This window comes from Vigna unguiculata, chromosome 6 (genome assembly GCF_004118075.2).
Source record: "Vigna unguiculata cultivar IT97K-499-35 chromosome 6, ASM411807v1, whole genome shotgun sequence".
NCBI classification, from domain to species: domain Eukaryota; kingdom Viridiplantae; phylum Streptophyta; class Magnoliopsida; order Fabales; family Fabaceae; genus Vigna; species Vigna unguiculata.
In genome coordinates, this window is record NC_040284.1 from 22,731,686 (window position 1) to 22,998,225 (window position 266,540).

General features: G+C 31.5%; 34 protein-coding genes, 3 long non-coding RNA genes, 9 other non-coding genes and 1 pseudogene across 75 annotated transcripts in view; 32 read left to right on the forward strand and 15 right to left on the reverse strand.

Moving 5' to 3' along the window:
- The window catches only part of LOC114186662, a 2,712-nt gene extending 58 nt beyond the window's left edge, over nucleotides 1–2,654 (reverse strand). Inside the window, exons 1-2 of one of the 3 annotated variants that reach the window (XM_028074635.1) lie at nucleotides 2,527–2,654; nucleotides 1–1,637 (exon numbers count right to left, since the gene is read on the reverse strand). The exon at nucleotides 1–1,637 is cut by the window's left edge and continues 58 nt beyond it. In XM_028074635.1, coding sequence (XP_027930436.1) covers nucleotides 250–1,359 — 1,110 coding nt within the window. In that variant the 5' untranslated portion in view covers nucleotides 1,360–1,637; nucleotides 2,527–2,654 and the 3' untranslated portion in view covers nucleotides 1–249. Of the gene's footprint in view, nucleotides 1,638–2,061; nucleotides 2,478–2,526 lie in introns of those variants that run through there. The other 2 variants (XM_028074636.1, XM_028074634.1) reach the window with 2 other exon arrangements.
- Nucleotides 2,655–10,684: 8,030 nt separating this feature from the next.
- Nucleotides 10,685–15,983, reverse strand: LOC114187242 (FACT complex subunit SPT16-like). The gene is made up of 2 exons (XM_028075434.1): nucleotides 15,676–15,983; nucleotides 10,685–14,081 (listed from the first exon to the last, which is right to left on the reverse strand). The coding sequence occupies exon 2, from the start codon at nucleotides 14,065–14,067 to the stop codon at nucleotides 10,861–10,863; it is 3,207 nt and encodes a 1,068-aa protein (XP_027931235.1). The 5' UTR covers nucleotides 14,068–14,081; nucleotides 15,676–15,983; the 3' UTR covers nucleotides 10,685–10,860.
- Nucleotides 15,984–22,697: 6,714 nt separating this feature from the next.
- LOC114187046 (FACT complex subunit SPT16-like) lies at nucleotides 22,698–27,556 on the reverse strand. Of its 3 annotated transcripts, none has more exons than XM_028075161.1 (3): nucleotides 27,279–27,556; nucleotides 26,938–27,064; nucleotides 22,698–26,113 (listed from the first exon to the last, which is right to left on the reverse strand). In XM_028075161.1, exon 3 carries the CDS (start codon nucleotides 26,097–26,099, stop codon nucleotides 22,896–22,898), a length of 3,204 nt encoding a protein of 1,067 aa, XP_027930962.1. In that variant the 5' UTR covers nucleotides 26,100–26,113; nucleotides 26,938–27,064; nucleotides 27,279–27,556; the 3' UTR covers nucleotides 22,698–22,895. The 3 variants fall into 3 exon arrangements, with proteins under 3 accessions (XP_027930962.1, XP_027930961.1, XP_027930963.1); XM_028075160.1 differs by having other exon boundaries at nucleotides 27,267–27,554; XM_028075162.1 differs by lacking the exon at nucleotides 26,938–27,064 and having other exon boundaries at nucleotides 27,279–27,555.
- Nucleotides 27,557–30,791: 3,235 nt separating this feature from the next.
- Nucleotides 30,792–35,329, forward strand: LOC114188980 (ankyrin repeat domain-containing protein EMB506, chloroplastic-like). 2 transcript variants are annotated; one of them, XM_028077670.1, is made up of 8 exons: nucleotides 30,792–31,020; nucleotides 32,043–32,434; nucleotides 33,611–33,690; nucleotides 33,771–33,869; nucleotides 33,945–34,043; nucleotides 34,125–34,223; nucleotides 34,306–34,404; nucleotides 34,703–35,329. In XM_028077670.1, the coding sequence occupies exons 2-8, from the start codon at nucleotides 32,053–32,055 to the stop codon at nucleotides 34,805–34,807; spliced, it is 963 nt and encodes a 320-aa protein (XP_027933471.1). In that variant the 5' UTR covers nucleotides 30,792–31,020; nucleotides 32,043–32,052; the 3' UTR covers nucleotides 34,808–35,329. The 2 variants fall into 2 exon arrangements, with proteins under 2 accessions (XP_027933471.1, XP_027933470.1); XM_028077669.1 differs by having other exon boundaries at nucleotides 30,792–30,993.
- Nucleotides 35,330–38,967: 3,638 nt separating this feature from the next.
- On the forward strand, nucleotides 38,968–42,352 carry LOC114188686 (protein REVEILLE 2-like). The gene is made up of 6 exons (XM_028077282.1): nucleotides 38,968–39,742; nucleotides 40,301–40,435; nucleotides 40,545–40,656; nucleotides 40,773–40,834; nucleotides 41,023–41,418; nucleotides 41,503–42,352. Exons 1-6 carry the CDS (start codon nucleotides 39,731–39,733, stop codon nucleotides 41,866–41,868), a joined length of 1,083 nt encoding a protein of 360 aa, XP_027933083.1. The 5' UTR covers nucleotides 38,968–39,730; the 3' UTR covers nucleotides 41,869–42,352.
- A 319-nt stretch (nucleotides 42,353–42,671) lies between these two features.
- LOC114188687 (expansin-A13-like) lies at nucleotides 42,672–44,399 on the forward strand. Its single transcript, XM_028077283.1, has 2 exons — nucleotides 42,672–43,705; nucleotides 43,965–44,399. The coding sequence occupies exons 1-2, from the start codon at nucleotides 43,110–43,112 to the stop codon at nucleotides 44,278–44,280; spliced, it is 912 nt and encodes a 303-aa protein (XP_027933084.1). The 5' UTR covers nucleotides 42,672–43,109; the 3' UTR covers nucleotides 44,281–44,399.
- Nucleotides 44,400–54,690: 10,291 nt separating this feature from the next.
- Nucleotides 54,691–65,216, forward strand: LOC114188045 (PH, RCC1 and FYVE domains-containing protein 1). Of its 8 annotated transcripts, none has more exons than XM_028076533.1 (11): nucleotides 54,691–55,051; nucleotides 55,409–55,639; nucleotides 57,972–58,193; nucleotides 58,847–58,933; nucleotides 59,411–59,500; nucleotides 59,623–59,709; nucleotides 59,810–60,004; nucleotides 60,830–62,911; nucleotides 63,554–63,700; nucleotides 64,105–64,451; nucleotides 64,863–65,216. In XM_028076533.1, the coding sequence occupies exons 3-11, from the start codon at nucleotides 58,137–58,139 to the stop codon at nucleotides 64,981–64,983; spliced, it is 3,213 nt and encodes a 1,070-aa protein (XP_027932334.1). In that variant the 5' UTR covers nucleotides 54,691–55,051; nucleotides 55,409–55,639; nucleotides 57,972–58,136; the 3' UTR covers nucleotides 64,984–65,216. The 8 variants fall into 8 exon arrangements, with proteins under 8 accessions (XP_027932334.1, XP_027932335.1, XP_027932333.1 ...); XM_028076534.1 differs by having other exon boundaries at nucleotides 55,433–55,639; XM_028076532.1 differs by having other exon boundaries at nucleotides 54,691–55,047.
- On the reverse strand, nucleotides 55,502–56,478 carry LOC114188046. Of its 2 annotated transcripts, XR_003605371.1 has the most exons (3): nucleotides 56,391–56,478; nucleotides 56,162–56,308; nucleotides 55,502–55,744 (listed from the first exon to the last, which is right to left on the reverse strand). It is a non-coding gene; the product is annotated as an uncharacterized LOC114188046 (long non-coding RNA). The 2 variants fall into 2 exon arrangements; XR_003605370.1 differs by having other exon boundaries at nucleotides 56,162–56,422.
- Nucleotides 65,217–71,118: 5,902 nt separating the features above from the next.
- Nucleotides 71,119–74,904, forward strand: LOC114187476 (NAC domain-containing protein 45-like). The gene is made up of 7 exons (XM_028075738.1): nucleotides 71,119–71,364; nucleotides 71,459–71,744; nucleotides 72,303–72,580; nucleotides 72,746–73,102; nucleotides 73,211–73,657; nucleotides 73,926–74,010; nucleotides 74,123–74,904. The coding sequence occupies exons 2-7, from the start codon at nucleotides 71,582–71,584 to the stop codon at nucleotides 74,782–74,784; spliced, it is 1,992 nt and encodes a 663-aa protein (XP_027931539.1). The 5' UTR covers nucleotides 71,119–71,364; nucleotides 71,459–71,581; the 3' UTR covers nucleotides 74,785–74,904.
- A 4,051-nt stretch (nucleotides 74,905–78,955) lies between these two features.
- Nucleotides 78,956–83,525, forward strand: LOC114187184. Its single transcript, XM_028075348.1, has 11 exons — nucleotides 78,956–79,420; nucleotides 80,173–80,275; nucleotides 80,571–80,584; nucleotides 80,698–80,916; nucleotides 81,118–81,189; nucleotides 81,689–81,775; nucleotides 82,061–82,099; nucleotides 82,345–82,443; nucleotides 82,667–82,832; nucleotides 83,031–83,140; nucleotides 83,227–83,525. The coding sequence occupies exons 1-11, from the start codon at nucleotides 79,208–79,210 to the stop codon at nucleotides 83,311–83,313; spliced, it is 1,209 nt and encodes a 402-aa protein (XP_027931149.1). The 5' UTR covers nucleotides 78,956–79,207; the 3' UTR covers nucleotides 83,314–83,525.
- Nucleotides 83,526–85,959: 2,434 nt separating this feature from the next.
- LOC114186592 (sucrose synthase 6-like) lies at nucleotides 85,960–90,277 on the reverse strand. 3 transcript variants are annotated; one of them, XM_028074547.1, is made up of 15 exons: nucleotides 89,823–90,277; nucleotides 89,582–89,736; nucleotides 89,275–89,467; nucleotides 89,041–89,159; nucleotides 88,746–88,962; nucleotides 88,552–88,647; nucleotides 88,293–88,466; nucleotides 88,088–88,204; nucleotides 87,828–87,994; nucleotides 87,415–87,639; nucleotides 86,742–87,308; nucleotides 86,530–86,668; nucleotides 86,348–86,430; nucleotides 86,215–86,245; nucleotides 85,960–86,133 (listed from the first exon to the last, which is right to left on the reverse strand). In XM_028074547.1, the coding sequence occupies exons 1-14, from the start codon at nucleotides 90,057–90,059 to the stop codon at nucleotides 86,236–86,238; spliced, it is 2,499 nt and encodes an 832-aa protein (XP_027930348.1). In that variant the 5' UTR covers nucleotides 90,060–90,277; the 3' UTR covers nucleotides 85,960–86,133; nucleotides 86,215–86,235. The 3 variants fall into 3 exon arrangements, with proteins under 3 accessions (XP_027930348.1, XP_027930345.1, XP_027930347.1); XM_028074544.1 differs by having other exon boundaries at nucleotides 89,275–89,736; nucleotides 89,823–90,274; XM_028074546.1 differs by having other exon boundaries at nucleotides 85,960–86,245; nucleotides 89,275–89,736; nucleotides 89,823–90,274.
- Nucleotides 90,278–91,940: 1,663 nt separating this feature from the next.
- Nucleotides 91,941–92,931, forward strand: LOC114186594. Its single transcript, XR_003605115.1, has 3 exons — nucleotides 91,941–92,069; nucleotides 92,676–92,746; nucleotides 92,864–92,931. It is a non-coding gene; the product is annotated as an uncharacterized LOC114186594 (long non-coding RNA).
- Nucleotides 92,651–92,743, forward strand: LOC114189315. The gene has a single exon (XR_003605619.1). It is a non-coding gene; the product is annotated as a small nucleolar RNA Z103 (small nucleolar RNA).
- A 78-nt stretch (nucleotides 92,932–93,009) lies between the features above and the next one.
- LOC114189311 lies at nucleotides 93,010–93,102 on the forward strand. The gene has a single exon (XR_003605615.1). It is a non-coding gene; the product is annotated as a small nucleolar RNA Z103 (small nucleolar RNA).
- Nucleotides 93,103–93,357: 255 nt separating this feature from the next.
- LOC114189309 lies at nucleotides 93,358–93,450 on the forward strand. The gene has a single exon (XR_003605613.1). It is a non-coding gene; the product is annotated as a small nucleolar RNA Z103 (small nucleolar RNA).
- Nucleotides 93,451–93,670: 220 nt separating this feature from the next.
- Nucleotides 93,671–93,763, forward strand: LOC114189314. The gene has a single exon (XR_003605618.1). It is a non-coding gene; the product is annotated as a small nucleolar RNA Z103 (small nucleolar RNA).
- Nucleotides 93,764–93,969: 206 nt separating this feature from the next.
- LOC114189313 lies at nucleotides 93,970–94,062 on the forward strand. Its single transcript, XR_003605617.1, has one exon. It is a non-coding gene; the product is annotated as a small nucleolar RNA Z103 (small nucleolar RNA).
- A 223-nt stretch (nucleotides 94,063–94,285) lies between these two features.
- LOC114189312 lies at nucleotides 94,286–94,378 on the forward strand. The gene has a single exon (XR_003605616.1). It is a non-coding gene; the product is annotated as a small nucleolar RNA Z103 (small nucleolar RNA).
- A 568-nt stretch (nucleotides 94,379–94,946) lies between these two features.
- LOC114186593 (glutathione S-transferase F11-like) lies at nucleotides 94,947–96,488 on the reverse strand. Its single transcript, XM_028074548.1, has 3 exons — nucleotides 96,272–96,488; nucleotides 95,742–95,790; nucleotides 94,947–95,557 (listed from the first exon to the last, which is right to left on the reverse strand). Exons 1-3 carry the CDS (start codon nucleotides 96,416–96,418, stop codon nucleotides 95,112–95,114), a joined length of 642 nt encoding a protein of 213 aa, XP_027930349.1. The 5' UTR covers nucleotides 96,419–96,488; the 3' UTR covers nucleotides 94,947–95,111.
- Nucleotides 96,489–106,390: 9,902 nt separating this feature from the next.
- On the forward strand, nucleotides 106,391–112,893 carry LOC114188225 (glutamate decarboxylase 1-like). The gene is made up of 8 exons (XM_028076792.1): nucleotides 106,391–106,568; nucleotides 106,714–106,918; nucleotides 110,360–110,560; nucleotides 110,672–110,886; nucleotides 111,085–111,338; nucleotides 111,455–111,507; nucleotides 111,831–112,081; nucleotides 112,340–112,893. The coding sequence occupies exons 1-8, from the start codon at nucleotides 106,483–106,485 to the stop codon at nucleotides 112,578–112,580; spliced, it is 1,506 nt and encodes a 501-aa protein (XP_027932593.1). The 5' UTR covers nucleotides 106,391–106,482; the 3' UTR covers nucleotides 112,581–112,893.
- Nucleotides 112,894–113,234: 341 nt separating this feature from the next.
- On the reverse strand, nucleotides 113,235–116,793 carry LOC114187082 (L-type lectin-domain containing receptor kinase VIII.1-like). Its single transcript, XM_028075209.1, has one exon. The coding sequence runs from the start codon at nucleotides 116,248–116,250 to the stop codon at nucleotides 114,214–114,216; it is 2,037 nt and encodes a 678-aa protein (XP_027931010.1). The 5' UTR covers nucleotides 116,251–116,793; the 3' UTR covers nucleotides 113,235–114,213.
- A 6,156-nt stretch (nucleotides 116,794–122,949) lies between these two features.
- LOC114188537 (mitogen-activated protein kinase kinase kinase 17-like) lies at nucleotides 122,950–124,735 on the reverse strand. The gene is made up of 2 exons (XM_028077110.1): nucleotides 123,955–124,735; nucleotides 122,950–123,020 (listed from the first exon to the last, which is right to left on the reverse strand). Exons 1-2 carry the CDS (start codon nucleotides 124,733–124,735, stop codon nucleotides 122,950–122,952), a joined length of 852 nt encoding a protein of 283 aa, XP_027932911.1.
- A 2,805-nt stretch (nucleotides 124,736–127,540) lies between these two features.
- LOC114188872 (F-box protein VBF-like) lies at nucleotides 127,541–128,905 on the forward strand. Its single transcript, XM_028077530.1, has 3 exons — nucleotides 127,541–127,913; nucleotides 128,147–128,265; nucleotides 128,376–128,905. Exons 1-3 carry the CDS (start codon nucleotides 127,641–127,643, stop codon nucleotides 128,845–128,847), a joined length of 864 nt encoding a protein of 287 aa, XP_027933331.1. The 5' UTR covers nucleotides 127,541–127,640; the 3' UTR covers nucleotides 128,848–128,905.
- A 1,680-nt stretch (nucleotides 128,906–130,585) lies between these two features.
- On the forward strand, nucleotides 130,586–132,903 carry LOC114187526 (F-box protein PP2-B15-like). The gene is made up of 3 exons (XM_028075794.1): nucleotides 130,586–130,890; nucleotides 131,666–131,784; nucleotides 132,018–132,903. Exons 1-3 carry the CDS (start codon nucleotides 130,636–130,638, stop codon nucleotides 132,448–132,450), a joined length of 807 nt encoding a protein of 268 aa, XP_027931595.1. The 5' UTR covers nucleotides 130,586–130,635; the 3' UTR covers nucleotides 132,451–132,903.
- LOC114189320 lies at nucleotides 132,734–132,830 on the forward strand. The gene has a single exon (XR_003605624.1). It is a non-coding gene; the product is annotated as a small nucleolar RNA snoR69Y (small nucleolar RNA).
- Nucleotides 132,904–135,016: 2,113 nt separating the features above from the next.
- Nucleotides 135,017–140,763, forward strand: LOC114186840 (F-box/LRR-repeat protein 3). The gene is made up of 7 exons (XM_028074885.1): nucleotides 135,017–136,074; nucleotides 137,266–137,391; nucleotides 137,505–137,609; nucleotides 137,702–138,101; nucleotides 138,199–138,328; nucleotides 138,428–138,722; nucleotides 140,290–140,763. Exons 1-7 carry the CDS (start codon nucleotides 135,451–135,453, stop codon nucleotides 140,533–140,535), a joined length of 1,926 nt encoding a protein of 641 aa, XP_027930686.1. The 5' UTR covers nucleotides 135,017–135,450; the 3' UTR covers nucleotides 140,536–140,763.
- A 1,095-nt stretch (nucleotides 140,764–141,858) lies between these two features.
- On the forward strand, nucleotides 141,859–144,172 carry LOC114186841 (putative pectinesterase/pectinesterase inhibitor 22). Its single transcript, XM_028074886.1, has 2 exons — nucleotides 141,859–143,115; nucleotides 143,286–144,172. Exons 1-2 carry the CDS (start codon nucleotides 142,167–142,169, stop codon nucleotides 143,954–143,956), a joined length of 1,620 nt encoding a protein of 539 aa, XP_027930687.1. The 5' UTR covers nucleotides 141,859–142,166; the 3' UTR covers nucleotides 143,957–144,172.
- A 3,801-nt stretch (nucleotides 144,173–147,973) lies between these two features.
- Nucleotides 147,974–150,430, forward strand: LOC114188941 (pectinesterase-like). The gene is made up of 2 exons (XM_028077617.1): nucleotides 147,974–148,918; nucleotides 149,567–150,430. The coding sequence occupies exons 1-2, from the start codon at nucleotides 147,988–147,990 to the stop codon at nucleotides 150,262–150,264; spliced, it is 1,629 nt and encodes a 542-aa protein (XP_027933418.1). The 5' UTR covers nucleotides 147,974–147,987; the 3' UTR covers nucleotides 150,265–150,430.
- A 1,253-nt stretch (nucleotides 150,431–151,683) lies between these two features.
- LOC114188538 (probable pectinesterase/pectinesterase inhibitor 21) lies at nucleotides 151,684–153,760 on the forward strand (the record flags this gene model as incomplete). The annotated part of the gene is made up of 2 exons (XM_028077111.1): nucleotides 151,684–152,740; nucleotides 152,834–153,760. Coding segments are annotated over 2 exons (1,770 nt in total), but the record flags the coding sequence as incomplete, so codon positions are not given.
- Nucleotides 153,761–156,812: 3,052 nt separating this feature from the next.
- On the forward strand, nucleotides 156,813–159,185 carry LOC114189096 (splicing regulatory glutamine/lysine-rich protein 1). The gene is made up of 6 exons (XM_028077806.1): nucleotides 156,813–157,122; nucleotides 157,758–157,836; nucleotides 157,914–157,976; nucleotides 158,458–158,502; nucleotides 158,588–158,644; nucleotides 158,730–159,185. Exons 1-6 carry the CDS (start codon nucleotides 156,896–156,898, stop codon nucleotides 158,820–158,822), a joined length of 564 nt encoding a protein of 187 aa, XP_027933607.1. The 5' UTR covers nucleotides 156,813–156,895; the 3' UTR covers nucleotides 158,823–159,185.
- An 8,139-nt stretch (nucleotides 159,186–167,324) lies between these two features.
- Nucleotides 167,325–169,316, forward strand: LOC114187926 (epoxide hydrolase A-like). Its single transcript, XM_028076346.1, has 3 exons — nucleotides 167,325–167,911; nucleotides 168,573–168,811; nucleotides 168,965–169,316. Exons 1-3 carry the CDS (start codon nucleotides 167,447–167,449, stop codon nucleotides 169,209–169,211), a joined length of 951 nt encoding a protein of 316 aa, XP_027932147.1. The 5' UTR covers nucleotides 167,325–167,446; the 3' UTR covers nucleotides 169,212–169,316.
- A 4,776-nt stretch (nucleotides 169,317–174,092) lies between these two features.
- Nucleotides 174,093–176,161, forward strand: LOC114187925 (epoxide hydrolase A-like). The gene is made up of 3 exons (XM_028076345.1): nucleotides 174,093–174,655; nucleotides 175,272–175,516; nucleotides 175,659–176,161. Exons 1-3 carry the CDS (start codon nucleotides 174,191–174,193, stop codon nucleotides 175,903–175,905), a joined length of 957 nt encoding a protein of 318 aa, XP_027932146.1. The 5' UTR covers nucleotides 174,093–174,190; the 3' UTR covers nucleotides 175,906–176,161.
- Nucleotides 176,162–182,430: 6,269 nt separating this feature from the next.
- Nucleotides 182,431–184,002, forward strand: LOC114186796 (epoxide hydrolase A-like). The gene is made up of 3 exons (XM_028074814.1): nucleotides 182,431–183,061; nucleotides 183,174–183,418; nucleotides 183,505–184,002. Exons 1-3 carry the CDS (start codon nucleotides 182,597–182,599, stop codon nucleotides 183,767–183,769), a joined length of 975 nt encoding a protein of 324 aa, XP_027930615.1. The 5' UTR covers nucleotides 182,431–182,596; the 3' UTR covers nucleotides 183,770–184,002.
- Nucleotides 184,003–186,174: 2,172 nt separating this feature from the next.
- Nucleotides 186,175–187,562, forward strand: LOC114186795 (epoxide hydrolase A-like). The gene is made up of 3 exons (XM_028074813.1): nucleotides 186,175–186,724; nucleotides 186,823–187,067; nucleotides 187,146–187,562. Exons 1-3 carry the CDS (start codon nucleotides 186,212–186,214, stop codon nucleotides 187,390–187,392), a joined length of 1,005 nt encoding a protein of 334 aa, XP_027930614.1. The 5' UTR covers nucleotides 186,175–186,211; the 3' UTR covers nucleotides 187,393–187,562.
- Nucleotides 187,563–191,671: 4,109 nt separating this feature from the next.
- Nucleotides 191,672–193,169, forward strand: LOC114186704 (annotated as a pseudogene).
- A 2,247-nt stretch (nucleotides 193,170–195,416) lies between these two features.
- Nucleotides 195,417–197,021, forward strand: LOC114186705 (epoxide hydrolase A-like). Its single transcript, XM_028074679.1, has 3 exons — nucleotides 195,417–196,049; nucleotides 196,181–196,425; nucleotides 196,551–197,021. The coding sequence occupies exons 1-3, from the start codon at nucleotides 195,585–195,587 to the stop codon at nucleotides 196,795–196,797; spliced, it is 957 nt and encodes a 318-aa protein (XP_027930480.1). The 5' UTR covers nucleotides 195,417–195,584; the 3' UTR covers nucleotides 196,798–197,021.
- A 1,131-nt stretch (nucleotides 197,022–198,152) lies between these two features.
- LOC114188668 lies at nucleotides 198,153–203,899 on the reverse strand. 11 transcript variants are annotated; one of them, XR_003605409.1, is made up of 8 exons: nucleotides 203,383–203,899; nucleotides 202,515–202,656; nucleotides 202,158–202,396; nucleotides 201,173–202,064; nucleotides 200,315–200,528; nucleotides 200,099–200,232; nucleotides 199,943–200,009; nucleotides 198,153–198,963 (listed from the first exon to the last, which is right to left on the reverse strand). It is a non-coding gene; the product is annotated as an uncharacterized LOC114188668 (long non-coding RNA). The 11 variants fall into 11 exon arrangements; XR_003605415.1 differs by having other exon boundaries at nucleotides 201,173–201,817; nucleotides 202,030–202,064; nucleotides 202,158–202,656; XR_003605414.1 differs by having other exon boundaries at nucleotides 198,153–198,361; nucleotides 198,439–198,535; nucleotides 202,158–202,656.
- Nucleotides 203,900–207,401: 3,502 nt separating this feature from the next.
- LOC114188213 (epoxide hydrolase A-like) lies at nucleotides 207,402–208,937 on the forward strand. Its single transcript, XM_028076775.1, has 3 exons — nucleotides 207,402–208,031; nucleotides 208,164–208,408; nucleotides 208,553–208,937. The coding sequence occupies exons 1-3, from the start codon at nucleotides 207,567–207,569 to the stop codon at nucleotides 208,797–208,799; spliced, it is 957 nt and encodes a 318-aa protein (XP_027932576.1). The 5' UTR covers nucleotides 207,402–207,566; the 3' UTR covers nucleotides 208,800–208,937.
- A 9,813-nt stretch (nucleotides 208,938–218,750) lies between these two features.
- On the forward strand, nucleotides 218,751–220,338 carry LOC114188212 (epoxide hydrolase A-like). The gene is made up of 3 exons (XM_028076774.1): nucleotides 218,751–219,315; nucleotides 219,458–219,702; nucleotides 219,781–220,338. Exons 1-3 carry the CDS (start codon nucleotides 218,851–218,853, stop codon nucleotides 220,025–220,027), a joined length of 957 nt encoding a protein of 318 aa, XP_027932575.1. The 5' UTR covers nucleotides 218,751–218,850; the 3' UTR covers nucleotides 220,028–220,338.
- A 2,204-nt stretch (nucleotides 220,339–222,542) lies between these two features.
- On the forward strand, nucleotides 222,543–229,089 carry LOC114187692. Of its 2 annotated transcripts, XR_003605322.1 has the most exons (3): nucleotides 227,357–227,445; nucleotides 227,554–227,624; nucleotides 228,841–229,089. XR_003605322.1 is itself a non-coding variant. In XM_028076003.1 (2 exons), the coding sequence occupies exons 1-2, from the start codon at nucleotides 222,650–222,652 to the stop codon at nucleotides 228,931–228,933; spliced, it is 1,314 nt and encodes a 437-aa protein (XP_027931804.1). In that variant the 5' UTR covers nucleotides 222,543–222,649; the 3' UTR covers nucleotides 228,934–229,089. The 2 variants fall into 2 exon arrangements, 1 of the variants encoding a protein (XP_027931804.1); XM_028076003.1 differs by lacking the exons at nucleotides 227,357–227,445; nucleotides 227,554–227,624 and adding an exon at nucleotides 222,543–223,870.
- Nucleotides 229,090–229,452: 363 nt separating this feature from the next.
- Nucleotides 229,453–231,575, reverse strand: LOC114186932 (60S ribosomal protein L18). The gene is made up of 5 exons (XM_028075010.1): nucleotides 231,408–231,575; nucleotides 231,206–231,295; nucleotides 230,437–230,565; nucleotides 230,130–230,312; nucleotides 229,453–229,796 (listed from the first exon to the last, which is right to left on the reverse strand). Exons 1-5 carry the CDS (start codon nucleotides 231,408–231,410, stop codon nucleotides 229,638–229,640), a joined length of 564 nt encoding a protein of 187 aa, XP_027930811.1. The 5' UTR covers nucleotides 231,411–231,575; the 3' UTR covers nucleotides 229,453–229,637.
- LOC114189327 lies at nucleotides 230,747–230,824 on the reverse strand. The gene has a single exon (XR_003605631.1). It is a non-coding gene; the product is annotated as a small nucleolar RNA snoR53Y (small nucleolar RNA).
- Nucleotides 231,027–231,128, reverse strand: LOC114189322. Its single transcript, XR_003605626.1, has one exon. It is a non-coding gene; the product is annotated as a small nucleolar RNA snoR69Y (small nucleolar RNA).
- Nucleotides 231,576–232,992: 1,417 nt separating the features above from the next.
- On the forward strand, nucleotides 232,993–235,640 carry LOC114188122 (serine/threonine-protein phosphatase PP1). Of its 2 annotated transcripts, none has more exons than XM_028076657.1 (4): nucleotides 232,993–233,618; nucleotides 234,227–234,786; nucleotides 235,029–235,223; nucleotides 235,311–235,640. In XM_028076657.1, the coding sequence occupies exons 1-4, from the start codon at nucleotides 233,423–233,425 to the stop codon at nucleotides 235,335–235,337; spliced, it is 978 nt and encodes a 325-aa protein (XP_027932458.1). In that variant the 5' UTR covers nucleotides 232,993–233,422; the 3' UTR covers nucleotides 235,338–235,640. The 2 variants fall into 2 exon arrangements, with proteins under 2 accessions (XP_027932458.1, XP_027932459.1); XM_028076658.1 differs by having other exon boundaries at nucleotides 235,314–235,640.
- Nucleotides 235,641–237,787: 2,147 nt separating this feature from the next.
- LOC114188123 (dormancy-associated protein homolog 3-like) lies at nucleotides 237,788–239,356 on the reverse strand. 3 transcript variants are annotated; one of them, XM_028076661.1, is made up of 4 exons: nucleotides 239,134–239,356; nucleotides 238,602–238,763; nucleotides 238,106–238,200; nucleotides 237,788–238,014 (listed from the first exon to the last, which is right to left on the reverse strand). In XM_028076661.1, exons 1-4 carry the CDS (start codon nucleotides 239,339–239,341, stop codon nucleotides 238,009–238,011), a joined length of 471 nt encoding a protein of 156 aa, XP_027932462.1. In that variant the 5' UTR covers nucleotides 239,342–239,356; the 3' UTR covers nucleotides 237,788–238,008. The 3 variants fall into 3 exon arrangements, with proteins under 3 accessions (XP_027932462.1, XP_027932461.1, XP_027932460.1); XM_028076660.1 differs by having other exon boundaries at nucleotides 238,597–238,763; XM_028076659.1 differs by having other exon boundaries at nucleotides 237,788–238,200; nucleotides 238,597–238,763.
- Nucleotides 239,357–252,713: 13,357 nt separating this feature from the next.
- Nucleotides 252,714–254,101, reverse strand: LOC114186976 (60S ribosomal protein L22-2). The gene is made up of 3 exons (XM_028075064.1): nucleotides 253,981–254,101; nucleotides 253,500–253,758; nucleotides 252,714–253,046 (listed from the first exon to the last, which is right to left on the reverse strand). The coding sequence occupies exons 2-3, from the start codon at nucleotides 253,727–253,729 to the stop codon at nucleotides 252,902–252,904; spliced, it is 375 nt and encodes a 124-aa protein (XP_027930865.1). The 5' UTR covers nucleotides 253,730–253,758; nucleotides 253,981–254,101; the 3' UTR covers nucleotides 252,714–252,901.
- A 1,741-nt stretch (nucleotides 254,102–255,842) lies between these two features.
- LOC114187867 (E3 ubiquitin-protein ligase RFI2) lies at nucleotides 255,843–261,089 on the reverse strand. Its single transcript, XM_028076249.1, has 6 exons — nucleotides 260,650–261,089; nucleotides 259,441–259,610; nucleotides 258,683–258,741; nucleotides 257,338–257,363; nucleotides 256,864–257,242; nucleotides 255,843–256,667 (listed from the first exon to the last, which is right to left on the reverse strand). Exons 1-6 carry the CDS (start codon nucleotides 260,789–260,791, stop codon nucleotides 256,199–256,201), a joined length of 1,245 nt encoding a protein of 414 aa, XP_027932050.1. The 5' UTR covers nucleotides 260,792–261,089; the 3' UTR covers nucleotides 255,843–256,198.
- Nucleotides 261,090–266,540: the final 5,451 nt, after the last annotated feature.

The window sequence follows — 266,540 nt, forward strand, 5'->3', positions numbered from 1 at the left end:
GAAAACATCTAACCAAGAAATTTATTTAAACATTCTCGTAATCTATTAGTAAGATGAGAATGTGCTTATGGGTCACATACATATATACAGATAACTATGTACCTGAATAAGCACTAAAGTGTTCTTCTTCTAGACACACATACATACTTTCATATAACTGTTTACAAAGCAAAACGTCAAAACTAGTACTAGAATTATGGAGTTCAATGACACCTGAACCCCATAATCATCACTGAACCAAAACGTAATTTAGAGGGCTAACTTTTCTACTTCTTCAATGGGTAGATTCAGCTCTGTTTCTCCATTGCTGTCACTCAGAACATTGTGACAAGTTGAAGAAAAGAAGGAGCAGCAATTGAAGTTCATGTCTGAACAAGAGTAGGTGCAGATTGATTTCAGAGTTCCTGTGCCAAGATTGTAAGAAACAACAGATCCTGGAAGCTGCAAATATATGATTTTTGATTGTTCACTAAAGCCAACGGGTGCAATCTTGAAAGGGTCCCAATCATAGAAGAAGATGCCACAAAAGTTTTCAAGCTTAGACATGAACACTTCAGGCTCAACACTATGTACTAAACTCCAAGGAAACGTTTTGTAATCCCAATAATACAGGAACCCTTCATGCTCATGCTCATTGAGAAGTTTCCAAATGTGGAAGCCATCAAAATCAGTGTAGCAGTAGTAAATTCTGCCTCCTGACTCACACAAACGACGACGAAAAGTTAATGTTGGTTGCCAAGACCCATCCTTGGAATAGTTTGGTAGTTCATATAGCTCACAATGGCTTCCTTGGACTTCATACACCAACAAGTGTCCACCAATTTCCCAATGAATTGACCCGTTTGAGTAAAGAGGGGCTGTGCCAAGTTCTTGAAACTCAGACTCTGGCAAAGAAGGAACAGTTATGTTAATGGGGTGGTGGCTCCTCCATTTTCCAGTGGCAGAAGAGAAAACATGAACTTTTAGTTGATTGGATTGTGAAGAAGCTGCTTCAACCAGCACAACCTCAAATTGGCATCCATCAAAGGCTAATCCAACTCTGGTAACATTCTCTTGGATTCTGGTTTGAGGGATTGTGAGATTGAGCTTGGTGAGGGGGTTGAACACATGATAACAGAACTGGTCCTCACTGAAACCGGACAAGAGAATTAAGCCATTGCTCAAAGCAAGGGTCTGCACAAAGTTTTCAGTGGAGAAGCAGAGCCAGTGGTTAAGGGAAGCTCTTTTTCCACTTTCAACATCCATGAACACAAACTGAGATGACCCATTTTCAAATTGATAGTGGCAAACAAGACCAACACTAGTATCTAGTGAGGTTGAGCCAACAGTTTGGTACTTTCCATTTCTCATAATACTCATTGATGCAAACTGGTGCTTCCCAACACAAGAAACAATCCCCACCACTTTTTCTCAACACCTCTGAACAAAAGATGAATCAGATCTCTGTGGGAACTTGGTTTTGGACAGTGGAATTTGTTTTTCAGAGGAAAAATTCTAGGAAGGAGGAATCATTCATCATCACTATCCAAATCGGGTTGACTTCATGACTTCGTACAATTCAGAAGCTTGAAAGAAACTTCTTGTGGCCTTCTGGGAAACAGCTACCGTAAGAGTTACGTGGAAAGAAGCAAAAAAGTCTCCATAGAAATGAACCCCAGCAAAGAAAAAAAAGGCAAAATTAGACGAAGTTTTCTATGCCAACCTTTTCACACTTACGTTCATTACCAGGAAATAAAGAATAGATAGACACAAAAGAGACAATAGCTTGTTTATTCAACTCAAACTATGTTAACGTATATTCATGAGATCAGAAAAACAAGGACAAGGGCAACTAACCCAAAAACCAAAAACGAATCATTATAGTTATGTCTAGTCTCCTAGACCAAAGTAACACCAATAATAATAATAATAATATTAATAAAATGAATTAAACAGAAAACAATGAATAAACATATGAAATGGGAAAACAGGATTCAATACACAAAGGATGATAAAATCATAGCAGAAAATGAAAATCCCAGTTGAACAAAGTAATCTAATGAACTAAAGGAAGAAAAATACCTTATCAATGAAACATACCACAGAAGACCACATCATCTATTTCGTTAAGCAGAGATAACAAAACAAGACACGACAAAAACAAAAAACAAGACAAGAGAATCTATGAACAGAAACCCTATTACTGTTTGAACTTTTCTCCTCCTTGCCCCTCAAGTCATGTCTGATTTTTTTTCATTGTTGACTTCATTGTCAACCCCGTTAATTGGTTCACTCTCTGAAACTTACACTGTCATAGAATTAATTACAAGTATCTTACTTTTTCCCTTAATATATTTCTTTTGGTGAGAAAGTAAAAGCATCTTCTTGGGGAAGGAGATGACTAAGTTAGGTCGAAAATGATTAACTAATTAAAAGAAAAAATGAGAACTTTGGGATGGTGTTGAATTTAAAAACTGAACCCTTATTTTATTTTAACCCTTGTTCTGATTCGGATGTAAGAAGCACGAAAGAAAAACAATCACATACCTCAGAAGTTCAAGTTTTTGTGTTAATCTTAGTACATGACATTGATCTTCCAAAGTTTCGTAAACGAGATTGTGAGGTTCATGAGAAGTTATAACCTCACTTGTGCCTCTGATTTGAATGTTCACAGCATATTTGAGACTTGTTGAACCAGTCTTTATATTAGAATATAAAACTTGTGCAACAATTTTGATAAAGTAATGAAGAGTCTCTATATTAAAACTTGTGCAACAATTTTAATAAAGTAATTTCAAAGATATGTCTTTTAATGAGTGCGAAACATTTAGGTAGGTTTTGATCAACTAAACTTAATGTTATATGGGTATTGATGTAATATGGTAACTCGTGTGAAATCTAACACTAACATATAAAGTACATGAATGATAAAATAAATTGGACAAAATAATAAAAATTTAAATAATTATAATTTTTTAAAAATAATTGTAAAATAAAAGTGTGATAAATAAATTAAAACAAAAAAAAATGATAATTTAAATAATTAGAATTTTATTATTTATTATTTTTATAATTGTAAAAAAAAAGAGTAATACATAAAATAAAATAAAATAATGAAAATTTAAATAACTATAATCTATTAAAATAAAGAAAACCAAATGTTTTAAATAATTTAGAACGAAGATGCATCAATATATAATGATTTTAAAAAAATTAAATGAAATCACAAGAGTGATAAAAATAATAAGTTTTAAAATGTTCAACTAAATTAAAACAATGACCATAAATAAATGAGATGCTTAGAAAATTTTGAATGAACGCCTAAAAATAACAAAATATGAAATAAGTATAAATATGAAAAAGATTGAATGCAGGCAGAACTAATGTTGAAAATATTAAAAAAAGTTAATGTAATATTAAAAAAAAAACAAATTGATTATATGTCAATTTTAAAATGATCACAATGTATCAAAGATGACGGTGAATGACGGGAGTATATAAAATGGCTGAAGAAACAACTAAAAGTTCCAGAACATGGATGAAAACACTTTGATAACATGATTTTAGAATATCAAATAGAAAATGCAAAATACAGTAATAAAAGAACAAAGAGATAAGTTGCATAAGCTCCTTCTTAGTTGACTCTTATTTGACTCAATCTAAAAGATAACTCAAAATTATATCTAAAAAAATAGAAAAAAAAGTACAATTTTTTGTTCTCATCCATTTATAGGGACCGACCAAGAGCATTGTTATAAGAATATATATATTAGAATTAATTACAATAAAATAAAAGTGATAACTTTTTCCTAAGAATGATCCACTTAAGACATTGCAATTAATTGTTGAGATTTTTATGGTCTATAATTTAGTTAAATTAGCTTCCAGTAACTTAAGACATTGACATCGCAAATTGACTCATTAAATTGTTAGTCATCCATATCTCCGATACTAATTCTTAAAAGAAAAAAATATAATATGCAAAAACATTAAGGAACAATGCATGCATTGATGAATGCATGCTTTGATGCTACAGTCATGCAAAATGCAACAAATATAGTAAAATTGGATTAGGTTATATTTTATTAAAACATTCTAAATGCATTATTTATAAAAATAATAATTAGTTTAGAAAATAATCTTAAATCAATAAATAAATAAATAAAGAGTATGATGACCAACATAATAGTAATTAAAAAAAATATTTGTATCAATTTAACGTTATTATTTTATCTTTACTTTTAAATTAGATTTTATTTTTAAAAGACTATTCATAAGCAACCAAAATTTTGGATCACACTATAAATTATAAATTATTTATCATAGTCTAACATAAAATTTTATTTTGGTGAAAATTACTTCATGTTTAATGCATCTATTTTCATGTCTAATAAATTTTATTTTTTTATTAATACATTCAATTTTACAATTGAAAGGTTGGAAATTGTATTCTAAAAATAAGAATTTAGTTAATTTAACTTAAGAATAGTGTGACTTAAATAACATAAAATATGCATATTTTATTATTTGTGTAAAAAGTTTATAAATACTATGTCAATATTATTCTTAAAATGTTGTAAATATATATTTTATTTATATTTCTTTTTAATGATTGAAATAGTTGTTCATTTTTTTCATAAATTTGAATTCCTTTAAAGATTATGTTGAAAAATAAAACATTTAATATTGGATTAGAAATTATTTTTAAGTAAGTTTTTTTTATCATTTTCTTGAGTTGACTTTATGAGAAGGATGACATGTTTACATAAGGGTTTGCATGAGGTGTTTAGAATAAAGATAAAATCTTTATTAGTAGAAGAATATAACATTAGATTCTTGATCAAAATCTTTTATGTAGAAGTTTGACATAATCCTATGGGTAGAATATTTTACTATTTAATTATCACAACAATTATATTTTATGCAGGGATAGTAAATTTGATGTGCATGAATGGTTTTTATATGTTTTGAAAATATAAAGATATGAGTATGATATAAATTTTTTATTTTTGATATTGGAAAGGTTGCTAAGAATAATTAATTTATATTGTCAAATTGTTGGTGGATTGAAGAGTTGCTCAAGCTATAGATAAAAAAAAGTTGGTTTGAATATAAGGCTAGTTTTAATATTTATTTTTATTTATTTAAAATAGATCTTAGATTATAAAAATATGTTGGAATCATTAGATCAAAATTTATTTTTTTAAACCTGTTTAACATGATGTTGAAAACCAAAGTGTTAGAAGTTTATTTATTTGAAAAACTGAAGTCACAATGAATTTTTCACTCAATCAAGTCATTTGTAGCTAAAGAGAAAATTGGAGTAAGTTAACCTTGTTTCTAACTTCATTTTTCACTCAAACCGGTTATCTTCGATGAAGAAGAATTTGATTATAAAAAATAAACTATAGTTCAAATTAAATATTTTTTTTAAATGAAAGTTATTTCTAAATTAAAAAAAAAAAAATTTCAGGAATGAGACAAAATAGTATATATTTTGGAATTAAATGGGGCAAAAGAATTAAGTTTTTAAGTATGATAGGTTGTGATATTCCAAAAGTTGTGTTTAAATATTTAAGGGGAACTAGAATTTTACAATGAAAAAATAATAATTTTTAAGATATTTATTAATAAAAAATAATAGATAATGTAATAATTTTGAGAATATCTTTTATCTTTAATAAGTAAAAGATTTTTTTAGATTGTAACTATATATGTTAAACCACAATAACTCAATTTAAAAATATTAAGACATAAACCAAATGATTTCTTTTTACAACCCGTATAATTCGTTGTATAAGTGCTTCGACGGATTCCAACAGTAAGTTTATAAATTCATTTTATAAAATAACTAATAAAAAGACATGCACATTTAATTTTTAAAATAACAAAAAAAAAATATTATTATTTTAATTATAAAAATAAATTTAAATAATTATTATAATTTTACGGCAATGCATATTCTTTTACATAATATTTTTATTATAAATAATTAAATCGGTTAAGTAAAAATATAATTAAATTTTTGAAAAATATAACTTAAAAAATTAAATTAATAAAATAATTATTTTAATTAAAAAATAATTTAAAAATAAAATTAAAAATAATATACATATAGAATTTCTTTATATAATAATATAGATATCATAGAGAAAATATAATAACAAATATATTAACAAAAATATCTTATCATGTCATATATCTATATTATAATCTATATTTTGAATTATTATATCTAAAATAAAATGAGTTTCATTAAAATTACTTAAATTAAAATTCTATATTCCACTTTTAATTTTTTAAATGGGTCAAAATATAATGTCGCCCTCTTGATCACAGATAAAGTCAGGTATGATCTAAACTTTTAAACTTATTTAAAATAAAAATCGGACAGTAAATCAGAAAGCGTGCTAAGAAAATTCTCTCAGAATTTTTTATGAATAATACAGTGAATCCAATAATTTTCCTCACCATTTTTTTTTTAATTATCCATGTCATATTTAGTCTCAGGACAACAAAAGTTAACAGAATAACTTATTTATTAAATATATTGATAAGAAATTAGTAAAATTAAATATAAAAGTTATTGTAAAAAATTGTATAACAAATAGTTATAAAAAATGATTTACTTTGTATTGATTATTATAATTATATAACAAATATTTTGAAACTCTCGTTGCAATGGTCTCTTATACGTATTTTCCTGTTAATTAAAAAAATTAATGTAAAACCCACTTTTGTCTAGGAGTGGCAAAATGGGTTGGGCCTAACGGGCCAGCCCGTCAGCCCGTGTTAAAAGGAACTGGATTGAAGATTTCAACCCGTCAGTCCGTTCTGGCCCGTCCCGTCCAGCCCGTCAACTTGACGGGCCAAAGTACGGGCCAGCCCGTCCTGGTCCGTTGGCCCGTTTTAAAAAAATAAAATAAAATAAAAATAATTAAAAAGATTAATTTTTTAGATTATATATTTTAAATATATAAATATATAATAGTATTGTAATTTAAATCATTAACACCTACAAATTAAGTTTGAATTATTAGTTATAATTGAATAATTTAATATGTAAATTTAATAATTATTTTAACTTATCTAATTAAAAATATTAACTAATCAATTAAAAGTTAAAATAATATTTTATTTGATTAAATATGACTTTAATAATAATTTATATGTATATATAAACAAATTTAAAAAATAAAAAAAAAATTGAAAACTAATTAAAAAAAAAAAACTAGACGGGCCAGCCCGGCCCGGCCTGTTAGCCCGTCCTATACGGGACGGGTTGTGACTATTGGCCCGTTTCTGTTTGACGGGCCAGCCCTTCCCGGCCTGTTTTTTGACGGGCCACATACGGGCCGGGCCAAAACGGGCCGGGCTGACCCGTTTGCCACCCCTACTTTTGTCTGTCCAGTTAAATTAAAAAGGGTCAGCCCACTTGTTTATTTTTTTCAGAAATCTTTTTGATTCTCCTCTCTTCTTTTTTCTTAGATTATGTTTTTTAGAGGAAAAATATTAGAAAGAGAAGGAGAGGAAGAGATCAGAATGATTAGAGAGTGAAGTTGATGTTGTTATTTTTAAGGGATTAAAAAATGATTGTAGGGTGGATTAGAAAGTGAAAGTTTGTTAATGAATTAATTGATGTGACATATTAAAAAAAACTTTTAATAGATAAAAAAATTAAATTACCAAAATATTCCTAATGTTAAAAGTAATATAAAATGTTATATAAATCATTTAGAATAATTTATTTAATTTTTGTTGATCAATAAAATAAAAAATATATTTATAAAAAAATGAATAATAAAATTTATTTGGTATGAAATTGAATCTGACATTTATCAATTTAACGTTTACATGGAAAATAATTTATTTATGTTTTATTTACTTTTTAAGTCTTTGATGTATAAAGTTTTTTGTTTATTTGATATGAACATATTTTTTTAATTTGATTATGTTTGTTAATAATATAGGTAACAATTTCTAATAAATTTGTTTTCTTTTCTTCCAATTTTATAGAATTATATATTGTTTATATATTTTTAACTTTTATATTTTTAGATGTTTATTAATAATAAATTTTTTATTTAATTTTATTAATAAATTAAAACTAAAATTACATATATTTATTTGTTAAAAAATTAAAATTGATAAAAAATTACGAGGGTAGAAGAGGTAAAAAATAAATATAATGAGGATAAAGTGATAATTTCTTATTTATTATCTTCTAATCTCTTAGCAATACCTATATTCCACTTTTGGCCTTCCCTTGGGTCACCTCAAAAGGAACAGGGTGTTCACCATCTATGTCTTGCTCTCCATTCCTCTTGAACAGTAGATCCACTCAAAAGAACAAGGCCTTAATATTTCCCACCCTTCACAGCTATTGTTCTTTGTTTGTTCTCTCTAACTCAGTTACAACCTTTATATGAAACAGAGGTGGGAACTGGGACCTTTGCTTCTACTTCGCTAATCAAATCGAACACTTCATTCCTCCATCTTTTTAGTCTTTGGGTCGTGGTGTTCCTTTCCACTAAGGGCTCTCTACTCATCAAGAGTAGTAGCAATTTCGAGGTAAGGGAAGATAGGGTTTTCAAATGCTTTTGAAATGTATGACTATTTTTGTTCTAAATTGTATTTTAAATTGTTGAATGATGCGTGTAATTGTATGGAAATGAACTGGATGTTGTTTGGTTTTGTTTTTTGGTTTTACATGTAGGAGCATGTGAGAATCTATTATTCTCGCCCAGGCGAGAAACCTCTAGCCCAAGCCAGAATAGCAGAAAACTCCCATTTGCTTCTGCGCGAGTTGTTGCTTGAGCTAGAGGTTTCTCGCCTGGGCGAAAATAGCAGAAAACTTCCATTTGCTTCTGCGCGAGTTGTTGCTCAAGCAAAAATTCTTGCCCAAGCAAGAGCAGTATTGCTTAAGCGATAACTCGTAGTTGTGCACCATACCTTCTATCTGAGTTCTCACTCAAGCGAGAAGACCCAAATGCTTGAGAGCGAGACCTCCTAGCTAAAGCGAGAATGTGGCAGATTGGTTTTAATCCTCTGATTTCATATGTGGTTGGTTGAATTACTTTTAAAAGGATGAAATATGTGACTATGCATGTATGTTGTTGTGCATGTATGATGTGATGCTTTGGGACTGTGGACTATGTGTGGAAATTTCATAGAAAAATTCCTTTTGATGATAAAGTAGTGTGTAGTGACTTAAGGATGTAAGGTTGCATCCTGACACTCTAATGAACCAGTCAGACTCACGCAGAGTAGACAAGTTCATGTGGTGAGTAGCAGGAAGTCCTAGTCTCTGACAAGATAATGAAATTAGATGATCATGAACTAACCTTGTGTGTGGTAGGGTGAAATCCATTTGAATGATTCTACAGAACATTAGAGACTATCACAAGTGCAAACAACCAGTGAATCCGATTCCATTACATGTATCTAAATAATAGAGTTAAAAGGTCTTTTACGGTTTGTTATCACATGGTTATGTGTCCAATGGTACTTCTATTAAATTATATTTTGGAATAACTATAATAGTTAAATTATGATATACTTTATATCATTTATTAGATTATAATATGTGATGTTTTTATTTATTAGAGTTTTTCTATTAAATCCAATGTCACAAGTAAAATGTTAAATAACAAATTATTAAAATAAAAAAAAAACAGTAGAAAAATGTGTAAACAAATAAACAGTTAAAAATTACTTTTTAATACTAATTGTTATGGATAATAATAATTATTATTATATTTTTAAGTTTCTATGTTTATCACTATAATAAAAAAAGTCGTTAAGTGGTTGTATTTTAAAAGCAAGCTTTTAATACTCTTTTTAATTTGATAATGATATAAAAAAATAGAATAATCTTATGGAAAATTATAAGATTTTTAGGTCTTAACACCAATATTTACAATAATAAAATGATAGTATTTACCCGCGAGTTACCGGTTAAAATGTTTAGATTATCTTAACTAACTATTTTGTCATCTACACAATAATTGTCACATTTCATAGTTATATCTTATTTAACCTTTTTTAATAATCACTCATTCATTTTCAACACTCTCATTTTTTATTACCCTAATTTTTTTCTCATGCCTTTAATGTCCCACATTCACATTTATAAATATAACTAATTTGATAATCAATCATACCATAAAACTTTCCTTTCTTTTTGACAAACAGTTTGTAGTCTTAAACAAGCCTCGATGCATTTCATTTCATTAATTTCTCCACCAAAATTTAACATTCATCCAATGTACTCAAACTAAAACAACTCGCTATTTTAGAGAAAAGTATTCTAATCAAACATAAAACTCTGTAAAATTATATAACCTCCACTGCTTTTTTAATACTCACATAATTCCTTCAATGAATTCACACCGTAATGTTTTAAAAATATATAAAATATTGGTGATGTAAAAGTATAACTGCAATAAGATCAGTATAGAAGTAAAAAAAGTAAAAGGTGTTTGAGTAATTTCACAAAGCCTAGTTGGTGGTTAATGTGATTGACTCAATTACTTTATCCATAACCTAATATAAAAGCTGACCATATAAAGCAAGGCAAAAAACTGGGAATTGTTTGGAGGCTCGGTTGAGCCTGGTTCTCTATCTACATTCATGGTGGTTCTATAGCCTCTTGGCTAGTGAAAGAGAGAAATAATAATTAGAAAAAAATAAATAAAAACAATCATTGAATGAAGAAAAAACACGTAAACATACATTGCTATCAAGTGGCTGAACTATAACACGGGAGAAAAAGATTTAGTTACAACTCCAAAGTCCAAACACAAGTTGCTATGCTAACGCAGTGACAGCACAAAACAAACTGAACTAAACCTTAAACCGGCTAAAAGGAATACCAAAAATCTATCTTAACTTAGCCCGCTTTGGCATGCTACTGCTTAGATTACTTCCTCTAGACTTACCGAAGCTTTTTGCCTTTCTTCTTTTTCTATCTTCTTCGCTGTCAGACTCGTTTCCTTTTTCCCTGTCTGCATTGCTCGCTTCCCTCTCCAGTTCCTCCCAAGTCTTTCCCTTCTCTTCCTCTGAATCCTCGTCAGAATCCTCATCGTCGTCATCATCCTCAGACTCAACAAGTGATTCACTGTCAGAGGCTTCATCCTCGGAATCAGATTCAGGTTCCACGTCAGAAGGTTCGTAACCTTTGTCTGACTCCTCTGAGTTCTCAGATTCTGAATCAGTAGCCTCCAAATTCAGAAACTCCCATCCACCTCCTTCAATAAAGCTCTGAGGGTCATCCGTGATTGTCTTCAGGATCTGACGCCAGTTCAGATTCAGCCTGCTCTCGTAATACTTAATGTCAGTAGTGTCAAGCCATTCCTTGATTCCATCCAGCGATGTAGAAGGGATAGAATCAATCCTCAGTACATCACGCTTAAAGTCCTTAAACACTATTGTCATATCAAAGTTCTTCTGCCCAAGCCCAACTCTCTCAAGATTCACAATCTCAATCTCACTAAGCGAGACAACAAGGAAAGGGGTCTCTATCAGTTCAACAAGGCAGCTTGAAGTAGGAACAATGAACACTGAAGATTTATGAGGAACCCCAGGGAAGCCCAGCTCTCTAAGAGGTTGATCAAACTCCAACTCAAGTCCATTGAATTGGGCCTGACCCCAGAGATCATTCACCCGATTCACAAAGGTTTGGAATTCTACATTTATTTTGTTCTTCCTATCTCGCTCCCTTTGTTCTTCTTCAAGCTCATCAGGGTCATAGGCTGATCTCTTACCACCTCCAACATTCTGGACCATGTCCATAACCTCAACATAAAACTGAACATCCTTGGTCTTCTTATTTCCTACCATGATATGATTGTGCAGATGGAAGTGCAGAAGAGTGATCATTTCATTCTCTGCTGGCTGGAAAAATGCATGCTTAATGTTGCCAAACATTATGTCTACACGCTCATCTTGCCTGGTGGTAGAATAACGAAATCCATTCACGTGAGCCTCAAGTGTACCGGGTATCTTCCTTCCACGCCCACCAAAAGCAGGACGGATCCAAAGATCAGACAACCGTATTGGCTTGAATCTATTATTAGCAAGTTGTAGTTTCTCCTGAGTAACAAGTGTTGCCCTCTCGGCTCTCTCAGACTCCCTTGCCACAACTTGTCGCCTGAGGGTTTTAATTGACTGCACAACCTCACTAATGTGCCTGGAATCCTTGGAGCGAAATGAAGCCTCCTTTAGATATATAGATCCAGGGAACTTCATTGAGTTTGCATCATGAGGACTGAAAGGGGTCCCAGGAACATTAAAAATAATTCTGACATAGCAATTCCGGTTGGTGTCTTGCTGGCTCGAAACAGTTCGAATGAAAGCAACATGAAAAGGTACCATGCTTCCATTTATAGGCAAGAGAACAGCTTCATTCTTCTGATCAATCTGAATCATCATTTCTCTGGGAGGGGGAAGGTCATTTATGTTCTTGTAAGCCACAAGTTCTGTTGAAGCCCTCGAAGACGAGCGGCTATCTCCTGCCTCACTTCCACCACCAGCAAGCCTCCTTGCAGTTTCTTCATTTTTCTGACGTGCAAGTTCTGCCTGATGCTGCCTTCGAAGTTCCTCCTTAGAAATTTCATGATTGTCTGACCTTAGAGTTGTCTTAGTAAAGGGCTCGGCTCCCTTCGCATCCACTTTTGTGCTTGGCCTTTCCTCTTCCTCCTCATCCTCATTGAAAGAGTATGCTACATCCTTGAGTGCTTTTGAGCTCATAGAAGTTACAACTTCTGTCTTATCTTTGTTGATGATGACAGTATCAGCAAGCAACAGAGAGAAATGCCTGTTCTTAGACTTACTTTTCTCACTTTGTAAATTTTGAAAACCAATTGACACATTAAAGACCATGCCTTCTCTAATTATCTGTTCATTTTTTGCATTAAGATTCAATCCTGATTCACGAAACTCAATACCAATGCCTGTTCCAGCAGATTTTGTCAAATATGAAACCAAGTCAGGAGCATCCCTTTCCACGACAGAGACTGCAGCTTGGTATGCAGCACTTAACTTGTTTCCTGGCTTCATAAAGCCCATGACAGCTTCATGGGCTTTTAAAAGAACCCCATATGCCCTACTTTGAAGAGGGTCTGCATCAATCAAGAAGGTCCTAGCTATGTTGGAGCAATAACTCTTGTATCGGGCTCCAACAGCACATATAATCACACTGGCTGAATCGTAATGCAGTAACTCATCATTGCTGACAGCACTAGGTCTGAGATCAAAATCTCCACCGCTTTGAAAAATTGGTGGGTAGCAAATATCAACATTATCTGCCTTTAGCTTACAATTCACTTTTGAAGGTTCCAGAATAACTTTCTCAGTCTCCTCCATCAATGCTGAATGAGAGACTTTCTTCTCCTCATCGATTACATTCTCAAGTTTTGTAACCACAAAGTTTTTCATCACACTTGTTGTCAGGTAAGCTGCTCTCTTAATTGATGTGAGCTCCTCATTAGTCTTTACTGCAAATATAGAAGACAATCCATTGGCAACATCAACGAGATTAAATTTAGTATTTTTTAATTTTTCAGTCCATGTTTCAAGTAGTTTCCCTTCAGGAGCCTCTCTTGATATGTATCCAATAGTGGAAGAATCGTGATCCTCAGACTTTGGCTGAGCACGGATGGCACGGAATATAGCATCCATTAGAGCAGTTCCATCATCGTTTTTAGGTTTGACATGCAGAACAAGATCAGCCCCAACAGCCTCTCGAGCAGATTTCTTTACCGATTCAAGAATAGAAGCCTTCTTTTGGCTGCATAAGATATGTATCTGTTTCTTCATGAAAACCATAATTGTCTCTGGGAACTCAAATCCAAGAAGCCATAAGTTCAGAGCGGTAGATTTCAGGTACCGCAGGTCTTCCGAAGGTGGAGGACATGCAATTGCTATTGCCTCAGAAGAGCCCCACAGATCTGTGTTGTGCTCGTCCCAATGCGAATAAAATGTTTTCAATCGGGACTGAAATGCATTCAGATCAATAGAATATCCACTTCCTGCTGCACTCAGCTTTCCATTGGATGGTTGTGTACTTCCATTTCGATGGTCTGCCATAGTTTGCTTTCAGTCTGGAAAAAAGAAAATTAGGACACAATAATATCAGTGAGAAGTTGGCGTATAAGTACTGATGCAAAATAGTTCTTAGTTTTCTTTCAGCCACTGGAAAAGTATGTGGTCATAGGAAGTAGGAGGCTTAGTTATCTGGATTCCTTACATTGATGCTATATCTGAAGACTCAAACAACTAAAATTTCAAAACCCAGCCAGACATAAATAAATAAACCATAAAGATGAAATAATCAATTCTAATTATACATTGAACTTTCAAGAATGTAATCTAACAATGACAAGTGTCATCTGCTTTTACTGGATTAATATCAACAAAGCAAAGAAACAAACAGCATGCAATCACTATAGATGATGAAGCAGCATAAATAAAACTAGCCACTGGAAAATATCATATGGAATGGAAGCCAATGAAAACAAAAAGGTATAATCATTTCCCCAACATGCATACTTTTGGAAATAGCAACAAGCTGGATGGTGTAGATCTAAGCACCATTTGCAACATTGGAATGTGATAGCCAAAGAATATGATAGTTATAAAAGAAGTTAGAAGAAGTCTATCTAAATCAGAATCATATAGCAAGCAACTGAACTCCAGTTATATCATGCTCACAAATAACGTATGAACAAACATGGGAAAGATAACTCAGTTGCTTTTACAACTTGTCAGTCAGTAAAGCAACAGATGCAACTAGAAAGAAAAATAATCGACCAAGATAACATCCATATAGTGAGACTCAAGCAGTGTTCATTGATCACAATAAAAATCACCAAGCCTTCGTATGACAGAAAAATAGAACAGAAAAACAATCTTAATCTAAATATCCGCAAACATGCACAAACCCGCTCAAAAGACAGTCGAAATTAATAAGTAACTAAGTATAACCCATAAATCCAGAAAGTTCGGGAACAATGAAAGGAGCACGCATAAAATTGTCTCAGATATAGCTCGAGCAATAGCCTGTCAACGTGTACTGAAAACAAATGAAAACACATAACTTCATTGGATCCACAATTTTGTAGGCTCAAACTCGGTATAATATCTACGGGCATGTCATGTTTGTTTTCATGCTACATATATGAAGCAAATCAGCAAAACAAGCGGGCGGAACTAATCCCCAATATTAGGTTCAATAATCAGCAACAAGATATGCCACAATATTGTACTTGTCAGATGAAAGACCAACAACTTGAACATTCACACAAACACGTGGATTGCAAGCACTTCAAGAAAAAATAAACCACAAAACTTTTCATCAAGAATATGAGCAAACAAGGCTCGAGAATAACAAGTATAGTTCTGCTACAGTAACAAGCACAATTCGAAGGATAGTTCTCAGAACAGAGATCGATAAAAAGTGCTACAACGAATTGTCGAGTCTTTCATACAACTGAAAGATGAAGAAATCACAAATTTCACTTATTAATCCAATAAGACCAAGTAATCAAAATTTTCAGTAGAGAAAAAGTAAAGCGAATCGTGCAAAAAAAAAAAGGCTAGCAATTTCTACGAAGAAATTAGAACTTCGTGGTTCTAAAATTACAGTGGCAGAATGAAAAGAAAAAACATATCCAAAAAAACCGGAAAGATCGTTACCTTTCCCGACACTCGGCCTCTTGTCTGCGGTGAGCAAAAACTTAGTGTTTTTTGTTTTTCTTCAATTTGGGAATTCAAGAACCCGAATTGGGGGCAACGAAACTATGTAGTGTCTGAATAGCATTCCAATGCGCGCGCGCACAAACATATATATACTCCGTGCTGTGCGTTGCAAGGAAAATGAAGCATCACCGAAGAATACAAAGGAGAAGAGAGAAAATGAAAAGGAGGGAAATTAGGGTTCATGTGGGAAGAATAACTATACTGTCATAGAAAGTTGGGTTCTGGCAAGGAGAGAAACAAATGTGTCACTGAGAAAAAATTTAAAAGATAATATAACACTATTAACAATTTTTCTCGTGTAATAAATATATATATATATATATAATTATATACAAAGAAAATTTCCACTTTTGTATCTATATTTCATAATTCTAATTTTATTCTTTATAATTTAATTATTTATGAAATTTTTAAAAATTAACAGTTATTTTTACAAGTTTTTATAAAACTATTTATTTATCTCCTTCTTCTTTTTTCTCCTACTATTCATTAACAATTATTTTTCTCATATTTTCTCTATACATTTCACTTTAATTTTTATAAATATACTTTTATTTTCTCCATACATTTCACTTTAATTTTTATATAAAGATATATATAAAGGGAATTCCCTCTTTTATGTTCACATTTCATAATTTCAACTTTATCCTTTACAATTTAATTATTTATTAAATTTTTATATATAACAGTTACTTTTATAAAAATTAGCAGTTATTTACTTATCAACAGTTATTTTTCTCATATTTTCTCTATACATTTTACTTTATTTTTTATAAATATAGTTTTATTTTGTTTATTAACTTTATAACATTACAATATCATCAATTATTAATATAATTCAAAAAATGTGTACACACAAACGCAATAACGCCTGTGTTTATGCTAATATATATATATATATATATATATATATATATATATATATATATATATATATAAAACTTTTATCCTAACTTGATTTATATTCGAAATAGGTTGGGTTAATAAAAGGTATAATTTTTTAAATATAGATCTACTACACTCTACTTGTTTAATTAGTAAATTAAATAGACTTGAGTTGAATCGAAAATGGATTAACATTAGAATATATTAATAGTAATTATTTATTGTTTTAATTTTTTAAAATTAAAACGTTTTTCAATAATAATATTATTGCGTTAATTTTTATTTACTTAATATTTAGTAATTATTTATAAGTCGAATTTCAACATTTTATCATTAAAATACAAAATTAATAAACAAAAAAATCGGTTAAAAATAAAAAGTTTATAAATAAACAAAATGTTTAGTTGAATTTCATTTTATACTATTATCATCCTTTTAAAATTATTTTATTTATTTTTTATATATTTTCTTTACTTTTACCATTTGTTTATCTTTTTAAAAGTCGATAACGTAAGTCTTGGTTTATAATAATATTATCCAATAGTAAATATATATTTTATCTTTTATTTTAGTCATATTTAGAAGATTTATATGTGCATAATATAGAACGAAAATGATTTCTTATAAATATTTTTTTGTGAAGTTATTAATAAGAATGATTTTTTTTATGGAAGTTACAAAAATAAAATAATAAAGTTTTAGGGATTTTTTTTTATCAGAAATGATTGTTTTTGAAAGTTTATCAAGTAAAACTTGGTCAAAGTATAATTTTTCTATTATAGAATGATCAAATATTGTTCTAAAGGTTGAAGTTAAATATATGTTTAAAACTAATCTTAAATTAAGAGTGACTTGATTAATTAATCATATAAAAAGATGTATTTGTGATATGATGTAATAAAATAAAAACATATCAATTTTGATTGAATATTGAGTTTTCTCTATTAAAATTTTTTTGAAATTCTAAGTTACAAGAGTCAAAATTTAATTTTAAAAGAGAAATTTATAGCAATAAATCTCATGACTTATCACTTACTTTCTTGAATGTGGTGTTAATATCTTTTTTTCAAACTAAATATCAGAATGGTTTCCTCTACTTTCCCATCATATGTAGAGCTTTAATAACAATAAGATGTTTACTCTAGGTAAGAGAAACTAGTTTATTTATTTTTTACTATTACCATAAGTTGAATTACTTGACTTGCACAATGTTGTAGTTACTACACTTATATCTATTTGTTTGATGAATTTTAAGACATGTTGGTGGTAATTACTACCCTTGTAGTTATCTATTTGATGAATCTTAAGACATATTGGTGTTGAATATTGATGTTGATTGAGATAATTGATTTTATTAAGCTTTTTCTTATATGATGCATTGATAGTGTGAGATTTGAACAATTGAGATATACGAATTGAGTCAATTTGATTTGATTTAAAAATATTTTGAAAAAAATAGATCTTTTTGGAATGAGAAGGAAGTAAGGATGACAAAAAAATTTGTTCCTGTAAAGAAATTCTTATATTAAGTGGGTACGAGTAATACCTGATTTTTTCAATTGGGTGTAAGGATGAGGATGAGTATGTCTCACCCTCATACCCATCCTCGTTCATATACTCGTTCTAATATTTATCATTACCTATATCTTTGTCCTCGTTTAAATTATTAAAATACTAATAGTTTATTAGATCATATATATTATTTTTAGTCTTTAGTTTCATAACATTTCTTTTTCTTTTAGCTAGACACTTTCTTCTCTCTTTTCTAAATTTTAAGCTTACTGTCAAATGAATTTGTATCTCCAAGATATTTTTCCTCATATCATAATCATTGTACAATTATGCTCAAATGATTTATATAAACTAAATATTTTTGTGTCTCATGTTTGAAATTTCTACTATTTTTTTATAATTTTATTTGTTATTTTTTTTTCACAAGAGGAGGTTTAACTCACAATATAGGTGTTCAATAGCATAAACTTTTCATTTCTTAGGTAATATGAAATATTTATCTTCTTTATTCTCTTGTTCTTAATTTTTTATTATTTTTAATTTCTTTAATATTTTTATTTTCTAACTCATTATCATAAGTGTAATTATATCACTATAATTGTATAAAAAAACATTTACTATATTAATTTATTGTCATTATTGTGAATCTTGTTATTACTATTGAGCATATATTGAAGTCCAAAAGATGAAACATATATGCTAATTTTAATTATTATTAATTTAACATTTGTTCATTGTGTGATTTGAAGTGTTGTTTTATAATTTTATTAGTGTATAGAAAAAAAAGATTTCATTAGAATTTAAAGAATGAGAGTAATAAGACATTTTTACGTTTTATCAACTTTTTTTTATTAATGTTTGCAAATTTAATAAATATTTTGGTTCTTATGAAATTTTATTTGATATTCTATTTTGAAATGTATATAATTATATATTTTTTTCAAATATTTGATATTATCTAAATGAGAAAATGTCTTATCGAATATTTTATAATATTATGTTTCTTTGCAAGAATGTTTTATTATTTTATAAAAATTAATTAACTAATATCAAAACACTAAGAAATTAAGTACAGATATGGATACAGGTACATGTGTATACTCATTACTCGATGGAGACAGGGATGAGACAAAAAAAAATTATCTGTTGGATTTGGGTATAGGGATGATGATGACTTTTTTCTTTGGGGATGAGTATGGGATAACGAAACTCGTCTCCCACATCATTGTCATCCCTAAAAAGAAGTAGAATTTGATCAATATGACCAACTAATTAGTCTAATAGATCAATTGAGATTTCTGAAATTATGGAAACTCGTTGGACGAGTCACCATTCACTAAGAGAAATTCAATTTATAAAAATTCAAAAAGCGTAAGTTGCTTTACTCACTAGGCAAGATTGAACTTGCTAGAAGAGCCTTTGAGGAAAGCTCTTGGGTGTTATGCTCATTAGGTGAGTAAATCGCTTACTAAGCAAAATTCATTTTATACAACTCTAAAGAGCTAAGCTGATTGGATCATTGGGCATGTTGTTTTCTCTCATTGGCAAAATCATTAGTTGAGAGACTCTACTATTTGTTTTCTAGTGGGGCCAATTCCTTGATGAGCGAAATTCAAGATTTTAAAATCTAGAAAGCTCAAAGGGGGTTGTTTGCTTAGCAAGCTAAGTGTTCGTTGGACGATTATACCTTCACAAGTGTCTTGTTGAGTGAGTGAGGATGCTTGTTGGGGTAGCCTTAGTTTAAAATCTCTCACCTTTTTTTTTGGATGAGTTTGTGTGTTCGATATGTGTAAGATTCTTCAAAATTATAATAATTGAGAAAATAAATAAATGAGGTTAAATAGATATTTTAAGTAAAAGATAAAAAGGATTTGGTAATTATTTAATTAAAAAGATATTCTTAGTTAGTGTTATATATTATGAGATATTTTTATATATTGCTAGGTATTCTTAAGTGATAATTATTAATTTAAAAAGATTTACTTGAAATATTTCCCAAGAGATAAAATAGTTATAAAAGATGTACAAACTCAATTAGGTTTCATAAATATAATAATATATCGAAATTGTTTCTTTAGTTAATATTTTCTTAGGAGATAATTGATTTCTTGAGCTAAGAGTTTTACTATAAATAAGTAAGTTGGAACTCAAATCTATAAATTTTCAGTGATTTAGAAAGTGAAACATGAGGAATCGAAAATATTTTTTAAGAGAAATGTGTGGGAAGAGACATAGAGTTTAGAATGAAGGTTAAAGGATTAGTCTAAACGTTTGAATATCCAAGTAGGGAAACTAACTTTCTTGCTTATATGTTTGTTATGTTAAATAGTGATTGCAGAAGAAGCTAGATCATGATTCTTTGAGTTTTGTGTATTGATGTTATTTGATGATCAAAATGTGTTCTTGATGGTGAATGTGTTGAAAGTTTTGATTTTAAAATAATTATTTTAAAGTTGGAAATTTTATTGTTAAATGCTGGTTATTAGAAGGGTAACATTCTTGTGTTTTTGCTTTCTTATTTTCTTTCTTTCTCTTTTGTTTGTGTTTGTGTTTGTGTTTGTGCTTGTGTAGATATGACAAATTGTGTTGAGTTTTGTTAGGTATTTGTTGAGTTGTGTTAGTTTGTAAATTTGATTGAATTAATTTAATTAGCTTCATGTGAGCGTTGTGTGAGCTTTGGATACAGTTAAGTTGTTTGTTAGGGCTAGGCTCTTTTAAGTGTTGAGACTCTGTTCAAAGCATGCTCCTCGAGAGGATACCTTGAGAGGATCTCTCTTGCTGGGTAGCTTGATGGAGTGTAAGGTTCTTAGAGTGTCAAAGGTAGATGTTAGATGTCTCTCGTAGGAAAACTTTATGAACTATGTTTGATACTTCTTTAATGTTGAAGTCAGAAGACGAATGTCTCTAAGTTGAGAATTCTATAAAGTAAAGCTTGCTTGTGAGGGCTTTGGAGTGTCAAAACCAAAGGACGAATGTCTCTAAATAAATAACCTTATTAACTTGTGTTCGATACTTGATTCTAGAGTGTCCGAGGTTAAAAAATGGATATCTCTAGACTGAAAAATATGAGTCAAAATTTTGTTACATTTTGAAAATTATTAATAAATTGCTTTCAATTATCTAAATTGTTAAATGATTATTAAGACGTGTGAAAACAATATTAGAAAAATTTTGACTAGAAAAGTTAAGATTTTAAATTTATCTATTTGTGACTCACGTCTCTTTACTAAGAAAGAGACTAACTTAGTAAACTTAGCCAAAGACAAACGTGTCACAATCTTAAAAAATAATCATGGATACGGTGGGATGGAGAATTGTCACACCAAAAAGTTAAAAACACTAAGTAACTACATTCTTATCTTATCAATATCGAGATTGGCTCCTTTAAAGATCACATTTAAAGCCACAAATTTATCACCCTTTCATTTTATTGCAACTTTTGCAACTTTTATGGGTACTCCAACTATCTCCCCTAATGTTTCAATAACCTGCAATAATCAAGAATAAATTTAAGAGTCATATAAAATCCAAGTGTCGATGTATAGGTCTTTTAATAATCAAGAGTTTCCACACCAATAGCACTAGTTACTCGTCCATAGTATCTTAGAAGCTTTATTGATCTCTTTTTAAGTTGATACCAACTTATTCATTTAAATTATGATTAAATATGTTTTTAGTCTCTTAACTATAAGTGAATTTTGGAATTAGTTCATTTCGAAACTTTAAACCAATTTAGTCTTTCATCTTTCAAAATACGTAAATTTAGTCCTTTTAATTAAATTTTGTTAAGTTTATTTGACATTTCAAACACATTTTATAATAGTATTTGACTTAACATTAAAGTAAAAATGTGTCAAACAGTATAAACAACTCAAATACAATATTGAAATGCGTACGAAACATCAAATAAACCTAACAAAATTTGATTAAAAGTACTAAATTCACGTATTTCGAAAGATGAATGATTAAATTAATCTAAAGTTTCGAAATAGAGTAATTTCAAAATTCACTAAAAGTTAAGGGACCAAAAACATAGATAAGAAACCAGTTTTGCTAACCAAATCTTTATAACTCAATAAACACATTAAAACATTTCAATAGTAGGGGTAACATTTAAACTTATTTAATTAAGACATCGTATATTTAAATTTTAGATCGAAAATATCTATATTTTATTCACTCAAAATTTCTTTAAGTGAAATATTTTTAGTAGGTGGTAAGTTTCAGAAGACAATTTTCTAATTTTAAGAAAATTAAAATATATTAAACTTTACAATTAATTATATATTTCAAATTATTTATAAAAATGAAATACTTTGTAAAAATTCCTAAAAAATACAACAAAGATATACAATTATTATAAATTATAAAGTTTGTTCTCTATGATTATTTACTACTAAATTCAGAGACATGACATTCAAACTCAATATCACGATAATTTTTTATCAATTGATTCTCATGCAAATTTAGTAACTATTGTTTTCTTCATCATTTGTTTTAAAATAAAATACTTTAATATAAAAACAGGTAGAACAATTATATTCAAGAGGCAATCACCAAAATAAGGAAAGAAAGGAAATTAAGGACTCCAATTGAATTCAAGGATTGCAATCGAGTAGCTGAACTATAACATGGGTGAAAAATATTTAGTTACAATGATAGGGCAGCTCCAGTCCAAACACAAGCTGCTATGCTAACGCAGCAACAGCACAAAACAAACTGAACTAAACCTTAAACCGGCTAAAAGGAATACCAAAAATCTATCTTAACTTAGCCCGCTTTGGCATGCTACTGCTTAGATTACTTCCTCTAGACTTACCGAAGCTTTTTGCCTTTCTTCTTTTTCTATCTTCTTCGCTGTCAGACTCGTTTCCTTTTTCCCTGTCTGCATTGCTCGCTTCCCTCTCCAGTTCCTCCCAAGTCTTTCCCTTCTCTTCCTCTGAATCCTCGTCAGAATCCTCATCGTCGTCATCATCCTCAGACTCAACAAGTGATTCACTGTCAGAGGCTTCATCCTCGGAATCAGATTCAGGTTCCACGTCAGAAGGTTCGTAACCTTTGTCTGACTCCTCTGAGTTCTCAGATTCTGAATCAGTAGCCTCCAAATTCAGAAACTCCCATCCACCTCCTTCAATAAAGCTCTGAGGGTCATCCGTGATTGTCTTCAGGATCTGACGCCAGTTCAGATTCAGCCTGCTCTCGTAATACTTAATGTCAGTAGTGTCAAGCCATTCCTTGATTCCATCCAGCGATGTAGAAGGGATAGAATCAATCCTCAGTACATCACGCTTAAAGTCCTTAAACACTATTGTCATATCAAAGTTCTTCTGCCCAAGCCCAACTCTCTCAAGATTCACAATCTCAATCTCACTAAGCGAGACAACAAGGAAAGGGGTCTCTATCAGTTCAACAAGGCAGCTTGAAGTAGGAACAATGAACACTGAAGATTTATGAGGAACCCCAGGGAAGCCCAGCTCTCTAAGAGGTTGATCAAACTCCAACTCAAGTCCATTGAATTGGGCCTGACCCCAGAGATCATTCACCCGATTCACAAAGGTTTGGAATTCTACATTTATTTTGTTCTTCCTATCTCGCTCCCTTTGTTCTTCTTCAAGCTCATCAGGGTCATAGGCTGATCTCTTACCACCTCCAACATTCTGGACCATGTCCATAACCTCAACATAAAACTGAACATCCTTGGTCTTCTTATTTCCTACCATGATATGATTGTGCAGATGGAAGTGCAGAAGAGTGATCATTTCATTCTCTGCTGGCTGGAAAAATGCATGCTTAATGTTGCCAAACATTATGTCTACACGCTCATCTTGCCTGGTGGTAGAATAACGAAATCCATTCACGTGAGCCTCAAGTGTACCGGGTATCTTCCTTCCACGCCCACCAAAAGCAGGACGGATCCAAAGATCAGACAACCGTATTGGCTTGAATCTATTATTAGCAAGTTGTAGTTTCTCCTGAGTAACAAGTGTTGCCCTCTCGGCTCTCTCAGACTCCCTTGCCACAACTTGTCGCCTGAGGGTTTTAATTGACTGCACAACCTCACTAATGTGCCTGGAATCCTTGGAGCGAAATGAAGCCTCCTTTAGATATATAGATCCAGGGAACTTCATTGAGTTTGCATCATGAGGACTGAAAGGGGTCCCAGGAACATTAAAAATAATTCTGACATAGCAATTCCGGTTGGTGTCTTGCTGGCTCGAAACAGTTCGAATGAAAGCAACATGAAAAGGTACCATGCTTCCATTTATAGGCAAGAGAACTGCTTCATTCTTCTGATCAATCTGAATCATCATTTCTCTGGGAGGGGGAAGGTCATTTATGTTCTTGTAGGCCACAAGTTCTGTTGAAGCCCTCGAAGACGAACGGCTATCTCCTGCCTCACTTCCACCACCAGCAAGCCTCCTTGCAGTTTCTTCATTTTTCTGACGAGCAAGTTCTGCCTGATGCTGCCTTCGAAGCTCCTCCTTTGAAATTTCATGATTGTCTGACCTTAGAGTTGTCTTAGTAAAGGGCTCGGCTCCCTTCGTATCCACTTTTGTGCTTGGCTTTTCCTCTTCCTCATCCTCATTGAAAGAGTATGCTACATCCTTGAGTGCTTTTGAGCTCATAGAAGTTACAACTTCTGTCTTATCTTTGTTGATGATGACAGTATCAGCAAGCAACAGAGAGAAATGCCTGTTCTTAGACTTACTTTTCTCACTTTGTAAATTCTGAAAACCAATTGACACATTAAAGACCATGCCTTCTCTAATTATCTGTTCATTTTTTGCATTAAGATTCAATCCTGATTCACGAAACTCAATACCGATGCCTGTCCCAGCAGATTTTGTCAAATATGAAACCAAGTCTGGAGCATCCCTTTCCACAACAGAGACTGCAGCTTGGTATGCAGCACTTAACTTGTTTCCTGGCTTCATAGAGCCTATGACAGCTTCATGGGCTTTTAGAAGAACCCCATATGCTCTACTTTGAAGAGGGTCTGCATCAATCAAGAAGGTCCTAGCTATGTTGGAGCAATAACTCTTATATCGAGCTCCAACTGCACATATAATCACACTGGCTGAATCATAATGCAATAACTCATCGTTGCTGACAGCACTAGGTCGGAGATCAAACTCTCCACCGCTTTGAAAAATTGGTGGGTAACAAATATCAACATTATCTGCCTTTAGCTTACAATTCACTTTTGAAGGTTCCAGAATAACTTTCTCAGTCTCCTCCATCAATGTGGAATGAGAGACTTTCTTCTCCTCATCGATTACATTCTCAAGTTTTGTAACCACAAAGTTTTTCATCACACTTGTTGTCAGGTAAGCTGCCCTCTTAATTGATGTGAGCTCCTCATTACTCTTTGCTGCAAATAAAGAAGACAACCCATTGGCAACATCAATGAGATTAAATTTAGTATTTTTTAATTTTTCAGTCCATGTTTCAAGCAGTTTGCCTTCAGGAGCCTCTCTTGATATGTATCCAACAGTGGAAGAATCGTGGTCATCAGACTTTGGCAGAGCACGGATGGCCCGGAATATAGCATCCATTAGAGCAGTTCCATCATCGTTTTTAGGTTTGACATGTAGAACAAGATCTGCCCCCACGGCCTCTCTTGCAGATTTTTTTACAGATTCAAGAATAGAAGCTTTCTTTTGGCTGCATAAGATATGTATCTGCTTCTTCATGAAAACCATAATTGTCTCTGGAAACTCAAATCCAAGCAGCCATAAGTTTAGAGCAGTAGATTTCAGGTACCGCAAGTCTTCCGAAGGTGGAGGACATGCAATTGCTATTGCATCAGAAGAGCCCCACAGATCTGTTTTGTGTTCATCCCAATGTGAATAAAATGTTTTCAATCGGGATTGAAATGCATTCAGATCAATAGAATATCCACTTCCGGCTGCACTGGCCTTTCCATTTGATGGTTGGGTACTTCCATTGCGATGGTCTGCCATAGTTTGCTTTCACTCTAGAAAGAACGACACAGTAACTCCAGTAAGTCAGTAAAAGCCTTAAATTCTGACATTGGGTGATCTCCGATGATTTCATGTTCACAAAATAATGCATGTACAACCATCGAAAAGATAGCAACTAATTTTACAACCTTTCACTGCTGCAACAGAAGCAACTAGAAATAAAAAGCAATCAAATAAACAATCGTATATAGCCTCATAATGACACTAAAGCAATGTTCAATGGTCACATTAGCAACACTACCACGAGCCTTCTTCTAACAGAAAAATCATGCAAAAAAAATCCTGACGCACACATCCACAAACGTGCACAAACCAAAAACTAAGAGAGTTAAAAATAATTACAAATAACTCAGTATAACCTTAAATTCAGAAAGTTGGTGAAAAACGGAAGTAGCATGCATCAAAATTGCTTCAGATGCAATACAACATTACCAGTAGAATGTCAGCAAGTAACTAAGAATGTAAACACTTATCAAAGGAAAGGACATAACTTCATTGGTAATGCAATTTAGAGACTCAAACTCAGTATATCATCAATGGGCATGTAATGTTGACCTTCGTGTTTTATATAAGACGTTTTGGCACATGAGTACCAAGTAAACAGAGATAAATAAATCCTCCATATTAGGTTTAAGAATGCTGAGATTACATCTCGATGTAACAACTCATGAGATATGCCATAAGTCCGTACTTCTCACATAACGGTCCATTAACGTATTAACACAAACACATAGAATACAAAATCTATAATAAAATACAAACCACAAAATTTTTCCAAAAGAATATGAACAAACAGGGTTGGAGAATAACAAGTTACCTCTGCTACAGTAACAACCACAGTTTGAAGGATAGTTCGGCAGCCGTTGCTAAAACGATAGTCAATAGAGAACTCGAAGAGATATTAAGAAAAAGTGCTACAACGAATCGTCGAGTCTTTCACATTACTGCGCGATGAAGAAATCGCACAACTCACTCATTAATCCAATAATTCATAATAATCAATTTTTCAAAAGAAAAAAAAAAAACCTAAAACGAAAAATGGCTCGTACTATCTACGAAGAAATTAGGTCTTCTTGATTCTAAAATCACAGTGCAAGCATGAAAAACAAAATTAAATCCGAAAAAAAAAAAAGGAAAGATCGAAACCTTTTCACTCACTTTACGTCTGTCTGGGCTGAGCGAAGGCTCCTCGTGTTTTCTGTTTTTCTTCAATTTGCGATTTTACGGACCCAAGTTCGGGGCAATGAAACTGTGCAGGGTTCAAATATCAAAGTTTCAATGCCCACATATATATACTATGTGTGGTGCGTTGCTGGGAAAAAGAAGCATCGACGGAAACATAGAAGGAGAGGAAAACCAATTCAAGGTAGGAATATTAGGGTTCATCTGGCAAATTAGGGTTCATTATAGAAAGTTGAGGACACGGTAAAAACAAATTTGAGAAAGTGAGAATTTAAAAAGATAATTCTCGTTGGACAGTAATGAACACACACAAAAAAAGATAATTATTGTATTTATCACTTTCTAATCGTAAAAAATATATGTTTTTATACCAACAGTACTCATCCAATTAAACATAATAAATGTACCACTTTACAAAATTATTTAAAACTTTTATGTATCCTAATTTATTATTCGATAATATTATTTTGACCCATAAAACTTTTACACTCACTTAATATATATTTATTTTCAAGTTTCTATAAATACGAAAGTTTGTCATTTAATATTTTACCTCTAAAAATTGATTGTGAAAGATTCCTCGGTTCAAAAAGTCATTTTTCTCTATTGTTCCATTTTACAACATAAAATAATATTATTATTCAATCATTCAATTCTTTCTTTAACAGACCTTTTGACCTTTGTATTCATTCATCATCTTTTAGAAAAAATAACAATATATATATATATATATATATATATATATTTAATTTCATCTTTTATAATATAGTTATAACTAATTTTTTAAAATATAATCATTAACTAATTATTTAAAAGTATTTAAAATATTTTGTATAAAATTGTCATGTGTGTCTTTTTTTTAGTGTTCAGTTATTTTTTATTACTCTCATCAAATTTTATATATAAGTAGTGTGATAGTAAATATATAGAGAAAGAAGAAAATTAGTGAGAATTTGAATGATCATCATATGGAATGGAGATAATAGATTGAAAAAACTAATAATTACCTTATTTAATTCTAAGTCAACTTCTTCTTACAATACAGATTATATCATATCAATATAATAAAAAAAATTACTGGTACAAATAAAATATTAATATTAATTAATACATTAGAATGATTTGTTTTTTTTACCAATGAGCACGTTAAACATTTTTTAACACAACTCTCGCCTTTTATTCAAAATTTTAAAATTAAAAAAATTAATTTGAATAGAGTTAAATTTATAAAATTTTAAGATTTTCAATAAACTCTATTTATTTGTATTAGATTAACTAAGCCAATTATTTTATCTTAACTTGAGACATTTTAATGGTTTGTTATATATGTGTATTTTCTACATTTTTTCATACTATAAAGTTACCTTTTTAATTTATTTATAATATTTTTTATAATGTAGCAATCTACGATTTTCTTTAAGTATTTGAGTTAAGTTGAATTTTTTAACTCAATAACAAAACCCTTCATGTTTTACTATATTTTATAACTTGTTCAATCCTACTTCTTACAAGTAGAATCAATTATATAGTAAGTTGTGTGTGTTTTTTTTTCTTTTTAAGTGTATGTTAATGGAAAGTGGTGTTGAGATATCATTGTTTTGTTTAAAAGGTTACTTAGATTAACGGAAAGAGAATGGTTAGACAAAACAAATTCAATGTAAATAAGAAGAGAAACTAATATTTTTTTATACAATATCATAATATAATAACCATCTCACAAAAATATGGATGAATGTGGTTGTATATATTGTTGTTAGCTTAATGCTAACTTTATAAATGAACTTAAAATTAATAGAAATCTCAAATATTTATGAAAATGTGGGATAAATGTAATGTTTGCTTAAACCTTATTATACGTTGTTCGATATTAATTGGATGGAGGAAAGATGTAAGAGGTGCACAATTATGACATTTATTACTTTATGTTCAATGGCAAAACTATGGGTGATAGGGGAATTTTTTATATTTTTTTGTTTATATTTATTTATATATTTTTTTAAAAATTATATTTATATGTAATTTTATTAAGTTTATATTATAAAAAATTATAATAAAAGATAAAATAAAAAAATTTAATAGTGACATTGATTTATAAAAGAGATTAGAATTTTTTTTTTCTGGCTATGATCTTTCCATTTCTACCATGTAAATTATCAAGGAAGTGTATGAAGAGAAATAAATACAAATAGATAGATATGAAGAGAAATAAATACAAATAGATAGATTGGAAAATAGAGGTTAGGAAACACATAGATAGAGATTGAAATATACATTCTTACATTATCTCTCACAAATCAAGATTAGTATCTTATTATGATTTATATATGTTAGATTTATCAAAATTAAGTTTATTCCAAAATAGTATAAACCCTAATTATAATTTTAGGTTTTTTTGTATGAAATTTGTATGAACCCTAATTATAAAATTTCCCAAATTATTATAACCCTTCATGAAATTTAAGAATTTTGTGTTTTTCGCTGCCTATGGTAATTTTTTTTTTTTAAGTTTTGAATTTTTACGGTGTTACTTATTTAATTAAAGTGCTATGAGTCTTGTTATGTTTTACATTGTGATAATTGTGATTTGTGAATATATATATATATATATATATATATATTTTTTTTTTTTTTTGTTTTTTTCTAAATAGGCGAGAGGTGATAAATTTATATTAGAAAGATTATGATAAAGAGTCAAAAAATTTAACTTTTTAAAGAGAAAGGTTTGTGATAAAGATAAAAGAAAAAATGCATCAACATTAATTAAACATGAGAAATTTCATGAGAACCAAAAATTCAAGAAAATGAAAAACAAATATCTAAAATTATTAGAATTACATATAATAAATTTTAAAATTCATTAGAACGCGATCCGGGAGAAACATGCTCAAATTTGACAATACTACCAAATCAAATTGATGAGGTACGAAAGACTTATCTAAAATGGTATTTATAGTTTGATATCATGATATAATAGTGAATGATAGTCATATTTTTTGAATTTTGCTATTATATGTACTTGTTTTAAGTAGAGAAAATGAATAGAAAAAATGAAGAATTTTTTTTCTAACTAAAAAAAATTATGTATAACAAATATAATTTAACACTCAATTTTTTTTTTCAAGTTCTGTGACTGTTTACGCCATTTAAATAATATTGTGGTGTGTGATTTAAGTGATAACTTCACAAACGAGTGAAAAAGATGTTGAAATTATATTTACTCATTTAAAAACACATGATTTGAGAGTTGGACATTATGTTCAAGTAATATGGACATTATGAATTTTTACAAGATTGGAAAAACAAGCTTTTAAGTTGTCTAAAAAAATTTATAAACTTTTGTAAGATTGGGGATTAGAGAAGTTGGTAGGAAGCAATTATCCTCTTCCAGCCACTCCAAATGGTAAAATTGGTAATACAAATCTGATGGAGGGTGCAGGGAGCAATTTGGAAGGTGCAGGAAGCAATAGCCTGTAAATAAATATCAAAAGCCGTTATCCCATGAGAAAGCCTGGATTTCTCTCAACCAAATCCATTGCGATATGAAAAGCAGAAACACTCCACAATCTCCTTGAATTCACCAAGTTCTTGAAACCTTGATATCGAGTTTGTCGGATTAGTGGTGTGATTCTGTTCCTCCGTAATCTGAAAGTTGGTGTTTATGCTACGAAACATTTATAGTCTACTTCACAAGGTTCGAATGAAACCTGTTCTTATTCTGGTAATATTTAAATTGATGAGCTGTCGATTGAACTGGGTGCACAAGTTTGGTGCTTGATTTTGACCAAGTGATTAGTTTGTATGATTTGACTTTTAGTATTTCAATTGAGTTGGTTCTTGATTTTGTTGTCCTCGTTTAAATATCGAGTTGGGGAACGAGTTCAGGACCCCGATTGGTTTGTACTGAGAAGTAGAAGAGAATTTTACGAATTTAGGGTTTGGCTCTCCGCTTTTTTTTCTAGCCAGTCGTCTATTGTCAGTTAGAGGCTGTGCAAGGAGGGAATGCTAGAACTTCAACCATTTACTGAATGCTCCAAATTCTCAGTGAACTACCCACGCTACTCGTCTTACCTATGATGTTGGTGTTCAATTATGACATTTACTTGATGTATTTTGCATTCTGTTGTTTCGGGTTTTGGATTCACTAATTTCTAAGTAGAGATGAGTAGACTAATTTAAAAATGTTTTGAAACTTATGTTTGTAAACCTTGTTGAACTGATTTTTAAGTGATAAATAAATAAATAAATCTAGTTTCACTCCTTTGGCGTGGGTGATAAATATTATGATATATTAATTTATTAGGTCTTGTTGAATTTTAAAAACTCATCTAAGATGAACTGGAATTCATATGGATTTAAAGTGTAGAAGGAAAAAAATAATATTTGTTTGACGTATTAGTGCTAGGTTTGGATGTGGAACTAGAATCCTGTAATAAGGTGTTTGCACATTGTTGATTGTGGACAGATGTGTGGACATATGATAGTGAGATTGTATGTTTTTAACATTATATGTAATTGGACTCCCAAATCATCTCTGGTTGCATATATGCAAAAACTAAATAAACTTTGTTGGTAAATTTCTTCTTTGCTAATGCTTTTCTTTTGCAATTGCCCATCATGGTGTCCTTCCAGGGTATGGTTGTTTGTGTTATATGTGTGCTCATTGTGATGATGTTTTCAGGAACCACTATTTGTAAATTCTTTGCTTTGTTTTTATTGCTGCTTCTTTTATCTCCATTTCAGGGAAGCGGAAATGGGTTCTTGGGCTAGAGTATCTGTTTTGACCTTTCCATGGTCTACAATCAATGCTGAATCTGCTATGGACTCCAAATTAAGCGGTGTTTTTTATAAAATGTACAGAAATACAAATAATAGAAAACTGTGTCTCTCTTTTTCTTGGGATAATTATAAACTTAGGAGTATTGGTGTGATTAAATCAAGCCAAGATGTATCTTATTTTCAAACCGAACAAGAAGTAGGGACTTGGGAAGAACCAGATACTGGCAGTGACAGTGAGTCTGACGATGAGGAAGTTGAAGACCACTTTCTATTTGAAAGTGACGGAATGAGGGCTTCAGTTGTTGCTGATGTTAATGTAACTTCAAGGGACAACTATGAAGAACTTATTAAGAAAGGTTCATTTTTTTCTTATTGCTTTATTTATTTTGGAACCATAACATGTTTTTGAAAACTAGACCAGTATAGTTCTAGACTGGCCATCAGTTCGATTGTCAACTGTCCTAGCATCTGTACTGTATTGACCATAAGCATCAACTAGAGATTCATTGGACTATTAGAGCATGCTTAGTCCAAAATTATGGTCTATTTGTTAACTAAATCTCAAAGCTTCATTAAGTCCTTACTTAAATTGAAATGTCCACATTTTAGGCATGCCTGGTCCTAACTCTTGTTTTCTTCCCCTTAAAAGGCTGCTTTGTATTTATTTTTTGTTACATTGCTGCACACTATTCTTGTTTATGATAATAGTAAAAACATCGAAAGAGAAAGCAACCGTAGCTTTTCAATAATCACTTTGATTCACATCTTCATCATTGGTTTAATGTGTTTTGGTCCCTAAACTCTTTTGAAAAAATCATTTTTAGTTCCTAAACATTTTTTATCCTTATATCTTTTCTTCGTTAACACTTTTAGTCCCTGCTGTCAAGTAACAATGCTGATGGCACTACGGCCATGTTAGGTGTTGTATCAACGTGTCTAACATGACAACCATGTTTTTTGTGCTAAACTGTGTTTTTAATCTCATATTTTTAGAGTACTTTGATAACTTCAGAATAGTTGATAGGAGAATGAATAACAGGTACCATAAAAATTTACACAGGATTGTCACGTCAGATACATTGATGTCAGCTCCATCATCAGTTAGTCCTGTTACTTAACAACAAAACTAAAATTGCCAGCAAAGGAAAAATGTAGGGATAAAAGATCCAAAAGTAATTATTTAGGAATTAAAAGTGATTTATGTAAAATCTTCAGGGACTAAAAACTTAATGAACCCTTGATTTTTCATATATCTTTTTCTATATGATCCTGTTAACTGCCAAACGTCATTTAAACTAGTTGAACCACTCTTGCTGTGAACTACTAACCTTAACGGTATAATAAACAATTCAGTTTTTAAATTATTGCTTTACATTTTCTCCCTCTTTAGTGCTTGTTGTTACCTTTAATATGATTTTAAGGTTGAACAACTTCCTGACATGTGCTAAAGTAGTTTTACAAGTAGATTGTAGAATATCTTTTGATCCTGGACAATAATCGGATACTATAAGAAGCTATTGACATGATTGCAGAAGTTGAACAACTTTTGGAACCAGAAGAAAGAGCAATATTGCAACAGAATGTTACTCCTAACTTGGAAAAAATATCAACTGTAAGTCTGTGACTCTGCATCTGTCTCTCCCAGTGTTCACTTTCTTATTTATACTCAAGATCTTGTATTCATGTTTTCAGGAAAAATGGAGCCCACTACACACTCTTGTGCTATCAATGCAGATGAGTTGCGTGGATAAGCTTCTTGATAATGGCATGGACATTGATTTCCCTGATAAGGTGTTTGTTGTTTATATTTTTCCAATTTATGCATAGTATTTGCCTGGACTTAAATAACATCATTTGATCAAACAGGAAGGTCTTACTGCACTTCATAAGGCAATTATAGGTAAAAAAGATACTTTGATTAGCCATCTTTTACGGAGACGAGCAAGTCCGCATGTTAAGGATAAGGTGAGGAAGCATTCTCTGCACAACTGTCATAAACTGTTAACAGCAGTCTGAAGTGTGTTTGTCCATCTATTCCTATGGTAGGATGGAGCCACTCCACTTCATTATGCAGTTCAAGTTGGTGCCAAGATGACTGTGAAATTATTGATCAAATACAAGGCTGATGTCAATGTTGAAGATAACGTGAGCATTTCTTTAACACAAGCTTGTTTTTATTAGTTTTTGATGTTTTTCAATTATATTTACGACTTTAAAAATCTGTCAGGATGGTTGGACCCCCTTGCACGTTGCCATTCAGAGCAGAAATAGAGATATAGCAAAAATTTTGTTAGTCAATGGTGCTGATAAGACAAGAAAAAATAAGGTAATTTTGTCAAACATTCCACAACAGACTAAGGCAGTTATAATGAATTAAATGGATTAGGTTGAACATGTTTTATTATCATTCCCTTTATTCTTTCTTTGTTATATTTCTAATCCTTTTGGATTACACTGCTATAGTTCTGTGAAGCTACTGTTGTCAAGTGTCTACTGCTCCTTTTGATTTCAAGTTCGTATTGTTAGAGATAGAAATTGAGGAAGCTGGAAACTTCCTTTCTAACAAGTCATCAAGGGTTTATTCGTTTCCCTTTTTTAGTACTTGATTGTTGGTTATATTTCAGGACGGAAAAACAGCTCTGGATCTAAGCTTATGTTATGGGAAAGATTTCAAGTCTTATGAACTTGCCAAATTACTGAAGACGGTTCCAGCAGATAGCTGTCTATGACGTGAAAGATGCAATTGGCCAGAATCAGAGTTAAATTTCAGCTGAATTAGCTGCTGCTGATTAGCGAGTAAATCATCCCTTTGTCATTCAGCATCTGAAGATCTGCAGCAGCTGATATTTTTTTTCAAAATGAGGAAACTTTTGATGGAACAATTCATTATCTTCCACGTCATTGATTACTTGGAATTTTGTTGCGGCAAAGTTCGAATTGACAACATTGTCCTGTCAAAACCACACTCATTCTCAGCCTATAAGTTGAGAATACTATTAGTGATCCTCAGACACAAAGTGCTTGGCGAATTGCTGAGTTATTTTTTATGAACTGCTCGAACCACTGTGATCCTTCTACGTGTAGTTGTTTCAACTGGGTGCTCAAATTTTGTAATTGATTGTAAGAAGTAGACTTAGTTCATAAATTTCTGTTGTATGTATGCACGTGTTACATTTTCAGTTTGTTTGAATGATAGACACTGGCATTAGAATTTTGGTTTATTTATTTATGATTAAATCTCAGTTTTGCAAATGATGAAATTTTATCCATGGAAACATACATGACGGTGTTTTGTTCATTCCTTTTCTTCTATGCCAAGCAGTGCTTCTCTCTAACTTTGTTATTGTATGATAAACATAGTTATCATACTTCCTTCAGTAATGGTAAACGAGTCCAAACAATTATTGAGAATATCTTAGAATCGAATTGGAAAGCTCACCGAATTTGAATTGAATGATTGAAAGTGCAAAATGGGTAATTTTCACTAACTGATGTGAATATACAAGTCTTTTTTTCTCAGTATAGCAACTTCTTCTCACTGTTGAATTTGAATTGTTTCTACTAAATTGTCATGGAGTTATCCTAACTCCAACTAGCATGGGCACTAAAGTGTTTAAAGAAATTGAGTTCTTCCAGAATTTAGGCATATACCCGAATTTGGTTTCTTTAGTATCAACCATTTTTTATTTGCATCTTATCTTTTACCAATTATTCTAAAAAGCATTATCACAGAATCAGAACTTCGCCAAATTCAATTTATTGTAATTTGACAGACCAATCTATCTTAAACATGTGTAGAAAGTATAAACTGAACTAAAAATTCAGTCATCATTATTAACTTTAAACCAAATACGGTATAGTTTCACCACCCTATTTTTTTAGTTTCCTCTTCAATAATACTTATCTTTCGAACTTTTCTGAAGTAGTTCAAAATCCTAAAACCCAAAGAGTAGAAATTATATTAATTGAGTGAGACAACAAAAAAATGATGAGGAGGATATACAAAATTTGAATATAACAATGTTGTACAGCTGCAAATCGCAAGAGTTTGACACCATTACAAAAGAGTGAAAGTTCATGAAAAAACAGGATTTTCAACTTGTTACACATTTGACTCCACCTTTTACAAACGATTAGTTTTTAGCATGAAATTTTCAACTTGCATAAGCCTTGTGTTCGGCTTTGATTTATATGTTTTGTTTTATTTGACTTTAGTAAGGTGTGTAGTAAAAAAAACTTAAAATGCAATGAAGGATATAACGTGTATGTATTTTAAACAAGTTTTATTAAGTTTCAATGTTTAAAATGTTTGTGTCAATATTAAATTGAAAGTTTTAGTTTGGTCGAAAAAGTTTGATATGCCCAAATTTATTGTTATATTTTATTTTTCTTTCCTATTATGATTGAATCTATATATAGGAGGACCTCATTAAATTAGTCAGACATATTAGTAATTGCCAATGTCATTAGGTAGAACATATTAATGATTGATTATCGCTGATTGAGACGTTTGATTAACATTTAACAAGAATTTAGGTCCAATGTTTGGTCGATTAACTTGTGACACATGACTTGGAATGTTTTCACCATGAGTTTTAATTATGATAAAAGCTATATTTTCAGAAAAATTATTTGGCATAAGTTTTTAAGAATTTTAAATAAATATTTATACCACGCTAAAAATGTCATGTCCGTAACATATTTACTTATGTTCATTTAGAGGTTAAATTATTATACAAAAAAACGAATCAAACGGGCATCAATTAACAGAAGCACTTAAAATGAAAATAAAATAAAATCTCAATTGAAAATTGGAGTAGATCACAATTATTAGAAAATATTCTCTTACTATATAGAAGACAAATTTGTGTGACTAGCACAATTTAAGATCTGAAGTTTTTCGTTACAATAATCGAGTTGATACGAATTATTTTAGTTAGGTTTGATCTTATCTCAATCTTCAGTAAACTAAAATATAGAAAAAAAATAAACCATGGTTGAAATATATGATTGGATGAACTAAAAGATTATAGAGAAGTTTAGTTGATAAAGCACCAAACATTTAGGTTGGAACAGAATGTTGGGCCTCTTATTCATATTGATTGCAACCTTCACTTCAAAAAAGTCCAATTAAAAAAAATAAAAACCAAAAAACAAATATGTGGTCAGAAATATTTCGATTAAAAAAAAGGAAGAAGAAGTTGTGGTTGTGAAGAAGGTTGTGGAATGCTATCCTTTTCATGTTCGTACACGTGGCAGCATCTGGTGCGTGAGTCGGCGAGTGGCATGACGTGGCAAAAAGCGCAAAGCAAAAAGTCGCATTCACACTTTCGTTTTGTTGGAGCCTCTAATAAATAGATAGATATTTTAACGTCAGAAATATCCATTTTTTAAAAATAATAATAATAAATGCCGCCATTTTAATTTTAATCATTCATTGTAAATTGTTTATCCCTGTCACAATCAATAAAAATGAAATTATTATATCAGAGCATCCACGTCATTCTTTAAATATGGTAAAAAAAAAGACTTACTTTTGTTGACTTCACAATTAATCTCTATTACTAGTAAAATATGGAAAAATAAAGCGTTTATTTTATATTGGTACATTCCAAGGTTCTTTTTTAGTATTTTAGTGTCATAAACAAATTGTCCGAACTAGACAGTTTTCTAAAATTATAATAAGTTAATAAAGCATAAATGAAAAGGGAAACTTCTATTTTGTGCTTTTGGTCCAGGAACTCAATTATATCTCAGTATAAATAAAGCATTTTTTGCCTAAAAAAGTAACCATACTTAATGAGCCAATTTTGGGAGAAAAAACAACAAAGAAAAAGAACAACTTTCTACAAAAAATATAATTTTTTAAGATATAAAAATAATTTCTATAATTCAATTTTTTTCTCTTGATTTTATCCTGATTTTCACGTACCTTTTACAAATTGTTTACATTTATAAATAAAGAAATGTGTTAAAATTCTACATATCAATATAAAAAATATTAAGGGTTAAGTATGTTTTTAGTCCCTGAACTTTGACCCAAAATTGGAATTCGTCTCTGGTCGAAACTTTGATAAATTTTGGTCCCTAAACTTTAAAAATGAATAAATATAGTCATTTTAATCAAATTTTGTAAACTTTTTTTTAGGTTTCGAATACATTTTTCAGTAAATATTGAGCCGAGAATGTGTCAAACGGCATAAACAACCCTAATATTTACTGAGAAATGCGTTCGAAACCTAAAAAAAAGTTAACAAAATTGGGTTAAAAGGACTATATTCATTCATTTTTAAAGTTTAGGGACTGAAATTTATCAAAGTTTCGACCAGGGACGAATTCCAATTTTGAAGCAAAATTCAGGTACTAAAATCATACTTAACCCAAATATTAATTACACTTCTTAATTCACATATTATTTTTAAGTAAATAAATTAGAAACAGATAAAAACAGAGACGTTTAGATCCATTAAAATAAAAAGCAGACAGGGAGCATATTAGAACAGAAACTAATAAATAATGGCATTTATCGGTTTCGATCTCTGGAAAAAAACATGGGCCACGCTTTAATTGTACCCTGAGTGAGTGGACGCGTGGCACTCCCTAACCCGCGAGTAGCGTGGTGCTTCACTTTCACCCGCGAGTGTGACGTGTCCGAAATTATCCACAGCACTTTTTCTTCGCCCACCGAATTTTAAAACACCAATTTTTTTTTCCAAGAGAGAGCGAAAACGGGGTCCATGACCGTACGCCACGTGTCCGCGACAACTTTCGACGAGAGCCACAAGATTCCTTCGAATTCTCGAGATTTCGATGTCGGAGGAATAAGGGAAAAATAAAGTTTCAAAATTTTCCTACGAGAAAATAGAAGTTCAAAGCTTACGTGTCACTCCCTTGTTGCTCCTTTTCTTTTTGTCCATCACAACAACAATCACAAGAAGCACTTTCGGAGTCTGAGCTTTCACTTCTTTCCAACTTCTCCATATATCTATCTATCTATCTGCAACCTCTTATCTTTCTTTCTCTGTTAATTCACACCCATCAATAACTCTTTTCTCACACAATTAACCATTTTCCTTTCTGGGTTTTGTGTAATTTTGTTGATTTTCCATTCCTTCTATTTTTTTGCTTCAACTGAGTTGGTGGTGTGGCTTATGAGTTATAAGCCCCTTTCTATTATGAAAAGATTGAAAATTTCTTAAGGGAAAGGTTTGCGGTGGGTAGATTTCTATCCATGCAGCTGTTGATTGAGGAAGGGTTAATTTGTTTTTTGCGATCATCCTTGGGTGGTGTTTGAACACAGGATTTGTAGATGATGGAGAGGGTTCTATTGTGTTGTGTGATTCTGAGATGTGAATTAGTGGTTGGTGAAGTGAAGAATCAAGGCAGTGTTTGTATGATAGATTGACTTTTGGATCAAGGTGGGTCCATTGTTGTACACAATTTGTTTGGTTCTGTTTCTAGCTTTCGGAGGGAGAGTTGTTTGAGTTGTACTTTTCTTATTTGGGATTTGTATCCAGAAAGAGAAGTTTTAGTACACCTAGGTTGTGATCTGATTGTGAGTTAGGGAAGCAATATCCAACGGCGAAGTCGTGGAAGTTTGCAACTGCGAAGAGGAGCAGAAGATCTAGATCAGTGATTTGGTTTCTGAAGCTATGGCGATTCGAGTATGTAACACATAAGTTTCAGTCAGCTATGTTTTCCTTTGATATGAATTTTTTGATACTATACTCATATTTGTAAGGGGTGGCTGAGATTGTTGTTCAATTTCAATGTTGATTGTAATCTTTTTGGGTGGGAATATGTTAGTACTATTTGTTAAAAAAGGTGGAAAAGAGAGAACCTTAATTGCGTTTTGGTTTGGCCACATTTCAAATGCCAAACATGCATAGATTTCTCATGAACGGTTGAATTTACACACCTAAAAAAGATTTGAATGCTTCCCTTGGGGAAACAGTTATTAGAAGGAGACCTGCTTAACCGATTGTGAATGACACTTGTTCATGTCTTTATCGAAAGAGTTGTTTCATTGTTTTCTTTTTCCTTCAAATATTTCTTAGGTGTTGTCGCTACTTGTCTTCTTGTGGCGTGAAAGATTCGCTTGAAACATTTCTGATTCCTTAGTTGATAAATAATTTTGGCCTGGTTGGACACTATATGTGAAAAATTTGGGGTTCCCTTGATTATAATTCCTTATATTTCTTTTCTCTTTGAATTGAATGTAGGATCAGAATGGATTTAACAGATCACAAGATGGTCCTTCAGCAGCAAGTGGTGTATCTTTGAGTTCTGGAGTGCATTCTGTTTCACATATTCAACTTAATGACCAGTTTTCTTGTGGGAGTGATTATGCTCTGAAGGTTCTCCCTGAATTCTTGAGAATTATTAGCACTTGCAAGTTATAATTCTTCTCTTTTCCTTCTGTTAATGTCTTCTTTGTTTTAATCAGTTTTCTTTCTTCTTGAACAGGTAAGGAAACCGTATACTATAACAAAACAGAGAGAGAGGTGGACAGATGAAGAACATAAGAAATTCCTTGAAGCTTTAAAGCTTCATGGACGGGCTTGGCGGCGTATTGAAGGTATAATTAATTAAGAGTGTCTCCATATCTTAGGCAAGAATTTGTGTGATGAATGAGTAATGAAGAAGTGTGATTGTGTTTGGTCTAAGTTTTGAGACACTTTATTTTGACAACAGAACATGTTGGCACAAAGACTGCTGTTCAGATTCGAAGTCATGCTCAGAAGTTTTTTTCCAAGGTTTACTGTTCTATTCTAATAATCATTCTGAGTCATGTTTTCTACTTACCATAAACCGTTCATCAGGCAAGTTAAGATTTTGATGACCCTAGGATATTCAAAGTGCTACCTTCTATGGGATATTTAAGGGTTCACTGTTGTCCTTGAATTCACTCTAATTACTTTACTCTGTCTTAACTTCATGACAGGTTCTTCGCGACCCTACTGGGAGTGTTACTAATACAGCGGAATCAATTGAAATTCCTCCTCCAAGACCAAAACGAAAGCCAATGCATCCTTACCCTCGTAAGCTAGTTGAGACTCCTACTAAAGAAACTTCAATCCCAGAACAACTTATGAAGTCTGGTTCTCTGAAGTCATCAGATTTTGATCAAGAAAACCAATCTCCGAAATCAGTATTATCAGGAGCTGGTTCAGACAGCCTTAGCTCCTCAGATTCAGACACACCAAACGAAAGTTTGTCCCCCATGTCATCATCCATCAGTGACATCCATACAAGTGGTTTTACATGCGCCGAACCCAACACAACATCCGAAGAACCTGGAATAAACGCTGATTCTTCTCATGATGAGAAATCTCTTATGGTACTTCCTAATTTTTATTGATTACAGTATGATGTATGACAAAATGATGTATGAACTTATATTATTGTTGATCTCAATGTCTAGAAATTCAAGCTTCCTACAAACGAAAGTGTTTTCATCAAAGAAGAATCTTCCGGCCAGACTTTGAAACTCTTTGGGATTACACTTTTTGTAACGGATACATGCAAACCCTCTTCTCCAACAACTGAAGCATGCAAACCAATACCTCTAAACATATGCAAGGGGGATGGAAGATTGGAACTTCTTGGCCACATCACACCAAGTGAAACATCAGCCATATCCCTACTAAAGGTGAGAGAGGGTCCTGAAACATGTGGGAAAGGGTTTGTGCCATATAGAAGGTGCATGGCAGAGAGAGAAAACCAGTTTTCATCTGTGACAATGACAAATGAGAATAAAGAAGAGCAATGCATCCACCTTTCCTTGTAGCTTTACCCCAAATGGTTTTTCCTTCAAAAGGTGTTCCCTTTGAGATGATGAGCTAAGGGTTGTTTAAGCTGTTGAATGTGAGTTGGCATCACACAGGTGGATAGGGGGGTAGCTGAAAATTTTGACATTTCTGTTGCATCGCACATTCACCGGCACTTCAAATCCATAAACCTGTCTTTTTGTATTTTTTTGACTTTCAAGTTTCAACTGTGAATTATATCTAGTGTTTTTATTTTCCAACTTTTTATGCTCCGTATGAGCACGCAGAGTGTAAGTTACATACTTGTGCAGTGCTTATGAACCTACTTGTTCATATATTCTAAAAGCTTAGAAAGATGGAAAATTTTCATAGTCATATTTTGTGAATTTCAGAGCAATATTGTCGGGACTAGGATATGTTGGGTGACCAAACGAATTGTAGGGAGCATGCAAAATATGTTTAACATATGTATATAATATCGGGGTCCTACTCTGTTCAGCTAAATCTATATTAACTTTGTCTAAGTAATTCAATGCAAAAATCATATTCTAAGATTTTATTTTATTTGAATTTTATCACCCCGTTATTTTTATAATATTTGTACAACTTTTGGCAAGAGTTTTATAAAATTCACATATTTCTATGATGATACCTAGATTTATGAACGCTCCAATTTGGATTGTTCCTTGTGTCCAAGAAGAAGAAGTTCTTGATTCATGAGGAAGGAGATTTAATTGAGCTAGATTCTTCCATCTCAAACTCTCTTTATATACACGCCCCAAAAAAGGAACGAGACCCATGTTTAGAAGGTATATAATATAGGTTAAAATAGATAAACCTGGAAATTTAGATTTCTTCACGTATAAAGAATTAAGAAAGGAACCAAAACAAATTTTCTTCTGAGATTCCACGTTCATGTTGGGAACAGGACCCCTCTTGACCCCACTGACACATTTATGGTAACACTACTTTATTGAAGAAAAGAAAGCATCTTCTGTAGATTGCAATCAATAGCATGTGTATTCAAAATTCTATTCAATACAAATACAAATATTATTTGAGAGGAGTCCTCTAAGATCATTTGGTTGACAATGAATAATTAATGTGCTAATGTGCAGAAGTTACGAAGCTTTCATTATGCAGATTGAGTGAGTAATAGCCAGCACGTGGAACAGTTATTCAGAAATGAATGCAGTAAAAGGCACGAAAAAGACAAACAAGTAAAGAGATAGAAAGGTTATGAAAAAGCGAAAAAGAAGATATGATTTGCATCACTTTGCTATCGCTTGTAGCAGCAGCAGCAGCAACAACAACAACATCAACAACGAAAAGTAAATCAATGTCAAAACTAACCGCTCTCTTGTTTCTTCTATTTGCATTCTTCAATTCTTCAACAGTCACGGGTTTATACTCTCCTTCACCTCCCGCCGCGCCATTTTCCCAATCTACCCCTGACCCCGACTCCTCTCCACCGACCGAGTGGCTCTTCGCCCATGCCACGCACTACGCCGCCACCGACGCGCTTGGCGGCGCGTGCGGCTACGGTGACCTTCCCAACGGCATGGCCACCGCTGCACTCAGCGAAGCCCTCTTCAACCGCGGCCAGATCTGCGGCGCCTGCTTCGAGCTCCGCTGCCGCGAGGAGGACGCCGACTTCGACCGCCGCTGGTGCATCTCCGGCGCGTCGGTTGCCGTCACCGCCACCAATTTCTGCGCACCGAACTACGGATCCGACGCCGACAGCCTCAGCGGACACTGTAACCCTCCGAAGCAGCATTTCGTTCTCCCCATCGAAGTTTTCGAGAAAATCGCAATCTGGAAAACTGGCACCGGCAACATGCCAGTGCAGTATCGCAGGTACTCCTTCACCCACTCCATCATTTTCTCCCTTTGGACAGAATTTATATAACTAATTATTACTACTAATACTACTATTATGATAAATTTATTAATAATAATAGTTAAAAATTCGTTACTACCTTCAAAGGAATAATTTTGAATATGTAACTTTAACCACCAGAAAGAAAGTGTTTGACAAAAGTTACTACATTTGAAATGTGAGTATCGAAAACACCATGGAATTGAAAAGTGAGATTTGGATTTGTGTTTGGAGCAGGATAGAGTGCAGAAGAGAAGGGGGAATGCGGTTCACAATAAGTGGTTCTGGAATCTTCATTTCGGCACTGATTAGTAATGTGGGTGGGATGGGAGACATTGTGGGTGTGAAGGTTAAGGGTTCAAAAACTGGTTGGCTTTCAATGGGTAGGAACTGGGGTCAGAACTGGCATGTTAATGCTTTACTGCAGAATCAACCTCTTTCTTTTGAGGTCACTGGTAGTGATGGAATCACTGTTACATCTTACAATGTTGCTCCCAAGGATTGGACTTTTGGACAATCTTTTGAAGGAAAACAATTTGTCCTTCACAGATAATAAATCACCATGTTTGGAAGGACCATTCTCCTTCCTCTTCTTCTCCCTCACCATTCCAATTCTCATTCCCTGTGTAATATTTTTCAAATAGATTAAAGTAATAATAGATACTTGTCCTACTAATTGTTCTCAGAGGAAAATTTATTTAATGAAAGTAGTGATTTTGTCCTTTAAATCATGTACTGTTGGTGATTTCAAATTTGTTAGCATTATATATATATATATATATATATATATATATATATATATATATATATATATATATATATATATATATATATATGATATTGGCTACTAAGGTTAACAAATTTAAAAGGAAACATATAGTTAGATTAGAAAAAGCTCGCGTTATACGTTTGTGGTTGCCAACATTTTATTTGAGATCCAGACTCAAGATTATTTCAACTTTTTCAATATCCCTTTAAAGGCGCAAAAAGAAATCAGGGGGGGTGCGGAAAGCAATTTCCGAAAGAATAACTATCACCATTTGTAGTGGGTTAGCTTTGGGCTTAAACAATCAATGTCTTTCTTTATGTACCCCACTATTATTAACTGCACGTTCACAATATGAGAAAAAGATTAGAAGAACCCCTCATTGCGCCACTGTCATCATTGCTACTACATCATCATCGTTGCAAAGTTCGTTGTAAGGGATATTTTATATGTTTCAAAAAACTTGTAGAAATTTTATTATGGAAATCCTGCTCCATGAATCATGTTCCGGAATATTTTCAAAACAACTAATCTAGAAATCACTTTTAAGAACGGTAAAATGTTTATTGAAGATTAGGGGGTGCATTTAGAAATTAAGAGGGTGCAACAAGAAAAAACGGTAAATTTGGGTTTGCGGTTCAACACAAAGCGTGTTAGATTTCTCTGAGTTTGAAACAAATATCTTGAAACCAAATCAGACAACTCCACAGAAAATGGTGAGTACGTGACCAAAAAGAGGAAGAGGAAAGGAAACAGATCGAGAAAGATTTGGATATTACAAGAAAAACAAAGCAGAAACCAACATTGTACCTTCCAGGTTCAATAATAGTTTACTTTCTCGATCTTACATAGAAATTTGTTTATGTAGTTGAAGAGTCTGATATTTATTTGAATCATTGCAAACTTAGACAATCTTAACGAAATTATAGTTTTATGCTAAACATGTTCTCACAAATTTGGTTAGTATGATTTGTACCAGTATTTTACTTTTATTTTTTTTTGTATTTTTGTATTAACTAATATGTTGACAAAAAAATATAAAACCTATGATGCATTATCAAAAACTGATATTTTCATTATGTAATTAAAATTGTTTATTACTCAACTTGCATATCTCCAAAAAGTAAGTAAAAACTCTGCAACTTGTATTTTAACACAATGCCTTTTGGATGAAATAGTAAGTAAGGAAGGAATTTAGATTTGTTGAAGGAATAATACCTTAAAATTGAAGTCTTCTAAAAAAACAAAGGCATGAATCTTAAGAAGGCTCAATCCAATTGAGTTGGATTTGTCGATTTCCGTTTCATCTTTGTTGAACTTTCTATTCACAGTGAACAAAGTCTGAATCACCCCAAGTAGTAGGTTTTGAAATTGATATGTTAAATTGATTTCGACAATAAAGTTGATCAAAGAAGGGTTTCAAAGATAAACCAGTTTAGTTCCCAAACAAATAAATGGATTGATTGATTTGATCCCACATTATTATTACTATTATTATGTACATTATCTTGATCGTAAACCCTTGATTTCTTAATCTTTGTATCATTTTCTTCTTAAAGATAATTAAATATAACTTTAATACTCTCACATAGTTTAAGAACAGTGATAAATAATGATAAATTCGGCTTTTTGTAATTGAGGTATATTGTAACTCGAATTTGTTAAAAAGTCTCTCGAATTTTTTTTTGCAAAACAGGGTCAAGTCGTTATGGAGGAGGACATTAAAGGTGAAGTCGTCCTCCACTTAGCTAGTTTCATTTTTTTTTAAAAAAGTGATGTCATCAGGGACGAGTCTGGTTTCTAGTCATGTCCATAGTGAAGTTGTCTTCATGGTTGATGACTTCACTTTTTGTTTTTTTTTTTTGAACAATGAGGGGTAAAAAATAATAATAAATTGGAATAAAAATAAAAACAAAGATTAATATACTTTAACATGATTAAAATAAATGCGTGAGTGATTTAGGGAAGGCGAAGTCGCTAGGCCACCTCATGGTTTCAATTAATTGAAACCAATTGATGTCGTTAGGCCACCTGACGGTTTCATTTAATTGGCAACCAAAGCCGTCATGACATGCACCGGTTTCAGTTAATTGAAGTCGTTTACATTAAATACGGCTTCATTGAAAATTGTATGTTAAAAAAATAAAATAAAACTGCTATGTTAAAAAAAAAAATGAAACCGATCTCTACCTTGACGACTTCAATCTCAAATGTGTAGAAATCGACCTCCACCTTGACAACATCGTTTTTTCGAAAAAAAAAAAAATCGGCTGAGAGGAGGACGACTTTACCTTTAATATCGTCCTCCCCCATGATAATTTGATGGTCATTACAAATCGACGGTCAAAAGAATCCAGAAATACAAAAAAAAGCCAAAAAATTCATATGTTTATCTTGATTATTCTTTTAAAAATAAAACAATGGTGAAATTTAATGTATTTGAGATTAGAATAATAAACATGTAAGATGTTCATTTTCATTTTCACGTTGGTTTGTTTTATTTTTGAAATATATTTCAATTAATTAAAAGAGGAAAATATTTTTAAACTATCCAAACCATCATAATATTTTTGTTTTTATATTGTATACTTCACCTTTTTAAGATCGGGCATGGAAATAAGTTTAGATTATCTACCGTTTCTTTTTGTGTTGTATTTTGCTCAATATTAAAAATATATTATGTTAATATTTTAAATATTTTTTTAATATATTTTAAAATGTCAACATTATAGTAGAGGAATAGCAAAACAAATTCAGCAAAGAACCTAATTTCCATGAAAACTCAAGCAGACAATTCGGCTGAAACTTATTTTTCCATTCTACAAATTGAAGTGAAATTAATATAAGTAGAAATATTAGGTATATATATGCTAACGTAGGTAAAAAAAAAATTAAATATACATTTAAAATGTCATCTGCCTAAAGCAAACACAGAACTCTGAGCTATATAATGCTTAATTTTGGACCACACTGCAAAGTTTAAATTAGAGTGGTCCAAACAAACCATTCATGCAGATTGCAGATGAAAAGGTATCATGTATATTTGGTAATTTTCAAATAACATAAACCTAAATTTTAACAATGTTTTGTGTAGGTATACAACTTTCAGATGCACGTGCGTTGAGGTATATCAGAAAGTTTAAATGATTAAATTTCTTTCTACCCAACCCTATCAAATAAGCAATAATATAATATGTTATTACATATTAGTTCTGTGTGAGTGCAAACTTTAAGAACACATCATCTAGGTTCCTACCAAAGTTATGAACAGTAAAAACGTTTGGCTTGGGTCTTCATGAACAAATTAAAACTTGTTTTCGGTGCCACTGATATATGATAAATTTAGTCACTTTTTTAGTAATAAATACTGTCAAAAAATTATATCAGCAAAAGTGATGTTAGATTACTCTGGAGTTGAATTTGATTGTTCTGTAAACTGGTTGGGTTTATTTAGCATTGTTTTTCAATTAGATTATCAAAAGTAAAACATGAATTCCAGTAGAAAATCAATACCAGAAACACTTAATGAATTGTATTCAAGTCATGTCCAGACACTTATTCAAAATCTAAATTTGGTTCATATTCAGTGTCAAGAACAGTTTGACCAACATAATATAAGGTTTATATCATTATTTTCTAGTTATCTCATGGAATTGCGGTTAAGAAGTAGATTTTAAGTCTAAATCAGTCTAACTCAACTTTACTAAATCAGTATATAAAATAAAGTTTGCATCCACTTATATGCTATAAATTGGTTTTATCGATACGAGACTTTTAACATATGCTGCCAATAGATGAAGCTTTAAACTTGGAAACAAATAAAGCAAACGGTTAAGGAAACAGGAAGTGATGAGGAATTTGAATGGAGTTTAGTCTTTTTGTGTTTGAAAAGAAGGAAAGAAGCTAGGTGGGAGGAAAAGGTAAGAAAAGCAAAGAAATGGTCCAAAGGGTGAAATCATATCATGTCTGGTTGCAGCAGACAAGTTCACTGATATGGATCCCACCAAAGTACAGGGGTCTTATAAGCAAGCTTTGTAGCATGTCCCTCACTATCTAATAGTTGTGACAAGCTATAATGTCTTGTAACATCTTCCAAAATCATGTGCTTGTCTACACTATACATTATCATTGCATGTGTTCAGGGTATGACATGCCCTCTGAGGGCATTCAATTCAAAACACATCCACATGCCCAATTTCAACATGTCACTCTCAGCAAATGTTCTTTACAATGAGGCCATTCACATGCTCCAGATTAACATGAACATGAACTCTACTGAACTAATTGGAGTTAAATTTCTCATGATAACTGCTATGGACTTGGCTCCAATGCATCACTTTCAAAGTGCTTTTGTAGAAACCACCTCATAGGATTGGAAAAGGTTGTCCAAAAGCAACCACAATGGCAGCAAGTAAGCAATAAGCATTCGTGTGATTGCCCTTGACGCTTCTTCTGTTTGTGTTAGGCAGTGTTGGCAGATTTTTCTTGGAGCTTCATCTCTGACAAGTGACAACAATAAAAGATTTCAACTTTTGTTTTGGCCAGTCAATGCTACTTCAGCACAGGGTGAAGTTACATGTCATATGTGGTAATGGACACAGGCATGAGGTTCAGAAAGATAAACTAATTAGTGAGGTTCTTGTCAAGTTTGATTTGTTAAGCATTCATTAATTGAGTCTTGAAAGGATAAACACAGAAGTTAATCCACTACAGTTAAGACTAATCCATGAACAAGTTTAGACTGTGTTTTCGAAATGTCAGAAACAAAAATTCACTGATAGTATCATATCAAGTGCTTATATCCATTAAATATAGTGGGTGTGCTGGCCTCAGAGGAAACACTTGTGATTAACAAGTCAAATCACACCCTTGTAGAATTAATGATTAGCATAATTATATCGAAATTCAATTGCATAGCTGCATTGTTCCAATTATTTCACAAGGTAGTTGCCATTCGCTATCAGATTTTGAATAATTTTCCCCTGCCAAACTTATCTCCACTGAAGGGTCCTATTCATCTACCTAATTGATTTTGAAAACGTAGTCGTTTTCTTCTCCATCTGAATCAGTGAGCAACTTATGGATGTTGAACCTTTCATCTTGTTTTGTAGCATATATCAATAATTGGGATAATAAAGTCTTCAAATGCAGCAGGGGCTATTGAAACTGAAATCTCCCGAGCCCCTTATTTTTTTTTTTCTCTGCAGCATGCGCTTGTGACAGCTGGTCCAAAACCTAAGATAGAGATTGGTTAAAACCAAGAACAAGAAGATACATATGTGTAGCAATTTGGGGACCCCTTTAGTTTCACACGCAGATTAGGGTTGTTTGTGACCGACAAAATCGGATTTGAGGATTTAGAATTTATGACAGAGCAAATGGGTGTGTCAATTCGTGAAAGAAATATCCCTGTAAGTTGGATCTATGGTGGAGGTGGTGATCCAAGTAATCGCTGCAATGTCTTTAATTGCTTGTTATGTTTAGCAACACAAACACTTAAAACAGTCCACACCAAGAGGACACTTGACAAGAAGACAACATGGGCACGGACATGTCTATCCCTTACATGCCCATTTTTGGTCACGTTAACAAAATTTGAAGACCATTCCATGATGTTCCCCTCAGACACAGTGACCCATCTCCTTTTTCTGCATTTCTTTCACACACCTTCGTCTCTCTCTATTACTCCATTCATTCTCTCGTGCATCTCAGTTGCATGGGGTTGAATCGATGTTGGATCCACCTCCATACTATTAACAATTTGTAATTCTCTTTAAGATTAATCACTCTTTAGATCTTTTCAGAGAGAATTACCAGAAATATATAACACTAATAAAACATGAACTCAAATCACAAGAAATTCACGTTACTTTTAACCTAACTTTAAGATAATAAATTTACGGATCTTCGTCCTAAAATTTTCAACTTTTTTATTTTTACTCGAGGTAAAACTTAAACTTATACTTGAATTTCCAACCATTATATAGATTTTTTACTTTTACATTTTGGATTTATTTTTTCACCTGTCATTAGACCGTTACTAAACAATGCATTGATATATATTCTCACACACAAAATTATGTATCTCGAATATGTTAAATGTCTTTAATATATAAATGAATATAAATTTTATCTTATGGCGAGTCTTAAAATTCACTTTATTATAATACAATATAAAATATCATATATTTAAATTATTTTTATAAAATTTATTGTTTGTTAAATATATATTTAAAAAAATTAACAGGTGATGATGTTAATACTAATTTAACAAAATAACTATATTAACCCATTAGAAAAAGAGTCAATTAAATCTAAATATTATTGATTAAACTTTAATGTTAAGTGATTTCCTTTTGACCTTATCTAAAATGGGTAATTGTTTTAATGTTACATTTTAGGTAATTTATTAAAAGAAAGTGATTTTATATCTAAATGATGTGATTTGAGTAACGACTAACACACCTAATAAAGAGAACCAGAAAAAATGGTTACACATCTAACAAAGTTGGTAGTGCAGTGCAGTGTTTTGAAATGTCAGGTAGATTGCAGTGTTGATGCAGAATGAAGAGCTAGATAGCCATTGGAGCGTTGGTAATGGTTAAAATAGGGTTTAACCACCTATGCCCTAAATAGCTTCACAAGGAAGACCTGTCAAATCGTTTAAAAGAACAATGTCCAATTCATAACTCATTCTTTCACTGACTTCACAATATTCCTGTCCACTCTCGCAAAAACTTCAACAACAAAATATCAAAATGTACAAATAAATTTATTAACATTAAAATAATTATCTTCAATATAATTCATGAATTATTGTATATTGAAAATTAATAGTGTTTTTAGAAAGATTTTAAAAAATTATTTCAACACCTTGAAATTAAATTTTCCCTGTCACAGACAATACCTAAAACACGACATGCAAATTGATTATCTTCCACACTATCATAACCATTTGACCTTAAACCAAACAACACTTAACCAATCACCTACTCCACTGTTCAAATGGTCCAAGTTTTTATTCAGAGCACTTGCGTGCAAGAAAAAATATGTTTTCTGATGCCCAAAAGAAAAACCTAATTGTGGAACAGTTAATGAATTGTAGAACTACTCGCCCTATCTATAATTTTTGGAAGGAAGGGTTTAATTTATTTTTAGAAAACTTATAAAATCTCAATGTTAAAAAATAACTGATAAAATGAAAAAAAAACTATGGTGATTCAATATACAAAAGAAAATTAATTTCTTTCAAAGAACGTATATCATGTTATAAAAATTTAAGAAAGTCTAAGTTCCACATTGGTTAGAAATGAAAAAAATGTGAGTCTAAGTCTCATATTGGTTAGAAATGAGAAAATAGAGCTCTATATCACGATAAATACTCATAAATTCATTATCCTAAAGTTTTTGATTAAAAATGTTGTTAATACCTTATGTGATTGAACTTTTGTGTTTGTTCTTCCCAAAATCAAAATAATCTTCAATACTTGAAAATTTATATAAATTTTCCTATATATTAAGGATTATGAACAGTAATTCTTTAGTTAACTATGATTTCTATCCAAACGTTTTTTTACTTGTTTTTTATAGTAATAGTTCTAAATATTTTTTACGTAAGAGTTTCTTAAATTTAGTACATACTTTTAAAAAGTAATCAAAATGCATTACAACCTAAAGTGTCTATAAATATGAAATATATATGAGTTTAAGTTTTAACTAAATCACTCAAAAGAAAGGATAACATAGAGTTGTTTTTTTTTTCCAAGAATTTAACTTTATATAAAGATTTGTTATAGAAAAATAGTTTATTATTTTTCATGTTTGAAAGCGTTTTTATATGATTTTTGAAAAGCTAATCTCAAGTGGTATAGTTGAGATGATATTTCGCTCAATAAATTTCATTAAAAGTTATATAATTTTTAAACATATTTTGGTGAATAGTACAAATAAACAGTTATAGAAACTCTGATTTAACAGAAGAAAATAGTTAATAAATAGTTGAATGATTTACTGAAACAATATTTAAATAATGTAGTAAAACAAAAATTGAAATAATTTGATGACTTTCATTAATACACGGGCCCCACTTTTTTTACTTTTGACGCGAATATAGCCCCACTTTGAAATATTGGTACCTGATGATGGTATGCTACATAAAGCTATACCAACAACGATGCTCATATTTGTCGAATCCACATGTTTATTGTGTATAAAATACGCCGTTGGCATTAAAACATAAAACAAAATTAAGTGATATGTACTAACATTGTTTTTCAATTATAAACTGTCTTTTGTATTCTTAATTTTTATAATATTTTTTTTATTAATTTAAGTTATTTCTATAATAAATTGAGTTAATTTAATATTACAATTATTTATATATATATTTAACATACAGCATGTGTTTCAGTTCAATTTACACTATTTTTTTATTGCGAGTAACATGTCAATTAGTAATTATATAATTTCTAATTAAAAGTTAAATATATAAATAAATACATAAATAAATACAAATATCACAATACAATTAGTTTTAAAAGTTAAATTAGACTTATTTTTACTTGTTATCTTAATTATATTTGATTTTTTATTTTGTTTTGTTACGTTAAGAAGCATATTTTAAATCTAATACAACTTTACAAAATTAATTTATAATGTGAGATTTTCATGTGAAATTAAATATTAATGGACGATCCGATAATGAGTGACACGATAAGTCCAACAAATAACAAATCTTACGATAGTGGATGACATAATAGACCGAATAAACAACAAATATTGTTAAGATAAGTTTTAGCTCATAACTGATTCTAATTCCATGTTAGGAATTGAACTTTAAGTCTAACTCAATTATACCAAAACTGATTTGTAAATTGAGGTTTGCATCCATTTATATATCATGAAGTTGTCTTTGTTAGGTTTAAAGAGAGAGAGTTTCACTTGAGAGACACAACACCAATGAAACATAAGTCCAACCACATAAGACATTGACACCACCATTAATATCTAGTACCATATTTAAAAATAAAATATATATGTCTCGATATGGAAGAACATAATGAAAATCCCACAAAATATAATTTCTTAAAAAGATTAGACAAGAAGTATAAAACTTCATAATCAGAACTAGTGTTATTATTAATGATAAGATACAAAATTACATATAAAATAGCATTTATTGTTAATAATTTATTGGCTTGAAGTATTTAACCCACAAGATAAAGAAGGTAGAAGTCACCATAAAAAACTTGTCTATGTGAAAAACACAAGGCATAGGAACATTTAATGCATCACATAAGTTAAGCTTTATGCATCAAACACTATGTTGTATAATTCTATTACATCTTGCTGTTGTGTTGGTTGCATTTGGACAAACTTGTCTTTATGTCCTACATGGACCACTCCTCCTCAAAAGAGAAAGTTACCTTTTAAGATTTTTTTTTCTTCATTAATTAATTACTGTAATCAATAATTCTTTGGTATTTTTTTTTTGAGCCAAGGGATTAACACAGTGATGCCTTGGGATTAAGTAATTCACTGTTCATTAAACTTTCTTAACTAAAACCCAAGACACTGGCATCCACCCGTTTTCTCCTTGCTTCGTGATGCCATGTGAAGACAAATCATTTCGAATGAACAAAAAGATAAAAAAGGTGAACACAGTTTCAAAAGAACCTGCAAAAGAACATCATAAATGACTAAATGGCATTGTACCGTTTCAATTTATTAGTGCTTTCATTTTTTTTTCTTTATCTGTAAAACTAAATAATGTTATCACATGTAAGAATCAAATAAATTTTACTTCAAAAGTAGGGTTGTTTTATTTTATTTTTCTTTTAAAATTGAAATTTTATTTTTATTTCTTAAAAGCACGTTTCAATGTTATACTTTTAGGTAAGTTTTGTTTGGGTTAGTTGGGTTTCACAATGAATATAACATAACTTTCATCTCACTGAATGAACTTGTTTGTTGAATGACTTAGAGTGTGGTTTGGTACACGCTTTGTGATGGAAGAAAAGGCTACAAATAATATATTGAATTCATGTGGCCATGATTGTAGAGTTTCTACTAATTTATTGATGGTATTAGTTGGCAAGGTGCATGATGAACAAGATTTAAGAAAATAAGAAAGCATGGAATAATAATGTTGTTATATATGCGTTGAAAAGAAAGATAGAAAGACCATTTTGTCTCTATTTTAGACTTTTTGCGTCAGCAAGATTCTTCTTAAAAGAGCCACCCTTTTAAAAAGACAAGCAAATTAAAGTTGCTTTTGGATAATAACTCACTGTTTAGATACTAATCTCTTTTCAGATGAACTTCAAGCTCTGGTTTTTGTATTTTGGGAAGCGTTTTGGAAACACAATCATGGTAACTTTACCTGTTTGAAGCAAGAATTTTGAACCCTAAACACTGAGTTTAGAGACATTACTCCAAAACCTTCATCATAAAGAAGAATCCTCGTGGGGTTAGAATTATTACAATTGTCAACAGTCAAAAGAAACTGGGTTCAATCATTGAGAGATAAGGAATCCGTTGAATGTGAAATTGCACGTTGGTGAATTCACAACTCTTTCATTTTACCTTTTTTTTCCCTCTTCACACTGCTTGTCTTTACTCTGCAGTTTGGAATCTGTATGCAAAAATTGATTGGTAAAAAAATGTTAGAAATTTAATCATTCCTTAATATATAGTACCAGATCCTTTCATAACAACATTATTGTAGTAAATCTAACAATTTTGTATGTAAAACTGATATCTGATGTTAAAATGTCTGGAATTTTACAGACCCAACTTTTTTTTAACAGAAAAGGTAAAAACTTTACTTGTATTATTCCAATGAACAACACTTAGGAAGTTAATTTTTTTTTTTCACCCAAAATTTGTTTGTATGAGATTGTCCATATCCTCATAGGCTTCTATTATATATTGGGACAAGAGCAATGATTCGAAGCGAGGGGAATTTTCTGCGAAGAGTGTTCAGAGTGATGCACAGTGAAAACAAACAGAAAGTTTTAAGGTGAGAAGATAGTCAGAGAAAAAAAGGAAGACAAGAGAGTGTGATCGTTCAGTTCAGTTAAGGTTCTTAACATAACAAACCATCACATTGTCTACCTCTGAAGCCACTTTCCATTCCCTTCATCAGGTAATTTCTTACTTTCTTCCTCTCAATTTTTTAGCTGCTTTCATTCTTCTTTGCTATGTATATCTCTGGTGCAGATTTTTCTCCTCCTTTGATTCTGCGTTGTTTCTATTTTTCAAGGTCAACAAAAGTTATGGTCATATAGTAATTAGGAAAAAGAGTAAACACAGGTCGAGAAAATACACTGAATTTTCTTTCTCTGATGGTCCCTTCTTCACACACACAGAGAGCAAGATTAAAACCTTATGGTGTAGGAAAATTGAGATTGGTTAACGTGAATTTGGAATTTAATCCACACAATTTGCATGATTGGAAAATTGGAAAGCCGTTTAGAAGGAATGAATCGTGATTAGATTGTTAAAGTTGTATTAATTCATATTCAAAGCCCAAAAAACTGCGTCTGAAAAGTAAATTCAAAATTGTATAAGTTGTTTTTCTTAGAATTGGTAAAACGTGGATTTCTTATTCTTTTCTGATTAGGATCTTAGTTTACAGAGAGAAAGAAACGGCACCGTTTTCACTTACCCTCAACCTTCTCTCCTCGCCATGAAAGCATCTCGATTAAGATTGGATTCTGATTCTGATTTGGTTTCCCCACTTTACCGAACAGTCTTCCTTTCTTTCCTTCTGATATTTCCCTTTTTATCTCCTTTCTCTCTCTCTACCTCAAAACTAGTTTCTCAAAAAATAAATTCAGAAAGTAAGATGATAGAAAGGGTATTTTGGTCAATTCAGTTCGTAAGGTTCCGCTCACTTGAACACTACCAACCACATTGCCTTTATCTCCACCGGTGGAGGTGTTCTTCATGGTCCTTGCCGACTTTGCTCTCGTCGACGTCGTTTTCTGCGGCGGCGGTGGGTGAAAATCTAAGGCATATCGAGTGAACGAATTTGAAAACGCATCCAATCGGTTTCGCTCTCTTTGTTTCTCGTCCTAGTTCTATACGTGGCTGGGGTCGCCGTAGCGGCGGCACTGCTCCTCCGTACACCGCTGGATATAGGAGCTGGGAAGAGGGTGTGTAGGTAGGGCTTCTTTTGTCTTACAAGTTATTTTTATTTTTTTTATTTATTTTTATTTGCTGAGGTGCAAGGGAGAACTGGGCCAGCCCGGCTTTTACTTTATTTTTGTTATGGATCTTGTTGTATGCAGGGTCCATTTCGTTTGAAAATATAGTTCTCAAGGATAGTATTTTGTGCAATAAAAATATTGGTTTCTCACGTTTTTAATTGTTTCTTTCAAATAGGGTAAAATTAATTTATGTTCAATTTTTTTTTCAGTTTAAAATAGGGTAATTAATTTTAGAATATTAAAAATTAATTATATATAATTAGAAAATTTTAAAAGTGACCTTATAAGTGAAAAAAGGTTGAAAAAGACTGTGCGAAAATGCAGGTTGGCATATTATTACACTACTGAAAAATGGTCATATATTTTATTCTGAACTATGCACAAATAATCAATTCATTGTTTAGGAATGAGATATTCTTTCCCATAGTCGCCTACAATCTAAAGAATTAGATTGACAAAATTTCCTTTGTCACATAGCATATATACACTCCCAATTAAGTTAAAAGTGTGGCTAAAATTTGTAGGGTTACATGCATGGAGAATACGAGAAGGGTAGGTTGATGTGCACTGCACTTTTGCTTTAGTTGCTTCAGTCACTGCATGTTGCTTCTTTAGTATATTGCATGCAGCAATTAGAATTTATTATTATTTTTTACTGGAGACAAACTTACGATTAGAGATATATAAACACTAACTAGTTAATTTTTCTCCTTGAATAGATCATTCGCGTATAAACTAACAATTCAGTCTTGTTGAATTGTTATGCTCAGTGCTGAACGAAATAAAGCGCCAAATCTTGTGTGAGTGAGTGTCATAATTCAATTACTCAATTAGATGTATTTAGTTGTCATTTTTTTTTTTAATTTACCTGAGGAATAAATTTTAGAGTAGTGACCCATATACATTGAATTTGTATACCGATGACAAAAGGTACTTGTATTTTTTTAATTGATGTGCAATTAGCTAGCATGATTTAACATTCGAGAAAATGATGTATTGAAATATGGTTTAAAGTTACGGGTGAAAACTTTGCCTAATGAGAATTGTTAGTTAGTAGTTTTAAATTATAATTTGTATTAAAAAATATTATTAATGAATCTTACTATTATTATTATTATTATTATTATTATTATTATTTTAACCAAATAAGTGGTTGTTATATGTGTACAATATTAACCAAATATTATGTGTGTGGATTGATAACATTAATATTTTCACTGTTGTTTCTTATTTTGTTTCTTACCTTATGTTCTTGTGTTCATCCAGACACTTCACAGAGAAAAAGAAAGAAAAAGAGAGAATATCTTCCGCATTCTTACCTCTCTTCAATTATTTTGCTGCCAATGATAAAGTTCCACGTATTGTGAAAACTAAGGAAGGACTCCTTTCTGTGTCCCCTGTCTGCCATTCTCTCTTCCATGAAACTACAGCATGACGATGGAAGATGAGTCCTTGGCAACAGTCCCATTTGACAGGGCTATTGAACAGGTTATGCTTTTCATTTCTATTTCTTGTTAGCAATATTTCAAAGTCATGCTCTCTTTAGTGTTGTTTACCTGTTCTCAGTTTTTTCTCTAATTTCCAATCTTTCAATTTGTTTTAGTTTTGAAATGATTCCTGGGTTTCATTGCTAATGAAACATTCTCTTTAGTAGTATACATATTTTTTGATGAAATCACCGAATCACATTCATCTACATTCATTTTTATTGGTAAAAATTCCGGGTCCCTTCAATATAATTGTTTTAAAAGCATACAAAACGAGACGGTGGTTATCAATACTTGTCAGTTTGGATTCTTTATTATTTAGGCTGGAATTCAGCATCTTTTGCTTTAGAGTAATTTTCTTAGGGCAAAGGCTTCTCAGAATACATTAACGTGTTTATGATCTTAATTGTTGTTTCACTCTTTATTTTCTTTTGAGTATGCACAAATTCCTATACGATATTCATACATTAATGTGTGTTATGCTGTGGATCAGTATAAGGCTAGACTTTTAGTCTTTGTCTTGAAATAGTTAATGTAATTTAATATTTTGATTTAGTTTTTATGTGTCCAATAGTGTTTGCTCACCTTATCTCTTTTAGAGAATTGATTTTTTATTTTTCTAATACTCAAAATTTGGTTTGTCTTTCTGTTCAGGCAATTGTGTCTATCAAGAAAGGTGCATATTTACTTAAGTGTGGTCGTAGGGGAAAGCCGAAGCTCTGTCCTTTCAGACTTTCCCAGGTAAGCTATAATGAGATGACAAATCATTTTGGGAGGTTAATACTACCACTCCTTTAATACGAAATTTGCCTACAGATCACATTCTTAGTGCATTTTCTTCTGCAAATTTCTTATGAGTATTGTATTTATAAGCACCGTACACGTGGACGTTCCAAACTGTTATTTCCTTGGTTTTTCTCAAGATATTGGCTTTGAATTTCTGATGTTATTTTGTATCTATACTATCTTAAAAAAAGAAGCAAGTTACTCTTCGATGGAGTGCTACTGTTTTTTTTTTTGCACTTTTTCAGTGAACATTTGTATAGATGTAGGAAAAATTAAGTTTGCCTTATATTGAATACCAGTTAAGAAAAAATAGATCTCTTGGTTTTTGTTGGGTGAAATGTATTGGGTTTGAAATTTCATTAGTTGTCCTTATTTTCTTCATTGCATTATGATAAAGTTGCTGAAATTATCTTCCTTTTTTTTTTGTTCTAGGATGAGAGAAATTTGATTTGGTATTCAGGACAGCAGGAAAAGCATTTGCGATTGAGTGTAGTTACAAAAATTGTTCAAGGGCAAGAAAATGTATGTAACGAACATCAGTGTATTCTGACTTGATGCATTGCCCCCTTGAATATGACGGTTTTTAATCGAAATGAACAGAGTAAAAATCATGTTTGGTCTAATAAATGGCTCACTAATTTCAGATAAGGTCCCAGAGGCAAAATGAACCCGAAAAGGAGTGCCATTCGTTTTCTCTAATCTATGCTAATGGTGAACGTTCTCTTGATCTGGTAATATTTGTGAATTGTTATTAATACATGACATGATATAACTGCATTTGTTTTCCCATAGGTGTAGATTGATTTGACATTTATTTCTTTTGAACTATAGATATGCAAGGACAAGGCACAAGCTGCTTCTTGGTTTGTTGGCTTGAAAGCTGTCATCTCTAGGTGTCAGCATCCTAGAGCTTTTAGTAGTTTAAGAAGTTGCAAAGGTGTGCAGAGTTGTGTTAGTAGTCCTGCTGGAATCTTACGAAGAAAGAAAAATCTTGGCCTTTTGGATGATACCTCTCAGTTTACTCAGGTTTAACACATTTTCTTTGTGTGGTTATCTCTGTATAATTAATAAAAAATCTTTAGTAGCTAGCCCACATGTATAATAATCTAACAGAAGGGGTTTATAAGAAAGCATAATCTAATTTTTTAGTTGTTAATAAAAAATCATGGATTTTTTTATTTTATTTTGTAGCTATAAATTAAAAAGTTTTGAATTTATTAAACAACGAAAATATTTCTTCACCTGCGCTTTATAATTACATTGAGCTTCCTTTGTTATTATCAAATAACTGTTCTGAAGGGAGGTAAAGGCTAAATAAGATAATCTCATTTCTGAATATTTAGGTTCAAAAGAGACGTGTTTTATTTTATTTAAAATTTTCTGGGCATTGATTACAGTGCACTAGCTTAATTTTCATTGAGTTTTATGTCCATGCAGGCTAGGAATAAGAGAAGCAATAATAAAAAGGATGTATGTCGTTATGGATGTGCTTTAATTTCTGCAAACATGTATTTTTTTAGCACGATTGGCATATCCTTTGACTACTCTGTCTTTTTATTCTCGTCTAAATTCTTAACATTAAAACCAAATTCATTTGATGACAGAGAAAACAGCATTATCTTTAATCTTCAAATAAATTTATTTTTTGGCATAAATGGTTATAGACTTTAAAAAACTTACTACTGAAGCTAAACATAGAATGCTGAAGGTTTGATGATAATATCATGCTAGAAGCAGTCTACATGTGCCTATTTGTCTTTGCCTTGTTAATATAAATAACTTAGCACTTTCTCTCCGAAAAAAAAAATTGTGGCTGACATAGAATGTAACTTTGTCGTTATTATTTTGAAGGTACATAGCGTATGTGCAAGTCCTACTTTATCACTTTCCGAAAGGTGCTTTTCTGATGGCTTGTCATGCACTTCTGATAACTTATATTCATCCACATCTTTCCTCTCCAGCACTCAAGGTGTAACAGATAATTCAGTGCCAAGTTCTCCATACATTGATCCAGATGTTCATAGTAACATTGAATCAACTCGCATTGATAAGGAGCACAAGAAGAATTTGTCCTATAGGCATTTGACGCATTCTACCTCCGTACATTTAGGAAAAAGTAATGTATTGAAGGATGTAATGATATGGGGTGGAGGGATTGGGTGTCTTGTAGGGATTGTGAATGAAAGGTTTATTCAAGGTGGGGTCTATTCTTTAGTGCCGAAGTTACTAGAATCCACTGCAATGTTAGATGTACAGAACATAGCTTTGGGAGGAAAACATGCTGCCTTAGTTACAAAACAAGGGGAAGTTTTTTGTTGGGGTCAAGGAAAGTGGGGAAGACTCGGGCAGAAAATTGATATGGACATTAGCTCCCCAAAAATAGTGGATTCTCTTAATGGTCTTCATGTAAAGCACGTTGCTTGTGGTGAGTATCATACGTGTGCTCTGACAGATTCTGGTGAAGTATATACTTGGGGAAATGATGTCTGCTGTGCAGATTTATTTAATGAAGGGAGAACTAGAAGTCAGTGGATACCACAAAAACTTGGCGGATCCTTAGATGGTATTAGTATCTCTAGTATTGCTTGTGGAGAATGGCATACTGCGATTGTTTCTAGTTGTGGGAGGTTATTTACTTACGGAGATGGTACATTTGGGGTTCTTGGCCATGGTGATCTTCGGAGCTATTCAAGTCCAAAAGAAGTTGAGTCTCTTAGTGGACTAAGGGTGAGGTCTGTTGCATGTGGATCATGGCATACATCTGCTATTGTTGAAGTTATGTTTGATCGTTTTAGGTACAATAGTGCTAGTGGTAAGTTGTTTACATGGGGTGATGGAGACGAGGGGAGGCTTGGTCATTCGGATAACGGAAGCAAGCTTGTACCAACATGTGTTACACAACTTGTGGACTATGATTTTGTTCAAGTGTCATGTGGAAGAATGTTGACTGTAGCACTCACTAACATGGGCAAGGTTTTTGCTATGGGAAGTGCCAAATATGGACAGTTAGGAAATCCACATGCCAAGGATAAAGCAGTCATGGTTGAAGGACAACTCAAACAAGAGTTTGTTAAAGTTATATCAACCGGTTCATATCATGTTGCTGTTTTGACTTCTGCAGGGAGTGTTTATACATGGGGCAGGGGTGAAAATGGACAACTGGGGCTAGGTGATACTGAAGATAGATATACACCTTGTTTTGTTGAGGCTCTAAGAGATAGACAGGTAAATACTATCACTTGTGGTCCAAGCTTCACAGCTGCAATCTGTTTACACAAACCTATTTCTATTAGTGACCAATCAACTTGTAGTGGTTGTAGGTTGCCATTTGGATTCACAAGGAAGAAGCATAACTGCTATAACTGTGGTCTTTTGTTCTGCCGTGCTTGTAGTAGTAAGAAGATTATAAATGCACCTCTAGCCCCCAGTAAGAGCAAGGCTTTTCGGGTTTGTGATCAGTGTTTTGATAAACGACAGGGAGGTACACATTCAATAATGGCTTCTAAGTCCAGAAATTACAACAGTCAACAGTTGTTGAAGCATCAACAAAAAATTGCTGATGTGACTGAAGACCGGGGAGAGACAACCGTGACACAAGGCCCTCTGCTATCTTTTGGTCAATCATGTTACAGGAAAAGTATGCCAAGTGGACGTAAGGATTGGAAAAACCACCCAGAAAGCCAACAGGATGTAGAAGATAGTTCTTCTATGCTAGGTGGAATGCCGCAGTGGGGGCAAGTTCCATGTCCTGCCATATTTAAAATTAATGGTACAGAAAATCCAGTTGTTCATGTTTCTTCATCCAAAAATAAATTAGCCACAGTTTCTCCATGTAGTATGGAATCTACAACATATAACTTCTCTAATGTAGAGACAGGTACAACTAAATCTGAGAAGGTTCTGCTTGAAGAAGTTCATAGGCTGAGAACCGAGGTATTAACTCTAGAGAATATCACCCTTTAAACTGCTTTAGTTTTTAACATGCTTTTGTTACAATGTGGTACATACATGTCAAAAACTGTAAAATTATATTATTTTTTATGCTACGTTTCTTCCATTTTAATGATTTTTTTACAATTCAATATATAATCATTGTTACTTTTTAGACCACAATTATCAATTTATATATCTATTTGTATATATACAGCACAACAATAAGGTGAAATTCATGATAACGTAATAGTTGAAGCCATTTTTCTTAATATAAAAAAGTTCACGTATTGCTTCACATCTTAAGTATTGAATCGTGTCTTTAATAATGCCTTTTTGGCACTCTACATGTTTATTTTTCTTGAAATCCTGTTAAAAAGTTTTTTTTTTTTTAAAATCAACTACTATATTTTTATTTTTTTCCATTTTAAGCAGTTCTATTATGTTTTTTTGAACTTCATTTGTTATAGTTGTTGTCAATTTTAGTCTTGAGGGTGCAACATTCCTCTTCTGAACTTTCCATATATACCCTTCAATAGTACAATAAACTTGAACTACGCAATTACTAGTAACATAACATTCATTTTCTATTCTGTATTGATTGTGCTCACTTTTCCTATGCTGATATTTCATGTCATTGGATAGGCTAAGAGACTTGAAGAGCAATGTGAGCTTAAAAATCATAAAATACAAGAGTGTCAGCAAAAAATTGAGGAGAGTTGGTTTGTGGCAAGGGAGGAAGCTGCTAAGTGCAAGGCAGCAAAAGAGGTCATAAAAGCTTTAGCACTAAGGGTAAGTTCTTTATTATCAGTGTAATTATTTTAATTTAGGTTTATGTTGGAATCTAGAATTTTCGACTTCATTTAATTTAATTTAATTTGTATAATACGCGTAAGGTAGCGAGATGTAATAAACATATGTTAAATGAAGTTATTATATGACTACATCAACTAATTGTATCATGTACGAGATTCAAGCTTTAGAACTTGATTTTAGAATTTCCAGAACAAGGATTCATGGTAAAAATAACTTTCCTGAAATGTACATATCTAATCATGAAATCATTATCAGAGCTTTTAGCATTATTTGGTTAAAGTCTTCCAAAAAAGAATTCAACATTATTTTTCTATTTTGTAGGTCTATATTTAAGTTATATTCCTCGAACAAAGTAATTGATGTATTTATCACCATTGCAGCTTCATACCATATCAGGAAAAGATAATGCTGGGCAAGAAGCAAAAGTTGGACAACATGAATTTGTGCCTAATCTGGCAACCATAGTTACAGATATGAAGAGTCCAAGAGATGGCAATGGGGACAGTCTATCCAATTCTCCCATAGTATTCTCTGACATAATAAAATCCAAATTTGGGAGAAGCATGTTTCCCAAAAATGAAAATTCTAACTTTAGTAGAGGTGAGTCTCAACAGGACAATATCAATGGATTGAAGGCAGACTGGGTAGAACAATATGAGCCAGGTGTTTACATCACATTTACAACCTTACCATGTGGGAAAAAAGGCCTTAAGCGAGTCAGATTTAGGTAATGTCTATTCACCTAGTCCACTGATTAATCATATTTTTTCACACACTTTATCATCATACAGTTTAATGTTAGTGTGTGCTCATCGTGTGCCCACTTAGTTTTTTTTTTTTTTCTGTTTCTGTCGAGGTGAATCCTCTAACTAATTTCTGGGCAAAAGTTTTAAGATAAGTTTTTACCTAAATCATGTATTGAAAGATTTTCAAAATGCAAATCATGAACATACTTTCTTTTGAACACTTGGTAATATCTCATTATGGTTCAACCATCAGCTGGAAGATGGATACTCCCTTTTATCATGATATTATATGTCATCATTTTTAGTTTATTTATGGATGGTAGCAGAAGACAATATAGAATTGACCTACATAATGTATTGTCTGAATGAGTGTGATGACGTGTGGTTTGCAGTCGCAAGCGATTCTCAGAGAAGGAAGCCGAGAAATGGTGGGAAGAGAATCAGAGCAAGGTGTATCACAAATATGGGATTGAAGGATATATAAACACCAGCCAAAGTCAGGTGAAAGGCTAATTTTTACTGCCATTCATCTCTACCAGTTTTCACCAATAGTTCTTAGTGGGAAAGAGGTGATGTTGGCTTTAGGCCTCAAAGAAAGATCAAGTGTATAGTCACAAATAATAGCGTATCTTTGTTCAGCGTCTTGGGGCATTCATTCGGTGTACAGTCACAAATAACAACGTGTCTCTTAATTTTGTCTATTTCTATTTTAGCTTTATAAAGTTGTTCAAATTCCATTTCTAATATTTCAATTTTCCAAGGATGAAATGAAAAAAATATATCAACAGGACAAGAAAAAGTAGAGATCAAAACAAAACATCTATATTTTAGGAATGATAAGGTTATTTAAGCCAAATAAAACTAAGTATATATTATGGAACTCGTGCAAAGTTCAGATTTCCCAATATAATATAGGCGAGAAATGAAACCTTGTGTGGACCTTGAATTAAACCACAACAGCAAAATATTAGTTGTTCAGCTTTTGGATTCTGAAATCCTGGTTCTCAAAGAAGGAAACGAGAATGACCCCACAAAGTTTCTCTGGTAAAAGAAACAAAGAGGAGAAGAAAGAAATCTAACTTTGATTTAAAATTGATTAAATACCGTCTATTTTAATGTAAGTTTGACTCATATCAAGTCACTCTATATAATCTCTCAAAAAAAATATATATATATCAATTTTCAAATTTAAAAGATCATTATAAAAATTGTTTTTTTAAATAGACACTCATAAAAGATGAATATTTTTTTAAATAGACACTTGTAAAAACTGCAAAGTTCATTATAGTGTATTATACTAACTTCCTAAATATAATGTCATTAGTAATTGACTTAATCGATTAAAAATAAATAAATAAATAAGTTTTTCTAACTGACTCCTCTAATATTTGCTTCTCTTTAAGCTTTATTATGTTAATGGCCTGACTTTAATGAGACATTTTACAGTTCTAATTATGAAGGAGAAGTGTTGTAATCATAGAGTTGACTGAATTATAGCATCAATTTAAAAGGGGAAAAAGTTGCAGTGTAAATAAAAAGAATTTATTCATCGTATAAAAACTTAATACCATATGCAAAACAGTAGAATTTTATTTTTAACTATAGTTGACCTAGGTAACACTGCACTTAATATTTTTATCCTTTTGTGTACTGATTTTCACACAAAGAGAGGTGGTTGTTAGAGAGCGACAAAATCCCAGTTGAGGATTTTTATGAAGGGTAAATAGGTGTGTGTGAATTGATGAAAGATTCGTGGTGGAACTCATCATCCAAGTAATCACTGCAATGTCTTTATTGCACGTTCTGTCGAACTTCACAGACACATAAAACAGTCCACACCAATAGGACACTTGACAAGAAGACAACATGGGCACGTGCATGCATGTACCTTATACCTTCCCATGTTTTTTTATCACCTTAACCATTTCCTAATGTCCCTCTCGCCTACAATGACCCATCTTCTTTCACCCTTTTTTCGTTCATTCTTTTTTTACTTCAACTCATATTTAAGAGATTGAAACTACTTTTAACCTAAAATTATCATATCATAAATTTATAAATTTTCATCTTTATATATTCGATATAAGACTTAAATTCATACTTAGATTCCAAATTTCAAATCTTCTAAAAATCTGTATTGCATGAGATTCTATGTTGGCAGTCATTGTAGTTGTATTAAGGGTATGTTCTCATGCATAGATTTACTGTAGTGGATGAAATGAGGGTGATGATTTAATAAAGATTCGGTCGTTCATTTTTTGGTGAAAGCAAGTGATTGAGAGGTGATGAATTGCGAGATTATAGCATGTGATCTATCTCATTGTTTTGAAGAGATTAGCAAGATTAATGTGCCAAATTACCACTCAATCCTTGTTACTTATTATTATATTGGAAAAACTACTACTTATCTGATTACAAAATTTATGTATCCAGTTCCATGCTTCAGTATCCAGATCCATATTAGTTGTATCCGATTCCACTTCTTTTTGATTTTTTGATTGTGTTATGTGGCATGAAGTTGGAATAGTTCTTAAGGAGTTCAAAGCACTTTTTTGTTTTTGTATTTAAAAAATTTAATATTTTATTTTTCAGTTTAGATAAATTAAAATATTTTTTTCAATTAAAATTTATGTTTAATATTTAAATTTATGTAGAAAAAATTTCAAAACTAATTACCACTTATCTAAACATCATTTTATATTATATTTAACACCAAAGGTAATTTGGTAATCTAACTTTTTCATACACATTAAATTTTATTTTTTATTAGTCACATCACTCAAATCCTACACAAAAACCAATCAAATTATCTCGCGACTTTGTTCGTATTGTATAGTCCTTTTAAATGTCATGTTAATTGACCGAGTCTTTTCAAATGTGACTTAGATTGCAGTGTGCAGATGATAAGATTGAAGAGAATTGAAGAGGTAGCCATTGGAAGGTTAGTAATGGTAGGTGGAAGAGGAAGACATGTCTAATCCTTTAAAAACATAAGAACATATTTTAGGGATAGGTCAATAAAAGATAAGTTATTAGTGGACTAAGCTCACTCATCATGCTCCATATATCAACACCAATAAACTCAAAAATTAAACTCTCTTTTATAGATTTGGTTAATAGTCATTGGGTTCAAAAAGTTCTTCTCAAGATTGATATAAAGTGAGTTAGAGTCAGGGTGAAATTAAATTTAGTTTATATATTAAAGTTAAATTATTTTTCTTATATGTAGGTATTTCTTTTTTATGATTTCGAGATTTGTAATTTAATTATGTTAAACTCCAATAATAATATAGAGTGATGTATGTCAATTTATATTTTATTGTAAAAATTTGTAGATAGACTTCATGGAGATTTATTAATTAAGATGGAAAAATGAACTTGATTCGACGGACGTGCTGACAATTCGTCAAAAGGTTCTTCTCAAGAATGTTTTGATTTATTTAAAAAAAAAGTTCCTACTAATAAAAAAATTATATGCTTTTTATATAGAAATACATATAAATATTCTATATTATTAAATACTATACGAAATGTAAATATATTTTTATCTCTTAATTTTTAGTAAATTTTGGAATTAGTCCATTTTGAAACTTTGAACTAATTTAGTCCTTGATCTTTTGAAATACATGGATTTAATCATTTTAATCAAATTTTGGTAGATTTATTAGATGTTTCCTACATATTTAGAATTGTATTTAAGTTTTTTATACTATTTGACGCATTTTTACTTTAATGTTAAGTCAAATACTATTATGAAACGTGTTTGAAATGTCAAATAAATTTAACAAAATTTGATTAAAAGGACACGCATTTCAAACGATAAAGGACTAAATTAGTCCAAAATTTCGAAATGGACTAATTTCAAAATTCACTAAAAATTAGGGATAAAAACATATTTAACCTTTAAATAATTATACATAAAAATACAATATATTACAATCTTAAATGTTATGTTATGTAAGTCGTCTTAATCTAATTTTGATGATTAAACTTGAGACAAAGTAAAACATGATGGGTAAATCTATATTATTATTCTTATATTGAATTATAATATCAATATTAATAATATATTAAAATTATGTGTTAGAGTTATCTTTAAAAAGTTATTATTTATTGAATTTATTGTTTCATCCACTCAAAATATTATGAAATCATATATTAATGTTTATGCATATACTTAATAATAAAGAGAATTTATAATATATGAAATGAGTCTAAATTTTATCTTTTAAATTAATTTTATGAGATAAGGTTAATCTTACAATTTAAAATTAGACACGACTTTTTTAACCATAATAGAAAAAATTAGATAATTCAAACAACTTTGAAGCAATCGAGTTGTAAAAATTGTTTGGACCCTGAAGTGGGCCCATCTTCTTTTTGTACACATTAAGAAGTTGGGCTGAAAAACATACATTATGGGGTTTCTGAACTTTTATTCCCTATATTTGTTCATTCATTCAATGAATTAAAGTCTCAGAAATTTCAATTATTGTTGAAAATGTTTTTTTCAAAATAAAAATGTTCGGGTAACACCGTCTCAAATGTTTTTTTCAAAATAAAAATATATTTTAAATTGTAATTTAGAATATATTTTCAAATTATGCCATTCATAATATTCTCTTAGATTTTAAATTCATAATTCAAAATAAATTTCTAAACTTTATGATCCAAATTATATTTTTATATTATCATTTTTGTTATATAATCTGAAATATATTTTATATTATATAATTCAAAATTTAAAAATATATCATAAATTGAAATTTAGAAATATATTAATAATTCAAAATTTAAAACTCTATTATTAATTTTGCAAATAAAAATTCATTTTCGTATTAATCTTATTATAAGCTAAAATTATTTATCACCTCCAATCATAAAAATTGATTTTATATTTATTTTTAACTAATATTTATTAACTTAAAAAAAGTGTATAGTATAATAAAATCATTAAATAATAACTAATTTTAAAGACACAAATTTATGGATATGATCATGTTCACTGATTTAAATATTATTTTATAAATTTAAAGTTATTAATATTTAAAATAATCTTTATTACGAATAAAAAAATATAATTAATTGTAAATTAAAGTGAAATATATATATATATATATATATATATATATATATATATATATATATATTCTTGTTTTCATTTAATGTAATTTATGTAAATATGTTTATCTGTATATTAATAAATATAAAGAAAGAAGAGTAAAGTAAGTAGTATTATTTGATGATCTAAAGATATAATTAAGCTGATTAGGTATGGGGAAGAAGAAGAAAGAAGCAATGGCGGCATAATCTGGTAAAGGAGAAAAGCACCCAACATGGATTCATGAAAAGGAAAGCACAGAACAAGAACATGAGATAACTTATGACTCATCCCACCATGCCACGTGGATGCTTTTTTATTTTCACGTGGCAAAGCCTGGTCCCACGTGGGTCCCACCTTCCATTTCCATTTCCAATATCTCACAGATAACTATCTGTCTGCATCAAATGCAGAGATCAACCTCTTTCTCTGGAAGTTCTATAGATATTGCACCTTCTATATATATATATATATATATATATATATATATATATATATATATATATATATATATATATATATATTATTTTGCTGATAAAAATAAATATGAACTAATAACATGATTTTAAATAATCATACATTGTCCAACCATATTATTTCATCTTACGAGAAAGATATAGAGTAGCTTGTTTAATTAGGTGTAATTATAAAAAATCAAACTATATTATCATTATTGGTTAAAAAGCTTTGTACACTAATTTTGGTAATAGCCAATATAAAAGAATCACCTATGCTAATTTGAATAAAGTGTAGAGTATATATAATATCGATTTTAGAACCATCTAACATGAAATGTCAACTTTCTATATGGCTTATCAGAAATAGAAATTTGTTTACTTTATAAATCGATTGCTTTTATATCGATATTATCATCTATGTAGAATATTTAAAATAATTTAATATGTTAAAATCAATTGCTGATAAAAAAAAAAATCTGTTCAAAATCAATTCGATAAATTCGTTTAAACGAGAAAGTCTTAAGTATAACCCCCTTTATGGTACTACGTAAACATAATAAATTAATAATGCAGTGTCCATTTTATTTTATTTTATTTTTGCATTCAGACCTGAAGATGTTGGGAAGATTAAATATAGTACTTTAAAGCCTTCTTATTATATCCATAATAGTATAAACACAAATCATTGCGAACTCAACCGATCGATCGAGATTCGAATTCCAAACCTTAAAATCAAAGTTTTGATTATTCAAACATGGCATTTACAAAGCTGAAGTAGAAGGGGGAAAAAGGAAGTACCCTTATGAAGCTCAAAAGAACGAATTGAAGCAAAAAGAAGTGTGAAAGGGTCGTTAGTTCAGTTGAGAACAGCCGCCAAAGTTCGTTGGCGATAGTTTCCTCACGTTAATGTATAGATTCTTAATCTAACGAATAAAGGTATGAATTAGATCCATTATTCATATGTATGGTCATGCATGGAAGCCCAGAATCTAAGAAAGAACAATCACGAAGCATAGGATCATTGGAGAACACAAGCCAGTTATTTATAATTAAGGTTGCAGAAATAAATGTAAGAACCATCAACTCAAACTTCAACACAAAGATAAGAGGAATCATTCGTTTGATCAAAAAACAAACGAAAAGTACTTCAAAGAAAATAAAAAAGAAAGAAAGAGACAACAAGTCCTAATTTGCTTTTTGTTTTTCCAATCTTCTCTTTTTCAATCCTCTTTATCAAAACCCCAAGCAACCCCAACATTCCACCCTCCTCTTCCAAAACTTTCTCTCGATCTCTTCCTCCTCTGTGTCTGGGTGGTCTTCTTCCTCCCAATTAAGGTCACTCATAAATTATGTTTTCTTACATATATATACATATGCATGTTTGTTTCAGTTGCTAATTAGTTTTTCTTCTGTTATTGTTTTATGGCAGGGTTTTGATTAGGGTTACAAGTATATATAGCTGTAGATTTTTCTCTATATATACTCTTTGTTATCAATTTATTCCAATAAGGAGATCCTACACAGTTTATTTCTTTTCGGTTCAGATTTATATATGAATATGGCTCCTGTTTCACTGCCTCCTGGGTTTAGGTTCCACCCCACAGATGAAGAACTTGTTTCTTATTACCTCAAAAGAAAGATAAATGGTCGTAAGATCGAGCTAGAGATCATCCCTGAAGTTGATCTTTACAAGTGTGAACCATGGGACTTGCCGGGTAAGTATATGATTTCTCATTCTTCCAACGAAATTTCATAAAGCATTCCCATGTTTGAAAAACACCTGGAACATTTTTCTGATAGATAAATAATTATTAGTTGGTTAATCATTAGCATAAGAGTGTAAAAAAAGTTGTCGCACAGTTCTTCAGACACGATTTCGGTTAGGTTTTTAACCAAAATCATGCATGGAACACATACTTGCTGTATTGGTCAAGTATATTCTTCTGCTTTCGTGTATAAAATAACGTAGAGTTAATTTATGAGGAGGATATAGGCCATATCAATTCAAATACGCTTCCTATATAATCCTATTGTGAAGTTCAAGACAAAGTAACGAGGGGAATAGTGGGATTCCCAAGTCAAAACCAGTCAACACAACAAAAAGAATTACGTTCTGCACATGACATACACACACATAACATAACTCCCCCATGCAATCAGTGCATATATACTCGGAGTTTCTAATAATTTTCATTACTTTTGCTTTTTCATGGTAACCAACGCAAGTCTGAAATCAATGTTTATAGAATAATATTATGTATACACATATACAGGGAAGTCATTGTTACCGGGGAAAGATTTGGAGTGGTATTTCTTCAGTCCTCGAGATAGAAAATATCCAAATGGATCAAGAACAAATCGTGCAACAAAATCTGGATATTGGAAAGCCACGGGAAAAGACCGTAAGGTGAATTCTCAGAGTTGCGCAATAGGAATGAAGAAAACCCTAGTTTACTATCGAGGTAGGGCACCACATGGTTGTCGCACAGGTTGGGTTATGCACGAGTACCGTCTTGATGAGACACAGTGTGAAACCAACACAGGCTTGCAGGTTCATCTTCTCTCCCTATCAAGATTCCTTTCCTCTGCATTATTTTAAGCAACTTTATGTATATTTTGTTGCAGAAGGTATATATATCAGTACATATATATACAATTTTTTTTATAAAAATGATATTTAACATGGTTTTATTTTTGTTGTCTTTAAACTTTTTAGGATGCATATGCTCTTTGTCGTGTGTTCAAGAAAACTGCAGTGATTCCTCCAAAAGTTGGAGATCAACACTATGTTAATGTGACAAATCAGATCATTGCTAGTGATCAATCATCAAGCATTAACGAGCTATACTCTGAAGGAAGAGGTGAAGTTTTAGAGAGCTCGAATTATTTCATGTCATTGGATACATGCCCTTCCTCGAACATAAATGTGAACACCTTCAACAATATCAATGGTGGAAGAAGGGACAACGAGACAACATGGTCGCATTTCTTATCAGAAGACTTGCTCAATCTTCCAACAACATCCACTTCTTCATTTCCCAATTATGGATCCATGAGCTATCCTCCATCAAAGGTAATTAATTTACCAACCTCTTCTTAGGGTTCGTCAATCTTTACATAAAGTTTAATGCTTGACCTAAAGTGTATATTGTGTGTGTGTAAATGATTTTTTTTTTTGCAGGTGGATGTAGCATTAGAGTGTGCAAGGATGCAGCATAGGTTTAGCATGCCTCCATTGCAGATGCAGGACTTGGAGTTTCCTCAAGTTGGAATCTCCAAGCTGAAGATGGCACAAGCCTCGAGTTCCATGAGTGGAACCAGAAATGAAACAGATATCTTGCAGGAAATTCTTTCGGTTGCTCATGCTTCTCAGGAGTTAATAAATCAATCCAACTACTCATCACAACCATTCATGAATGCCAATGAAAACTTTGCTCCTCACGAAAGTGACTTCACTTTTATGGTTGGCACCAATTACAACCATGTCAACGATATGAACACCATGGGATTTGTTGACAAAGCTTGGGAAGACCAAAACACAAGATCAATAGAGATCGGAGATCTTGATGATGGATTCAAGACAGAGAATTTAAGATGGATGGGAATGTCCAGCAAAAATGTCGGAAAGGTATGTCGTAGTGCTAACTATACTAATTTAAAATCATAAATTGATTCTGGAAACACGCTTTCTAGGTTAATTACATCAACAATGGAAATGCGTACATTTTTTAAATTTTATCATAATTATATATTAAAAACCATTCTAAAATAGGGTCTAATTAATTCATAGTAATTAGCAATTAAACTTTTTAAAATTCTTTTCTTATTTGTTATTAAGTCTGTTTGTACAAAATAATGCTTGTTGTATATAAACTTTTCTCTACTTAATTTGGCAGAGCTTTATTGAAGAGCAGCAAAATATTGTTCCAATTGATGATATCTCAAACTTCCAAACTAATACGGAAGGAAACGAGATGAAAGGTATTTTCCATACATATAATTTTTTTTATAATGAAATCTTGGTCACGAAAAAATTATTAATGTATCTCTTTTGTTTTAGTATACAACAAAATTAATATGATGTTTTATTTAGGATTTGAGAAACACAGTTGCAACAAAGAAATAACCGATACTGAGATTGATGATTTTTCAATGGGATTCATGAATGATGAAGACCCGAATGAGAATCTCCTGAATGAGGAAAACATTGACTATTCAAATTCTACAAACTTCGATGTTGTCGAGGAAACAAAAACGAATCATGGAATGTTTGTCTCCACGCATCAAGTAGCTGATACATTCTTTCATCAAGTAGCTCCTTCACAAACCCTAAAAGTTCAACTCAATCCAGTAATGGCTGGGAATCAGTCTATAGAGAATGCAACAGTTAGCCATGGAGCCTCTTTCTTTAGAAAGTTTAAGGCCTATGCGACAGGGAAGCTAAGAAAGCCATCAAACACAATAGCAAGTGCTGTTGAATTCATCTTTGCATTGTTGTTGATGCATTGTGTTTTGCTAAAGGAATTTGTGGAAGATTGGAAATCAGATCTTAAACATGGTGGCAGTGTTTACACGATGAAGAGAATGAGAGAAGCATCAGAGACTGTGACAAGGAATGAAGAAGAAAAAGTTTGGTTGGTTGGTATGAAATATGGGAAGGGATTTAGCATGATCCTAAAGAAGATAAGCATTTTCCTCACTATATCATTGGCTCTGTTTACCATGTGGGCTAATCATATCATAGTTGACTCTTAGAAATCATATAAAACCCTAATTTTTATTTTGTTTTTAGTTTCTAACTTCATTAGAAGGGATCACATATCTCATTGATGCTTTCAAATATTTTTATTAATTTTATTTGGTGACATTCCTTTACTGATAATTAATTATATTCAATTGAATAATTATATGTTAACTTTGATATCACTTTTTTTGTGACCAAATTAGTAAAGGGACATATCTACGTTTCGATCTAAAATTTAAACTTACAATTAAATTCATATCGTCATATAAAAAAATTCGCTAATAATTTCAATTCATCTTTGTCTAAATAATCAACTGTGGAAAGAATTTTCACATTGATTAATTTTATCAACGTATATTTATAATTAAAGGTTGAAGAGACTCACATTAAAGAAAGAGACGATGGGTTTAACATGAAAAACAGTATTTTTGTGCATCCTAGGTCCTGCATTCAACAATAACATGAACTAATTAAAGTACAAACATGATTTATAACTAATTATTGATTAAAGTTCTAATATTTAAAAAATATAATGATATTAAAAACGTATAGAATATAAAATTTTAAATTAGATTAAAATTTCTGCTGTTAATTTTTAATCAAATATATTCTTGTGATACTTTTTTATCTCTTAAAACTGCACATCTCTGTGTTCAAGAAACAGAATCCTTGTTAGTTTAATTCAGGCGTCGTTTTCGGTTGGATCTTGTCACCAAACACCATATAAACAATTCCCACATGATCCGCAAAACTAACTATTGTACTACGTTCATTTTTTTTTTCTCTGTTACAATGAAACTTCATTCTATATGGGCAGTCCAAAAATTGATTTGGAACATTTTCAATAAGTATTTATGAAAAAGGAAAATACTTTCTACCGATCAAAATTAACTCATGTAAAAGTTAATTGGTGGAATTGTTTTTATTCAACTTCTATGAATTTTTATTTAAACTTGTGTATTGATTAGTTTTATTTTATATAAAAAGTTTTTTTTTCTTATTTTTCTATTTATTAAGAAATTTGTTTCAATATAATATTTGTTATCGTAATTATTATTCTACAAAACAATTAATGTGCAGAAAAATAAACTTTGATTAACTCAAATAAAATATTTTTACTTTTCTAAATTGAGTAATCAAAATGGGTCAAAATTAATGAATTGGTCTCATGGTATAGATTTAAGTTGAACTAATGTAAGTAAATTATAGTAAAGTAAAACATAACTCAGTTATGACTAGATTCATCTTATTTTTAAACTTGTAAGGAGTCAAATTCACATAAATAAACTACTAAATTTAATAAAAAATAATCAAAAAATAAGAATAAATAAATACATCTAGTGTAACAATAAGTGTCTTACTTACCCAATAAAACTAAACTATAATTCTTCCTTTTTCTTTCTAGTTTTTTTTAACTCTTTCTTTACTTTAATTACTTATCAGAAAATATGTCAGAAAACAATTAATTTCCATCTCCATTTTTAGGACGAGTTCCATTAATTGTAGTCGCCATACAAAACTAAACACATATAGCAACTTGATTTATAAGTATGAACAAATAGTTTAATTTGCTTTTTCTAATTTGTATTTAACCCAAAATTTACTAATTACGGATAAATTAAGTTTGATGTACAAACAAACAAATCTCTTTAAATGTGAAAAATAAAACACAAGCGTCTAAATTAATTTATATATTTATAATTTTGTAATTTTTTTTCAAATTTAAATTTTTGAAAAATAAAATTATTATTAAATTAAGTAATTCAGTCCATTTAATCTATCAATATGTACTAGAAGTATCTCTAAGCCAGATCGATCAGTTTAAATTATTTTTTCTAGTAAACGAGGTAAGAGGTAAGGTGGACTTAAGAAATACTAACGCGTTTTTATTTAGGTGACTTGGGTTCGTATTCATAAATCAATTATGTTATTTTATAGAAAAAAAAAAAATTCCACTTCATGTAAAGACTAAAATATAATAGGTTTAAATATGTATTTAGTCTTTATTTTTCTTGTTTTTATTCAATTTGATCATCATTTTTGTTTTGTGTTCAATTAGATTTTTATTTTTGTCAAATTTTGGTCAATTGAGTCATTTTGACTAACGGTGTTTAAATAATTGACATGACACATGTTAACTTTTAGTTTTTTTATTTTAAAAAAAAATTAATATATTTTTTAAAAAAATTTAAATTTTTTAATTTTAAAAAAAAAATTGTCCTCGTGTCAAATTATAATTGTGCCACGTGTCAATGCTAGTGTCATGTGTAAATTTGTGGTTATATTATTTCTTTTTATTCAATCTCTATATTCGTTATTTTTATTTAATTTAGTCCTAATTTTTGATAAAATAGAACAATTTAATTTTTAAAATTGACATTATTATTAGTTATTTTTGAAATTTAATTATAAGTTATTATATTTTATTATAAATTAAATGTGATTCTTAGATTCAATTGTTAAATAAAATATAATTATTTAAAATATTATTAAAATGTAATTATTAAAATTTTAAAAATATTTATTAACATTTGTAAAATTGACATTTAAATCTAAAATATTTAATATTTTTATTGCATTTTATATATTAAAATCTAAAATATTTTATATTTAAATGTTAATTTTACAAATATTACTTTATTTTTTTAAAATATTTTGAATATTTAAAATATATTTAAATATCGATTTTAAAAGTATTTTAGAATATAAATATTAGAAAAAAATATTTAATAATTATATTCTTATAATATTTTAAATAATTATATTCTATTTAGCAATTAAATATAAAAATTGTATTTAATTTATAATTAAATTTAATAATTTATAATTGAATTTAAAAATTAATTACTAAAAATGTAATTTTAGAAAAAAATATTAATATAATTTGGATAAATGATATTAAATTTGGTGTCAATTTGAAAGGGATAAAATTGATTTATTTTAATAAAAATTGGGACTAAAATAAACAAAAATAATGAATATAGAGACTAAATTGAACAAAAAAAACGTACACAATTACAAACTGACACATGACATAATTGTTACTTAACATGTGGAAATTTTTTTTAAAATTAAAAAAATTAAAATATTTTAAATTTAAAAAAAAACAAGAGGTATGTATTGTTCAAAAACATTAAATATTTAAACACCGTTAGTAAAAAAGACCAAATTGACCAAAATTTGATGAAAATAAGGACCTAATTGAACACAAAATGAACATGAACATGAGGACCAAATTGAATAAAAATAACCAAAATAGAGACCAAATGTATATTTAAACCAATAAAATACTTCTAATAAAAAAAACTTAAAAATATACTTTTTAAATTATTATAAAAATATGCGTTTCATAAATTAAATCGTAAAACATTTATTCCTTATATTATAACATCCCATAAGTAATGTAAGAAACATAATATAAAAATATTTATTTCAAAATTTAAAATTTAAAATTTAAATATATTATAATATAATTTAAAAATGAAACATAATTCTTTTTAATATTTTTAAGATAAAAAATATTTAATTTTTTTCAAATACAATAATTAATTATAAGCCACCAGAATGACGTGTTTAGAGATCTCACTATCTAATGTTTGTTTGAATCCCTTTATAATGTTTACCACAATTCTATTCTAAAATATGTATTGACAATGGCAAAAGAGAACTTTTTGTTCACTGAGATTTATACTATTTCACAACCATTTTCAAATTATATTTTATTGCTGTTAAAGATGTCAAAAGATACTACTACTCTTTAATAATTTTTCCTGAACAACTCGTATGACAACCTTTGCACATGCTGTGTTTTTTTAGGTTAAGAACTTCAAAATGTAACTAACATCATTAGTTTCACATAAAAATTGTGTTTCACTTGATCAGAGATATTGAAATCAACTTTGTCCCAAATGAATTTGAAGCTGATGGGTAGTGGTTGCACAAAGGTGAGTGCACAGCACATGGATAATTGATTAAGGGTGTATCATTCACATTCATCAGAGTATCAAAGAAAGTGACAAAAGAAAAAGATGTAACTAGTTAGAACCAACACCAAAGTGTGATGAGAAAAAGATGACAAAAATAACTCAAAGATGGGTTCACGGGTCACTTACTGTTTCCTCTTCAATATTAAAGAAAGTGCACCCCACTAGCTACATGCCAAATATTCATACATTCACTTTTTTTTTTCCTTCAAGCTTGAAATATAACACTATTCCACCATTTATCTCGAAAAAGCTGCAAATTGCACCGTTCCTCTCTCCTAGTAGGAATTTGTGCAGTTTAGCTGCAAATTATTGCCCAAAAAGTTAAATAGCTTTTTCCTTCCTAAAAGGGTCTCATAATAGAGATAATGAGCTAACATGTTGCATATAATTATTAGCTTCAAAGATCACATTGTTTTTCTATAGCAAGAAGTGGCTTGTTCATCAGTTCATGGAATCGGCTCCTTCTTGTTCTTGGCTGCAAGCCTTCTTCTTAGCATTGGTTTGGTTCTTTAACTGTGGGTATGTCCATGGAGCCACCCCAGCACCAAAAGTTGGTAGCTTTTCAAAGGTGGAAGATGCTGGAAACTTTCATATTTACTATGGCCAGACCTTCAAAGTCATTAAGAATGCCGCTGATGGCCAGAGCTACCTTCTTCTGCAGGTACTTCCTTTTGGGGATTTCATTTTTTACAATATCTGAATTCTTAAGGTATAGCGAGTGTTTGTGATTTTCTGTGGGTTACTTTTTTTTGTTTATATAATAAGCAAATATTAAAATGGGAAATGATAGGGATTTGTTTTAGCCTAAATAAACTGTTGTGGATAAGAAAATTAAGGGTGTATATGATAGTTTTTCTGTAGTTATATTTTATTCTTAGTTTTTTGTCAATTGAGTAAAAGTTGGGAGAATGGGAAGCCACCTCAGTACTGCTAGATAGAGTGCCAATAGCACCTCAGGATTTCCACCAAATAGGTTTTTAGTGGCTTCACTGGAAGTTGAACTTACAGGAAAATATATTTTAAGACAGAAGGAAAAATGTATTAACCAATTGATCATTGGAATCTTCTACAGATTACTGAATGCAGTTGTATGATGCACTTATCTAGCAGCCCAGTTTGTAATTTTAAAAGGATTGATTAGGGACAACGGTTACCTTTGTTAGCTGAGTGTCAAAGTCCTTTCAATCTAAGATAGGGGAATTTTTAAATAGATCATTAGTTTTACAGCTGATGATAATAACCTCTGACCATGTTCTATTACTTCAATGACTCTGTAGTTATTGTTTTGGAAATAATCTATGCTAGAAGAAATCCAATATAAAAATTACAGTCTAATCATTTACATGTTTGCTAAATTTCTCCTGGTAAGTTGTGTTTCTTGCCTACTGAATTTTCTTCTGTCAAATCTGGCAGAATAATTCAAGGATTGCTTCAAGAACTAAATATTGCACATCAAGAATTAAGTCATTTGTCGTACCATTGTCAAACTATTCTGTTGATACTACTTATCTTCCAGGTATGTCATACATATTTCTATCTCGCTACTCAGTCTCAGTCTTGGTCATTCTGTTTTTCTAAGGAATCAAGATTCTATAGCATATAACACCATCAATCATAGTATATCAGCAAATCAATAAGAAATCAGCTCAATGTGTCAATGCTAAAACAAATGTTTTGGCTAACGTTTCATATTTTTTTCATCACAAACTTAATGATGTCTTATTATTGACCAACACATTTTTACTGTAATTGTATCTTAGACCCATGTTGTGACTAACTTTTTCTTTTGCCTCCGGGGATTGGAACTCAAGTTTCCTTCTTAGAGGTGAGAATCTCTTACTACCACAAGTTTAAGTTTCAAGGTTTCGGTGGGGTTGCCAAGATCAAGACAGAATGGATTTCATCTTTCTTAAACTTTCATGTTCTTGTTTTGAATAGCTTTTAGGTTTAGTGGAGAGCTTGAAAGGCATAACCACAGACAATGTTGCATCTCCATGTGTGTTGAAACTATATCAAGGAGGACAGATAGAAATGTTCAACAATAGTGATTACCAAAAGCTTGCAGAGTTTACTTCATACTTCCTCAGTGACGATGATCAGCAGTCAGCTTGCAATTTTGCAACTTTTGCTCCCTTTATGGAGAATACCCCTTTGCAGGTAAGCAACTAGAAGTAGCTCTCTTAAATTTTTAAAAGCTAAAAGGATCAGAACATATGTTTAAGGTAGTCTCATGGACATAGATTACCAGGATGCTTCTGAAACCAACATTTGCTTAAAGTACAGTTCAATAACCAGTAAGCATTTTCCTCTAAACATTTATGAGGATTGCTTAACAGTTTACTGTATTCATTTTGATAGAGAGCAGAATGGATCAAATTCATGGGAGCTTTCGCGAATGTTGAAGCCAGAGCTAATCAAGTCTATGCCTCAGTAAGCATACTATTCTTTAAACTTATTAACGTTTTAACCAATAGTATAGTGTATATTACTAACAATCCCATTGCTCGATCTACCTAACATGAAAATTTCCAACTCTTTAGTCTTCTAAACATCATATCAAGGATTTCTAAACATGAAAAAGTGAGACCACTTCCTATGGGATAAAACAGAGTTGAAACTGCCATTAGATTAATCCTTAGAAATTTAAATTTGGAGTGCATCAACAAATGAAAATAGTGTTCAATTAGCACTGAACCGAATGTTTCCTTTCATCTATATCTTTTAAGAATAACTCATTAGTTTGTGTTGCAGCAAGCCTCTACTTGTGCCTTAAGTTTACTTTAAACTTCATGAGTTTAGTTTATATGCGCGTAATCTTAAAGTTGCATTAGCAGAGTACTTTACCATCTTTTTCATAGTTCTTTGTGCTAATAACTGATTATATTTTGTGATACATTTTAGTCTGATCAAGTGATTTACTATTTTATAGGTTAAGGAGAACTATCTGTGCTTGGCTAAAATTGCCCCAACTAGGACAACGTTCAAGCCAACAGTAGCTTGGATGAAGTATAAAAGTGTAAGTACCTTCAAAGGCACACATTCCATTACCTAATTCTTTCCCACTTCTTAAATACAACCCTGTAGTTTTGTTCAAATTGGTACATTATATTGTCAAATTGATTTAATGTTTTAGTGTTGTTTTAACTTTTAATAAATAGCAATAGACCTTCTAGTCCCAATTATCCCTTTCAAGTTTATTGTTCTTCTCTTGAAATCATCTGGAGCCAACTTCTGATACATGACTTTTAGCCTTTTATTGACACATAAAAATTTGTTAACATTTGAAGTGTTATCTTTGCAGGGTGTATGGTCTTTTACACAGGAAAAGTATCAATTGAAGGTATGAAGCACATGCTTTTAGAGAATTTAAACATTGCATGTTTCTCAACTATAACTATTTTGTTCAGAATTATTACCAACCTGACCCCGTTGTTTAAATCCTTGAGTTATAAATATGCACTATTGTATTGGTCATACTTCAGTTTTTCCTATTACAATCTGTATTTTAGTTAATCTGGTGCTTATACTTTTTATCCTTCTGGTCATCAATGTGTAAAATTTTTGTTATGAAAACTTTGCAAACAGTACGTGCAAGATGCAGGTGGAGAGATTTTGGATGCCAACAAGAACACTTATAATATCTCTGATCCTGATGACTTGGAGGAATTTCACGCAATCCTATGCGTAAGTTGAATTATATTTCATTATAAGAGAAAATTAAATGCTATATAGGAACTTTGAGTAACTAATATTATCCTTAATAGACAATCTGTGTAAATCAAGTACTTCATAGAATTGAAAGAAAACAGTAGAATATGACCTGAAAAGAAGAGTTTTGTTTTTTCATCTCTTTAAACTTCTTGTTATTTATTAGTTTTTGTTGATTAAACATTATTTATTATTGCAGACCGTGGAAGTAGTTATTGATGAAACACTTACCTCAGATCCAACCAACTACACTTTGTCAACATTTATCCAAAATCTCAACGTTGAAGATCGTTCTTGTTTTTCCTTTATTTCAAACACAAGTCTGTGGAGATATGACAAAAGGGTACACAACTCTGTAGCTGTAGGTAAGCACGTGGATCCAAAATGCATACATCATATGCATATTGTTAGCTGTTGCAAACTTAAATGCTTTAAGGTTTTTGTTTGTTTGGTATTAAGTTTACTTATATCATTGACTAGTTTACATAACTTACTTTTCTCATGATGTGATTGTGTGATAACTTTCAATATCATGTTTTTTCATTTATCATATGTTTGTGAAGACTGGTATAATGGAGCAGTGTCACAACCTCAATTGGCACTGGCAGATCTTGTTGAGGTTTTATTTCCAACTGGGAATTACACAACGACATACTTTAGGAACATTGCAAAGGTATGTTGTCACTGTCATTTAAGGTTAAAGATACTGCAACATGTTTTTTTGGTATTTTAAAAGTTTGGTGTTATTTCATGGTGCAGGGAGAACTACCTATAAATATTGGTCCCGAAATGTGTGACAGGGACACTTCTGTAGCAATGGATCCTACCATAGTAGCATGTGGATGATTATGTTTCAGGTTCAAAAATAGGTATAGTGTTATAAACAAAATAAACAGTCAACAACACTATTTTGTTCTATTTTTTGAAATCCCATTTTTTTTAATTTAGGATCTATACTTTGTATTTTATTTTAGTTATTATTATTTGCAATCAACTATTTGATACACATATAAGAATTTCACATTGTTGCTTCTTTGTAGTGACACTTTACATATATCTAATTTTGTTTCTTGCCTGAACAAACATGTCATCTCCTTTGATGACAGAAAGGATCTTCATTCCTTAATAAATAATACAACTCTTCTTAATCTTTTGAAACTCAATTTAATGATAAAAGTGCAATTAAGTTATAAAATGGATAATTTAATATATATTAAATTTTCTTACAGTGAAATTGTAAACACTTTTATAAAATGGGATAACAATATTTAAAAAGTTTGATTCAATATATTAGAATAAATTATACGTATGATAGCATTTGTATAATCATAATCATGAGTAAGGTTGTTCGAGAGTAGTTTTATAAAATAATAAATTTTATTTGAAAAAAAAATCAAGTTTTAGATTAAAAAAAAGAAAAAAAAAACTGGAACAATAAATACCTCTAAAAACTTATAGATGGTTCTTTACCCATTAGGGTGAAAAAGAAAAAAAAAAAAAAAACTATCATTGCAAGCAATTAGGTATATTTTGAAAATTGATGTTTCTTTGGATACCCAAATGTTTTCTTCTTGCACTCCCATAAAATTTAAAATTCCCATTTTACTCTTAAAGAAAATAAAACCATAAAGTACATAGATGCACCTTCCTTCCTCATCCTCTCTTTTCTCTCTTCAAACTTCTTCCTTTCATCACTTGTATAAATAGAGACTAGGTGAAGACTTTAGCACTGAAAGAGAACTACAATCCTATGTCCATGGTTTCTCTGGTCCGTTTCTCTGCACCTCCTCCCATTAGGAGCGATCATAATGGAAGATCCAATCCACATTCATTATGGATTTAAATAATTAAATTAGATTTTTATCCAAATATATTTTATAAAAATGTAGATTGAATTTTTTTAAAATTTATATCCAAATATTTAAATTAAGTTTAAAATCCAAAACTTATTTTTTTTAAAATAAATTTAAATTGATTTTTCCCAAATTCATCTTGGTAGGACCGACATCACAGAATTTAATAATTTTTTATCAAAACCAACAAGACCAAATTTAAGCATAGAAGAGACTTAACTGACTTTCGATTGAAACTGATTAAATTTTAGTGAAACTTAATTGAATTCGATCGAATTTTGACCAGATCGACCAAAATTTTTGTAATAACAGGAATGTAAAAATGGAAGTGCATGCATTCCAGATTATTCTGAGAAAATTTACGTTTTATATATTTTGAAATGAATATTCAGGAAGTCATTTCTGGAGCTGAAAATGGCTTTTAGAACACTCGTTCTTTTTTTTTCTTGAATTTCATAATGACGGTTCCAGAAGATATTTTCATATTTAAAAATATATTTTGAAATAAAAAAGAATAATTCAAAACAAGTGTTTCATAAGTCATTTTTGAATCTGGAAAAATATTTATTTTTGGAAAGTTCTTTTTTATAGTCTGAATGTATTTAGAATCTGGAAATTCTTTTCGAAACTCAATTCAAAATGTATTTTCTCATATCTTTCGGATTGAATGTTCTGGATAACTTTATTCGAATTCGGAAATATTATCCAGATCACCAACTTTTATAGGAGTGTAGGAAGAAGAAAGGAGTGGTGGAAGAAAGACCTTTGGAAATTTATTCAAAACCCTAAAACCATGCGCGTGGGAAATGCAATTTTTGAATAGGATTTATGATATATACATTACTTCAATTTTCTAACTTTTTAATCATTTACAATTAAATTTGTAAATTAAGTATAATTTCTTCCCTTTTCTTGTTATAGTTAGTTATTTTAGTTTTAAAAAATGGTTAAATTTTTTTTAAAAAATCGTTGAATAAAAATAATAATTAAATTTAAGAAAAATATCTTGTAAATAATAAAATTAGTAAAGTAATTATTTTAATTTAAAAGAAAACATTATTTAAAGGATAAAATGGAAAAAGAAATATGTAAAAAAAAAAGGAATCACTTGGTACAGATATATAAATAAGATATCAAATAGTGTTGGATCAATATAAGTTTTGTATAAATAATCTGTGTAATTAGAATTTTTTTTCTAACTATAAGTTTGAAAAAAGAAGAAGTATGATCTAATTCGAGGCATTGATGGTATATAATGAATAAATGTTACAATTGTATTCCTCTCTGATGAATCAAACTATATCAGTCTAATTTATATAGTAACTATTACAAAATTGAGTAACTTATTCTCAATTCTTCTTCATTTAATTCAAAACTCATTTTGTTTAGATCATGTTTAAAAAACTTAGGTTAACTCAAAATCATTTAATAATTTATTTTTAAATATTAAATTGTCGTAATATAAATATATTGAAAAATAAATAAATATGAATTTGATTCCTATTTTATTGTTTAATATTTTAAAATTTTCACATAAACAATAATAATTGGAGTAAAATTTTGCTTTTGAATGACTTTATTGGATTAAATCGAAATGGCGAAATGGCAGGGATGAGAACTGTTCATGTTGTCTGTTTCATACAGAAATTTCCTCATAATTTTTATCAGTCACAGGAAAATAGTTGTCAACTCGTAGCTGTACAGAATATGATTATTTTCAAGTAAATTAAGTAAATTGTAGAGAGATCACTGATAAGTAGTGTCTCAAACATTGACTTTGTGATTGAGACTTTAGATTAGAGCTCCAAATGAACTGAAAAGAAGCAAGAGTTTTATGAGCTTATAAAGAAGTGAAAATCACGAGCTAACCCCAGAAAACTTGTTATAATCTTACCTTTGCAACATTTTATTAGCTTCAACGCTTGCTGTGGCAAGGAAACAAGGAGAGAAAATGTCAGAGGAAGTTCAACGTTTTATTAACTTCAATTTTGTTTCTAAAAAGATTCTTTCTTGATGGTTCAAATTACCTTGTGCTTTGTTTTCTGACACTTTTCTTCTTAGACACTGGTTGCTGCTGAGGTTCATAACTTGGAACAGGTATAGTCTTCACCTGAAACATTGACATGTCAAAAGAATTAATCATTTTGCATTGCATGATGATGACTGTTCTGTATATGCTTCTTTCCAACTACCAAATAAGCTGACTTACCAAATTCCTGAACATGAGATTGTAGAACATCTTAATGTAACTTTGCTTTGCCACTTTTTGTTTATTATTCACCAGCCTCCAGAAGGTATACATGTTCCCCATATTCAACATCTTGTTTGCATAGATCTTCCATGTGTAGCTGCGAAACAAAGGCATAAGAAGGGAATAATGCTAAAATGGGTCGATGAAATTGAAGTTGCATGTTTATTTACCATTCATTTATGCGCTGCAATCCTGCTGCTGAAATTCCATTCCAGTGTGTTGAATCTTGTAAGCATTTTTCAAAGAAATCAGCGATTTTGTTGCTTGATTCTTCTCCATTGTGGGGATCAATGTGGAAGCCAGAGATTCCGTCAACAATGATTTCTGCTGGACCTCCTTGGTTGGTGGCAAAAGTAGGTAAACCACAGTTCATTGCTTCAATGACAGTGAGACCAAATGCTTCATACAAAGCAGGCTGCACAAAAGCTCCCTTTGTATCGGCAATGAAGCGGTAGAGTTCTCCATTGCGATATCTATCAGTTTGTGCAGAAATCCATCTGAATTGACCCTTGAGTCGGTACTTTTCTACCAGATCATGCATCTTTCTTATCTCTGCCATTTCCTCTCTGTCTTTGGATTTCAAAGGGTCAAAGAACCCTCCAACTATGACAAGGTTCACCATTTTTCTCAATCTTTGGTTCTTTCCATACCACTCAACTAACCCAGTTAAGTTCTTCACAACATCAAACCTTGCCATTGAAAAGATGATGGGTTTTCTCCTGTTTTCTAGATATCCACTGTTTCAATGATATATTCAGCAGATAAGGTTAACCATTTGGAAGAATATAGCAATTCTTATCTGAACAGTAACCATTTGGAAGAATATTCAACTAAGTCGCTTACATATGTTCATCGGTATCCACTTTACTGTACAACAGGTCTTCGATGACAGGATAAAATTGAGTGAATCTTCTGTCTTTTTCTGTGTAAGGAAAGTAGACAGATTGATCAGCTCCAGGTGCAGCAATGTTGAACTTTGGATCAAATACATTTATCCCTGAAACCACCCTACACAGCCCTGGGAGTGTAAATGCAGCATGGCTTTCATATTGTCCTGGTCTATCCTTGCTGCAAACAACAACTTTCACAACTTAATAGTTGATTTATATTAACTTCCTAGTTTCTCTCAATTTTTGTATTGGTACTATCTTATAATTTACTTATGTGAATTTCTTGAGCGTGACAATATTTCAATTTCCAAGCAATAGAGAAAGGATGTCAAAAGTAATTTCTTTGTTTTTAATATGACATCTAACCTCCCAGCAATTTCCTGATAGGTGCTGGTTATGATGAAATCTGATGCATTCATTGCTATTGTATCTGCCATGAATTGACATGAGAAGTGATACTTAGGATCCAGTTCTTTCCACTTGACATCTGAATCTTCATACTTAGTTTTCTCCAAAGCATGTGCAATAATTCCCTGGTTTTCAATGCAACCTAAGGAGAATCAATTTATAATCTTTACAGCCACAAAATTTGCTGAATATGAAAATTTCAGTAAGAGGGTATGAACCTGAGTTATCTTAAGTCTGTTAGCCATGAGAGATGCTACCAAATTCCCATCAGTGTAATTTCCAATAATAAGATCTGGTTTTCCTTCCATGAGGCTGAAAATCTTGGCTGTGGCATCCTTTTAACATGAGTCATAGACTTGATCAGATGGAAAACTTATATATAAAAGCTACCAAGTAAAGGTTCTATATATCATATTTACATACTTGAGTAAACCTCTCAAGATAAGGATAGATGTCAAAACGAGAAACCCATTGACGCAGGATTCCTTTATCTGTGTGAAAAGGTACACGTAGAATATTGGAGTACTTAGTTCCATCTATTAGTTCCAACTCCTGATTGCACTTTGTTCCTTGAGCATCAGGGATGAGTCTTGTGACCTGTCATGCTCAATTATATACTTGCATAATTCTGTCAAAGCAAGTAGGACATAGAAAAGGGAAACTCTTTTGCATCATAACTTACCACTAGAATCTGAGGCTTTATGTTTAAGCCTTGTTGCTTAATTCTGAGCAACAACTCTGCTTCAAGAGCTCTAACTTGATCCAATATGTACACTACCTGCTCCAAAGTGCACAATGTTAAAAGTTTGACATGGTTTGAAACTTGTAAAATCATTTCCATGATATTCACATAATAACTAAGTTCAGAAGTGTTACCTGTCCACCAGTGTCTGGCAAGCCAAGAACATCTGCTTGTCCAAAATAACCATGGATAGAGAATATCACAACATTGAAAATTGTAGGAAGTCTGCTAAAAAAATTCTCCAGGGTCAGTGCATCAGGAGCTTGGAGTACTTCTGATAGAGTTCTCATTGTCTCCTTCACTCTTCCTGCAGTATCTCCCCATCCTCTCTCAAACCCCCACTCTTTGAGCCTGTTAGTGAAAATGATGTTGATTACTAAATTACTGAATACCAACTTAGTCCATTTTAAGAAACATGAAGGGGTTTACTTTGTCTCAAAATCTTGATAAGGGGCATCCTTTGGAAGTGCTGAGAGATGTCCATCAGCCACCATCAGTGCCAGCTGAAGCTTTGCAGCAGAGCTGAGGTTGTCGCTTATCATCAGATTCTACCATTGTAGATGACAAGAGGGTGGATTAAGATTAATGTTCTAAAGTATCTGTAATGAAAAAACAGAAGTTGTTGGAAATGTTTTATGAACTTGATGTCGTTTTTCCACTTACTTCACCTCCATGATTTAGTGATAACAAGTAGTCAACAATAGGTTGTGTTTTGATCAGTTTCCCGCTAAACCTTGAAGTTAAGAACTTTGAAACAAAATGGAGTCCATTTCCAATAGAAGAAGGCAGGGTCAAGTTCGGAATAGGGAAATCAAATGCTCCAAAATCTGCTTCAAATGCGTCTTCATCGTTTGCCCTGCAACATAGACCCAAGTTAACGTTGAAAACAAAGTTGCCAAGTACTAATAATATTGTTACCAAAAGTTGATATATCAATACAAAACTTGCAAAATGAAGACAAATGACATACCAGTCTTCATCATATACGCTTTCCTTGAATTTGAGATAATCTGTGGAAGTGATTGGTTCAACTGAAAGATCCTCAGAGCTCACTCTTACAAATTCCCAAACTCCAGGATTTGGCCTTACTGCAAAGGCCACATAAGGTGGATCAACAGCAGCTTCCTGCAAGTTTCAGGTGCCCAACATTATGATCCAAATGCTAAACAATATCACATTGTAACATACACAAGGAAAAGCAAAGAGAAAACCTGTGTACAACTCAATAAGAATCCAAGGTTCCCCTCTAATACTTGATTTCTCTGAATGTTGTCGTCTATAACTTGCTCCATTTCTTCCATCAAGTCATGAAGTTTTATAATCCTTCTCCCCTTCTCAATGTACTTAGCAAAACACCTCTTCACATGCTGCCTACTTTGCCTCGATGCATCATCAGGCATGTCATCAGTTACCAATTCTTTATCTCTCAAGATTGGTGAAGAAGCCATTTCAAGAATGAGACAATGATGATGAAGGAATTAAGGTTTGGAAATTCCTATTGTTGTGGCTCTAAGGAGTTGTGCCTCATTTTCAATTTATATGCTTGGCTATTTACGTGTACATTGTTGTTATGATTGGTAAGAGAGGTTTTTGGGATGAAGTTGGCCCCACGACAGAGGTGCAGAAGTTGAGGAAGAACATTTGCAATGGACAATGTGAATGGTATCTGTAAGTCAGAATCATTCTTTTCTTGTATGTGTGTAGTTGTTATTGTGCTATATGTTTGTATGTGAGCATGAGAAAAAGAATATGCAAAAGCTGTCATCTTCTTCAAGGCATTTGCATACTGTATGATACCTAGCTTCTGTGTTACGTCCAAAATTGGTCATGGTCTCTGCTAAAGAAAATTATATACGTACATGCAAACACTTGTATAAATGATAACTTCTGTATAACTTTTGCACTGTAATATGATTTTATATATCAGTCTCTTTCTATAATCTTATCAGATATGATATATTATGTTTAATGGTTTATGACATGATAATATATATATATATATATATATATATATATATATATATATTAATTTTGATTAAAATAATTTATGTTTAATTTCATATTTTTATAATTTTATATATCATGAATTTATTTTAAATATTAATTTAAGTTTTTATATTTATGTTTTTGTTATCAAATTTTTAATATTAACCTTGTATTATTATTATTATTATTAATATATTAATATTGGTATTATTAATATTGATAGCAGTATTATTATTAATATAATCTAATATTATTTTTAGTATTTATATAATTAGTTTTATTTATTGTAATATATCATTTAAATGTGACAAAATAATTATTAAAATAATAATATTTTTTTTTGTACTGTGAATTCTTTTAGATATTATATTTATAGTTATACATAATATAATTGTAATATGTAAATATAATTATATAAACAAATTATTTATTTAAATATAATAAATGGTTTAAGAATAATTTTTGGGAATTGAGGATTGAATGTAATGTGTGATCCGTCATGGTGTGTATTTTTTCTAAATGTTAACTTACCCTATTCTTTAATAGGAAAATGATTTTTTATTACTAAATTTTGACAACTTTCTCTTATAACTTTAGGTGATATTTTTTATATGGTTCTTCATTTCTTATTTTTTCATTTTCAATATTTCAAAACCAGTTAAAAGATGATAATTAGAATGTAGTGATTATATATATATATATATATATATATATATATATATATATATATATATATTTCCTACGTACATATTATATAATATAAATAGATATTTGTTTATTTATGATAATTTAGTTAGAAATGTGAAATTGATAAATTGAGATGTTACCAGTAATACTATAGATTCAAATATTAAAGATTTATCTGTTACAAATATATTATTGATTCCACAATAAATAGTTTATAGTACTGCCGTTATAAAATACAATATAAATACGCTATTATGTGTTTTTTTTTTTCAAGTAAAAAAATAACAGATTTTTAAAAAATTATTTATGTTATAAAATATAACGTCTTCATTAAAATATTCTTTTAAATCATATCTACGTGTTATTATAAGTATATAGATTGTGTATATTTCATATAATCTTTGGAAGTATACTTTAAATTGCCTTTTACCATGTATTATACTTTAGAAAATATTTGATATTTTAAAAAACATAAGGCATATCGAAATATTACCTATTTTTCTTTTTATTATCATAAAATATGTAATTCAAAAAACTTTGAAATGACTTTAAAATAAGTTTTGGGTATGTGTACTGGACATAGAAGAAAATCATTTTTATTTGAACCAATGTCATATGTGGGCTTAGCCTGTAATAGACAGAAAAAGGCCCACTAGGTCATCACAGATAACTCCTTTCAAAATCAAAGAAACCCTAATCTTGGGTTCAACTGCGCATACTTGTTTCAGCCTTTATAAACACCTTTCATCCAGAGTTTACTCATTCGCTACTCTTCCCTTTCAAAGGTCTTATCTTTCATACTCTCACTGATTAAGAATTATTTTCTGTGTTATGCCTGATGTGTGTATGTGTAGGCGTCATTTACTGATTACCTGTGCTCTGATCTTCGTGGGTACTGTGTATGAGCTGACGCTATAGCAATTCCTCTCTGCAATATTTTTTTGTACTGTTTTCTTCATATTGTCTCAGTTTCCATTGCAGAGCAGGAAAATTCATTCCTTGATTCAGAGTCTTCTAAATTTTACTCTTTTCGATTCTATTTTTCTATCGCTGTTTGGTGTTGTGGTGGGAAGAAATAGGGTTATGATGCATGCTATCTTTTCGTGTTTAAGACTTTTGGTATAGAAGTAAATAGGGGTAGAATTGGATAAGATGTGATGAGTCTTTCCCCCACATGATTGAAGTTGATTCTAATTGTGCTATTCTCATATATTAAGTATTGAATTTCCAAGTCAGAGCTTTGCCGATTCATTTTTATGCGATAATGTAATTGTAAAACTTTTAATTAATGTGAGCTTGGTGTTGTTAATTGTTAGTTGGAATTTAGTGTTTGTTAATGCATTATATTGACTTGTTGCGTTGTTTGATGGATGTGATGATTATTTCCCCAGGTGATCGACGCTGAACATACTGTGCGATCTTTCTCTTTAGAGAAACCAAGCCAATAAATCTGATCCTTTATGTATGTTTTTAGTATGCTCATCTTAGAATTGATATTTGTTTCAGGAATGTATGACTTTTTCATGTGCAGCTATTTCTGAGCCGTGTGTTGTTGAAATTTGATTCGTTTTTGTTTTAGATGAGGTAGCATTTGTCTTCGAACAATTATTAGAAACTCCATGGATTATATACTTTCTGATTAATGTTTGCATGGTTTTGTTTATTGTTAGTCGGAATTTGGTGTTTGTTGATCTATCATTGTGTATTGATTTGTTGCATTGTTTGATGGATGTGATGATTATTTCCCCAGGTGATCGACGCTGAACATACTGTGCGATCTTTCTCTTTAGAGAAACCAAGCCAATAAATCTGATCCATTATTGTATGTTTTAGTACGTCATCCAAGAATTGATATCTGTTTCAGAAGTGCATTTGTCTTTTTTATGCGTTGTTATTCATTAGCCTAGTGTTGTTGAATTTTTTATTCCTATTTGTTTTAGAAGTGGCTAACAATTTTTGGAAACTCCATGGATTATATAATGTCTGATTAATGTGAGCATGGTCTTGTTTATAGTTAGTTGGAATTTGGTGTTTGTTAATCTATCATTGTGTATTGATTTGTTGCATTGCAAAATGGATGTGATGATTATTTCCCCAGATGATCGACGCTGAACATACTGTGCGATCTTTCTCTTTAGAGAAACCAAGCCAATAAATCTGATCCATTATTGTATGTTTGAGTATGCTCCTCTTTGAATTTATATTTGTTTTAGAAGTGCTTTTGTCTTTCCGATGCTCTGTTATTCATTAGCCTCGTGTTCGTGATATTTGGCTCCTGTTTGTTTAGAAATTGTAGCATTTGTTTTCGAACAATTATTGGAAACTTCATTATTATATAATTTCTGATTAAATTGGATAAATTAACTAACTAAAATTGCATTGCAATACGGAAGTGATGATTATTTCCCCAGATGATCGAAGCTGAATATACTGTGCGATCTTTCTCTTTAGAGAAACCAAGCCAATAAATCTGATCCATTATTGTATGTTTGAGTATGCTCATCTTAGAATTCATATATGCTTTAGAAGTGCATTTGTCTTTTTTTTATGTGCATTATTCATGAGCTGTGTGTTCTTGATATTTGACTCCTGTTTTTTTAGAAGTTGTAGCATTTGTCTTTGGACAATTATTGGAAACTTCATGATTAAATTGGGTAAGTTAACTAACTAAGATTGCAATGCAAGATGGAAGTGATGATTATTTCCCCAGATGATCGAAGCTGAATATACTGTGCGATCTTTCTCGTTATAGAAACCAAGCCAATAAATCTGATCCATCAACGTATTAGTATACTCATCTTAGAAATCATATATGCTTTAGAAGTGCATTTGTCTTTTTTTTTTTATTTGCATTATTCATGAGCTGAGTGTTGAATTTTTTTCCTATTTGTTTTAGAAGGGTAGAAGTTTTCTTCAAACACTTATGCTCAATGAATTATACAATTTCTGTTTAAATTTATGATTAACTACTGAGTTTTTAATACTAAAGTTGCATTGCAAGATGGACGTGATGATTATTTCCCCAGATGATAGAAGCTGAACATACTGTGCGATTTTTCTCTTTTGAGAATCCAAGCCAATAAATCTGATCCATCTTTGCATATTTTCAATTTGATCTTCTGCCCTATATGTTTATTAGGGATTTGTGAGTACCTTTTTAATTGTAAATTCTTGCGAAAGGAAGTTGGAGAATTTCTGAAGGGGATGTTACGTATTTGGATATTCCCATCTGTTCTAAAGGTTTTTCTCCAGATAACAATTAACAGGAGTTTAATACTTGTGCTGCATTCTATGTGGTTTGCAAGTTTGGCTCTTCTGTTACATACGTATATACCATTTTGAAATTTTTGTGCATTTGTTTTGTAGTTTGCCTGTTGCATGTCTATTGGTACGTTTGGTATGTTTTTTATCGAAGGATGTCGAGTTTGGTTTCCGATTTGATGAAATGATATTTCCCTTTGATGAACATGCACAGACAGCAGAAGCAACTCCTATTAAACTGAGTCAAGAACAAATCTATGTTGGCCATTGACAAAGTAGAATCAGTTTGATAGAATCAACCAATTAACATTAACACTTTCACAATAAAAGTAAATTCTTTCAAAACTAAAAGATTTTAACAATAAGGTGAAGTAGAGCTAAAAATCTTATTCATGACAATATAAGTTACATAAGAATTTGTTAACGATAGATGTTTCAATCATTCAAAACAAGACATACTTGGTACGTGACTTGAACTTATTCTCCCAGACAAATTTTACAACAGACATTATATATAGAGCAAGGGATATAATAAAGTATGAAGTAAAAATTATTTGCTGTTTCAATCAGTGAGTGAGATCCTTTAACTTGTTCCAAGCTGGCCTACTTGAAATTTTCTGCCACCATGTATTGACATTCTTCCGCTGAGTGACCAAATGGCCAAGTTTGGCTTCTTCGATAAGATGTGCAAGGCCTGGGAGATGACTGAGATCGGCCAAAGAGAAAAAATGACCTGCAAGGTATGTGCTTTGAGAGAGCCTAGTTTCATACACATCAAGGACCTTTTCTAAATCTTTTTCACTTTTTTCTGCCAAGGCCAAGTCCCCAACCTTACCCATCTTTGGTAGGATCACAAGTTGAAACATTATAGTGAAGCACAAATTATTGAAGTTGTGTGCTTCTACTTCAAGCCATTGCTCCACCAAAGCCCTTTCCTCTAAGGTTTTGCCCAATAGGTCGCTACCACGCTCTGCATATTTTGTTGCATAGTACCTTATAATAGCCCTTGATTCTGCATAACACAACAAAAATCACACTGTATGTGAAGGTAACAAAATATTTTTACATCTTCTCAGTAACTCACCATAGAAGGCATTACTGTTTTACAAATTGAACTGAATAATATTTTTCTGGTAGATCATTAATAAAGGAATGACATGAATGGTTGAACCCAAAGTATTTGATAGAATTCTTACCAAAGAGCCTGAAATCACCGTCTTCCACAACTGGAACTTGTCCAAATGGCTGCCACAAATATCCATACATATAATTAACAGAAAATAATCCCCAAACTTATTTCAAATATAATAAGCTTTAATTGGATTAACTTAGTATTTATAAAATTCAGTATATTAAATTTTGGATTATTCAATTCAGGGTGGCAAAGTGATTTATTTAGTTTATTTATTTTAGCAAAACATGAATTTATTTAGTTTATTTATTACCTATATATTTTATCCAAGTTCATCCATACATGAATTTATTTATTACCAAAACAAATAAATAAAATATATTGGTCAAAGTCATCTGTTTAATTTTATAGACGGTTATGATTGGAGTTTTGATTAAAATTTCAAAGAATTGAAATAAATGAATACATTTGCTTTGTCTTATTAATTATAATTTGGAACAAAATTCATGTGATACATTCAATTTGAGACATCTATATGAGGACAAATAAAAAAAATCATAAAATTAAAAGTGTGTGAAAAAATTATGAGTGGACCTGTAGGAGAAGGAATTGAGGTGTCTTATGTTGTCCCTGTTGAAGATGAACAGGCACAAGTTCAAAGTCTATTCCTTTCTCCAACAGACACAGCATCACTCTTTGAGGGCATGCTGCCCTTGCTTCACCGTACACCTTCACCACCATGATTCAACTTTCTATACTCAATCTTAATTATTTGGTGCTGCCACTGCAAAATATATACATATATATATTGGGAAAGTAGAAGTATAGTTATAGCTACAAATGTTACTTCATTTATTGCTTTCTTTCTGCACTTAACTGTCCACCAACCGCATGGAACAACCAGCAGCATGGGGGTTGCCACGTGACCCTTCTTCCTCCCCCCTTTCTCATGCAACCTTACCCATCTCAATAATTATCAGGGTTTCTATTTCTTCCAATTCACTGTCTAATTGTTTCATTATCTTAATGTTCAGCAATAAAAGTTCTTAACTGTTAAAATTTAAATTCTTAATAAAATAAATAAGTATTTATTAAATATTAAGGAACGTTTTTCGTTGTATTAATATTAAATTAAGTATTTGTATAAAATAGACAATAAGTCAAGAAGATAAAAATAATAATAACATGATTATACTTTAAACTGTAATGAATCGAAATCATAAACACAAGTTGGGCTGCATTTTTTTGGACCCAAAAAGCACGGCTGTTTTTGTAATGTCTGGGCTTACCCGTATTTTCTTGAGTCAAGGAAAGGAACTATGTGATGATATTCACAATGTTTTTGAATTTTTGAATTTGGTTGTAAAATTAAAATTCGTTTTCTCTTAAATTTTGATATATTTTGGTCATTAGAATTTAAAAGTAAATGGATATACTTCTTTTAATCTACCTGTGTTAAATTTTTTTAATGTGTCAAACGCTTTTTAAAATGACGTTTGAGTTGTTTATATCATTTTAACATGTTTTATGTAAAATGTCAACCTGAAAAAACATTTAACAAGTCCAAAAAATTCATGTCACTGGACTAGAAAAATTATATCCATTCATTTTTTAAAATTTGATAACTAAAATGTATCAAACTTTGAGATAAAAACTAATTCCCATTTTAGGTCCAAATTTAGAGATTAAAAATATATTTAACCTATTTTATTTTAATTTTCTTAAGCCAGTACTCTTTATGAGAATTACTCCAATTAGTTTTTATCGTGCTATAGTAATAGAGGACGAGTTTTCTTTGTGTATAAGCAATAAAAACTAATTTTTTTATAGTATATTTTTGTAAAATAAAATGATATTAGACAGATTTTAATATAATCTTAAAAAATAAATTTTAAATTTAATTCAATCTCATAAAAGAATTTATAAAATAAAATTTGTATTCATTTATTTATTATAATTTGTTTGTATTTATAACGAACGTCGTATTGAATATGAAGGAAGAGGTAATCAAAGTGCAAAATTGAAAAGGTTCTGGAAGATCAAGAAATCAACACTTTTAAAAGAGAAAGCACGAAAATGTTTGAAGATGAGAACGTAGATAGAGCCGAGGGAATCTAGAGAGTAGAAGAAGGATGATGGTGTTTGTGTGAAGTGAGAAGTAAAAAACAAATTGTATTCACACAGAAATTGTTATTAGAATCAAACTTTTGTCGCACTTAACTCATTTTTCAACCAAATTGATTAAAAAAAAGTCTTAAAACATTAACATTCCCTGCTTTTGTTAGTGCAGTAGGTCATATTCGGAAAAGAACAAACATGTTAAAAGCAATCATGTAAAATATACAATTTTCACCATAAAGATGCCACCCACATGCTTGTTATAATGTCAAAAGTTAAAAGTTGTCAAACATAATGCTTTTTGGAACTAAACTGAGAACAGATCTGGAAAAAACATTATCCTGAAGAACAGTATTGGTCTGAACGAATGAAAGAATATTAGTTTTGGATTCTATATTCTTAGGCCAAGTCCAAGTTAAAGTCATTTAATGATGCTATAAGCTTCCACCATTTCCACTATCAAAGGCTTAAGTTTTGTAGAAGAAGAAGTCACCATGAAAAGGGAATAATTGGTTGGTTCCATTGCCTATTTGCATGAACATTAATATACAGTTGAGAGATGTGACTTGTGTCGTATCATAAACTCTGAAAGCTACTATTCTTTCATTCTATATCTCATATTTCTCAAGATCTCAAAACTTTTCTGACTATTCCTGCAAGTGGGGAAATTGTGTATTCTCTCTTCAATGAAGGTCAAGAAAATCTACTCACACTTGGAAACATCTCTAATTCATACCTACTTATCATTTGTTTTAAATTTTTCATCAATTGTGATGATAATTTACAAAATTATTTAGATTTAATTAAATTTTTAAGTTTCCCAATAATTTCATCAACAATAGAGTATGATGGAATATTTTTTTTACTGCAAAGTAATTGTGTGAGAATAATAAAAGAACATGATAATTTTATAATTGATATTATTATGGCCAATAATCTCGTATTCTTTAAAAGTTAAAATTTAAAACGGTTTAAATATATTTTTTTTTTTAAATATCTTTTAAAGATAAAATCGTGTAAAAGTTTTAAACTCCTATAGATGATATTTTAAATATTTAGTGAATGATATTTATCAGACTTGAAATGAGGATTATCTAACGTATTTTTATTAAAAAATAAAAAATATTTATTACTTTTATATTGATAACATTACATCAAATTTCTTTATCAGGTTATCCGATGGAACTAATAATACGACAGGATAAGATAATACTATATTATTCAATCAACAGAAAATTTAAATAAGTATCCTTAATTAAAAATATAAAAAACAAAATTAATAGACAGATAAGTGAAAGTACTTAAGTATACAATAATTTCACATTTGGTTAAGTCAATTATTAAAAGATGAAACTGTGCTTGCAACTAAAACAGTAACACGATAAATACTTTTATACAATATTTAATTTAGGTTGCATGAAAGTGGGTCTCTTTCTTTTATTTTAGCTGCGATGATTGCTCCATAACTGCTCACTTCTCTATAACTTTATTCACACATTTTTTAAGTCTGTTTTGAGCAGAGTTCAAAGTTAGGTTTTGGTATAAAAACTTTAGATCATATTTCCAAAAACACTACTAAATTGGGATAATACGTTTCATAATAACACTAGGTAAACTGAAAAGTTAAATAAAAGTCTAAATTTAGATGTGTTCGGTGTGATTAAAAATGTATAAAAAGACTTAAATATGTTCACTTCATAAATTTATATGTGAAACTGAAATTTATTTTTGTTTTTATAAATTTATATACGAAATTAAAATTTGATTTTTTCTAAACATTGATTCATTTTAAATTTTATATTTTAAAATAATAAATATAATATTTTTAAATTAATGTTGTTGACTTTTTTATGTGTTGAATAATATTCTAGACTGACAATTTAGTATTTTACATCATGTAACACATTTCGGTTCAAATATTAACTTAAAATATCGTTTAACATATAAAAAAAAATTAACGTCATTTGATTAAAATGATTACGGTTAACTATATTCTTAATCCTTCAATTTTTAGTGAAAATTAGAATTAGTCCCTCTTGGAAGCCTTAACCAATTTAGTCTCTCAACTTTGTAAATGCATAAATTTAGTCCTTTTAATCAACTTTTATTATGTTTATTTAACATTTCAAATACATTGTATTTTAGTTTATTTACATCGTTTAACACATGTTCACTTGTTAGCTGGCTGAGAAACGAGTTTGAAACGATTGATTCAAGGTTTCTAAGAGGGATTAATTTTAATTTTTACTAAAACTTAAAGGACCAAAAACATATTTAACCCAAATGATTATATTCATTTATTTTTAAAATTTAAAAACTAAAATATATTAAAATTTAAGACAAAACAAATTTTAATTTTACGTTCAATATAAAATTAAAAAGATATTAAAGTTATAAAAAATTCATAAATCCTATTATGGACGTTTGTAGTGTGTGCATACACACATGTATTTTTTATTTAAAGATTAAATTATTTAATAAAACATTTAGTATCCTTATCCCAAATTTAAGAAGTATATAATTAATATGCATAAAGTATATTCCTTAGATACAAATTACGTATCAATTTGATATGGTCCCGTAATTGTCGTTGTCTTAAAAGTAATTGATTAATGTCGTTCTCTTCATTTGTTGGAGCGTGAGAAAGTATATAACTAATTTTGAAAATACTGAATTTAATACCAACATTATAATAGTTTTCTTTACTATGATATTTGGAATCAGTCCTAATCACGAACACAACTTGAGCCAATTAATATTGCCGCCAAGAGTGGTAGTTTAATTTTTACAGTTTAATTTAGTGAATTTTTAATTCAGTAGTATAGTTGATAAACTGAATTTGGTAAATGTGTTCGACTAATTAATTGTGAGTTAAATTAATAATGTGTTATGTTAATAAATATGTATAGTTGTTACATAGTTTTATTTCTTAAACATGTAATTAAGATAAAGAAAAATATCTATTAAAAGCATTTAACTCTGTAAACGAACCTCGTTTATTCTTACGGGTGAATCATTGACTCTCAGATTCCTTGGTTAAAAAAACTGAATTAGTATAACTTTTAATGTCCAAAATATATATATATATATATATTAAATGTGCATCCATGTATTATTTAAGGATATTAATTAATTCATTATTTTGCTTTATTTACAAAAGCTAATTTTGTTTGTTTTAGTACTGGAAGTAAAAAAAAGCTATGTTATTGTATTATTTCATCTTTTTTGGTTATTTTTAAAAATATAATTAAATTTGCTAAACAATGTAATAGACATATCAAAGTGACTTAATCTGGTTCACACGAGTTGGCTCATCACGAGTTGGGTTGAAAATGAATAAATCCAACCCGATTCACTGTATGGTCATAAGTTTTGCAACTCGGCTCAACCCACCATGGGTTGGTGGATTAAGGGAGTTGACTCATCAACCCACATAAAAAAATATTTATTTATTTATAAGTATTCAAATATTTAAATAATTTTATAAGCAACCCATGAGATGACAATCACAGTAAAATCAAGAACCAATATCTTCATCATGCTCACCACTAATATATGATGAATTGTTTCTAAGAAAGTATCATATAGTCCAAAAAAACATGGCTAATATTACACATTTTATGTCATATTCAACAAAATATAAATAAAAAAACAACACATTTTTGTGATGCTAATTTAGAAAAATTTGTTTATAAAACGGTTGTTTGAGTAATTTACTATGAAGATTATAGTTAAAAATTAAAGTATCAACATATATAACTTAGCAATCAAATTAATTAAACATTTAAAGTATTCAAATATCATTGAATAACATTCTAGCATTTAAAAATAAAATTATGAGTAGTAAATAATTATTAAAAAAAATATTGTAAAACAATGTTGGTGGGTTAAGTGAGTTAACTCATCTTCAACTTAGCTCGAACCGTTTAACATGTGAGTTAAGTGAGTTGAGTTGAGTTCAACCTATTTCTGAAACAATTGAATTTTTCTCAATCCAACCCAACTCAAATCCATAAAAATTCGAGTTGACTCATGAATTGAAACTCATTTTGACGTCTCTAGAACAAATGATACAAATTCACTTATTAATATAATGACTTTTTCACCTATGACAGTAATCCTCGTGAAATCTTCACCAATTATTTTATTTATAATTTTAGTTATCAATAATCATTAAATATATCACCTTAAAACATCTCATTACTCATTATCTTATCTCGTTGATTTAATACAAAAATGTGAATGATTTCATATAACCTTCACACAATTTTTCAATTCATAATCTTATCAAATAATACCTTAAAAAAAGTAAACATATATCAATAATCTACCATTTAAATTAGATTTTCATTTAAATTATATGTCAACAAAATCAAATTCCAAAGCATTAAATTCCAACAAATGTCAAAGCTTATATAAGATCATAATTTGAATACTAGCTCATTAAGTTTAAAAAAGGATATACTTTATATAAACAATCCAACAAAACTACAAATTTAAGTCTCACAGATTCACATATAAACATAAATCTATACACTCAAATTATCACTAATAGCTAAAATAAAAGTATTACAATAGAGTTAGTTTTTCTTACCTCGATTTTCCAGTGTTATAAGAAAAAATAGTAATTAACTTGACATAATCTCCTTAATCACATAAAAAATTTAAATCCCAACCATCAAACATTCCACCATTAAGTTCAAATATGTAAGAAACTATTTACTAAAGGAAAAATATCTTACCAAAGCTACTCTCCAAATAACAAATTCGTCGAGGGAAGGAGATAGAAATATAAAAAAGAGACTGGTTTTGGGTTACAAGAGAAGGAGGAGAAATATTTAAGGAAAATGAAGAACACAAGTAAAGAAAAAGAACTAGATTGGTGCAATTAGAAAGAAATTTTTTAATTATAGAAAAACAAATATATTTTGGAGAAATATATAATAATTACCTTTAAGATTAGATGAAATAAACGACACACCAGAATCGCCATCAAAAGATTTGTTTTGTAATAAACTATTGGAAAAAGTATCACATCGAGTCTTACTTATCTCTTTGGATGAAGTGCTTGTGGGGTTCATCACCGACAAATATATTCGATTTTTCATATATTATAATGCATTCTTGAGAGAGGGAGAAAAAAATATAACAATTGATACTAGTTTCTAACTTTATATTTTAATAAAAAAAGCACGTGTTTAGGCAATATTATTACTTTTATTTTAATTTGACTGCTCAATGTTATTTTATATATACTTTATTTTTTGATTTTACATATCTTACTATTATATTGTTCATTTTGTAGCTATTTTAATAATGTGTTTCATATTGAAATTTTATGGAAAAAACCAAAAACATTGTTTCATACATAATAAACTTTCGTAAAACTATTTTGTTGCGATGCTATCAACAAAATTATTTTCTGGTAAAGTATCCGTTGGTAAATTAGATTTTTTATTATCCATAAAAAATTAATTATTGATATGAATTTGTTGGTAACATTAGTTGATAATATCTAGAAATTTATCAATAATTTATAATATTTATTATCAAAGGAAAATTTTATTTATAAATTTTGTCGTTAAATTAGATGTTAAAGTTCTCATTTTAGGCTTTGAATAAATCGTACAAAATTCGACAATAAATCAGTCATGAGTTTCTTTTTAAAATTCGTCACAAATTTGATGTTAATTGAATTTTTTGAAAATCTGTTGATAATTAAATATTTTAAAATTGATTGATAGTTCAATTTTTAAAAATTTGTTAGTAGTTGGTAAAATGGACATCAATTTTACTGTCAAATTTGACGACAAATTTGTTATAAATAAATTGGAGATGAGTGATAAGAAGAAGATAATGAGAAAAGGGAGAAAGAGAATGAGGAGTTGAAGGTGGTTAATACGACGGCGAACAAATATTAAATCACCATATTTACGAACAAATATTTATAGTTTATCAAAATTGATCGATAATTATCGAAGAATTTTGGTCATCCATTATTATTAACATGTAATTAATGGCAAATTTTAGGTTGTCAATAAAATTTAGTCTAAATACACTTTTAAAAAGTTTTAAATATTTAACTTTAACCACCTATTACATTATTTATACATTTCCAACTAACAAATTTTGAACATACCAAACCAATTGTTCAATAAGAAGCAAATCCAATCGTAGAATAAAATACCTTCCTCAACCTAGCTAAACCATCAATCTTCAAATATTGTATAATCCTTGCACTTACTAACTTAAAATGACCAATTTCAACTACCTACAACATTGTTTTCAAGTTTATATCAATGTAGCCAAAGTTAACCACACTAAACCTAGTTATACAATCCTAACCATATCAACACAATCAAACTTCTTCTACTTGAAGATTCAATTACTCCAACAAATTATAGTTGTCCTAGTTTCACACTAAAAGCTCAAAGCTATTCATAGAAAACTTTTATCACTAGAATAAAGATATTGTTACAATCCTAAACTAACATAATTCATCTTTATTCATCAAAACAGATATGAGACCTCACATACATGCAAGTCATCCACAATGAACCTAAGGCAAAAAGGATAAAAAGAAACTTATATTAAACAAAAATTCAATCAATAACTTTTGTTTTTCTTTGTACGAATTTCATTAAGACCAACTTGGATAGTAAAAATAATGAAAACCTTAAAATTTCAGAGAAGAAAAAGAATTGTTGTAAAAAAAAGAAAATGTTTATAAAATAAGATTTAATAATCAAGTTTTTCTATTTATAATTTTTTTTTTAACTTAAGCAATAAAATGTTTATACTTCATCTCGTTTTATTCACTTCTATATTCTTTGACAAATTAACTTGGTTATTAGAAATATAGTTATAATTATATAAATAAAGATATCAAATTGTAAAAAAAATATCAATTTTTATTTATTAATTGTATTTGTAATAATTGTATTTTTTCAAGATAATTAAAGTACTTATATTCTCTCAAAAGCACATTATTTCAGCTTAATATTTTTCTTTTACCTTTAAAATTATAATTACATATATTTTTAGACTTTAACACATTTTTTATGAACATTGTAATATATAACAATAATATTTTCTTTTAGAAATAATTATCAAAAGAATCCAAAAGTGATTTTTAAAATTAAAAAAATAAAATCATAAAATATGTACTTTTAATTAAATTTCTTGCTATATAAACTTATTAAAATTTGATGATAAACATTAATTTGTTTATTTATTGTTGTGCGATCTATCTTTCAAAAAATCTCAAGTTATTCTTTTGAAAAAAGTTTATATTTTCGTTTTTCCCAAATTATATTTTCAAGTGACAAATGAATCTTGAAACGATTTATTAAAGTTGATCAAATGAGTCTTTATAAGTTAGTTATTTACTCCAGTAATATTTTTGTTGCGTGTATTTGTCTAAAATTTGTGTTCACACAAAAGTAAAAAGATCGATCAGAAAGTCACAAGATTTTTCCAAGTAAAAGTTTTACGTTGATTTGAACGTGAAAGCGATGTAAACGCGTGGTAGTAACGAGAAATGGTCTAGTCAAATAACGTCTACGCTTCTAGATCAATCACAATTAAGGAATGTGAGAGAAATTAAGTATTATTTTATTTCCCCAACAAGAAAAACTAATTTTTTGAGGTTCGATTTTAGTTTTACCTTTTTAAATATGTGCAAGATGTTTATTATAACACCAGTAAACACATATAGGAGAAAATGAATAAAATTAATTACGGTTTAGTAAAATTTTGGTTTTGAAAATTTTCAAAATTAATTAATTATGTTATGCATAAACGATAATATATTATTATCGATTCAACTAATATTTTTCGAATTATGTATAAAGTTTCTTTATGAGGTGAACTAAGGTACATTATGTTCAATATACTACTAACTTTTGTTTTCACATTTATAGATAAACTAAGAAAATAACTAAGATAATGTAATGTTCTCATAGTATATGGTTGTCCAAAATTGGTTTTATTACTTTATTCCTTCTACCTACCATGGTTTCATCCTTTAACAAAGTAAAGTTTCGTCTTACCGTTTTCTCTACGCAATGGTGTTATACAATAGTATATATACTCATTCCATAAAAAATATAAAAGCCAATTACAACTCGTTCCTTTTTAATGTTCTGTTCTGATGTTTTATTATGTAATAAGAATCCTTTTTTTTTTCTCTTTAATATAAGATATCTTCAAATAATTATATATCAATAAAAAATCAATGAGTTGTTTTATTTTAAACACTTAGTATTAATATTAGTTTTATTTTTTATAATAATTACTTTTAATATTCTCTTTTCAATTATCCACACACACACATAGTAAGTATCAAAAAGAAAAAAAACTTTATCTATAGAAATTATAAATTATTTAACACTAACTTTTACTAAAATTTAATAATTAGTATAAAGTAAAAATGTGTTTGAAGATAATGCTCTAACTAAAATGTATTGATTGCATTGCAACGCCTACTTTGAATTAGTACTCATTTTACTACATCTAGATACAATAATTATATCTGATTTGTCGTGCGTTGATTGGGTGAAGAATTACATACACCTACTTGTATTATATAAATATCTCCAAAGTCCACACTTCCCTATGTGTTCAATTCTGCATTCTCCATTCTCAAACTTAAGCTTTCAATCTCTGAAACTCTTCTCCTCTCCGATATGGTTCTCTCCAAAACCGCATCCGAATCCGACGTTTCCGTCCACTCCACCTTCGCTTCTCGCTATGTCAGAACTTCACTTCCCAGGCATGTCATATTGCGTATTTTCTTTCCGCACATTAAACTGAATTTTCACACCTTTTATGTGTATGATAAAATTCCTATGATAGTTTGTTAGTTTGTTTGTTTGGTGTGGATCTGAAACTAATGTTAATTTGGAGAGACGAAACAGGTTCAGGATGCCGGAGGAGTCGATTCCAAAGGAAGCAGCGTACCAGATCATAAACGATGAGTTGATGTTGGATGGGAACCCGAGGTTGAACTTGGCTTCATTTGTGACGACATGGATGGAACCTGAGTGTGATAAACTCATCATGGCTTCCATCAATAAGAACTATGTTGACATGGATGAGTACCCTGTCACCACTGAGCTTCAGGTAACTCTCTACCTTCCTTCACTCTTTACCTCGCAGTATTAAAAATTGAAATTGACAAATTGTTGGGTAGTGGGGGTGGTTACGTTTTGTTTGACTTTTTGAATAAAATAACTGCCTAAATTTGCTTTAAATGTGACTTTTGAAATTTATTTCTTTTTGTTCTAATAACAAAAATAAAAAACACAAGTACTTGTGAAGCAAAGCAGATCTATGTTTCAAAGAAAAATAATGAATAATTTGAGGGATTGGTAGAAAATAAATGTTGATGTGAGATTCACGTTTTTTATTTTTTTATTATGTGTTTCATCTAGAGAGTGTTTAAAAATGTTATGTTTTCAATGTAGAATAAGTTAGATGTTTGAAAAATCAATTTACGTTTAGTAAATTTTTCTTTTAAATAAGTTACTGTAGCACATGATCTTTGTTTATAATTTTATATTTTCAGTTTTGGACACACTATTTTTTTTATATGAAAATTTTCAATTAAACGGATCGTTATTTGCGACAGGTGAGATAAAATAAATTAATAGCTCGTCGTGAGTAACATTTTAACTTATTTATGCATTACTATAAATGTATACATAAAATTAATTCATTAACTATGAAAAAGCACTCACTTTATTGCTAACAACAACGTGTCATGATTTGACTTACATAATAATCAATGTATTTTAGGTTTAGTTGTTTTTTCTTATTTTTTTAATTTGACTATACTATTAATAAAAAGTTGTATGATCTTAGTCGTTTAATTTTTAAAATATTGAAAATTTTTATTTCTACATAATTAAAATCTAAAATAAATTGTATTAAAACTATTTTTGCTTAACTTGAAAACAAAATTTGCATGTATGTGGACATTTTGAAATGTATTTCAGATCACTCCTTTTCTCCCGTTTTGATTGGTCTTCCAAATGCCGTATCCGTTAGTTAATTAGAATTTCCTCCTCCATCACGCGCAACAATCACGCCGACCTTATTAATTAATTTTAAAATGTTGTACAATTAATTAATTTTACTCTTTTTAATGAATGATTAATTATCTTCTTTGTTTAAAAAAAATAATTTATAGAGGGATTTCTTTTCTTTAAAGAATATCAGCTTTACGAAAATTGAATCTTTTGCTGAGAAATGTTTGAGGTTAGAGAAAGAGACTTGTTGTTTTTGTTTGCTATTATTAGAATATTCATTTCTGTTTGGTTTTTGTCGGTTATGTAATTAGTCTCTTCTGGTTCGTGACTTTATGTACTTACAGATCATCAAAACCCTTTTGTTTAGCTTTTTCCTCCCCGACAATTTGTCGATCACACTTTTTCTACAATTTTATTTCTTTATATTTGGTTGACAAGAGCTTTATATATATATATATATATATATATATATATATATATATATTATTTAAACGGTTGCACTATACTTTTTAACAAGAGGAATAGAAAGAAGCATTTTAGAAAATGTAATTTTGTACATACGTATGTAATTGGAACTTGAAGGACCACAAGAAAATGTGAATGACGTAGAAAAAAAAAATACAAAACTAATGGTTTGATAATGTTGGGTGGCACGTGTTTGAAAGAGACCCTCGGGATATTTTTCTGTGTCTGCACAGCAAAAAGAAAAAAAAAAGAACTTTTGGTAAGATTTTAATTCTGGTAGGAAAATAAGTCTTCAGAAAACCCACGGGGATGTTTCTCTTCAAAAGCTCTGAATATTCTTTTTTCTCTTTCCAATTTTCGTATAAAAACCTATATTAGGTATTGATCAACAACTTATGAACTCAATTATATAGTTAATTTTAACCTCTTCAAATGATCAATAAAAAGAATTTATGAATTATAAAAGAAACTAATAAATGATTTGGTAAGATGATACTTTCTTATTTTAAAATTTTCATTATTTAAAAATATCACTTTAAAGTACTTCAAATAGTCTTCTTTAGATATTGACTTGAACTTTTTTTACAGAAAGTATTGAAACAAAATGGTACTATTTTACTAGTGATATTTTGCTCTGAATCATTTACAGACACGCATGGGCTTTCAGTATTCTCTTGAAATGAGCCATTCTTATGATGATAAAGTTTGATGAAAATTAATGGCATGATTGAAAGGAGAAGATAAACCTTTTAAACAATTATGCTTATTTATTTAATCGAAAGGAAGTGAAACAAAATAAAAAGTTGAGGTCTACTCACGATCGTTGCTTCCCCATTTCATGAAATTAATTGTATGTTTGAAAGTTTCACATGCAGTGTTATGATGGGGACAGGCATGCTACCTTTTCAACCATGTTTAGTATAAGAAAATATTTTTTCCCCGTTTTAGAGAATAATAAATTATAGAAAATATGATTTTTAGTAATAACTGAAGTGTGTTTATAAATAATTTAAAAAAATGAACTTTTGAAATAAAAAAGGATATTATATCAGAAATTTTAATTATTTATCACATTAAATTAAATAATTTAATGAGAATATTATGATAATCTTATCATAGTACCAAAAATATGATTTTAGAAAAGACAAAAGTTACAATTTCCTCTGATCAATTATATATAATTTAAATTAATGATACTCCACCTTTGAAAAAAAACAGTGTAATGCATATTTGAAGATTAATACAGGCGGTGCGCTATGTAGCATTTTATTGTGCCTATTTAACTAATTCACTATAGATATCACTTTTTTGTATTTTAAATATAAAAAATAATTTAATATTTAATAATAAGAATTTGTTAAAACTCACTAATATATAATGTTTTAAAAGTCGAAAACCAATTTTAAACTTTAAAGGTAATTATTTTTCATTTATGTTAAAAGTAGGCTTTATTTTTCATTTCAAATAGTACGTAGACAAAAACTAATGTTTTAAAAGTCAAAAAGAAAGTTTAAAACAATTTCAGAAAACATAAACACATTTGATCTGAAGTAGAAGGTTGCACTTTTAATGAACTAGATCGTGTTGAATAAGAGTGTCTGTAAGTTACAATTCAGATTAATTTCACCAATATTTTTTAAATCCATCAGTGTTTCATTCTAGGAAAAGTCCGTATGACAGAAAGTGAAACACATTGAAAGTAAAGTTTATTTAAAAAATTATAGTTTTAATGATTTATCTATTCCATAAAATAAAATAGACTTTATTATTTACTTTTCATATTTAGAAACATCTATTTCAGTTCTTATATATATGAATTTAGTCTATAAGAATAGCAAAGAATTAAATGTAAATGATAAATGTAGATTACAAAAGTGATTTTGAAGTATTTGAATTAAAAACTAAAGTTTGTAACATTCCCAATTCTGAAGAAGATTAAACATATTTTATATTTATGATTTCCACAGCTGCTGCAACTGTAAGACTATAATTTGCATTAGAAAAATAGCAGGATTACATGAGACTTGAGAAAAGTATGGAGTTTCATTTCTTTCTTGTATGAATGCAGAATCGATGTGTGAACATGATAGCTCATCTTTTTAATGCACCACTACAAGAATCTGAAGCTGCTGTTGGTGTTGGCACGGTCGGTTCATCAGAAGCCATAATGTTGGCTGGATTGGCATTCAAAAGGAAGTGGCAAAACAGAAGGAAAGCAGAGGGAAAGCCTTATGACAAACCCAACATTGTCACCGGAGCCAACGTTCAGGTAGACTTCAAAAGTTTTCATTTTCAGGAACATCACTGACATGCAATAAGTTCTAGCTTTGCTTTGTTGAATGTGGAATTGGTATGACTTTTTGGTTCTGTTCATGTGAAGGTTTGCTGGGAGAAATTTGCAAGGTACTTCGAGGTGGAGTTGAAGGAAGTGAAGCTGCGTGATGGATACTATGTAATGGACCCTGACCAGGCTGTGGAATTGGTGGATGAGAACACTATTTGTGTTGCTGCTATCCTTGGTTCCACACTAAATGGAGAGTTTGAGGATGTCAAACGCCTCAATGATCTTCTTATCGAAAAGAATAAGCAAACTGGGTACCACTATTTCTCTTTTACTATCCCTATTTTTAAATGTTCCTTGCTTTAAACACCATGTTTAGATTGAATATGCTGCAGCTTCCTTTAGTATCTTCTTATAAACCTCTCAGTAAATCTGATTGATTGAGGGTATGAAATTTTCTGTTCCGATAATGCATGCAGATTTTTGAACTGACATGTGAAATTGTTTGGTAGGTGGGACACTCCTATTCATGTTGATGCAGCCAGTGGTGGATTCATTGCCCCATTTATTTACCCAGAGCTTGAGTGGGATTTCCGATTACCACTAGTGAAGAGCATCAATGTTAGTGGACACAAGTATGGTTTGGTGTATGCTGGAATCGGTTGGGTTATCTGGAGGACCAAGGAGGACCTGCCTGAAGAACTCATCTTCCATATCAACTATCTCGGAGCTGATCAACCCACCTTCACACTTAACTTCTCCAAAGGTAACACATAATTGAATTACTCTGTTTTAGTCTATCTAAGTATTACCTACCAACAAGAAGTTTTATATTACTTACAATTTCTTACCTCCACCATTCATTGGTTTTACGCAATGCAGGTTCCAGCCAAGTCATTGCTCAATACTACCAACTAATTCGCCTCGGTTATGAGGTAATACGTTTAACCAAGAGACCCAGTTATAATGGCAGTAGTGTTACTCTAATCCCTCTAATTCACACTACAAAAATGAATAAAAGAGGATTACTTTACTTGTAACACATTCTGTTAGAACTCTCTTTTACAGTTGAAATTTATTGAAAATCCAAAATTTGGTTGGTCTTATTTCTTATATAATGAGTTTCACTTATGGTTTTTAATTTTGATTATGTACATTTCAACTAATAATGGATAGTGTGTTCAAAAGAGTGTTCCTAGCATTTCTCATAGAAATAACATATTTCTGTAAAGACTTGATGTTGTGAATGTGTGTGCAGGGCTACAGAAACGTGATGGAAAATTGCAGAGACAACATGTTGGTGCTGAAAGAGGGACTCGAGAAGACAGGTCGGTTTTCCATTGTGTCCAAAGACAATGGTGTGCCTTTGGTTGCTTTCACCCTGAAAGACCACACCCACTTTGACGAGTTCCAAATCTCTGACCTGCTGAGACGTTTTGGATGGATTGTGCCAGCATACACCATGCCCCCAGATGCTCAACACGTTACGGTGCTTCGTGTTGTCATCAGGTGATAAAAATATCATACATCTTCTGGTTTCAATTATACTCTAAAGATATCATATATTTTATTCTCTTTTATTATTATCAGATATTCTGTTTTATGATGATACATATTAGATTTTATTTTTCCTTATATCATGAAATATTATACTCTATATATTGAACAAGTTTCTAATAAATCGATATGCAAATTCTCATTCTCATATTTTCAATAAAGTATTTCTCTTCTAACTTTTTCTCATCTGTATTTTATCAAACACAACAGAGAAGACTTCTCAAGAACCCTTGCAGAGCGTCTCGTGGCAGATGTGGAAAAGGTGTTGCATGAGCTTGATGGCCTTCCAGCAAGGGTTATAAGTAGCACCACTGTGGCAGTCAACACAGAAGAAAATGGCAAAGTGGTTAAGAAGAGTGCTCTGGAGACACAGAGGGAAATCACTGCGGTTTGGAAGAAGTTTGTGTTGGAGAGGAAGAAGCTCAATGACAAGATGAATGGTGTTTGCTAGAGTTAGCTTGAAGAGTGTGCTGTGCCTATCCCTGCCTTGTAGTTTTTTTAATATATAATTTGGGCAGTGTGTACGTTTGATTGAGTCAAGCCAGTTATCTATCAGATTCGGTTGTTAATTTGATCCGAGGCAAAATTCTAGACCCCATTATCTATGTAAGTCTGGGTCACTTTGTTTTGTGAATCATGGACTATATTTATCTTCTCTACAATTTGTTCAAAACCATGTTTTCTTGTCCTAATCCTTTTGTTGTAAGTTCAAATTATGCGATGTCTCCCAAAAATTTATGAGAGAATGAAACCTATTTACCATAGTTGTCAAAAGCTACAACTCTTCCTCACAGTATGCCTTAAAAGACTAACTGTATTCTGTATAATAGGGGAGGTATTACTTGAATACTAAACAAAAGTGTGCAAACTCAGATTCAAGTCATGCTGAACATAACAATGTTAAGAGTTAGAATAAAATGGGGAGTCTCATTTAGGATGATTTCCCTATCTTGATAAATTTGAAAAACAAAAACACGTGACAAGACAAAAAATAACTATTTGTTAGAAAAATGGCATTGTTTGTTGTTTTTCACTATTTACCATAGAATCCTTTACAAGGGTGCTAGATCTATGTCTACACTTACACCATGATCACACAACTTGAACGTTCTAGTCACAAAGCAAATAAAAAAATTAAAAAAGAAAGACTGAAGTAGTAAATGATTCTCACTCTTATGTGCCAACAAAGCAGGTCCAATGTCACAATCCAAAAATTGGAAAAAAAGTCAATATGACAGACTTGCAGCCATGGTGAGTGAGTTGTAATAGTATCACACAGAGAAGCATGGATAGCAACCTAAACAAGGAGAAAAACACCTTGAAATGTGAGGCTAAGAACAGTGCTGATTCAAGAAAGTATCACAAGGAGTACACTAGAAATTAATTACAAAGTTGAAATTGAAAATTAGGTGATGGTTCCTTACTCTAGATTGTTGTATATGGCAGCAGGAGTTCATATGTAACATATTATTAGCTATATGCAGAAGCTCCCAGTCAGGTTCCAGGATAAAAAAACTGTTATTGAATAGATATGTATCCTTACATAAAATTCTTCAAATGAATTTAACAAATTTGAAAAAGACTTGGTGCCTCAGCATGATACTAAAATATAGATTACATCAAAACAGAAAAGGGAATCAAATTGCCAATTTTTATAGTACAAATCCTGGATTTCTAGAAAAAGGAAGGCTACAGAGATATTGCTGTTTAGCATCAGTCAGTTGATTCCAACTTGCTCTGATCTACTGCACACGAATTAGAAGTGGAACAAGTGAACAACAATATATGCAAACCAACGACCTTCCCTAGATTGCATGTAACACTCTAATTCAACACCAGCATCTTGCATTTCTCTGCATCAAGATCCATTTAATTTAATACAAAAAAATGTACAACAGAATCACTCTACTACAAACTGTGAATGCTACAGGCAAAATTGCTCAATCCCCAAAATTCTTTCCTTTCTCAAGGCCTTTAATTGTAATGTTATTGACGTTTACATACATCAACCAAAGAATAAATATCGGTCTATCTACATTTTGGGTAAATAATTAAAAAATGGCAAGATGCACTCTAGAGTTGTATCAGAGTATATGTCTGCCACTGAGGCTGTTCTCTGAGGAGGAGGTAGAGATGGTGATCATAGCATTATTACAGTCAGATTCACTATCTTGCAGGCTCAACAAGAGGTGAGAAGTACTGTAACTAGTAGAAGGTTTGGCTCTAGGGACAATAGGCACTTCAGCCTCACCGAGCAGCATCTGAACCGCACCCCTCATAGTTGGTCTTGCCATTGAATCTGGGTGTGAACAAGCTAACCCAACTAAGAGCACTCTCCTCATTTCCCCTTCTTCAAACTCACCTTGAAGCCTTGTATCAGCTGCGGTTAGCAACTTACCTTCTTGATGCAAACTCCAAACCCATTCCACCAAATTGCTGCTAACCCCAACTTTACCATTTGCAGCTGCATCTTTCTCAATAGGCCTCCTCCCACAGGCCACCTCAAGAACCACCGCACCATAGCTAAACACATCAGTTTTCTCAGTTGCTCTACCAGTTAGCACATACTCTGGGGCAAGGTACCCCATTGTTCCGGCAGCCACAGTGGCATCAGGAGACTTATCATGTTGTGTTTGTCTTGCTAAACCAAAATCGCCTAACCGAGCATTGAACCCTTCATCTAACATAATGTTACTAGTCTTAATGTCCCTATGAATTACCTGGTTTTCACATTCGTGATGCAAGTAGGCCAACACAGATGACACACCTAGCAAAATTTTTAGCCTGTGAGGCCATGACAAAGGCATCCTAGCCTCATACAAAGCCTTATCTAAACTCCCATTGGGCATCAAGTCATACACCAACAAAATCTCACCTTTCTCATGGCACCAACCTTGAAGGTGAACCAGATTCCGATGCCTCAGACTCCCAATTATTGACAACTCAGACAGAAACTCACTCTTACCTTGACCACTATGGTTACACCTCTTCACCGCAACAGTGTCACCACTCTCAGGCAGCACACCCTTGTACACAGTCCCAAAAGCGCCATGTCCAATGACCCTGTTAGCACTGAACCCCTTAGTGGCAAATTTCAGCTCCTTGTAGCTGAACTCCTTAGGCATTCTGATAATCTCCGACTCAATAGAGTGATCAAATTTCTTCATTCGCTTCACCTTCTTAGAATACACCCAAATAAATGCACCAGCAAAGAGAGCAAGAACAAAAGCCCCAGCAGTCACCACCCCAGCAACAGCCCCCACAGTACCCTTCCTAGAAGACTTACTCTCCTTCTGCTCAGGTGCTGAAGTGCCGGAGGGTGCTGACGTGGTGGCAGGAGCGGCCGCGGAATCGAAGGAGGAATTGAAACTCCACCACTGGACGCTGTGCACCTCCGTGCTACCTTGGGTAGACCCAGAAAACCCCACATACATGAAATCATTAACATACATACCGACATCGAGATCCACCTTCAAAATCGGATCTTTCGGCCTCACAGTCGAGTACGAGACCCACACGCGCAACCCTTTGCTGTTTCCATCGTACTCGATCCACGCGTTCACCGAGTCACCGCTTTTAAGATCCACTCCAACGCCTCCCAAATCGCTAACTTGAGCCGAAACAACGCTGTTTAAGTCCAACCCCACATGGTTTCCATTAATGTCGCTGAATTCCACGTCCATCAGGGTGTCGAATTCAACAGCGACGAACCCGCCGCCCCCGCCTGTGGCGGCGGCGGGGTTTTGCAGACCGAGGAAGCCACCGGAATCGCCGACAGCGGTGGAGTCCGGCGAGATTACGAACGCGAGGCCACCGCCGACGGAGGATGGATTGAGGTTGGTGACGGAGAACGAGAAGAAGGTGGCAAAGCTCGCCGGAGAAGGGGACCCCGGTTGCCGGAATCTGACGGGGTCGGAGTAAAGCGCTCTACCAGCAGCGGAGTTCGGGACGGCGGGGTCGCCGGTGAGACTGACGGTGTTGTTGTTCAAATGGGCATCACCGAGAAGCTTCAATGTGCTCATGGTTAAGGTTCCAAAGTCAAATTGGGTGGCGGAGACAGAAGAACAGGCATTGAAAAAACATAGAAACACGATGAAGAAGGGCGTTTGACGTGGCGGCATTGGGTAACGAAGATGGGGTGGTCCGATTCGGTGATGCCGAGGAAACAGTGAGAGTAATGTTGTTAGAATGATGAAGGTTGTTGTCTTTGTTTTTGACGAGTTATACCTTGAAGGGGTGGGAGTAATGATGTTGAGTGTGTTTTTGTTACGTTGTGTGTAATTGATTGGGTTCCAAACGCAGAAAAGAAGTATGGGGCAAAGTGTGAAACGGAAGAAGGAAACAAAGGAATAATAATGGCAGAAAATTCAAAGAAGAGTGTGTAGCAGACAGTGTGTGCGAGGTGGGTCTGCACTTTCTCGCACTCATAACGGTTATGTGTTTAACCCTCACAACAAAGAATTAAAAAATGTGTAGAACAGTGGTTTCTATTTTTGTTGTAAAAGTTGAAAGAAGGAACAAATACATAGTTTACGTGTGGTTGTAAAAGAGTTTGATAGTTAGGTGAGTAATATCATAATATAGTTTGAGTTTAGGCGTAAATTTATCATCATGACTCAGGAAATGGTGATCACTCTACTCGATTAGGTGGTTGTTAGATTCTGGATCAGTCTTCTTTGGTGGTAAGTAATCAAAAACTTTCTGACATTTCTACTCAGAAGCAAAAGATTAAATCTGAAGGTAATATTATATATATATATATATATATATATATATATATATATATGTGTGTGTGTGTGTGTATATACCTGCAAATGCACTCAACTCATCATTCAAAATGCTGCAGAATTCTTCCTAACATGTTTGGTTTAGGGCTGTAAATGTTAAATGTGTTACCTCGTTATGCATAACTATTTATATGACTATTTAAAAAATATATATTTCAGATATAATAATTTTTTTTGTTAAACTTAATTGTTTTAAATGTTTACTGTAATAACGAAGTATTAAGATAAGTGCAGTGTGATCCTAGTTAGGACAAAATTTGAGTAACGATCATATTAGTAACTGACATTAAATAATTAAGCAATTGGATAAAGATAACAACTCCGTATGAAAACAAGTGACACAGTCATAGCCTATGAAAAAACGAGAATGACATGAGCGTGATTCGCTACTATCGCACTTGTGTTCTTTTTAATTTTAATGAAAAATCTTGTTTCAATAGTGCAGGATACAAGTTGAATTAGATTAAAAATAATGACTTATGAGACAAATTAATGGTTTAGATAACCCACGTCAAATATATTCCAAGACTTATGAGTCGATAATTTATAAAAAAAAATTAAACTAAGAAACTAGAAATTAATATTATTTTACTAAAGTATGTGATATAGTTTATACATCGAATAGGTATATTTAAAAATTAAATAAAAATATATATAAATAACGTGTTTGTCATTTAGAACTAAACAGTCAAAAGAGAAAAATTAAAGGATAACTATGATGTCAGTCAAGTTTGAATTTGGTAATTTGATGAGGACATGGTATGAATATCACATATTATTCTCATTCTTTTAGTCAATTTAAATAATAAAATATTATTCATTATTATCAAAATAAGAGGTTTTAATTAATGTATTTCCATTAACATTAAGTCTGTATGAACATAATGTTTTTTGTCATCAAAAGTGAACATTAAGGTGAGGCACATCACATCCCTTCTTGATGTGCCTTTTCTTTTGATTGAATGTAAGAATAAAAGGAATCAAGGAATTAGACAAAACTAGTTCCATGAACACTGAAACTCCTCTTCTGTGGGCGCAAAAATGAAGATTTTTATTTCAATACTAACTAAATATAATTGGAGTTTTGGATGTTGTAGGATTTTAAATGATGGTTTATTTTAGTTCTAAAAATTAGTTTATGTAATGGAGATAGCCTATTATGTATACTTGTAATTTTCAGTAATATCCGTGACAAAAACAAAAAACAAAAGTAAAAAATCAATAAAATTGAAAAATAATTACACTTTTATGAACATAATTAAGCTCAATCTAGAATATTTTCAATAAGAAATTTGAAGATGTAAAAGAGAATAATTTATAAAAAATTATCAATTGAATTACTTGAAAGCTATGATACACAGATACGACACTATATCGGATATGACACGTATCCGATACGTCAATACATTTATTTTAAAATAATAGGATATGATACATAATAGATACGTGATATATGAATATTGAGAAATATATAATAATTCTTAAAAACATAATAAATATATGATTGTTATTATGTGAATCCAAATTAAAATCTTAGTAGTTAATGTTAATCACCAATTTATAAAGCAATTTATAATAGAAACTATCTTAGTTACCAATTTAGGGACCAATTATAATTTTTTGAACTATTTTAGTTGTCAATATGTTTAATTTATAAATTGGTACCTAAATTGGTCATTATCATGACTAATTATTTTTTGTCACTAAAATTAATCATTATTAAAAGATTTTCTTGTATACGACTTTATAAATTAGATATTCATTAATAAAGTATCCTAAAATATCGAACACGTATACGTGACTCAAGTTGAAGTATCAGGGCATCATAGTTTAAAAGAATAGACGTTAGATTAATATATTTATATACAAAACATATATATTACATATAACATTAAAATATAGGATGTAATTTCTTATTTAGTTTCCATGGTTATAATTTTTCTTTTCTACTTGTAATATTTAAACAAAAGTAAATACAAAAAAATCAAATACATATGCAAAGAGAAAAAAAAAATAAACGATGGTACGTTTAGGATTAAAAAAAAGGTTTTCAAGTATGAAAATTAGAAAAATAACCATAAAGCAAAAATAAGTAATATGAATATAATAATAGTATAATATATGAAATCATATTAACAAAAAATATAAAACATCCATATAAATTTATAAAATTAAAATTTAAGCTTCGCATCAAAATATCATAAATTATAACATATAATAAATATTACCATTTTTTAATTTTAACATCATATATTTTTCTCACATTTTATCGATTTATAAATATGTAATGACATGTTGATATATTAACAGAACAATAAAAAACATATTATTTTATATGAATATATTAATAAAAATATTATTTTTCAATCTTAGTATATTTTATATAATTATTATTTAAAAAAAAAATTATATATGCGCAAAGAAGATTTGACATTTTAACATATCTTTTAAAAATTGACCGGTAAAATATGACATAAACAAATAGTTGTATAAGGATCATAAAGTTTGAATGGAGTGATAATCCTGTAACAAGAAGCTTCACTATTTCCATTGAGACAAAACAATACACGTTGATTAGTCAATTCCCCGTAGGCTTCAACTTCAATATTAATGTATATAATGTCACCATCTCCAATTACCTTCAATTTTCTACAAAAATCATCACAAGTGCAGTATACCTTTGTCTCATGTGAACCAAATTAATCGTTAAAACCTAATTAAGGTCAAATATTTTGAATATTTACATTGTGCATGGGTGGTGTTCTAACAAAGAGATGATGACATATTTTATTATTATATTTTTACTGTCTTAAAATCTTAAATTTCTATTTTTAAATTCATATTAATTATTCTTAAGTAAGAATGCTCCAAAGCTAGAAGATAAAGTCCATGGTGTAAAGTGGTGCGTGGAAACCTGAACAGAAACAAATGATACTTTTAGTTCTTATGGTTTGGTAAGTAGGATGGTGTGGTTTGATGTTCTCAAGTGAGGTGAGGTCTACACTCAAGGAATGATTACCAGAAGAGATCACATAGGATGTCTTAGCCAAAACTTTGGAGACAAGTATGAAGACACAAAATAATTTGCCGGCATAACTCTATTAATTTCAAAGTGAATTTACAATGGAGGTGACACCTCAATTAATAGACTAAGGTGTCTCCAAATTTGGAGATGCAAAACCCTAAAAACTCTTACTTGGCTAGCTTGGAATCCAAGACATGAATCATCTCCAATAGGAGGAGTATGTGTGTCACTCAAGAAGGTGGAAAAATATTCTTCATTCCTAGAGCGTCATGTGGTCACTCAAGAAGTTGAAAAATACTTTTCATTCTTAGAATGTCATAGGGTCACTAGAAAACATCTCCAATGAGAGCATGACACATGACCCTTCAAGAAGGTGGAAAATACTCAATTTCTAGAGTGTCATGTGGCCACTCAAAAAGGTGAAAAATACTCTTCATTCCCATAGTGTCATATGACCATTAGGAGGGAACCTCTCCATTGAGAGCATGACACATGGTCACTCTCTCCCAAAGGAGATAAGTCTCTCTTACCATCCAAGTTGCCCTTCTAGGCACACATTGACTTGAAAAGTCAATGAAAAATGCTTCTACACTAATGGGTTCTCTAAGGCCCAACCATGTGCAACTTGGTCCATCATACAAAGCCCAAAATAAAGTCTACATGGTCCATCATACAAAGCCCAAAATAAAATCTACAGTAGCCTGTAATACAAAGTCCACAAAATAAACATATAATACTAAGAGTGCTCAAAGGTGGCTTAAGAAAATAAGAGTTTGGTCACATTTTAACAATTTAAACCTACTATTCTTCTATGTACTAGCCATGGTTGAAACATTACCATCATAATATATCAAGACATATTAGATCAATCATGAAACAATCAATCTAATACATTTAACTGAAAAGGAAAAGAAAAAAGCATTTTCGAAAGTGATTTTTGCGTAATCCTAACTTGATGCCCTTAAGCATTAACACAACAGACCAACATTGGTTACCAACGCAAAACCACCAATGGTAGGGAGATCAGCACCCACAACAAACATATCAGCACCGATAACAAGCGGAACAATACAAGCGACGACTATAGCAACACCGTTGGCGAACAACCAAAAGTAGCGGTGATTAAAGTAGTAACGACGGTTTTTGAAAATGATCGATATATTTTTTTCTTAAATTTCAAATAACAATATTTGTATTTGATTTATAAATTCAATTATTATTTAATATTTACATTAATGTATATGTTTGCAAAATTGCGGATGAATCTAAGTAATTTTTTGCCAAACGAGTTGAGATAATTTTATATTTTTAGTTGTAGTTTGTGATAGATTGACTAAGATGAATTTTTGCATGAATGAAGGTGAGATACAAATTGATGAGTAGATCAATATTTTATTTCTATTTCATTTTCATGTTACGGAATTGCAATTGAATTGTATTTTCGTCTATTGTTAACTTCTGTAAGCAATATTATGTCTTACCCATTCCTAGTCTCTTTCAGTACCACTGTAACACTGTTATGCTTGCTCTTTCGCCAATACAAACGAAACAATAACATAATACACATTTTTTTTCTTTCTCTTTTTCAACACGACGCATCCATGGTTTTTTTTATTGTTGTTTGTTCTTCTATCCTCACCCGGGAAAACTGCATACGTTTGGTAATAAAAAAAAAAACATCAATAAAATAAAATTATTACAAACTCATCAATGATTAAAAATTTATTGATAAAATTTATCATTAATTATTATTGATGGAATAAAATATTAATGAATAATTATCGACACCAAAATCCGGTCATAATTATCAATGAAAATTTCTCGTTAATAAAATTTTTCAATAAATATTACAATTTCATATTTTTTTCTCTTCTTCCTCTTATTCTTTTTTTTTCTTCCTTTTCTTCCTTTTATTTTTCTCTCTCCTTTATTGTCATTGTAACCATTACTCTCACTCTCATTCTCATGTCAAAGTTTCTTTATGCAGTAGGGGCTTTCCTCCCCAAATTCTTTTATATAAAATTAATACATAAATAAAAGATTTTTCTTTTAAATTTTATGCGTTTGATTCCCTCAAATTTGTATATATTTATAAAAAAAATTAGCATTCACAAAATATTTGTAGAACATTTGGCATTAGTGTTGTTGTCCGTTGGTGCATTTGGTACTTTTTTTGCTCTTTTTTGTTCCTCTTTCATAATTGTTGCCTTCGCTGTTTCTTTTTCTTATCATTCTTTTTCTCATCTATCTCCATTTAATTTAAAAAAATTATTTCATTAAATTTAGTGCAAAAATTGACGCTCATTATATTAATTAATTTTAAGAAATCAACTATTGACAAATCTACTGATGAATTTAAAAAATTTCATTACTAAAGTATTTACCAACAAATTTTATGATATAATTAAAGCATAAAACAAACTTTGCATTCATTTTACACTCAAAGTTTACCAAAAAAAATACCCATCAATAATAAAAATATTATATTATCCACAATTTTTACCGATAAATTTCTTTCGTTAAAATTCATTAATAAATACTATTTTGCTGATAAAATTTTTCGTTTATAAAATTCTATTGATAAAATGATTTTTTTTTCTTCAATATTTCATTCTTTAAATAATGAATTTGTCACCATCCAATTCACTTAAATAAATTTTGTTTATTTTGACCTGATCCGATCATGTATTTTAAACAGAACTATGGTTTTTAGATTCGGTTCTACATTGAGATAATAAGGCACACATTATTTCTATTTTTTTAAAATAATTGTTATTTTATAAAATAAACAAACTTATAAATTTATCAACCGAGTGAATTCACAAGCATTACTCAGTGAGTTTACATAAAAAGATGTACTATGTAAGAATTTCCGATCTACTCAAAATTTTCAATACTAATAGAATCATCGAAGAATTCAACTAAATGATTATATCTAATCCTAAGTATTACACGTAGGTGATGACATTTGATATTCCTTTTGAATAAAAGGATGATCCAGAAGCATTTTAGCTGTCCATCTTGTTAGGTTTTACAGAGAGGGTTTCACTGGGGAGAACAACACCAATGAGATCTGAGCCTAATCAGATAAGGCACTGACACCACTCTCAACCCAAAACCTTAAGGCGATGGGTTTATGGGCCTTGATCCTTATATGATGCTCTACTTTCTCATTTCTGGTCAATGTGGAACTTAGACTCACACTTGGATTCCTAACAATCTCCCCCTCAAGGGTGAGTCCCTTCAGCCCAACCATGAGTACTCCTTTTCTGCCCTTTTCTGTACCGCCGTTCTTCTTAACGGGACACGCTTACCTGACCCACACTGTCAGGAAGACTTTCGATACTAAGACTATAATGCACTCATCTGAGCCGATTTTAACCATCGACTCTGATACCACTTGTCAGGTTTTACAGAGGGGGTTTCATTGGGGAGAACAACACCAATGAGATCTGAGCCTAACCATATAAGACACTGACACCACTTTCAACCCAAAACCTTAAGGCAATGGGTTTATGAGTCTTGATTCTTATATAGTGCTCTACTTTCTCAATTCTGGTCAATGTGGGACTCAGACTCACACTTGGATTCTTAACAATTTCCCCCTCAAGGGTGAGTCCCTTCAACCACAGTACACTCTCCCTCTAGCGGAGGCTGCCCAACCACGAGTACTCCTTTTCTGCCCTTTTCTGTACCGCCGTTCTTCTTAACGGGATACGCTTACCTGGAACCCTTACCTAGGACTCTTGCCAGGAAGACTTTCGATACTAGGACCATACTGGTACTGCACTCGTCTGAGCCGGTATTAACCATCGGCTCTGATACCACTTGTTAGGATTACAGAGGGGGTTTCACTAGGGAGATAACAAACACCAATGAGACCTGAGCCCAACCATATAAGGCACTGACACCACTCTCAACCCAAAACCTTAAGGCGATGGGTTTATGGGCCTTGATCCTTATATGATGCTCTACTTTCTCATTTCTGGTCAATGTGGAACTTAGACTCACACTTGGATTCCTAACACATCTTTGTTCAGGATTTTTCATCAAACACTTTTCCAAAAAATCTTTGCAATCGCAACTAAGTTTATCTGGTATTTTCGGTGCTTCTTCGAAAAATGCAAGCTTCCACAATAATTGGTCTTTGGTTTGGAAGTTCCACCATTCTCTAAGTCCAGTGCTCATCTCAATAACAATGCACCCGAGGGACCATATATCTAAAGGTGTTTCCTTAAAACCTCTAACTAATTCTGGCGACATATAGTAGGGTGTCCCTCTGAACTTGATCTCTCCTAAATCAGTATTTGTCTCTTCTCTAGTCTTAGACAATCCAAAATCAGCAATCTTTAGTTTATACTTTGCACGACCATCCGATGAAGGAAAAAGGAGAATGTTATCTGGTTTAAGATCACAATGAACAATTCCCTTTTCGTGCATGCAAGAAAGTCCCTTGAGAATCATGTGAGTGTAGACTATCACTTCCTTGTCGGATAATAACTCTGTCTTTGTTAAATCACCTAGAGAACCATGAGGGGCGTACTCCATGAAAAGGTTGTAAGTTAAACAACCTCTCTCAACAATGTATTTGTAAAAATAACATTGAACAATTTCTTCACAACCCAATAATAACTCCAAAACTTTTTTCTCCCTTAGCATTGAATAAGAAGAGCTTGTCTTCAAAGCTAAAAGTAAGAACTTTGAATTGTGTTCTTCTAGAAGACGCACACTAACAAGATAAACCGTGCCATATGAACCTTCTCCAAGAACGCTCAACTTCTCCCACTCGGCCATATTTTCAGATTTCGCTACACTTGTAGAGTGTATTAAAATCCAAGAGTCATATTATATATATATATATATATATATATATATATATATATATAAATCTTGATGAGTTCGAAATAATCATCCTTAATATGAGAAAGATAGCTAAAGATATGTTTACTAAAGATTAATTATCATTCTTAAACAAGATAAGATAATTGATAAGAAAATAATTATCAATGGTCATATCCCACATATTGAAGATATATAAAATATAGTGTATTCCAATTAAAAAAAGAGAGAAAATACATTTTAATCATATAATTATGTGTGATTGAAAATAGCTAACACTACTATAATTTCTTATATTTCAAGAGATTTTTTTACAAATTTGTTATAAAATTTTATACGAAATTTTTTTTTTGTTAATTTTCCTAAGATTTTTAATTGGTATGTAATTTCTTCATTAGATAATTATTTTTTATAAAATTATAAAATTCGTAAGTATTTTTTACAATTTCTTTTAATTTTTTTATAAAATATTTTCTAAAAAGAAGTTTTCAAAAGAAAATTTACAGAAAATATATATATCTTGTTAGTATTGTAAATATTTAAATTAAAACATAGAAAATTAATATATTATTATGATATATATTATCTTATCGTCAAATTTCTTAAAACAAATAAGGAAACTAATTAAAATTTATTTTAACTGTAATTTAATTAATAATTCAAATAACTGCAAAGCATACGTTAAATGCTTTCAAGATCCCTATCGATATATGACATATATTTGTTTGTATAATTTTAGTTTTTTGATGGTAATTGAAGTAAGAATTCGTATGGTAGTTGTAGTAGGAATATGCTAGGCAGCAATTAATGTTAATAACAACGCTTTAATATGTTCAATCCTATAATTTGAAAAGTTAAGGTCATATTAATGGTGATTAAATTGTTAGGAGATAAATAATAAATAGATAATATAAAGATTGATTATCATTATCACTCTGAAACAAATTAAAGATCAGATAAGAGAATATTATTAATAGTTATACTCAATTATTAGATACGTAAAATATAGTAATACCATACAAAAAATATAATTTAACTATTACTTTGTGTTATTTAATTAGATTATAACATAGAAAAGTTCAATATTATATATTTTAATAGAAAAAGCTAAACTATAGTAAAATATACTAGGCATAAAATATTCTACCTACCAAAAGCAACTAATAGCAAATATTGTAATTTATTTTGAAAGAAATTGAATCCAAAAAATACTTTTAAACTAACTAATAAATATAAAGAGTCTAAAAAACTACACATGATAAACAAAATATAGATTTATTTTAATATAATTAATTAAGTTATAAGAGTCTTCAACGGATTAAGATTTAAAATGTATTATTATATTGAGTATTTGAAATGTAAAAACAAATATTATCTTATTTTTATAGATTAGAATTCTATTTCTTTAGATAATGACATCTATTAAACAAATATATCATAAGATTATCAAATAATTCAAAACTGAGATAATATTTTTATTTTTATATCTTTTCTTTTAAATTAATCTCATATATCTTTTCTTTTAAATTAATCTCCTATATCTTTTTATAATAGTAGGTAGCTTATTTATTTGATTTATGTACAAAATATATTAAATCTAATTTTTTAATCTTTTTATTTCATAATATTATGTATTTTTTTTTCATAACTAGTGCATTTATAATTTACTCAGTCATTTATCTATATTTAACATAAGATAAAAAAAGAGACGGATTTGTATATACTATTATAAATTATTAGCGTAAACACAAGTAATATTGTATTTTTGTGTATGCATTTTTTAAATATAAATTATATTATATTAATAGGTGATAATAGTGTAATATTATTAAGTTAATATATAAAATAAATGTATATTTATTAAAAATAAAATAAAATGATTAGAGAGAATAATTATTGAAGAATAAAAAAAGGAAAAAAAATAAACAGTTTTATAGAAAATAGATAAAAATAACAGTTAATTTTAAAAAAATTAATAAATAATTATATTATAAAGAGTATAATTGATATTATGAAATTAGGATACAAAATAGAAAATCTCTTTATATCTTTTTATAGATATAAAAGCCATAATAAATTAAAGAATAAATAATTCAATTTAATTTGCAGACTATTTTCATAATTTATTCATATCACTTGCCTCATTCACTCTCAAAAAGGTGTGTGAACAAACGCATATAGCAGCCACCATCTCCTCATTTACAACTTTCATATAAATCTCAATCAACAAAAGCTGAGGATAATTTTATGTTAGTCAGACAAAATTACACAAAAGAAAATTGAACTAACTCTACCTTAAATATATAAAAAATTATGTTTTTATAAAATTTTATTAACAAATTTTTGATAAAATACCTATGACAATATTTTAATGGATGAAATAAAAATTTAATATGAATTGAAAAGAGAAAAAAAATGTTTAGTGTATGTTAAAAAGTAAACTTTATCAAATTTTATTAATTAAAAATTTGTCGAAGATCATAATCCTAAATATATTCTATGGAAATCATGATGAAAAATAAAGTATTTTTCATTATTTATTTTAATTTGTGCTCGAAAGTAAAGCACCATGGAGTTAATGTTTTATCGTCATACCAATTATACCCTACTTTACCTTACCTTAATACCTTATCTATTCTCATTCTCCCCTGAACATGCTCTGACTACCCACAATTCTTGACTACACATATTGCAAATCGTGTGCACGTGCTCAACGCATCATGTTTTCATTACTGCCAACTGCAAAAAGGTGTGCCACGCTTATTGTATAAAGAAAACAGAAAACCCCTTCTTTTCAAACTTTTCTACCTATCCAATAAACTATCTCTTCTCCTGATTTTAGGACCGAACATCATCAAACATGGGATCTTGCTCCAAAATAGAATCTTTGCCACTAGATTGCATTTCTGAAATCTTGTCACGTGCATCACCATTAGAGGCATGCTTATGTTCACTGCTCTCCTCCACCCTTCGCTCATGTGCCGACTCCGACATGGTTTGGAGAAGTTTCTTGCCCTCTGATCACGAGGTCATTGTCTCCAGCGCCGTCAATCCTTTCTCGCTCAACTTCTCTTCATACAAACTTCTCTTTTATTCTCTTTGCCAGCCTCTTCTCATTCACCACGGCAACAAGGTATGCAAAATCGACCACTCATCGCTATAACTCTTTTTATTTAAAAAGTGTACTGATTCATATGTCACGATTTGATTGTAACAAAGTGAAAGATACTCAATTTTAAAGAAAAATTTATTAAAAGTTAGAACGAAGAAGACTCATAAAATTTTGAATGATGTAAATTTTGTATATGAATGGACTCAGATTTTATTAGTATTAAATCTCTTATATCTTGTGTATGATTCATGCAGATATTCAGATTGGAAAAATGTTCAGGTAAAAAATCTTTTATCATATCAGCAAGGGAACTGGCAATAGCATGGAGCAGCCACCCTATGATGTGGTGCTGGAAACAACTTCCTGAATCAAGGTAATTTAATGATTTAGTTTCACGTGTATGAATAGTTATTAAGAAAAAAGAAAAAAAGAAAAAGAAAGAAAGAGAGAGAGAATTATATATATAATTGCGAGGATTTGCAGATTTGCGGAGGTGGTGGAGCTGAGAACAGTAAGTTGGTTAGAAATAGAAGGGAAGATGAGGACGCAGAATCTAACGCCAAACACGACATATGCGGCGTATCTGATAATGAAGGTCTGTGATGGCGCATTCGGGGTTGAGTTTGTTCCGTCGAAGGTATCGGTTACTATCGGAAAGAAAGTGCAGAGAGGGAGAGCGTATTTGGGTTGCAAAGATGAGAAGAAGTGTAAGATGGAGAGTCTGTTTTATGGGAACCGGAGAGAGGTGATGGGAAAGGCGGCGTTTGGAGAGGAAGATGAAGTGATTTCGATTCCCTGGAAAAGAGAAGATGGGTGGATGGAGATTGAGCTGGGAGAGTTTTTCATTGACGAAGCTGATGAAGAAATAACGATGAATCTCAGGGAAGTTAGTTATCAATTGAAAGGAGGAATTATCATTGAAGGCATCGAAATTAGACCCAAACATGCTCCTTGATTTTTATCATGTTTTGTTGTTTTCGAATGGTTCAACCGTTATTCCCTTCTTCAGTTTACGGTTTGACCGCTTCTGTGTGGTGACACAGTTAGAAGCAGCACCACATCCATGAATCAGATTATTATAACTAAAACAAAAATCAAACAGCTTTTTCGATGAGAAATATCTCTACCTAATTAAAAGACGTGTATAATATCACTTGTATTTATTTGGGATTTTAAAAGATTTGTGATTATTAATAAGACAAACTATTTTTGTTTAAAGAATTTGTCAAAATCTAATAATATACAAATGAGAATTTTATTAAAACTTTCAAAAATTTCTTTATTTAATAATAACATGTACATTAAAAAATTATAAATTTCAATAATATATGTATATACGAAAAATTATCAGAATCATAAAACTTCAAAAAAAAATTGTAGTTCTGTGGATAAAACCACAAAAATTACCATTTATTATTTTTTTATCAATATTATAAAAATCGAATAATAATAATAATAATTATAATAAACTAAAATAATTATTCATATTTTTATTAGTATGAAAAATATTTATTATATATTAATAAACTAAAATAATTAAATAATTTTATATTAATGTAAAATTTTTTAAATACTTAAAAATTCTCATATTATATAAGACTTTCTTTACAAATTTGTTATAAAAATTTGCAAGAAAATATTTTTTTCTGTAAGTTTTTTTAAAATTTTTAATTAACAGGTAATTTTTTTGTGGGTAATCATTTTCAACAAAATTATAAAATTTGTAAATATTTTCTACAAAATTTATTACGAAAAGTATTTTATATAAAATATTTTGCAAGAAAATGAATAGTAATTTCTTGCAAATTTTTTTCCTCAACAAAATTTGTAAATATTTAAAAAAAAAATTTCAAAACAAAATTAAAAAAAAATGTGACTTTTTTTGACGGAGAAGAACGAAGTTCTCCACTTCAACTAATTGTACGGGGTCATTTGTAAGGACTATGTAGGGTGATGTATAAAAAGGATTTGTCTAAAAGGAAAATAATATTTTAACAAAATTTTGATTTGATAAATTTTGACAAATAATTATTTTTATTAAAAAAGTCCTAAAATTTGTTTATTTTATTTTTATAAAAAATAAAAGATTATTTTATTTAATAATTTTGTCAATTTTATTAAAAATTTGTTTGTAAAAAAATATTATTGTTGTAAAAGAGTACGTCAACAAATTACTTATAAATGTGAAACAAAAGTTGATTAAGAAATTAAAAAGTAAAACGAAAATACCTGATCATAAATTATGCGAAAGAGGTATATTAAACTTGATGAAAAAAAAACTCTAGTAACATTCCAATTATCTTTAAATTATCATATTACATCAATAAAAAATAAAAATAAATAATTGAGAGAGCGATTAAAATAATAAGTTAAAAGTAATTTAAGAAAAATGAATTAAAATATTATTATTGGAATGAAAAATAACATAATGTGATGTTTGATTAAAATTAAAAATTTGCCAAATCTGTGTGATTCAAGTTGCCTTCCAAGTTCCAAATTTAGGAATAGTCGTACTGTGTTGGATGTGGTCATGTTCTGTCTCCATGTTGACATAGTTGTTGGGAGTGAAAAAAATGTCGTCATACTATCGATATATTTCATTCATTGGACCATGTTCGTCCACAGAGTGTTGTTATATTATATATATATATACAAAAACCACAACTCGCTCATTGTGAAAAGTAGGTGTGCGTTGAAAATTTTGATTTTGGTACTCTTCTTTCAATAAACTTTGAGTTTTCAGATGATGGAACTTTTGCCCTACGATTGCTTTGCACACATTTTATCCTTCACTTCCCCTCAGGACTTGTGCAGGTCCTCTCTGGTCTCCTCCATTGTGCAGTCAATGGCAGATTCAGATGCTGTGTGGGAGAAGTTTTTGCCACCCAATTATCATCAAATTGTTTCTAGGTTTGTGTCTTCCTCACTATCGTGTTCTTCAAAGAAACAACTGTTTTTCATGTTATGTAATCCACGACCAATTGACGACGGTAACAAGGTAATTTTCTTCAGTGTTTGTCCCTTTGTTTTGTTTCACTGCATGACTGCAGATTCTAAAGGCTCATAGCAAAACCACAATTTGATCGAATGTAAACTCTAATCGAAGAGTTTGCATTTTTTACCAAAACCTTCTACATTTGTTAGAGTCTTTACAAGTTGCAACTCATGCAAAACGTTGTTAGAAAATAAATGATTAATATATTGGAAATCGAAGATGGTTTAATTGTTATTTACGTATGATAATGATGGATAAAATGAACACACCCTACCCCACCTCTGAGACACACAACACATGGCCCTTTTATGCTTACAGTGTCAATTGTGTTTGAGTCTGCAAGTTCATAATAATGTTTTTCTTACAAGTGGTTCACTTTAAAACATTATTCATATTTCGATTAAAATGCAGTTGTTAATCTATTCAAATACTTAAACTATAAACAATTAAGAAGAGAATAATACTTTTTGAATTAATTTTATAAAATGAAAAAATAAGATAGAGTTAAAACATAATACAAGAGAGAGTAAGGTCTAGTCTTAACAAATCAATGCAGCACCAAAATATAACATAAAAGTGTAGAAATTGCAACTAAATACACTTGTCGCAAGCTCAAGGTTGATGGGGTATCCTCAGGCGGTGGAGCAAATATGAATTATCTAATTCATATTTGCGACATTGTCTGTGGTTGCACAAATCACCTTTAACATTTTTAATAAAATTTATCATATGGTTTTATAAAAGATGAATCATTAAAAATGAAAATATTTACAAACAGATATTCTCCATTGAGAAGAGAAGTGGCAAAATTTGTTACCTGTTGAGCGCAAGACAACTTTATATTGCATGGGGAAACAGCCCTCTGTATTGGTCCTGGAAACCCATCCGAGGTTCAAGGTTTGTTTGTCTATTTGTTTCTGCATCATCATCATCATCTTTCCGATTATCAAACACTTTCTCTTTTCTCTTTTAACTATAACTTTCCACTTCAATTTCTTCATAGGTGTCATGCCATGTCCTAACGCTACCGATACTTTGTGATTTTAATAATCACAACCTAAGTTTACCTAATTCAATGAATGGCACATAATTATTACCAATTGCAAACTCATTTTGAAATTTGTGCGTAGATTCGAAGAAGCAGCTGAACTGAGAACCATAAGCTGGCTGGAAATAAAGGGAAGCATAAACAGTGGAATGTTATCTCCCAATACCTTGTACGGAGCGTACTTGAAAGTGAAAATCGCGGATCGTGCTTATGGCTTAGACTTGTTACCATCGGAGGTGTCGGTAGAAGTTGGCAAACATAAATCACAAGGAACCGTTTGCATACGTTCATGTCGAAAAACAGACACCAAATGTTGTTTTCGTTTTCCTTCTAAGCTTGAAGACGAGGAATGGTCGGAGATTGAATTGGGGAGTTTCTGCACCCATTCAGACGAAGAGGTCAGAATGTGCCTCAAGGAAGTCGAAGGTGTGCACCTGAAAGGTGGTCTCATAGTTGATGGAATTGAAATAAGGCCCAAACACTTGGAAACGGCCTCCGCTAATGGGCCTAACTAGTTTACATTTTTGTTTTTTTTTGTGCGTTGTGGGCCGAACGTGGCACTTGTTTTCTTTTGTTTTCCCGTGTAGCCCTAGCATGCGCTCTCTTTAAAATGCTCTTCTGCGGCTTCGCAATTGCAATTCTCATAACGAAAAGTAACAAGGCAGCGCCGTGGTGGTGGGTACTTGCATTGCTTAACGTTCATTGTGGTTGTGTTCTTCTTCACTTTTAGTTTTTTTTTTTAGGTTGATTTTATTTGATTTTGTGTTTGGTGCTATTCTTCGATTGGGTTCGATTTGGTTCGTTCGCAGTGATGATAAATGTGAATCCCAGCTCATTATGAGACCTTTTTTAAGGTCTGGGAATGTAATTTTTTCCACATCTATCTGAGCTCTATAACTATAATCTTGGCTTCATGTGATTATTCATGATTTTCGATATCTGAAACATTTACAAAAATTTTACATCTACATTTTTATATTTCTCTATCTCTCTTCAAGTATCATACTCAAAAATATATTTGATTTGTTTTACAACTAGGTTTTGATTTGTTTTACAACATCACTAGGTTTTTCTTGGGATTGGTTAATTCTTTTAAATTAAAGAAATTTTTTTTCGACTGGGTAATTATCTCTATTCGAAGATAATAAAAAAACTAAATCTTAAAGAAATATAAAATGGATAATTCACAGCTTAATTAATTAAATATGCAAATTAATATTTATTTTATATTTATAATAAACATTCAAACTCATTAAATAAATAAGTAATAAATAAATAAATAAATAAATCTAATCAAACCTATTTTTACTGGAGAAACAAATCCTCAGATTGAATAATCAGCTTCAGCAAAATAATAAGTTTCCAAGGTATTTTTAAGAGCGTTTTAATAATAAATCAATCTTGAATTTAGTCTAATTAACCATATATTTTAACATCCATAATCTAATCATTGAATCAATTTTTGTGTGGATTTCAAAACATTTTAAAAGAATAACCTATTAAGCAAAACTCAAATAATATTTAACTTCAAATATTAAAATAAAACATCATCCTTACATAAAACTCAAGGAAAAACTTACTCATAATAATGCAGATGAAAGTATCCAAACATAATACAAATTTTGGAAAAAAAAATTATAAATTAGTAAAGTTCATTAAATTAGTGAATAATTCCATCATTATTCCTATTCAAATTTTTTTAAAATATAACATTTTATCTTTAATTACAAATAAAAAGAATATACATAATAATAAATTTTATAGTTTGGTGATCAATAATAAATAAATAACTCTTATTTATTATGTTCTTAATATTCAATTTTTTTTATAGGTGCATCTTATAAACACATTAACAATATAACCAATTTCCCTTTCTAAGTATTTTTAAGATGAGTCAAGCATCGTAATTATATGAACTTATCTAAATTACAAAGTAGTTATAATTTGTAACTCATTTACATTAAATATTTTTATAAAATAGTATCGAACAAAGTCTATTCAAGTATGTACAATTGTACAAACAAATAAATTGACATCTAAATCTTTCAAATATTATTGAACAATATTTTAATTCTTAAAAATATCAATTTGTTAAATGACATGACATAATAAATATTTATAATAAAAAAATTATGAAAAAATTGTAAAACAATAATAAAAATTTTGGTTGATAGGTCACGAATCAATTTACCTCAAACCTATTTAACTCATATTTATCTTGGGAGACCATCTCATAACAAAAAGGATGTATTTAAGGTTTGATGCCTCGAAAAAACTAAGGAGATTCTTAAGAAGAATGATAGATGTATGAAGATAAAAAACATAACCAAAATAGTAAATTGGAGGAAAGACTTATTTTTATGTTGTGAGAAAATAAAGAGACTTTCCTTTGATAAACTATTTTATGTACCAAACATTGATCACGACTCTTTCATAAATTATAATTATGTGCTTGACCTCTAGTTCTGTATCCTAACACCAACAAAGATTTTTTGAGTAGAAATGAAACATAGTTAAGTAAAAACTCAAACTATTAGCAATAAATCTCATCAAATATATACAATAATTAATGTGGTTGGTTAACATTGTCATTGTTAAAAAATCTTTTCGACAAGTGGATGATGTGTAAATACTTCACCAACCTCAACAAAACCTAACCTACTCAAAAAATTTGTATCCTTTTTCATAAATCAATTGTCCGACATTAAATTTAGATATAACTTCTAAGTTTAAGAAATATTTATTTAAGATACAATCAAATAAGATACACTATCAAGATGAAAAAAAAAATAAAATTCATGACTCGTACAACAAGTCAAATGTCTTTTGAACTAAAAATAATTAAAATAATAAATTAAAAGTGAATAAAAAAATGATAAATTAAAATATCGTTATTCAAATAAAAGTGCAATTAAATATATAATTTAATCATATCACCTGTCTTAAATTGTTAATAGATGGCAAAATGAGAAGAGAAAGTTATCTAGTCATGAGTGGGTCACTATTTCTTTTTACATTAAAAACACACTTTACTATACAAATATGTTTGAATATGAAAAAGAGGAATGATTCATCCATGTGATTGTGAATTAAATTAAACAGCTCTTAAATTAATTTTCATAAATTTTGTGGCATGTTCTTCAAGTTTTGTACGCAGCAGAAGGGGCTTAGCAAAGAAACACAGTACTAGGACATGGCCTTAGCAGAAGCCGAGGAAACCCACGGACTCACCCACATCTGATCTTTTTCTGTTACCATTCTCTTCATTCTCTTTCTGTGTCTCTTGTTGATTTTGCACTCAAACTCTGACAAAATCACTTCAAAACAATGAACCCTGAGGAATCCCGTTGCAGGTTACGACTTCGCACGCTCTCCAAACGCACCCACCACCCTCTTCTCCATCTTCGTCTCCTCTTCCTCTTTGTTCCTACCTAAATCTCTCCCCTTTAATTCCACGTCAAAACAAAAACCACCCAAAATAAATTTTATCAATTACCAAATTTTCGGAAATCGTAATGTTGTCGGAATCTGTTCTCTGCCTCTTGACCGAGGACCTTCTCATCCGGATCTTGGAGAAGCTCGGGCCGGATCGGAAACCGTGGAGGCTGGTGTGCAAGGACTTTCTTCGGGTCGAGTCGGTGAGCCGGAAGAGTATTCGGATCCTCCGAATCGAGTTCCTGCTTGGGCTGCTGGAGAAGTTCTGCAACATTGAGACGCTGGACCTGTCGCTGTGTCCGCGGATCGAGGACGGAGTTGTGTCGGTTTTGCTGAGTCAGGGATCGGCGAGTTGGACTCGGGGACTCAGGAGGCTCGTGCTGAGTCGCGCCACCGGGTTGGGCCACGCGGGTTTGGAGATCCTCATTCGGGCGTGTCCAATGTTGGAGGCTGTCGATGTGTCCCACTGTTGGGGCTATGGGGACAGAGAGGCCGCGGCGCTATCGTGCGCCGCGAGGTTGAGGGAACTGAACATGGATAAGTGCTTGGGAGTTACTGATATTGGGTTGGCAAAGATTGCTGTTGGTTGTGAGAAATTGGAGAGGCTGAGTTTGAAGTGGTGCTTGGAGATTTCTGATCTGGGGATTGATCTTCTCTGCAAGAAGTGCCTGGACTTGAAATTTCTGGATGTGTCATATCTCAAGGTTTGTTGCCTTCTCTTTCAAATCGATTGTATATTATTGATAAGAGTGTTGATTAGTGTTTACCCGTATTTTGGAGTGGATGCAGGAGAGGGATAGGGAGAAAAGAAAGAAGTTAGAGAGGAAAAGGAATATACATGATAAGGGGTTAAATGAAAATAAATGAAGAGACAGAAAAAAATGAGATGAAAATGATATGGAAAAGAAAGTGGGTGGATGAGTATAATTTTTCCTTTGACAATGATGCATAAATGGAGGGAGAGAGAATGGTGCATGCTAGAGTCTTATTTTTAGGTGAAAATATGGACTATCTTTGGCTTTAGTCAAATACTAAGTTTTCGAGATATTGAGATTCCATTTAAGAAACCTTTTTCGTAAGATGTTATTCTACACTCACTAACGTGAAAATTGAATTCTGATCATATGTTCCGAGGGAATGATTATCTGTCAGTTGTACCACATTTCGGTATAAAGATTTGAGTCTTGTGCGAAACTTTATGCACTGTTATTGAAAGTTGGTTGAGGTCAGAAAGTTGACGAGACAGGATAGCGACTTCAGCAAACCACTTCATTCACTATCTTAGTTATTGGTGGTAGAAAAACACGTTTTTAAATCCAATTTCTGATTCCTGAAGGGTTTTGAAGGAAGCAGCCACTAAATTCTTTATATGATTTGAATAAGTAACCCTTGTTAGTTCTTGCTTAGGGTGATTGCATGAGAGGTAGACATTATATTTTTGGTTTACAAAAGTTTAGAGCAATCCGGAATCAATAGTGTTGTAAAAACAAGTTCCTTGACGAGTCATGTTAAATGTACACCCAGATCGAGAGGTGGAAAGGAGAGAGAGAAAGGAAAAGAAAAGGTAACGAGAAGAAGTTACAGTTGTGATAAGTAATGGGATGAAAAGAAAGAGACAGATAGGAAGAAACTGGAGTGGAAAGGGAACGAAAGGAAAAAATGAGTGTATGTTTATAATCATTGTTTGTGTGATAAACACCATTGACTGTGGATAAACACCAATGTCCTTGTGTTTGTGATGTTGTTCTTAACACCATTTCCAAGACAACATGTCAATGACATTATAATTTTCTGTTTTGCATCATTACCTTAGCTAACAATCAGCCTGAATTGATTTGTGAGTTTACTTCTTCAAATTATATCTTTTATGTAATTTAAAAATCTTGAATCATTAGGTAACAAGCGAATCTTTGAGATCTATAGCTTCTCTGTCAAAGCTTGAGGTTATCGATATGGTGGGCTGCTCTTTAGTGGGTGATGACGGATTGCGTTTTCTTGAAAAAGGATGTCCACTACTTAAGGTAATTTATTTCTTATAATTCATAAGCTATGGCAATAATGGTTGAAAAAAGTCATAAAGTTGACCATGACGATTCTCTGGATCATAAACATAGAATATATCCATGCATTGCAGGCTATTGATGTATCTAGGTGTGATTGTGTTAGCTCATCCGGTATAATCTCTGTGATTAACGGGCATGGAGATCTGGAGCAGTTGGATGCAGGATATTGCCTCTCTGTAAGTCTATATCTAAAATTTATGGTGTTTTGTGCACCTTAATTTATAGTAATAAGTTTTATATACACTAACACATCAGGCATTTTCCGTAGGAGCTTTCAGCACCTCTTGTTAAATGCTTGGAGAATCTAAAACAGCTGAAAATAATTAGAATTGATGGTGTTCGAGTTTCTGACTACATCCTCCAGACAATGGGCACCAATTGCAAGTCTTTAGTGGAACTTGGTTTAAGCAAATGTGTTGGGGTGACCAACAAAGGAATTATACAGCTATTATCTGGCTGTGGCAATTTGAAGGTGCTTGATTTGACTTGTTGTCGCTTCATCTCAGATGCAGCCATCTCTACTATAGCAGACTATTGTCCAGACCTTGTCTGTCTGAAGCTAGAGTCTTGTGATATGGTGACTGAGAAGTGTCTTTATCGACTTGGATTAAATTGCTCGCTGCTTGAAGAGCTTGATCTTACTGATTGCTCTGGTGTTGATGACATAGGTAAACTATGCAATTCTACCTGTACATAATATATCAGTTTTACTCAAACCTTCAAATGGTTCTGATTAATTCATTTCCAAATTTCTGTTTCATGCAGCACTAAGATATCTATCAAGATGTTCAAAACTTGTAAGACTGAAGTTAGGATTATGCACAAACATATCAGACATAGGGTTGGCACACATTGCTTGTAACTGCCCAAACATGACTGAACTTGATCTCTATCGGTAATTAAATTTAAAGTCTGCATGATTAATTGCCTTTTATTCAGTGAAATTTTGAACAGTGTCGTGATGGTGTTCGTTCATTTTGTTCTATGATCACAGCTGTGTACGTATTGGAGATGATGGGCTGGCAGCGCTGACGAGTGGATGCAAGAGGTTGACAAAGCTCAACTTGTCATATTGTACTAGAATTACTGACAGAGGAATGGAGTATATCAGCCATCTTGGTGAACTATCTGATCTGGAGTTGCGTGGGCTTTCAAATATCACAAGCATTGGTATAAAATCAGTTGCAATAAGTTGCCAGAGATTGGCAGATTTAGATTTGAAGCACTGTGAAAATATTGATGATTCCGGTTTCTGGGCCCTTGCTTTTTATTCACAAAACCTGCGGCAGGTCAGTTTTACTTACTTTTACTCAATCAAGTTATAGGTCAGTTTTACTTACTTTTACTCAATCAAGTTATCAATATTCTGGGTCTTTCTGAGATCTGACTAACCCAATAAGCTAGCCTCTAAAAAATTACAACATTGTATGAAATTTTTAAGTATTACCTCAAGGAGCATAATTGATACTCATCTGAATTTGTTACTTCATTATAAACTGTAACATGCTTTGATCTATTTGAGAAATTCTAAACTGTAATTCTCCGAAGATCAAAGAACTATGGCTTGGATGGTTGTCTGGGCTAACTGCAATCCTTCTTCAATTGTGTTGTTTGTTGTCTCTTTCCAGGCTTTTGTAACTATACACATTGAAATTTGATTCCATGTTCTTGTACTCTTCCAGCCACTGTTAGAGTCTGTATTTTTAGTTGTTGGTTAAGTAGTTATAATCAAATTCGTTCTTTAGATTGAAGTTTCTTCCATGTCTTTCTACAAATATTACTGTTATTCAGCCCCATTTTGGATGAACATAAAGCTGGATGTTAATGATAATAACTGCTGTATAGAAAATTCTAATTAAGGCAAATAAGTGTTAGGATTATGGGTTCCAATCAGTGTTGTTTAATATCGGCCATGGCGCCGATATGGCGGAAACCGGTAGCGGTTTTCCGGCCAGCCGCCATAACAAGGCGGGGGCGAATCGGAATTTTTGTGGCGGCTCATGGCGGCCGCTTTGTGCGTGGCGGGTGGCGGTGGCGGAGCGCTTGTGGCGAAAATCTCGGACAAAGGAGAAGAGAAGAAAGAAGGAGAAGAGAGTTGTGCGGCTGTGCGGCGGTGCGGCTGTGCAGCTTTCGTTGGAGGAAGAAGGAGAAGATATAAAAACCTAAACCTAATTGATCTAAACATTTAAAATTGGGCCTGGCCCACTATTCTAACAACAAAATTTCTTCGTTTCACCTCATTTCAGCGCTGCCAATTATTATTCAACCACTCAACATTCTAATGCATTTAAAATTGGGCCTGGCCCACTTCCCAAACATCCAGATTTCTTCATTGGGCCTGGTCCACTATTCTAACAACAAAATTTCTTCGTTTCACCTCATTTCAGCGCTGCCAATTATTATTCAACCACTCAACATTCTGATGCATTTAAAATTGGGCCTGGCCCACTTCCCAAACATCCAGATTTCTTCATTCACTTAATATCCAACCTCTTAAACATAGAAACGCAAAAATTTCTTCTATTTCTCTTATTATTTTATTTTTTTACCCTAATTTCCCTAATTTCATTTTCTCTTCTCCTATTATTTTATTTTTCTACTCTATTTTCAGTTACCATTTTTATTTTTTAGAACTTAAGTCTGACCCATTAAACATATATTTAACCTAGTCTATATGCAAAACTTTCTTCATTCTCTATTATTTTCTTTTATCGCAATACTTCCTCCATAACCCGTTATGATTTCCGTTATAACTTTATAAAGGTTTTTGGAGTCGCCGATATTTTCCGTTATCCGATATCAATAACACTGGTTCCAATTCTAGTTTCTAATTCAACATGGTGGTGATGATGGCAGATAAACATGAGCTTCTGTATTGTGTCAGATGTGGTGTTGTGCTTCCTTATGGGTAACCTGAAACGCCTCCAAGATTCCAAACTGGTGTCTCTCCCTAAAGTCACTGTAAATGGATTGGAAGTTGCCCTTAGAGCTTGCTGTGGTCGGATTAAAAAGGTTAAACTGCAGAGATCCCTCAGGTTCTTGCTTTCCTCAGAAATGCTCGAGACAATGCATGCAAGAGGGTGCAAGATCAGATGGGATTAGCCACGCTTCTTCATTAAGATCTTTTGATCCTAAACTTTAAATTTCTCTTGCATTCTCTTTTCATTAGTCTCTAGTACCTAAGTAAGAGGTATACAAGTTCAATTAGGTGACATTGATATGTTTCTAGACAAGGTATTTTTTCACCTTCCAAAGTTACATTCTCCAATGATGAATGAGGTTACTTCTCTTGGAATTAAACTTGATCTCAAATCTTATCTGTTACACTTACAAGACTTATTCTGTTACCAATCCACGTATGGAATCAAAAGTAGGAGATAACTTTCATGAAAAAATGCCATTTTTGACCTGCAGTATCCTTTCATGAAAAACAGAGAAATTGAACTTAGTCTTTTTAGCAAAAAGGAAGTCTAAATGTGGACGTAGAAAATCAAGTAAATAATATTTTTCATTTTCCAGCACACGATTATGGAATTTAGATTAATATTACCAAATCGTAAAATTTAGGACTTTTTTAACTACTTTTTAGTGAATATTAACACTGACGGAACGGTTCTGGTATAAACTATTTTCTAACAGTAACTTTTTATCTCTCTTTTTTCCATTATTGTATCTTCCTTCATGTTGAAGGAAGCTGCATCACAATTATTATTTTTTAAATATTTTGATATCTACACGTAATATAATTTGAATGACTATTAAAATATCAAAAAAAGAAGTTTGTTTTTTTGACAGATAATATTGAGTTTTCTTTTTCTTTTGTACCCAGGTTAAGCCTTGGGCCCATTCCTTTTTTGGTCTTTATAAATTGGCCTTTGGGCTTTGTTTTAGTGTAAAGTGAAATACAAAGTTTTTTTTTTATCGGTTTTCACGTTTTACGCTCTTTGTTTCCTCTGGGTGTTCTTCTTTCCTCTGTCTTGCTTTCGTTTTGTTTCTTCATTTGAATCATGATGATTAAATCCGATTAGATAATAGGAAAAGAAGTTAAGTAACATATACTCTAAAGCATTTTTCTAAGTACCATTTATTATAAGTTTAAATTTGTTGAAAATCATAAAAAAGTTATGAATCTCACTTCTTAGTTAAATGAGTCTAATTTATTTATGATTTTATATCTTTTAATAACTTTCAATCAATAATAAAACACGTTATAAAAATGAATGCAAGGCGATGTGAAAGCAACTTGGAACCTGATTCAACTCGAGTTTTCGATTACTAAGAAGCAAAGAATACTACTTTTGTTTGAGTGGTTTAGGCATTCATAGGCTATAGCTATCCCCATTTGTTTATTATGTATTAATCAAGTCACAGTATAGATATACAGATGAACACAGTTTTTTTAAGACACTTAAGAGATTCATTCTTAATAGTATAATCAAATCATCAAATGTGTGAGAAGCAATTTTTTTTCACCTCACTGCAGAGAAAGAGGGAATCATCGTCAAGCTCGAAGCATAGAATATCATGCCATGCCTCCAACAAAAGAAAGCATTAGAATAACTTGGGACTTTGTTCATAGAAAAAGCATAAAGCAACGTGAGTGTTAAAACTCAAACAAAGATTCTAACTGCTACATTTTCTGCGTATAAATAAAAGGTGTTTGGAAAGAGCAGAAGAGCATGGTTGCTATGTCATTCTAGTTAGATCTCTGTCACATTAACCTCCAAAACATCATGGCCATGCTTGGTTTCCTTTTCATTGTCGTGCTTTTACCCTCCTTTAAGGCTCTCTCATATGAACCCATTCACTCAGAAATCCAAACCCAAGACATGCAAGCATTGATTGCACAAGCATGCATGGACATTGAAAACCAAAACTCCTGCCTCACAAACATCCACAACGAGCTCACTAAAATAGGCCCTCCAAGCCCCACTTCAGTGATGAGTGCAGCACTGAAGGCCACACTCAACGAAGCACTAGTGGCCATCGACAACATGACAAAGATCACCACCTTCTCCGTCAGCTACCGCGAGCAACAAGCCATAGAAGACTGCAAGGAGCTCTTGGATTTCTCAGTTTCTGAGCTCGCATGGTCCCTGGGAGAGATGAGGAGAATTCGCGGAGGAGACACCAACGTGCAACACGAGGGCAACCTCGAAGCGTGGCTCAGTGCTGCACTCAGCAACCAAGACACGTGCCTTGAAGGGTTCGAAGGAACAGACAGACGCCTCGAGAGTTACATCAGTGGAAGCTTGACACAAGTCACACAACTCATCAGCAATGTTCTGTCCCTGTACACGCAGTTGCATACCTTACCCTTTAAGCCTCCAAGAAACAAAACTATTGCAGAATCTGATGGAACCTCAGAGTTTCCTGAATGGATGAGTGAGGGTGATCAAGAGTTACTCAGAGCCAAGCCACATGGTGTGCGTGCGGACGCAGTTGTTGCTTTGGATGGGAGTGGTCACTATCGCTCCATCGCCGAAGCTGTTAATGCAGCTCCGAGTCACAGTGCAAGAAGGTATATTATTTACGTGAAAAAGGGACTTTACAAGGAGAATGTTGACATGAAGAAGAAGATGACCAACATCATGCTCGTCGGAGATGGTATAGGCCAAACCATTATCACCAGCAACCGGAATTTCATGCAGGGATGGACCACTTTTCGAACTGCCACGCTTGGTAACTAACTAACTAACTAACTGACTGACTGACTGATAACATTAACATAACTGTAAGATGTTTTCATGTTGATGGAAAATAACAGACACAAATGTATGATCTTTTTTCCTAGTATATATATGTATATGTATATGAATTTGTGGGCTGAAAAGTTGCAATTGAATGTGTAGCTGTGTCTGGGAAGGGTTTCATTGCAAGGGACATGTCGTTCCGGAACACAGCAGGGCCGGTGAACCATCAAGCGGTGGCGCTGCGTGTGGATTCAGACCAATCAGCCTTCTACAGGTGCAGTGTGGAAGGGCACCAAGACACGCTCTACGCTCACTCTCTGCGACAGTTCTACCGTGAGTGCGAAATCTATGGCACCATAGACTTCATTTTCGGAAACGGTGCTGCAGTGCTGCAAAACTGCAAAATATACACCAGAGTCCCACTTCCCTTGCAGAAGGTTACAATCACGGCCCAGGGCAGAAAAAGCCCACACCAGTCCACGGGCTTCACCATCCAGGACAGCTATATTCTGGCCACCCAGCCCACCTACCTGGGCCGGCCCTGGAAACAATACTCTAGGACGGTTTACATTAACACTTACATGAGTGGGCTTGTCCAGCCCCGAGGCTGGCTTGAGTGGTTCGGAAACTTTGCCCTCAACACTTTGTGGTACGGTGAGTACAGAAATTATGGGCCTGGTGCATCCCTCTCGGGCCGGGTCAGATGGCCCGGTTATCATGTAATTAAAGATGCTTCCACCGCTAGTTTTTTCACTGTTCAGAGGTTCATTAATGGTGACACGTGGCTGCCTAGGACAGGTGTCAAGTTCACAGCAGGTCTCACCAATTGAGATCATTTCAATACTTTTATTTGTAGATTTGTAGATGAAAAACGAATAAGTTTATCATATCCTCCATTTTTCAGATAAATAACTGCACAATTTACTCTGATTGATGGAAGAGGAATAATTTTTTTAGTAGGTGGATGTTTAGGAATTAAATTTGTGTTACTTTTAGTGTACAATTTCCTCTCATAATCTTTTTATGCTATGGTTAATTTGCTGTGACATTGATTACAAATTAATGAAAAATAAATAATAATATTATTATGCCCAATTACGTGTTCACAATATCCTTTCGTAGCAATTAATTAGGGTTCATGTGGGAAACAAAGACATAATTTATAAAAGGTGGCAATGCATTGGCATGCAGGTTCAACTTGCTCACTTTATGGTGAGGCAAAGTGTCGTTTATTTGTCATAATCTATATATACTAGAACGCAGAATCCAACTTTGTGACCGTGTAGTACAAGTATTAATAATGCATGTTGAAATTGTTTTTACTTGGGTTTTTGTTTTTAAAAAGTATTTGTAAAACAATTTTTAAAAACCATTTCCAAACAGATTTAATTGTACCGATAAATTTCTTCTAAAAATATGTTTTAAAAGTTCGGAAACAAAAGCTAAATTACTTAACTTCTCTAACATTTTTCTTTGTAGCATATTACATATAAAAACTATTTTATCTTTTTTCTACATCTTTACATCAATTATATATATAATTAATATAAAATATTCAAATAATTGATATAAAAGTGGTTTTTTTTTTGAAAACATAACATAAAATCAATTTAGAATATATATATATATATATATATATATATATATATATATATATATATATATATATATATATATATATAAACCTTCATTTTAAAAATCAGTTTTATAAAGTAAAACTATGTTTAAAGTTCACTTTTTAACTATTCCAATTTTTTTAAGGGATTTTTTTTTTTGAATTTGTTATAAACTTTATTTATTTATATGTTTCTAATTCAATTCATTTATTTAGAGATAAATCGATAATTTTAAGTTTAACGAATTAATTATTGAATTCAATATCAAATTAATGTATTGATATCAAGCTAAATTTAAACTCAAATGTAAACTAAATTGAACGAATTAATTACAAGTTTCAATGATCTATAGGTAAAGTTTTAGTTATAATATTTACAATATTTTATTTCGTTAAATTAAATTTATAATATATTCAACATAACGTATATTTTTAAAATTATTAAAATACAAATAATTTATCATTTTTATCATCGTGCAATCTAAATATGACCAAAATTATAATTTAATATTAAATTAATAAAATTTACTTTTATATAAAATTATTTATACCATTAAAAGCATATCATATTATATTATCCGATGAAAAAAGTTTACTTTAATAATATATTTTAGAATTAAATATGTTTTTAATTTTTTATTTTTTAGTGAAAATTAGAATAAAAAACTTTAGTCCAATTTAGTTCCTAACTTTTAAATGTTATGAATTTAGTCATTTTAATCAAATTTTGTTAATTTTATTTGAAGGTTTAAATACATTTTAGGATAGTATTTGACTTAACAGAAGTGAAAATGTATCAAATGGTGTAAACAACACAAATATTACTGTGAAATGTGTTTGAAATGTCAAAAATATTTAACAAAATTTGGTTAAAAAATTTAAATTTATACATTTCTAAAATTGAAAGACTAAATTGATTTAAAATTTTTAAGATTAACTAATTCTAATTTTGACTTTAAGGACAGAAAGATATTTAATCTTATATTTTAAAATAACTCATTTTAATCATTTGTGACTTTCGCTGATTAATTGAATGAATAAGCAAAACGCAGGATCCTTAATTGAGACGCATCCTCTCCGTCTGGACTTTATTTGACTCTAAAATTCATTCTCATTAGAATACCTTGCTTGCCTTTTCATCCTCAATCCATGCATTCTTTTTGTTTCTTGTTAAACCAGTTTCACTAAATTCTACGTAAGATTCCCATAAATATATTGCCAACTATTATAACTTAAAATATACTATACATCAATTAAATATAAAATAAACCACTGAAATTTATGGAGAGAGGAATCTTCGGGTGTCAATGCATAATGATAAAAACAAACATATAACATAAATAAATTAATGATATGGAATTTCAATCATAAGAAAATGGATAACAAATTTGTAAATAAAATAGTTTTTTTTTTCGGATTTGTGTGAGAATTGTCAATAAAAATTGAAAAAAAAAAAACACTGACTAGATAATGAATCATTGTTAAAAATTCTTAAAGTGAAAAATAACGATGATTTGACGAAAAATTATTCTTAGAAGTCAAAAATAAATAAGAAAATAACAACAATTGGACAAAAAATTGTTGTCACATTGTCATTGTTTGTGCTATTATATGTTTTAAATTTCATTTTCTCTTTTGTTCTCTTTTGTCGTTCATCTCCTTTCATAGAAACGTTCACTCCCCTCAATATCTTCTCTGATTTTGTCACCTATGATTACATTGTCAATTTTCCACGTCAACGAAGAAACAATGAAGGTTTCAATGACTCCACAAACTCATGTCTCCTTTTGTTCAGCGGCGAAGGTTATAACGGGACAGGCGGGAGCCATGACCCCCTCTCCCAAGTTTTTTGAATTTTTTTCACATTATTTATATTAAATTTTTTTTAAATTATATAAATTTTTAATTTTTTTAAAATTACATGTATCTTTTTAAATTAAGTAATATTTTATTAGAAATTAATAAAAATTATATTAAATATTTTTTTTATAATGTACAATAATAAATAATAAAACATAAAATCAAATATATAAAGAAACAAAATTATTAAGATAATTTTATTTTCTCACCCATTGTCTTTTGAGTTTATTATATATTATATTCATCTCTCATGTTTATTTATTTTCTTTTGTAACTAAAACAAAGTTAGACAATAACTTTCTCTTGTCTACTTGATAGTAAAATATTTGTTTAACATTTAACACTACTTTTTATATCATGAATTTTTTGTATATTCATTTTTTATTAATATAGAAGAAGAAGCAATGTTCTATGTGATTTTTCATAATCGATTTTTAATTATAACTTGATTATCATAGTTTTTTTTCGTAATTATGTCTCTCAACTTTTGATTAGATTATCATAAATTATTTTTTTAGTCTTAAACTTCTTTTTCACATAGGTATTTTTATGAAAAACAAAAAGAATAAATTTATTTTGAAAAATTGATAGACAAACTGTCGATAAAGATGAAAATAGGATAATATGATTGTTTATCACATAATAATGAAATGAAAGCTTGTGAAGACTTTTTGAATCAAATGCACATTAACAAAATGAATATTTTACAGGTAATATGGTTATTTACATGGGAAAAAAATTAACTTAAAAATTTAATTATGATCCAATTATCATAAGTTCAAAAATATAAAAAAACGATACACATTTATTTTATATATGTGTAATTTCTTTGATAATTATAGATATACTAGATTATGTATTCCTAGCCTCATAAATATTAAAAAAAATATTGTTAAATTGATAAAAAAATTATAATTTTATTTTTGACAATCTTTTGTTATAGTTTATTAATTGAATTTCAAAATATAGTTATAAAACCGAAAATATAAAAATAATAAAATGAGTTATATATTGATAATAAATTATGCAGATTGAAAACAGGTATAATGAATAACATTTTTTTAATAATTATAGATAAACATATTTCTGAAAAATAATCATAAAGTAAATAATTTTTATAAAGTTATGATAATCAGTTAATTAAACTTAAAATAAAATTTACAAAACCTAAAACATAAACTAACAAAATCGATTATATTTACAAAAATATAATTAGTTGGAAAACACCTACAAAGAAACATTATGTTTAAAGTTATACATATTATAAAGTAACTTGTACCAACAATAAATGAAAACATCTTTAATATATATATATATATATATATATATATATATATATATATATATATATATATTTTGTGTTTTTGTTCATTCTCATAAAATCTTATGGCTATTTCCAAGCTATCCTTGCGCTTATTCTTGGTCTCTTTCCTAAGCATTTTCTGCAACTCTGCATTTTCTGTATCCTCCTCGGTCTCCTCCGATACCATTTGCAACCTCACACCATATCCATCATTCTGCGAATCCAACTCACCTAATGGCCATGGTGATATACACGAATATGGTCGTTTTTTCGTAGAGAAATCCTTGTCATCCTCAAAGATGTTTTTCTCATTACTCTCTCAATACCTTAAATCTTCATCCAAGTTCTCAAACTCCACAATCCTTGCCCTGCAAGATTGTCACCTTCTACTTGACCTAAACAAGCGTTTCTTGTCCAAGACCCTTAAAACCATCAATTCCACGGATACCCTCGGTGGCTCAGAAGATGAAAACTTCCACACTTTGCTCAGTGCTACACTGACCAACCAAGACACTTGCTTAAACAGCCTTCAAGAAACAACCTCAAACCCCGACAAAGACCTACTGACACACCTTTCCAACGGAACCAAGCTTTATAGCATATCTCTTGCAATCTTCAAGAGGGGATGGAAGGCCAAGAACAACACAGAGAAAAAACTTGGGAGAAATATGTGGGAACAGAGGCTGTACGAGCTAATCAGAAGAAGAGGAAGAAAACTGCTTCAGTTGGGTGTAGACAACAACGTTGTAGTTAACCAAAGCGTGGTGGTGAACCCAGACGGTTCTGGAAACTACACAACAATCAATGATGCAGTGGCTGCTGCTCCAAATAACTCACAGGGAAGTAACGGGTTTTTCGTGATTCATGTGGTGGGTGGAGTGTATGAAGAGTACGTTTCTATTCCCAGAGAGAAGCAGTACCTGATGATGATAGGTGATGGAATAAACCAGACCATAATCACGGGCAATCACAGCGTGGTTGATGGTTGGACTACTTTCAATTCTGCTACATTCGGTAATTAAGCTTCTTTCATTTTCTTATTTTGGGATGCTTAAATATTGTATTTTTAAAAACTTTCCAGTAATATTCATGTCTGATTGAGTACGAGGTTGTTTCAATTCGTGGTAAGGGACTTCTAAAATGAAAAATTACTAAAAGTTGTAAAATTCGAAGAAAGAAATACATCAAACCAATACCAGCCGGAGGTATGAAGACCCCTTAGCTAAAACCATACGAAATCTGTTTTCTGGTTAATACAAAAAGACAATACAACACCATGTGGAATCTGTTTTCGGGAAGCATCATGTTCAATGTATTTATACGATAGCACAAAAGATAAATTATATTTGCTTTGTTTCCTTTCGCTGATAGTATACACTTTCTTTTTAGAAGGAAAGTTATCGTTTAGCACGAAATGATTTGACTCCAAAAAAGTCTGAGTAATTGCACGTTGATCACACGCAACCAAGTCTATACATATAGATGGTTGATAATGCAAGCATGAACATATATATACATGTGTGGATTAGAAATTGTCACATGCTTGTTTATATTTCATATTTCATATGCCCGTTTCATATTTCGAGCATTTCACTTTTTTCTCACCACTTTGATTAAAAGAGTGATTCATAATTACAAGTAACCACAAGTTTCATTCTGTAGCCGTGATTGCTAAAGGTTTTGTGGCAATCAACATAACATTCCGCAACACAGCAGGAGCAATCAAGCACCAAGCAGTAGCCCTCAGAAGCGGAGCAGACCTGTCTGCGTTTTACAATTGTAGCTTTGAAGGGTACCAAGACACCTTATACACCCATTCTCTTCGGCAATTCTACAGAAACTGTGATATTTATGGTACAGTGGACTTCATATTTGGTAATGCAGCAGTGGTCTTGCAAAACTGTAACATGTACCCTAGACTCCCAATGCAGAACCAATTCAATGCCATTACAGCACAGGGTAGAACTGACGTGAACCAGAATACTGGAACCTCCATACACAATTGTACCATAACAGCGGCAAGTGATTTGGCCGGAAGTAATGGCACCACAAAAACGTACCTCGGAAGACCCTGGAAGCAATATTCACAAACAGTTTATATGCAGTCTTTCATGGACAGTTTGATAGATCCACTGGGTTGGGTAGCTTGGTCAGGGGACTTTGCTTTGGACACCCTTTATTATGCGGAATTTGATAATCTCGGTCCTGGATCTGATACTAGTAATAGGGTTACTTGGCCTGGGTACCATGTCATCAATGCCACAGAAGCAGTTAATTTTACTGTTTCTAATTTTATACTAGGTGGTATCTGGCTTCCTGCAACAGGAGTACCTTACTACCCTGATTTACTTACACCTTAGCAAATACAAAAAACTTAAATTGGTTCTGTTTTTGTGCCCATTTTTTTCTTTCTTATTCTTCTCCTTTCATGTTGTAATCTTATCACTTTTATTTTCTTGTAGTTGCTTCTCGAAACACCTCGTTTAACTTACTTATATGAAATTGATTGATTTTTTATTTTCAAAATACAACTACTTAATAATTCCTTTCATTAATGCAGTAGTTTTTTATAATTATTTAAAACTACAAAAAATAATGTGGTTCTTAAAAGATAATGAATATTTATATTAAGTTGTATTGTTGAAAGAAGCGAGTATTTTTGTAGTCTTATATGTATGGAGCTATTTTAACATACGGGTTATATTTATTTTTAATTTTAAAATATGGTTAGAGATAAAATAAAAATAAGAAATGTGTACATTAAATGAGTAATATCTTCGTCATATATTGTATATATAAATGATAAACTTTTATATTTATTATTATTATTATTATACAAATAAAGGGAGTTCTAAAATAATTGTCTTTTTAAAGGAAGTATGTCAACACATAAATATTCTTTATTGTTTTCTCCATTTAGAATGAAAGTAACACTCTTGCGAAAGGAAACTAATACTTTAAGTCTCAAAAGAACTATTTAACAGCTATATCATACCAATTAATATAAATTGAAGATTAATGAATTAAATGAAATTTTACATTAAATGAATTTGTCAAAGTATACTATATTGGACTATATTCCCTCCTTTTTTTTTCTTTATAATTATAATTTTTTAATTAACACATTAAATTTATTATGGATGGTCAAGTAATTATTTTAAAATAAATAGATACAAACAAAAAACTATTTTCCTACTTCTAGGCAACGACTCTGTAAATAGATACAAATAAAAAACTATTTCCCTAGATCTATTCAATGCAGGTGTATAGGTGTCACATTCTTGTTGCATCTTAGGATAATGATGATACTTGATTTTTATTTTATATTTACTCAACACTAATAAAATTATACTTTTATTTTTAAATAAAAAATAATATAAGAAGAATTAAATAAAAAATATGAAAAAAAACAATAGTTGTTGGATAAATATAAGAAAATTGAGAGGTAAATATTGAAATGAAAGTAAAGTCAAAGGGAATGGAGGGAGAAAGTATAACAATAGAGGTGAATTAGTTACCGTTTGATAAGGCCCTTCATCCGCTCCCACTTTCTAATTTAGCAGAAAAAAAGGTAGCTTTTTACTCCCAGCCTCACGTTTTTGAAGCTGTCATAACGAACTCAGAGTTTGTTGCTCCATCAGAAACATATAAATAAGGACACATTTCCAATCCATAATCGCAACACAACGCACTCTCAATAATCCCTTTTCCATTGAGCGGCTCCTTTTCCTGCCTCGTTGGTGTGAAACAGGAGCTGCTTCATAAAAAGAAAAAAATAAAAAAAAAGAATAACCATGGGAGCTGATGGACAGAAGCAGAGACTCATCATCATTGGCGTTTCCACCTTCTTGCTGGTGGCTATGGTGGTAGCCGTGACGGTTAGCGTGACCCTGAACAACAAGGGAGCAAGCGACGATGAAAATGAAGAAAGAAAATCACACGTGGCTTCCTCTCTGAAAGCGGTGAAAACCCTTTGCGCACCCACGGACTACCAGAAAGAATGCGAGGACAGTCTCAATGCAAACGCCGGCAACGTCACCGATCCCAGGGAACTCATCAAAATGGCCTTCAACATCACCATCACCAGAATCAGCCACGGGCTCGGGGAAACCAAGCTCATGCACGACGTCGAGAGCGACCCCAGAACCAAGGAGGCCCTCGACACCTGCAAGCAACTCATGAACCTCTCCATCGAGGAGTTCAACCGCTCCCTCCAGAGATTCAGCAAGTTCGACCTCAACAACCTCGACCGCATCCTCACCAGTCTCAAGGTCTGGCTCAGCGGCGCCGTCACCTACCAGGAGACATGCCTTGACGCCTTCGAGAACACCACCACCGACGCCGGAAAGAAGATGCAGGAGCTCTTGCAAACCGCCATGCACATGACCAGCAACGGTCTCGCTATCATCTCCGAGCTGGCCAAGACTCTCTCCGAGATGCAGCTATCCAGGTCCGGCCGCCGCCTCATGACGGCCGACGACGATTTGCCCATTCTTGGCCACGACGACGACTTTGACCTTCCCGACTGGGTTGAGAACCGCTTCGGCGTTCGCAGACTCATGAAAATGACTGGACGCAAACGCATGGCCCATGTGGTGGTTGCCAAGGATGGCAGCGGAAATTTCACCACCATCAACGACGCCTTGAAGAGCGTGCCCATGAAGAACCTGAGGCCCTATATCATCTACATCAAGGAGGGCGTTTACGACGAGTACGTTGAAGTTTTCAGAAACATGACCCATGTCGTCTTTATTGGTGATGGTGGAAGGAAGTCAAGGATCACAGGAAGCAAAAACTTCGTCGATGGTGTTGGAACCTACAAAACCGCCAGTGCTGGTACGTCCCTTCCATTTCATTCAGTTAATTATAATGAAAATCTCTTATATAGTAGCAGAAAACTGATGAAAATATATTTATAAATGATTGCAGCCATTATCGGAGATTTCTTCGTCGCCATTGGTATGGGATTCGAGAACACCGCCGGCGCTGAAAAACATCAAGCCGTGGCATTGAGGGTTCAATCCGACAGGTCCATCTTCTACAAGTGCCGGATGGATGGGTATCAAGACACACTTTACGCCCACGCAATGCGTCAATTCTACCGCGACTGCACCATTTCTGGCACCATCGACTTTGTGTTCGGCGATGCAGTGGCTGTGCTCCAGAACTGCACATTCGTTGTGAGAAAGCCGTTGGCAAACCAGCAATGCATTGTGACGGCACAGGGCAGGAAGGAGAAGAACCAGCCATCGGGTATTGTGATCCACGGAGGGTCCATTGTTTCAGACCCACTGTACTACCCAGTTAGGTTCGACAACAAGGCTTACTTGGCTCGCCCATGGAAGAACTTCTCAAGGACCATCTTCATGGACTCTTTCATCGATGACTTGATCACCCCCGATGGCTACATGCCATGGCAGACACTGGAAGGTTTAAGCGGCATGGACACTTGTTTCTACGCTGAGATCAACAACCGTGGCCCCGGTGCAGACAAATCGAAGCGCGTGAAATGGGAAGGAATCAAGGCCCTTACCAATGACGTAGCAACAACATTCATGCCATCACCGTTCTTCCACGGAGATGACTGGATTAGGGTCACAAGGGTTCCCTACGACTCTGGCCTGCCCTCCCCCACTCACTGATCACTTTTATTCTTCTTCTTCTTCTTTTTGGGAGAGAGCCAGAGTGCGTGTTGCCAAATTTAATCGCTCATTCATCGCTCTTTCCCTTCCATTCGTTAATTGCTCTCAAATGCAAGTTTGTATGAACTGGGATTTTCCTATTACAGTTCTCTGTGCTTGTAGGGTGCGTAATTAATTAATTAATTAATTAGATTCATATTACTTTTGCCTCTTCTATTCTTTATGTTTCTTTCTATCTCTTTCATCTTAACCTTCAACCTCATCCAACGTTTAAACTCTACTTAATCAAACAATATTATTCAACTTTATAAAACAACCAGTATAAAAAAGTCTATTTAAGAAAACTAAAATATACATTATTCTACCTCCTATGGAAAAAAAAAACATAAAAGTATTTAATTTGGTTATTTACACAGATAATACATAACAAAAATGTCAGTGAAAATTTTCTATTATAAATCGGGTACAATGATATTTTTACACCAAAAAGCTTTTAATATTATCCTTCACTATTTTCACTCTCTTTTTTTTTTATAAATATGAAAATTCATATTTATTATCACTATTTTACTCTTATAATATAAGTTGGTTATTTTTTGTATCTATATAATTATTTTTCAACTGTGTTTTTGATTAAAAAAAAAAAAACATCGTGGTACCAGCTTAGAATTCTTAACTCCATTTTTATCTTCTTTCTTTTGTTAGACACACTTTAGCATAAACTTTCAACTTCAATAGCAGCATTAATTTATCTATCAAATAAACTTTAACATGGATGAATACAGTTCAACTTCCGTGAGAAATTTTTAATAATAGATATGTGGAATAAAAGAGACGATAAATACGAAGAAGCTCATGTTTCTATTGGATCAAACAAAAAAATAAATAATTTTTTTAGACGTTGTTTCATATAATAAAAATGTTACGTACCCTTAGAAAACCTCAACTCCTAATGAGGTATAATTAATTAAGGTTAGAGTGATTTTAATTCATTAAAATTAAATTTCTTCCCCTCCTAGTAAATGCAACTGCTTAACAATTTATAACGAATTCAACTCCCCAATGATTCGAAACTTTTTTTTCTTTTCGTATAATGATCCAAAACTCTCATTTCCTTTCTTCTTTTCATTCGCGTATTTAGGTATTCTATTATTTTGACTAGTAATAATTATTTATTTTCGTTGTCTCTCAAATGTTTTTGTATACTTAATCGTGGTAGCTTGTTTTTCTGAATTAAAGTTGTTTAGTAGACCCATGTTACACAATTGAACACGAATTTAATTATTGTAAGTCGATTATTTAAGTTGACAACACTTTTTATTGGCAAATATCACGAAACCTTGTTGAGGACAAATAATCAACCATGTGTCTTGTCCAAAAGTATAGTCAAGAGAATTTTGATTTTATGCACGTCTACTCCTCAATTTATAACAAATTAAAATAACAAAAGATTTGTATTTATTGTTGTAAAGAAGGTCATAAAAGTGAAAATTATCCATTAAGACAATAACATTCACTTTATTGTAATGTTTAATTTATTAGTTTTTTCTTTTATGCATTTAAACTTTGCTTATATAAATGCATAAAACTAAATAGTTTAATTTTTGTGGTAACCTTAACTTTGTATATACAAAAATGATCAAATATTACAAAATAAGCTCCTAAAATTTTATAAATATTATCACACCATTTAATTCAACACCAGCATGCTATATGTACAAAAAAAACTTATTTATACACTTATAATTTTTATAGCAACGTGATTTTAAAGAAAATATTACTTATTTCCTTAATTTAAGTATATTTTATCATAAACTCATACATTATATTTGTTTTTCATTTAAACACAAAAATTAAAAAAAAAAAAAAAATTTAACATATTTTAGCAATAAAAGAGGAAATCATCTACATTGAAATCATGCAATAGAACTTCCATATTACAACAAATTCATTAGAATCATGTTAACCATGCACGACTTCTACTTAAAACATCGTTGAATTGAAGTCATGTCACCCTAACCCGACTTTACTACAAATAAAACAAAAACATATTATTAGTTGTATGTGGACCTCATGAATTTTCTAGTTACATCGAAATCGTATTGATCTAGCTTGATTTAATCTCATAAAGTAGGGTTACATAAAGACGACTTTTTATAATAAAATTAATGAAATTGTGTTACATATAACTTGTCCACGTTCATTTTTTTTAATGTTATATGTTTTGTTAAATTTTAAAACAAATTGCATTAATTAATAAAAAAAAACTCTAAATATAAAAGATTAACGCAAGAAAGATACCATACCACCAAACTAGAATTTCAATCATGAAAAGCAAGTAAATTGTTAAAAAGAATTACAAGGAAAATAAAATGAGATGTCTAAACTTAAGAAAAATGAGATACATCTTTAAGAGGAAAAACCAAAACACATGTTTATTTTTATTTTTAAGGGATCTTGAAGTTACAGATGAAGGAATACAAATTGGAAAATAAAATAGAATTATACAACTGAAAGAAAAAAAAAAAAAACTTCAATGGAATTTATATACGGATGATACTAAAATGGAATAGAAGGAATTTATATATGGATGATACTAAAATTGATAAATATCAACACAACCCATACTAAAATTCATGTCATGAATTTCAAAAAGTTGAATTCACAGTATATCGATTTTATAAAGACGAATCTAAAAGTTCTTATATTAATTGTTTTTACAACTAATCTACAAAATCGTTCATACAAAAAAAAAATACAAGAACATGTTTTACACTCTAGGCCAAATAATAGGTAATTTTATATCATTTGCAAACAAAATTAAGTTACTTTTGTTTTTTGTAATTCTATTGTAATTTTTTAGGTGATAATACAAAAAATACACATTTGAATTGTGTAATTATTTAGGACATTTTCGGTTTTCCACAAATATAAGGGTTGGATTTCAGGGAACCAAAAAGATAAAATATTTTAAAGTTTTATAATATTTTAAAATAAGAAAAAATAAAATAATAAATTAACATATATTGTTAATATTGTAAAATTTATTTATATATATAAACATATATTTATTTCACATACTTTTTATTCTCGAGAATTATTCTCATATTGTTTAGAAGCTTATGAAAATATAATTTTAAAATTTTTTTTATAATATATCTTTTATTAAAAAATACCGATACGATTTTTACCTAAGTTGCAAAATTGTAAACAAAATTCTAAATCAGTACAAAATAAACATTAACTCATTGTATAATTAACATCACGAAGGTCACAGAGGAATAAGAGGATCAGGATCGAAATAAACTTGGAGTCGACTCAATCCAAAGCAAACCCTCGCAAGTTTTTGATGGCCGCCTCTTCTTCTTCACTCTCTTCGTCCGACGTATCTTCTCCTCACCGTCGCCGGCGTCATCACCGCCACCGCCGAGACCGTGACAAGGACTCCTTCAAGATCCGAAAGAAGACCAAGTCTCAGTCCCGCGGTAAACGGCGTCGTAGGCATCACCACCACTTTTCCAATTCCGATTCCGATTCTGATTCTCATTCATCATCTTTTCTCTCCGATTACTCTAGGTTCCCCATCTAACCCTCGCATAACCTACGCCTTTTGATTATGTTATCTCATATTGTTATTTTTATGTACATGCTTTGTTTCAATGGTTGTTCCGATTCAAATACAATTTACAATCTCTCAATTCTGATAGCGCTTAAGTTCTCAATCCTTTTTAAGATATATGTTCTAAAGATTGGTTAAAATAGCCTAATTTCAGAAACATCAATTATAATCAGAGAAAATGTTATTAACTATTTCCAACCATGGGAAGGGAAATAAGTTGTTTATTCAAACATTCTCTCTGTCCCAGGATGATTATTAAGCATAATTGAATTTTTCAAATTGGAGATTGAGATAAATGTTCCTGTTCCAACATTAAGATCTCTCATTATGTTATTTTATGGATAATGGGGTTACCATTATGACTATCAGAAACAGATTTTGATGACACTTGCTATTGATTGTGAATTTCGAAACATGATTTGTGCATAATGTTTGTGGTTGATAAGTTGTGACAAGATTGCATATTGCATAAGGAGTTACTTCAGCGTGCCTATACGAGTTATGGATTTCAAATACATGTAGCAACAGAAGAGTAATGAACAGATTAATCTGGCTTTGGCATAACTCTTTTTTGTTATCGTTATTACTTCAGAAGTGAGAGTTCTTCTGATAGTGAGCGTGAAGCATCTCACCGTTCAAAGAGGCACAAAAGGAGTGATAGACCAAAGAAGGTAAATTGTTGGTATTACAGTTATTTATTATTCGATTTTAATCTTGACCATTTACCTTACGTCTTCCCTTCATTTAGAATAAGGAAAAGGATCGAAGTAAAAGCCACCATCATAAGCGGCAGAAGCATAAAGTAAAAGAGGTAGGTCACTATTTCATACCTGTTTATTTTTTCATGTGCATAATTTTCTTCATATTTAAAGTTTCTAACTCAAGTAAGTGGCCCTGAAATGTTGACTATGTTCATAAACTTGAATCTACACGCTTAATACTCATTACTGAAGTTTTTCTCCTTGGATTCTTATAAATATCTAAGATTCATCTACTTAAGACATCCATATAAATTTCTGTGTTTCTATCATCTTCTACAGCTTGAAAACACTGATTGGATGTCATTAATCTTTGTATACAATAAAATAATAAGTTATTAATTTGTTGCAAATCTTTTTCCAAACACATAAAGTTATGTACATTTTAGTCCAAGATGCTCATGATACTTTCTGCCTATTTTATGTATTGGCTCTTTGAAATTGGAGCTGGGATCTGTGGCATGTTTGGGCGCTTGATCGACTTGATTGATGTTTATTGGTGGGGTTTGTCCTGGCAATGGGAGCTTTATATAGAAGCAGCATGATGAGAGGAGCAGCAGCCCTGTGCAGCTTTCCAAGGTTTATATTGTAATCTGTATCAGACTTTAAATGCATTCAATTGCTTATATGTTTCCTAATTTCGTTGTTTTTTGTAATGGATCAGTTTTTAGGGCGTGACAAAGATGATGGTGTCCGTCGGAGTGCTGTATCTGGCAAGAAGGTAGGGATGTGTTATTTGAAGATGCCTTTGATTGGATCCTGTTATTGGTAGTAGCAATCTAGATTATTACTTCTTTTTTTTGTAGATTCTTTTGAAACTTGAAAAAACGAAGGAAGATAAAGTGGCCGAAAGCAAGAGAAATGAACTGCTGAACTTTTTAAACGCTAGTTTTGATTAGCATTGAGAAGGTATGGATTTGATAGGGGGTACAACCAAATCTGCAAAGAACCAAATTTGCTTACATGGGTGCATAAATTATTTTTACATTATAAGAACCAGCAGCCTTCCATTTCCTTGGGCAAGGGGAGGGGGTATATCTTTATATTGTGCTTACCATTTAGATACTTGTATGGTATGGTTCACGCTCAGATGAGGGGTTTTCGACCCAGCAAATTCCATACATGGTATTTTGAGATTGGTGAAATCATTGTGCTATTTGGCAACATAATTTTTTCTTGTATTGTTTATTTGTTTTGGGCACATGTGACTGATTTATTGAAATTTGTTCCCCTCTTGGTTTTTCCCCAATGAGTGTTCTTAAAATAGGTTTGGATCGAAATGAATCAACCTATATATCCTAGGTTCAATTGTTTTTCATTGCCTTTTATTGATATATCATTTCTAAGTAGCATTATAATTCCTTGTGGCATCTCTTGTTTTCTTTGAATGAATCAATCTCTTGCATTTTTAATATCAACAGTCTTTTCTTTCTCTTTTATCGCTTACCCGGCAACAGATAAATTATCTTCAGAAAGGTAGTTATATCAATGCTAGTTTGTTTCAAAGGGAGGGTACTGGAGTGGTTTCTTTTAGGTGTTGGAAAATTTTAGAAGGGATAGCGGCAAAACTTGTTTCTATGAATTAGTGACTTAAAGCAAGTCTATAGAAACTTGTTTCTCAAAGTCATTTTTGATGATCGAATGAGGTTTTTAAATAGTACAATTTATGTAATTTCAAATTCAAATAATTTTGTGTATTGTAAAAGTTTTTTCTGTAAAAGTTTTTTCTTTATATTCTAATACTCTTCAATTTTTGAAAGTTGTTTTTATTTTTAGAATTGTCCAATCTAAAAATTATTTTATTTCATAATTACACAATCCAAGAAGAACAAAACGAAATTCTTTTTTTGTATGGGATGCTCTACACAATCACACAGAAATGCACCCACCTCCTCCATTACCCAAATTTCTTCCACAACTACTATATAGTCACCATGGTTCTCACTCTTAACATGAGAGTTGTGATGTAATTAATAAGTCTTGAGCTATCAGTCACTTCATAATTGTTATATTTTTTAGTTTTTTTTTTTTTAATTTTATTTTATGGGTAGTGAGATTTTTTGAGTGAACAAGAAAGAATTGGTACCTAACCTGAGAAGTGTGGATTCAATAAGTTTCGAATCATAAGTGAACCCATATATAAAAACCTTTTACTTAAAATTTATGAAATTTTCTCTTTATATATTATTCACTTTACTCATGTATACTTTATTTGAGATTCTTAACTCTGTTAAAGCAGGATTAATGTTATATTCTATCTTATTAAATCCTCATTTTAACACGATAAAAAATGTTTTAATAAAAAAGGTAAAACATTCCGTGTTTGGGACATATTATAAGAAGATTATGAATTTAATGGGCATAAGGATGTTCTAGTAAGACTAATGTTTTTTTTTTCAATTATATAAGTTTCTGTGTTACTCAATCTTGTGGTTTACATTTCAATCATATCTAATAATTTAAAATAGTTTTTTTATAAAGTTGAGTTTCATCTAAATTAATAAAAATATAATGAAGGGTTAGTTGAGGTAATTAGACTCGTTGGGCCTTCTCCCCATTGAAACACATATAAGGTGAGATTCACATTTCACAAAAATACAAAAGTGGAAGACACAGAACAGTAAATGTAAACGGCATCAACATGCACATATAAGGGAGAAAGGCGAGGGTCCCGTTGTCTTGTTCCTCTACGGCTTCCCCAATCAGAACCAGATCGTGGCTCTCAGTACCAGATCTACGAAGTCACCAGTGACAAATTTATATAGTTGAGTATGGACAAACGTCCCTTGATTTTATTAAAATTATTATCAAATATTTAAAAATAAATTATTTTTCTTTTTAATTTTATATATTTATTTTCCTTAATTTTGTTTTTTTAATTCTTTCCGTTTATTTTAAAAGATTGTTTCATTGAAACCCAAATAATTTATAATTATTTTCACTTATTTAGAATCTTATATACTTGCTTTCACATAGTTGGTGAGACCATAGCACTCACTTGGTGTGGATCTAGTCTTCCCCAAGATTGCGGAGCCATCATAGATTGGTACCTATGTTTGGTCCCGACAGAATGAAAGCCTGTGTTACCCTCGGTGTCCCTTACATGCCTACAAATCCAAAAATGAAGCCACCTGATTCCATGCAAACCTTGTTTGGAGATGACTCTTATATTTGTAGATTCGAGGTTAACGTGTAATATATTACAACTGAAAATTAAATGGATAAAAAGTCAATGTTATTTTGCTGAGGAACCACCCAAAGTTTATATATATACATGAAACTTGAAAAAAAAAACTGAAAATAAGTTATCAATAATTAAAGATAAAAAATAAAATGTTAAAGTTAAAGAAACAATACTACTTAAAAGAGAAGGAAACAAAATATTAAATGTAACCAAGAATATTAAATAAACATAATGCTAAATGTACTCTCGAACGAGGATAAGTATTTAACCTAGGCACCTGTTGGAGGCTTTTTTGTAATTAGGGGTCTATTACAATTTGAATTTGTAAAAAATGGTTTCTCAATTTTTTTTTTTTGTAAAACAGGGTCAAGTCGTTATGCGGACATTGAAGGTGAAGTCGTCCTTCTTCCAGCCGATTTCATTTTTTATTTTTTAAAAAGCGATGTCGTCATGAACAAGTCCGGTTTCTGATCATCTGCATAGTGAAGTCGTCTTCATGATCGACGACTTCACTTTTAGGTTTTTTTTAAAACAATTAATGGTAAAAGAAAAAATTGGAACTTGAACATATGTCACGACGTCAACTGGTTCGTGTAACTCTTTTGATTTGCAAACAAGAAAAGCAATCATTACGATTTATACTATTAATTACCATTTAAGAATAACTGGTTAAAGTGCAAGAGCCTAAAAAACAGTGAAGTTGAACCTAGATTGCTATTGTTGAACCCAGATTGCTATTGCTCCAGCAAGGATCTCTTTGCAAGCACTCATCCTTCACATGAAAGCACTCTCTCACAACCCGCCAACGCTATACGCGGCAAGACCCCTTTTTCCACTCTTGGCAGCTTCCTGGACCCAATAACCTATCACGCTCCCACACCGTCTCCACCGTCATCTGCGTGGCCCTGCGCGCCAGCTTCGCCACCGCGTTGAAGAACAGCGTGCCCCCATGCAACGACATAGCTCATGGTGCATGGCAGTCACAGGTACATGTGTGATGAATAGTTTCAAAACTCAAAACATAACGATAAAAAAAAAAACTAAAAGTGAAACCGGCCTCCAAACTAACGACTTCAATTTTAGACGTGCTGAAACCGGTTTTGATCTTCACGACATCGCTTTTTCAAAAAAGAAAAAATGAAACCGGTTTGGGGGAGGACGACTTCTTAATGTCGTCCTTCCCCATAACGACTTACCAATTTTTGAAAAAAAAAATTCAACTGACCCTATTTTACAAATTCACGGTCAAAACAACCCACAAATACAAAAAAGCCCCTGTTGGAAGGAGAGATGACTTCGGCCATCCACACCGAGAACAATACCTAAGCAAAAATAGTAATAATTGACTAATAGAGAATTAAAGTAATTAACCATAAAAGGGTAAATCTTAAAATGAGTATTATAAATAGGTATTATTTATGAGGTATGAAATCAATAATCATAACATTTGTGGTATGTATTACTGACTTGAGCATTAATGGCTTTGCAGACTCTTTATTAAGGATGTTCAAGACAAAGATTGGTCGGCATGAAACAAATGCCGACTCAGATTGAATGTCATGACGGATTTGTAAGTAATGAAAGAAGTAATTAGCTAAAAGGGGAGGATTGAATTGACTTTTTTGAAAACTTTGGTTGCTTTTAAACTTGTAAAAATACCTTTCATTGAATCAGATCAACCAGAAGTCAGTCTGCAATTTATACTGAACCATGCACTTTCAATTAATTGAAAATAGAGTTAAAATATAGAAACAATTGATTGAAATACTAAATAATTCTACAGAAATACAAATTTGATGATTAACTCAAAAATAGTATTTGTAACTTATCAAGATTGATTCCAGGCAGTAGCACAAACAGAGGTAGAGTCTCAAACTAAGTCAAATCACTCAAAAAATATACAAAGATTATTAAAACCAATTTTATTTTATCTTTATATCAAAAATCAAGCAAGAAGAGACAAATTTGTATATTGGTTCGCTCAAAACTAAACTACATCTAGTTTGTCAAGGCAACCCGAGCCTAACTTGCACTATTTCAAAAGATTTACACAACCCACAAGATTATACTTTCACAATATACAAAAACAAACACCAAGACTATTGAATCTCACAAGAGTCTCAACAAGCACAACAAGATCCCACTTATAGACGTGGAAAACCACTAAGCAACACCCAAAAACTTGAGAAAGATCAAACCTGGATGATGGCTCTCCCTAGCACACCAAACCTCTTTCTCCAAGTCTCTAAACCAAGCAAAAATGCTCCAAGAAGATCAAAGATTCTTCACGAACAGATGCACTTTTGTGTGATCGAGAGAGAGAATTTTCCAAAAGTTTAGAATGATTTCACACTAAAAGATCTCGAGTGCCAACTCTCTTTGAAAAACCAGAACTTATAGCCTATATGTTAGCATATTCAACAAGTTGATTTTCCATTCAATTGTTGATTTCACTTAATTGAAGTGAAATCAGCTGATTGAAAGTTAATTCAACTAATTGCATATGTAATTTATAGAACTATAACATCAAGTCATTTAACCTATTAAAATCCCATTTAATATGTTAAAAGACACCAACCATAGCACTCACTTGGTGTGGATCTAGTCTTCCCCACGATTGGGGAGCCATCATAGAATGGTACCTATGTTTGGTCCCGACAGAATGAAAGCCTATGTTACCCTCGGTGTCCCTTACATGCCTACAAATCCAAAAATGAAGCCACCTCATTCCATGCAAACCTTGTTTGGAGATGACTCTTATATTTGTAGATTCGAGCTTAACGTATAATATATTACAACTGAAAATTAAATGGATAAAAAGCCAATGTTATTTTGCTGAGGAACCACCCAAAGTTTATATATATACATGAAACTTGAAAAAAAAAACTGAAAATAAGTTATCAATAATTAAAGATAAAAAAATGTTAAAGTTAAAGAAACAATACTACTTAAAAGAGAAGGAAACAAAATATTAAATGTAACCAAGAATATTAAATAAACATAATGCTAAATGTACTCTCGAACGAGGATGAGTAGTAGAACTCAACCTAGGCACCGGTTGGAAGGAGAGATGACTTCAACCATCACACGGAGAACAATACCTTAACAAAAATAGTAATAATTGACTAATAGAGAATTAAAGTAATTAACCATAAAGGGAAAATCTTAAAATGAGTATTATAAATAGGTATTATTTATGAGATATGAAATCAATAATCATAACATTTATTGTATGTATTACAGACTTGAGCATCACAGTGGTTTTGTAGACTCTCTGATTAAGGATGTTCAAGACCAAGATGGTCGCCATGAGACAAATGTCGACTCAGATTGAATGTCGTTACAGATTTGTAAGTAATGAAAGAAATAATTAGCCTAAAGGAGGGAGGGGGTGAGGATTGAATTGACCTTTTTGAAAACTTTGGTTCCTTCTAAGATTGTAAAAATACCTTTTATTGAATCAGATCAACAAGAAGTTAGTATGCAATTTATATTGAACCATGCACTTTCAATCAATTGAAAATAGAGTTAAAATATAGAAATAATTGATTGAAATACTGAATAATTCTGCAGAAATACTGAATAATTCTGCAGAAATACAAATTTGACGATTAACTCAAAAATAGTATTTGTAACTTATCAAGATTGATTCCAAACAGTAGTACAAATAGAGATAGAGTCTCAAACTGAGTCAAATCACTCAAAAAATATACAAAGATTATTAAAACCAATTTTCTTTTATCTTTATATCAAAAATCAAGCTAGGAGAGACAATTTTTTATACTGGTTCCTCAAAACTAAGCTACATCTAATTTGTCAAGGCAACCCAAGTCTGACTTGCACTATTTCAAAGGATTTACACAATGCACAAGATTACACTTTCACAATATACAAAAACAAACACCAAAGCTATTGAATCTCACAAGAGTCTTAACAAGCACAACAAGATCCCACTTGTAGACGTGGAAAACCACCAAGTAACACCCAGAAACTTCAGAAAGATCAAACCTGGATGATGGCTCTCCCTAGCACACCAAACCTCTTTCTCCAAGTCTCTAAACCAAGAAAAAATGCTCCAAGAAGACCAAAGATTCTTCACGAACAAATGCACTTATGTGTGATCCAGAGAGAGAATTTTCCAAAAGTTTAGAATGATTTCACGCTAAAAAATCTCGAGTGCCAACTCTCTCTGAAAAACTAGAACTGAAGTGATTTTTTCATTCAATTGTTGATTTCACTTAACTGAAGTGAAATCAGCTGATTGAAAGTTAATCCAACTAATTGCATATGTAATTTATAGAACTATAACATCAAGTCATTTATCCTATTAAAACCCCATTTAATATGTTAAAAGACACCAACCAGACCCTTGACATCTATACAATGCCAAATTATCTACACTAAGAGCTTCAATCTTCAAGCTTTGTGATCTACATATGACAACCAAATTTAACACACACTTCAAGCTTGATCAACATCTGTAAGTTTTCACATCTTCATCAATTTAGTGTAGCTTTATCACATCACTTATGCAATGTCTTCACATCTCTTCATTAAATCTTCAAGCCTTAAATCATTTGTGCTAATAGGGTTGTCACGGGTCATAGGTCTTGACGGACTATCTTGGATAGAAGGTTGAGACGGACCGTCCCGAACTGAAGGTTAAGACGGATCATTCAGAAGATTGAGACAAGTCATTCGATTCAAGGGTCGTGACAGGTCGTGTCAGGTCAAAAATCGAGATGAGTTGACATGTGCTGAAGGTAGAGATCGGTCGTCCTAGTTTAAAGGTTTGTACCGTGCGAAAAGTTAAGACAAGCCTTCTTAAATCGAAGATCGAAACAGGTCGTCTCAAGTTGAAGGTCAAGATAGATCGTATTAGACCGAAAGGTTGTAACAGACAAAAGTCGGTTCGAGCTCAAATTTTAATTTTCATACTGATTGTGACTTATTTATCTAATAATATATTTTAAAAAATTATAATTTTTCCATGCTTAAAAAAAAGTCCATTGATTTTTCTAGTGGGAATTTTTTTTATTTTTGTATTTTTTTTACTCTAGTTCATGTAGCTCATGATCAAAAGTCTATGGATGAGACAAACTAACGTATCTACAACTACATGAAGGATCTACAACTACACCAATAACCTTTAGTGCACGTGAGAGAATATTGAATCGCTGTCAACTAGCTTATTTCAATTTCTTCTTTTAGATTGACATTAAAGCATTATATACATCTGATCTAATTACTGTAAAAAACAAATTTTGGAGGAGGGCAAAGCTAACACAACTCTTAAAAACTGGTCATTTTTACCGTGGGGGGAAAATGTATCGATAAAGTGAATATACCTTTTATGTTTTAGTGTAACTCTTGTTTTATGTCATTGTTATCTCTTATTCTTGTGTGACAATGACTTTCTCTTCTAAAAATTACAAGTTTAAGTAATATATTTACAGTTACTGTTTTTGTTCATGCGTAAAGAAGATGGATATCTATTTTAAAACTAGAGAATGTATTGTTATATTATTATTATTATTTATATAATCATCAAAATATCATTATATTAAAGAGATATACTTTCAATGATTATTTTTAATATATTTTTTTCTTTTAGATAATTTTATCCTTTAATGTATAGAAACAATTTTTGTCTTCAAAAATATATAATTGTCCAGTCTTTATTTAAAAATACATACTTATTTAATTTTAAAATAATTATTATATATTTTTTAAGATTATATTCTCATAAAGTTCTTTATTTTATTGAAATTATATTATTTAATGTAATAAAAATTATATATACAAAAAAAAAATCCAAACATGCATCTTTTAGTTTTTATGAAAAAAATCTGTAAGATATTTTTTAATGAATTCCATGTGGTTAAAAAGAAAAATTAAAAACATTTCTAAATAGAGAGACCCTGTCTGTTATCTTTAATTTCTTCAATTTTTCAAAAATTCAAATAAAAAAATTTATTTGAAACATAACTAAATAAAAATAAAAATAAAAATTACTATAATTTTTTCAATTTTTTTTTTGTATCATATAATCTAGTGGACACCAAACAAAATAATGTGTGAACTAAAAACATGGTTTAAAATTTTAGTGTTTGGTGTTTTTTTTATTATTTTTGTCACGTGTCAGACATGCAATTTTTTTTTGTTACTCTTTTGTTTCATAAAATAGTTCCCAGCTTTTATAGTACATTTACTTGGGACAACAGTTTCTGCATTTCCTAGGAGTGAAATGAAGTGAGTCATTTTGGTCAAATATATCTCATCAGAAGTCCATGTTATAGAGTTAGCATCAACCTCACCATCACAGCAAGAAGAAAAGAGATGGAAGAGATAGCACACAGAAGAGTGGAAGTGAATGGAATAAAAATGCATATCGCAGAGAAAGGAGAAGGTCCAGTGGTGTTGTTCCTCCATGGCTTCCCTGAGCTCTGGTACTCATGGCGCCACCAGATTCTGGCTCTCAGTTCCCAAGGATACCACGCTGTTGCACCAGATCTACGTGGCTACGGTGACACAGAGGCACCGGCTTCGATCAGCAGCTACACATGCTTTCACATAGTGGGTGATTTGGTTGCGCTTATAGACCTTCTGGGTGTGGACCAGGTCTTCCTTGTGGCTCATGACTGGGGAGCCATCATAGGTTGGTACCTCTGCATGTTTCGCCCTGAAAAAGTTAAGGCCTATGTCTGCCTCAGTGTGCCGTTCTGGCCCAGAAACCCAAAAATAAAGCCCGTTGATGCCATGCGGGCCACATACGGAGATGACTACTATATCTGCAGATTTCAGGTTCTTCTTCTCCTTCTATTCTATGAACTACAACACCAAATTAAGTTAACCACATTTATTGCCTATTTTTAACGCTGTTAATTTGAGCGACCAAACCAGAGCCGAGGTTTTAATTGCAATTGTAGTCTCCTGCGGTGGTTTTGGCTGTGTTCATATAGGTTGTCAATGCCAGCTGCCGCCATAAAGTTTTGCACGAACTCTGATATGTTGCAGTCAAGTGATAGGTTCTGCATTTATTATCTTCACAATTTCATCTAACTGTTTATGTTTATGGGCATTTGCGTGCCCTCTTCAACTTTTTGCAACCTCAATAAAAGGTTATTCTGCATTTATTACCTTCACATTTTCTTCCCACTGTTTATGTTTATGGGCATTTGCTTTTTTAACTACATGCATGCCCTCTTCCACTTTTTGCAAGATTTTTGTTTATGGATAAACGTTAGTCCATAGTTTTTTTTTTTTTTTTTAATGTAAGAAGAGTTTTTTTAAACGTTCTTAACAAAATGTTTTATTAAGGACAAACACAAAAGTGATGATATATTATAGGCACAACATATTTAACATAAGGAAAGTTGATTCTACCTTATAAACAGAGTTTTGGAAAGTTGATTATGGTTATCATAGATTGCTGATATTACCTGGTTAATTAATAATATAACAGGAAGCAGGAAAGGTAGAAGGTGAGTTAGCCAAAATCAGCACTGAAGAGTTCTTGAAAAACCTTCTGATAAATCGCACACCAGGGCCACCAATCTTGCCAAAGGAAGGAATGAGTTCAAATCTTAACACTTCAATACCCCTTCCTTCATGGCTCTCACAGGAAGACCTGATGTACTATGCTTCCAAATTTGAAAAAACAGGCTTCACTGGAGGTCTCAACTATTATAGAAATATGAACTCGTAAGTTTCAAAATCATTTAAAAAATATCATCTTAAATCTTAAGAGAAAGTTGTTAAAATATAATTGTGCTTCGTATATTTAACATCCAGACACCATGTGCGTAGTGATTTTATTGTTTGTTGCATGGCTGATTTGAATGGTGTGATTTATAGAAACTGGGAGCTTACAGCAGCTTGGAGTGGAGCACAGGTGAAAGTTCCAGTGAAGTTCATAACTGGTAATTTGGATGCAGTATACACTTCACTAGGGACGAAGAACTACATTGAGAGTGGTGCTTTCAAGAAAGATGTGCCAAATTTGGAGGAAGTGATTGTGCAGGAAGGAGTGGCTCATTTCAACAACCAAGAAGCTGCAGACGATGTCAGCAATCACATTTATGATTTTATCAGCAAGTTCTGATCCTATCAACTTTGTTATAATTGTGTGCTTATTCTATGTTTTGTCAAATAATCGTGTTTTGTACTTACGTTTGTTTATGTTATATATTTCGGGTTTTTTAATAAAGGGGACAGTTACTACGATTAATTACAGAAATGGGCAGAAGTCAAAGAAATTACTAGTTTTAGGTAAGTGGGGATGAAGATTTTATACGAAGAAGTCGTGTTTGGGTAAAAGGAAAAGAAAAAGATTTATTCTTTCTCCATGCATAATTGACGAAGATTCAGTATTTGATATTAACGAGACTTCGTTTTTCTCCGCGCATATGTCAACTTTCGATATGATAAAGAAGTAGACAACAATGTTGAATAATTAGTTTTGACGAATTAATCCAAATATTTTAAATTTTCGTTTTTTTCTTTGGATAAATAAATTTAATTTTTATTTGATGGTAAACTCAAATATATTTATAAGTATAATTTAGTTTGATTTTTAATTCAATATTATTAATGTTGATTTTTAGTTCAAGTCGATTTTTAGTCTGGTTCGACCTGATCCAACTTTATTTTTGGCATGAGCTAGTCTAACTCGACTTGATCTCTGGTTCGACCTAAGCCAACCTAACCTAGTTTGACATTTGGTTTAGATCAACTCGACTCAACATTTAGGCTAATTTGGTTCAATCTAACTCAACTTTCGATCCAGTTCGATTTAGCTTGACCTTTGGTCTAGGCCATGCCTAACTTGACCTTATGCCCGGTCCAGCTTGGATTGAATTCAATATGATTTAACTCGATCTTTGGCCGTAACTTAGTTTGACTTGGCTAAACCTTTGGCTTGACCTGACGCAATATTCGGCCTAGTCCAACCTGGTTCGACTTTTGATTTAAACTTTTTTTTAGGAAACACTTACAAATTTTGTTATGAATAATGATTTGCAAGAATTTACTATCAATTTTTTTGTAAAATATTTTGTACTAAATGTTTTTTTGTATAAAATTTTGTAAGAAATATTTACAATTTTTATAATTTTGTAAAAAATAATTACCTACAAAAAGTTATCTATCAATTAAAATTATAAAAGGAAAAAAAAAATGCTTTTCTTGTAAAATTTATAGCAAATTTGAAAAAAAAAATCGCACGAAATATTAAATGTTTTAGTAGTGCACATTGATAAGACATTAGTTGTTCTATTTAAAATAAAAATCAAACTTAAACTCGTGTAAATGCAAAATAAATAAAAAAAACTATTGTAGATCACTTTCAAAATAAATATATAAATCATATAACCTCGGGGATATATATAATATATATATATAAAGACTATATATTGGAATTTGATCATTATTTTTATCTGATCCATTCGATTAATCCTATGAGATTGGAGATTATTTATTGTTTAAAATGGTGGGAGAAATAATGGCAAAAAGTCAGAAATCATCGTTTAGTGAACCACATTAAAATGCGAACCTTTCTTCGACAAAGAGAATCTGACTTTAAAAATGTTAGGTAAAGAACAAGAAACGAAGCAAGAATAACGTGGTTGTTCATTTATGTTTCTGGAGATATGTAAACCATTAATATCTATTTTGGAGGCATTAGGCTGAGTTGACTTTAAAATTTATTGACCATACTAAAACCACTGCCCACACCCTACCTATATATTTATATTATCAAAGGTTAGTCTGATTTGTCAGAAGAAAACGTATAAAATTGAACAAAACAGAAAAGGCTTATTTCACATTCAATTATAAAAAATATAAACAAATCGAATATATAAAAAAAATTCTTTTACTTAATAAATTATGAGATAATTTTTCTTTATATATAAAGTATCTAAAAGATAAAAGTATTCTTTCTTAGTATCACTACCATTTTCTTAAAGTTTTTGTGGACTAAAGGTAAGTCACTTATCATGTGTCGCATCTAATATATTAAAATAGGATAAGCATATTTTTTTAGACAATGAAAGATAATTTTAAATAATAAAAATCTATGACAATGTTGTGACCAAAAAGAAAGTAACGCGATATTTTTTAATTTCAAAAATTAAGTTATAAAATGATTTTGAGTGTGAATATATTACTACTAGTAATGGTTCAAAATAAATTATTATAAATTTTAAAATAAATTTAATAATATATATTATTAAGATACTAACTTAAAAATACTTTATATTGGACTCAAATCTACGGAGTTTGGAAGGAAACTGACGTACAGTCTGGATCTAATAACTGAATTTTACACACTCAAAGTCAAAATTTTATATATATATATATATATATTTTGAATGAATCATTAAATTTTACACACTTAAATTAAATCATTTTAAAAAATATCTATACCATTCTGCTAAATTATTATTATTATTTAACAACTTTAATATTTATTTAACAAAATAAATTACATTAACTTCTTTCAACAAATATTAATATCACATTAAATAGAAAAAAAAAACTTTAAACAATGATTGACCAAAATAATTATTAAACCGAAAACATTTTAAATTTAAACTTCAGATAAAAACTTATTAATTACTTTATTTATTTTTCTTAATTTGGGTTTGGATTGAAGAGTGAAATTGAAAGAAGTGAATTTGAATAAATTTGAGAAGAAAGATATGTTGTTTAGATTAAAAGAAAAACGATGAAAAAAAAAGTTTATTAGTGATATAATTGATAATTGATTTAATAGATTAAAAGATATTTGAATTTATAAAATTGTAATATTATAATTTTATTTATGATTTAAAATGTAATTTAAAATAAAATATTATTAGTATAAATTATGTTATAATATAATATGAGTTATTGTAAAACAAAGCAGAATTATTATTATTATTATTACAAAATAAATAAATTTTGTTTTATTTATTATTTTTATCGTTTATTTTATATAATAATAAAATATGTTTATAAATGTTTAATTATTACATCTTAAATTTTAATTTAAAAATGTATATAATAAAATCAATTTAAAATTTAGTAATTAGTTTCTTTTAAAAAAAAATCAAGAATGCAGAAAAAATTCAAAAGATGAACAAATTATGATTTTCAATATTTTTATTTTATTTTATTTATTAAAATTCAGAGTTTCATCTCGTTTCTTTACTTACAAGCAGTAGTACATACTTTAAAACAAGCACACAATTAAAATCTTTATTTTATTATTCACTGTATTTAAGAGGAGCTTATCCGTCAAAGAACTTAACTAACATAATTAATTAACTAACATAATTAATATATGACAGAGCAACATAAATAAACTTGAACTTACAGGACACACTGAATTCATAAATTGATGGGATGAATCTACCTTTGACCTTTTCTAATAAAATACCATCAATATTACTTATGTATATAGATAGGATGGGATGTGATTATATAAAAAATAAACTTATATATGGTTAAAAAAAGTTATAGATTAAAAATCAATTTTAAAAATTAAAAATAAGCAAAATAAAAAATTATTAATTACTAAATAAAAAATATAATAATTATTAATTAATTAATTACTAATTTAAAAATTAAGTGATTTTTGTTATCAACATCTTAATAGTTAATTTGTAGTGACCAATTTTTTTAATAGTAAAAATTATGATAACTAATTTTTAAAATTAAATCAATGAACAATTATAATTTTTTAGTTATAATATTAATTATTTTAATAATTAATAATTTTTTAATTTTATAAATTAGTATATAAATTGATCGCTATAACAAGTAATAATAATTAATAACTCATAATTTTTTTGTTTGTATTTATAGAAATCTTATTCACGCCAATGGATATATATTAAATTGAAAAAAAAAACACGAAAAACAATAGATCGACCTAATATATATTTATTATACTTTTTCTTATAATAAATTAAAACTCTAAATATTAATAAAATATTTCAATTATAATCAAGTTTTAAAAAATAAAAATATAATAGACTATGATATATTAATACATACCATTACAGAGATAAGCTATAAATATTTATAAATTTTTAGTAATTATATTATTAATATTTCATTAATTTTTATTAATGTGTACTTATCTTGTAATAAAAAAATATATTAAATAAAATAAAATAATTTAATTTAATATTTTACTAATATATGTCATATATTATTAATATTTGTAAATTAATTATTTTAAATATATTTTTATCTTGATAGATAAATTTTTCAACAATTTGTCTTCTATTTTTCTTATTTCTAATTTATATTTCTAAAAGTTATTTTTATGCTGAATATTTTTGATAATTTTATTTTAGAATTTATTTTGAATATATTAATATAAAAAATTATTCTATCTCATTATACAAACTTCTTTCCTATTTACTCTCTTTTCTTAAATCAATAGAACTTCTCTCTTCATTTATTCTCTTCCTTTTCCACTTCCTTAACATTTGTTTGTATATGCTTATGCGTGCAATGTTTTTTCGGATGGAATAACATGTAACACCTACGTTTGCATTTGTATAAAGTAAACAAGGGATAAATACAATGATTGATTTTCGAGCGAATCAAAATATTAATCTTCGATTAGAAGAGAGAAATAACTCAAAATAAATCTGTTCTTTTGATTTCAATTATTTCTTATGTGAACACGATAGTTGGTGTGTGAAATACAATTTATGTACTTTTGTTACATTTTTATGATCAAAATAAATGGGTAATTAATCAAAATTTTCAATTATAATTTTTTTATATATCAAATTTATTTCTCATAATTTTCATAAATTATCAATTTTTTTTATTTTTCATAATTTTTTTCTGAATCCAAACAGTATAATTCCTACCTTCAAGTCCTCTGGAAAAAGACAAACTCTATGTCAAAATCTAATTAATATATATATCAAATGAATCGTTACACAAATGCAGCTACAGTGAAAAAAGTGAAGGCTTTGGATTAAAATTCGTCAACCCTATCTATTTAATAAGGCCAGAATAGACTGAGAAATTCGCATCAAACTCTTACAGTACCACAGGAAGAAGAGAAGAGAAGAGATGGAAGGCATAGAACACAGAACGGTGGAAGTGAATGGCATAAAAATGCATGTAGCAGAGAAAGGAGAGGGTCCAGTGGTGTTGTTCATCCATGGCTTCCCCGAGCTCTGGTACTGCTGGCGCCACCAGATTCTGGCTCTCAGCTCCCGGGGGTACCGCGCCGTCGCCCCTGATCTACGTGGCTACGGAGACACCGATGTCCCATCTTCAGTGAGCAGCTACACCATCATGCACCTCGTCGGTGACATCGTGGCACTCATAGACTCACTTGGTGTGGATCAAGTCTTCCTCGTCGCACATGATTGGGGCGCCATCGTAGGATGGTACCTATGTTTGTTTCGACCGGAGAGAATCAAGGCCTATGTTTGTCTCAGCGTCCCTTTCATGCCCAGAAACCCAAAAGTCAGGCCCGTTGATGCCATGCGGGCCCTCTACGGGGATGACTACTACATCTGCAGATTCCAGGTGCTTCCTCCTCCTTCTTCATTTTTCCCATAATAATGCCTCTTTTCTTATGTTTCTTTCTTATTCCTATTTATGGTTTCTTCTCTTTTAAATCCACTGTTCTACTGCGCTCATCTTTTCTGGTTCCTGCTTTAATTCAACCTCTCATTCTTTAGGATACTCCAAAGTACAAAAGTTAGGTGGGGTTTCTTAATTGCTGTTGGGGCTCCTCGAGTTTCAAATTGTACGAATTTTCTTGAAATTCCAATTGTTATAAAAAAAATCTAAGTGAGTGATAATTGATTATCTCTTGATGATTTTCCTTAAACAATTTGCTTCTTGCAGAATTTTAGTTTTAGCTTCAACATCCGATTTGTTGTTGGTCTGTATCTGTTTTCCAGGGTTCCAAACTATGTTGCTTCAACATCCCATTTAATTCAGACAATAGAAACCAAGAAGAAAACAGACACAGAGGAAAAAGCAAAATGTTTTTTAAAGTTGCTAGAGTTTAAAAATAGCATGTTACCATATGAAGCAGTTGTTGTGTAGACTATGACATTGAAAGAAAGAACAGTGAGTGATTGTGATACTATGGTGGTTGTTGTGATACGTTTGTTGTACCTAATTGGTGTGGCAGGAGCCAGGCAAAGCAGAAGCTCTGTATGGCAGTAATAACATTGGAGAAGCAATAAAGAACATGCTTACGAGTCGTAGACCTGGACCACCAATCCTCCCCAAAGAAGGGGTTACCCTTCCTTCAGGGTCTCTTCCCTCAAAGCCCCTTCCATCTTGGCTCTCACAGGAAGATGTCAATTATTATGCTTCTAAGTTTGCAAAAACAGGCCTAACTGGAGGCCTCAACTACTACAGAAATCTCAACCTGTAAGTTCCTAAGGTTGTTTTTTCTAACATATGTGGAGGAATGTTCCAAAGTGGAAGAAGCTACATTGTCCATGGATAACTATGAAATTTGTGGCTTTTATTGGTTCAAACGTTATTGTATTCATGTGTGTTATGTTTGCAGCAATTGGGAGCTCACAGCAGCATGGACTGGAGCACAAGTGAAAGTTCCGGTGAAGTTCATTACTGGTGATTTGGATGTTGTATACACCTCACTAGGGACGAAAGACTACATAGACAGTGGTGCTTTCAAGAGAGATGTGCCATATTTGGAGGAAGTGGTTGTGCAGGAAGGGGTTGCTCACTTCAACAACCAAGAAGCTGCAGAAGATGTCAGCAATCACATTTATGAATTTATCAAGAAGTTCTGATGTTTTCAGCTTTCTTAATTCACTTTGAGTTAGTTCAGTTAAATAATTTCGTCACCGTTGATCTATGTTACTACTGGCTGGTTTATTCGTATAATCATGATTGTGCCATTACAAAAGGGTGTTTTTCGTTAGAATAAAATTTGCAGTTTGCTGCTACATCAAGTGTAATCAATCCTTCTACTCTGAACTTAATGGAAGGTTGGATTTGCTTGCTTGCATGAAGTATTGGTGTAGTAACTGCTCCTGGTTTTGGTTATCTTGTTACTAAATTTGATTCTGATTACCGCGATGAATCCAATGACAATTTAAAATGTTGGGGGGAAAACAAGGGTGATGTATCATTAATTTTAAAAAATTAATGTTTGTTCATAAGCAAAGTCTTGTTGTGATTACTATAGAAAGATAAGCAAAATAAGGATACCTAAATAAAAAATAGCTTAAAGAATAAAGTATCAATCTCAAGTCCCACAAACAAATATAAACAACCGAAAAAACTTTTAACGACTCATGAAAAGCACAACAAAGGGTCAAATAGATGATTTATTTATGTAAGAGTATGCTTGAATATACAATTATAAAGTATTTGAGATTTTAAGAGTTTTACTATTCAAATTTTCCTCATTTTGAAAAGAACAATTCTCAAAATATTAGGCTACCCCACTTATCTGAATAAGATATTCAATTTGCTTGGTTGTGATAACATGGACATGCCAATCTAAATCAAAACAAGGTTTTTATGCCTTCCACCAAACATTTCGAGGAAACCAGCAAATTGGCCTCTCTAAGTCCGAAGAAGCCACTTTGGGTATGGTGTGAACAAAAGTAAAATTATGGTGCATAGTTCAAAACCAACTTATCTTCACTCATATTTTTTACAGAGGAAAGTTCAGCCAAGCTACCTAAATTTTTAAAATTAGTGTTTGACGTATCCCACAAACCTATTAAAAAAAAAATACCCTGAGCTTGTATTTGGAAGAAGGATTTCAACGATTCCAAAAAATTAAAATATCTAGTAATTGAATTACTCGCAATTAAATTCTCTTCATTTTTTTAAATAATTATGTTGGATGAAGTAATTGAAATATTTGAAATTTAAATTTTCTTATTTTGATAAAAACAATTTAATTTCTATTTTGTGGCAAACTCAACTTCAACTTTGAGTGTAATTTAACTTAGTTCAACCTTCAATTCAATACGAGTTATCTTGATTTTGGTTTAACTCGATTTTCAGTCCGATTCGACCTTCTACCCGGGTCAAGTTGGCTCAACCTTCAGCTTGGACCAACCTAGCTTGACCTTCGACCCGAGTCGACCGACTTGACCCTCGTCTACTAATCACTCATAAATGGATGATCAAATTTAGTTCAGCTATGTGAAATTATAAATCGAAGTCTATAATTATAAATACTAATATTTGAATTACGAAAATTAAAAACACCATATTATGATAACAGTGACATTTAAAAGTGCGACAAAATGACTACATTTTACATTGTGGTGACTAGATTTTGATGTTTTTCAAAACAACCATTGGTATAAGTTGTGACAGTTCCAACCGTCGAAATATATGAAAATCTAACCAAAACAAAACTCTTAGTCAAGAAACAGAAAAAGAATCCCGTAAAACTAGGGATATTATTTTACTGCAGAACTATTAAATTATTCACTAAAAAACCTAACAATTCCTCCCTTAAACTAAATGTTTTTAGCACTTAGCATTTAATTTATGGTATTCTCAGCACAAACTCCTAGTAGGGCTCGAAACTTCAGAAAATCATCCAACTTCAGAGGCTTTGTCATTACATTTGCAAGTTGTTGGGTGGTGTTGCAATGAACCAGTTCCACTACACCAGTTTGAGTGAGTTCTCGGAGGAAGTGAAAACGCACATCAATGTGCTTGCTACGACCATGCATCATTGGATTTTTTGATAACTTGATAGAAAACTACTATCACAGTGAATGACCATAGCTTCATCTTTTTTTCCATCCATCTTTTGTAAGAGTCTTTTCAACCATATCGCTTGACATGCACATGAAGCAACAACAATAAATTTAGCTTCAATGGTTGACAAACTTACCACATGTTGTTTTTTAGATGATCAAGATACAACTCCAGAACACAACAAGAAAACATACCTGGATGTGCTTCTACGATCTTCCAAATCTCCAGCGTAATCGCTATCTGTGTAGGCAACAATTTCATCATCTCCTCCCTTCTTATAAAAGATCCTAAGCTGAAAAGTTCCCTTCAGATACTTGAGAACTCTTTTTGCCAATTGCAAATGCAACTCAGTTGGGTTTTCCATGTACCTGCTGAGAAGACTTACTGAAAATACCATATCTGGTCTGGTTGACATAATATACATCAAACATCCCATGACTTGTTTGAAATAAGTCTTGTCAACTTTAGCTCCTTCTTCGTCTTTTGTCGGCTTGAAACCAGGAACAATAGGATTCTGAACTGAATTGCTTTGATCCATTTTGAATCTCTTCAAAATTTCCATGGCATACTTCTTTTGGCCAACCAAAATCCCATATGATCTTTGTATGACTTCAAGTCCTAAAAAGTATCTCATTTTACCAAGACCAGTCATGTTGAACTCTCTTTCCATGGATTTTTTGAATTCTCTAAACATCAATTCATCATTTCCAGTAAAAAGAAGATCATCAACATACAAAATTATAATTATTATGTTGCCAGAGTTGTTAGCTTTGATGAAGAGAGTGTGTTCATAATCACATTTTTTGAACCCTTCCTTTTTGAAGTAGGCTTCTATACGGCTGTACCAGGCACGGGGGGCTTGTTTAAGCCCGTAAAATGCTTTGCTTAGCTTGTACACCATATGTTCTTTTCCTTTCTGTATATAGCCACAAGGTTGCTCTACAAACACATCTTCATTCAACACAACATGTAAGAATGCAAATTTTATATCAAGTTGATAAACATTCCAACCTTTTTGTGTTGCGAAAGTAACAAGGGTTAAGTTTCCATGCGTGCCACAAGAGCAAAGACCTCAGTATAGTCTATGCCATATTGTTGCGCATAGCCCTTGACCACAAGACGCACCTTATGCTTATCCACTTCTCCTTTTTCGTTCAATTTGGTCTTGTACACCTATTTTACGCCAACCATTTTAGCTCCATTAGGCAATTCCATCAACTCCCAAGTCCCATTCTTTTCTATAGCTTCCATTTCGACATCCATTACTATTCTCCAATTTGCACTTTTTACTGCATCTTCATAAAAAATAGGATTAGTAGCAACAAACCAAACAAAATGCATTTCATCTTCATCAAACAATCATTCTCCTGTCTCATAATCTCTCATCCATGTTGGTGGCCTTCTGATGATGTGGTTTCCGTGTCCAACTCTAATGTTTCATGAACTTCCTCCTTTTCATCATCACCCCATTCCAGATCACAAGCAATATCCTTTTGATATTTTTTATCCCAAACCCATCTTTCATTTTCCTCAAAAACTACATCTTTGCTAATTATAATCCTTTTAGAAATTGGATAATAAAGTCTGTAAGCTTTCGCTTCTTCACTAACTCCAAGTAAGACACAATTTAGACTTTTATCATCAAGCTTGGTTCTTGTTTTGTTAGGCACATGAACATGAGAGACACAACCAAAAATTCTAAAGTGATCAACATAAGTCTTAACTCCACTCCATGCCTCTTCAGGTGTTGCATTCTTCACTACCAAAGTTGGACTGCGATTCAAAACATGCACTGCCCAATTTACAGCCTCTGGCAAAAAAGATTTTGGAGTATTCCTTTTAGATAGCATGCTGCGAACTAGGTTCATTATTGTTCGATTTTTGCGTTCAACAACTCCGTTCTGCTATGGTGTATAGGCAGTTGTTAGTTGTTCTTTGTATCTCTTGCTCATCACAAAATTTTTTGAATGCATGTGATGTAAATTCTCCACCATGATTTGTGCACAAACCTTTAATTGACAAAGATGTTTCCTTTTCTACACGGGTCTTAAAACACATGAAAACACAAGAGCTTTGAATTTTTCAATTAAAAAAAAAAACCCATGTCTTTCTACTAAAATCATCAATAAAAGTAAGCATATACCTCTTTTTGCTGTTGGAGATGAGATTGATTGGCCCACATATATCAGAATGAATTAGTTGAAGAATTTGTGAGGCTGTCCAACTACTTTGCTTTGGAAAAGGTTCCCTATGATGCTTTCCCACAAGACAGTCCTTGCATAGCTTCAAAGGAGATTTGATCTTGGGTAGCCCATTCACCATTCTCTTATGTTCTAAAATTTGTAAACCCTTGAAGCTCAAGTGCCCATATCTACAATGCCAAAGTTGCACCAAGTCCTCGTAATTGTGGTAAAGCAAGTTGATTTTATTGGCTGACATATAGCATCAAACATGTACATCTGATTTGAAGACATTTTTATCTGCTTAATCAAAACCCTTTCAGGATGATAGACTTTGCACTGCTCATGCTTAAATACAAATGACAACCCATTCTCTTGTAGTTGTCCAATCACAGCCAAACTAGAACCATTGTCTAACTTTACATTATTCTTGTAATTGTCATCAAAATCTATGAAGTAATCCTTCTTTCCACACATATGATTACTACACCCAAAATCAAGAAACCAAGTGTCCCTTTTGGTGGTTGAAACTCCTTCCGAATACACCATGAGCAACATATCGTCTTGTGTTTCGACATAGTTTGACTCTTTTCTTTGACACTCCCATTGAAAATATCCCAATTTATGACAATTGAAACATTCTATTATAGATTTGTCAATGTACGACATGCTTCGTCCCCTGCTGTGTCCTCTAAAGTTTCCTCTACCACGTCTGTGTCCACCAGATTGATATCCAGAGGATACTTTCTAGGCTTGTGCTTCTTCAACCATAGAATCCTTGTTGATATGCAATTCATGCACACACAGGCTGCTCGTGTCTTCAGACTCTTCTATTGTGCAGACCACATAGTTAAACTTACGAGTCATGGATCACAATATCTTAGAGACTACTTCGGCATCTACCTTGACCCCACCATTTGCTTTAATTTTGTTTGCAATGGCAAGAGTTCGCCCAAAATACTCAGATTCACCTTCTTTCATCTCAAGTTGCTCAAATTTCCTTCGAAGAGCCTGCAATCGTGGATTCTTAACCCTTGTTGTACCTTGGAATTTTTGCTTCATCGAATCCCAAATACTTTTAGCTGTGTCTTTGTTGAGAATTGTTTCAAGAATTGGAGGATCTAAAGCCTGGAACAAATAGTTCTTTGCCTTCAAATCCTTCAGCTTCTGTTCTTCCAAGAGTTTTCTTTGTCATTTTGTTAGCACAGTGCCTTCTGCTGCTACAGAAATCTCATTCTCCACTAATCCCCGATACTCTTTTGATCGGAGGAAATTTTCCATCAACATTTCCTAATGATCATAGTGTCCATCAAATTTAGGAATTGATGGTTGGACAAATGAATTTTCTAATGACATTTTTGACTCACTCCTTGCATAGAAAGTTGCTGCTTTCTTCCCCTTTTTTGAAAATCAGGCCTCGTGATGAGGCTCTGGTGTCAAATGTAAAGTAGCATAGCAGAGAGAAAATACTAGAAAAAAGTACTTTATGTTTTATTGAACTATTCATGACTATTAAATAGTTATACATGACAAAAACTGAAAAGCGAAAAATAAGCCTGCTGCTTCTAACCACTAACAAAAGACTTAGTCAAGAAACAGAAAAAGAATCTCGTAAAACTAGGGATATTATTTTACTGCTGAACTATTAAATTATTCACTAATAAAAAATCTAACAATTTATAATTTACACAATTTTTTGTAATGATATTAAGAAAATAAATATTTTATAAATAATTAAACTTAATTGATCCATATTTTTTCTTAAACATTTCATAGTATCAATTTCTCTAGTCGATCTCTTTCGACCTCACCTTTTATTTACTTTGTAAATTTATTGGATATCATGTTAACAAATGTAAAGTCTTAAGTTTCATACTCGATAAAAATAGGATATTCATATAAAAGACTCGTAAATCTATTATTTAATTTTTTTTTAAAGATAGTGTCACATTCTTAACTTTTGGTTAAACACTGGATATATGCCAAAATCACCCTATACGTGAATAACGTGTTACACTTAAAACAAAATTCGAGAATGAAATAATTGCAGTTTCAAACCACTGATATTAAAATCCAACAAGATGGAATCGGTCTCAATGATTTTGAATTACGCCAAATTCAACAAAAAAACGCAAAGTCAAGGCATAGAAAGAAAAGATAAAACGAATAATGTGGCAGGTGAAAGCTCAATCAAACAAAGAAAATGCAACAGTATTCACAGCAGCCAGCATTATTACTCTAATTAAAGAGGTTGAAGAGGCTCGCGTCAACTAATTCAATGGTTTGTTCGTGATCAAATATATTATTATAAACTAATCAAATATATAGAAACCAAACCATTGTAATTCAAACTTAAATTGATAACTTCTTTCTAATAAAATAAAGAAGCAAACAATAACCAGTATTAGCATATATACATATTTAGCATTGCAGTAACAATCAAGATACTTAGATACATAGCCATTTCCTTCGTTTGGATCATAAATCAAGTACCCAGAACTTTGGTAGAAGACGAAAAACATTTTGAGATTAGAATAAGGGAAGAACGAACCCAAGGAGTGATAGTGAGATGGAAGAGATAGTACACAGAAGAGTGGAAGTGAATGGCATAAAAATGCATGTAGCAGAGAAAGGAGAGGGCCCTGTGGTGTTGTTCGTTCATGGCTTCCCTGAGCTCTGGTACTCATGGCGCCACCAGATTCTGGCTCTCAGCGCCCAAGGATACCACGCTGTCGCACCAGACCTACGTGGCTACGGTGACACAGAGGCACCAGCTTCGATCAGCAGCTACACATGCTTTCACATAGTTGGTGATTTGGTTGCGCTTATAGACCTTCTGGGCGTGGACCAGGTGTTCCTTGTGGCTCATGACTGGGGAGCCATCATAGGTTGGTACCTCTGCATGTTTCGCCCCGACAGAGTCAAAGCCTATGTCTGTCTCAGTGTCCCTTTACTCCACAGAGACCCCAACGTGAGAACCGTCGATGCCATGCGTGCTATGTACGGAGACGACTACTACATCTGCAGATTTCAGGTTATTTTCCTTACAATTTGTCAGATTTTCATGAAATATATTTGTTTATGTAAAATTAAGGAATGATTTTGAGTTGTGTGATGGTAATATTTGTGCTTAAAACTTGTGACAGAAACCAGGAGAAATGGAGGCTCAGATGGCTGAAGTTGGCACTGAGTATGTTCTGAAAAACAACCTTACAAATCGAACACCTGGTCCTCCAATCTTTCCCAAGGGAGAATTTGGAACTGGATTCAATCCAGATATGCCTGATACCTTACCCTCCTGGCTCACACAAGATGATCTTGATTACTTTGTCTCCAAATTCAACAAAACGGGTTTCACCGGAAGCTTGAACTACTACAGAAATTTTGACACGTAAATTCTTGATTTTCCGCTGCTATATATAAATCATGTTTCTTTATCGGGAAAGTTGGTTAAAAAGTTGTGTGTATATTTTGCAGAAACTGGGAGCTGACGTCACCGTGGAGTGGAGCGCAAATCAAGGTTCCGGTAAAGTTCATCACCGGAGACTTGGACTCGGTATACACGTCGCTGAACTTGAAGGAGTATATCCACGGTGGAGGTTTCAAACAAGATGTGCCAAATCTAGAAGAAGTGATTGTGTTGAAAGGAGTATCTCATTTCAATAATCAAGAAGCTGCCGAGGAAGTCAATGATCACATATACGATTTTATCAAGAAGCATGCCGATGCAAAAACAACCTGAAACACTGTCGCAGATTCATGCTGTTATAGAGCCAAAAGGTTTTCGTAGTTAAGGTTCATGCACTTTATTTCGATATAAACCCACATCCAGTAACCGTTTCTGCCCCTTTGTAATAACTAAATAAAATTTTCAAGCTTGTCTTGAAAATGTTGGAGGATATAGGGTTAAAAGTCAATTAGTTATTTGTATATTGAAAAAATATTTACGTAATTTTGAAATGTTTGAATACATTATTACATAGTACTTATTAGATATTATTTAGTTCCAAAACAAAAACCAAATAATGATTAAAATGTCTCCATGCGAATGAAATATTTTGTAGTAAATTTATTATATCTTTTATTTTTTGTATACAAGTTAAAAGGTCGATAAAAAGAAATGGCAGAAACAGTAGTAAATTGTCAATAATTTAAAATATTTATTTATTATTATGAGAAAACATATTTTTAAAGATTAAAATAATGAGTATTTATATTTATAGACTAAATTAGAATCTAATTTTAAAATAGCTAAACTGTCGGTCAATAAATTTGTGGTTCAAATGAATAACTAGTTTAAAAATTTATTTAATGACGATGAAACATAGATAGTTTGAAGACTAACCTAAAAACCCTACTTAATTATTATTGGTATGTTAGCTAAGTTGTATTATTGTCTTGTCTTTCATATCATCTGCAAATTAATTCCATATTTTATAAATTCAATTACGTACTGGATTGCGTATTTGATTGATACTTTGAGATTTATAATATCAGAAAAATCTAACGGATTTTAAATGTAACTTTAATTTAAGTCATTTTGGCTTCCAATCTCAGTTTTTATTTATAGTATTGTTATTACAATGGAAAATTCATGTTTGCTGCATGTATATTATGAAATAAAATTTAACGAAAGTTTTCACGCCAGCCCCAACTGTTCCACATATACAAATAGAAAATTATGAGCAATTTAAAGTTTATGGATTAGAAGAAGAATTTAGTATCTAATTAGAAAAATAAAAACGATGTAATACGCAAATAATGTTGTAATTGATTATGTCTATAATCAGCCAACCCAAAAGGCTCAGATTCAAATTGGACTTATGATGGCTAAGCCCAAACCACGCTAACAAGGTCCAGATGTTTAATTCGTTTTCAGAATTTAAAACTCAAGTACAATATTTTATCGAAAGCGAGTAAGTTCATTTAATAACAAAAAAAAAAAAAACACTTTGAGGCCTATTTTTTCTCTTACTTTCACTTTATCATTCTTTTTAATAGTAAATATTACATTTAACAAATAAAATTTTAAAATAAAATAATATCATTGTCAAATAGCGATTTAAGTAAATGATAATGATATTTTAATAAATAAATTTTTAACAAAATTTGATAAATTACCCCTATAGATAAAAAAGATATTATTTTATTACTTTATTTTGATTAAAAGATTAAAAAAATCATTTATTTAATTTTATTTATAAAAATTTTATCAAATTATTAAAAAAAAATGTTTGTCAACAAATAATTTTTTATAAGAAAATAATACTATCAAACTTTCCTAGTACTTTTATAAATGGAGGGTAGTTGAGCAAAAGCTCAAATTTAACAAAGCTCAAGGCTAGTTTGCAATTTTTTTAACCAAGCTTAGATTGAGTTAACATCATTTGAGCTAAAAATGTTCATATATCTAATTTAGGTTCAAAACTTAGGTCTACATTTATTGAACAAGTCAAGCTGGTTAATTAATATTAATGTCTATAAAAAAGTTTAACGAAGGTCCCGTAAAAAATTAAACAATTTCTAATATAACAAGTTTGAATTAAAATATTTATAGAACAATTAAAATTCTGTATTCCATAAATTAGCCTCTTCTATATTTTCTCTTTCTATTAAGAGCTATGAGCTATTATAGGTTGACATGTTATTAAATAAGTGCTTTCAACTTTTTTTTTTTCCACCTTTTCATGGACTTTGGATGAGATACATCCAAATATCGTGTGGATGAGATAGAAGATTGAAATGTTTCAGATCTTACATTTTTACATTGACACGTGAAACATTCTTGCATGGGAAGAACTTACGTGTCATTTGAAAAGAAGATCCAAGAATCCAACTTTATTTTAACTTAATCATATCGATGGTCGTACCTTGAAATATCTGCTGAAAGCAACTTTAAAGTATGTTCATTATTTAATCAAAACTTTATTAATTATTTTAGTTTATAAATTATATATGAATATCATACATCGTAATTCGGTTAAAAATTGAAAACTCTACTACGATTATTTTCTTTTCCTTTTCATTTATTAATCATCTAGGTATAAAATAAGTTTAAGAATAATTGTCAATAAAATTAAATATTAAATTTAATAGTATTATGATCGTAAAAAGAAAATAGTGAGAACAGCATGTAGATTATCATCGAAGGTCTCTGTAAACCAGAAAAAATGTAAGTTTATAAATGAACAGCGTGGCAATCGTGGAAGTTACTTATCTGCAAAAGAGAGAGATGGAGGGAATAGAGCACAGAGAAGTGGAAGTAAATGGCATGAAAATGCACATAGCAGAGAAAGGAGAAGGCCCTGTGGTGTTGTTTCTCCACGGCTTCCCTCAACTCTGGCACTCTTGGCACCACCACATTCTGGCTCTTTCTTCGGTCGGATATCGCGCTATTGCACCAGATCTTCGTGGCTTCGGTGACTCAGATGCCCCCTCTTCAGTCAGCAGCTACACCTGCTTTCACATAGTGAGTGATTTGGTTGCGCTTATAGAGCTTCTGGGTGTGGACCAGGTCTTCCTTGTGGCTCATGACTGGGGAGCCATCATAGGTTGGTATCTCTGCATGTTTCGCCCCGACACAGTCAAGGCCTATGTCTGCCTCAGTGAACCTTTACTCCACAGAGACCCCAACGTCAGAACCGTCGATGCCATGCATGCTATGTATGGAGACGACTACTACATCTGCAGATTTCAGGTTTCTTAAACTCTCATTTTCCTTGTTTATGAAAAAAATCATTTTTTGTTTTGTTTTTTTTTTTTTGTTTCTGTGTGAAACTTTAGAACTTGTGACAGAAACCAGGCGAAATGGAGGCTCAGATGGCTGAAGTTGGGACTGAGTATGTGCTGAAAAACTTGCTCACAACTCGCAAACCTGGTCCTCCAATCTTTCCCAAGGGAGAGTATGGAAGTGGGTTCAATCCAGATATGACTAACTCCTTACCCTCTTGGCTCCCAGAACATGATCTTGCCTATTATGTTTCCAAATATCAGAAAACGGGCTTCACGGGAGCCTTGAACTATTACAGAAATATGAACTTGTAATTAATCTATGTTTTTCTTTTCGGTGAAAAATTATGAGAAAGAGAAGTAATTAATTAAGTGTATGTTGCTTACAGAAACTGGGAGCTGACAGCACCATGGAGTGGGGTGAAAGTGCAAGTGCCAGTAAAGTTCATCACAGGTGAGTTGGACATGGTATACACCTCACGAAACGTCAAGGAATATATCCATGGTGGAGGTTTCAAAGAAGATGTGCCAAATTTAGAAGAAGTGATTGTGCAGAAAGATGTTGCTCACTTCAACAATCTAGAAGCAGCTGAGGAAATCAACCGACACATTGTTGATTTTATCAGCAAGTTCTGATCTTATTCAGAGATGAACATATTGAACCTGGAACAATGTTGCAGGGGTGGTGAAGTTAGTTGGTATGTTGGGTTTCTAGGCCTACTATGATGTAATATATGTCAAGTGAAGACATGTTTTGAGAAAGTGAATGTAAAAGTTTGTCCACAACAAGTAATTTTTTTCCTCACAAATTTAGAAAGGTAATATCAAACTTTACTTCAGTAAAGCAGTTAAGAAGAAAATGGACAAAGAAGAGAATGCTTTGGGAATAAGGAGTTGGAAAAGTAAATCAAAATGCAAAGGAAATTGGGTGAAAAGTAAGAATATGAATTTAAGTTGGTTGAAAACTCACAATTCACTTTTGCATAATTAGTAAGTAGTCATTTGATGTGTGTGTGAGATATGCTGAAAAGGTATTTTCCTTCAGTGATGTTAATGAATAGGTTAACAAACCAGTAAATATATAATGTTTAAAAATCATAATAAAATTTTACACAGTTATAATAAAATCATTATTTTTATTATATTTTCTAGAATAATCAATCCCATTAAATTAAAAAGACCTAACTCAAACAACAATGTAAATATAGAATTTTTAAAACTCTTTCAGGTACAACAATGTAAATAGAGTTTTTAAAATTGTTTTGGATACTAAGTACTTATCTTTTAACACTCAAATTATTCTTAAACACTTATCTTTTAACATTCAAATTATCTTCGAGTCCTTTTGTTTAACACTTTAACGTTTCGAGTCCTTTTGTTTAACACTTTAACGTTTTTTTCGTTCCCTTCCTTTCGCTTCCTTCCTTTGCTTCCATTTGAGAAAGTACAATTAATACTGTAATTAGGGTTGGGCAAAAGTAACTTAACCATACTGTACTATAGTTAGTTGAACTATATTAAGCTAAAACTAACTGAACTATTAATAGGAAAACTGAATTATACTATTTATTAGTTTAAGTTTTGAAAAACTGAACTTATAATAGTTAACTACTCACATAACTGCACTGAACTCTTTCTTTAATTTTCTAGTGCTGTAAGTGGAACCTATTCTTATTGTTGTCACTTGATTCTCATGGAAACTCAATTACCCACATGAGCCCAGCAGCCTGTAAACTATAGCATAAACTGAATATTTTTCTTTTTTCAATATTATCCAAATTTATTTTTTATATACCTAACTAAACCACAATCTCAATTACAATGGATTATCTACCACCCGAATTTAGCTATTTCTTTTCCATCAATTTGGTTTGATATACGTGAATTTTAAATAGATTTTTCTTTCTTCTAGTTTAATATTATTAAATTTTAATTGTTATATTTTGTATGAATAATATTTTTGTTTTTAAAGAAATTGATATTTGGAAATAGTAATATTCTTTCACAATTAATTTTGTTAATACATTGTTTAACTTATATTTAATTTACTATGTTAATGTTGTGAACAATTAATTAAGTTGTCAAGAAATGACATATAGAATTATTATAGAAGAATATAAATATAAGTATACTCTAACTATAAATAAATGAATTCAGAAACAATAAAAATAAACAAGTAATAATAATATATTTTTAAAAGGTTGTTTATAAAAGAATTATCACTATTAGCGAGAATTCAAATTTATTTACAAAATAAATATAATAAAATTAATTTTTATTTGTATAAAATTAATAATACACTTATAAATATATAAGTATGTTATATTTAGAAACAGAATCGTAAATATATTATGTTTTTAAGAAAAATGTAAAAATATAAATTTAAGTCATATTTTTATATTTAATTTCCGATTTAGTTTTAGTTACATAAAATAAAAATATATAAAATTATAAAAGTAAATATATTTTATTAATTTTTAGTTCGATAAATATATTTTAATTACATAAATTTATGTATTAAGATATATTAATATTTTGATTTTGATGTATTGAAATATTATGCTTATTTTCAATAAGAATTATGAAATACGAAATTTATCATGTTGTGTAGGATTTTGTAGTTTTCTAAACACTTTCAAGTATTACTAGTAGACTTACTCGTACGTACACACGAATTCAGTTCAAAATAGTGTAATTCAGTTCAAAAATAGTGTAATTCAGTTCAAAAATAATACAATTCAGTTCAAAATTAATGCAATTCGGTTCAAAAATAGTACAATTCGGTTCAAAAATAGTACAATTCGGTTCAAAAATAGTGAAGTTTATTCAAAATCAGTGCAATTCGATTCAAAAACGGTTCAAAAATAGTGAGTTAAGTTAAAAATTAGTGCAGTTCAGTTCAAGAACAGTATAGTTTAGTTAAAAAATAGTGCAGTTCAGTTAAAAAAATAGTGCAGTTCAGTTCAAAAATAGTGCAGTTCAGTTCTGACGTAGTGCAGTTTATAAAACAATTCAGTTTATAACAGTTCAGTTCATATTATAGTGAAATGTAGTTTAGTGCAGTGTAGTTCAGTCTAGTTTATTTTTAAGAAAAACAGTTCAGTTCAGTTCGTCTGAACTGTTTTTTAGTTCAGTGCAGTTCATGTGAATTGTTTTTTAGTTCAATGCAGTTTTTAGTAGTACAGTGCAGTTTGGTTTATTTTGCCCAGCCCTAACTGTAATAAATGCGAAGTAAAAGTCTTCACTAACTTATTTTGGCCTTCTATTTATAGTTTTTAACATGGGTCCATGAGTTTTCTTAATCATGGTCTAATTATTTTTTAAACTTGATTACTCACTTGTATTACTTTAATTTATTTTTAATTTACTTTTAACTTATCGATTCAGTTTTGGTGCGGCTGCCTGACCTACATCCTGATGGAGATCTCCTTAATTGTGGAGACAAAATTTAATTGGAACTAACGCGGAAGCCATTCGATTGCAAGCTACCTTAAAACAATTCAGAGAAATTACCACATCAATAACCCAAAAAATCTTCCGTCTATGGTGAACAACCTGCCCTTGAGTCATGGTCTAACTAGAGTTGGCCTATACCTATGGTTTAGCTAGAGATAGCGATGGCCATACAGGAAAAACAATTTTGAACAAGCCTATTATAAGCTAAATTATTGACATTTTATGAACTTCACCTGTTTTCCCCATCTAAAATGCCTTTAAAAATTCAATGGCTGCACCAACTTGTCTCATTGATGAAGCCACGAGAAGCACCCATGGTTTATTTTTACAAATTTTGTTTGCTTTTGACTTGGGTCAAAAACAGCCTAAGAAAAGCACAAACTAAAAATAATCGATTCAGTTTGATCAATAAATTGGAATTTAAATGGATTTGATGGAACAAAGTAAATCTCCACAAGGATAGAGTAAATTTCATTATGACGCATGCAAATCCTCATAATATTGGATGACCCTGTAAGTTTCTTGTCATTACAATCTAAATATAATTAATTAAGAATAGTTACGTGAGAGAACGCACTTCTTATTACAAAAACAGAGTTTCGGTCTGCATCCAACTGCGCTCCCTACAAATAACACAATTTTAGACCGACAACTTCAAAAACCGACACCCGAACAGGGAAGACACGCCTTCATTAAATTCTCGATGACAAGTGAACAACTCCAAATATTTCAATTCGGGGCCCATCCAAAATCATTTAAATACATTTTTAATAAATGGATTTCCGTTTCAAATTTACATTTTTCAATTTTAGTATAATCCGGTTAAAATGAATTTAAATTGTTTCAGATTTTAAAAAAGTTAAAATTAATGTTCATTTGAATAAGTTGTTTGGTTTAATAAAAATTGTTCGTTTACTGAACATTTTTTTTTCTCACTTCATTTACAGATTTGATTGAATTTAGGTAAATATCGCTTGAGGGCAACCAGCACGTACTTCGTACAGTATAGTTAAAGAAACCCGCGGAACTCTCCGACCAAAAATAAATGAATTGATAACAAGTGGTTTCTGGAACGTGTAAAATAAGGAAGGGAATAGTAGCTAACTAGCAGAAGCAGCAGCCGTTCCTTATTTAACACTTCAGTAAAATACCAAGAACTTTTGGATATTCATTCCGAGTTATTCATCCATTTTGGGTTCTTTACTACCAGAACGAACCGCTTATAATCGTCACCAAAGTAGTATAAACATTTCATGTTAACAAATATATCCTCGTATAATAAAAAAAAAAGTAATTTTTTTGTGAGTTGTTCATATTTTTATATCATTTACTTGCTCCTTGTATAGATATTACTATAAAAAGATTATGGGTTACGTGTACGTGAAAAAAAAAAAAGTTATACAAGATATAATTTCCATGATGTGTGAACGTGGGGATTTCACACGTTAGGAAGAAAAAGCAGGAGATAAAGTGAATTCGCTATCCCTATATAATGTGGTGTATCGGTTCCAATTCCAAATAACTCATAAAACCATCACAGCAAAGCAAGAAGAAAAGAGATGGAAGAGATAGCACACAGAAGAGTGGAAGTGAATGGAATAAAAATGCATATCGCAGAGAAAGGAGAAGGTCCAGTGGTGTTGTTCCTCCATGGCTTCCCTGAGCTCTGGTACTCATGGCGCCACCAGATTCTGGCTCTCAGTTCCCAAGGATACCACGCTGTTGCACCAGATCTACGTGGCTACGGTGACACAGAGGCACCGGCTTCGATCAGCAGCTACACATGCTTTCACATAGTGGGTGATTTGGTTGCGCTTATAGACCTTCTGGGTGTGGACCAGGTCTTCCTTGTGGCTCATGACTGGGGAGCCATCATAGGTTGGTATCTATGCATGTTTCGCCCCGAAAGAGTGAAGGCCTATGTCTGCCTCAGTGTTCCTTTGCTTCACAGAGACCCCAACGTCAGAACCGTCGATGGCATGCGTGCTATGTACGGAGACGACTACTACGTCTGCAGATTTCAGGTATATATACTTCTTCTTTTTCCCCAACACTGTTTTTCATTTTACTTTTTTTTTATTAGATCTGACGGTAATAATTGTATTGACAGAAACCAGGCGAAATGGAGGCTCAGATGGCTGAAGTTGGGACTGAGTATGTGTTGAAAAACATCCTCACAACTCGAAAACCTGGTCCTCCCATCTTTCCGAAGGGAGAGTACGGAACTGGGTTCAATCCAGATCTGCCGAATTCCTTACCCTCTTGGCTCACGGAAGATGATCTTGCCTATTATGTATCCAAATTTGAGAAAACAGGCTTCACAGGACCCTTGAACTATTACAGAAATATGAACTTGTAATTAATCTATGGTTTCCTTTTCGGTGAAAATTTATCAAAGACACAAGTAAAGTAATTAATTAAGTGTATTGTTGTTTGCAGAAACTGGGAGCTGACGGCACCATGGAGTGGAGCGAAAATCCAAGTGCCGGTAAAGTTCATCACAGGTGAGTTGGACATGGTGTACACCTCTCTGAACATGAAGGAGTATATCCACGGTGGAGCTTTCAAACAAGATGTGCCAAATTTAGAAGAAGTGATTGTGCAGAAAGATGTTGCTCACTTCAACAATCAAGAAACAGCAAAAGAAATCAATAATTACATATACGAGTTTATCAAGAAGTTTTGATCACAAAACGAATAGAATGCTGCTAAAAAAACACAGTTGCAAGGTGGTAGTTGGCGAAGAGTCTGCACTGTTACCGCTGGGTTTATCTTATCCTTCTTATCTGCAGCATCGTGATCCTATCAACCATGTGCTTGTGTGATAAAGTTATTATTGTTCTCCTAGAAAATAAGTTTTCAACCTTTTCGTCTAATGATATATTTTCAAACTCGTCACCTAATTACATAAATTTTCAATGGTCCCTTAAGTTAATATAATATTTCTCATAATTATATATTGCCATTTCTATTTAGTATATTTGTATATTTATTTATTTATTTTATAAATATCGGTTGTGTGAAAAAACATAGATGTCCATAAACTCTTTTCTATCACACAATTCATTCTTTTTGAAATTAAGATTATTTATTCTTACATATTACTCAATCACAACAATTCGTTTATAATAAAAATAAATTCAATAATTTGAGTTTATCAACGAATTATCAATAGTAAAATATTTGTTGGTAAAATAAATGTCAATTTTTTTTTCAATGAATCATAAAATCAATCAATAATTAACTACAACCTCATCTCAAATTTGCAACAACTATCATGGGTTTTGACCGTGGATAAAATTTGTTAATAAATATCGTGATTGAATTTTCTATTTTCTCTTCCTTTTCTGTTTCTTTTCTTCTTCTTCCCTCAACCTCATTCTCTCTTCTCCTCTTTCTCATCTTCTTTATCTTCTCCTTCCTCCACCTCTAACTTTGGCTGCCACCATTCGACAAGCTGCCACGAGACCACCATGACACCATCGTGACACTCCTCCTCTTTTTCTTTCTTTTTATCTTCTTCTTTCTCCTCCTCCTCTTCATCTTCCCACCAATCTCCTTTTAATATACAGAAAGAAAAATCTCATTAAATTTGGTAGGAAAAATTTATTGTTCATTCTACCAATGAATTTATCGAAAGAAATATCTTCAATAATAAAATCACAAATTACCAATGGAACGGACCGTTAGATAAATTATCGACGAAAATATTGATTGGTAATACAAATATAATTTATAGAGGGATCTTACTAAAACATTGTACTGATGGAAATATTCATATAAAGTTTAAATTCTAAAATTCATAAGTAAAATCCATCAATAAATTTTGGTTTATTGACAAATTATTTCAATCAGTAAAACTTCATCGATAATTACAAAATTCCTGTAGTGTTAATATAAATCCAAAATTTATTCTTAACCATGAATATCTATATTTATATATAGAGAGAATTTTACTTTTTGGTGTCCATAATTATTTTTTAATTTTGTCCTTAAAATAAAAGTTTATTTTTAAATTAAAATAATTATTTTATTGATTTCATTTTTAAATTTAACCCATTTAAACTTCACCATTTTTTTAATTATAAAACTACCTATAAATATAAAGAGAATTTTACTTTTTTTATCCGCCATCCGTACGGTCACCAGAAGTTTCCATATCTACTCACACCAAGATTGGTGATCATTGCAAAAAGAAAACACAAATAAAAATTGAGGAGAAGGGTAAGCTAGTTGCAAAAAAAAATAATAAATACACATACACATTGATGTATGATTCTAGGTGATTTTTACACTTATGATGACCTCTATTACCTACAGAGTCATTGTCAATGACTTTCACCCTACCACACATAAGGTTAGTCCCTTTAACCTTCATAAGAACCGTGTGGTTGTTCTTAAAGACAGAACCTCATGCCCCTCTCACCACATGACTCATCCCACCCTACATGAGTCTTTGAAGAGTTTGGATTCTCTACTGGTTTTTCTCTGTTGTTCCTCTGCTGTGTCTTCAAAATACATCGATGACCATTAATTTCAAAATTTTTAAATATATTAAAATTATATTTAAAGTACCAAAACAGTGTGTTTTTAATGCTCAGTAGAGGACAACACAAAAAAATCAACAGAAAGACCATACTCGTCTTTGAATGAGCATTAGAGTACCAGGATAAACCTCAAGTACTAACTCCTTACATCAATGAACACACTACTAATTAAATCAAATAGGATTTCTCCCATGAAATCTTCTATATTCTCACACAAGCATTTGAAAACACATATTTTAAAAATTGATCTTGCAAATTTATCATTGTCTATAGATAAAAAGAAAATGATTTTTTAATCACTAAATTTTGATAACTTTTTTCTATAATATGAGATAACATCTTTAAAGCAACTTTCTCTTTTTTCATTTTCTTTTTATATTTCAAAGTCACTTAAAAAATATCACCTCAAATTCTAAACAAATTATAAAAATTTAATTGTTAAAATATTTTTTCAAATAATACCATTTTGTTTTTCAATTTCAGTTAAAATTATTTCTTATACTCTATACACAATCAGTTAAAATATATTATTAATAACATAAAAATAAGAATAATATATAAAATAAATAATAAAAACACTTTACTAACAACTTTATAAATATAATCCAATTTTTTTCATTTAATAAACTAAAATAGAAACACACACACGGCCCGTCTTAAACTACTATTCATGAAAGAATCCAAAAGAAACGAGACATAGTACACTGAATTCTTGTGTTTGGGTGATAAAATCGAAAACACAATCGGAACTTATCCTTGAAACAAAAGCACCTTTTCAGAACGAGTTAGCATCAAACTCACACTCGAAGCAAGAAGATCGGAGATATGGAGGGCATAGCGCACAGAACAGTGGAAGTGAATGGCATAAAAATGCATATTGCAGAGAAAGGAGAGGGCCCTGTGGTGTTGTTTCTGCATGGCTTCCCTGAACTCTGGTACTCATGGCGCCACCAGATTCTGGCTCTCAGCTCCAGAGGATACCACGCTGTTGCACCAGATCTACGTGGCTACGGTGACACAGAGGCACCAGCTTCAATGAGCAGCTACACCTGCTTTCACATTGTGGGTGATTTGGTTGCGCTTATAGAGCTTCTGGGTGTGGACCAAGTCTTCCTTGTGGCTCATGACTGGGGAGCCCTCATAGGCTGGTACCTCTGCATGTTTCGCCCACACAGAGTCAAGGCTTATGTCTGCCTCAGTGTTCCTTTCTGGCCCAGAAACCCAAAAGTGAAGCCCCTTGATGCCATGCGAGCCTTGTATGGAGATGACTACTATATCTGCAGATTCCAGGTTACTAAAGTCTTTCATTTTCCATGTTTAAACAAGAAAATAATCAAATCATTTTTTTTTCTGTGTGAAACTAAGGAAGGAGGTTGTACAGATGCATCGCAGTAACTAATTCAATTCAAAACTTGTGACAGAAACCAGGCGAAATGGAGGCTCAGATGGCTGAAGTTGGGACTGAGTATGTGCTCAAAAACATCCTCACAACTCGCAAACCTGGTCCTCCGATCTTGGCGAAGGGAGAGTACGGAAGTGGGTTCAATCCAGATATCACTAACTCCTTACCCTCTTGGCTGTCAGAAGATGATCTTGCCTATTATGTTTCCAAATATCAGAAAACGGGCTTCACAGGACCCTTGAACTACTACAGAAATGGGAACTCGTAGGATAATTGTTTGGCACTGTTTCCTTCTAAATCAATGTTTACTTTTTCGGGGATAAGTTTTCGAAAACATGATGAGGATCCAATGATTAGAAAAGAATTAATTAAGTGTATGTTGTTTACAGAAATTGGGAGCTGACAGCACCATGGAGTGGAGTGAAAGTCCAAGTGCCGGTGAAGTTCATCACAGGTGAGTTGGACATGGTGTACACCTCTCTGAACATGAAGGAGTATATCCACGGTGGAGGTTTCAAACAAGATGTGCCAAATTTGGAAGAAGTGATTGTGCAGAAAGATGTTGCTCACTTCAACAATCAAGAAGCAGCAGAGGAAATCAGTGATTACATTTACGAGTTTATCAAGAAGTTTTGATCTCATGCTCATCCAAAAATGACTTCAAAGTAGAATAAGTTGTTGAAGCTGCTGTGTTTTTACCGAGGAACACGGGTTACTTTTAATTATGCAGGAGATAATGCATAAATAAGAAAAGTTATTTTTAATTGATAAATATGATTTTAGTTTCCCATCACCAAGACGAAATGTATTGCATAGTTTACAAGGAATTGTGGTTGAAATTTTGAGTATTGCCAAATATATACATAGGTCCACATTATATCACTCGTTATTCAATAATTTATATAAGGGACTTCCTAAATTATAAAGGCAGGTGGTAAAGGAGTCAAAATATATATTTTTCAAAATTATTTAAATCAAAACATATATAATATGAAATTTGAAATGATCTTTCATTGTATAAATTAACACAATACTTTATAATATGAAATTCTTCAAAAAGAAAAAAAAAGAATTGAAACAGACATGAAAAACTTCACAATGTTTTATATTGTGATGATTTTTCTACTCCCTATGTTGGATAAATATTTTATTGTAAATTTGAAAATGATTAATATGTCATTACATAATTATATGTTGATGATATTTTAACTTTTGGTACTTCCATGTAAGAAAATACTTTATTAATAATTAATTTTATTGATCAAAAATTTAGTTACTATAATAACTAATTTATATATTAATTTATAAAATAAAAAGTTTTTTATTATTAAAATAATCCACTACAAGAAAAAATATTTTTAACGGAGGTTTATTTTTACATTACCCAGGATTAAAACCTCTACAAAGTTCTTTACCCGGGGTTTCGATTTCCCCCGCTAAACCATCCCTGGAGAAGGTGTTAGCCAGGGTTTTTACGAACCCCAGGAAGCACCAATCAATAACGGAGGTTTTTTATCCTCATGTATTTAACATAGGTTTTAAAACCTCGGTTAAGTTCTGTGGGTTTAAAACCCCGGTTAAGTTTTGTGGGTTTAAAACCCCGGTTAATTACCATGAATTTTGAAACCTCCGTAAAATATCGTGAATTTTGAAACCTCCATAAAATACTATGAGTTTTAGAACCTCCATAAAATAACATAAGTTTCAGAACCCCCATAAAATACCATGGGTTTCAAAACTCCCTAAAATACCCTGGGCTTCAAAACCTCCGTAAAATACTATAGGTTTCAAAACCTCCGTAAAGTACCATAGATTTTTAAATTATTATTATTATATTTTTTTACTCATTTATCATTTATGTATTCATATATATTTTTTCAATCACAATTATTTACATTTATTCTATTTTTTTAATCTATATTTTATGAAATTATACATAAATAAATATAAACTCATCAAATTGACAAATTATTTATAGATGACTAAATGTATTTCAAAGTATAACAAATATACGAATTCAAATTCAAATTCAAGTACAATATTAGTCAGCAAAAACTATCATGAAGTACTGCAATGGTTCTCAAAACATAAAATGATTCAATTAACTTCCACATTATATTATATTCTTCAACTATCACATATGATTTTCCTTATGTACAGAACTTGTTATATTAGTTGGCACACTTCCTTGATCAGAAACCTACAATATAAATGTGAATCATAATTACAAATGTAAACTCTGAAAAATAAAAGAAGTTATGCAATCTTAAACATTACCGGTGCAAGATTGAACATAGTCAACTCAGGAGGCAATTGACTTTGATAATTTTGAGAAAAGAAGTTCAGGAATTATTACTGTGTCCCTTGGATCCATCTTACAATGTAATGAAAAGAAAGATTAATCATAATCCAGGATTCAAGTTGAGTGGATGAGAATGAAAAAAAATTTAATTATAATTTGTCGACAAAAATTTTCCATTAAATTTCACGAAAATTATATCAGATAGCTACAACACCATAATAGTACTTCGTGTAGCATATGCATCAAAGGGTAGTATATTAAAGAGTATCATACGCTGACAATCTTCTTCATATTTTTGTTACCTTGTTTGGAGTTTGAACCACCTTCTACCCCAATTCATAGCATTAGTTTAAAGAAAAAGCTTTGAAATCATACCCAACAATAAGATCGAAATACAGAAAGGTAGCAAGACAGCAAATAAATGCGTTAGTTATCATACTCTGTCCAGTTGACTGGTGGAAACAACATATAGGCATATAAGGAATAACCATATTTTTGGCCTGTAGAAAAATGAAAATTTCAAAAGAAATAAATGACTTGTAGAATCCATGGACGCAAATTTTATATATATATATATATATATATATATATATATATATATATATATATATATATATAAAATAGTTGTTTCACTCTAACTTACCATGTCTTATGTGTATGCTACACAGAAACAATTAATATTAATAATGCATGAAAGAGATGTCAATAGAATTAGATGAAGAAGATATGAAAGAATAATTGAATTTATCTTTTGTTTATAATTTTATTTTTAAACTATGTAAATCCTAAGTCTTAAATCTTAAAGCCCGGGAAGTTTCTATTGAAAAGTTTTATAAATGTTAATGTAAATATAATTCTAATATATCTTTAAACTATCTTGATTTGTAATAATGTAACTATGATGAACTGTAAGCATCACTAGGCCACTACGCAACTGAGATCTGCGACCTTGGCAGAAATATTTATCTTTGGCTCGGCACTCGATGTTTCCTACCTGATGGCTGAAAAATAATTATTTCAAAGCTAGAGATTACGCAAACAAGTTTTGCCTATTTTAAAATTCATGTATTTCCTAAGGATTGAACACAAACACGACTGTAAATGCTGGAAGTTCCTTAATATATAGACTTACTGTGAACTCAAAGACTAGGAAAAAAGATTAAATTGGCAAGATTTTGATCTAGCTAGATTCTCGTGTATCTCCTTAATTCTCTCTCCTCTCTTAACTTTATCATCATTATCCTATGATTGTCAAGATCCAACACTGTCATGATTATGTCAAATTTTTCCTAGCCCTGATTTAATTCAGGATCTAAATTATCAATAAAGAAGTCCATGAGCTAAATCTCCTTTCCAAGTCAAAGGCTTAGTACCCTTGACAAATAAGAATGCCTAAAACGTTATTGGGAGATATCCCGAATGATGAACAATTCCATTTAAATTTCAACCGAAGAACAAAAGGTGATTGAATATACTTACAGTTCTGTCAAGGCCTTAAAGAATTAGTGGGTCACATTGAATAATACCATATCTTCTGCTTGATTTACTGTTTAATTAAAAAAAAATCCAGAGCAACAATGTAAAATACTGCTGGAAAATTTAACTTGACTATGAGAGACAGAGAATAAAGCTCACATTGACTCTTTTGTCACTGTTATAAATGAATGAATAAATGCAGGTCGGATATCACGTGCATCATCCAGTAATTGATCTGATGATGGTTGTATATATGCTGTTTGCAACAAGAGCTCAATTAAACGGCTTCCAACCTGTGATGTGGAGAGGGTATTGTCTAATTAAGCAAACAAATAGCAGAATCAAAATTTATAGTGTAGGAGAGACTACACAAACCTTTGTCTTTATGACTGTTCCCCACGGTTTTGTATCGTCCTTGTCCTTCACCAGCGCCTAACTGCGACTAGCTTTTGCTTTTTCATCAAATCAATGAATTTTTTCCATAGCTTTTGTTCTTCTTTGATGTCCCCAACAGACTCGACTGCTTCATTTTTCTTGCTTCTATCACCCTTTTCTTCTTAGTTTTCTCCAAAAACTTGTATATTCTAACCTGAACCATCAAATAATAAACAGTACATAAGGTTGTACCCATAACAAGAGATTCAATTAAGATACAGATAGATATACAATGTCATTCCAGGAAGTTTACTAATCAGAATAAACTGTAGAACATACATAACCAGACAAAAAGAATGAATGTTTTCCCGTTACAAAGTCCCAATCCTCGAGCCTAATAGTTGTATCAGAAGGTGTATGTGATATGTGGAGATATAGATTAGCTTTAGTAAGGACTGTACTCCTCAGCTCTAAAAAACCCTTACATCACACATATCCAGTCCCATTTTATGATTGCCACACCTGGTTCCAGCCAACCTCCAACATAAGTGTACATTTTTTCTATTAAAAACATAACAGGAAAGCCATATTTTTATTTCAACATTACAGGTAACTATGTAGATCTTCAACTCCTCGAGATATTCCACTCTTCCATCTCCATCCTTTTAAACTTCCTCCACATCCCCACGAGTTGCCTAAGGGTGTTCCTAAGTGGCATATAAAAGATCTGAGAACTTTCCAGATCTTCTAAACTGACACGATAGGAACACACTCGAATTTATAGAACATAATTCAAAACAGTGCGAAATGAACAATATAGAACAACCACAAAAAAACACGATCAATGCAACATCCCACCTGATTTTCAATGGCATCACCTATACCGCACGCAGCCTGCACAACCCTGGCAGTGCCAACGGTGGCATGCTCGGTTCCGGTCATCAACAGCCCCATTAACTTATGCACTGTGATAACTGCCATCTTGTCCACCGGTAACTGCACAAAGTACGGTGCATAGGCTGTCCTATTCCTCCCTGAATTATACATTTCCTGTTCCTTGGCAATGGCATCCCTTAGAGGCTCAAACCAGCCAAGAAATAGCGACTTCATGTACGGCAAGTTGGGTGCCAACTTCTGCTCACACATGTCCGCCAAAAGCTCCCTATACTCCCTTACCGCCTCCTCCCACACCTCGGTCTCGATCTTCACCTGCCTTCTTCTCACTCCTGGTACCTAGACTGCCCCACGCCCTTCACCTGATTCTGCCACTTATGACCAACCACCTCCTTCTGCTTCTCCTTCTTCATCCCCTGCAACAGTTCTCTAATTCCACCGATTGGGGCAGCCTCTTCATCCACCAATTCACTCTTCTCTTCCTTATCCATCTCCTCTAACAGAATGTTTTAAGAGGATATAAAAGCTACCACAATATTTCTTCCGTCCAGCAGTAATTTGGCACCACTCTAACCCCAGATTTAACTAGTCTCTGTATTCTCTCCTTTGCTTGTGCAGCCAATAAAAATATTCGAGAAATATAAAATATGCTTAACAATTGGGCATGACAGTAATGATTAATGATACACAAGATCTTTGCTTCAAATCCAATATGGAAAAAGTAAATTTCCAATCATAAACAAACCTGCTTTGCAATTAAGTGGTCATACTAACAATGTTCTCATAATTATCATGAATAATCTTGCAAATCTCATCAATACCTTGCTCATAAACTCCGTGAGTCGAAGGATGTTACCTGCAATTAAATCAAAATCAAACTAATGTAAACAATGCCTAGGTTTGACAATACCTCAATTAGCTAGCATAAAGTACTTCAAGTGTTTCTTACCATAAGGGTCCCTCTTTTCTCTATGTTCTTCTAGTCATATTTCCTCTTGTTACACAAACTCTTCCTTTGCTTTATTCCATTTTCTTATGCTTTTTCTCTTCCTCTGATTACTATTTAATGTGCCATTAATGCATAAGCAATAACAATGTTTGATAACTACACTCTTAGTCTCCACCACACAGAATTTGAGAAATAAACAAAAGGTTGTCTACATCTAAATCTTGAACCTCTCGAGAAGCCTGTAACATATTTGCATCAGAAGACTTCTAAAAGAATTTATAAAAGCAACCAAAGCACTGAAAACTTAATAAAAAACAACATAATAATTATTAAAGACAAAATATTGAAGAGAAAAACCTGTAACAGTGAAGCCCCCCATCTATATGCTCCTAGATTGATGCAGTCTTTTTGCCAAACCAAGCAGCCCCAAAGCAAGTCCATATTGTGCAGGCACACACTGTGGTGAAATCTCCAAAGCTTGTCAAAATTGTTCAACTACCTTCACGTAGAAAGACTCAAAGTTTAACATATCATCAAAAACAGAAACAGTTGAGTAGTAATAGAACAAATTCATCAAACATTTGTTAGATACAATACACTTTAATATTTTTCAAGTATGGGTTTAGAGACAGAGTATTCTATCTTGTCTTCTGCATTTCCTAGGTGCTATAATTTGATAAATTATAAAACTAAACATAAGTCCAACCATAACCACCAGAAAAAAATGTATAGTAAGGAAATAGAAATCTACCAAATTCAAAGTCCAACCAGATAATGCTAACTAAAGGCACTAAAATCCATCTATTACTTTGTATCAAAGGAAAAAAATTCACAAATGAGGAACTTTTGTTACAATGTCTATATATACTGCAAAATATCAATCTAGAGATAGTTGTAGTTGTCTAACAAATAACAGTTATAAACGATTTTAACAGAAAAAATTGACAAGTAAAAAGTACGTTTAACTATTTATAAATGAATTTGTAATTCTTCATGAAGATAAGTTCACCCTTGAGCAATGAATGATCATAGCAAGAATAATCTATAATCATATTTCTTAAACTCTAACATGAATTTATAATTCTTCATGAAGATAAGTTCATCCTTGAGCTGCTCCAAGTGCTACTTCAGCATATCACCACATTCAATCACTCAATTACTAACAAATTTCAACTTGTATAAATGACAAATTTCAAGTTAGGAGCAGAGAGGAACAATTAATTACCATAAGAATCGAAGCCGAAGGTAGGAGCACCGTTGTTGGGTTTGGGATGTTTGTTGTCGAGTAGAATTTGCTCCACGCGTTGCCAAGACTGATTTCGTTGTCGATGAAGGAGGTAAAGGTGGCGGAAGAACAATCGACGTCGTCATTGCCGTTTGATGAAAGCGTTGGCGGCAAGATGAATGTCGATTTCATATTCTTCAGCGATGGCAGAGTCACCAAATTCCTTCACATGCTCATGGTAGACATACTTCTCGTTATCGGTGAACGCAACTTTGAAGTCGAAGGTCTCGTTCCAATCAAACCCTAGCTCGACGAAGGCATGTTTTTCGTAACTGTCCTTGCGCGACGAGTCGAGGATCGACTCCACTTCGCTGGCAGAGTACACGAATCATGTGGCGAGGAGGTCACCGAGCTTCAAATCCTCAAAGTTGATCTCCCAACAGTCCTAAAGACATAGGACTCAAAGTTGATCATTGTACTTGTAGCCACCGGAGGAGATGGAAAAAATTTAGTTAAATTATCCTGTCAAATTTCAAATGTTAACTTCCTGTAAATATAAATTTATAAAAAAGTTTCTACGAAAAGATACAAAATTGCTGCGAATTTAAATTTTGTATGAAAAAATTTATAAAATAAATAAATTTTTCAATAACTTTTATATCAAAATTCGACAAAAATAAATTTAGTAAAATTTGTAAGAAATTTGAAATTTTTATAATATTTTCCTGCGAAATTTTAAAATTATTTAATATGTTATTTGCTGATATAAATTTGTAACAAAATTCGTAATAAATATAAAAAAATTGTGAAATTTGCTAGAAATCAAAATTGGTAAGAAAAAAATCATATAATAAATAAATTCTTGGAAAATTTTGCAAGAAAATTTTATGAATTTTTTTCACAACACATCTTGCAAATAAATCATAAATTTTTAGTATTGTACAAAAGAGAAAACCTTTACAAAAGTTACAACCAAAACAATTAAATTTAAAATAATATAAAAAAAATTTTGACGATTAAAAAAATTAACAGAAAACAAAAAGGTTTTTAGCAATTTTTTTTCACCGTTACAAAATAACTGTAAATAAAAAATGTTTTTATTGTAGTGACTTTAGGATAATTTTATATAACAAAATTCACGTGAATTAATTGTGGGAGACTTTTTTTTAATAAAAAATAATCTACATGTATTTTTTTAATAAATAACTTTTGAGGAACATTACATATATTTTCGTAGAAATAAATTGGCAAAAAATAGTATAAGTAATAATTGTATATATTTTATGGAGTTTGAAAAAAACCTAGACTATTTTCTAGAGTTTTAAAACTAAATCTTTGTAATTTAGCAAAGATTTTAAAAACCTATACTACTTTTTAGAGGTTTAACACTAAACCTTTGTAATTTAAGGGAGGTTTTAAAAACCTAAACTATTTTTTAGAGGTTTAAAGTTAAACCTTTGTAATTTAACGGAGGTTTTGAAAACCTACACTATTTTATAGAGGTTTAACACTAAACCTTTGTAATTTAAGGGAGGTTTTAAAAACCTAAACTATTTTTTAGAGGTTTAAAGTTAAACCTTTGTAATTTAACGGGGGTTTTGAAAACATACACTATTTTATAGAGGTTTAACACTAAACCTTTGGAATTTAATGGAGATTTTAAAAACCCCAGTTAAGTTAATCCATTACTAAGGTTGTATTAACCTTCGCTAAATAACCCCCGTTAAATGCAATTTTTCTTGTAGTGATCACTGTTACATATAAAAATTATAATTATTACCTAAGCATTTTAACTTTTACGTGCTTTTTTTTTCTTTAAAAATTTTTCCAAAATCACTCCCTTTTCTTATTTATGTATTAAATGGGGATAAGTGTCTTGTCGTTATCCCAACTCACCTTTTTATAGTAGTCAAACTCTCATCCTAATACCTAATTTTATCTTTTACAAAATTTATTGAAAAAATATATAATAATTAATTTAAAGACTAAATATAATTACTTATTATATTAGAAAAGTTAGACATTGTTTTACAAACTAAAAATTATTAGATCTAAAATAGTCTTTAATATTAATAGAAATTTATAATTAATTTTGTACATTAAAGTATAAATTGGTTTATAATATTATTTACTAAGATTTTAACTACTTATAATTATTAATTTTTATTATTAATTAAATACTAATTTAAAATTAATAATAATAAGTAACCAAAATTGATAATGAATGTTAAAGATCAATTTAGAATTTCATTCACAAATTAATTATATTTTTTTATGCTAAGATGACTCCACTTTTTTAATGTATTGAAATTAAGTAGATATTTATTATATAAACCAACTATTTACATTATTTTTTTACGATCTATGAAATTGTTTTAAATGATAAGTAATTCTAAAAAAAGTAATGTTGTTAATTTACATGCCGGGAGCCTGTTATAGTAATTTGTAATTTATTCTCTCTTTTCTTATGATTACGCTAAATGAATAAAATAATAAAAAATAGTTCAAAATAACTTAAACAATTAAAAAAAATACATTCTTTTCTTCTTCTATCCAATATAATTTTCTAATTCTTTCTTTTCTTTTCTCCTTCTATTTTTTCTTACTAAACACACACAATTAGAATCATTAATCCTCTTAATTAGTTTATAAACTTCTCTCTTCTCTAACAATTGATAAGTTTTAACCTTTCCAATTTTTATCACTCAATAATGTATATACAACATTCCATAAATAATCGATTCATATTTTTCTTGAAAAAAATAAAAAGAAATTGCAAATGTTGGCCTGTTTAAATATGTAAAGTAATATAAGGTATATAGAGGAAATAAATCTGGAAGGTAGAAGACAGAGTACCGTTTGGTGTGTATTTAATGTACTGCAGAGGGTAGTAGCTGAGGCTGAAGTTATTATCGTAAATAACCGTTACACTTTATGCATCTCATATTAATTATACGTAATTTACTGATTTTTTATATTCAAATTTATTAATTAAAGATGTAAGATTATGATAATTTAATTATAAAAGTGCAACAATTTTCTTCATGAAAAATGAATTTGAAAAAAACATCTAATTTTAAATTTAAATAAATCAAATTATATATCTTCCAAATTTATTTTAAAAGATATGAATTTAAAAATAAATATTAAAATTCAATTATTCAGATTTAGATGTGTAAAAGTCTAAATTAATTCTTTTTCAGAAATATAGATTTGAATTTAATTTTAAATTAATGAAAACGAATTTATTTATCATCTTAATTTATTTGTAATTTATCATAAAAGTGTAGAATATGGTACAACTTAATTTATTAAATCTTTTTTCTTTAAAATTATTTTGACCATTTTAAATATTCAAAATAGAATTTTAGGTTTAATTTGTCAACCATAATATATATTTTAATTCAAATTAACTTATTATAATTAATTAGAAAAGCAAATGAAAAATATAGAATAGTAAATAATATTGTAATAAATCACATAAAAACTTAACCATTTTAAAAAGATGTTAATGTAATTTAAAACAATTACAAACAATCGATAACATCATTATTGACTCAAAAAGTTAGCTTAAAGTCAATATACAACCACCACACGGACACAAAACAAAACACATAATACTTTATTTTTACTTACCTCAAATTTGATAGGAGGAGGTTTCACCAATATCCACACAAAATCTCTTCCACTCATAAATCATACATAACTATTTCTTTTAAATAAAAGAAACCAACAATACACCTATGTGAAAATAATATTCAAAATTAATTTTTGTAATCAACTTATTAATTGTGTTTTAAAAAAAAACACAAATAACTAAACTTTATTTTAAATTTTTTACTACAATTACTTTTTAATACGGTGAACACCACCATGTAAAATACATTATTATTAATACTAATATCAATACAAAAAATAAATTATAACAACACTTTATTAATTACTTAATAAATATAAACTCAAATCCTTTTCTTTCCAATATAGCAAACCGGCGCACACAAAAACGACCATAACCTGTTACTTTCCAAACGGTCCAAATTAAATGACATACACAGTGGTAACTATGTTTGGGTGATAAGATGGAGACCACAGACATAACCACATAAAACAACTTCCTAAAACAAAAACACCTGTTCAGATTGAGTAAGCATCAACCTCACTCTCGCAGCAAGAAGATAGGAGATATGGAGGGCATAGCACACAGAAGAGTGGAAGTGAATGGCATAAAAATGCATATCGCAGAGAAAGGAGAGGGTCCAGTGGTGTTGTTCCTCCATGGCTTCCCTGAGCTCTGGTACTCATGGCGCCACCAGATTCTGGCTCTCAGCTCCAGAGGATACCACGCTGTTGCACCAGATCTACGTGGCTACGGTGACACAGAGGCACCGGCTTCAATGAGCAGCTACACATGCTTTCATATAGTGGGTGATTTGGTTGCGCTTATAGAGCTTCTGGGTGTGGACCAAGTATTCCTTGTGGCTCATGACTGGGGAGCCGTCATAGGTTGGTACCTCTGCATGTTTCGCCCTGAAAAAGTGAAGGCCTATATCTGCCTCAGTGTTCCTTTGCTTCACAGAGACCCCAACGTCAGACTCGTCGATGCAATGCGTGCTATGTACGGAGACGACTACTACGTCTGCAGATTTCAGGTATATATACTTCTTCATTTTCCCCAACACTGTTTTTCATTTTACTGTTCTTTTTTCATGTGAAGTGAAAGGAGAATTTAGTGGAGTGATATCAGATCTGAAGGTAATAATTGTGTTCGATACTTGTGACAGAAACCGGGCGAAATAGAGGCTCAGATGGCTGAAGTTGGGACTGAGTATGTGCTCAAAAACATTCTCACAACTCGAAAACCTGGTCCTCCAATCTTTCCGAAGGGAGAGTATGGAAGTGGGTTCAATCCAGATATGCCGAATTCCTTACCCTCTTGGCTCACGGAAGATGATCTTGCCTATTATGTATCCAAATTTGAGAAAACAGGCTTCACAGGACCCTTGAACTACTACAGAAATTTGAACTTGTAAGTAATTTATAGTTTCTCGGAGGATATATAATTGTTTACACTATATATTCAAAATCAATGTTTCCTTTTCGGGGGAAGGATTGGAATAAGGAAGATATATTAGAAAGATTACTGATTCATTAAGTGTATTGTTGTTTACAGAAACTGGGAGCTGACAGCACCATGGAGTGGAGTGAAAATCCAAGTGCCGGTAAAGCACATCACAACTGAGTTGGACATGGTATACACCTCACTGAACATGAAGGAGTATATCCACGGTGGAGCTTTCAAACAAAATGTGCCAAATTTAGAAGAAGTGATTGTGCAGAAAGATGTAGCTCACTTCAACAATCAAGAAACAGCAGAAGAAATCAGTAATTACATATACGAGTTTATCAAGAAGTTTTGATCTCATCCAAAAATGACTTCAAAGTAGAATAAATTGTTGTTGAAGCTGCTGTGTTTTTTATTTTACGATGACTATATATGTACCGAGGAACACGAGTTGTTTTTGATTAATAAATATGATTTTAGTGTTTGAATATTATATTAGCAAAACTGTATAACTTCTTTTCAATTATCCGAGACTCATCAACTTAAGGTTACACTAGGTTCCCATCACCAAGATGCAATGTATTGCACAGTAAAATCGACTTTTCAATTCTGTTTCCATCACTATTTCCTTCTCATCCGCCCAAATAGCTTCGATCCATGCTCTCTTTGGTGCTACTTGTATCAGCAATATGTTATGCCGTGCCCGCATGATTTTTAGGATACTCCTACTAAAATTTTGACATAGTTCACAAGGAACTATGGTGTGAATTTTTGAGTAATGAAAAATATGGATAATTGTGGATTGGATTTTTCAATGTCCAAAATCTATAATTCAAATCTAGTTGAACCGGATAAAATGAATCTAAATTTTAATCTAAATTCTGTGTTGACTAGATCAACTAAATTTAGATTGTTTTTCGATCCAATTTAAATTGGATTAAAATTAGATTTAATCCACTTTGTCAATTAAATTGAATGAGATCAACCTAATATATTAAGTCCATTAGATATATATTGGGAAGACTAGGCTCGACCCTTTGTCTTAGGCCGACTCAACTTGATCTTTTGACTTAATCTTATGTTTTGGTTGCTCCGACTCAACAGACCTTCACTTAAGATCGACTTGACTGAGTTTTGACCGAGACGACTCGAACGACCTTTTGTTGGGCCAACTCGGCCAAACTTCATTGATTTGACTGACTTTCAATTGGGGTTGACTTATCCGAATTTCGACTCAAGCTGACTTGTCCAAACTTCAACCACTGCGGACTCGGTCAAATTTCGACAAGTGCCAAATTGGTTGAATTTCAGCAAGCCTTGATTCAATCGAAATTAGCTAAATTTGAATTATTATGTATCAGATCTAAAAATTTAAATATTTTGTCCACCTTTACTACAAAATATACATATACATAGTTAGAGATTACCCAAATTAGATACGCACTATATCAAGATTTATATATTAAGAAATTTCTTACACTACCAATGTAAGCGGTAAAGGAACCAAAAAATATTTTATAAAATTATTTAAATCCAAACACATCCAAACTGAAATTCTAATAAACTGATCTTCTACTATATAAATTAACATAAAATAATTATAATATAAAATTTTCAAAATATTTTATTGGACTGAAATAGACATGAAAATTTTGATGTTTTATAAGTGATAATTTTTCTACTAATGCAAATAAATGTGTGTAGAATAAATTTAAAAATGATGAATGTATAAATATGTTTACACTACTTGGGATTAGAGTACCAATTAATTCAAATGGAGAATACCAACGCAAATGCGTCCCTTCTGCCTCCGTTTATGACCAATCCTCTAAACAAGGAAGCTCCCAAATCTGATTCTTATATTTTTCACTTATTTTATCTCCTGTAAGACAGTGTGGGTTTAACCCTCGCTTTGAATTTCATTTTTAAACTTGAAACCATGTATGAACCTCGGTCATCCCCTCCCTGTATATTTAATTTTTGGATAAAATATGTTTTTTTTCTTTAATTTTAAATAAATTTTAGAATTATTTTATTTTAAAATGTTGAACTAATTTAGTTTTTTATCTTTCAAAATATATGGATTTAGTCATTCAAATCAAATTTTATTAAATTTATTTAACATTTCAAGCACGTTTCATGATAATGTTTGATTTAACATTAAAGCAAAAATGTATTAAACAGTATAAACAACTCAAGTACAATCCTGAAATGCGTACAAAACATCAAATAAACCTAATAAAATTTGATTAAAAAGACTAAATCCATGTATTTTGAAAGATGAATGACTAAATTGGTTCAAAATTTTAAAATAAACTAATTCCAAAATTTACTACAAGAACAAAAAAACATATTTAACCCTTAATTTTTAAAAATGAATTCAGTAATTACGTTCGTCTGGTCTACGCTCTCTCGATTCTTGATTAAAAATAAAAAACGAAGTTCGAAGCTATTTTGTTCATAAACAATACCTGGTCAAAATTTTTATGCTGTGCCGACATGATTTTTAGGATATTTCTACTAAAATGATATATTTGAAAATGAAATGTGGTGTGAACTTTTGAGAACTACAAAATAAACATAGTTACACACCACCTAGTTCACACTCTATTAGAGGATTTATATTAAGGGATTTATATACTAAGTCACTCCTTCCATTATCAAAGTAAGTGATAATGCAACCAAAATATTGTTTTAAATTATTTAAATTCAAATATATTTATAATGAAATTAGAATAAATTGATTATTTTATTGAATAAATTAACACAATTCTTTATAATATAAAATTCTCCAAAAAAAATTATTGGAATTGAAACAAACATGAAAAAATTTATAATGTTTTATGTTACAATTATTTTTCTACTAACGATCTTGATAGATGTGTTTATACTAAATCTGAAAATATCAATGTGTTATAATATTATTTTATTAAAAAATTATATAATTATATATATATATATATATATATATATATATATATATATATATATACTAACATTGTGTTTATTTTTAACATTGTGTTTATTTTTACATGTACCACTGTTTAAGTGTGAGGGGGAGAACAAATAATCAGATGGAAACCATGTTTATTTCAAATGATTTCATCATAGAGTAAAGATATTCTTTGAACTCATTCAGAGTTCAAATTTTTTATTGATTCTTTTTATTGTTTTATACTAAGTCTTAAAAATATATTATATTAGTATTTTAAATATATTTTTAATATATTTTAAAATGTTAAAATTAATAATAATCAATATATTGTGAAGACACAATAAAAAAACAACACAAAAAAAATTAACAGAAAATCCAAATTCACTCTTACGACGTATCAGAGAGACATGAGTATTTACTGTTCATAACAGTAAAAGAAGAAAAAAATAGCCCTCCTTTATTTTGAACAAAGCTGTCAATAATATTCCTGAACCAAATAGAGATATTTTGCGTTAATTTATATTTTGTAATAACACTACTAATAACATACCAAATCATTTTATAATAACTCTACTTATACAAGTTTAGTACTGTGGTCATGGGTATAATGTTAACAATAGTTCTATTGTTAATATATAAATTATTATTTAAGAAAATGTATTTAAATTTTTTTCCTACAATTCCCAACAAATTTTAAAATTTTATCTTCCCAATTTTAATTTTAATTAGAAATATCAATTTTCATTTAAATTTCACATCATTTCAACTGTTCAAAGGTAAAATAGTAATAGCTTACTTTTATTTATTATTTTTTTAATCATCATACCCATCAAATCATACATTAATTTTTATAAATTTTTATTTCACAAATTATCCATTAACTCAAACAATAATACAATCATTTCTTCATTCTCTTAAATTTATCTATTCACTTTCCAATTTCAACTAAAAAGTGTTTTAACCATATATATATATATATATATATATATATATATATATATATATATATATATATATATATATATAATACATACATTAAGTAATACTACAAGACACCTAAATATATTTTCAATGCATATTTAGTGGAGATCTTATTGTACCTTTTAAAATAGTACTATATAATCTTTAATCTTCTTACTTTAAAGTACCTATGTATATAGGTTACCAAAACAAAACAGTCACATATTCCTGTCTATGAAAAATAAAACAACCATAATTACATCAAAAACCAATTGTTACATTTGTGTGCTCGAAGTAGATTAACTTTTAGTACTTGTCATAATTACTTATAATTTATAATTATTGTTTTCCTAATGTACCTTCAGAGGAGAGCATGTTGTTGCATGATTGCAAATCTTTACTACGTGTATGTTATCGTTGAACCATCCATTTTGTATTTCATATTGTTAAATTTGTCTTGGACCATCCATAAATGTGTTATTATATATTTATATATTGAAGATATATTAATTTTGCTACCTATAATGATAGAGTTTACATAAACAATTATTTATAATAAAAGACATGGATGAAACTACTATAATTTTAAGAGTTAGAGTTAAAAGAAACTTCCTAGAAACCTTGACTATTATGACTTTAAATATGTAAACATATCATGTTAATTCTAAATTAAAAAATTAAAACATAATTGTTGTTTTACTCAAAATGACTTATGAAATTGTTTTAAAAAACACAAGTAGTTTTAAGAAAAATTGTTAACTTATATACCTTGAACATGATATGATGATTTGCATTTTTGTACTATTTTCTTATAATTACACTAAGTCAATAAAATATTAAAAATAATTTAAAACTCAATTAGACAATTTAAAAAAAAAACATTATTGTTCTTCTATTTCTTTCCAATATATAATTTTCTAATTCTTTCTTTTATTTTCTCTTTTTTCTATTTCTTCTTATCGAACATACATATTCATTAATCAATTCAAGTTTTTCTTGAAAAACCTGAAAAGAAATTGCAAATGTTCCCCTCGTTTAAATATATGTAACGTAATATAGAGAAAATAATAATAATTCTGGAAGATAGAATACAAAATACCGTTTGGGGAAATCGGTATACTGAGAGGATAGTAGCTGCAGCAGAAGTTATTGCGCAAATAACCGTTAAACCATGCATCTTATATTAAATAAACGTAATTACGGATTTTTTATATTCAAATGTATTAATTAAAGATATAAGATTATGATCATTTAATTAATTATAAAAGTTCAACACATCTTTTCATGAAATTTGAATTTGAAAAGAAAAACATCTAATTCTAAATTTAAATAAACCAAATTACATATCTTCAAAACTTATTTTAAAACATATGAATTTAAAAATAAATATTAAAAATAAATTATTCAGATTTAGATGTATGAAAATATATATTACATTTTTTCATAAATCTGGATTTGGATTTAGTTTTAACTTAATTTTTTATATTTGGATTGGATTAAAATTTAATTCCGTTTTCAATTTAGATTCATATAAGAATTTTCAAAATTATATTCATTTCTATTATAAGTGAATATTAAAAATAATGATTACATTATATAGGATATATCATGCTTTTATTAACATGTACAATAGTTTTGAAAGATGGTCATTATAATTGATAACAAGATAAGTATGGGTTTGACTATTTCATTTCTATCTCAAAATAAAAATTAATCTCCATCTATATTCTCATCTCTATAGTTATATTAAACGGATGTGACGTTTTTTACTCATCTTCATTTCAATTGAGAAAACATATTTACTATTTTAAATATTAATTATAAGTAAGCATAACCAAATGGATAAATCTCAGAAATAAGTTATAAAACTAAGTATAAAAAAAATCAATATAAGTTTTTCATATTACCTACCAAATCAAATGTATTTTACTAATTTAGAACTACATGTTTACGAAGAGAATAAATATATTGAAACAAGTATAAGAAAGAGAAAGAAAAAAAAAAAAATATATATATATATATATATATATATATATATATATATATTACTCATCATAATCGTACTTAATAAATACAGAAGTTTCTCATTAAAATTAGAACAAATTTAAAAAATATTTATGAAATAAGTTTATTTATCATCCTTAATAGAATTATAATGACTTAAATACCTTTTTGGTTCTCATTTTCGTAGTGTTTGTTACGGATGATCCTCATTTTGACAGAATGTTTAAAATGATCCTCATTTTTATCGAATATTTAAAATGGTCCTCATTTTCGCAATTCGTGTTTTATTTGGTCCTTTTCTGTAACGCCATTTAAATCATTAACAGAGCATTGTACAGGTGGCACAGTTTGTATTAGGGTGTGTTACGTGTACTGTACAGGTGGCTAATTAACGTTAAATTTTCAATTTAGGGGAAATTTTGCAATTAGGGAAATTTCTTCATCTTCATCTTTCTTGAGCTCAAATTTGCAGAGGAATCAACTAATACTTGTCATTTCCTAATTGGATTGCAGTTGCGCTCTTCATTTCAATTTTCCAATTAAGCATCATCAACGAAGTAAGTGGGTGTAGGGTTTTCTGGGTTGTGTTTGCTTGTGGGTTAGGGTTTTCGTAATTCTATTTTGGGGTTTATTTGTCTTTCGATTGTTGTGATGTTCTGCATGATTTCTAAATTACTTGTTGAGAATGCATCAACTGTTGAGAATGCATCAACTGTTGAGAATGCACCAACTGCTGAAACTGTTGAGTGCACCAACTGTTGGAACTTAAACAACTCAACCACCAAGGAATGAAGTGGAGAGTCAAGCAGCACTACTACCAACACCAAAAGAATCATCTCAGCAATTTATGATGAGATTACATTAGGAGGAGGCCATGATAGCAACTACAAACGTCTTAGTTATTTTTTGAAATTTCTGATGTAGAATTTATCATTGATGTACTGCATTTTGACTTTCCTTAAACTTTGTTCAATTTCACTTTTGTCAAACATTGATGTAGTGCATTTTGATGAGGATGAATTAACGTTATGAATTTAACTTCTTCCAGACTTAGATCAATTTAATTTCTCCCAAGCCTAGATCAATATCACTTACTTCAATGCTCAGATTAAGTTGTTATTTTGAACATGTTGGGACTAATATCAACATAATCAAACTAATTCATTTATTCATTTAACAATAGTACAAAATAGATTGGACTTTAAAAGATTACACACAATAATAGTACGAATAATACAATAACAACACAAGTGAACCTTATTACTAATTGTAGCCTCTTCTCAGCAACTTTCAATGACTTCTCCAAATCATTAATTTGCCTCATTTGTGTCATGATGATGACATCCTTTTTATCAACACCACCATTTGAAAAAGTTGCACCCCACATTATTGAAACTACCACTCTGTAAATCAATAAACCAAAAATTAAAACCAATTTATTATTAACACAAAAATAAAAACAGATTGTACCCAAAATTTTCTACCAATATTTTTTGGAGTTCTTGCCATCCTCAAAGTTGCCATCTCTCCGCAGCTACAACTCGGGATTAATCCATTTCTCGTTGAACCACCAATAGTGCAAGAAGATTGGGACCGTAATATACCTATATAATGAGATTGTAGGAAGAAGAAGATTGCAACAACACCAATTGGGAATGAAGGAACAAGATTACCAAAACTCACCAACTGTCCAAACATTCCTTACCCAAAACCCTAGCTCACTTATTTATCCTCAAATATCTAATTACCACATTTGTACAGTACACTTAACACATCCTAATACAAACCGTGTCACCTATATAATGCCCCGTTAATGATTTAAACGGCGTTACAGAAAAGGACCAAATAAAACACGAATTGCGAAAATGAGGACTATTTTAAACATTCGGTAAAAATGAGGACCATTTTAAACATTCTGTCAAAATGAGGACCATCCGCAGCAAACACTGCGAAAATGAGGACAAAAAGGTATTTAAGCCAATTATAATTTATCATGAAAAATATAGAATATGATAATGTTGTAACTAAATTGATTAAATCACTTTCTTAACAATATTTTGATCATTTAAAATATTTAAAATAAATTTTAAGTTAAATTTCTCAACAATAATACATATTTTAATTAAAATTAATTTAATATAAGTTACACTTAAAAAAGTAAACGAAAAATATAGAATAGCAAATGTAATAAATCACATTATATACTTAGTGATTGTAACCAAGATTTTAATGTAACTTTTAAACAATTACAAACAATATCTATAACATTATTATTGACTCAAGAAGTTAATGCATTTTTTTTAAAAGTAGCATCTATCGTAGAATTGCATCGAAATGATTTGTGTTTGGACAATTAAAAAGGAGAATGAATTGAGTTAGAAATGTTCCCTTTTAATATTAAACTACATTTAAAATTCTTTCCTTTACCACGATAAAATAAAGAGTATATGGAAAAGAAAATTGTACAAAGTATTTATATTGGTTCAAATTAAAAGACGATACGTCCAGTTGTTAATCCCTCAGCAGCAAGATTAACTCAATCACTAAAATAAACCACAAATAAAGTTACAAATAAAAAAGTTTACTTAAGATTTAGAAAACACCTCTTTTGAATCTACAATAAATGAAGACACCTTCTTTAAATCACACAAGAAATGAACACCTCATTTGAATCAGACAAATGATGATCGACTTATCCTAACAAGAGCAACAACACTCAATCATTCAAGATCAACCTTGATGAAAGTTGTGGCTCTACCCACACTAGGTTTTTCAAAGTCTTCCCACGGAGAGTTCTCAAGTATTGAGACTTCTCTAACTTATGTATTTTTCAAATGAAAGCCTACCACTTAACTTATAAAAGCCTATTAAAAAATTAGGTTAACAATATGAAAAATTAAGTCATAACTACCACAAATAATGGATTATCATAAGTGATAATCGATTATCACATAAACTTTTATAAAAAATAAAAACATTTTTTTCATTGTGATAATCTATTATCAGTTGGGATAATATATTATCAGGAGGTGATACTCGATAATCAACTGTGATAATCGATTATCACATGGGCTTTTCTCAAATATCACTTTTAACTGAGATAATCAATTATTACTAAAAGTAGTAAATTTTTCTAATGAGTTTTACAAATAAATAAAATTCTCTTGGTGCTCTACTGCTTGAGTTTTACCTTTTGACTCTACATACTAATTTAACTACTTTAAATAACATACATCTAAACCCATAAGTGGACCTTCTTTATGAATGGCTCCCCCAAGTTTTTAATTTTAAGTTTTTAATTTTACTGTTTATTTATATATATATATATATATATATATATATATATATATATATATATATATATATATATATATTTATATGTATTTTAAATTTGAATTTATATATTATTATATTATTTATATACTTTTATTATTTAAAAAGTAAAATGAAAATGAATTTGGTGGACCTTAGATAATAAAGGGATTAAAGTTTTATATCTATTCATAAGGTTTTTTCACAATAAGTCATTAAAAAAAAAACTCATTTAACACTATAAAATAACAATATTTAAATTATTTCTAAATTTGAAATTTATAATATATTATTATATTATTAAAGTTAAAATATATTTTTATCTCATTTTTCGTTAAATTTTGTTAAATCAGTCTTAATTTTGTTTTTGTACTCAAATAGGTCTCAATTTTGTTTAATTTGATCTTTTTGTGCTAATACCATTTAAATAATCAATCATAAACAGTGACATCACGTGTCACTTAATGATTTTTTTGATTTTATATATTTTTTTAAATGTTCACATGTCAATTCAGTAATGTATCACGTGTAAGAGTTTTATATTTAATGTATTCCTATATTCATTAATTTTATTCAATTTGTTCTCAATTTTTTTGACATGAACCAATTTTATTCTTTCCAAATTAAAATCAAATTTAATTTTTATATTAAAATTTACATTTTTTTATTAAATATATTTAAATTCACATCATTAAAACAATTATATAAAAATTAAATTTATTTCCAATTTCAAAAAAGACCAAATTGTTTGATTAAAAATAAAATTAAACTAAATTTAATAACAAATAACAAATATAATAATTAAATTGAATATAAACATTAATTTTTACACCTAATAATATAGAGTGTTAAATTATTAAAATAAATAACGAAGTAACACTAACAATCATATTCTATTAATAATTTAAACTGTTATAAAAAAAATAAATTAAATAAAATTAATAAATAATAAAACTTATTTAAAAAAATAAAATTAGAACTAATTTAATAAAATTGAACGAAAATGAGAATCTAATATTTTAATAAAAGTGTAAAGGGCAAGAGACGAAGAATAATAACATAGTTCTTCTGGAATAATCTAAATAAAATGAGGCAAACAGTGTGCTCATGATTGGTGATAAAAGGGAAACAAAGACTTAACCCCTTTCAGATTGAATTGGCCCCGAAACTAAGTCTCACAGCAAGAAGAAAAGAGATGGAAGAGATAGCACACAGAACAGTGGAAGTGAATGGAATAAAAATGCATATCGCAGAGAAAGGAGAAGGTCCAGTGGTGTTGTTCCTCCATGGCTTCCCTGAGCTCTGGTACTCATGGCGCCACCAGATTCTGGCTCTCAGTTCCCAAGGATACCACGCTGTTGCACCAGATCTACGTGGCTACGGTGACACAGAGGCACCGGCTTCAATCAGCAGCTACACATGCTTTCACATAGTGGGCGATCTGGTTGCGCTTATAGACTCTCTGGGTGTGGACCAAGTGTTCCTTGTGGCTCATGACTGGGGAGCCATCATAGGTTGGTATCTCTGCATGTTTCGCCCTGAAAAAATTAAGGCCTATGTCTGCCTCAGTGTCCCTTTTCTTCGCAGACACCCCAACGTCAGAACCGTCGATGGCATGCGAGCTGTGTATGGAGACGACTACTACATCTGCAGATTTCAGGTATATTCTTCTTTTTCTACAACTACTGTTTTTAATTTTACTTTTCAGTTTTTTTTTTTTTTTTTGTATGTGAAATGAAAGGAGAATTTCGTGGATTGATTTTAGATCTGATGGTAATAATTGTATTCAAAACTTGTGACAGAAACCAGACGAAATGGAGGCTCAGATGGCTGAAGTTGGGACTGAGTATGTGTTGAAAAACATCCTCACAACTCGAAAACCTGGTCCTCCAATCTTTCCGAAGGGAGAGTATGGAAGTGGGTTCAATCCAGATATGACTGACTCGTTACCCTCTTGGCTCCCAGAAGATGATCTTGCCTATTATGTTTCCAAATATCAGAAAACGGGCTTCACAGGACCCTTGAACTATTACAGAAATATGAACTTGTAATTAATCTATGGTTTTCTTTTCAGTGAAAATTGATGAGAAAGAGAAGTAATTAATTAAGTGTATGTTGTTTACAGAAACTGGGAGCTGACAGCACCATGGAGTGGGGTGAAAGTGCAAGTGCCAGTAAAGTTCATCACAGGTGAGTTTGACATGGTATACACCTCACGAAACGTCAAGGAATATATACATGGTGGAGGTTTCAAACAAGATGTGCCAAATTTAGAAGAAGTGATTGTGCAGAAAGATGTAGCTCACTTCAACAATCAAGAATCAGCAGAAGAAATTGGTAATTACATATACGAGTTTATCAAGAAGTTCTAATCTAATTCAAAAACGACTTCAAAATTGTTGAAATTGCTGTGTTTTTTATTTTATGACTAGTTATGTACTGAGGAACACAGGTTACTTTTAATTATGCAGGACATATTGCATAAATAAGAAAATTCATCTTAAGAAAAGCTAATTCTTTCCTTACATTTGTTGTGCTCTGTGGAGTTCTGTAGTTCTTGAACAGTGTGTCTGTGAATTAGTCGTACGTGCATAATACTAAGGTCCTGATTGTAATGAGATTACTGATCATAAACAAGGCCCATTGATTATAAAGTGAACAAGCTTGAGAACTATTTTTTAAACAAGATGGAACTGATTTGCGGGCAAACCTGTTACGATTTCAAAGAAGAAATGTATGGGAAAGTTGCATCCACACTTCTTCATGAAGAGTTCCATGGAAAAACACATTTTAAACATTTTTTGTTCATGGGTGTAAGAGCAGGAAAAAATTCTAACCTTAGTCAATTTCGTAATGGGAGACTAAGTATCCAAATTGTGTATGTATCCCTTAGCTACTGTTCCACACACAGCTGAATGTTTTACCTGATAATCATATGTAAAACATTTTCATAAACTATGTTTTTAATCATCATTTTTTTCACAGAAAAATCAATTTGCAATCCTTAAAAGAGTATTAATCTTGTTTCTTCATCTGTTTACAAAATTCAACTGTGGTCTCTTAAGTTCACAAAATATCGAATTGTTTAATATGTTAGTTTACGTGATAATCAATGTAAAACATTTTCATAAATGATGTTTTGTCTCCACAAAATCTACATATAATATCATTGAAAAAATATTAATCTTATTCATTTCTTACAAAACTCGCTTTTAATTTCTGAAAACATTTTTTATTAGTCTTAATATTTGTTACCATTTTTTGTAATTCTTTCGATTATCACCAATGTGTAATAATGTGACATTTATTTGATCTGTTTCATGGACTATTATTTGACTAGCTAATCAATCAGGAAAAAATGAGTTTTTGGGTTTGGTTGTTTTTATTATTCTAACTGATTTTATAGATTGTGTATTATGCATTATGCTTAATTGGGTTTCTGATTTGTAAGTTAAGAATTATTGATTCTGCTTACTATTTTCTTTCTCTTGTTTTATTGAAAAATTCATTTTTTATAATGAAAATGTTGACAATAAAAATGTATAGTACTTTGAAACTCCTATAAATGTCCCAAGTGAAGTCAGACATAATTTTTAGAGTAAGATTTTTACTTAAGAACTCAGATACAAAAATTTACTTTTACATAATCTTCCAATGAAGCAACTTTCAATATCTACTTTCAATATCTACACTAAGAAGAAAGAGTCATTATAAAGATATAAACAAAACTTTGATTAAAATCTAAAAATTGAGATTTATCATTTTTATTTCTCAAATGACACAATGAGACTCACAAAAAAGGATATAAAATTTCAGAAGACCTTGCATTAAAGATCCTCGTAAACCACAGTTACAATTTAATTTACATAAAATTCATAGTTGAATATATGGAAGTGTATAATTTGCAATTAATCAAAATTCTTGATAATACAAGATCCTAATATTAAATAGAGAACCAAAGCAAAATGCATATCACAAAAGAAAGGGCCCTCAATTATTCATCAATGTTCTCGTTGTAAGCTTTTTTTTTTCAGTGTTATGAAGCTGTGGGCCTGGCCTTTTCGGAGGCCCAAGGCCAACCCTACTATAGGACCCCAATACCCTTCCAACTCACTCATTCCTCACTCTTCTGTTTTTCAGAGCTGCTCCTCTTCCTTAAAACACTCCTGGCTGAAGCAAGAGCTCTGCTAGGGCATAGGTTATGTTCTTTTCCAGCTAGCTCCTCGGTTTAATATTCTCAGGTAAGTTGAACTCTAACTTCATCCTTCCCCTTCTCCAGTTAGAAACTTCGATTCTGTCTTACATTCTCCCTGATACCCATTCTCAACTTCGTGAGTGTTCCTTCTCAGCGTTGTAGGTTGTTCCAGAATCTCGTTTGCGCTTACTTGGGTCACCTCTTCTTGCGCTAGTGTCTAAAAAGGTAAGGGAAGCTAGATTCACAGTTCGAGTTATTTTGTGTGTTTCTTTTTGGGTTGATCTGTGTTTATATGCTTGAGTAGTATGTTTTATCAAATGAAACTGAGTTGCATGTGCTCTTGGATGTTGGTTGTGTTGTTTTTCTGCCTAGGATGCGTGGAATAGTGGGGGAGAACTGATATTCTCGCCTAGGCGAGCTCGTTTCGCCTAAGCGAGAATATCAGAAGCTCGCTCAGGGTTCTGCCTCAAACACTCGCCCAAGCGAGGGGCTACGTGTTTATGGCATGGTTGTATGCCCAAGTTTCCCTCTATGCACTCCTTTGGATGACTGTTAAAATACATTCTGTAACTTTGGTTTCTTCTGTCAGCTTTGCTCCTTGATATTATAACTATGCGATGTTTTATTTAGTAGAATAATCTATTTAAATGGGATGTCACATTTTTATGGTATCAGAGCCTTCGTTCCTTAGTGTCTGTGGGCTATGTGTTTGCTTAGCTTTCGTTGTGCCTTCTTGTCGTGTTTAGATGAGTTTCCAATCTAATCGAGTTCTGATGGTTCTTTCTGTGTGTCCAGTGTTATGGCACCCCCGCGTATCGCTCCTCCTCCACCCCCTCAGGGCGATGGGCAAGATCTGGCTAGGGTGATCGAGGCCATGGCTGCTGCTTTGACCCAGCAAAGCAATGCTATGATGCAACAGCACGAGGCGGCGATGCAGCGCCAAGAAGCCTCTCTTGAGCAGCAGAACTTCATGATGCAGCAGATGGAAGTTGTTAGGCAGGCTGCAGAGGACGCTCAGAGACAGCATGTGGATGCTCTCCGTCAGTTAGGGGAGAATGCTGCTGGCGCTCAGATGCATGGTCCTCATCCCCAACCTCCACCCCCTGAATGGAGTTTGGAAGACTTCTTGAAGCACCGCCCCGCCAAGTTTGATGGCAAGTCGAGTCCCGATCAGGCGGACCAGTGGATGAAGGATATGGAACGCATCTTTGATGCCAAGAGGTGCCCCGATGAGAGCAGGCTTGCTTTCACTATCTACATGCTCACGGGAGAGGCTGAGCATTGGTGGGCCAGCATGAGGCTGGTAATGGAAGAGAAGAATGAGGATATCACCTGGGAAGCCTTCAAGAGGAGGTTTCTTTCAGAGTTTTTCCCTGATAGCGTGAGGTACGCTAAGGAGGTGAAGTTCCTTCAGCTGACGCAAGGGAACAAATCAGTAGCAGAGTACGCCGAGAGGTTCAAGCATCTGGGACGTTTCTACACCATGCCGCTCGATGAGGAGTGGCGCTGCAGGAAGTTTGAGAATGGTCTTAGAGGGAACATCCGCTTGATGGTGGCCCCGCTGTCCATCAAGGACTTTGCGGCCTTGGTGGAAAAGGCCAGGGTCATGGAGCGTATAAAGGTAGAAGTGGAAGCCCAGCAGCCACCACAGAGGGTTAGCAGACCATCCGGGTCCAGGCTGAGAGTTGATGAGAAGAAGAAACCGTATGCTAGGCCTCATCCACAGCCACAGGGGTCTAGAGGCTTTCCTTCCCCACCCAGTAGGATCCAGTGCTATCATTGCGGAGGGCCGCATGGGAAGAATTTCTGTCCACAGCTATCAGGTTTTCGCAGGTGCAACCATTGTGGTAGGGAGGGCCACTTTGGTAGGGATTGTCCTACTCTGAGGAGGACAGGGGCACGACCCTCACCACAGACTCCGAGCCAGACTTCGGGTCAGACTCAGCAGAGGAGGGGAGGCAGCAGGCCTCAGGCTACAGGCAGGGTCTTTGCGATGACCGGGTCAGAGGCACAGGTTCAGGTAACCTTGTGATTAGTTGTTGTGTGATATCTGGAAAGTCTTGTTGCGTGCTTTTTGATTCTGGAGCGACACACTCATTTGTGTCAGAGTCTTGTGTGCGGGAGTTGGGTCTGTCGGTGTGTGAGCTACCGTTTGACCTCGTGGTATCTACCCCGGCATCTGGGTTGGTTAGGACTTCCTCTGTGTGTGCTATATGTCCAGTTGAGGTAGAGGGGCGCGTATACAAAGTCAATCTCATATGCCTCCCTCTGCAAGGGCTTGATGTGATCTTCGGAATGGATTGGCTCTCTGCCAATCATGTTCTCATAAACTGTCGGGAGAAGAAGCTGTTGTTCTCAATCTCAGAGGAGCCTGAGTTGTTGTCTTCTCATGGGGTTATGAAGGAAATCTAGGGCAGCGCACAGTGCTTTATGGTTTTTGCCAGGATGGAGGTTGAGAAGGAAGAGAGGATCACCGTGATACCAGTGGTCAAGGAATTTGAGGATGTGTTCCCCGAAGAGGTACCAGGTTTGCCCCCAAGGAGAGAAGTTGAGTTCTCCATAGACTTGGTACCGGGAGCCGGCCCTGTGTCGATAGCTCCCTACCGCATGGCCCCAACAGAGTTGGTGGAGTTAAAGAAGCAGATAGAGGGACTGCTAGAGAAACAGTTTATACGGTCGAGTGCTTCGCCATGGGGAGCGCCTGTCTTGTTGGTAAGGAAGAAGGATGGCGGCTCGAGGTTGTGTGTAGATTATAGGCAACTGAACAAGCTGACTATCAAAAACAAGTACCCCTTGCCGAGAATAGATGATTTGATGGATCAGCTGCATGGGGCGTCGGTGTTCTCCAAGATTGATCTTCGGTCAGGTTATCATCAGATTCTGGTGAAGGCAGGAGATGTTGAGAAGACTGCTTTCAGATCCAGATACGGGCATTACGAGTATGTTGTCATGCCATTCGGTGTGACTAATGTCCCGACTTTGTTCATGGACTACATGAACCGGATCTTCCGTCCGTTTCTAGATAAGTTTGTCGTGGTCTTCATAGACGACATTCTCATCTATTCCAGGACGCATGAGGAACATGCCGAGCATCTGAGGGTAGTGCTTAGTATCTTGAGGGAGAAACAACTGTTTGCCAAGTTGTCAAAGTGCGACTTCTGGATGAGGGAGGTGCAGTTCTTGGGGCACGTGATATTAGCTCAGGGTATAGCTGTGGATCCAGCTAAGGTAGAGGCCGTGATACAGTGGGAACGTCCCAAGTCAGTGACGGAGATTCGAAGCTTCATGGGTTTGGCTGGCTATTACAGGAGATTTATAGAGGGGTTCTCCAAGATAGTGGCACCCCTGACACAGCTAACCAGGAAGGACCAACCGTTTGCATGGACTGATAGATGTGAAGAGAGCTTCAGAGAGCTTAAGCAAAGGTTGACGAGTGCCCCAGTGTTGGTAATCCTAGATGTGAGTAAACCCTTTGAGGTTTACTGTGATGCCTCTCATCAGGGCCTTGGGTGTGTCTTGATGCAAGAGAGGAAGGCGGTGGATTATGCTTCGAGGCAGTTGAAAATTCATGAGAAGAACTATCCTACTCATGATCTCGAGTTGGCAGCAGTGGTTTTTGCTTTGAAAATTTGGAGGCACTACCTGTATGGTGCGCAGTTCCGTGTGTTTAGTGACCACAAGAGGCGGTGGATAGAGTTTTTAAAGGACTACGACTTTGAGCTTCTCTATCATCCAGGGAAAGCGAATGTGGTGGCAGACGCATTGAGTAGGAAGACAGTGCATGTGGCACACTTGATGATGAAAGAATTAGAGTTGCTTGAGAGTTTCAGAGACATGAAGCTACAATTTGAGTTGGAGCCGGAATTCATTAGGTGTAGCACCTTGGTCATATCTAGTGACTTTCTGGGCCTAATCAGGGAGAGGCAAGTAAGGGATGTTAGTCTGCAGAAGGTGAAAGAACTACTGGATCGGATCCGGCCAAGGAGTTTGCCTTGGGTAAGGATGGTGTGTTGAGGTTCAGAGGCAGGGTTTGTGTACCAGAGGATGTCGAGTTGAGGAAGTTGATCCTTGAGGAGGGACACAAGAGTCGTCTTAGTCTGCACCCTGGCATGGCTAAGATGTACCAAGACCTTAAGGAGAACTTCTGGTGGCAGGGCATGAAAAAGGAGGTTGCACAGTTCGTGTCGGCCTGTTTGACTTGTCAAAAGGCTAAGGTGGAGCATCAAAAACCTGGTGGAACGCTCCAGCCCTTAGATATCCCGGTGTGGAAGTGGGATAGCATAGCCATGGATTTTGTTACCCACTTGCCTCGCACCGTGAGAGGGCATGATGCTATATGGGTGGTGGTAGACCGGTTGACGAAGAGTGCTCACTTCTTGGCAGTGAATCTCAGAATGTCTATGGCCAAGTTGGCCCAGCTTTACATCCGAGAGATAGTGAGACTTCATGGAGTGCCTAGTAGCATAGTGTCTGACAGAGACCCTCGGTTCACTTCAAGGTTCTGGCAGACGTTGCAGGAGGCTATGGGTAGCAGACTGAGGATGAGTTCTGCTTATCATCCTCAGACGGATGGCCAGTCAGAGAGAGTGATTCAGTCCTTGGAGGACTTGTTGAGGACTTGTATCTTAGATCACCTTGGCAGTTGGGACGAGGTGTTACCGCTGGTGGAGTTTACCTATAACAACAGTTACCAAGTGAGTATAGGGATGGCGCCTTATGAGGCTTTGTATGGGAGAAGGTGTAGGACTCCTTTATGTTGGTACCAGGACGGTGAGTCAGTTTTGGTAGGACCTGAGTTGTTGCAACAAACCACAGAGAAGGTGCAGTTGGTGAAGGATAGATTGCAAGCATCTCAGAGTCGGCAGAAGGCATATGCAGACCGAAGAAGGAGACCCCTAGAGTTTGAGGCTGGGGAGCATGTGTTCTTGAGGGTGACCCGAACCACTGGTGTGGGGAGGGCTATCCGCTCAAGGAAGTTGTCTCCTAAGTTCTTGGGTCCGTATCAGATCTTGAGGAGGATAGGGCCCGTGGCTTATGAGATTGCATTGCCACCCCAGTTGGCTAATCTACACCCAGTCTTTCATGTTTCACAGTTACGGAAGTACGTGTTCGACCCGTCACATGTGTTGGAGGCGGAGGATGTGGAAGTCAGGGAGAATCTCCAGGTAGTGGTACAGCCCGTGGCTATAGAGGATCACCAAGTGAAGGAGTGCAAGGGAAGGGCCACTAGTCTTGTGAAGGTCATCTGGGACCGGAGGACAGGTGACGCTACCTGGGAGCTAGAGGAAGATATGAAGAGTTCTTATCCGCATCTGTTCTGGTGAGTCTAATTTTTCGAGGACGAAAAATTTTTGTTGTTGGGGAGATATTGTAAGCTTTTTTTTTCAGTGTTATGAAGCTGTGGGCCTGGCCTTTTCGGAGGCCCAAGGCCAACCCTACTATAGGACCCCAATACCCTTCCAACTCACTCATTCCTCACTCTTCTGTTTTCCAGAGTTGCTCCTCTTCCTTAAAACACTCCTGGCTGAAGCAAGAGCTCTGCTAGGGCATAGGTTCTGTTCTTTTCCAGCTAGCTCCTCGGTTTAATATTCTCAGGTAAGTTGAACTCTAACTTCATCCTTCCCCTTCTCTAGTTAGAAACTTCGATTCTGTCTTACATTCTCCCTGATACCCATTCTCAACTTCGTGAGTGTTCCTTCTCAGCGTTGTAGGTTGTTCCAGAATCTCGTTTGCGCTTACTTGGGTCACCTCTTCTTGCGCTAGTGTCTAAAAAGGTAAGGGAAGCTAGATTCACAGTCCGAGTTATTTTGTGTGTTTCTTTTTGGGTTGATCTGTGTTTATATGCTTGAGTAGTATGTTTTATCAAATGAAACTGAGTTGCATGTGCTCTTGGATGTTGGTTGTGTTGTTTTTCTGCCTAGGATGCGTGAAACAGTGGGGGAGAACTGATATTCTCGCCTAGGCGAGTTCGTTTCGCCTAAGCGAGAATACCAGAAGCTCGCTCAGGGTTCTGCCTCAAACACTCGCCCAGGCGAGGGGCTACGTGTTGAGCGACATGCCAGCTCGCTCAGGCGAGACAGCGTCGCCTGAGAGAGAAATCGTGAAATCTTCCAGGACCTACTGTTGTAGGCTCGCCTAAGCGAGAGCTCATCGCCTGAGCGAGACAACTTCTCTCGTCTGGGCGATGGCTCCTAGCCTGAGCGAAGCTGCCACAGCAAGTTGCCTAAATTTTGTTTTCTCTCTGGTTTGAGAGGAGATCTGTGTAACTTATTTGACTTTCACTTTTCAATACCTAAAGCATGTGATTATATATATAGTTGTCTGAATTCCATGAACTAAAAGTTGTATGTTGGCATGAACAATACATGGATTGAGGTTGGTTGGTTGGGAACTTGCATGAGAATTAGATGTTTTGAGATAAAGGTGGTGGATATGGTATGAAACATGATTTTGGTGTGTGATAGGCGTAATTCCATGAGTCTCATGGGGGAGATCTCATGGTGGCGAGTAGTGTATATATTAGAATAAAGATTCAAGTAAGGATCGCATCCCGAAACTCTAAAGGGTCAGTGAGTCTCATGTAGAGCAAACTGACCCAAGTGGTGAGAGTAGCGGGAGGCCCTAGTCTCTGGCAGGATAATGGCCTTAGACGTTTAAAGGCTAACCTCGTGTGTGGTAGGGTGAAACCCATTGGCAATGGCTCTGCAGAGCAGTAGAGGCCACCACGAGTGCGAGCGTCCAGTGAATCTGATCCTAGTATATGTATCCGGATAATTGAGTTATAGTGTCTTGCTCCGGATAATTGAGTTATAGTGTCTTGCTTGTTTGTCATAACCTGACTTATGTGTCTCTGTGTTGTATGCCTGAGAATGTTCATGTACTTGTTCTTTTACACTATTATAAGTTTCCAATTACACTAGCTCACCCCTTGCATTTTGTGTGTTCCTGTTGTGTTTTCTCTTTTGCGATGATCACCATTGGTGGGAGCAGATGGAAATACTTCTGAAGGTAGGCCGGATGGTGGTAACAGTGCAGCCTAGTGGGCCCGTTGATATGACTTACGAAGAGGTTCTATGGCCCTAGTGCCTTGCAATTTCGTGCACTTAGAGCATTTCTTTTGTACAACTATTAAACTTTCTAGATTTATTTTGTTTATGGCATGGTTGTATGCCCAAATTTCCCTCTAAGCACTCCTTTGGATTACTGTTAAAATACATTCTGTAACTCTGATTTCTTCTGTCGTAAAATAATCTATTTAAATGAGATGTCACACTCAACCGTGTTTATCTACTAATTCGAGTTCTACTGTGTTGCTATCATTTGCATGCTGTAAGCTCATGAAATATCCAAACACCAAAAAACAAAACAAGACGGAACATGAATCAAAATAAACACCTACCTCTTTTGACAAAAACGCATCATAAAAACTACCATCCAGCAAAAATAAAATAAACATTATGAAACGATTCACGATGTTTACATGTTTTATGTCGAGAAAAATTTCCATTTAATGCTAGCTTGTAAAATTTACAGATAAATTATTTCACAAAAAAATGGTTGTAGGAGAGGGGTGGGTAGCCCACTCCATCGAAGGATAAAAAATGTCAAGAGAAATGACTAGGTTTTCAATTCATGAAACGAGTAAATACATCTTAATGCAAAATATGGGGCCAAGATCGATGTCCATAACTGAATTCTTACCAGAAAAATATGAGAAAAACAGTCACCAGAGCCTATAACAAAAAGTTGAATTTCAGAACACTATTAAAAAATAGAAAGCTATCTTCTTAAACTCTAAATCCTCTGCTGTTCCTCCTTCCTCTTGCCTTCTCAAACTTTCTTCCCTTAGACCGAACATAGGGTTTGGTATGGCTGTGTGGCACACCAGGAGCAGGACCAAAATGTTTCACAGCTTCACGAGCATTTTTGGGGCCTCTTAGAAGGACCTGCATACAAGTACATAAATCAATTTCACCCTCACAAAAGTTTAATTCCTATATATCAATTGCATGCATGATTTTACATTGGATAAATTATTATTTCATGCAATTAAACTCAACGCTGTCAACCAGAGAGGCAACACTAGTATAAACAATAGGCTTGTGATTTCTATACTAAAAACGAACACCAACAATCAAACTAAAGACGTGAAAAAACAAATTATGTTTAACAATGAGTGCTAAAGAACCAAATAATATTTTAATTGACACAACCAAAGTACTAAGATATAGAAAATCCCTCCAAAAACAACAAAAACCAATTTTGTTTCCCACACATACCGTATTCTGACCCAAAGGAGCCCTAAGGGCAAGTTGATCAAATGTCAAACATTCACCACCGGCCTTCTCTATTCTTGCACGTGCTGTCTCTGTAAACCTGAGTGCTGTAATTTTCAATGGTGGAACTTCATATACTCTGATATCATCAGTTACAGTCCCCACCAAAACAGCAATTTTACCTTCCTACACTCCAAGAAAATAAAACATTGGTGAAATTTAGACCATAACTAATACTTAATTAACCGAAAAGAGCAACAGCTACACCAGTACAAAAAAAGATGAAAAAGTATGAGATAGGGAGACATACCTTCCCCTTTGTATACTTAATCAACCTCGACAAAGAAATTGGAGGCTTGTTCACCTTGCTCATGAACAAGCGCTTAAGTATCACAGCATTGAAATTGCTGCCAGTCCTTCGAACAAGGAAACGATAAAGCTGGACATGTAACAATTAATCAGAATCTGTCTATGCATAAGTAGTAAATCTAAATATACTTCTGATTTAAAGAAAATTATACACAGCAAAGAAACCATTGTTTCTTATCCTAGAAAAAATGATGCAATATAACAATCTCAACATACTTGAAATTTGATAAACAATGATAAAAAAATTATTTAGTTCCCTCAGTACAATAGAAGTAATAATCAAATGATATCAGCATTAGCATGGTAAATTAGAAAGCATCATTGGGAACCTAAAATGCGTGGACGTGCAATGACAATATCATATTCAAAAAGTAGACTACCTCCACGTAGGGGGGAAAAATCGAAACTTTAGCAGCATTAGAAACAGTGAGACACTAAACTATTTAAAATAGGTATGCACAAGGGACCTTTCATTAACGAGACCATTCAGTATTGGAATTGAAAATACTGTGAAGTATGAGAGAAAAGTGTGCAGAGGCTCAGACAAATGTGGAAAAGGTATAGTCCCAGACCTTTCAAATGGAGAAGGGTCTCATAATGAGCTGGGATTCACATTTATCATCATCGTCGTGAAAAACGAAAACACACATCGGATCTAGGGCATCAAATTCATAACAAATATTGCAAGATAATATCGAAAAGGGAGAAACCTTGACAAGTAGTTTGAGGTAGATGTCGTTGGACTTGGGTGCTGTTCTTTTGGTCTTCTTGCTCTTACCTCCAGCCTTAAGATCGATCCCCTGCGTATCATAGGCAAATAGAAATGCATAAAACGTTGTCGAATATAACCTTAACACGGATTACAGCTAGGTTTAAAGGAACAAAACAGAGAGGGAGAAGAAAATCGCTTACCATTGCCGCTGTGGGTGTTGGAACAGCACAAACCTGTGAATGGTTATGTCTCAAACTAAACAGCGAGTCTAGAATGAAGTTATGTATGCTAGGGTTTTTACTAATGGACCTGGGCCTCGTGCTTGTATTTTGGGCTTGGTGACTTACGAGGCAAACGAAGGCCCAAAACTACATATCCAATCTACTTTTCAGATTCGGACCATGTACGGAATGGTACACTATTTATCGATTTTTAACTTAAAACTGGGACATTATACTTTTTCACATCATACTTATCTCTTTTAATTTTTTTTCTATTTTAATACATGTCGTCTAAACTGGGACACGTTAAGTTGAAAATTCGAACTTAAACTGATTTGAAATCATATCTTAAAATAAGTTATTTCGATTATAACAATTTTTAACTTATAGTTAAGGTTTGAAATGGGAAACTAGCTCAACTTTTTTTGAAATTATTAATACTATTCTATTGTAATACATATGAAAAATAAATAACATAAATAGTAAATTTAAGAAATAAGTTATAATTCAAAATAATATATAATTAAATTACTATCATAATTTAAATTTTTATTTACTTTAATAAGGTATTTATATTTTTAATCCCTCGGAGTATTTTATAACTCATTTGATTTCTATCCTGCAATTTAAAACCAAGCGTTGTCAGAAAAAAAAAAACCTAAAAATAGGCTATTTAGTCATGGTAAAGGTTTTAGGTAAAGATTACTTTTGAAGTAAAAATTACTTTAAATTATTGTTCCTTGGTGAACACCATATAAGGTCTATTATAAGGCAAAATGATGAAACTCATACTATTGTTGTTTTTTTGCCTTTTGGATAATTGTGACTATAAAAATGGATATGGCTGAGTCTTGTGTTTAGAGGCTCACAAGTTTTAAGAAAACATAGGTTTAGTAAAAGAATAAAACCCAACAGCATCCTGGTGAAGTTGAGAAAAACCATGACAAACTTATCCATTCGGAAAGAGAAAAAACACCTACGAATAAGACATATGTTTGTTAATTAAGATATGGTGATAATCATTATGAACATCCTTCTTGGTTGGATACCATGGCACGAAATGTTTAAAAAATGGAAATAATAGATGAAATCACCATTACAGACACTTTTTTTTAAAAAAAAAAAATTGTTTAAAAAATAATAGATGAAATGTCTACAAATATATTTGCTACATTTTCTTAAAATAATAATAATGTTTTCTTTTAATTCATGATTCCAATATAATCAATCAATACCATAATCAATATATAAAGTTAAACTCTCGTAATTCAATTATAAAGATGATGGCTTGATTATTAATATTATTATGATGAAAATTATTGTTATTGTTATGTAATAATAATAGAAAGAGAAAAGGATGAGAGCAATGTGAGGATGGCGTGTAGAGGGGATTACGGCGAAGTCCAAAGAGAAGGTTGGAACATAGTACCTGGCGAGTGGCGAACGGCGATTCCGATATTTGACCAAAAGAGAGACAACCAACGAAGGAGAGACACGTGGAAGAGGGAGAGTTGACAAGCGCATGATATTCTTACGCGCCATTTGGTCCCCTGCGTTGAAGGTTTCAACCGAATAAAGAGTAGATTTTTAGACCAAAACACAAATTTTGCAAATATTAGAGTTGAACCCAGCCACCTCACCTTGGGAGTCGAGTTGAATATCCCAAAATAATAATTAATTAATAAATAAATGTTTAGGGGAATAAAAGGAATGGATCGATGGATGGTGTGATGATGGCGAAGAAGATGAATTGACGAGAGATCGTTGATTTAGAGGAAGAAGAAGAAGATATAAAAGCTGAAAAGGGTGTTTGTGTTTGTTTGTGTGTGTGTTTTTCGGTTGGGCCATCTTGTCCATCTATCAAAAATTCCCATCCCACAACTAAATTTTCTTTATTTATCTTCTTCCTCTCCCGTCTTTGGCTCGACCATCCATCCAAAAGAAAGAGGGTTTCTTGTGTTGCGTTGTGTTGTGTTGTGATAGGAAGAGGGAAGATGATGATGACAACAATGGAGGGGATGATGGACAAGGCCGTCTTGGATGACGTCATTCGGAGGCTTCTCGAAGGGAAAGGAGGCAAACAGGTTCAGCTCTCTGAGTCCGAGATCCGTCAACTCTGCGTCAATGCCCGACAAATCTTCCTCTCTCAGCCAATTCTTCTCGAGCTCCGTGCCCCCATCCGCATCGGCGGTTAGCCACCCTTTCTAATCTCCTCCATCTGCCAAATCTTTTTTTCTTTCAATTACTCTAATCTGCAGGAGATGTCTGATTTTGTTTTCCAAGGTGAAGCAAAATTTCGCCACTTTTGAAAAAAAAAATGGATCTTTGGATTTTCGGATTTAGAACATACATGTCTGTCTGTCTGTCTGTCAAGGACGATAATTAATGATACAATGATGTTTTCCTTGTCTGTTCGATGAATTATTAAATGAAAATTGACAGGAAGAAAGAGATATTTACTCGTGTATTTTGAATTACTTTCGCTCGTATGTCATATTTTAACATTTGATGCATTTCTTCCGAATATTTCCATCCCTGTATCTCCTATGCTTTGGGAGAGAATAATCCTTTAGAGATCCATTTTTGCAGTCTGGGGTGGAAAACGGATAAGAATTAATTAAGAGATCAATGACTGGAATTGTAATTAACTTCATATCTTAGCATAGTTACCTTCGTGTTTATTTAATTTTGTTACAGTTCTGATCCTAAATTTTCTCAATCAATATTGTTAAGAGAGGTGAAATCCGATAATGGGTAAGCAATTGTGGAATTTTCTGAATCCCCTGTTGGTCGTGTAGGTGATATACATGGTCAGTACCAGGACTTACTGAGGCTTTTTGAATATGGTGGCTACCCTCCTGCGGCAAACTACTTGTTTCTGGGGGATTATGTGGACAGAGGGAAGCAAAGTTTGGAGACAATTTGTTTGCTTTTGGCCTACAAAATAAGATATCCAGACAAAATTCATCTCTTGAGGGGAAACCATGAAGAAGCGAAGATTAACCGTATATATGGTTTTTATGATGAATGTAAAAGGAGGTTCAATGTAAGGCTATGGAAGATATTCACCGATTGCTTTAACTGTTTGCCGGTGGCTGCTCTCATTGATGAGAAAATACTTTGTATGCATGGTGGACTCTCTCCAGAATTAGAAAATTTAGATCTGATAAGAGAGATTCAAAGGCCTACTGAAATTCCAGATAGTGGTCTCCTTTGTGATCTGCTTTGGTCTGATCCTGATGCTAGCATTGAGGGTTGGGCCGAGAGTGACCGAGGCGTTTCATGTACCTTTGGACCTGATGTACTTATGGAGTTCTTGGATAAAAATGACCTTGATCTTGTTTGCAGGGGGCATCAGGTAAATTTCTGTTGTTTTTATAAGCCTGATTCTGGTTTATTGTTGGCTCTTATAAACCTTCTGCTATTGAAAAGTGTACTAAGAACAAAGTACACTTACCTTATTTGGCATGCATATTGTATCTAGATCAGGCTGTGTCCAGCTGTTACAGGCATTCATCCTTGCTCCTATGTTTCAATCTTTGTGTTTTTTCTGTTACTTATTCCAGATTCTTCTGATCGAGGTCTGATTTTTTTGGATAGGTTGTGGAGGATGGATATGAGTTTTTTGCTAAAAGAAGATTAGTGACGATATTTTCTGCTCCGAATTATGGTGGAGAATTTGACAATGCTGGTGCGTTGTTAAGCGTTGATGATTCTCTTGTATGTTCCTTTGAGATATTGAAACCCGCTGATAGAGCATCAGGAAGTAGTTCTTCGAAAATGAATTTTAAGAAGGTAAATTTTAAAATATCGGTGGTGTTTTGTTTTGTTATGTTGAATGTTTGTGCATATGATACTGGTATCTGATGCAAGTTTTTTCAGCAGCCACCCAAACTGGGAAAGATCTAGTAATTGGCAAAGATTTTCGGTTCAAATAGGAATCCAATCCAGCTAACTCAACTCGTACGGAGTTGAAATTGTCAAGTAGGAGTTTGGCATGGGAGAGCCTTATTAATTACAGATTGCCAATGATAGTATATTGTAAACTGAACCACCCAGGCATTCTTCTGTGCAGAGGCAGATATTATTGCTTTATACACCAGTTGGTTGCTTGTGATTGGCAAAATTAGCATGTAATTTGTGAATGCAAAGAGATTTCTGTTACCAAATGCGTAAATTTCTATGCCATTTATCTCAATCACTTCTCAGGAATGTTGTTTTTGCTACACTTCTGTTCGTCACCCTTAGCTTAAGCTATTGCTATGCCACTGATAAAAATACTAAAACAAATCTTAATTTTCTGTGCTACCTATGTCGATACCTGAATTATGTGAAACCTGTTCCTTTTTCTCGGACGATTCTGCTCTGCTGCTGCTTCTGTTCTGCAACTGCGTCTCAAAGTTTCTTTGTGTAGTATCTCCTTAACTCCCTTTTTTTATTCATCGTACCGTGTCTGTCTCTCAAGAAGTAACATATTTGTTGGTTAAGATTTACTTGTAATTAGAATAGAATCATTCAAGGTCAAGTAAACCAAGAAAATAAGCCTCGTCTAGCACACAAGTGCTGAAACACGATCAGTACACCTTCAGATCCTTTACTTGTAACTTCAGTTCTTGGGAAGTGTTGTTGCATATTCACGTTTTGTGTTGGTTGAGTTGTCGGAATGGCTTAAGAACCTTATAGGAGGTAAAGAATTATCTTCTGTAACAAAGAAAAAGAAAGTAGGATACAGCATCAATGCTAACAGATGCAAGATTCGTCTTGATTCAGGGATGATAAGTTGTTTTTTTAAGTACTCAAAGAAGAAGAAAAAATCGCTTATAAGTTCAAATTTTCAAATGTAGTTTTCTTTTTCAGAAACAGAAACGTGACCACACTATAAAATGTATTCTGGAAACAAACAAATTTTAGAAAATATATATATTTTTTGTTTAGAATAATGAACAAGCAAAGCCTACAAGTTTTAACGTTTTTTACTTGCTTGATTGAGATTGACAGACAGGGCATAAAAAATGCACAGCCACTACTCATCAATTTAAAGGAAATAATTGTAAAGCAACTTCTTATATACCAATCCTACTTTTAGCTACTGTGTATATAAAAAAAGTTAGGCCTAAGGCAAACATAATACTTTTTAGTTTACCATAAAATAATTCATTAATCTTGATCTCACATTTAAAATTTTTGAATTGTAAAAATTATTAACTGAAGTTCAACCGTCAAACAATTTCAACATTATGCTCAACAGTAATTCATTTAATCAAAACGCGTTTAATAAAATTTAGTTAAGAAAATTTTCATTTGAATGATTTTTTCTTTTTTATATTAAGAGTTTAATTTGGGGCATGAGTCAGTGGTCTTATTGACCTTGCTCCCACTTAATGGGCTTTCCTTCTCCCATTCCAGGAAATCATCAAACATCATCAAGCTGCCTATCAAAGACTTGTATACTGCACTACTACTTCTTCCTCTCTTTCCATCATAAAATTCATTTCATCAAACACTTTTTCCCCTTTGTGTACAACTAAAACTATGAATTCAAACGTTTGTGCAAACAAAACCTTGGTTTCCGAAATAGTTACAAACACGATCGTGTTGAACAACCCACCTTTATACTTTTGTGACCACTGGGAGTAAAACATGTTTTCAGTACAAACACAATAATGAATAGAGGGACCAGCGCGGATAATGGATGAGATTTGCAACTCAACGGAAAAACAGGCCATAAATAAATATAAATAAATATAAATAAATAAATAAATAAACTGTGTCCAAAGAGAAGGGTTCGAATGGAAGCGTGTCAACGAGATGTAGACACTTTGATGTGTAATTTTGTAGGAGTAGCAGGAAGAAATTGGAATGCAGAGGTATCAGTTATTGTCCCCTGTTCCCACTGTAGCTAAACAGATTCAGATTCAGATTCAAATTCCACTAACGATTACTTCCATTATACCCCGCGCAATTTTAGCTTAGTAATGCGTAAAAGAATGTTCATTGTCACACTAATCAATCTTTCTCATTCTACACAAAGTCACCCAAAAAACATAGCAAATATATCTTAAGCAAAGAGCGAGTACATCATTATAAATGCACCATTTAGTTATTGAAGACCGTAGAGTCTTAATTTAACTTCCCTAGTCCGTTGTGTTCATTGGTTAATTCGAAAAACAGCACACTCATATCTTCCGACAAGAGAATTCAATAATTTAAGCTGGCCGGCTGTCCCATTATGAAGTGTCTTTACCCCTGAAAGCATATCCTTGAAGACAAAAAATTGTTTCATTTTGAACATACACTTAGGCCTATGAATAAATACTCTGAATTACAAGGTTAAACCTAATTTAGAAGGAGAAATGAAGTAGAGCAACAAACGCAGGAATGTCTTATTGATGATAAATATACAGATACATGTTTGATACACTGCTACTCTACCCTTACACCTTCTTACTTACAATTCACCAACCACTACCCAGCTCACCTAAGCAAACACTTAAAAGAAGCTAAACCAAAAAGCTAGCTCGCGTGAACTGCAGCACAACCTCATCTCAACCTCGCTTCATTCCTTACATACACCCATCATTCATACCTACACACAAAACACTAAACAAAAATGAATACAGAAAAGGCCAAAAGAGCTGCTGCTGATCTGAGAAAATGCATCATCTCATTTCTCACACATCGTAAGGAGAAGAAGGGCCTGATCTGTTCTGCCCTCGTTTCTCGTACGCGTCTGATGCCGACCTTCTTCGAAACCGAGACGAATCTTTTCCTCCTAAAAACATGCACACACATCAGATCAGTACCACACTTCCCCCAATTTCACAAACACAAAATCTAAATCATGCCCCAATCTAAATCATAATATAAGCCACTTGGCTGCTCTAGTTGTGAAATTGACACATGGGTTGAGTTGGATCCCAATATGTGGATATCACTGTATAGTGCTCATACATACTGTAACTAACTAAGGTGCTATTCTACTAATGTGGACAACTACATAGATACCATAATTCATAACTACTCTCACCAATCCCCCCACTACAAAAGGACAAAATATTTGCTACCTGAAATTAAGAAACACCGTTTACGTTTTAATTATTTAATTATTTAATTAATTAGACCTATTATTTTCACCGTGACAGTAAAAGAGGAGGAAGAAAATAACGACCTTACCGGAAAACGGAGAAACCGGAGGAGTAGAACCGGCGGGAGAAACCGGAGGCGATCCACTCTGATACCCTGGCGGTTTCACGATCATGATACTACGCGTCACTCTCGTCGTTTCTCCCGACGATGATTCGTCACCGTACGATCTCACGCTCCCGCCCTCCGCTTCTGATCAATAGTAAATATGTCTAGTCGTTAGCATATTTTACTCTCTTACAAAAAAATATCTATCAGCGTTTCAGAGAAAACAATCTTCAATTAAAAGCTATTTGGTTCAGGTGATTTTCGTTTCGTTATATATCCTGTTTATTATATAGATCGTGTGGAATTGATTTATACGATTTGAAGCTTCGAGCTCGAAAGGCGTGTTTAGGGTGCAGATCTGATAGCATGCAACCTGAAACACTCCGATCGATCTCCGATTCAATGGTTAGATTATAACGATGATAGTTATAAGGATAATAACGATGATAAGAGTTGGTTTGACGATTGTAATTGAGGACTCGTGGTCCTTGTGATATGTGTTACAGCGTCGTACCCTTGCCGGAGCTAGGTCGGAAGTTGAAGGTGTGGTGTTTACGGAGCTTGCTGAGACCGTTATCGGGCCTTGGGCCGGCGACGGTGTCGTCCCACAAGTGGTCGAGGAGGCCCATATGGATCAAGCGTATTTTAGCAGATCCAGCGTATGGAGATCCCAATGACCAGGTCTCAGAGTAAGAGATACAACCACGCCCTATGAGTGCCATATTTAACGATGGCCGGGTGTTAAAGGTCGAACAACTCTTTGGAATGGATAGAGATCTGGACCGTCCATTTCAATTCAAGATGGAGATCGTGACGTGGCCACATGGTTCGGCGTTCACGTTGAGATAAGGATTGCTTAGCGTATGGGCCCACATTACTCGGGGATTTTAAGGGACTAAAACCTGAAGAAGAAGAAGAAGGAGGGTGCAAGACACGTGACATTCATTATGGATCACGTGATAAGTAGTTTTCTTTCCCCTGACTTTTATCAAAATCCACAACATAAGTCCTTCATTTTCCTGTATTTGCATTAGCTGACCCATTATCTCTTCATCTCTTAATCGTGCTTTCAAACAAGAACATATAATTAGGTTAGCCATATATTCGAAGATTACAGTTTGATTTATTTAAGGTTTGGTCTGGTGTGATGAAAATTTAATTAAATTATAGTTTAAAATCCAAGGATTAGGCAAGTATACCTAATTTAGGTCGTGCACATGCTACTGAGTCTGAACTCAACAAGTAAACACCAATTTAAAAAACGTGTAATTTGTTAGTCCAATGCCAAGTGCTATAATATGAATACCTCATTTGATCGTAACTTACCTAATATGAGTTCATGACTTGAAACTGGAACTTTCCTCCAACAACAAATTAATGGTCAATATTTGGTCCATACCATATTTCAGTGCTGGATTAAATAAGATACAATGTAAGCATTAGCCATCAATAAATGACAATAATTGTTGTTAATAGAAAAATGAAAAATATCGAAAATTTTTCTATAGTTAAATAGGAGCAAAAAAAAGGAAGCATTTCTAATTAAATTATTCTTGTATGACCATTATATCGAAAGTGATATAATGATAAAATAAAGGCACTAGTTGTTGTTGTCAGTTCAGTGCTCTACTCCATTTTTGGGGACCGCGGGCTCAAAATGTGAAGGCGGCTATATAAGGTGATAGATTTCCTTTTCGTTTATCGAAGAAAACTTGTGGCTGATTTTTAATCTAGAAAAGACCGAGAAAGAGTTGTTATTTCACTGTCATCTTTAATTTATTTTCCTTAATATAGGTGATTTCTTTTCATTTTAAGAATTTTATATTTTACATATATTTTAATTATATAAATATTTCAAGATAACATCATTAGATTAATAATTAGATATAAAGTAATATTCATTTTGTTTTTAAAAGGTAGGATTGAAAGAGATAAATTTTATAATTGTTTTTCATTTTGATTCTTAAAACATTTAGACTATTTAGTATATCAGATCAAGTCCCTAGTCAAGATCTAAAGAGAATATAGTTTCTTTTCAAAATCATATTTTTATTCTCTCAATTAACTATTAAAGGTGTTTAAAACTTCTTTTTCATTCTCATAGATGAATCAAACAATTTTTTCATATTACTTAGAAGTCAAAATCAATGATAGCTTAAATACATTTTATTCCTCTAATCCTCTAATGTGTATTTTTAAAAATAAAATCATTACTCTTAATCCTATCTCAATCCTAGAACAGGTTTATATAATAAAAATTTACTTTATTTCTAATCTATGTAAGATCTCTAATATCCCTGCATGAGATTAGATATTAATGGATGTAACGTGATAGGTCCAATAAACAACAAATTTTAAGAGGATAGACTTTAGTTCATAGATTGATACCATTTTAAAAGGGAAACTTTAACCTCATCTCAATTCTAAAATTGACTTATAAGTTGAATTTTATAGCCTCTTAAACTTATATTATCTGTAGTCGATGTGAGATCTCTAATAATGAAAAGACTTATACTTCTAAAACAAATAGTATCTCATATGTATTGATTGATTTAATAATGATAATATCTCATCATTGAGATCGAAATGGTAATGTCAATACATTTATAATTTTTTTTTAAATATTGGTTGAAATATACAAACAAATATTAAATATAAATAAAAAATATAATTATTTACTAGATATTTATCACCAGATTACACTAAATTTTGTTGATATTATATTAATTCATCAGATATTTCCATATATTATTATATTAATTGATTATATTATATGTACACTTTAGTATAATATAGATACCGGAGAGAACAAAGACTTTCCCGTATAATGAAATATTGGATTTTGGTTGATGGTTGAATATGCATATTATTATATTGAGTTTAGAGGTTAATGTTGATTTAATCTTTGAAAGTGTCAGAAAGTTATAATAAGAAGGCGATATTTTGAGAGGGAGGCTAGAAGTATTAGTAATAATTGGAAGAAGTAGAGAAGGTAGTTTCCGAGAAGATTGGGCACAGTTACAGTTTTGGTTTCACCTTACTCACCTAATCTACAATAATTATGAGAGCAAAGTCATTTTCATTGGAAGGTCCACCTTTCTTCAGCTTTGTATATGATTCACTAATACATACATTACGTCAAATGGAGGCAATTGCTTCAATCCTTTTCCTACTCTCTTTTCTCTTTTTAAAATATGTTTTTCTCTTCATCACTTCTCTTCAAAATTGACATTAGACACAGACATCTACCAGTACAGAAAATGCCCATTCCAATTTTCCGTTTACTCTTTCAACTTATTATAACTACTATTCATTTTTTCTTTCTTTATTCTCATCACAAAACATCGATGTAATTAACGTTTGCATAGTCACTCACTCCTAAACAATTATTGTTTTACCTACCACACATCAGAAGCCCAAACCCACCATCCCTAAAGCCCAATACTCCATTCCTAGATATATCTTTTCTTTTATGCTTTCTCATAGTAAAAGGTTGAAGCTTTAATTTTTTTTTTTTTTGAAATCTAATTTGCAAGAGCATAAATCAAATATACCAAATATGTTCCATGACTGATATAATATACCACTTTTTCTTTTTCTTTTATAGAAGTATAGCCAAGTTGAAAAGGTCACTTCCATGCCTGTACTCATGCTGTTTGCAGAAAGGACCAGGAAAAGCGAACAATCTCCGATGACAGTAAAATAAGCCTAATCAAACATTTGGTATAAAGTTCTAAACTTATAATTAACTTAAACCCCTTATATAGATTAAGATAATATTTATGTTAGGGTATCCATTATGTCGTAAGACCTAGGTTAATTACTCTAAGGTGATGATATTGAGGTTATAACAGTATTTAGTTTAGGATTATGTACAGCCAGGAAAAATATTTAGAAGAAAACCATATTTATAATATTTATAATTGTTATCAACATGCTATATATATATATATATATATATATATATATATATATATATATATATATATATATATATATATATATATATATGCACACAAAGAACCTATATATAAAATTAAAGCTGTCAAAATATGTTGAAATTTGCGAGTTAATCCGGCTCATCACGGGTTCGGGCCAAATTGGGTTGAAATTTTGTTACAAATTTCAATACGGGTTGATTTTTGACCCAGCTCATCTAGAACCCGGCTCATCCGGGTTGAACCCTTGGTGAGCTGGATTGGCTCACCAACCCGCAGATAAAAGGGTCACACAAATGTTTTTTATTAAGTTGGGCTTTACATTTGGGTTATGTTAGGTTTTTTCTTTTAACCAACACATAAATAATTTGTATTTTTTTTTTTTGGTTTGTATTTGGATTGTATTAAAGTTTATTTATATTATAATTATAATTATAATTTTGTTTTGACTGAAAAAAATAAAAAAAATTGTATTTTTTTTAATTAAGTGAACCCGTGAGCCAACCCGTGGTAGGCCGGACTGAGTTCAAATTTTTTTGGCTCGCTAGAAAGTGAGTCGGGTTGGATTGGCTCACTAAATCATCAACCCGTGGTGGGTTGAGCCGGGTTAGACCGAATTACTCATTTTGACAGCTTTATATAAAATATGAGAATGAGAATAATTTTTATTTACAATCTTAAAATGCACATGAATATAATTATTTACATGAAATTGTAATTTTTTATCTCAACAAAATAACTAATTATATTTATTTTATATTAATGTATAACTCTCCTCTTAATAAAAAGTATTTAGTAGACGTTATTTCTAACAAATCTCAAAAAACTTTAAGCATATACATATTTCACTTTATTTTTTTACAACTATATATCACTCTCGATATGTCTTTACTTGATCTATTATAAAGTAAAATATATCCGTTAATTATAAAAGTTTCATACTTATTCAACTTATTTATTCTCTCAGGATATGACTATAATATAATGAATAACAAAAATTTTTAAATGATATGATAGACTTATCTCACTAGTGCAAAAAAGAGCATTTAACTTCGACTAATATGTATTGATTTAAAAAAAAAAAACCTTTAAAAACACGGTAATATTTTTAAAATGATTGACAAAATATAGACATCGATTATGGAATAATCGAAGCATATACTTTGAATGTCTGAGTATAGACTTCAATTCCTTGAGTGAATCAAAGCCTATACTCAAACGATCAGAGTATACATTTCATTTACTCCATAAACAATGCCTATACTTTGTCAATAATATAAAAAATGACACAAATTTTTTAAAATGATTTACCTAAGTGTTAGAATATAGGTTTCAGCTCTCTATATAATCAAAGTCTATACTTTTATTGTCTGAGAATAGGCTTTGGTTCACTCAAAGAACTGACCTCTTAATGTATAGGTTTCAAATTTCTCTTAGAATCGATGTCTACTTCTTTTGTTTTTTTATTTTATTTTAAATTTTTTTGGGCTTTTATTGAATTATTAATATAAGCCTATTCTTGAAGTATAGGCTTCGGTTAGGAATCAAAACCTAACCCCCCTCCTCTCCCCTTTCTTACTTCGCTTGGATATACTTCGATTATAGAACTAAAGTATAACGTCGACAAAATCTGAAGCCAAAGCTCTTCATTGTACTTGTGTCTTAAGACGAAACTTCTTTAGCTGTGATTGCTTTAAGTTTCTTTATGAGACACTTGCAATGATGGTTATTATCTCAACCAAACAACTATTATTTAATTTATTTTCCTTTTAACATACATCTAATCATATATATATATATAGAAAAAGTCTCACTAGTATTTTTATATAGGCTATTTTAAGTTGCTTTAGAGATTACTACTTCATGTTTTGTACCATTTGAAACACAAACTTTATTGAATTAGGTAGAATTATATTACTGATATACAAATTCACTAAGAATATATGCAACCAATTTGCAAGAGATGGATAATCAAATGGATCACATACGTATAAGCAAGCACTAAGAGGTTGTTTATCTCTCTAAGGTGCAATGGTCTTTAAAACTTTCGTAGGTTGCTTACTTCATTGTTCAAGATCAGCTTATGAAATTTCTTAAATAACAACCAATTTTAAAGTTACAAAATAATTAATTATTATAGTGACTAATTTAGATATTAATTATAAAATTAAAAATATCAATATCTAAAATCATTTTTATTATGAATAAAAAAATTATAACGGGTTTTGTCGTGTCTTAACACATTTAGAAGTATCATTATCAAAATTTAAATCGGCTATATCTCAAAATTTGAATATTCTGGGAAGTGTGTCACGAGTATGGTGGAATAAGGAATGAAATTTTAGTTTTACTTAATATGGGGTGGATTTAGTGATAATAAAGTGCAGAAAGAAAAATCCATATATTATCATGATCAGGAAATCCTAGCCGAATCCCAAAGTTGCAAAACCCAACAAAATGTTCCGGATTTTAGTCTCTAACATATAACAGAGGTTTAGAAACCCTAAGTAAATAATTTTAATGCTAACATATTTTTAAAATATTAATTAAGAAATAAAACTAAAGATGTAAACATTTAATATCTGAACTTTTATTTATCAATTTAGTTATACATCACAACCAATAATGACTTTATTATTTTTGAAAAAGAAACAAACAACTAAACACATAGTTTACAACACAAAGTAAAAAGAATATAATCTAATCATTATTTGATGTAAAAGTTTGAAAATTAGTTTATAGCTGTTTAAACAGTCCTACATAAGTGTGTGTTGGATTCTAAACCTACCCAAAGTTCTCTAGGTTTGTTTATGTTGTTATGTGTTATAGTTTTTTGTTTGTTTCGTTTGAAAATGAAAAACCTAAGACTCAACACGCAATCTCTCATTCCTGTTTATGCCAATTTGGTCTCTGTGCATGCCTTCGCCGCTATTCCCCACCTTTTTACCACCTACCATTCTTTTTTTCACCGCCTTAATCTCCACGTTTTGTTTAACTTCTGACATCACATCTAAAATTAACTCTTCTTCAATTTCATCCAATTTTTCACTAAAAATCATAAATATGGTTGTTATTGTTAACCAACAAAACCTTTTCTCCTTCACAATCTCAAAACATTTCCTCCAATTTACTCACTTTTCTCCTCTCTTCTTACCAACAATGTTTCTTTCAAAACTGGCATTGCCCCTGCTGCAAAAAGTGCCCCACAAAACTGACACTTACATAAGCAACTACATTCAGTTCATCTTTATTCAACCGGGTCATTGATGAGCAATACCAACTACATGAATCAGCTAAAAAACATTGCTTTAAGTAAGGTTTTGAGTATTTAATGATTTTATTTTGTTATCGATGATTATTTTGTCCATTCGAAAAAGATTTCTGGTGGTGGCGAGAGTAAATGTGATACGAAGAAAATCGATTGATGAACATGTGAGAATAAAGATTCACTGGGGCCATGTCAAATTTGAAGGTCAAATCTATGCTAGCATGACTGTTATCATCACTTTCCAATCTCCTCACACCAACAATGCAACCAAGAACATGCAACTGTCCCCAAGTAAATTAATGCAAAAAAAGTCACTGATGATATTTAATGTTGCTACATTTTTAAGGCAGAAATTGTGAATATGAAAAAAAAATGAATGAATGAGGTTTTGGAAGGAGAAAGATTTGAGATTTCCACAGTTCTGAGTGCCCCCCCTCTATTTTTATTCGAAACCATACGCAAAGTACGTGGGGAAGTTCATATTGCTTCTTTAGCTCATTTGGGTCTTTAAAGAATGTTCACTTCAATACTCAATGTCTTAATTTCTTTTCCACACTGACACATATACTAATTACTCACTTATTCACTCTCCTTTCTCTTCTTCAGGGTATATAAGTGCATCACTGCATGAGCTTTTTCATGCCAATGTCTCTCACTACTCACCACCCATTGTTGCTATCACCTTCATTCTTCATTCTTCATTCTTCATTCCATCTTCTCATCATTGGTGGCTAAGTCTTGCTGGAGAAGCAGGGCACGTGCAACAACATCTCTCGAGCCATGCTTGCTTTCTGATTCTGCACGTGCTCTCCTTTTCCAGTTTGATTTTCTCACCATTTTGTTTCTTCACTGAATATGAGATCACACCACAATCCAATTCAATTTTGGTAAGTTCAAAACATAACAGATTCTCTTTTCTTTCATGCATGTAATGTAAATTTCAGTTTCAATGTAAACATTCTTCTACTGTGATTTCATTCACAGGCAAGGGGCGTATTATATAACATATAATAAGTGGACTTTCTTTGATAGAAGAATTGTGTTACCTTCAGAAACAGAGTTTTTTGCGTTTTTGCATGTGATTGGTATTATGTGACTGGTATTTTGCAGGTGAATTGGAATGTTCACAAAACTTGAGAATAGTTAGAAACAGAAGAACTTGAAAAGAGTGACATATTCAGACTCCTGACACTGGTATTGCCTCAGAATAGTGTTTGCCATCTCTTCAACTGTACATTGTTCTCTCTTCCTCCCTTTCGAATGTTAGCTTTGTTAAGTTTAATTAGCTCACTCTGCATTGTGACATCCACTGTGTATGTTCCGTAGACACAAAAAATGTTTGTTTTTAATGTTGTTTTGTTACAATTTCCTTAAATTGTTATTTATAATTATTAGTCAACAATGTAAGAGTAAATGGTTAAATCTCTTCTAGAAAAAACAAAAATCTTATATTTCAAGCCTGTGCTTTCTCAATCAAAATAATAACAAGACTTCAATTATTTTTATTTGCCACTATATTTAGATATGAAAGGAAGTGAACTAATAATGCACATGACTATTAGAACAAATCATCTTAGTCTTAATGTACTTGCCATTTGTCATATTAGTCTACCCTGTTTATTTAAACAAAATTGCTAGTTATTCCCAACTGCACAAAATTAATATAAATATATTTTATTTGTAAAAATTAATATTTTATAAGAAAATGATGAAGATAAAATTTAAAAACTTATAAGAAATGGATCACAAAAAGTGTTCACTTTTTTTTATAAAATTTAACTTCTTATCACTAATTTATTTTAATATTTTATAAAAAAGACATTAAATAAAAAAAAAGTCTATCCATTTAATGTAAACCATATTGCTTTTAATTTTGTATTCACTTAACAAGAAAGAGTGTTGTTTATTTGAAACTAACTCTGCGATAAGAAAAAGTTAAGTTACTGATGGTAGTATATGTTATGAAAGGCTAAACAGGTCTCTCTGTAGCAGAGAGGCCAATGACTGAAACTGTAGAGAGCTCAGGCTTGGAATTTTAAAGTAACAAATTTGCAGTTTGCGTTAAGAATTCAGTGCTAATAGATTTGAGTGATTAATGCAGAAGACTGGGAAAGGTTTTGAATATAGAGTTTTGACCGAGGCAATGACTTGACCAAGTGTGACGAAGTAGATGATGCAAGAGAGTGGTACTTGTGGTGTTTCCGATTTTTTCTGAAGGCTGAAGTGCAGAGTTAATTCTTATGGAAAAGTTGAGGGATGGGATTGGAGTGACAGTAGAGTTGTTTGTGTAAGTAAATGATCGCAAGAGATGGCGTAGGTGACTTAACTTGATGAGTATGTGTAATGTAATGTAATAGCAACAGTGGAATGAATGTTATGACAGTAAAAAACAAAATAAATAAACAAGTGTCTCAAACTCTGTTGTGTAAGCAGAATGCAGCCCTGAAAGTGGAAAATTGCCTTAGAAAGTGGGGGTGAGTGGGTGTTGCTGGGTCATTTTAGTTCTGCATGTTGTGTTGGAAATTGAAGCTAAGATAAGAGGGGGAGACAAACCATGACAGTGTGTTGCTGCAATCTTATAAAACAAGCAATGATGCCATCATACACACTTTTTTTTTTTTTTCATTTCATGCAGAAACACAGAATGTTACTATACACAACATTTAACTCATATTTTTTTTCCAATTAATAAGTTTATCAATAATTTATATATGTATATATATTTTTTAAATTACTATTACATATTTAATTCGAAGTAACTGAGAGGCATTTCAAAAATTTTAGACCTTGTTTTCGATATGATTCTTGAGATTGACAAAATCATAGAAGATTGATCGGTAGGGAAAAATTTCTGGACTGTTTTTAAGATTCTTTCGTCGTCCCATCTAAGCAACTATTACAATTTTCTAAAAGAAAATCTTTAAATGTTTACTGGATTCTTGCTGTCATCCCCTTTGTTAATGATTAGGTTTGAATTTTGCCCATAAATTTAATAAAAAAAATTAGGTTTAATTATGCCTTTGGTTCCCATTTTGGAGTCAAAATCTTAAAATGGTACCCAAATTTTGAAAAGTCTCAAAATAGTCCCCTTTCTTTGTTAAAACGTCTCACGTTCGTCCTTTCCGTTAAGTAAAGGTTGACGCCATTAGAGGGGAGTGCCACGTGTCAGTTCCTCAATTTTTTGAATTTTTTTATTATTATTTTTATTATTTTTTTTTTGAATTTTTTTTATTATTTTTTATTTTTTTTAAAAAATCAAAAAATTGTCACGTGTCAAGCTGTCATCGTGCCACGTGGCATTGACAGAGTGACGTGGCAGTGACACGTGTCAGTATTATGTCAAGTGTCATTTTCTTAGTCTCAATTTGGTCCCTTTATTTTAATTTGACTCAATTTAGTCCTAATTTTTATAAAAAATTAGCAATTTTTTTCCTTTCCAAATTGAAATCAAATTTTATTTTATATAAATGTTATACAAATATTTTTATTAAATTTGATATCTTTTTTCAAATTTGATATTTTTAACATAATTAAATTTATTTAAAATTATGTTTCACATTCAACTTTACTTAAAATTGTTTTCAAATTTTAAATTTATATGTGTTGAACTAGTTAATTTATGAATTTTTTTCTATTAACAATTTTTAAACCATTTTAAATAAAGTTCAATATAAAATATTAATTAAATGAACTTAATTTGGTTAAAAATATTTACTTGAAATATCAATTTTGATGGAAATATTTGTGTGCATTTATATAGAAATTAAATTTGATTTCAATTTGGAGAGGGACAAAATTGCTACATTTTTACAAAAAATGGGACTAAATTGAGACAAATTAAAATAAAGGGATCAAATTGAGACTAAGAAAATGACACCTGACATAATACTGACACGTATCACTGACACTGCCACGTCACTTTGTCACTGCCACGTGGCACGATGACAGCTTGACACGTGACAATTTTTTTGATCTTTTTTAAAAAATAAAAAATAAAAAATAAAAAATAAAAAAATTCAAAAAAAAAATAATAAAAAAAAATTCAAAAAATTGAAGAACTGACACGTGGCACTCTCTTTAACGACGTCAACTTTGACTTAACGGAAAGGACAAACGTGAGACGTTTAAAAAAAAAAAGATGACCATTTTGAGACTCTTAAAAATTTGGGTAGCATTTTGAAATTTTGACTCCAAAATGGGACCAAATGCATAATTAAACCAAAAAATTACATCATTAGTATATATTCTACACAAATAATTAATGCATTAAAAGTGAAACAATGAAAATTAGTTAGAGATATGGAGAATGGTATAACTCATTTAACATAGTACTGTATTCAATATTTTCTTAATTTCTTTTAATGATGATAAAATTCAAAGTGATGTTTAATTTTTTTTTAAAGCAAAATTTGGTTTAAAATACATTTATATTAATTATTTATTTGCACAAATAGTTTAGGTAAATAGTTTCTTTTATATTTTCTATTTTTAACTATTTTAAAAAAGTGTTAGAAAGACACAGAAAAATACTTTTTTTTATTGGAGGAATGTGAAAAGATACAACAGTGAGATCCCAAGAAAAACTCAATTGAAGAAAATAAATTAACAAAAGATGTTAAATCCATTAAAAAAATTCAAATGAGTTGTTGTGTGAAGAATAATATATTATTATAATGAATACTATTAGTTATTAATGTATACTAATTTTAAGTATTTATAATTATTTTATTAAAATTATAAATATTTCAAAACATATTATGAGCTAAAAATATATTAATATATATTCAATTAATTAATTTTTTTTATCTTACATTTTAACTAATCTAATCTCATAAAATTTGAAAACATTCTTTTATAAGAATTTTTTCAAAACAAAACTTATATTGATATTTTATAAATTGAAACTAATTTATTCACAAGATAGTTTATAAATTTTTTCATGATTTAAAAAAAACATAATTTTAATTGTTGCTTAAATTAATGTTAATTTATAAATAATTTTTATTTTTTTTCTTTAAAAAATATTTATATAATATTTTTTGTACTTAATTTATCATTAAACTTTATTTAAATTGATGAATAAATATAAAATTTTGGATTATTTATAAACATAGAATGAACATTTTGAAAAAAGTGGTACTCTACTAACACTTGTTTTTAATATGAAGTGTCACTTGAAGTCTTGAACACGCAATGCACAAATATCAAAGTTTTGTTGTAGAAAAAGTTACTCAAGTTGGTTCCAGAGAAAGAATCAGAACAATACCGTATTGAAATGTTTTCTAAGATCACAAAAATTATACTGAAGAGACATTTGTTTAAACCTGACCTTGTGTAATTCAAAATTTGCATAAAATTTTACTAAATGGATTCCACAGAGATAATATATTATATTATGTCTACAAAAAACAGTCTAAATCACTGGAAAAATAGATTGTTCAAACAATACTCACAAAATGCTCAAAACATTCTATGAATATAATTAAAATCCAAAAAATTAAAATTTTGATAAACATTTTTTATAAAATTAACAAAAATACTAATAGAGTAATTTTTTATTTTTTTTATAGAATTTACAAATTTCTATTTAACAAAATTTGTCAGATCAAACTTTCTCAGAGCATCATTTCTCTTAAAATCCAGTCACGATATAAAAAATTATTTCTCCATTAGTCATTAACTATTATAGCTAATTTCAATATTAAATGCATAATAGCTATTTTAAAAAATACTTTAATAATTTCTGATTAAAGGATAGTTCAAGTTACATTAAGACTTCAGACTAAAACCCTTTGATACATCTGATTATTAAATCTGAATGTAAACAAATATTTTACTATTTTACAAAAATATGTAAATGTACATACTCAAGAGTTAAAATTAAAAATTGTTTGATAAAAAAAAATTTTAAAAATACAATTAGATAAAAAAATCTTATTTTTTTCAAATTATTTTTTTCCAATCAATGACTCCTCTCTCTTTTACAAAATAAAAAAAATACAAAAAAAGATATGAAAATACAAAAATTATAAAAGTGATAACAAATCTACAAAGAAAACAACACAAGATAACACGCTCTAAAGAAGTGAATAAATTTGAAACATTATTTAACTGTTTTCACATACTAAAGAAGTTATCAAACAAAGTCCAGATAATTTGAGGCAAAATAATGTTTGGACCTAAACTAGTACAAATCGACTTATTGATTTCATTAATTATTCAATTCAAGGAAATAATAACCTTTGGCCAGAACTCATTGGCCACAATTTAGGAAATTTTATGCAGTCGGCAATTTCAATGACGTCACCCAGCAGTTAACTATTAATTTTCAAGAGAAAAATATAAGAGTATAATAGGTTATGGGTAAAAACTTGACAACATATTGAGACAAGATATACGATATTCTCACTATCTCTCCTTCCTATTTCTATCCAACTGGGCACACTGCAAAATCCCATGGTTAGGAAGACATGTTTGATGTCACACAAGCAATGGATATTAATAGAATTTGATTATGAAAAAAATAAATAATGTGTTTAGGTATGATATTTTGCGAGATAAAACAATTGGGTAGGTTGAGAGAGCGAAATTACTGTTTAAGTGAAATTATAAAAGAATTGGGTAGGTTGAGAGAGTGAATTACTGTTTAAGTGAAATTATAACTCAGACTCGATTCATTTTTTCCATTTTTTCCAAAATCAATGATACGCACAACATCCACTCAAAATTTGTCCAACTACAGAACTATCATAAAATAATTTCCCTAATGCTACCAATCAAGTGCAAACAATTTGGGAGCAGAATGGGCACGAGATGTAGGAAGAGGTAAATTATTATAGATTGTGGAAAGAAACATAATGCAATTTAACCATATTAAAGACTCAGACAAAATAGAATAATATGCAAACTCCATTCCCATCTAACATTAAAAGTACAAAAATTCTTAAATGATAAAAAATGTTAAATTGCAACTGATCAAAACAAAGCACCGTTATATCAAGCAATCCTTGCCAAAAACGAAGCTAGCTATAAGAAAAGTGTAAACAAAACACTCAGAGAATAAGGGACTCAGACAACTAATCTTCCTCCTCACCCTCATTCTCAGCAATGTTGAAGTACCTCAGTTCATAAACATTTCTATCCTTGTTTGAAGCAATCACTCTGAGCCAGTCACGCACATTGTGTTTCTTCAAGTACTTCTTAGTCAAGTACTTCAGATACCTGGAACAATACAAGCAGATAAAACACTTATACCCTAATTCACGGATATCATAATAAACGAAAAAAAAAAAAGTTTGAATCACAATATGACTTGGATGGATTGGCATTCATGAAAAGTATACAAGGTACAATGAACTATGTTTTTCCCCCTTATTCAATGTCCTTAGTCTTGGAAAGTAAGGAATTTCTATAAAGGTTTAGAACATTTAGCTTATCAAAGAAACTCAATTTATTATACCTTCACATTTTTTCCCAAAATGTAACCTAAGATCCAAAAGTTTATCCAAACACAATGATAAAATGTTGTGCACGATTGAAAACCACATATAATTGTGGCCATATCAATGACATTTGTCAGCAACTATCCATAATATTAAAGAACCCTAACATTTACGGCGACCTCTATTTACAAATTTCTGGTACCATACTCCGCATATATAAGCAATCTATTACCGTTTGGAGAAGTTACTGTCAGAGGTGACAATAATCTTGGTCTTCTCGCGGGTAACAGTAACAGAGTCACCAAGAGCACCAGCTTTGCCACCGACCTTGATCCTCTCTTGAAGAAACTTCTCGAGAGAGGCAATGTCCATGATCTTGTCTTCCACAGGCTTTGCACAGTCAATGGTGAATGTCGCCCCCTTCTTCTTCCCCTTCGCTCCTGCTGCACTTCCTCGACTCATTTTTCCTTCCTGTTATATTATACGCACCTCTGCATCCACACACGAAAATGGCTTATGGGATGTGACTTGATATTATTTAATCCAAATTCAATGGAAATCAATTTCTTGCTAATCAGATAAAAAAGTAGTGAAACCTTCAAGTATTAAAAACAATAATAAAACAGAATAAAATACGGTGAAAACCCTAATTTGCCTTGGCTATTGACGAAGAAGAGGAGAAGAAGTTCCATATAAGATAGAAAGAGTAGTACCGTATGAGAGACGTGAAGATGCGGCTGTGAGGTCGGGATTGGGAAGAGATGAGAACCAGGGTGGATATTTAGGGTTTGGATTTCAGGTTTTATATGATGGATCCACAACTGCAAACATGTATTGATTTTCTCCTACCATGAAACGCTGCGTTTTGTTTTGTTTTTTTTCTTTTTAATATTGGTCTAACTAGGATTTTCATTTTTCCTCCTCTTGGTATGAATATTATAATATGCTATTATTATATATGTTATACTCTTTTAACATAGGGTATATTATTATACCTATAATTTTCACGGGTTTTTTTTTATTTATAAATGAAAAAATAAAGTTAACACTTTATAAGTACCGGATAAAGGAAACTAGACGATGGAATGAAGAAAACAATAGTTCTTGTTTTCTTAAATAAAACTCGAAACATGAGACTAAATAAATAAAGTTTGGGAATGATATTAGCTTTAAGAAAAACAGACGTGAAAAAAATATTTAAATTAAATGAATATTAGTTATAATTTTTTAATTGTTTAATTTTTCCCCTCAGCTATAATAAAACATTTATCAGAAATTGTGTACTAAAAGTAATAGGAAATTCTCACATTATATATCATAAATTTTCTATCACTTAACTAGAAACATATGAGATGCAAATTTTTTATCATTTCCTTCATCCCTCCATGTTGGACTTGTTCATTTTCTTAATGAATATCTAAATAATGGTATAAAAATTTAATTTAAATTTTTTACCAAAGAAACTTAGACTCGTATATATCATCTATCTTTCTTCTAAAATCATTTTACTATTATTTCATTACAATATTATTACTTATTTTAAAATCACTGTTGTTATTAGTTATATGATATTTTAATACTATTTTCATAGCTTTTACAATAATAAAATTAATTAAGTATAATTTATATTTTATTATTTTTTAATTTCTATGATTATGTATTATTTTGGTATTAATATAAAGTCATTATTTGTATTTATTTTTCAATAATAGCCCTATTTAACTTTGAATTTCAATAAATAAATAAAATTTATGATCTTTTCCTATTATCAAAATATTTAAGTTTTCATATTGGATCTTAACAATTGTAATGTTTCTTTATTTTTATTTTTAAAAAACATCATTATATTATTAGATGTTATTTTTGTGATACTACTGTATCATTATCTTTCATTATAATAAATTTTAATATTAGTTTTGTTCTGAATAACATACAGTTTTTTTTTTTTTTTATGTTCTTATTTGGCTTAGAAGCATATAGGATATAACATTTGTGAGTGAATGCCAGTTAAATTCGAACTTGGATCATAATAAATTATCAACTATTTTATTTTCATTGATTTGAATTATTTAGTATCTCTTATATTATGGATTTTTATCCAAGAACAAAAAATGTATAAAGACAAAGTTGAGAAAAAAAAAAGTTAGCTCGAATTTTTCCAAAGTAAGCATTTGCAAGTTTAATATGTGGATCCAAGTCACAAAAATAAAAATGAATAAAAAATAAGTGATTAAGTCTGAAATAAAAGTTAATAAAAACATAAATCATGTTTGTTTTATTTTAAGCTTAAAGAGTTTGCAAGACATTCAATTTTTTGGATTGAAATTAATTCGATTTGAATTTTTGAATCCAAAGAACAACTGTACCTACTTTTTGGGTTATTTTGTCGCTGAAAGCATTCTTTTAGCAAAGAAGTTATAAAATCTTGGAAATTTTCGAAATACTTACAATGCTAAGATTTCACTTCTTTTTACATATCTAACACGGGCTACCACCCTACCCAACATAAAAGATTTCACAACAACATTAATATGCCATTTGGAGGTAAGATTAAGTGTATTCTGAATACACAGAATTTGCATGAGCATCGATGATTCAGAAGTAAATAATTTATACTCTACAATAATCCAACCACAAATGTTCTCATTAACTAATTCATCACTTGAGATGAGAATGCACCAGTATTTCTTCCAAACCTAATTTGCCAGCTAAATATGATCTTATTTTATGCCCTCCTAGGCAGAGAAACTAGAGGAGACCAATGTTCATCAAACTGCCATATGGCTGCCAGAAACATGAATTCCAAGGCTAGCCAGAGTATATAGTCTGTCATAACATGCCAGCCAGGCTAAATGCATTATGTAACGTTTCTCAAGCAAACATAAATTTTGATTTCCCACAATAGATGTCATTTGACATAAAAAAAGTATATCACCGATTTTGTGAAGGCATTCTTTCCGATTCATGCCGTAATCGAAAGCTGCTGGATCTGATACTTGGGTCTGATACACTGGCAGTCTGGTGGTATGCTCTCCAACTTGATTCTCTACCAACATGGTTTAATGCCAATGAAGGCAAATGATCTCTATCCCAAGCATGGAAGCGATTAGGTATAAGAGATTCTTCTGGAAAATTGTGTGCTACAGAACCTGGGATATAAACGTAGCCACTACTTTGGTCCGGTGACGAGGGCACCTGCGGTAAGTGAATTGACCCACTAAGACTACTGGATCTTCGAGTGCTAGAAGCAACAGGTGTTCGTACTGAGGCAGAATTATGATGTCGCTGAGGTTGATAGTATGCTTGAAGAGCCTGAACTCTATCACGGGCCCGAGCATTGCTGCCAGGATAAGGAGGGATCATTGAAGATGCAACAGTGTTCCCAGCCCTAGCTGCAGAACTGCAGAATTACACACAGATGCATCAGATGTCTAGTTCCGTCGATTTTTTAATCGATCAATTGAATTAACCAGATTTCTTCAAGTATTTTGACAGCATGCAATAATACGAGTATATAAATTTGAGGCCTAAGCAATATACAAACTTCCACAAATACTAAAGCATCCTAGTATGTACACAAATTATAAAGGGGTTACCTGTGACCAACAAGGAAGGGATGCATAAAAGATCCGGATCTGGGGACCTCTGAAACACCCCTGGCTGGCCTTTGACTACCAGCTGATACTGAGATCTGATCTGTGGTGCCAAGACGGCTGCTGGCAGAAGAAAAATGAGAGGAATTGTGATCCCAACTGTGATAATGAAGATCAACAGCAGGAAATGTGTAGGAGGTTGGCATGTCACCAGGTACACCATTCCAGGGGCTGAAATTAGAAGCTTCGGAAACTGTTCCACCAGAGTTGGAAGTGGAGGGATGTATTGGTCCAAAGTAGGCAATATATGGGCAAGGATGACTAGAAGATGATACAGCTGTATGTTCAGCAAACATAGCTTGGTGTCCCAGCATATCATGATCTGCAGCTCAAAGTTCAAGATGAGATAACGAATTATGTCAAATGCAAGGTTGACGAAAAGGACGCTAATGTTCAGGAAAAGAGAAAGGATCTTACATGCAGTTGATGAAAAATCCCCTTCCCTGGAAAAATAAAAAGCAGAATATAAGCTACCATTTTATTAAAAAAACTTCTTTTTAGGAGGAAGCAGCATTAACACCACCAAATTCTGCTTCTCTAAATCACCCACAATTGCAACATTCTATTCAATCACAACCAATCTTCCATTTAAACATGTCTGTCAGACACCATGATTTTTCTCCAAATAGTAACAGAACAGAAATCAGTTTTGGAACCCCATAGTAACATTCTAATTTCTAAACCAATCTTTCGTTGGTACTGTCTGCAACTTTTTTAATTTATTGAAAAAATATTAAATTTGACATCTTTTTAACATTTAACATAGTACCAATAAATCATTGTTGTGAATGAACCCTTAGAGTCTTGGTTTGAGCTTTCTGGATTGAACAAACATTATTGGGAGAAGAGATTCCACCAAAGGTGGTTAGTCATATCTATGATATATTAGTAAAGCTAGTAAATACTTTGCACTAGTGGCATGGATATCTGAAAAAAAAGTTTAACACATGGAAGTTTGAAAGAGATCAGTGAAAGGTTGGAGAGTAGTCAAGGGCTACCAAAATGAGTAGAGCAAATGACGTCACTCCCTTTACTATTGTTACAGATTTTAGATGACAGAATAGTTCAAATGCCAGGGAAATATAAAGCTAAAAACCAGCCTCATTTCATACAGACTCATTTTTGTTCTACTTAATGAAGATATGAGAAGTCTGATGTTAACTTGAATATTAGAAGAATTCAACTTGAAATATTTTTTTTATCAAGAATTCCTATATGCAATTTTTTCATAAATAATTATCTCTACGTATTAGAAGTAATGCGTATACAAGGCAATATGGGAAGTTCTGTCCTGGATCAATTGGAAATTAAGTCCTACTGAATACAAAGACTTTATGGAGCAACTTAGAAATACCTTTTCAAATTCTACTGATGCTACTACTACTCTCTTTGCATTCTGAACTCTTGCTTCAAGATATCCATTTATCCCCCTCTAAGTTCTCAAAATTATTATTCTAAAATATAATCCGAATTTAAGAATTCTGATGGCTTTAATATTTTAACCACATTTGAGATCTAACTTTACTAACCTAATTTGGTTCCAAGCTAAGCACATTTTGTTAACCTTTTATAACATGTGTGGGACCTAAAAACAAATCAATGGTATCCATAACACTAAATAAATATCAACTATATCTTACAAACAGCCGTCACAAAAATCCATATGCATGTTTTCTCATGGCAAGGCACTTAAAAGAACAAAGGAATATCATCAACGGGAATTAGAACACAGAATAGTAAGCATGTGAACTCATAACCCTACTCAAAAGATGAAGGAAGTCGGGCCAAGTTTCCAAATGGGCACCAGTGAACGCCAAAGGACTGCAAAAACCATTTAGAACTAAAGTTTAGCTAACATAGTAAATGAAATCTATCTATCTGCATACAAATGGAAAGAAAAGAACTGATTAAATACATACATACATACATACATATAAAAGCGATATCAGCTAGAACAATGCACTGGAAGTAATAATGGAGGAAAATAATAAGCAGGAGTGGGAGTTAAAATTCAAAGCAAGTCATAGACATTGAAATGTTATATTTTAAATTTTAAGTAGAAATGCACACATCATTCAATTTTTCCTTCCCTCCTCATGTGTGCTCTTATACAATATCCTTCTACAACAACATCTGGTAAACCTTTTCGACAAAATATAGCAAATTACATGTTAGCAGTTTCCTAATCTTAGATAGGATTAAAAACAAATAAGCTAATTTACTTAAGACTAGTTTGCAACTTAAGTTACTCAACATCAGTAGAGAAGATCAGATGTAGATACAGATTAGGATCATAAGCGATTAATGTCCCTCTAAGACCACGTCTTTCCACTGGACAGCAGTATTTGGTAGCACTGACTAATACAACAAACATTTAAGACTGATACTTTCACAAATAGCAATCGACTCTAGTTTGCAGGACTAAATTTAAGGCTCATTGCAAAATGAGCCAATGCAAACAAACACATGCATATGCCGTAATAGAGAAACAAATATAAGGCCACTTGCTGTTTCTATTACCATTTCAGAGTAGCTAACATCGTATAGATCCTCATCTTGAGACCATTCGTCCATGCTAAATTCTGGATATGATCGACCTCCATTAGCATAAAGCCACTGACCTTTCTCAATCTTACGACAATTGGGGCACTGCATTGCCCCCTTTACATTGAAGTGCGAGCCAATGCAGTCTGAACAATATAAAGAGTATAATAAGTATAGCAATATGACATGATGCTGTGCAGATGCATCTATCAGCTTGTTAAAAATTGAGTTCAGTAAAACATGAAACCAAGCAGTACTGCATTAAAAGAAATACGTGCATCCATAAAACCAAGTGTTTTGAAATAACGTAATAGTATAAACCCTGAAATTTCATTCCAACTTTTCCGCACAGAACAGGCTGTTGGGGTGAGCGTGTTTTATATATAGGCCACCGGTTCAAGTCAGAGTGAAGACACTTTGATTTAACATTAAGATTTTCCCAGCTCATCAAAACCAATGTATCATTTTTTGGACAGATAATTAACAATGTTTAATATGATAACTTGCAATGATACTAATGGAATACGTATAATTTAACTAGGCCTAATTTAGACAACTATGCAACCAAGTTGAGGAGTATTGAATGTCTTCCGAAAGAGTTAACTTTGGGCAATTCAACAAAATTGATGAAATTTGAGGAATATTCTTATCCCTATTCATTCATAAAACAACTATTCGGAGTTCGCAATTATATTTCAACCAGAGAAACACGGCATTGAATGAGAAAAATAAGAGAAAGATTCACCTTCAAGCTCCCTTTACCCTTTTCAAAAAAAAAAAACACAAAAAACTTTCTCCCTCTCCCACCCTCTTATTTACCACCGTCAACAGAGGAATCTATTTTCAGATATTCAATTCAATCCACCACAGCTTACCCAAGCAAGCACCATCCAGCTATTCTAAACAACCTCATAAAATATTACCACCAACCCATCAAACATCATAATAACATCTCCTAAATCATCATATACACAAAAAAAGGTCAATCCAGTACCACGGTTAACACAATTGCGAGTACATCATCACCAAAATTTGATGATCCTCAATCCTCTCATCCGACAGAAAAAAAAAAAAGAAAAAGAAAAAACCTCAGATCTCGATTGTTCAAACTTCAATCCAACAATTCTAACAGCGATAAATCGAAATAATTAAAAAACAAAACAGCGCAATCTACATAACACATACCGAGATGAAATTGATGTCCGCATTGAAGCGTGGCCCAGGATCTATCCCCGCTATCCGTAACAAACTCAAGGCAAATCGAACACGCCACTGAACCAAAGGACTTCTTCGTTTCTCCATCATCGTCATCGTTTCCAAGACCCATCGCAAAATCAAAAACCCTAAGATGGCATCACATCACTGTAACACAATTGAAGGCACACAGAAATTGGGAGACACGGGAATGTTACTTGTATTCGCAAGCAAGGCAATTAAACAGGTGAGATCTAAATTCTGAACTCTGTTTTTGTTTTTGGTTCGGTTCAGTAGAGAAAGGAGAAGAAGAAGAAGGTTTGGAGTTTGAGGAACGAGATTGGGATGGCAGCAAAGCAAAATCTCTTTCTCTTTGTTTTTTATTTTCCTTTCGTTTCTTAAACTTGGACCGTTAGATGTTGTGGTTGGACTTCTAAAACTGTTGTCCAAACAAAACAACTTTGATTCATTTCTTTTTTACTTTCTATTGCATTTAATTATGGTTGAACCCGTCCTCCCTTTCTTTCTCTATACGTTACTTTTGCTCACCAGCTTAATCACCAATTCTAATTTCTATTTATTGTATTATATATGCTACAATTATAATAATTCCTGCATTTATAGAAAAAATTAATTTAATTAATACTACACTTTTTCCTGCATTTATAGAATTAATAAATTAAATTAATACTACACTTTTTCCTCGATATGTATAGGTTTCAGTAGGTGGATTATTGTAAAGACGAAGAAAGTATGAGTATTCTCTATCTTTTAACATTTTTCATAAGAATTCAAGAATTTAATCACGGAAAATATTTAATTAAAAATGAACAATGTTTACTTGAGTGATTTTCTTTCGTTGCCAAAAAATAATTATATATATATATATATGATGTAAAACTAAAAATATTAGTTTTAAATGATGTTTAAAGGTAGTATGTTTGATTTTTTTCCTATATCAATTTTATTTATTAAATTTAAAAATATATTATATTATAATATTAAATATAATATATTACAAATAAAAAGGTTAAATATGATTTTAATCAACACAAAATTGGAACTATCCATAAAACTTTAATATATTTTGGTTCTACAAACTTTAAATGAATAAATATAATTTTTTTAATTTAACTACCTTAAATTTTTTCAACCCGAAAATGGAATTATCCATAAAATTTTAATACATGTTGGTTTTATAAACTCCAAAAATGAATAAATATAAATTTTTAATTTAACTACATTAAACTTTTTTTAATGTATCAAAACGTGTTTTTCAGTTAACATTGTCAGAACATGTTAAATTCAAACAATATACACAACTCAAATGTCAGCACTAGAGATTAAAAAGACTATATAGATTCAAAATTAAAGTTTAAAAACTAAAATATATCAAAATTTTACGCGTTTAGATGACTAAATACATATTTAATCTTACATAAAATAGACTTTTAATAACATTGAATACCATATTTATTATATTAAATATAAAAAATCAAAATAATTGAACTTTTTGTAAATATATATAATTTCAATTTATTTATATTCATATAAATCGCATAACAAATTTTAAATCTAAATTATGATGTATTTAATATTATCATTTTTTTGCGTAATATTAATATATATACTTGTTATAGTGTTTCAACTATTTATTGCAACACTAAAAATAATTTATATTTGCGTATATTATATATAATAATATGTTTTAACCAAAATCAATAGTCTTATTTTTTTTTAAAAAAAATAATTATATTCCGACTCTTATTTTTTGACCTTCATCTTTTATTTTTTGAAGTGACTTAGTATAAATTATTGATTCTTTCAAAAGAAAAGATAATGGTATATTAATAAATAATTCACACTAAACAAAAAAAGATGAGACTAAAAAAGAAATAAGAATTTTAGTATCATTATTTTTTTTTTCTTCATACATATATTATACATATATTTAGATAGATTTTCAAATTATGCTTTATTAACTGTTGTTCTAAAAACTTAGTTTTATTGAGAAAACCGTGTAATCCTAGACAAAAATTAAGGTGCTTTTATACATTTGTGAACATATTATACTCATTGTATTAATGATACATTAATATTTGTAATTAATATTTGTAGCCAAATCCATTTTTGTATTCATTATATGCATCAGGTACATTAATAATTTATATTAATGTGCATTAAATATTTTACTTCTATTTTGGTATACTTTATAATTTTTATTTTACAATTTTGTCTTTAAGTTGATTCTTTTAAAATTTAACTTTTTTTTCTTTCTGATTTGTAAGTTTTCTAAATTTAATCATTATTCAAACTAAAATAATATTTTATAATAAAAATAAATAAAAACTATTACTAATAATATTATAAAAAATATTTATATTTATTTTTTATAATAATAATAACTCTTTTTTTTGTTATTAAATTTTTTATCCAATTTTACCTTTTCAATAATTAATTTTTTAAAAGTTAAATAACTACTATAAATAAAATTTTTAAAAAAAATATATTTTAACTACTTTTATATAAAATAAAATAATTAACTTGCTGATTTTATTCTTTCAATACATATTTTTAAATTTAATCTTTTATATTTGGCCATGGTTGTAAGCTTAAATATTTTCTTAAATTAAAGTAATTCTTTATAATAAGAAAAAAATTAATTATAAAATAAATAAAAATCATCTTAAATTGTGAAATTTATTTACACTTACTTTGATAATTATAATATTATTATTTTTTATTATTATAAAAATAAAATAAAAGGTAAATTAATATGATTATATGCTTTACTTTTTTTAATATTCTAATTTAATCATGTGTAGAAAAAAGTATTCTGCTTACTATTATGTACTTTTTTTTCGTACAATATGTAAAAAGATGTATTAAAATTTTTAACAGAGAACATAAAAATTATATTTATATACATTTATTTTCTAACTTTAAAATATTTTTTTAAGAATAATAATTAAAATTAACAATGGTTTAAACACATACAAAAGTTGAAATATAAAAGTTTTGTGTTTTATGAGGTATATGTGTTTTAGTTTAAAGTTGTCTTTCTCTACTAACTAATATTAAACCCGCACATGTCAGTTTTTTTTTCTAAGTTAGGTAATTATTATAATCATTAATATTTATGAAGATAATACTTAAATATAGATTTTGGTAATATGAAAAAAAGAATTAATGAGGAGCATATTTTTTTTTATAAGAAATTAATGAAACTTAAAAGTTATAATTTCAATATTTAATATTTATGCCACCGATAATTCAACTTCGATCACGTATCCGTATCCGTATCCGACACATATCATGTCCGATACTTTAGGATACTTTAACTATACTTATCAATATGAAGTATCTAATTTATAAAGTAGTAGTACATTACAATAAAATTTTTTGAATAGTGATCAATTTCAGTGATAAAAAATAATTAGTCACTATATAGTGACCAAATTGACAACTAAAATAGTTTCAAAAAATTATAATCGTTCTCTAAATTGATAATTAAAATAATTTCAATGATGAATTGATTTTTAAATTGGTCACTAACATTAGCTACAAGGTTTTGACTACCAAAATAATTGGTCTCCAATTAGAAAATTTGGATCCACACATTAACAATCATATATTTATTATGTTTGTCAGGATTATTGTACATTTTTCATTATTCATATATCACGTATCTATCACGTATCGTATCCTATTATTTAAAAAAATAAATGTATTGACGTATCGAATACGTGTCGTATCCGATACACGTATCGTATCTGTGCATCATAGATGCTAAATAATGAATTATAAAAAATACATTAACAATATAATTAGTAAATTATACTAATAATAATAATATTAATAATCTATGATGCACGAATACAATACGTGTATCAAATACAACACATATATGGTACACCAATACGTTTATTCCGAAAATAATAAGATACGATATATTTATTTTAAAAATAATAAGATATTATATATTTATTTTGAAAATAATAAGATATGATACATTATATATTCATATCAAAAAGTGTACAATAATATTTAAAACGTGATAAGTATATGATTGATATTAGGTGAATCCTAATTAAAATCATACATATTAGAAGTGTCAACATAATAAATTATAAATTATTGTCATCGTAATATTGTTCGTAAATTATAAAACTTTATTCATAAATATCACACACTTTTGGACATGTATACATGTCCAACAAAAATAATGTTGAAGCAATATATAATAATAATAATAATAATAATAATAATAATAATAATAATAATAATAATAATAATAATAGTAATAATAATAATAATAATAATATTATTATTATTATTATTATTAAAACCAATAATAATATTACAATGGTTAAATATGTATTTTTTATAATATATTAATTTGAAATTTGAAATTTGCTTGTTATTATTGAGTAGATATATTAGTATTATATATTAGATATGCAACCGTGTATTATATAACATATAATTTTGAAAATAGAGCATAAAAATTATATTTATACACATTTATTTTGATAACTTTAAAGTATTTTTTAAGAGTAATAACTAAAATTAACAATGGTTTAGACATATACAAAAATTGAAACATAACACTCTTGTTTATTGTGATGTATATTTGTTTTCGTTTAAAATGGTATTTCTCTATCGATTGTGTGTGGACAAAATTATAAGAATTGTGAAAATTATAAATTCTTTTATATAATCTTCTTCTGTGAATAAAATTATAAACTTTTCATATATATATATATATATATATATATATTTATTGATTTATTTATTTATTTTTGTCGTTCTCCTTCTCTAAAATATCTCTATAACAATCTATATTTATTAATATCTAAAATGTAACTAATGTATAATAAATGGTCAAATAATTATCACTCCGCCAATGTAAGTTTGAAGTTATTCTAAATGTTATTTTGGACAAAGACACCCAAGGTAAGGTTGAAACTGACACGTGTTAACTTTAATTAAAATCATCTAAATTATTCAGATATAAAACATATTTAATTAACTTTTAAAAACTTATGAAATTTAAATATAAATTTGACTCTTATACTAATAATAAATAAGAAATTTGAACGAAACATAAATAACATTTTTAAAAGTTAATTTTTTTAAAATTTTGTGAGAAAATTGAACAAAATATAAATAATTTATTTTAAAACTTAGTATTTCAAGATGTTTTATTAAAAAATTACAAATTATACGTATATCACGAGTATTTTTTGATAAAAAAATATATTTTTATATTTTATACATTTTTAAAAGAAGAGATATTGATTAGTAAGATTTTGGATAACGATTTATCTGATATATTTTCATACAAGAAAAAAAAAATCAACCATAAGGTATTTGATACTATTTTTATCCTAAACCTTAATACAATAGTGTTATGAGTCTTTATTCTTACGTAGTGTTTAACTTTGTCTATTCTATTCAATGTGAAACTTTTTAACTCACTTGCACTATTTCTGATAATAAGATCATTCACATTTAAAATATTACATATTTTCAATGCCAAACTCCCACGTTCTTCTCTATGATGAATTAGATTATAAGTTCATTAAATATTAACATATATTAATATATAGTTGTGTTATGTATTTTGGATCTATGTGGTATGTTTAGACACAATTATTATATTTTAGAAAATTTCTTCACTTAGCTCATCTTATAGAAAACATGCAAATTAAGAAGACAGGTGAAGAATGATTTTTAAATGGACAAATCAAAGAAAAAGAGGGAGGTGTCAATTGCGTCTAAGTGGTTACTCCAATTTTAAGCTAGTTTGGTTCCATGGGCCACATGTGGGTGTGCCTAGTTGGATGCCACGCAGATACCAACCTTGTCTTTCTAACAGT

Coding starts and splice junctions, on each gene's coding strand:
- LOC114187925 (XM_028076345.1), top strand. CDS start 174,191: ATGGAAGGCATAGAACACAGAACGGTGGAAGTGAATGGCATAAAAATG. Junction 174,656..175,271: donor ACTACATCTGCAGATTCCAG/GTGCTTCCTCCT, acceptor TTGGTGTGGCAG/GAGCCAGGCAAAGCAGAAGC. Junction 175,517..175,658: donor TACTACAGAAATCTCAACCT/GTAAGTTCCTAA, acceptor TTATGTTTGCAG/CAATTGGGAGCTCACAGCAG.
- LOC114186592 (XM_028074544.1), bottom strand. CDS start 90,059: ATGGCTTCTTCACCAATCTTGAGAGATAAAGAATTGGTAACTGATGAC. Junction 89,737..89,822: donor TCTTATTGAGTTGTACACAG/GTTTTCTCTTTG, acceptor TGAAACTTGCAG/GAAGCTGCTGTTGATCCACC. Junction 88,963..89,040: donor TATCAAGATTTTGAGACAAA/GTAAACCCCTTC, acceptor TTTCACTAACAG/GCTCAAAGAGTGGGGGTTTG.
- LOC114186932 (XM_028075010.1), bottom strand. Junction 230,566..231,205: donor ACCTCAAACTACTTGTCAAG/GTTTCTCCCTTT, acceptor TTACATGTCCAG/CTTTATCGTTTCCTTGTTCG. Junction 230,313..230,436: donor TTAAGTATACAAAGGGGAAG/GTATGTCTCCCT, acceptor CTTGGAGTGTAG/GAAGGTAAAATTGCTGTTTT.
- LOC114186795 (XM_028074813.1), top strand. CDS start 186,212: ATGAACAGCGTGGCAATCGTGGAAGTTACTTATCTGCAAAAGAGAGAG. Junction 186,725..186,822: donor ACTACATCTGCAGATTTCAG/GTTTCTTAAACT, acceptor AACTTGTGACAG/AAACCAGGCGAAATGGAGGC. Junction 187,068..187,145: donor TATTACAGAAATATGAACTT/GTAATTAATCTA, acceptor TGTTGCTTACAG/AAACTGGGAGCTGACAGCAC.
- LOC114187526 (XM_028075794.1), top strand. CDS start 130,636: ATGATGGAACTTTTGCCCTACGATTGCTTTGCACACATTTTATCCTTC. Junction 130,891..131,665: donor CAATTGACGACGGTAACAAG/GTAATTTTCTTC, acceptor ATTTACAAACAG/ATATTCTCCATTGAGAAGAG. Junction 131,785..132,017: donor AAACCCATCCGAGGTTCAAG/GTTTGTTTGTCT, acceptor ATTTGTGCGTAG/ATTCGAAGAAGCAGCTGAAC.
- LOC114188045 (XM_028076533.1), top strand. CDS start 58,137: ATGACGATGGAAGATGAGTCCTTGGCAACAGTCCCATTTGACAGGGCT. Junction 59,501..59,622: donor TTGTTCAAGGGCAAGAAAAT/GTATGTAACGAA, acceptor CACTAATTTCAG/ATAAGGTCCCAGAGGCAAAA. Junction 59,710..59,809: donor GTGAACGTTCTCTTGATCTG/GTAATATTTGTG, acceptor TTTGAACTATAG/ATATGCAAGGACAAGGCACA.
- LOC114188537 (XM_028077110.1), bottom strand. CDS start 124,735: ATGGCCGAGTGGGAGAAGTTGAGCGTTCTTGGAGAAGGTTCATATGGC. Junction 123,021..123,954: donor AAGATGTGTTAGGAATCCAA/GTGTGAGTCTAA, acceptor TTATCTGATTAG/GCTCAGATCTCATTGGTGTT.
- LOC114187926 (XM_028076346.1), top strand. CDS start 167,447: ATGGAAGAGATAGCACACAGAAGAGTGGAAGTGAATGGAATAAAAATG. Junction 167,912..168,572: donor ACTATATCTGCAGATTTCAG/GTTCTTCTTCTC, acceptor ATAATATAACAG/GAAGCAGGAAAGGTAGAAGG. Junction 168,812..168,964: donor TATTATAGAAATATGAACTC/GTAAGTTTCAAA, acceptor TGTGATTTATAG/AAACTGGGAGCTTACAGCAG.
- LOC114188980 (XM_028077670.1), top strand. CDS start 32,053: ATGGGTTCTTGGGCTAGAGTATCTGTTTTGACCTTTCCATGGTCTACA. Junction 33,870..33,944: donor ACATTGATTTCCCTGATAAG/GTGTTTGTTGTT, acceptor TTGATCAAACAG/GAAGGTCTTACTGCACTTCA. Junction 34,044..34,124: donor GTCCGCATGTTAAGGATAAG/GTGAGGAAGCAT, acceptor TTCCTATGGTAG/GATGGAGCCACTCCACTTCA.
- LOC114187476 (XM_028075738.1), top strand. CDS start 71,582: ATGAATATGGCTCCTGTTTCACTGCCTCCTGGGTTTAGGTTCCACCCC. Junction 72,581..72,745: donor AAACCAACACAGGCTTGCAG/GTTCATCTTCTC, acceptor TAAACTTTTTAG/GATGCATATGCTCTTTGTCG. Junction 73,658..73,925: donor CCAGCAAAAATGTCGGAAAG/GTATGTCGTAGT, acceptor TTAATTTGGCAG/AGCTTTATTGAAGAGCAGCA.
- LOC114186796 (XM_028074814.1), top strand. CDS start 182,597: ATGGAAGAGATAGTACACAGAAGAGTGGAAGTGAATGGCATAAAAATG. Junction 183,062..183,173: donor ACTACATCTGCAGATTTCAG/GTTATTTTCCTT, acceptor AACTTGTGACAG/AAACCAGGAGAAATGGAGGC. Junction 183,419..183,504: donor TACTACAGAAATTTTGACAC/GTAAATTCTTGA, acceptor TATATTTTGCAG/AAACTGGGAGCTGACGTCAC.
- LOC114188225 (XM_028076792.1), top strand. CDS start 106,483: ATGGTTCTCTCCAAAACCGCATCCGAATCCGACGTTTCCGTCCACTCC. Junction 106,569..106,713: donor GTCAGAACTTCACTTCCCAG/GCATGTCATATT, acceptor GAGACGAAACAG/GTTCAGGATGCCGGAGGAGT. Junction 111,508..111,830: donor TAATTCGCCTCGGTTATGAG/GTAATACGTTTA, acceptor ATGTGTGTGCAG/GGCTACAGAAACGTGATGGA.
- LOC114187184 (XM_028075348.1), top strand. CDS start 79,208: ATGGAATCGGCTCCTTCTTGTTCTTGGCTGCAAGCCTTCTTCTTAGCA. Junction 81,190..81,688: donor CTAATCAAGTCTATGCCTCA/GTAAGCATACTA, acceptor ACTATTTTATAG/GTTAAGGAGAACTATCTGTG. Junction 82,444..82,666: donor AATTTCACGCAATCCTATGC/GTAAGTTGAATT, acceptor TTATTATTGCAG/ACCGTGGAAGTAGTTATTGA.
- LOC114188687 (XM_028077283.1), top strand. CDS start 43,110: ATGATTTGCATCACTTTGCTATCGCTTGTAGCAGCAGCAGCAGCAACA. Junction 43,706..43,964: donor ATGCCAGTGCAGTATCGCAG/GTACTCCTTCAC, acceptor TGTTTGGAGCAG/GATAGAGTGCAGAAGAGAAG.
- LOC114188686 (XM_028077282.1), top strand. Junction 40,835..41,022: donor CTCAGAAGTTTTTTTCCAAG/GTTTACTGTTCT, acceptor ACTTCATGACAG/GTTCTTCGCGACCCTACTGG. Junction 41,419..41,502: donor ATGATGAGAAATCTCTTATG/GTACTTCCTAAT, acceptor CTCAATGTCTAG/AAATTCAAGCTTCCTACAAA.
- LOC114188212 (XM_028076774.1), top strand. CDS start 218,851: ATGGAAGAGATAGCACACAGAACAGTGGAAGTGAATGGAATAAAAATG. Junction 219,316..219,457: donor ACTACATCTGCAGATTTCAG/GTATATTCTTCT, acceptor AACTTGTGACAG/AAACCAGACGAAATGGAGGC. Junction 219,703..219,780: donor TATTACAGAAATATGAACTT/GTAATTAATCTA, acceptor TGTTGTTTACAG/AAACTGGGAGCTGACAGCAC.
- LOC114187867 (XM_028076249.1), bottom strand. CDS start 260,791: ATGGGTCTTGGAAACGATGACGATGATGGAGAAACGAAGAAGTCCTTT. Junction 259,611..260,649: donor CGGACATCAATTTCATCTCG/GTATGTGTTATG, acceptor TATATTGTTCAG/ACTGCATTGGCTCGCACTTC. Junction 258,742..259,440: donor ATGTTAGCTACTCTGAAATG/GTAATAGAAACA, acceptor TGGTTTTTGCAG/TCCTTTGGCGTTCACTGGTG.
- LOC114187082 (XM_028075209.1), bottom strand. CDS start 116,250: ATGCCGCCACGTCAAACGCCCTTCTTCATCGTGTTTCTATGTTTTTTC.
- LOC114188213 (XM_028076775.1), top strand. CDS start 207,567: ATGGAGGGCATAGCACACAGAAGAGTGGAAGTGAATGGCATAAAAATG. Junction 208,032..208,163: donor ACTACGTCTGCAGATTTCAG/GTATATATACTT, acceptor TACTTGTGACAG/AAACCGGGCGAAATAGAGGC. Junction 208,409..208,552: donor TACTACAGAAATTTGAACTT/GTAAGTAATTTA, acceptor TGTTGTTTACAG/AAACTGGGAGCTGACAGCAC.
- LOC114187242 (XM_028075434.1), bottom strand. CDS start 14,067: ATGGCAGACCATCGAAATGGAAGTACACAACCATCCAATGGAAAGCTG.
- LOC114188872 (XM_028077530.1), top strand. CDS start 127,641: ATGGGATCTTGCTCCAAAATAGAATCTTTGCCACTAGATTGCATTTCT. Junction 127,914..128,146: donor TCATTCACCACGGCAACAAG/GTATGCAAAATC, acceptor TGATTCATGCAG/ATATTCAGATTGGAAAAATG. Junction 128,266..128,375: donor AAACAACTTCCTGAATCAAG/GTAATTTAATGA, acceptor GAGGATTTGCAG/ATTTGCGGAGGTGGTGGAGC.
- LOC114188122 (XM_028076657.1), top strand. CDS start 233,423: ATGATGATGACAACAATGGAGGGGATGATGGACAAGGCCGTCTTGGAT. Junction 233,619..234,226: donor TGCCCCCATCCGCATCGGCG/GTTAGCCACCCT, acceptor TTGGTCGTGTAG/GTGATATACATGGTCAGTAC. Junction 234,787..235,028: donor TTGTTTGCAGGGGGCATCAG/GTAAATTTCTGT, acceptor TTTTTTGGATAG/GTTGTGGAGGATGGATATGA.
- LOC114186841 (XM_028074886.1), top strand. CDS start 142,167: ATGGCCATGCTTGGTTTCCTTTTCATTGTCGTGCTTTTACCCTCCTTT. Junction 143,116..143,285: donor TTTTCGAACTGCCACGCTTG/GTAACTAACTAA, acceptor TTGAATGTGTAG/CTGTGTCTGGGAAGGGTTTC.
- LOC114186593 (XM_028074548.1), bottom strand. CDS start 96,418: ATGGTGGTGAAGGTGTACGGTGAAGCAAGGGCAGCATGCCCTCAAAGA. Junction 95,791..96,271: donor CTCAATTCCTTCTCCTACAG/GTCCACTCATAA, acceptor TATTTGTGGCAG/CCATTTGGACAAGTTCCAGT. Junction 95,558..95,741: donor CGGTGATTTCAGGCTCTTTG/GTAAGAATTCTA, acceptor TGTGTTATGCAG/AATCAAGGGCTATTATAAGG.
- LOC114188123 (XM_028076659.1), bottom strand. CDS start 239,341: ATGGCACTCATAGGGCGTGGTTGTATCTCTTACTCTGAGACCTGGTCA. Junction 238,764..239,133: donor CCGACCTAGCTCCGGCAAGG/GTACGACGCTGT, acceptor ACTATTGATCAG/AAGCGGAGGGCGGGAGCGTG. Junction 238,201..238,596: donor TTTCTCCGTTTTCCGGTAAG/GTCGTTATTTTC, acceptor GCATGTTTTTAG/GAGGAAAAGATTCGTCTCGG.
- LOC114186976 (XM_028075064.1), bottom strand. CDS start 253,729: ATGAGTCGAGGAAGTGCAGCAGGAGCGAAGGGGAAGAAGAAGGGGGCG. Junction 253,047..253,499: donor GACAGTAACTTCTCCAAACG/GTAATAGATTGC, acceptor GTATTGTTCCAG/GTATCTGAAGTACTTGACTA.
- LOC114187692 (XM_028076003.1), top strand. CDS start 222,650: ATGGCACCCCCGCGTATCGCTCCTCCTCCACCCCCTCAGGGCGATGGG. Junction 223,871..228,840: donor GGTCAGAGGCACAGGTTCAG/GTAACCTTGTGA, acceptor TGGTGGGAGCAG/ATGGAAATACTTCTGAAGGT.
- LOC114186705 (XM_028074679.1), top strand. CDS start 195,585: ATGGAGGGCATAGCGCACAGAACAGTGGAAGTGAATGGCATAAAAATG. Junction 196,050..196,180: donor ACTATATCTGCAGATTCCAG/GTTACTAAAGTC, acceptor AACTTGTGACAG/AAACCAGGCGAAATGGAGGC. Junction 196,426..196,550: donor TACTACAGAAATGGGAACTC/GTAGGATAATTG, acceptor TGTTGTTTACAG/AAATTGGGAGCTGACAGCAC.
- LOC114189096 (XM_028077806.1), top strand. CDS start 156,896: ATGGCCGCCTCTTCTTCTTCACTCTCTTCGTCCGACGTATCTTCTCCT. Junction 157,977..158,457: donor AGAAGCATAAAGTAAAAGAG/GTAGGTCACTAT, acceptor AGCTTTATATAG/AAGCAGCATGATGAGAGGAG. Junction 158,645..158,729: donor GTGCTGTATCTGGCAAGAAG/GTAGGGATGTGT, acceptor TTTTTTTTGTAG/ATTCTTTTGAAACTTGAAAA.
- LOC114186840 (XM_028074885.1), top strand. CDS start 135,451: ATGTTGTCGGAATCTGTTCTCTGCCTCTTGACCGAGGACCTTCTCATC. Junction 136,075..137,265: donor TGGATGTGTCATATCTCAAG/GTTTGTTGCCTT, acceptor TTGAATCATTAG/GTAACAAGCGAATCTTTGAG. Junction 137,610..137,701: donor ATGCAGGATATTGCCTCTCT/GTAAGTCTATAT, acceptor CATTTTCCGTAG/GAGCTTTCAGCACCTCTTGT.
- LOC114188941 (XM_028077617.1), top strand. CDS start 147,988: ATGGCTATTTCCAAGCTATCCTTGCGCTTATTCTTGGTCTCTTTCCTA. Junction 148,919..149,566: donor TTTCAATTCTGCTACATTCG/GTAATTAAGCTT, acceptor TTCATTCTGTAG/CCGTGATTGCTAAAGGTTTT.
- LOC114187046 (XM_028075161.1), bottom strand. CDS start 26,099: ATGGCAGACCATCGCAATGGAAGTACCCAACCATCAAATGGAAAGGCC.